This window comes from Tursiops truncatus, chromosome 14, assembly GCF_011762595.2.
Source record: "Tursiops truncatus isolate mTurTru1 chromosome 14, mTurTru1.mat.Y, whole genome shotgun sequence".
NCBI lineage: Eukaryota > Metazoa > Chordata > Mammalia > Artiodactyla > Delphinidae > Tursiops > Tursiops truncatus.
Genome location: NC_047047.1, coordinates 49,012,960 through 49,301,317, shown reverse-complemented (window position 1 = coordinate 49,301,317; position 288,358 = coordinate 49,012,960). Strand labels below are relative to the sequence as shown.

General features: G+C 40.8%; 4 protein-coding genes across 7 annotated transcripts in view; 3 read left to right on the top strand and 1 right to left on the bottom strand.

The window, feature by feature from the left end:
* The window catches only part of PPP1R21 (protein phosphatase 1 regulatory subunit 21), a 59,879-nt gene extending 30,738 nt beyond the window's left edge, over positions 1-29,141 (top strand). For all 4 annotated transcript variants that reach the window (XM_019943014.3, XM_073791371.1, XM_019943015.3 and 1 more), the window contains 10 exons: positions 1-43; positions 4,202-4,329; positions 6,758-6,910; positions 9,228-9,320; positions 11,799-12,041; positions 18,066-18,098; positions 19,279-19,395; positions 21,499-21,597; positions 22,616-22,744; positions 25,012-29,141. The exon at positions 1-43 is cut by the window's left edge and continues 50 nt beyond it. In XM_019943014.3, the coding sequence (XP_019798573.2) occupies positions 1-43; positions 4,202-4,329; positions 6,758-6,910; positions 9,228-9,320; positions 11,799-12,041; positions 18,066-18,098; positions 19,279-19,395; positions 21,499-21,597; positions 22,616-22,744; positions 25,012-25,041 (1,068 nt within the window). In that variant the 3' untranslated portion in view covers positions 25,042-29,141. The remainder of the gene's footprint in view (positions 44-4,201; positions 4,330-6,757; positions 6,911-9,227; positions 9,321-11,798; positions 12,042-18,065; positions 18,099-19,278; positions 19,396-21,498; positions 21,598-22,615; positions 22,745-25,011) is intronic.
* A 7,453-nt stretch (positions 29,142-36,594) lies between these two features.
* STON1 (stonin 1) lies at positions 36,595-89,817 on the top strand. The gene is made up of 4 exons (XM_033838572.2): positions 36,595-36,693; positions 74,876-76,837; positions 84,052-84,254; positions 86,779-89,817. Exons 2-4 carry the CDS (start codon positions 74,923-74,925, stop codon positions 86,851-86,853), a joined length of 2,193 nt encoding a protein of 730 aa, XP_033694463.1. The 5' UTR covers positions 36,595-36,693; positions 74,876-74,922; the 3' UTR covers positions 86,854-89,817.
* Positions 89,818-104,768: 14,951 nt separating this feature from the next.
* GTF2A1L (general transcription factor IIA subunit 1 like) lies at positions 104,769-165,439 on the top strand. Its single transcript, XM_073791372.1, has 10 exons — positions 104,769-105,843; positions 106,092-106,230; positions 108,749-108,850; positions 109,040-109,163; positions 130,076-130,131; positions 139,213-139,297; positions 140,391-140,980; positions 156,634-156,891; positions 157,588-157,677; positions 165,161-165,439. Exons 2-10 carry the CDS (start codon positions 106,210-106,212, stop codon positions 165,266-165,268), a joined length of 1,434 nt encoding a protein of 477 aa, XP_073647473.1. The 5' UTR covers positions 104,769-105,843; positions 106,092-106,209; the 3' UTR covers positions 165,269-165,439.
* Positions 165,440-168,284: 2,845 nt separating this feature from the next.
* On the bottom strand, positions 168,285-235,358 carry LHCGR (luteinizing hormone/choriogonadotropin receptor). The gene is made up of 11 exons (XM_019942536.3): positions 235,154-235,358; positions 216,234-216,305; positions 214,163-214,237; positions 211,116-211,190; positions 209,026-209,100; positions 208,860-208,937; positions 198,486-198,554; positions 193,310-193,384; positions 189,432-189,617; positions 186,068-186,148; positions 168,285-173,219 (listed from the first exon to the last, which is right to left on the bottom strand). Exons 1-11 carry the CDS (start codon positions 235,318-235,320, stop codon positions 172,130-172,132), a joined length of 2,043 nt encoding a protein of 680 aa, XP_019798095.2. The 5' UTR covers positions 235,321-235,358; the 3' UTR covers positions 168,285-172,129.
* Between the last annotated feature and the right edge of the window lie 53,000 nt (positions 235,359-288,358).

Genomic DNA, 288,358 nt, shown 5'->3' with positions numbered 1-288,358 from the left:
AATGTTGGTGCTGCTCTGCATGGATTTCATGATGTCATGAAAGGTGAGGCTTGGAAAAGAACATAAATAAGCTTTGTCCCATTCTCTCAGATCTGCCTGAATGAGATTTAAGCAAATACTGCCAAGGCTAATAGACCCCACATAAAGGTTTAGTAGCATTTGGCTTAACGTTGAAGTGCACAGCCTACTGCCTTCTGCTTTTCCCATCTGCTTCTTTCCTGAAGGTAAACAAAGTGCTGAAGAGAAACCCTTGTGCCCGGAACTTTAGCCAAAAATACATTACACTGACTTAAGGCAGGTGTATGAATTTTATCAAGCCAGACATGCTATTCAGAGGCATTTAGCAAAATACTGCACTTGTTAGAGCCCAAACATGAAGGAACTGAGGAAATGAAGGTTTAAAGATCCCAGAAAGAATGCACTGGTTTTCTACGTAGCCTCCTGTGTGTTTCTGTGTTTAGAGTACCCATTATAAGTCCTGTTTTGTTCAGGAGAGCCTTAAGGAATGAAGGTCTGTCCTCAAGCTTTGGTCAGTTTTAAGTTGCTATGTGCTTCTAAGAATATGCTTGTCGACGGTCATTTCATTTGCTTCCTAGCATGTGATTCTGAGTCCTGATTTTTTAATCTATATTTCTGCATGGCTTCTAGGTTTTTTTCCTCTGTTCTTTTCCGTTTGAAGATTGTTGGAGTAGGGGGAGGAGAGGAGGGCAGGAGCAATTACTAAGGACTACTGGAAATAGCCCAGGTGCCTAGATTTTTCACTGAGGTGTTTAGTGTGCAGTTAGTGACCAATTGCTGGTTTCACAGAAAATACTTTTTAAAAACTTAAAACTTTGTTGGATGGCATGTATAAGATGCCTATATTTGGGGCCTTTCTATAGGTTGGCACATAACCGCATAATAACCTGTGTTACTGGGAATCATTCTTAGTTTCAGTGGAATTACCCAGTACTACCTTACCATTCAGTCTGGAACCCAGTACTACCTTACCATTCAGTCTGGAAAATGGTCCTTCCTGTGGCTTGTCTTCAATTATAAGGAACTTTAAAAGTCACTGTACTTCTGGAGCTAACACTGGTTGCAGGAATCACAGCTTGCATAGACAGTCTTGGCGGCAGGTGACAAGAGGCAGCCCCAACCCTGCAGAACCTAGTCTGGTCCATAGAAAACCCAAGGGACTGGTACCTTTTTCCTGTGCAGTTTTTGGTTTGGGGAGCTCAGACTTAACCATAGTCCTCTATTCCAGAACTTTACGTAACGTAGAACTAGGCCATTGAAACCACAAGTAGCTCTGTGGCCACATGTTTTTTGGTTTTGTTTCCTAAGTTTTCCTATGCTAATGTTACTATTTGTTCCTGCTAGTGTCTTCTCTAGAATTTTGATAAAAGAGAGGCTAGAGCAATGGAGGGTAGCTGTCCATTGAGAATCTTAAAGCTTCATTTACATTTCAAAAAATCTTGATTTTATTTATATTTCTATAAATAATAATGTACTTCTGAGTTTTCTAAAAATGCTTTTGTTCATATATGACATAAGATGCCAAGTGGTCCAAATCAAAGAATGTTACTATTATTATTTGCTATGAGCTGGTGGAGATTATCAGAGGAGGATCAGAGGCTCCCTTAGCCCCCTTTGTGCCTCTGCTTGTTTCTGTCCTTGAAAGTGAACATAATATAAAGAGAGAAGACTGGGAAACATGAAGGATGGTTGGCAAGCAGATTATGGCCTCTTGTTGCTAGTTTTACAGTTCAAATCTGTCTTCTTATGCAGTTGGAAGACTGTTGTGTATCTCTCATGAACACTCAGAGTGAGCATTAACTTGCATTACCAGAATATACTTTGTTTTTAAGAGAACTTTTATTTCAAATCTTTTCCCTTGATGTTTTGCCCTTAATTGCTTGGTCCAAGTTGGAAAGAAGGAAGGAAGGAAGGCAATCAAGAAGGCAGGCTGGGGTTTCCCTGGTGGCACAGTGGTTAAGAATCTGCCTGCCAATGCAGGAGACACAGGTTCGAGCCCTGGTCTGGGAAGATCCCACATGCCGTGGAGCAACTAAGCCTATGCGCCACAACTACTGAGCTTGTGCTCTAGAGCCCGCGAGCCACAACTACTGAAGCCCGTGCGCCCTAGTGCCTGTGCTCTGCAACAAGAGAAGCCACCGCAAGGAGAAGCCCGCGCACTGCAATGAAGAGTAGCCCCCGCTCGCCGCAACTAGAAAAAGCCCGCGTGCAGCAACGAAGACCCAACGCAGCCAAAAATAAATTAAATAAACAAATAAATAAAGCTATAAAAAAAAAAGAAGGCAGGCTGGTCTTAGTATAAAAAGAAAGATTTATAAAAATGTGTATCCTACAAGGAATTAAAATGGAAGTGAATTAATCTTTTAACAAGTGGCATTCTAAGTGAGAATTGTTTGATCTTTGGTCTCAAGTCTAAAGCAGGTAGACTCATAGGAAACATAAAAGAAAATAAATCTGTTGTCTAGGTCACATGATTTCCTTGTACCTTTTGGAGTTAAACTTTAATGTCGAGGAACACCCTAAATAATGAAAATATTTGGACTCGATAAAGAGTAAACAGTTGGATTGGGAGAATTATTATAGTCAAACTACGGTAGCTCTGATCCACTGGATGCCATGGGAGGATTCTTAGTATTGTACATCTTTTATAAGTATTTCAATCACCTACACCAATCAACCAAGATTGCCTACCAACCCAGTTGTATTATAGCATTGTATACAGACAGTAAAATATTGAATAAAACTTTCTGTGGTGTATAGAAAGAAAATGTCTACTCTAGGGGCTAGCAAGTTCAGTATACAAAAAAATGTTCAGTGTTCCAATTGAATTTTCATTCACTTGGATATCTTATGAATATATAGAGGATAATCATTTATTTTTAAGAAATATTAAACATAATAGTAATTACCAATTATTTGGTTCCTTCACTGTGACAACTACCATAGTAGTGTAGGGTGTTAACAATAGTGAAAACTGGCTAAGGGTATCCAGAAACTCTGTAATTTTTCTATAAATCTAAGACTATCTTAAATTAAAAGTTTATGTAAAAGTTTATATATATGTGTATATAACACAATATATATAAGTAATGCAATTTCCTAGTTTTAAATTTCAGTAAAAGTAATCTTATTCATAAAACAGTAATTTTGTTAAAAATCATTATCATACTAGGTTAAATCTCAGATACCCTTTCTTTTTGAATAGTCTTATTCCCTTTTAATTATCTATAGTCTAAAATCAACTAAATTTCTTGATTCTGAATAAATGAAATTCTTTGTATACACACCTGCTATAAAAGTTAGTTTCCATGTTTTGTGATTTATTTTTTGCTTTGTTGGTAATGATAATTAATGCTGTTGTAACTGAAGTACTGTAAAATATTCAAAGGAGGCTGTATCATAAACACCTTTTTATTTAAAAATATAATTGCCCTTCCTTGTAAATCAATGTTGTCTTGGTAATTCTCCCATTTTCCCTTATTTCCAGGATGAAATTACTTTATGTCTCAGAGACCCAGAAAACCCCAAGCTTAGCTGTTTGGCCAGTTTCACCTACTGCTGTTTCTGTCAACACATTTATATCCAAGCCTCTCTTCTATGCTTCCATAACCACAGGCCTTTGTTATAGCTTTCTTGTACTAGAGGCAATAGAATGTGAAGCCAGGTGCTAGAGTATCCAATCCTTATTTGGCCATGCAGACCTTTCTTATTGTTGAAGTATGTACTGGCAAACCAGCTAAGATCCAATAAGGATTGTGCGACATTGTGCCTGTGTTGGCTGTTCTTTTCCAGCCTCATGGTTTGTTTGTATAAGCACAATGTAAACTCTCATTTATGCCTGCTGGACTATCAAAACAAGGTTTTTGACTGGTAAATATTGCTCAGGGTCCTTTACCTGGTGCTAGAATAAGGGCTTAACACTCAAATGAAGGAGAATGAGACCCACCTGCTGGGGAACGTAATAGAGACGCCAGGATGGTGTTGAGACCCTCACTACTCTCTCTTCTTTCCATGTGAACTTGAGACCTAATTGATACTCAGCACAATCCTCATATTTGGGACCATTTTTTGTCAGATTTGTCTTGTAAATTTGTAAGAGTAGATATAAGAAGTTAACGGGCTGGTTATCTGTATACAACTTGTATATAGATAGTAATGAGTTTTCATTTGATTGGGTTTATAGATATTTCCAAACATTATAGTCAAAAGGCTACAATAGAGCATGAACTTCCAACAGCAACACAGAAGCTCATAACAACTAATGATTGCATCCTGTCATCAGTAGTGGCATTGACAAATGGAGCAGGAAAGGTAATTTTTCTCTGGTTTATACTGACATTAAATTCAACTCTTAAATGTGCTCCTTTTTTTTTTTTTTGAGTGACCTAGTAGGAAAATTGATCTGTGTAAGGATTTTTGATTACCAGGCTTTTTTGTAAAATAAAGTTGTCTCCCTTTTCCTCCTTCCTACCTAATATTTGAAACAATATGGTAGTTACTGTTAAGCATTTGTGATGAGGAAGTGGGTCAGGCACTTCTGACATTTTAATGAGATATTTGATGATTGAAAGATTCCAGATGGTCTCACTATAGATCCTTGTGTGTATTAAAGGTCTGCTATACAGAAATTGGGATATAGAAAAAGAAAAAGAATTATAAGACCTTTGTTAATATTTTGTTTTTTCCCCCTCCAAGTTTTTTGTTTGTTTTTTGGCAACGCTTGTGATAATGCTACTTCTGTGGTTTTTGTACCCTAATAAGTACTTCTAAGATGACTTCAACATGTGTCTTCTCATTGAATTCTTAATATTAGATAATGATCATTTGGATTAGTAAGTACTTAATTGTTATTATAAACTGAGCAGAGCGCAGTTTCTTTAAAAATTGTTCTGTCTTGGATAACTGGTTTCAGCAGGTCACATTCTAAGAGCACATGTTCATGTGGCTGTCATCAAAGCCTTTAGTGACTAAGATTTCTCTGAGAACTACCCATACATATAAAACCAAAAGTACTGTATTCAGGACTATCTTAGCCCATTTATTTCAGCAGACTCAACATAATTTCTCAAGAAAGTGCTAATCTCTATCTGTGTTATATACCTTTATTTTTCTGACAGGTTGACCTTAGTAGGAGCACACTTTTTTCAAGTGTTTTAAGTTAATCAGAAATGATCATAGGTTATGGTAGGTATTCAGTGTCACCTTTCCCAAAGTCAGGCCAGTCTTCCTGACAGTCTGCTAAGTTTGGGGCTGTAATTAAAAGGTGCTGCCTTTCGGATCTGTCAGCTCGCAGGTGAGTGCCTACAGGATTCCTTAGCCAGAAGACCATCCCCACTGCCTCCTCTTTAGTGCTTTCACCCACAGGCATTCTGGAAACTTTCTGAGGATGATTCTGACTTTGATTCAATTGTGAGCAATTTCTGGAAAAAGAGAATGTTGACATTTTACAAGAGTCTCTGCATTTGTCACTTTTTTAGGAGAACTCTGGAATATTAAATACCTATATACTTCATAGCTTATTTTACATTTGCTTTGCCTGAAACCTTAAGAGTTGTCTCAAGGAAAGGTACTTGATCTTCACTCTGAAATTTTTATAAATGGTTTTTAGCTAAAGTAAGTATCTGAACTAAGTATTAGTTGGTGGCAGCTTAATACTTAGCTAATGTGATTTGATTAAACTAAATTTTATCATTTGTAATTTTTAAAAAACCCACTAGGAAAGTATAACATATGCATGTTAAAGAACATTTGGGAAATGTAGAAATATTAGAGAGAGGAAAGAAAGTTAAACCTCACCGTATACTATCATGACTAAAATGCAAACACTGTACTATCTATGTCATACACGAGGAATATACAGCTCAAGATTTTTAGAGTTTTCATTTTCTTGAATACTACCTAACATAGAATTTCGTTTGACACAGTAAAATATTAATGAGAAAGATAATCTTTTAGACCATTAGTGAGTGATTGCTTACTTTTTGAACAGTTTTTGCCAAGGTAAAGTACTCTTGTTTCACAAGTTACTTTTTCTTATTTATTGAAATAGAATACTCTTTAATGTATCGAAGACTTTAATTTTTCTGGCTAATAACTTTCTTAGACATTTTTATTTATATCACCATTTCATATAGCACTGTAGATTCAGAATCATGGCTCAGCACAATTACAGTCATGGATCTTTGTTGTTGCTTACATAGATTAAGCAAATGTTAAATCTGTAAATGACAAGGGTCTGCTGAATTTTCAGTCTTTTTCTTTCCTGTTATATTTGTAATGCACAGATTGAGATTTACAGAATGAAATTTAAGTAGAGATCATATATTCAATATGCTTGTGTCATGTCTTGTGTTGGAATATGAAACATTCAAAGTTAAAATGCAAACGGAATGTATAAACCCAAACGTATATATTTTGAGAGCAGGGGCAGACTTAGTAAGGTAAACAGCTCATAAACATTGTCTACAGAATAAATCAGAATCAGCCTTGGTTTTCGGAAACAGTAGAATTTGTCTAGATTAAGACATGTCACAAGTCTGGTCTCAAAATTTATACTGTATTGTGTTTATTATAAATCATTCCCTATGTATTCTTTTCAAATAAATGTGGGCTTTTGAGCATGTGTTGAAATTTCATTTCCATTCTGAGTATCCTTAACTTTGATCTGAAAACTCTTAGATATATATTTTAGATATATTATTGGAAAATAAAATTTATCTTCTTGTCACACTTGGTTTAGATTGCATCTTTCTTCAGCAACAACGTGGACTACTTCATTGCTTCCTTGAGCTACGGGCCTAAGACAGCGAGTGGATTCATCAGTCCTCTCTCAGCTGAATGCATGCTGCAATACAAGAAAAAAGCTGCTGCCTATATGAAGGCTTTGAGAAAGGTTTGTGAGCTGCTGTTAACATTTAAATCAGAGGGAAAATCTGGAAAAATTCCAGAGAATGGCAGAAGTTTTCCCACAGTTCATATTGTTTAGGTTTTATACAATTTTGAGGGACAGGTGGTTGGTGGGTGTTGTGAGGTGGGCGGGGGTCTTTGGAGAGGAGGATGGGACAGAGACCTGAATCTCATTTCCTAGGCCGTATTAGACTTAACGTTTCCAGTGTCTGGTAGAGTGTTTAGGGTGAGACAGCCAGGCAGCCATTAAGTGTCAAACTTGAGAAAATCTTAAACTTGTAGAAATAAAAAAAATTGAAATACATTTATAATTTTTTTCTCAATATAATAAGAATACATGATCATTGCAAAAAGAAATCAGAAGAAACAGCAGTACATGAAGAAGAAAGTCCCACAACCCAAAGGTAGCTCCTCTTAACCATAAAATTTTAATGTGTATACATGCATGCACACACACACACATTATAAAAAGCAATGTATCTGGATACATAGACTGTTTCAGAATCTGTTTTTTCCTCTTTAATGCATTGTGGATATCTTTATATAACAAAAATATATATCTATAAGTATAAATTGTTATCATTTTAATGCATCTAGTATTTCATCTATAGTATTTCATTCTATAAATGTGTGATAATTTAATTAAGCCATCCATTGCTAGTGGATTTTTAGGTTGCTTCCTATTTTTCACTGTTATATGCAATACTACAGGGGATATTCTTGCACATGCAACTTTGTGTATTTACCTTTCTCTCTTTATTTCTTTCTAACTTTTAGTTACACAATGCATAAATACATTCTTATATTACATGAGAGCATTATAGGTAAATTACAATCCCTAATTCCAGTTCCTCTCCGGAGGTAACTATAGTTATCAGTTTGGTGTGTAACCTTCCAGACTCTTGGAGCATTTGTACTCATCTCTGTAAACTTTGAACTATACGCAAAATATGAAGAATATAAAGACTTTTCTAATTTTTTTTTAACTAAAATGCATATTTCATTGTGTAGCTTCCTTTTTTCATTTAAAATATGTTTTAGATACCTGTCTGTATCAATAGATATAATGGCTACTTTATTCATTTTAAACACAGCATTGAAATCTATGATATAGGTATTCCGTGGTTCATTTAGGTAGTCTCTTTTTGGTGGGCATTTAGGTTGATTCCAGTTTTTCACTGTTAGAATTATACTGCAATGGATAGCTTTGTAAATGCCTCCTTGGGCATATGTGTGGATTACTGAGAGGTGGAATGTTCTGGATAATGTGGTTTTAAGTTTTAATATTTACTGCCAGATTACCCGTAAGAGTGGTTGTACACTCCTAGAAACGTATAAGGCTACCTAATTGTTTTAATTATATCTTTATGATTAATTCCTAAAAATGGAATTGCTCATTCAAAGTCTGTGAATGTTTCAAAGGTTACCTTTTTATAGTTCACCAGCAATAGAAGTTTAAATTTAACCCGTAAATTTAATTTGTCAATCTTAGAAACAAGAAGTTCCGTGTTATTGTTCTAATTTTCATTTCTTTGCTTGTTATTGAAATAGAACATCCTTTCATAAATTTACTGTTTATATTATTTCAATTTCCTGTTCAAGTTGTTTACCTGTTTTTAAATAAATGTTCCTAATTGGGGTTGAAGGAGCTCTATGTTAAGGATTTTAGTCCTTTGTTTATGTTGGAAATATTTTTCCTCAGTTTGCTGTAATAATTTTTCAAAATTTAGAAGTTTTAATTTTTATATCATCAAACCAGGCTTTTTCTTTACGGTGGTGATTCTCAGGTGACTCTTGTAAAGTCAGTTCACCTATATTTTCTTCCAGTATTTTTGTGGTCTAAACTTTTTAGATTGAAATCTTCAGCCCATCTTGAATTTATTTATTCTGATATAGGTATGAAATTGGGGTCTAAATAGTTATTTTTCTAAATTATTAACTGATTGTCCTTGCATGACTTATCCTTTCTGCATTGACTTAAAAATGCAACATTTGTCACATAATACATTTTTGTATGTGCTTTTGTCTGTTTCTAGATTTTCTTTGCCATTCCTTCATCTGTCTATTTTGGTGCAAGTCTTATGGTTTTAGATAGTGTCTCTTGTAACTGGTATGACATGTTCCCCTTCATTCTTTTTCTTTTCTTTTCTTTTTAAAGTTCTTTTCTTATGTGTATTAAAGGAACTAGTCTATGTGGACATACATCTGAATTTTATTATCAAACCTCATTTAGCATTCTTATTTGTAAGATCAGGGAAATGATGCGACCTTTTTCTTTATTTCTTATGATGCTTTTTCCATAGCCCCTCTTGGAATCTGTGCCTTATGAGGAAGCACTGGCAAACCGCCGGGTCCTTCTCAGCTCTACTGAAAGTCGAGAAGGCCTTGCACAACAGGTATGGCATCGGGAAAATCATGGTACTTGTTAAAGAGCATGAATATAAAATCCCCTATAAAAGGTTTTCATACACATAGAGCAATTTAAAAGGCTATGTAAGTAAACATGTGAAGTTAATTAACACATGCTTAAAAAGCACCATAAGCATAATTCATTGAAAACCATTTGTTGATACTCTAAATAAGTCATCCTGATTCAATTGGTGTTATGATTGCCAGTAAAGTAATATCAGCACACTCTGGCCATGCTGATTAATTATTTAGGTACTAGATTTAAATGTCTGAAATAATAAGGCAAAAAAGGGGGGTGTGGCTAGAGACTCAGTGAGTTATTTTTATTTCCTAAATGGACAGGAATGAAAAATTTCCAATGCTCAATTGATCAGTTGAATTTGGGTGGCAGGTGGAGGTAGGTGGTATTATTTTTTTCAGAAGTTGGTACAAACTGACCCCAGTTTAGCATTCGCCAGAGATTTATTTACTTTAACACCTGGCTTGCTTTAGTTTTGGAAAAATTTATTTTAAAGAGAGCACAAATTTATCTGAAACAGTATTTTGCCTATGCCGACCTTATTTTCATTGGACACATATCACTTATCTTTTCAACATTAATTCAATAGGATGTTGAAGCTAAAAATTTAATCCACATAATAATTCCTAAAAAACAAAATTCCTGAGACAAACAGTGAAATGTGGAGTATCTTAAAAATTTATTTTAGATTTCCTTCTTATTTTATGTGAGGAAAGTAAGGCTCAAAGAAATTAAACAGCTTTTATCCATAGTAGCTAGTAAGTAGCAGAATGGTCTGACTTCAGAGCTATTGCTTTTCCCACTCTGCCATTGACCAGCTGCAGGCTAGTCTGATAAGCACTCCGGGTCTCACATCCTGCCTCTCTAAAGCGAGGATAATACCTACCTTTCAGGGTCCCGTAAGGATTAATTGAGCCAATGAGAGGCAGTGTGATAGGGTGAAAAGAATCAGACTTGTGAGCCAGACACATGAGGTCCCACATCCTGGCTCTGTTTGTTAGCTTTGCAGGTGGTCGAGCTGCTGGGACTTCAAGTTCTCCTCTTTGAGACGTGAGAATTGTAGGACTGTTAGGAGGCTTCAGTAGGATACTGGCAGGAAAATATCATGAACAGTGGTACGTGGTAATTGTTCAACGATGATAGTTGGTAAAGCATTTGGAATTCACTCTAAGATTGTTTTTATTTAATTCTCAAGCTTTCATTTGCCTTGAAAATTAGCTTTTTTTAAGCTTCTTATTGAAGCATAACATACTTAAAGAAAAGTATATAAATTATTAATATATCTCAGTGAATTTTCATAAGTAAACACATTAATGTAACTGGTAGCTAGATAAAATTTTTTAAAAAATATTTCTTTATGTAAGGTATATACCTGTAAAAAAAAGATTGCCAGGACCTCAGAAACTTTCCTCATGCCCCTTTCCAGTTACTACTCTCCTCTTTCCCCAGAGGTAACCATTATCCTGCATTCTTTGTTCTGTTGCCTGATACTGAACTTCATATTAAATGAGAATTATGTAGCATCTCTTTCAGATCTGGCTTCTTTTGTTCAACGTTATATTTATAATATTCATCCATGTTATGTGTAGTTGTAATTGGTCCATTTTCATTCCTGTTAAGTATTCTGTCGTGTGAAAATACATAATTTATTTATCCATTCTTACAGCTTATGACTATTTGGATAGTTTTCAAGTGTTTGACTATCGTAGGGCTGCTATGGGCATTCTTATACTTGTCTTTTGATAAACATACATGTTTTTCTCTTGGGCATATACTTAGAAGTAGAATTGCTAAGTCATAGGATACAAGTTCAATTTTCAAAGATCCTGCCAAACAGTTTTCAAAGTGTTTGTCCCAAATTCCACTCCCCCAAGCACTATATGATAGTTCCAGTTGCTCTATAAACATGTCCATCTTTGTATTTTCTGTCTTTCATTTTAGTCATTTGGGTGTTTTTTTTGTGTGTTTTGTTTTTATTCATTTGGGTGGTTTTAAATTGCTTTTTCTTGGTTAATAGTGACATTGGATACCTTCTTTTTTATGTTTATAGTAACATTCAGGTGCCTATTCAAGTCTTCTTTTCTCCTGTTTCTCTATTGGGTTGACTGTCTTTTTATCATTGATTTACAGAAGTTCTTTATATGTTATGGGTATTAGTCCACTGTTGGATACATGCATCTACCACTTTGTGGCTTTCCTGTTTACTCTCTTTATTATACCTTGTGATAAATAGAGATTTTAAAAATTTCATTCTAGTTCAATTTCTCAATTTATGGTTGTGCTTTTCGTATCCTGTTTAATAAAATGTTCCCTATTCCAGGATGAAGCTTTTTTGTTTTCACCCCTGTGAAGTAGTTTTGGTCTACATTCCATAAAGTATTTTTTTTGGCTGGTAAGTTTTGTCTGCATCATCCTCTAAGGTGCAGAACTCTCTGTTGCTTTCAAGGTTCAGCAGAGTTTGGAGAAGATTTCTAAACTGGAGCAGGAAAAAGAACATTGGATGTTGGAAGCACAGTTAGCTAAAATCAAGCTGGAGAAAGAAAACCAGCGAACTGCAGATAAACTGAAGAGCACAAGTAGTGGGCAGGTGGTTGGAGTAGCCCAGGAAGGGGCCGCCGTGGTGACCGCTGCGGGCCAGGAAGATGCGTCTGCCAAGGCTGTGCCAGTGCCCGTTCACAGCACTAGTTTGGTAAGTGTCTTCTTTTTTTAAATGGTAATTGGTGGGGATCCATCTTAGTGTTCAGTGTTAACCATCTAAAGTACATGTCACTTGATAACAGGAATAATCCATGTGCTCTAGAAAAAGCAGATTGGTAAGCAGGATGCCCCCTTCAAAAAAGCAACCTTATTAAATTCTCTTTGATTTTACATGTGAGACTTCCCCACGGTAAGGGCTGTGTTCCTGGAGAAGATATAGTAAGTCAAATTTAAGATGATTCTGTTTCTCCACTGCAACATTGGTGATATGGGGGTTATGTTTCTGACAAAGGACTAACTGCCTAACTTTTTATAGAAATGACGACAAATAACATTTTTAACCAATTACATGGTGTATTCCTAGGTAGTATAAAGCTTTATGACATACGTATAATATAGAAACCCATCAGGTTAGCTAAACTTCATAAGACAATATACTGACAAGTTATTTTGCAACTTTATATTTCTTGCTTATATTTAATTGCAGTGATTTAGAAGGTGAAGAAACATCTCTGTTGGAATTATAAAATTCAGTTACATTGAGAAAAGTTTTCTGATTATATTTTCCTGCCCACTGTTAAAAAAAAATTAGAAAATCTAGAAAATGAGAAATCAGGAAGGGAAGGGAAAAAAACCCTCAAAATTAGAATGATCTCATTAAATATATTTTCGTTAGCATTTTTTGAGAAATTTAAGGAGAGCCATGGCACTTTTTGACAGCCCTGTCCTAAGGCTACCCCTGTAGCTCACTGATGCTTTTGAACAGCAAGTCATGGTCCTTCTCACATCTCCCTTGCATCTGATTCAGAGCATACCTGATAGTAATATATACAAATTAACTTCTGTTTTCAAGATGTATACAGACCTCACTGCACCTCAACAGTGTGAGAAACGTGGATTATTATTAGTTTTCTTAGGTATGATAATGATACTTGGATTATTTAGGAGAATACCTTTATTTTTTGGAGATAAATGCTAAAGTACTCAGGGTAAGGTATCATCATATCTGCAACTTACTCTCAGATTGTTCAGGAAATATATACACACACAGATAAATTAAGCAAATGAGCAAATTGTTAATTACTGAATGTAGATGGTGGCTACATATGATTATTATACTTTTTTCTCCAACTTTTCTATATGTTTGAAAATTTTCATAATAAAATGTAGGGGAGGAAAAAAGAATGAAAATGTTTTAGAAAAGTAAAAAACGTAAAGCAGACTTCTCAGAGCAGTGGTTTGAATGGCTGCTATGCTCACTGGATGGTCCTGTGTGACCCCTGATGGCAAGGCTGAGTCTCAGCCACAGGTGTTGCACGTTGCCTCTGACAGGGGCAGGTGACTGCCTAGAAGAACATTTAGCAAACAGAGCAGAATCCTGACATCAGTTCAGGTACCATCTGGGGAAGTGCAGCACTTCCAGCACTCATCTTTGGACTTCCCTTCAGAGTCTGTTTATTGATCAGGTCAGACTCTTCTCCATTGGGTCTGATTTCTTCTTTCTCCTGTCTTCTCTCCCTGCTTCCCTGCATCTGCTCCTTCCGTTTTCTCCCATTTGCACTAACAGTAATTGGTGCTGTCAGGGAGTAACTATGGGACCAGACCAGGGAGGGCACTGATGACAGTGATAGTAATTGCAGTAATCATATGCCAGCCACGGTTCTAAGGACTTTTCAGTGTGTTAACTCAGTCAGTCCTCACACAGATCCTATGAGATTGCAGGTACTATCATATCTTCATTTTATAGATGAGGAAACTGGTGGACAGAGAGGTAGAGTAACTCATCTGAAGTCACACACTTGGTAATCTGGCCTTGTGCTCTGATGGGTGTCAGAAAATAGATCAGCGGACAAACGTATTTGTTTATGGCTTGCCTTTCTGAAGTACTGGAAGTTGGCAACACTGGTGTATTTGAGTCATTAATATCAGTTGCTGAAAGTTGAGGACTGTCTTTTTATTTGAACATTTTCAAAGGAGAGCACACTATTCTTACATATGTAAGTGAGAAAGATTTCCAGGGACATGGGAAACCTTTAGTACCAAACACTATTGGTCTGTGAGTGATGATGACTTTATTTGGGTTTGGTGAGTTTGGAAGTTGCTATAACTTAAAGTTGTCTGTCTGGTTAGCACGTGTGTGCTATTTCTGTCTGCATCTGTTAAGGATCTCTTTCCTCCCACCCACTTCATAAGGTGCTAGCAGAGTAATTTTCGTAGAATGTGTTACTGATTATGCACTCTATTGCTTCTAGACTTTTAGTGGCTCCCCATTATCTATAGGGTATAGTCCACTCATTAGTTTGGCATTCAAGGTCTGTGAACACCTATTCCAAACTACCTTTCTTCAGCATTTCCCTGTACAAACTCAAACCGAGCTTTCTTTCCTGATAATGTTTTTTGTGTTTTTGCTTCCCTGTATTGTTCAAGCTGTTTCTTTTGCCTGGATGCCTATTTATTCAGAACTCCTGTCACCTACATACTCAAATACTTTGCCTTCCAACTCCTCGACTCTCTTGAATTCAAAACTCTTCCCATCATTAAGGTACAGTTGAGTTGCCACATTTTCCATGAACCCCAGTTTTGGGCATTGTCTTTGACAGTCAGGATCAGAGAACCAAGACCTGGTTGGCCTCCTTGCATTTTTCACAGTCTAGTCTATATGGTGAATCTATTCCCATCCGTTGGTTGCTTTCAGTCTAATGGAATGAGAGCCTGGATAGACATCTGTCCAGAGTGCTGGGAGATGACAGAGAAGTCGCCTGGAGGGCTTGGGGAGGGCATCCCAAAGGAGGTAACATGGGTGTGTTTCATAAATGAGCAGGAGGCCAAGGCAGGAGAAGACTATTTCAGGCTGAGAGAAGGGTCTCCCCACATAATTCACTTTCTCTCCTGCACGTGGCAGATTCCTGCCGAAAATAACCTGGAGACAATAGAGAGAAAAAGGGAGGCTTTTTTTTTTTTGCCTTCCCTGATGTTTCCTTTTCAGCCTTTCTTTTTATCACCCCACCCCCCGCAACCTCCCATCCTGCCTTAAGTGAAGTTAAGTGAACTGAGTGTGTGTGTCTCCTGTTGTCTTCCTCTTGGGTGTTGGTACAAAGTCTATGCCCATTTTAAAGTTAATTGACTAACAAAGGAAACTCAAAAGTCCCCAGAAGATTCCTTTGGTTCAAGCACTTTGGGGCTGAAAAAGTTACATCAGATAGAAACTTCTTATTTCTAACCCTATAGCATTGCAAAAGTTAAATGGTTTATTCTGTTTAATTAACATATCTAGGACTGTAATTTGAACATTCAGCCCCCTGTTAATTATTGTAATAAAAGATAGGGACTTCTCTGGTGGTGCAGTGGTTAAGAATCTGCCTGCCGGGCTTCCCTGGTGGCGCAGTGGTTGAGAGCCCGCCTGCCAATGCAGGGGACACGGGTTCGTGCCCCGGTCCGGGAAGATCCCACATGCCGCGGAGCGGCTGGGCCCGTGAGCCGTGGCCGCTGAGCCTGCGCGTCCAGAGCCTGTGCTCCGCAGCGGGAGAGGCCACAACAGTGAGAGGCCCGCGTACCACAAACACACACACACACACACAGACACACACACACACACAAAGAATCTGCCTGACAATGCAGGGGTCACAGGTTCGATCCCTGGTCCGGGAAGATCCCACATGCCATGGAGCAGCTAAGCCCATGCACCACAACTACTGAGCCTGTGCTCTAGAGCCCGCGAGCCACAACTACTGAGGCCCACATACCTAGAGCCCGTGCTCCGCAACAAGAGAAGCCACCACAATGAAGAGTAGCCCCGCTTGCCGCAACTGGAGAAAGCCCATGCACAGCAAAGACGACACAACGCAGCCAAAAAAAAAAGATAACAGTAACCTCAAGAAAGAAAAAGCACAGAAAACTACAAGTTTTCATTTTTTTTTGCTGAAATTAAAATGCACTGCTTAGGGCTTCCCTGGTGGCGCAGTGGTTGAGAGTCCACCTGCCGATGCAGGCGACACGGGTTCGTGCCCCGGTCCGGGAAGATCCCACATGCCGCAGAGCGGCTGGGCCCGTGAGCCATGGCCGCTGAGCCTGCGCGTCTGGAGCCTGTGCTCCGCAACGGGAGAGGCCACAACAGTGAGAGGCCCGCGTACCGCAAAAAAAAAAAAAAAAAAAAAAAAAAGCACTGCTTAAATTCACAGAATTTTAAAATATATGTATTTCAAGTATAAAAACAATACATGTACGTTGTAGATAATTTTAAAATACAGAAGAGTAAAAGAAGAAAAAAATGTTGACATTTTCCTGAATACCCAACAACCACTGTTAACATTTTTTTTACATAATTTCATACTTGGTTGACATTATACTATATAAAATTTAAAATCTTTTAGCATAACATTAATAAACAAACATTTATCCTGTTATTAGAAACTCTATGTAAACTTATTGATTCCATAGTATTCTATATAGAATATACCTTAGTTTACCTATGACATTGGTTATAATTTTTATTATTTTAAATAACATCTCATTTTTATGCATAAGATTCTGTCTGCATCCAGATGATTTCTTTGGGGTATATTCTCAGGGTTAGAGTTATTGGGTCAAAAGGCATGAATGTTTTTAAGTTCCTTGATCTCTACTGCCAAATTATTTTCTCAAAGGACTGTATTAGTTTAAACTCTCATCAGTGGCATATGAGAAAATGTTGAAATTATGAATTTCGCAACTTTTTCTTGAAGTTATATGATTCCATTCCTTTTCAGGACTGTTTGCTGTACCACATTCTCAAACCATAACCCAGGAGTAAAGGGGATAAGGGGTAGATCCCATGCTTGTGATTTATTTTGCCAAATGTACTCATATTTGAATGTATAAAATTAAAATGATGAGTGTGTTACTGTAAACGGTTTTTCACAGAAAGACTAATTGCTATTCCTGCTTTAGTGTGTAGAAAATTATGGCTCCTCTATAAAAAAAGATCTTATAAAAAAGATCCTTTTACAGCTAGGTGGGCATAACATTCATATACTGCTCACAGTTCAGAGTAGTACTCTTGAGAATATTATTTAGAATCCATGAAAACTGTTTGTTGGGTATCATCTCTGATTAACAGAATCCATCAAAACTGAGTTTCCAATAGTTTCCTTAACTTACTGAGCCCAAGCACATGCCCTTCCACTTTGAACAATAAAATGAATTCAAGAACCATGACTACTATCTGGTTTTGAACTCTGAATCCACAAAAGCAAGCTTTAAAAAACCTGGCAGCACTTCAGTATGTCTATAATACATATACTTTTTCATTAGTTTAAATCTGAAGTTAATACTTATTAATGTCATAATGATATTTCTTCTTTATCCTTTTGACCTTTCCACCGGAGAGTTTGCTATTTGTGTTTTGCGTTTGGAATGTTTCGTTATTATGGTCGCCATGAAACTGTCTTTAGGTCTCCTTGGCCACTGCTTTGGAAATAAGCGTAGCAATGACAAGAGGAGTTAAAAACTGTTCTTCCTCTCTCTCTTCCCAGACAGTTTGTTGGGTTTCAGTGAAAACGGCTAACAGCATTCTGACAGAGGAAATAGTGATGGTCACTATCCACTACTGCCTCATGACAGAAATCATGACTGTGGTTACTTATCTGTAGGTCCAGCTTCTTTGTGTTGAAAGATGATTGATTTGAGGGTAATCGTCTAGAACTCCACTGCTAGTGTGCTTGGTTTTTTGTTGCTGTTGTTGTTTTGTTTGTTCATTTTGTTTTATTTTTTTTAAATGTTGCTTATTTTATTTTTATTTTTTTATTTTACTTTTTTGGCCATGCCATGTAGCCTGTGGGATCTTAGTTCCCCAACCAGGGATCGAACCCCAGGCACACAGCAGTGAAAGCTGAGTCCTAACCACTGGACTGCCAGGGAATTCCCACAAGTGTGCTTTGAAACAGTGTGAACTGAGAAGAGAAAAACATTACAAGTGTTTAAGCTATTGCGTTTGAAGTGTAAGCAGTCTGTTCTAAAGCTTTTTTCCCTTATGTTCTAGATTGGGATTTTAACCAGGACGTCTGACAGTGAGGTAATGTGTGCTTAACATCATGTTGTTTGTTAGTAAACATCTTGCCACATGTTTGTTGACAAAATCCGGCAAAAGTCAGCTTCATCTAATTGCGTTTCTGACAATTCTAGCAAATGTGGATCCATGTTGCTTTTCTCTCTGGGTCAGTTTTAACTGTCACCAATAAATTACAGCCTGTCTGTAATTGCCTCCTTGAATGACTTGACTTGGCAGTTTGACAAGCTCGCTGGCATGTGGCAGGAGGCTGCGAGCCATTACCCTCCCAGTGGGCCAGCTGGCAAAGCGGGGCTTTTCAGGGCCTTGACCATCAGTGTGCTTGGTAGTTCTTTTCAGCCCTCAAGTGACTGAACCCAGGTCAGATTTGGCTTGTCAGATAGGTTTGCACATTTTAGTTTTGAAATATTACAAGATTTTGAAATATTACAGATATTACAAGCTCACAAATAACCATTAAAAGAACACTGAAGTCACTCAGCTTTCCAGTCAGTATGGTAAACTGGTAAATATAGTTCAAGTAAATTCTTTGATTTCCTTATTAGCCTTATACTTTAGGTAACCTTGAACTTCTGCATATATTTTTAAACTAAACTGAGTGGTGTGTCATTGCTAGAGTAACTAGTAGAAATCTAGTCTGGGACAAGGGCCATAAATTGTTCATTATAGAAATAGTTTAATTTGTTAGTATGTTTAAGAGTATAAGAGCTTTTTTAAGATAATTTGGGGGAAAAAAGAATGTTCAGATTTTTAGGAGTTCCAATAAATGCTCCCCTTTCACCTGTTCTCTTCCAGTTAGAGGAGGACATAGGAGTCAGACAGATTGAGATTTTGAAAGTTAGGTGTGTGGCAAGTAAAAACTGAGTGGAGAGACATGGCCCCATGGGTGGTGGGCCTCCCAAGACTTCACTGCTGCTTTGTTCTCTTGAAGCCTCAGCTTCATTGTGAGGTAGGCAGGGTGCTGAATAAAAGAAATTTGCCATATATATTTACCTGCGCTGTCTGAAGTTTCTCCGAGGGGTGGGAAAACTAGGATTTCCCATCAAATTTCAAAGGAAAATGTAGGAAATGTCTTTTTTTTTTTTTTTTTTTGCTAAAGTGATATTAATTTTTTTTTTCCCTCTCTCTCTCAGAACTGCTTCATTCCACTGGCATTTATTTATTGAGTTATGTGTGCTCTGTTTAGGCTCCAGATGTGGAATCTCGGGAAGACTTAATTAGAAATCACTACATGGCAAGGATAGTGGAACTGACGTCTCAGCTGCAGCTGGCTGATAGCAAGTCAGTGCATTTTTATGCTGAGGTGAGTGGAGAGTTAATTGGATCAGGTGGATTTTTCTAACCCCTTCAGGAATTAGGTCACTGTCCTGGCCTCCTGCTGTTCACTAGAAGAGAGAGGTCAGAGTCTGTGTGTCTGCAATATGGATTTGGTTAGAGTTCGTTGAGATTGGTCCACATACCAACCAAAAATCTTTATTGCAGTGAATATAACAGGTAGCCTTTCTTATGGTTATGTAGAATGTTTTGGAGCATTATAATTATAGATTATAATTATAATCTTGTTTTAGAGAGTTATAGGCAGGTAACATTCATAGGTCAAGGAATTTTCGTTTAGGGAAATTCAAAGCAAAGTATGCCTGGTTCTTTTTTTTTTTTTTTTAAATACTCTCTAGTTTCTAATGACAACTTGTGGAAATCAGTTTTTGTAAATGATAAAATGCAAAATGTAACCTCTTTCAACCTTTAAAAAATACAGAATCTTTCTTTTTGTTACATTTTCTTCTTCCCTCACCAAATAATTCATTTCCTTAAGAGGATTAGAAAAACACTATGCAAGATAATAAAATTATACAAATTCATTGATAAGAAGGGGAGAAAATGAAGGAAGAAATTACAAATATCAAAGAGTGAGAAACAAATGATAAGATAGAATGGATGTCGCTCAATATATAAGAATACCTGTAAGGTCTTTGATGGGAAACTTTTTATTAAAAGGTTAGTTATAGATGTTAGACGGAGAATTATAATGCTTTAAACTGTTAAGGAAATTGACAAAGGAAAGACAACACCCTTCATTGGGATGCGACTTTGTGATTTTCTCCTGTTTTACAGAGACAGAGAAGAGTTGATAGGAATCCAGTTGCTAGGAGTGGAGGGGGGCTTTGCTTCTTTCCTCCTGCTGAAATAAATGATGTGCCTAGCTTAGTGATGCATACCTGTTTGATAAGATGATCAGTAGTGATGGCTGTTGAGCTGTAGAAAACGGGGAGGACGGCAAGCTGGACGACTCACCATAGAACTGCTGCAGTGCTTACCATCCCAGCCACTCAGTGCACGCAGCACATCATGGTGGCCTGGTTTGGATCCCTAACTGCCTTCTGAATTACTCTCTTAGACTTGATTGTCATCCTCATGAGGACCCGTGCTTTGCAAAACTCTTTCCCTCTTTTTCAGGTTCAGTGCTAAGCACACCGATAGATGTGCGGTTAAAGGAGGGTGGTTGATTCGGTTGGCTGAACTTTCCTGAAATTCTCTTGTGAGGAGTGAAATGAGTAACCGGGGAATTTCTGAGGCTGCCTTATTTCCAAGAGATTTGCTTATCTTAGTAAATTCTTTCAGCACAATTGTGACACAAGAATTTTTAAATTGTTCTAGTTTTTCCTTGTCTGTAAACAGGAAGCGGCAACCCTCTGTACTACTTTACTGGAATGGTCGGTCTGAGCGTCTGATGTTGACATAACATTCGAACATGTCTGAACAGATCCTCCTTGTCAATCTCATGGTTTATCAGAAAATTTAGTGATCCTTTTAATGGCACGCCCTCTTTGAACAGTAGTATGAAATAGAATTTTTCTTTTTGCTTCTTGATGTACTCTGTCTCTGGATAGCCTTGGTTAGAATCCCCAAAGAAAGCAAGCGGGATCTTTGAAGTCCTGCACTCACGTTTTTTTCCCATCTGTTGAGTGGGGCTGCAAAGCTTTTATTGTTTCTGTGATACGGTCTCCAATAAAGGACTTAAAACACAAGAAAAGTATCTTAGGATTCATATTGCATGATGCCACTTCCCTTCTCATCCAGTGTGGGTGTGAATGAATCCTGGGTAAATGTAGAAACTTCTGGTGGTTTTGTAGCCACTGGTCATCAGGCTAGAGCTAGGAAAAAACAGCGATGAGCTTGGGTTAGTAGACTTTTTTTCCCTTATTAAAATGATGAGAGTGAGGACCACATCTTTCTTTTGTGTGCTCCAGTGTGTGGTACAAGGCCTGTAGATATTCAGTAGATATTTGTGGAAGGAAGGGAGGAAGTACTTTCGGTTTGGGGGATTGTTTTCTAGTAACCTTCCCTGAGGTAAATTTGGTTTGGGGAAATGGTCCCTGGGATAATTGAATGTTTTCTGATTTAACAGTGCCGAGCACTCTCTAAAAGACTGGCCTTGGCTGAAAAGTCTAAAGAGGCACTGGCAGAAGAGATGAAAGCAGCCAGTCAGAACAACAGCAGACTTCAGGTGAGTTCATGCTACCTAAGCAGTGTTGGTATGTTTTTTTCATTGAAAGTTCTTGGGCCAAAAGAATCAGCATTTCCTTTCTCAAATGGTGGCATTTAACCTCTAGACATAACATTTTTCTAACCATTTTATTTCTAACTCATTTTAAAGTAACATCTCATTTATGTCAGGCAAGAAGTAGTTGTATTATTTATTGCTCTGACTTTATTTTAATTGTAAGTAGTTTTGTAGTCAGCATTTCTTTGAATAGTACTTATTTACCCAAAGCCCTTCTTTTTTCTCCTCCTTCCAGTTAGTCCTTGTCATGGTGGGCGGGAGGCTTGTTCTGTTCATGTGACTCTGTTCCTTCCCTTTACTGTTTCATAAAACTGATGTAAACTGAAAGGTAGGGCTGCAAAATTTTCCTCCTTACTCACTGCTTTGTTTTAAAGCCTAGCTTCCAGAAAGCCCCTATTAAATATAGAAGTGATACAGGCAAAGAAATAATTCATGCACTTCCTCCTGGTTTCAAATTCGTTTATCAGATTAGCTAGGAGCACAGGATTAGATTTTAAAAGGTCAAAGAGAGCCCGAGAGCTGGAAAGAGAGAGGAAGGTGCTTCTTCCAGGGAGGGCCCTGCCTAGAGGATGGTGGGCCGTCAAGGTGTGGGGTAGTGGGAACATGCCAGAGATCACCTTCCCCACCTCACCGAAGGTTCAGGAAAACCTAAGAGAATTGAGAAAGATCATATAGCACTCTTGTTTTTTTTGTGACATCTTTATACCTGGCACAGAAGGAAACTTTTTTATTTTTGCAAAGAAATTCCGAACATATTTTGAAGGCTGAGAAAAACCTCTGCCCTGTTTCTTTTAAGTTTGCTCTCTTGTTAGGCCTGTGGCTTAACCTTCATATTAATTGATCAGATAGGTCATCTTGATAGGTTACTTTTCAAACATTTTTTTCCTAAATTAAAAAAGCTTTAGAGTGGTATGACTAGTGGGGTTTTGCTTTCTCTTTTCTTTTTTCCCTGGCCATTTAGGATGAGCTGACGACTACCAAGAGGAGTTATGAGGATCAGTTAAGTATGATGAGCGACCACCTGTGCAGCATGAACGAGACACTATCTAAACAGAGAGAAGAGATTGACACACTAAAGATGTCTAGTAAGGTAGGGGAGGAAGGGGTCTCTCTGCAGTGTAATATTTAATATTTAATGTATTTAATACAAGGTATTTCATTGCTGTGTGTTTCAGAAACGAAAGGTTAAGAGATCTGAAGTGTTTATAAATCATTTCACTTGTCTTCTTATCTGAAAGTAGAATGAAGATCGTTTGATTGAGTTGTAAGTTGAGAGGAGGTCTAACCTCTGAGGCCCTAACACTGTGACGGTTGCTTTTTGGCATTTTTGGCATTTTGGGCATTTCTGCTACTGTTCTGTTAGTTAGGAGGATTCTTGGGGGGTTTATGATGGGGATTACTCTATCTATGTGAATCTAAAATGGTGCTGTTGAAGAGTAACCTTCTTTAGCAAATTTATTCTCATACATATTCATATAACCTAGGACTGTCTTGTCCTTTAAATTCCAAAAACTTCATAGATTTCATTTCCCATAAGGCCTCTGCTTGTCCAGGCTCGGGTCAGTAGATATTGGTAATGTTTTTGTGTTGAAGGGCATATCCACGTATCATGTCTCTTTGTTGTATCATAATGTATATACTCTTATCATGAAAGGTAAGCTTCAAGAGGCCAGAGAGTTGGTTTCATGCATCATCTCAGATGCTTGGCATATTTTGATAACTCAGACAATACTCTGCCACCAGCAGCTTGGATTTACTGTCTCCAGCCTGTGCTCTTTGAAATCCACTGCTGCCCCTTACCGATCTAGCAGGCATGTATTGAGTTCCTGCCGTGTGCTGGCTCTGGGGAAGACATAGAGATGAACAAACTATAGCTTCATTTTAGCATCTGCCAGTGGTGGTACAGAGCAGCATCCCACTCAGTTGGTATCTCCTTGGAAAATGTATCATGTTAATGCACTAGAATCTGCGTTACGTAATTTTGCTTCTCAGTGGAGTTTTGTGTTATTGTTTGGCCTCTGGCTTCTTCAGAGAATGTCTGTCATGCTTTTCTGGGACATCTTGTGATGATTGTAACCACCAGTGTGGTTCTGATTCGGGTTCTCCAGTTACTTGTGCTTCAGGAACTTTAGCTTGGAGGTAGAGGGTGGAGTGTTGGGCCTCCTTTAACCCTTTTGGCCTCTTGATATTCCATCAGGGCAATAGCCGACTCATGTAGAAAGCACATGTGTTAGTGGGAGTAGTAGGAGAAAGCCTGCTTTAGCACCTAACATTTGAAAAAAAGTAGCAGTGATTATAGGGAAAGTTTTCAGGCCTCAGAGCTGCAGAAGGCATTCGGTTCTGAATTGAGAAGGGTTATTGTGGGGTATAGCAAACAAAGCTCATTGTCCCAAAGGTAATTGTATTGCAGCCACTTTAGAAGTGAGGGAAGTTTTAAGCCCTCTTAGAACTTTTTAATCTAGTCCTTAGAATATCTGTCATTAATAAAACACTGAGTTAGAGATCCTTCTTCACTTTGTAGTTTCTGTTGTTAACGTTTCTTTGATCATTCTGTGGTTCCTGTATTTTGCACACCTCCCCCAGCTATTAGTCATTTAAATTGCTATGGCATCATCTTATGGCTGAGTTGACATGGCCTCCATTGGATGCCAAGTAAACGTCCTGAAACCATTTGTTTGCTATGATCTTGCTCTTAATGTTTGTGTTCTGCAATCATTTCCTACTTAATGAAGAAAAGTATTTATATGTAATAGTTAAATGTAGGAATTTGAACCTCTCCAGAAAGAAGAAAAGTTACATAAAACTGGAAAGTCCAAATCTCCATATGTGAGGGAATTGGGAATAAGTTAAGACATCTTCTCTCTAACTTGTTCTCAACTGGTATCTGATCTTCCCCTTGACAGTAATCATTCCCATTGGGGTGCTAGTTGGCACATGTTCAAAATTAGTACCTATTAAGACCCTTTAAAAGGTGTTTATTTCAACAGTAAAGGAACATGTTCAGGCTAAAAGTTTTTATCAGCTTTATGAAATCATAAACTACATTGTCTTTGGAACAAAATGAGTATTTGAGGTTTGATAAATCCAAGATAGCTTTCTTTTCTTTCTTTATTGCCTGTCCTCAGACCCCAGGGGAATAAGGTTCATGGACGGAGAAAGTGGGGAGAGTTAAAAGTAACAAACTGCTCTGTGATTCCTGTTCAAAAGTTAGCGATGCAAGGTTATCAGCTGTTCTCCCTCTTGGAAACTAAAGTTTTCCACAGTGAAATATGGCTTCCAGACAGCTTGGTGTCTAAACTGTGTGAATGATTTTTCTAGAGGTTGGCGTTCTTATTGTTGACATTTTTCTTTGCACAGGGGAATTCTAAAAAGAACAAGAGTCGATAGTTTACAGAGAGCTGGTTGGTGACTTCTTTGCAGAGCTGCTACTGCTGCGCGGAGCTGCGGGGCCGAGACTCCACGTCCAGGGCTGGCCGCCTTCAGGAAGCTGGAGTGTTGTTGGACCTAGTAAAGTAGTCAGTGTTGTAAATGGCCTTGAAGTATTTAAAATATATTTGTAACCAGTAAGGTAAATCCAGAATTTGATGTTGACAGTGAAACGGAAAACAGTACACATACCATGGATATTGTAGGTTTCCTTATGCTGTTTTTACTGTGCACTTTTTAAAATTAGGCTTTAATTTCAGTATGTAAGAACAACAAATATTTTGTATATTTTCAAACTCAGTGATATGGTAATCAATTTGGTATCTGTGGAATAGGTATGTGTTTCTGGATAAAATGCTTAAATTGTCAAACTGTCATTAATTCTTACTGTAATTGAAAGCAGTTTCCAATTCTTTTTGATGACTTGTTCATTCTCTCTCTCTCTCCCTCCCTCTCTCCTGCTCTCTCTGTCTGTTCTGGAGGGAGTGGGCCTTGAAAACTTCAGATCTTGTGGGTTTATTATCATTGTCTTCAGCTCTTCAGTACCCTCTCTGTGTTGGAATAATAGCTTAAGGAAATTGATGTCAATAAATTCGTACTTATATCAAACTTTCAGTCTCTCTATGAAAATCTGATGAAGGAAACTAAAACTTATTAAAGTAAGCTTCACAAAATTACCAAATCCCAATTGATTTTGATATAATCTTTCTAATCCCCCAAATTGGAATAATTGTACAGTTAATCCTTTAATAAGGCTTTGAGTACCTCCCAAGGTACTTGTAACCATGCTTCAAGCAAGGACCCTGAGCCCTTTCAGGCTCCTCTTGGTTTCTTTCATAAACATTGTGTCATTTCAGTGTGTATTTCATGGGTGAAATTTTTCCCAGCACCTCCATCCCCAAGTCTCTAAATATATTGCTCCTTTCTTCTGAGTTTCCTGCACATGCCCATTTCACTCCAGGTCCAAGTCCCCAGACTAGGTCCGCAGACCTGAAACCCCTTCTTCCTCACCTCCCTGCCTGTAGCTTCATCTCCTTTGAGCCTCTTCTCTAGGCAGTTGCTAGTCACCCTCCAAAAATGCTTTATTCTGTTTCACCTGAGAGCTCATCACCAGCTTCCCTCCGTGCTCAACATAAAGGCCAACTCCTTGGCCTCTGGGCCACTGTAGAGGCAGACTCTGGTGGTTGTGCCCAGTCCCCATAGTATGAAAGTGTTTGAATCCTGTCTCGGGGATCTCTGGGTCAGTCAGCTCAGTCCCATCCTCCCGGCCCTTTGAGTCCCTAGCCCCTTTGCCCTTTCCGTTTTCTGTGACCTGCTCATTTTAATTCTCCATCAACTGAACCAGCTGTTTTCACTGCAGCTGCACCTAAGCCCCCAAGCACCGTGCTGATTAGCTCCACCGTAAACCTAGAGTTTCCCGCGCCTGCTAGACCTTCAGTGTTCTGTGATGCTGCATTTGGAATTTCTGGTCCATTTCTCTTCCTCCTTTGGAGAGTTTGGGATGAAGGAGTGTCCTCATCTGGCTTATGTTTTAGTGGAATTGTGAGCTGCTATGCTGAGAATAGATTGTAGGGGAGCAACGGCGGAAGCAGACAGACAAGTTGGGAAGCTACTGCAGTAGCAGGAGGCTGTTGAGAGATGATGGTAACCTGGACCGTGCTGGTGGTAGTGGAAGTTGTGTGAAGTCTATTTCTGGATTTATTTTGAAGAGAGTGGATAGGAATTGCTGAAATTGCAACTCTTTCCCCTGTACACTTCTATTACTCTTCTCTGCCTTGTTTTACTCCTAATATTGGTTTGGCCAAAAAGTTCATTTGGGTCTTTCCATAACATTTTATGGAAAGGCCCGAACGAACTTTTTGGCCAACCCAATACTTATCAGAATCTAACATACCATATGCTTTTCTTATTTATCTTGTTTATTGCCTGTTTCCAGGCAATTTATTGCCTGTTTCTTCTAGAAGATACAGCTCCACGAAGGCAGGGTTTTGGTCTAGTTTGTTCACTGCCGTCTTCCTCTGTACCTGGAACACTGCCTGGCATTCAGTGAGCATTTATTTGTTGAATGAACGTTGACTGGGCGGAATGTGGAGTGAGAGAAAGAGGAGTCAAAGGTGAAGCCAAGGATTTTGACCTGAACAAACCTGACTGAGAGGGAGGGTCGAGCTAGCTTCCACCTGGTTGTGACTTAGCTGAACACCTGGGAATCACCTTGGATTGCTCCTCGCCTGGCACGTCTCATTTGCTTATCTTGTCCTACTGAACCTTCCTGCCTTTGCATATCTCTCCATTCTAACCTCTCCTTATTGGATACCTTAAATCAAGTCCTGGCTCCCTACTGTCTGGACCTGTTCTCCAGACCTCCCGCCCCTTTTACCAGACTCTTTCTGAAACATATCTCTGCAGAGCTGTTTCCCTGTTGGAAAGAAGGCCTTCATAGTGGCCCGTCATTGCCCACTGGGCGCGATTTGGCTGTAGCGTGTACAAATGAGACATGTACGCTGACCATCGCTCGCTTTCTCCTCGTTCTCCTCCAAGCACCCAGTGTACTCTCCCTCTGCCTTTCTGAAACTCCTCAGACCTCTGGGTCAGGAAGAGTTTCACTTCTCCTGAGACATGGGCCTGTTTCTCTAAGTTCACTTCTCCTGAGACGTGGACCTGTCCTGTTTTCACATTTACAGAGAAAATGTGAATCTTGGGTTGCGTCCCTCTTGCCTTTGGTGGCTGGGACTTGTATCTCCTACCAGCCGTGAGCTGCCAGAGCTCCCAGACCAGGCACCCTTATCACCCTGCTTGGTGGCTGGTCCCACAGACCTGCAGGCTGTACTTGTGGACTGCTCGGCCACTCTGTAAGGGTCAGTGCCTCTGGGAGATTTCCTAGGGTTCCCTGAGGGACAGGGCAGGACTGTAGAGGGTGCAGTTCGTTTCCTGACAAAATTGTCCCCTTTTAACTTAACTGCTAAGATCTTCACTCTCTTGGCAGAATCTCTTGCCAAGGCATATAGTGACCACCATTTGTTAGCCATTTACTTAAGTCAGGCATGGGTAAGACTTGACAGAACTTACTTCATTGGAACCTCCAATAATTGTATCTCATTGGTGCTATTACTGTCCCCATTGTATAGACAGAAAACTACGGCTTAGAGAGGCTCAGCAGTGTGTCCACAGTCACACAGCTGGTACGTGTAGGGCCGGGACTCAGATCCAGGCTAGTCTGATTCCAGAGCATGGGTTATTCACTGCTGTGGTGTGAGCCTTTTACATCAGGGGCATTCAGTTCTATTCCTACAGGCACTGTTGGTATATATTTGGAGGATAAAATATTAAAGTTCTCAGTAACTCCTATACTTCATTCAACTTTCCCTTCCCATGTCTTCATTAAGTATCCCTACCCCTTCTTTCAGCATTTATTTAGCTTCTTGGGCTAATGGCCCGGGTACAAGGTTTGCTTTTGACATGATTTTTTTCTTCTCTGACACTTACTTTTTATTTTCTTGAATTTTATTTTAGTTATTTTTTTATACAGCAGGTTCTTATTAGTCATCCATTTTATACACATCAGTATATACGTGTCAATCCCAATCTCCCAGTTCATCCCACCACCACCCGCCCCCCGCAACTTTCCCCCCTTGGTGTCCATACATTTGTTCTCTACATCTGTGTCTCTATTTCTGCCCTGCAAACCGGTTCATCTGTACCATTTTTCTAGGTTCCACATATATGCATTAATATACAATATTTGTTTTTCTGACTTACTCTGTATGACAGTCTCTAGATCCATCCATGTCTTGACAAATGACCCAATTTCATTCCTTTTTATGGCTGAGTAATATTCCATTGTATATATGTACCACATCTTCTTTATCCATTCTTCTGACGATGGGCATTTAGGTTGCTTCCAAGACCTGGCTATTGTAAATAGTGCTGCAATGAACATTGGGGTGCATGCGTCTTTTTGAATTATGGTTTTCTCTGTCTGACCCTTATTTTTATTTATGTGTTCCCTGTTACACAAACCTTCCCAACTACCAAATTCTGAATTTAATAAATTTATGCCATGATGCTGCCCCTTCCTTATAATCCTCTTTCTGTACAACCTTCATTGTTATTTCTCTTTTCTTAAGGGAATTTTCTATAGCCTACACAAAACTAGAGACTAGTATGAACCCGTATGTCCCCATCACTTCTTATGAACATTTTGTTAATCTTGTTTCACTTTTTTTCCCCACAGTTCTTCTTTTCCTGGAGTATTTTAAAGCAGGTCCCAGACATTGGATCGTTTCCCCTGTAAACACTTCAGTTATGTATACATTTGTAAAGATGGTGAGCGCTGACTTCTAAATCTGCCTTACCCATTTCATCATTCACTCAACAAGTATGTGTTGAGCGCCCGCTGAGTGCTCAGTGCTGATGAGACTGCAATAGGCAAAACAGACATGCTGGCTGCCCTTGGGAGCTTATAGTCTGCTAGTGAGGCAACAAAGTGATCGTGAAAATGCATAATTACAAACTGACATGTGTCATCCATCCTGCCCTGGGCTTATCTCAGACAAGGCAGCAAGTGAGAAATAATACATAGAGGCTGTAACATCTTTTATTAAATGTCTGTATTTTTACCAAAGTTACAAACTCAGTTTGAGTCAGGCTGTTCTAAAAATACCTATTACAGGGGTTCCCTGGTGGCGCAGTGGTTGGGAGTCCGCCTGCCGATGCGGGGGACACGGGTTCGTGCCCCCGTCCGGGAAGATCCCACATGCCGCAGAGCGGCTGCACCTGTGAGCCATGGCCACTGAGCCTGCGCGTCCAGAACCTGTGCTCCGCAACGGGAGAGGCCACAACAGTGAGAGGCCCGTGTACCACAAAAAACAAAAAAAAACTTATTACAAAGAAAAAATGAGGAAAAACAAAGTCTGCTGCTCCTCCCCCTCATTTCACGCTCCCCAGAGAAAAGCACTTTCACTCACTGTTTTGGTATCTGTCTCCATATTTCCAAATTGCATGCTACTTTTGCTTTTCCAGTTAGGCATTATGAATTGACTTCGCAGTTGGAAGATGAGGATTTGTCTCTGTTTCATCTTCCTCCCTCTCCCTGCTACTCACATACATGTACATGCTTTCTGTTTTCCTGTCTTCTCTTCAAACTAGTTAACATCAACATTTTGATTAGGCCGATATTGCATGTATACTTTAGTATAATTATTTAAATGCTGTTGGTTAGCTGGGTCATGTAATGTACTATGATGATTTTTCCTTTCTTGTACAACTCTTTGTTTTCCCTGGAGTAAATAATTGCCTGTCTGTCTGTCTCTCTATTTATCATCTATCTATCTATGTCTTCCATGGTGCTTATCACTAATTTATTCCTAAATTCTCTCCCAGGTGTATAACTCTTGTCTCAGTGTGGTCAGATTCAATTGGGTGTTTAGCTAAATTTATCTTCTTCAAGAAGTCTCTCCTAGGGAATTCCCTGGTGGTCCAGTGGTTAGGACTCAGTGCTCTCAATGCCGGGGCCCTGGGTTCAATCCCTGGTCGGGGAACTAAGATCCCACAAGCCGTGTGGTATGGCCAAAGAAAAAAAAAAAAGAAGTCTCTCCTAGAGTCCTTCTATCTGCTCCAGGCTATCCTGCTTGGTCTCTAGGCCAGCAGCACTGCTGCTGTCTTGGGATCTCCCTGCCTCACCATCCCAGGCATCAAGTGTGTCCTGCTCTTAAAATAACTCTGTCTCATTCCACGAGCCTTTCCAGTGGGTGTCCTTTGCCTCTACGTGCCATTGCAGTGCCCTCTCAAAGAATCATCTATTCTGTCTAGGCCTCTTAAAGCATGGAAAGTGAAAAATGAGAGATAATTCTCAGTCTAGGCACAGAGTGGGAACTCAATTGGCTGAAGTCCACGTAGAAGCAAAAGAAAAAAAAAAAGAAAAGGGCTTTTAATTAGTCATTCATTGCTTCCTGGAGAAGACAGCATTCTCAGAACTTACTGAAACGACATTTCCAACTTTTTCTTCATTACATACTGCATGCTTCTTGTTGAAAATTGGAAAATGAGGAAAAGTGTGAAGAGCACACATCTCTTTTTGTAGAGATTCAGCTATTAATATTTTTGTTTATTCCTGTTCTTTTTCATGCATATATATGTTTTTAATCAAAATTAGGATTATGTTATAAGAAATTCCAAATAAAGAAAAAGGGCTCTTTAATGAGATGCGATGGGGTGGGGAGGTAGGTTTGCTGGCTGGACAACTCCAGGGGGCACTGTTCATGTTCTGTTCTGCAGCAGGCCTGGGTCAAGGGATAAGATGCTCCAGGCACAGCTTGAGAAACTATGATAAATAGCACGTGTCTTGTTATGTCATTTTTAAACACCACCCCCCATTATGCTGTTATAAGCAGAACTGCTCACTTCCAAATTGATAAAACTGGATTCTCCACTGCTTTTGGTAAGAAACTGTATCAGTTATACTAACAGATACTTTTTAACAACGTGACAACTTTCCAAGTTCATTGTCCACTAAAAACAAAACAAAAACTTGGCCGCGCTATTTCCAAACAAAAATGTGAGAAAAAAATAAGTAAAGTAAGGAACCAATTAGCTAAGAAAGCCACCAAAAATTTGGAGCAAAAAGCTCTCTCCAAATGACCATGAATTAAAGCTTTCTTCGTAATAAAAATCCTCAGACAGAAAAATGTGCAGTTTTGTTCTATGCAGCATTGACCTTGGCAGTTGTTCCCAGCTCTTAAAAGGCTTCAAACTCCTCTATAACTCTCACATATGAAGATAGCACCTTGGTTGATGATGGCTAAGAAACCATCTGGCAGAGCCACACTGACAAGGAGTGGTCTGTTCTTGGAAAGAAGAGGAAGCTCTGTTCTTGGCTAAGGGCCAGTCCTCAGATACCATGATGATAAATGGAAAGCTTGTCAGTAAGCTTTGCCTGTGCCTTACATTTTTAAGCTGTTTGGTAAATTAGCTCCAAATTGGGAAATTAACTGGCAATCAGAGAATTAGAGCAGGAAAACCCATTACAGTTCTTCTACCTCTTTGAAAGAAAAGGTTATAGAGCAGGATTAGAATAACTGGTTTGGGAAAGGGAGGATCAGAAGAATTGACTCCTGGGTGGAAACATGCTATGCTAGAGGCTATTGTCTGGCTTGTGGGTGTAGGAGCCTCAAAAGGCACCTACCCACTTAGAACCTTTGTGTTATTTTTAATGATCTCTGCTCCCTAAATAGCCCCACTGCTCCCTAAACACCAGTGGGATAGCTCAATGGTGACACCCCATAGGTCCAAGAATAGAAACAACACAGTTCAGTTAACTAAGAAAAAAAAATGTCACTTACTATCTCGCTTAGATGCTGAAGAATATTCTCCCTTTCTCCAGCTTTCCCGTATTTCCTTAGGGCATCTCTTCTGTTACGTTAAATTGTCAACACACCTCACAGTCATTTTCACATATGCCGTCTCCCTGAACAACTTCCAGGTGCTGTGTGGCAGGAACCATGGCCTTGTATTTACTCCCCCACAGTGCCTAGCAGAATGTCTTGTACATAGTAGGTGTTCACTTACTGCTAATTGGATACACTCTAGGAAGCAGGCCAAGGGACTACAACTGTAGCTTAAGCCACACCTAAGAGTGTCCCATCTCTAGGACAAAGGATAGCCAATCTCCGGCCATTGCTTTTTTTTTCCTTTTTAATTGGAGTATAGTTGATTTACAATGTTGTGTTAGTTTCAGGTGTACAGCAAAGTAAATCAGTTATACATATATCCACTGTTTTTTTTTTTTTTTTTTTTTTCCGTATGCGGGCCTCTCACTGTTGTGGCCTCTCCCGTTGCGGAGCACAGGCTCCGGACGCGCAGGCTCAGCGGCCGTGGCTCATGGGCCTAACCACCCCGCGGCACGTGGGATCTTCCCAGACCGGGGCACGAACCCGTGTCCCCTGCATCGGCAGGCGGACTCTCAACCACTGCTCCACCAGAGAAGCCCCACTCTTTTTTTTTTTAAGATTCTTTTCCCATATAGGCCATCATAGAGTACTGAGTAAAGTGCCCTGTGCTATACAGCAGGTTCTTATTAGTTATCTATTTTATATCTATATAGTAGTGTGTATATGTCAGTCCCAATCTCCCAATTTATCTCTCCCCCTGCTTATCACCTGGTGACCATAAGTTTGTTTTCTACATCCATGACTCTACTTATGTTTTGTAAATAAGTTCATTATGTACCACCCCTTTTTTTTTAAGATTCCACATATAAGCAATATCATATTTGTCTTTCTGTGTCTTTCTTCACTCAGTATGACAATCTCTAGGCCCAACCATGTTGCTGCAAATGGCATTATTTTGTTCTTTTTATGCCTGTAATATTCCATTGTGCATATGTACAACATCTTTATCCATTCCTCTGTTGATGGACATTTAGTTTGCTTCCATGTCCTGGCTATTGTAAATAGTGCTGCAATGAACACTGGGGTGCATTTATCTTTTTGAATTATGGTTTTCTTCGGGTATATGCCTAGGAGTGGGATTGCTGGGTCATATGGTAATTCTATTTTTAGTTTTTTAAGGAACCTCCATACTGTTCTCCATAGTCGCTGTACCAGTTTACATTCCCACCAACAGTGTAGGAGGGTTCCTTTTCTCCACACCTTCTCCAGCATTTATTGTTTGTAGATTTTTTGATGATGGCCATTCTAACTGGTGTGAGGTGATACCTCATTGTAGTTTTGATTTTCATTTCTCTAATAATTAGTGATGTTGAGCATCTTTTTATGTGCTTTTTGGAATCTCGGGCCATTCTGAAATAAGTGGTCATCCTCCTAAGTATCATTGATTTCAGCTGGCATTCTCAGTGAAGACGTAGGTGTTTTATTTATCTCTGGAAATTTCCTTTGAAAGAATATTCAGGTTTCCTCATGGATAAAGTTGTTTAAAAACATCAGGCCAAGGACTTCCCTTGCGGTCCAGTGGTTAAGATTCCGCCTTTCCAATTCAGGGAATGCGGGTTCGATCCCTGGAACTAAGATCCCACATGCCGTGTGGTAAGGCCGAAAAAGGAGAAAAAAAAAAATCAGGCCAGAATGCATCATGTACTTAAAATGGTGATTTTTTTTTTTTCCTGTTTCATTTTCACTGTAGTTGAAGCTATCACTGATTAATGTTGTTTTGAATATGGTTTTCCACAAGTCTTTATTTTGAATGAATGTTGCAATATAAATAGAGACTTACTGTTGTAAAGTTTTTAGAGAGGAATGTTCTTATCAAGCGTTTAGGGCTAAGCTTATCCTAGATCTGAAATCCTCACTTTCCAACCAAGTCCCCTTTCAAATTGGGCGTTTTTGAAAGCCGGTTTGAATTTATATTAATTGATCCTGACAGCTTCAGCTGACTTTGAGGTTCCAGGTTAATCTACTAGATCATATTTACAGACAACTTGGGGACCCCTTGTTAAACAGTGTGGAAATTCTAAATGGTTTCTGTGAAAAGGCTGTCCGAAAAGGGAAACTTGTTAATGAAAAGGAGAATGATATAGTCTGAGCGTCTCCTTACTGTAGAGCAAGGAAAAGGACAGGAACTGGAGTAAAATGAGGTCACAGCTGGCCATGAACAGATGTGGTGGCATAGCTATTGAGGCCAGGCTGTCCACAGAGATTTACTGAGAGCCAACTGTATGCCAGGCTCTGGGAATACAAAAGTGAATAGGATACCACTTGCATCAAAATATTCTTTTGCTTAAAAACTTTCATGGATTTCCCATTTCCTGCTTTATGTCTAGTTCCACCTTCTCATCCAAACATTTCCCACCTTTCCTAAGCCTTCCAGCCTTGCCAGCCTCCAAAGCTCTGTGTGCCAGGGCCTGGAATACCCTCTTTTCTCTCCTCTGAGTCTGTTCAGACTCTACTCAAGCCTCCCATCCTGGGGTTGGATATCCCTCCAGTGAATCTTCTCCTTTCATTCTGACTCCCAGTGAGGCAGCCCTGCTTGCGGAAGAGGCTCAGATGTCAAGCGACTTGCCCAGAGTTACCTGCTAGCAAGTGATGGATTAGGGACTAGATGTCACCCTCTAACCTCTCCTCAGATGACAGCTCCCCTTCTCTTCTACATTCTGCAGGCGGCCTCCTGCCCCATCCACACAGCCTGGCCCTTCACTAGGCTATCCCTGTCCTCCTCCTCTTGCGTACTGATGGGCCCTGGAAGGTGGGGTTCCATCTTTACCTTTCGTCTTACCCTGTGACCAGGGCTGGTCTCACCTTAGAGGAAAAGAGGAGGCACTCAACAGAGGCTTCAAAAATAATTCTTAGCCAAGATATAGAAGCAACCCAAGTGTCCGTCAACAGACGAATGGATAAAGGAGGTATGGGGTGTGTGTGTGTCTATATACACACAATGGAATATTACTCATCCATAAAATAGAATGAAATTCTGCCATTTGCAGCAACGTGGATGGACCTACAGAATATTATGTTTAGTGAAATAAGGCAGAGAGAAAGACAAATACTGTATGATATCACTTATATGTGGAATCTAAAAAATAATGCAAATGAATGTATGTAGCAAAACAGAAACAGATTCATGAAAACAAACTAGCGGTTACCAGAGGGGAGGGGAAAATTAAAGGTGTGGGATTAAGAGATACAAACTACTATGTAAAAAATAGATAAGCAACAAGGTTATACTGTATGGCACAGGGACTTATAGCCATTATCTTGTAATAACTTTTTTTTTTTTTCCCGGCACGCGGGCCTCTCACTGTTGTGGCCTCTCCCGTTGCGGAGCACAGGCTCCGGATGTGCAGGCTCAGCGGCCATGGCTCACGGGCCCAGCCGCTCCGCGGCACGTGGGATCTTCCCAGACCGGGCACGAACCCGTGTCCCCTGCATCGGCAGGCCGACTCTCAACCACTGCGCCACCACGGAAGCCCTTGTAATAACTTTTAATGGGGTATAATCTGTAAAAATACTGAATCACTATGCTGTACACCTGAAACTAATATAAGATTGTAAATCAGCTATACTGTACTTCAGTTTTTTAAAAAGGCAAAAAAAATTCTTCAGTTCTAATCACAAGAGAAAGCCAAGCCCAAAAGCTCAATGAAGCAACGTGGAAACACGACCCCAAGTCGCCTCAACCTCCCGCCGCCCCCCCAGCGTCCCCCCCATCACCCCACCACCCAGAAAAGACAAGGTCCTAGAGGGGGAGGGTGGTTTCAGACCTGCCAAAGGCCTCAGCCGTCTGCTTCCAGGGGCGTCTAAACGTAACTCCCATACCTGCCCCCACCCCGCCCCACTTCTGCTGCAGGGAGCACCCTCTCCCCCCACTTGGGGGCTGGAGACTCCGAAGGAAGACGAGGAGAGAAGAGAATGGAGAATCAGACACCAGAAAAACTTTGGGGGATCCAGGGCGGGGAGGACTGCTGAGAGAAGCGGGGACGAAGCAGGGGGTGGGGTGGGGCAGGGGCGGGAGAGCCTCTGCGGAGTGGCCACGCCCTCCCCGCCCCTCCAGTCTCGCGCTCCGGGCCCTCCCTCTCCTCCCCCTGTCCTCCCGTTCCTCGTCCTACAGCTTCTCCTCCCCGGGTGGATGGCGGCGGCCAGAGTCGGAGCCCCAGCCGCGCTGCCCGTGAGTGACCGCCCCCAGGGGACAGACGGGGAGGCATGGGAGCCCCCTCTCCGGGGTGGGTTACCCCCGGTTTGCTGGGAAAGTTTGAGAAGGGGGGCCGCAGCCGACGTCGCGGGACGCAGGCATCTCCCGGGCAGGCTGGGTGCGCCGCGCGGTGCCCCTTCTCCCCCTCGCCGCCCTCGCAGCCCCCAGAGGGCAGCGCCCGCACGGGGTGAGCCCCACCCGGCTTCCCGTCTACACCACAGCTCTGGGGCTGCTGCTGTGACCTGGGTCCCGCTCTCAAGAGAAAGAAAACTCAAGCAGGAAAGAAAAGAATCTAGACTCAGCTCCAAGGGGGGGCGGGGGGCGGGGACTCGTTCCAGCCCGTGCGGCCCTGGCCTCCCGGCCCAGGGTCACCAGCCCCGGTCCTCCATCCCTCCCCTGGGAGGCTCAGCATCCCCCCACCCCCAGGACTCTCACTTTCCTTGTGTTTTCCTGGCTCCTGTTACTCATGCTGCTACCTTCTCCAGCCCCGTCCCCCTCCCCATCTTTCTCCGGGAGGCTCCTGTTCCACTGGCTGATATCTCCAGCCTGGTGCCCCCTCCAGCCCTAGAAGGCGATGACCCAGGCCAGGGAGCCATAGCCACAGGGGTCTTCACACTTGCCCAAAGATTTCCTGCAGGAAGGACTTTAAGTAGGAGTTGATGTTCGATCCCTTGGCCGCACAAATCATGCCTTGTGTGTCCAAGGGGAAATGAAAATATATTCCTCCTTGGGATTTTACTATTTCTGTTGGACATCTTTTTTTTTTTAACCTCTCTGACTGTGCTTTCTTCCAATAATAATGATATGTCATTTAATTAGCCTTTCTAATTCTGAAAGAAACAGGAAAAAATAATAAAGAAAAAAATAGAGAAAAAGAGTGCTTGCTAACATACTGTGCAGAACCTGATCTTTGGAAAGTAAAGACTTCATTCCATACTTAACTGTTTTAGTGGGAGATGAGAGTTCACTGTAGCTTATTTTCGGACTACCCCAAACAGACTATTGCAGCCTCTCCCAGGCTAGAAGTTTTCATTTGCCTGACATAAACCGCAGTGTTTGTTGGCATTCTCCAGCCTGGCTACTCACCCTGCATTTCTCTTCCCTCCTACTAGCCCTCCTCTCCATCCCTCTCCCAACTCCCCGACTCCCACTTTCTCATAAACAGGAGTTGTGAAAACAAGGCAGTGGAAGAGGCAAAACTGAGCAGGATCGCAAAGAAAAAAACAGCCTCACTTACTTTAATCCTGAGGCTGTTGCTTCAACTTGACTCCGTTTGGGTAGAGGAATGTTTAGTTCACTTGTGTGGTTTTTATGTCTGTTCTCATTAGGGTTGAATCAGTGTTTCCATGACAGCCTTAGTTCTCTGGGTGCTGAGAAGGAGCTTGTTAATTCTCAGATGGGTCTGCTCAAGCCTGGAATCTGGAGGTTTTTGGATTTTTTCTTTTAAGGGGTTGATCGGGCTTGATATTACAAACTTCTGCCCACTCACTCAGAACTGGAGCAGCCGGGGGCAGCCTGAACTGGGGTTTGCTTCCACGTGACCAAGGAGGAAAAAGCTTTCCTAAGGAGTGAGCTGTCTGAACAGGACTGTGGGGAGTGTTGAACTTTTATTGTTTTTAGGGAGAATGCCCTTCTCAAGAACGTAAGCCATTCCTGTTTCTATATAAACAATAAATGTTGTTGTCACATATGTCTTAGATCAGCTTCAGAACAACCCGTCAAAACAGGTCAAGGTGTTGAACTATTCAGAAATAAAGATTTTTTAAAAAATGAATTTCATTGGAAAGAAACTTCTTTATTTTAAAAAGGATATAATTCATTTTTCTCTGCTGATTGAGTGGGGTAGTTCCCCATTAGTATGAATTAGTAAGGTTTTACTGTGGTTTCAAAATGTCATTGGTAAGAAAGTGTTGTGACTTCCATTCAAAAAGAAAGCCCTTAAAAGTTTTGAACTTGTTTGGCCCTGGTGCTTAGAAAAACAATGCACTCAGATAAAAATCTTCAGTCTCTTCCTCTTCCTGAGAATTTTAAATAGTGTATTTAATGTCCCAGAAGTCAGCCTCATACTATTTGCAAAGAAATTGCCTTTCTGCCGTGTTCAGCTTTTGTACCACCTCATGGAATCTTGTTAAACTGGGTGGTTTGCCATCATGCACGAGGGTTTGCTGTGCAGCCCCAAATGGCTGCTCTGGATTCTGGGGATGTAATGAAGGCTGGCTGATGGAGCAGGTGGTCTGGACGGTGAGATGAAGGCTGCATCCCCAGTTAGCCAATAGAAAGCAGCCAGCTATCATCTGACGGGTCAGATGAGTTGGAAACAGACGAACAGTGGAACCTGCAGAGGAGAAAGGAGGGAAGGGGTTATTTTTACTTCTTATTTGTTTTAAGAAGTAAACCTAAAGGAATATGATGTGGCCTTTTAAAATCATGTTGTACAAGGATACCAAATTATATAGACATGCTTAGGGTATTTTGTTAATTTTTTTTTTTTTTTTTTTTTTTTCGGTACATGGGCCTCTCACCGTTGTGGCCTCTCCCGTTGCGGAGCACAGGCTCCGGACGCGCAGGCTCAGTGGCCATGGCTCACGGGCCCAGCCGCTCTGCGGCATGTGGGATCTTCCTGGACCGGGGCACGAACCCGTGTCCCCTGCATTGGCAGGCGGACTCTCAACCACTGCGCCACCAGGGAAGCCCTGTTTTGTTAAAATTTAAAAGCAGGTTATGAAATAGAAAGCATTGTATCTCACTCTTTGAAAATACACCCCCAAAATACTGGAATTGTATGCCTGAAAATGGATGGTGGGATTACAGGTACTTTTGATTTTCTCTGTGCTTGCCTGTATTTCTCAACATTTTTACAATAGTAATAGCTAACATTTATTGAGTATAAAGCACATACATATAGTATTTCATTTTGAAACTCTTTGAGGTAAGTACCAATATTATTCTCATGCTATAAGATTCAGAAACTAGAATCAGAGGGTTGCATAGCTACTATGTGCTAGAATCAAATCTTGAAATCAGGTCAGTGGCCAAAGTCTATTCATATCAATCACTGCTGTCTACCATCTCCATGCACATGTATTATTATTATTATTTTTTAAATTTAATTTATTAATTTATTTATTAATTTATTTATTTATGGCTGTGTTGGGTCTTGGTTGCTGTGCACGGGCTTTCTCTAGTTGCGGCGAGCGGGGGCTACTCTTTGTTGCGGTGCGTGGGTTTCTCATTGCGGTGGCTTCTCTTGTTGGGAGCATGGGCTCTAGGCACGCGGGCTTCAGTAGTTGTGGCATGCGGGCTCAGTAGTTGTGGCTCATGGGCTCTAGAGCGCAAGCTTAATAGTTGTGGCACACGGGCTTAGTTGCTCCGCGGCATGTGGGATCTTCCCGGACCAGGGCTTGAACCCGTGGCCCCTGCATTCGCAGGCAGATTCTTAACCACTGTGCCACCAGGGAAGTCCAACATGTATTATTATCGTTATTTTAATTATAAGAAAAAATAGAAAAGGAAGGGAAAGTAATTTGTGGTTCAGTAAGAACTGATATTTTGATTAATTGTAAAATACCTCTATCTCCCATCTCTTCCATCTCCCACTGTCACTTCTCTTTGGAAGTCCTTGGGAATTGCTCCAGACTTAGCCAGAGGTAGCTCACCTTCCCTTGGGAGCCAGCTATACCCATGAGAAATAATCCAGAATTCCTCAGACGCTTCCTGGACAGCCTGGAATTCCAGGAACCCCATGGGATTCTGGAACAGTCCTGGTAAAAGGCAGAATTTTTAAAGACCAGCAAATTATGTCTTCAGAGCCCTACCAGTATGGGTGTTCATTTTTCTTGGCATTGTCAGGGGAGTGAGATGGGTAGGAAGGCCCAGGGAAAGCTGCCAGGCTCCCATTTATCTTATCTACGTGTTATATGGAATGTCAGGATAGGTAGGTCAAGGATTTACCATGGAACAGGAAAGGAAGAGAAAAGTGTATTGCTTCTCGATGTTTATTACTGTGAAAACACAATAATAAACTATTTTTTGGAAGCCTGGCTATGTGGGTGATCCCACGCATTGGCAAGATGAACCAGAGATGGAGATGTTCTGGGGATAGCTCTGGGGAAGAAGCCCACATCCTGTACCACCATGTATCCTCACAGGCAACCAGGCCCCTAGAGGTCATCTTATCCATCCTCTTCCTGGAATATACCTAAAGATGGGCTTTTCTAAAACACTTGGTCATTCAAATAACACACCTTAAGTAGGAGGCTTTATCTCTTTTATTCTTCAAGGAAAAGTTTTCTGAAAGGCTGATGCTTCTAAATCACCTTCTTGTTGAAAAAAAATTGTTAAGAGTCAAGGATTTCTTTCCCACATTATCACACTTGGAACAAAATCCCAGATCTTGTATCTGTTTGACCATATGAGAAATGTCTTTGTGGTCTCAGTGCCAGGAATAGTTCTTGTGAACAACTTGTCTGTTTTGTCTTGTGGGTGCTGTGAATCCTTTAATTGACGTTTCCCATTTCCTATTTGGCCAAAAGGAAGACAGGGCCAACTTAGTGGCCTACTTCTAGCATATGCATAGGACTTTATGGCCTGTACTTCGAATAACTAATAACATTATTATATACCTTCTATTTCCTATGTATACTTGGTTCCACCTTTCTCACCTACTTTACCTTGTTTTGTTTTATTTATCCAATGCATTTTGGAGGCTGCTACTTCTGATACCCCACTCCTTCCTTCTGAGTTCATATCAATGGAAATTTAGAAGTTCTTTCATAGAAGGAAGGCCTTTGGTAAACTTTAAAATATTTATATTGCTGAAAATGTCTTTATTTTGCTCTTATAAATGAGAGTTTGACTGAGTGTGGAATTCTGGACTCATAATTATTTTCCTTCAGTATTTGGAACATATTACATAATTGTCTTCTTTTCGTCTATTGCTACTCGTAAGAATACCAAATAACCTTGGGCAAGTTTCCTAATTTCTCTTAGTCTCCTTGTCTATAAAATAGATAATAGTATCCACTTTAAGGATAATGTATGCAGAATGTTAGAATAGTGCCTGCCGTATAAGGAAGCACACAATAATTGTTAGCTATTACAATTACTTTTATATTTTTTCAGAATTTCTTGGCTTTCTTGGATTTTACTAGTTCATATAAATGTTAGTTTGTCTAGTTGCACACAGGCAAAAAATCATGTTGGTATTTTTATTGATTTCATTCAATTTATATTCCAGAGAACTGACACCTTTACAATATCAGGTCTTCCCATCTTTTCCTTTTATTCAGGTGAAAGATGACTGGTGATTTCCTCCATAACTGTTTTACACAGCTCTTGCTATATTTATTTTGTATAGGTTTTGTTGATGTTATAAATGTCTTTTTTTCTTATTATAATTTCAAATTGATTATTTGCTGGCCCATAGAAACGTTCCTGATTTTTGAATTTTGATCTTGCATCAAGCATCCCAGTTGACTTCTCTTATTAGTTCTAAGAGTCTGTATGTAGATATTCTCGAAATCTCTAGGTAGACAATCACAAAATAATATTTGTCTTTTCTTTTTAATTCCTTATGACCATATCTTTTTCTTATCTTATTGCATTGGGTAGACCCTCAGTACAGTATTTAATAGTAACAGTGATGGCGAACATCCTTGTCTTCGTACTGTCTTGTAACAAGTGCTTTTAAAATTTCTCCATTAATCGTGAAGTTTGCTTAAGTTTCCAGTAGATATTCTTTATTAAATTAAGGATGTTCCCTCTATTAATATTTTTTAATAACTTAAACATTTTATCATGACTGAGTATTGATTTTATGTAATGCCTTAATGTTTTTATGTAAATTATATGAGGTGATATAATTTTCTTTCTTAATATTATAAAGTGATAATATGAGTATATGTAATTACTTTGAGTCATACTCACATATATATATATATATACACATATACAGATGTGTTCTTTTATTCTATGGGATATCATTTGCTAGTATTTTGTTTAGGATTTTTGCAAATGTTCATAAGTGAAACAATTGGTCTATAATTTTCTTTTTTTAAAAAATATTGTTTGGTGTCAAGTTTATATTAGTTCCATGAAATAAGTTGGGAAACTTTTTCTCTTTCATATGTATTTTTCTTAAGCAGTTTGTGAGAGATAAAGACTATTTCTTAGAAGTTTGGTAAAATTCATTGTAAAATCCTCTGCACTGCTTAGTCAGGGTATGTGTGTCAAGTTTTTGACAATGCAATTTCATAAATGATTATTGATAGATTTGATCTATTTCTTTTTGATCCAGTTTTGATAATTTGTTTGTTTAGATGATCCATTTCATGTGTTCTCAAATTTATTAGCATAAATTTATTCATAATTTTCTTTTATGGTTTTTATAAATATTGACTATGTTTTAAGATATGTTCCCTTTTTAGTTCTTAATTTTTTTTTGTTGTTGTTTTAATTTATTTATTTTATTTATTTTATTTTTGGCTGTGTTGGGTCTTCGTTGCTGTGTGTGGGCTTTCTCTAGTTGTGGCGAGTGGGGGGGGGCTACTCTTTGTTGCGGTGCGTGGGCTTATCATTGCAGTGGCTTCTCTTGTTGCTGAGCATGGGCTCTAGGCACACAACCTTCAGTAGTTGCAGCACGCGGGCTCAGTAGTGGTGGTGCACGGGCTTAGTTGCTCAGCGGCATGTGGGATCTTCCCGGACCAGGGCTCGAACCCGTGTCCCCTGCATTGGCAGGAGGATTCTTAACCATTGCGCCACCAGGGAAGCCCCTTAATATTGTTTATTTGTGCCATCTCTTTTTAAAAATTAATATAGAAGTCTACTTAATTAGTCTTTTGATAGAAGCAGCTTCTTTCTTATCTATACTTTTTGCTTTTCATTTCTTTTTTTTCCTGTTATTTTTATTATTTTTTCTTTCCATTTCTAGCTACTTGAGTTAACTTCTAGCTCATTTATTTTTTGTTTTTCAATAAATGCAGTTTAGAGAATTCCCTGGCGGGCCAATGGTTAGGACTTGGCACTTTCACTGCCATGGCCCGGGTTCAATCCCTGGTCAGGGAACTAAGATCCCGCAAGATGTGTGGCACGGCCAAAAAAATAAATGCATTTTAAAGCTATAAAGTTAGCTCTACATGTTGCTTTAGCCACATCATACAAGTTTTGATATGTGTACTTTCATTACCACTTGGCTCTAGACTTTTTTTTTCTATTATAACTTTTTTTTTAATTGGGGTATAGTTGTTTTGCAATGTTATGTTAGTTTCTACTGTACAGTGAAGTGGAGTTCCCTGTGCTATACAGCAGGTTCTCATTAGTTATCTATTTTATACATATTAGCGTATGTATGTCAATCCCATTTTCATATTTCTTTTATTTTCTTTTTAACCCATGGATTTAATTTTCCATTTTCAACGTTTAAAAAAGCTTTTTCTTAACTTTATTTAAATTATTGTTGATTTCTAATTTAGTTGCATTATGAAAAGACAGCATGGTTTGTATAATAGCAATCCTCTGTGTCTGATTACATAAACAATTTTTCCAAATATTTCATGTGTGGTTTAAAAGAAAAATATATTCCCTGCTTGGTGGCTGTAGCATTCTATATCAATCTAACAGGTCAAACCTATTAACTGTGTTTTTCAAATTTCTCATGTTCTTTCTGATTTTCTTTTGCCTGCTTTCCGAGTTCTCTTCAGTTTCTTGAGAAAGGAATGTTAAAATCTTCCACTCTGTGGATTTGTCAATTTCTCCTTGTAATCCATCAATGTTTATGCAAGTTCACCATTGTTATTTCTCTGGGGTGAATTTATTATGTTATGTACTGTCCTCTGTTGATGCTTTTGGCATAAATTCTATTTTGCCTGAAATTAATGTTGGTATACCTACTTCCTCTTGGTTATTACTTTTTGTATGTCTTTTTATATCCTTTTATATTAACTTCTCTCTATAATTTTGCCTTAATTGTTAATCTTAGGAACAGTTTTTATGTGTAGCTTCATTTTCATTTTTATTATAACCTGAAAATGTGTCTTTTTAATAATTGAGTTTAAACTTTTACATTCTTTGTAATTTATATGCATTTGACCTCTTTCTGCCGTCTTAAGTTTTTGTTTTTCCTATTTAGCATTTTTTGTTTGCTTCTTTTATACTTCTTTGCATAGTTTTCTTTGGATTGATCATGTTTTATATATTCCTACTTCTGTCAACTGTTTTGAAAGACAAAATTCTATTTGTATTACCTTTTAGTATTCATAAATTTTTAACATGTGCATCCATTGAATCTAAAGTTAATCAATTTCTCTATTTCCTGTCAACAATGCAGTGGCCTTAGATGGCTTTAAACCTAATCTGCCTCTCTTCCGATCTTCCTGGTTATTGTGGTCTAGTGGTTTAATCCCACATTGTGTATAGTCCTCTCCCCACCCCTGCAACTAGTCATCATTGTTATTTCCACTTTTTTTTTTCTTTTTTACAGTCAAAATTTATTTAACTTTACCAATTTCTTATCTCAACATTGCCTCTTGCATACCATTCTATACTTCTGTGTTCATTTTCTTCATACTAATAATTTTTTCACTGAAGGTCTAGAGTTGTAATACTCCAATCTTGTGGGTAGTTTTGGTTTTGTTTTGAAATTGTCTTTATTCATGTCCCACTTGAGAGAGAATTTATCAAGGTATAGAATTCTAAGTCGATATTTTCCCCTCAGCGTTTTGTAAATTATTACTCCACTGTCTTTTCATCTCAGTTGTTCCTTATGGGAAATCTCTTTTCGGTCTGCCATTCCTTTGCAGGCAATTTATTTTCTCTCTTGGAGACTTTCAGTCTGATCTTTTTGTCTTTCATGTCGTGCCTTTTCATTATAATGTGTCCAGGGATAGTCTGTTTCTATATATCCTACTTGGAATTCAGTGTGCTCGTTAATCTGAAGACTCATCTCTGTTTTCATATCTAAAGGTTTCTCAGTTGTTTTCTCCACAAATCTATTTTAAAGTAATTATTGAGCACTTATTGTGTATCAGGAATGCTTCCAGGTGCTAGAGATATAGAAATGAGCATAAGAGACAAACGCCCCTACCCTGATATTGAGTCCCTCATACTCTGTGTTCTCTCCTTTTGAAATACCCATTAGGCAAATGTTGAACCTTCTCATTTTATCTTCTATGCCTTCTTCGTCTAAGATTTCTCTTTCATACTACAATGGACGCTTGAACAATGCACGAGTTAGGAGTGATGACCCTCTGTGCAACTGAAAATCTGTTTATAACTTATAGTTGGCCCTTCATATATGCAGTTCTTTTGTATCTGCAGTTCCTCCAAGTCCGTGGTTCCACATCTCCCAGATTCAACCGTGGACCGTGTAGTACTGTAGTATTTACTGTTGAAAAAAATCTGCGTATAAGTGGACCCTCATGGTTCAAACCCATATTGTTCAAGGGTCAACTATATATATCTCTTTATCTCTCAGCTGTATTCTGAGTGATTTTTTTAGTTCTATTTTCCAGTTTATTAATTTTTTTCAACTGCATTTGGTCTACTGTTCAACCCATCCATTGTTTTTTTTTTAATTTAATGTCTATATATTTTTATTTCTAGAATTTCTATTTGGTACTTGATATCTACCTGTTCTTTTTTTTTAATATTATCTCTTTGCCTTTTAATTTCTAGTCCTTTTTATGTCTTACAGTATTTTAAACATGTTGTAGTTTTAGATTTTTTGTTATTTCTGCTTTTGAATTTTTTAATTACGATTCATTTTCTCTTGTGTCTTGCATCTTCATTAGGAGTTGTGTTCCATAGAAATCCTATGTACCTCAGGATTGCTAGCATAGCACTATAAAGTGATTTCACATTTGTTCCTGCTGATCCTCTCTGGGTTTTACCCATTCCAAATTAGCCTTTTTGTTAATGTCTTGGCATACAGGCCCTGTATAACCTGAAAGTATGCATTTAAACCTTGTTCCTGCATTGTGCTGTAAGCCTGGATTTCAAATTTTTTTAGGTCACTCGTTTTCTACTCTTTGCCCAAGCAGATGACAAGCTTTCTTACGGTTTTCCTCAGATTGGCAAGTGATGTTCCTCTCGAACTCTTTCACTTATGAAGTAGGCCTTTATGACCTCCAGCCTTATGTAATTGCTTCACTGACAGCTCCTGGCATCAGGTGGCCATCAGGTGGACTCCCCCCACTGCATGCATGTCATGAAAGTCTCAGCCGCCAGCCGTTTAGGCCTCTAACTGGTCTGGATGGTTCCATGAGGCCCTTAGCTTCAGCTTCCACTGACTGATCTGCTTTGACTTCCCTCCTTATTTCTGGTATCTGGAGATTTCTGTTTTATCTATGTTTTATGTGGTAATATTTGTTGTTACAGCTTTGTTCAGTGTTTTGAAGTGTTTGGATTGGAAGGCGTAATTTCTTATGTCAACTCAACCTGTCATATTGACTGAAGTTTTTAACTACTGATTTTAAAGTTTTTATGTAAAGTAGAATACAAGTAAGTAAATGCATCTACGTTAGCCCCTGGATGTGAAATCCGCTGCTACTGAATGAATGCAGCGGAGAAGAGGCCCTAACAGTACAGTGTGCTAACAGCAGCATCACAGGGGGACTCTGCACTGTGGGATGGTGTCTCACTCAACATCTGGCCACATGTTCTTAGTCCAGAAGGGATCTGAATTTCCTCAGCACCGTTCCAGTCCCCAAATGCTGTCCTTTAGATTCTTTATAGTAGATTAAAACCTTCTCACAATCAACCAGCATCCTAACTCATACCGATGTTGAGAAGAAAAGCCTTTATGGAGAGGTTCCTGTTCCCTTTGGTCATGGAGATGATGTTCTCTCTCCCCTGACATGTGTGTTTACTTGTGTCTCTAACGGTGCAGAGAGGTTTACGTTGAAAAATTGATTCTTTACTTGTGGCTGATAGCATCTCTGGGAATGTTGATCGAGATCAGCAGAGCTTGTTTATAATGTTTAAAGAAATCTATATAGACATATCTTTCCCATAGCTCCCAACAAATTCTGTTATTTTAAGGAAACCAAAGCAGCAGTCATCTTTGGCCTTCTTCTCTGGCCCTCACATCTATGTGATAATGGAAAAGAAATGGACTTAGGAGTCAAGCAGATCTGGGGTTGAATCCAAGCTTTGCCACTAACTTAGATGTGTGGCTCACTGGGTTCAGGCTGCTATAACAAAATACCGCAGACCAGGTGGCTTATTAACAATAGAGATTTATTTCTCACAGTTCTAGAGACTAGAAGTCCAAGATCAGGGTGCTGGCATGGTTCTGGTGAGAACCCTCTTCCAGGCTGCAGATGGCCAACTTCTGTCTGTGTGACTGCATGGTAGAAGGGGTGAGCTAGCTCTCTGAGGCTTCATTTATAAGAATCCCCATCATGAGGGCTCCACTTCCATGACCTAACCACCTTCCAAAGGCCCCACCTCCTAATACCATCACCTTGGAGGTTAGGATTTTGACATGTGAATTTTGGGGAGACACAAACATTCAGACCATAGCAGTGGCTTTGGGCAAGTTACTTAACATCTCTGGGGCCAAGTTTCCTTTTCCATAAAACAGTGATAATAAAACCTACCTCAAAAGGTTGTTCTGAAGATTAAGTGAGATAACAGGGAATAACATGGGCCACGTGCTTGGCATATGTTAATGCTCACAAATGTTAGTTTCCTCCCATCATCTCCCTTCCCCTGCATTGGTTCTTCTGAACCAAGATTGTGCTTCAGAAGTTCTAATCAGAGAGACCTCTGGGGAGAGGCCATGGGTACGTCTCCCAATATATTATATTTTCTTGGTAATCAGTTTAGATTTCTCTTGGACGAATTTCCACCATTTTTATTTTGCATCTGTACCACTTCTTCATAGCCCTCCCAGCCTATGGATCAACCTTTCTATAGAATAACTATGTTATTACTTAAGAACCATGCCTCTCTTAACCAGGAATATCTCTTTGCTTTATTTGTTGGTGCTTCTGTTCTTTAAGGAGATAAAAAACCTTCCATTTCATTTTAGAATATAACCTTTTAAATGCAAAGACCTCAGAGAGCGTACATAAATAACAGAACTACTTCTGGGACTAGGTTTTCCCAAGAGACATCATGAAGGCCCTGAGTGATTGAGGGGTAGGTGGGGTTAGGGAATTGACAAAGAAGAGGCAGCCATAGTGGATAGAAGAACCGAAGGTATTTCTTAAGGATTTCACAAGATGTAAAATCGGCCTATTTTACAACAATCATTTATCCAGGCCTGTGGAATCTGTACTTGGCCCAGAGCTTTTTTATGTGTCTTATCAGAAATAATAATAATGATAGTTATGACTGTTCTTAAGTAGAGGAAAAGGACATCATGAAAACAGAACATAATTGGAATTATGGATATGCTTCCATATAAATGTCTGTGGCTCAGAGCACAAAAATAACTTTTCTTGCAGAGCTAAGCCAGGAGTTTCATGGAAGCGGCATTGAGAATCTAATTTAAAACAGCCGTGGCCCAGAACTTCAGAGTTGGGGCTGGCACATTGGCCTCTGTTCATCACTTTGAATGTTTTTTGGTTTTTTTTCCCCCTAGCTCATGATAACTCATATTCAGGCCAATTTGGAGGCCCTAGAAAATGGTAATTGATGCCATCAACCTTGCTTTTGTTGGCCTCAGTTTACCGTTAATACAAACATAGAGAAATGTTTTAATCTCAGATTTTTACAACTGAGAACCCCGCCCCCCTCCTCCCGCTGTGCAGCTCCAGGCCTGTTGCTAGTTTGTGGCTTGAAGCAGAACCTTGTAAACTTTGTGAAAGTCCCTGGCTAGTCGTGACTGCAGTGGAAGGTGTCTAGTTGGGGTCATTCTAGGTAGCACACGGGTGGTCAGGTGTTCCTGATTCTCAGAAAAATTATCGTGGGGGAGGGTGGGGAATAGCAGTCAGGCTTTCCTAGGAACTGGGTGATAATCTGAGAATCTTCCAATTCCAAGAAGGCTCAGACCTTCCTAGATGAACATTTTTCCCTCATAAGGAAGGAAATTATTTTAGGGTTTCCACCTCATCCTCCCTTCATTCGTCTTTGACTCTGAACTCCCAGTGAGGATGGCCCTGTACCGCACCTGATGGGGTACCCGGCTTGAGACAGCCCCCTGCTTGTTGAGATGTGCCTCATCCCCACCCACACGTTCCCCACTCCAGCCAGATGCTCCTACTTACCCACTCACACGTGCCCATCCGCATGCTCACATAGGCTCTCACCGGCTCTGGGTGGAACCTGGCTGCAAAGTCCCCCACTTGTGGCATGCTTGCTGTTGGTCTGGCCGGAGGGGACGCCTTTCCCAGATCCTCACAAGGGCGCAGTGTGGGCCCCGCAACTGCATCGTGCCTACAGAGACCCGCAGAATCTCACCACCTGAGACAGGTGCTGGCTCCTTCATTGGTTTCCTAGTCTGTCTGTGCTCTTCATCCTCTGTTCCTGTGGAGAACTGGATCCTTTAATCCCATCCCTCCTGGAACTTTTCTGTTTGTCCTATTTCTGACTTGTTGCCTTGCTCTGACCTGACTTATTCATGCTTCTGGGACCCGACCGTACTTTGTTTAGGGCTTGTCCATCCCCATCCCCTTTTGGTAGATGTGGTTCATGCAAGCAGCCATCACTTATGGAACAGCTGCTCTGTCTGAGGCTCCTGCACACCACGACTTGTGGTGACGCTACAGCCAACATCACTTTTCTGGTGCCACCACGTCACTGTGGAGAATGATGAAGGTGATGTGGTTCTGCACAGTTTTGCGGAAATTGCCCCAGGCCACGAGAGAGGTACGGGAAAACAATCTCTTCTCTTTTCTAATATTTCAGCCTTTAAAACTACGTGTGTGTAGGCTGGAACCATCAGGTTCAACCCTGGTTTCTTTCCTGGATTCCTGCCAGAGCTTCCTGTCTGGTTTTCCTGCCTCTGGCCTCACCCCTTGCACTCCATCCTCCACCGTCAGAACTTTCTAAAATTCTTATCTGATCCTGTTTATTCTCTCTCTAAATTCTTTCACTGAATCCTGTTGCCTTTAGGATAAAATCAAACTACTCAGCATGCTACAGCAGGGCTTCTGCACCTTACTCACCCGTCTGCCTCTTTTGCTGTGTCACCCGCACGAACTCCTGGCCTCAGCCACGCCCGTCTACCTGCAGCAGCAGCCCCTCCCTGGGTTTACACACACACTCGCCTCTCTCCACTCTGTTCTGCCTGATCAACTTATACCATCCTTCAGGATTCATCTCAGAAGCCCACTCTTCCTGAGGCCTTTTCAAACCACCAGAACCAGCAGCTTTATTCCTATCAAAATTATGGACATTACCACCATCTCTGGCACCAATCTTAATGAAGCATGTGGCTTAATTAAGTACTGCAATGCCCTGCCTTGGGCTTTATCACATTAACATAACATTTGAGAATTGTCCCTGCTAGACAGAGACTGCCCTGGGGTCACAGACTGTGCCTTTTTCACTTGCACCAGTGCACAGCATAGTGTTAAGGGTGCTCAGTTATCATATTGTTGAGTGAATGTGAGCATGCATGAAAGAATTAACTAATTCACACACACACACACACACACACACACTGCGTGTGCACACACACAGCAGGATGTAGATCTGTATGGAAACTTACTTCAACTCTTACTGGGATATTTACAAAGCACATAGTAGGTGCTCAGTGAATATCTGTTGAGTCAAAGAAAGAATGAATGCACATACACACAGACTATGGAAAATTTACTCCAAAATGTACCCTGAGCTGCAGTGTAGCCTCGCTTCCTCTAACTGCAGTAGAGAGAATGTGGGACTGGAAAACCAGAGATTAGAGTTCACGTTCATCTTCCTGACTACGTTAGCTGTGTGCCTCGCTTTACCTAGTTGGACCTCTGTTTCCTCATCTGTCAAATGAGTTGTTAGAAAAGATATTTAATGCTTATTGAACATTCTAGATTCAATATTTATCAGAAGGCTTAAAGTCAAATGACCAGCTGCTTTCCATTAAGTGGCATGAATTTGGGACTTATGTTTTTTGGCCTCATCACGGAGCATGTTCATGACAAGCCCTGGGAACCGGGCAGAACAGCAAAACCGAGCCCACGAGATGGACCAGAGTTTGCCCAAACTATGGCAGAAGGCCAAGACCTAGTTATAAAGCAAATACAGAGCTAGGGGTTGTGGCCGGGATGGGATGCCCTGAGCACGGCAGGGGCAGCCGTCAGCGTCTGATGGCAGTCTGAGGTCAGAGGTGGCTGGAGATAGCCAGGAAAGAAGCCCTGACAGGGAATGGATAACGTGCTTTCAGGGGTGTGCTGAAAATGTGCCCCTCGCTGGAGAGTCAGGAAAACCTAGTATAAGTCATCAAGACCAGCCGTCTTATGTTGTCTGAAGAATGAGTAGGTGAAAAAGTGTTTAGGCTTAGTCTGTGTCCCTGCCAGAGCGTGGATGGAAGCCAGGAGGAGGTTAATTGGGGGTTAATAGGAGGGAGAAAAGTTTAATTCTGTCCAAGTGGTAATGAGATGAACTCACTTATAAAGTAACGAGGTCTCCATCACTGCAAGAGTTTCCACAGCAGCTGCGTAATTCCTCAGCCGAGATGTGGTGTTAAAGATTCCCCGTTTGTGAAGGTCGGACTGGAGGATGTTTAAAGTTTTTCTTTTTCTGATTCTAAGAGAGGCTTTGCTTCTCACGTCTTCCCCAAATCTTGTTTAGGGAAACACTTCCGGATTTCATAGCCCTTCCTTTTGTGACGTGATCCCAACACACCCCACTGTGATCAGCTTGTGACCAGCCTTTTTTGGGAACTCTTTGGTGTTCGAATGTCCCCCTTAAAGTGGAGCACCCTGGATGGGACCTCCTGTTTCAGGACGTGGCTTGGCCAGGGCCTCTCCAGGGACATTCCACAATTATGACAGGTAGTGGACCTCTTAATTTCTCATCTACCTCCTCGCTCTGTGCTGAGCTGTAAGAGGGAACAGCAGTGAGCCTCGGCTTCTGGTGTGTTCTGCGCCACCTCAGGTGATGCACAGACTTCATTTCCTTCTACCTCAGAGGTGGATTTCAGATGTCTCTGTGGTAAATCTGCTCATCTGGACGCTGACTCTCAGGCTTGGGGGAAACTTTCTGTACTGGGATCTTCCATGGCATTCCATTCCTACCTTCTCAAGAGCCTCACATCTCACCCCAAATGCTTTCTCTCTCTGGTGTTTGTTTCCTTTCCCCTTTCTTTTTTCTTCTGCATTTCTTCTTTCCTGCTGAGTACTATGACATTTCCACTTGCGCAATGTTTTTCTTTTCAAATTCTTTGCCCTCCTTGTATCCTGGTGAATAAGAATGCGGGTGGCTTGTCCGCTCCATTGTGCATATGAAGAAAAATGCCCAGACAAGTTAAGTGATGTGCTTAATTTACTGGCAGAGCCATAGAGGCTGGAACCGGGTTTCCTGACTTCCGTCCCAGCCGCTGTCCTGTCCCAGAGGTCACACTGCATTTGCTAATAGCACTGTAGTCAAAAAGAGCATCAAGTATTTCTCTGTGTGTGTGCTCACTGTACCAAAAGAACTTACCCAGGGACCAATCCCAGGCTTTAGAGACTCAGTCTGTGAGCACACTGAAATAAACTAACAAGAATGACAAGAGCTAAAGAACTTATGGAGGGCTTCATATTTTTCAAAGAAACTTGCAGTGCTGTCACCTTATGTGATGCTCCCCAAAGCCCCTCGAGGTGGAAGACCCCAGGTGAGCCTCATTTGGCAGGCCAAGGTCACAGGTAGAGTCCAGGCGTGAGCTGTTGGGGAGGAGCCCCTGAGCAGACACCCTGGCTCCTGGTCCACAAATCTTCCATGTGTTTGTGCTTCTGGAAAATCAGGGAAAGGGGAAGAGTTGTTTCCATCTGGTACCAAAGGCAGTGGAGACCCTGGGGGCAACCTAGGGTTCTGGGTTTGGCAGTTGGCCCAGGAAGTGGCCTCATGCTATGTTTGGAGGTGGGACCTGGGCCAGGGGGCTGGGGCGGGGGTAGGGGGTCCGGCTGTGGCCCTGGAGGTCAGGCCGACTCCATCCGAGTGGGTTGGGAGAATATAAGGCCAGGTGGGAGGAAGCGTGCAGGCTGGGGTGTCGGTAGTTAAGATGTGGGGAAAGGCGTGGCTTTCTAGGATCTGGTAGGTATGCTAGCTGGGGGTTCCAGAGTGTGAAGAGCGACCCGCTTTCACCCAATGTGGGTCTTGTTGCAATCTTGTGTTATTCGGCCACTTATTCAGCAGTGTCAGCAAGCACCTACTGAACGTAAGTAGATCTCTTACATAGTTACGGCTTTTCTCATGAAGACCTCATACATGTGTGCGTTTGTATCTGTATCTACCTATAGCTATCTACATATCTCTCTAGATCTCACATATATTTATTCTTATTAATGCACATAAACAAACCATGGGGATACATAGTATTTTCCTCCATTCATGGGTTAGGAAACTAAGGCCCAGACAGGGTAATTGGTTTGTCCAAATTCCTATAGTTACTTAGAAACTGAGCCAAGTCCCAAATCCATGTTTTCTGAGTTCTTTTGCTGGTACTTGTAACTGCTTTCCACATGGTAAGCAGTTCCTAACCTTCAAGGTGTAAGTATGCTTTGAAGAGAAATAGAGAAAAACACCTTCGTGGTTATTACCCAGGGTTTCACTTTATCTTTAGAGGCTGGAAAACCTCAATGCAGAGTTGGAACGCAATCTGAGCCCTTTTTACTAAACCCTCAAATGGGCATTTGTAGAGGTGGCATTCACTCTTTAAGTCAACCAGGTACAAGTCCTCTTCTTCGATTTGGAGTTAATGTCTGTGCTCTGGCGCCTCCTGACCTGTGTCGGGCTCCCTAGTTGAATGGCCAAATGGAGCAGTGCAGCAGGAAGAATAGACTGGTTTCCTTGGTGAAGTGGTTACGGGTGAGAGGGCTGGGGTCATCGTGCCACCAATCTGGGTCCTTCTGCAGTGAAGCAAGTTCCGTATCCCAAAGCTCCCAGGGCTGGAATATGCAGCTCAGCTCACAGCTCAGGTCTCCTTCCCTACCGCCATGGCCTGCTCCATGACCATGGGCTGAGCCCCTCTAAGCCCTGCGCCTGCCCCTGTAAAGGGCACATGAAGTTCTACTGCCCTGAGCCCTGGGATTTGGTCCCAACAAACTGAGCAAGGCTGACTCCTGACGGTGAAGCCCCTGCGAAGGCTGCCTAGGTCAGGTGGGCGCTTCGCTGGAGACTGAGCTTCCTGGGAAGCCTGGGCCTGGCCATGAATTTTCTTTCTCCTGTCAGAATGTTCTTCTGCCCCGCCTCCCCACCCCTTTTCCTTTCCAGCCGGAAGCAGCTGGTCTCCTGTGCTTTCATTGGCACGGTTCTTGCCCTACAGGTAGCCTGTAAGAAACTCTGGGAGGAGTCAGAACCTGGCTTCAGCATCAGGTACCTTCTTCACTCATTCACCACACATTGGACCTATCAGTCGGTGCCAGGGCAAGGCACCCAGCCCTGAATAAGATCCTGCCAGTCCCTGCCCTGGGGTTGCTCCAGCCTAGAATGGAGACCCCAGGAGATACCCAGCCCCCTGTGACAAGTGCTATTGCGAACTCCTGGCCAGTCACCTACTCTGGGGGGTTAGTGTCCTGGTGCTCTTGTTTCTGTCACACTCTCCGGACCCTGACATCTACCTTGGGAGCCTTGCTCTGCTGCCCTAGAGCCGCATCGTCCTTGCTCCAGTTGTCTGTAGCTGCAGAAAATCACTCCAAAGCGTAGAGGTTTTCATCGATGGATGAATGGATAAACAGAATTTGGAATACGCATACAATGGAATGTCTTTCAGCCCGAAAAAGGAAGGAAGTTCTGGCACATGCTTCAACATGGATAAACCTTGAAGGCATAATGCTAAGTGAAATAAGCCTTTTGTGACAAGAGGACAAATGTTGTATGATTCCACTCATATGACGTACTTAGTCATCAGATCCATAGAGGCAGAAAGTAGAATGGTGGTTGCCCGGGGCGGGGGTGGGGGGCATGGGAAGGCAGTGTTGAATGGGCACAGAGTTTCAGTTTGGGAAGATGAAAACGTTCTGGACATGGATGGTGGTTGCTCAACGATGTCAGTGTACTTAGTGTCACAGAACTGTACACTTAGAAATGGTTCAAAGGGTAGATTTTATGTGTATTTTACCACAAGAAATGTAGAGGCTTAAAACCACAATTTAGTATTCTCTCTCCTGGTTTGTGGGTTCCCTGGGCTCAGCTGGGTGGTTTTTGGTTAGGGTCTGTCATGTTGTGGTCAGATGGTGATGGGGGCTGGAATCACTGAAAGCCCAAGGGGCTGGATGTCCAAGACGGCGCCTCAGCGTGGCTCCTGCATGGCCTGGGCTTCTTATGTGGTGGCTCAGGGCTCCAACAAGCAGGAAATGGCAGCTTCTGCGTCAGCTCAGGCCCAGAGTTGTCACAATGTCACTTCTGCCACATTGTATTGGTCAGAGGAGCAAAAGGCCCACCCAGATTCAAGGGGAGGGGAAAGAGAGCCCCCTCTCAGTGGGGGAGGGACAAGGTGACCTTTCAGAAGGGCATTAGATGGGCGATGTTGCTGCGGCCATCTTTGGAAAACTTGCAGCCTGGGCATGGTTGCAGGAGTCCTAAGGTATTTAGGTAGGAAGGGGTCTTCAGGGAGGCACATACTTCTCTGCAGACTCCTTTTTAGGAGAATTCATCTTCATAACTTGTTAGAGTTTGAAGGGCCCTTGAAACCACTTGCTAGCAGGGACTTGTTTTAAATTACAGAGCAGAGGGAAGCAGAGCTGGAACCAAACCTCCCAAACTCTGGCCTCCTGGCTCCCAGGCTGGGCAAGCAGCTGTGGAGACTGTTAGCAGTAGTACAAAGATCTGGTGGAGAGATGGGTGTGGCGGGAGAGCGGAGCCCTGGGTGGTGTCCACTGGAGACCCAACATCTTAGAGGCTGGGTGAGCCCCTTGCTGTGCTGGCTGGTTCTCGCAGGAGCACATGGGCCTCGCTGGGCAGGGCTATGCAGAGGCACCTGGGGCGCTTGGTGAGGATGTTGGAAGTTACTCATTTACATGAAGACTCTGAGTCAGGATGAAGGATGTCACTCTGCTATAGGCTCAAGTGCCCGGGTTGAGACTTAGAGACCCCTAAGTTTCAATATAAGCCAACACCCATGGCTGAGAGTGTCATATGACAATTCCATTCATTCATATCCACTCACACATTTCTGATCAGACTTTGCTCTAAGTGCAACCTTCTTTGTAAAGCCTTTAATGGCCTTCGAAATGTGATAAAATTAACAAATATTTTGCACACGCTCCCTTTGGACTTAGAGACACAAGTATTAGTTTTGTGTGTGATATCTGCATTTGGGACTCAGAGCCCAATAAATGTTGATCTATACTTGGTTTGTAAATAGGACCTTACTAAAGGATTTTTAAAGATCTTTCCCTATTCTTGGAATTGCTCAAGTTTTGCATATTTGTACACACGTACATTCACGGCATTCCTGACAGTGGTGAGAATCGAAACAAACGTGCTGTGCCCTCTGTACGTCAGTGCTTCCCGCCTCTGCATTCCCACTGATGTGGACATCGCCAGGTGAGCTTGGTGGTCAGCAGTAGCCTCGGACTAGCCACGGATAAACCAAAATGCATTTGATTTGGAGAACGCAAACAGCCCTGATCACCTCTGAGGTCATCTCCGTGGCTCGCGGCCCAGTTTGGGCAGCCGGAGAGGAGACCTGCCAGAGCGATGTTCAGGGTGTGTGTGACTAGATTTTGTGTCTGCGTAGTGGAGTGAATGCAGCCAGCTGGGAGAAATTCCCTTATGCTGGTGTCAGCTGGCATGTGATGCAAATGCACAGACACATGGGCAGAGGGTATGATCACTGTTGCCTGATCTGCTGCCCCTTGTCTCTGCCCAAGCTGATGCCGCCTCCCCAGGAAGCCTCTTGCCCTTGAGCTGGGACTTTCCTCTCCAAACCTCCCAGTGCACATTAGTGCAGGAGAGTGGGCACATTCTGCCTGTCATTTGTGGCTTTCTCTGGTCTTTCCTTCCAGGTTGTAAGTACCTTAGTGTTGTTGAACACAAGTTCATGTGCCCAACACACAGTGAAGCCAAACGAAAGAAAACATTGGAGTTTGGAGGGGAGAAAGGTTTATTGCAAGGGCCATACAAGGAGGACGGGGCGTCTCATGCTCAGAAGACCTGAACTCCCCGACGGGTTTCAGGGAAACATTTTTAAAGGCGAGGTGAGGGAAGGGAGTCACAGGGTGTGTGATCAGCTCCTGCACAGTTCTCTCTTTGGTTGTTGGTGAAGTAACAGAACAGTGTCATAGGGGTTAACACTATCAATCCTCAAGCTCTAGTAGGTCTGGGGACCATGTGCTCATGGTCATTAAGTAGTTAACTTCTTCCATTTGGTGGGGGTTTTAGCAACTGTAAAACAACTCAGGAAATGTACATTAGATACAGTTATCTAGGTACTTCAGGGAGGAACTAGAGATTCTGTGACTGCCATATGACTGACTTACTGTTTCAATTGTTACCAGTTCTTCTGGCCCCACTGCTACTTTTGTCACTACCTGTTCACATCCTTTCCATCATTAATTCTTGAACCAGGCTTCTGTGACCTCGGGGAGGCCTGGGAGACTACAGCTTTTATACAAACAAGAGGCAGGCAGAGGACATGGCAGGAGGGGTCGGTTGCAGGAAGGCCCCATAGGTTACATTAGGAGCAGGAATCCATAGTAATAACAGCCTCTACTTAGGATCTCCCCTGCCACCTACCGTTTTATAGATGCACGTACTTAGTTTGTTCTGGCTGCCATAACAGGACACTACACTACACACTGGGTGGCTTCAACAACAGAAGTGTATTTCTTACAGTTCTGGAGGCTGGAAGTCCGAGATCAAAGTGTCGGCAGGTTGGGTTTCCTCTGAGGCCTTTCTCCTTGGCTTGGGGACAGCTGCCTTCTCTCTGTGTCCTCATATGGCTTTTTCTTTGTGTGTTCGAATCCCTGATGTCTGTGTGTCCAGATCACTTCCTGTAAGGACACCATTCAGATTGCCTCAGGGCTTACCCCAATGGCCTCACTTTAACTTAATTACCTCTGTAAAAACCGTTTCTCTAAATACAGTCACATTGGGAGGTACTGGGGGTTAGGAATGACTTTGGGGGGGGATATAGTTCAGCCCCAAACAAATCCTAAAAGTTAACAATTATCATCCCTGTTTCGAGCCTGGGGAAACTGAGGCTCAGGGAATTAAAGTAACTTGCCCCAGGTCACACAGGTAGTCAGTGGCAGGACTGGGATTCACAGTCTAAACCCTTCTTTCCCCACCTGACGACCAGTGACTCAGGTCTTAATCTGTGGTCTGCAGTGTGCTCCCCCCAGGATCCAACACTCAGAAGACATAGTCACTTATTCGCTGAATGAATGAGCAGGGTGTGTGGGACAAGAATTTGTACCAGAATGTTTGGCAGACGTTCCGCAAAGTCCAGCACCCAAGGGTCGAGATCCTGCATCTCTTTTGGCATATGATGGTCCTTAACTTCTCGTACAAGCTATTCCAATCTGAACGCAGTATGATTAGTGTGTCAGAAGGAATCACATTTTAAAGTGTTAATTAGCCTTTCTGGGCCATTTAGCTACTGCCTCCTCTCAAAATACTAAAAGCAATTACATGGTAATTAAGAAAAATGACCAATTTTCATAGCAAAGTGGTTGCCTTTGGTTTTCCCCCCACTAAATATTGAAGTCCAGAGAGAGACTCTCTTTATAGTTCTTTAAAATACCAGGACTTTCTGCTTATCTTCAGGAGGTCCCGTGGGCCTGGGGGGTGGGGGGGAAGAGAAAAAGGAGGAGATTTGCATATTTAAGATGTGTGATCTGAGCCAACGCCCCTGCAGCTACAGCTAACTATATCCCACATCTTTTTCATGGATTCCTTTGAGAACTCAGAATCCAAATCCAGGAGCTGCCATCTAATAATAACCACAGGGCCCCCCACCCAGCCCTGCCCTGGGGGCCCCTATGGAGATAATGCCCTCGCTCCTGAGCAACCCACGGGACATAAATACCAACAGGCAGTCCTGAAAGCGGGCCTTTGAAAGCGGGCCTTATTTGCGCAGGCCCTTGCCTGCACGCTGTCCCTGGCCCCGGGTGGGCTGGATTTTTCAGAGAGTGGGAGGCCCTGGGGCCCTTTTGTGCTCCAGAGACCAGGAGGTAGGTAAGGTATGAAGAGGTGGGCAGTTATAAGGCTGCCAGAAATCAGTCCACCCAGGAAACAACACAGCCCTAGAGCTGCAGAAACCCAGGAACTGGAGCGGTGGGGCAAGGGAGGTGGCCAAGATATAGCCCAGACTCTGCCCATGGACCCCCAGGACCCGTGCTCCCTTTGCTTCCAGACTGGCCTCACTCCCACCCCTGTCACCGTTGACCTAATCACCAAACCTGAAGGTCGTCTGTCCGTCTCTATTTTCCTGCCCCTTGCAGCTCTTCAAGGTCCCATGAAGACCCGCTTTCTGCCTTTTGGGTCCCTGCGCCTCCTGCTTTTACCTTGGCCTCTTGGGCGTGTCTTCCTTTCTCCTTTTCTTTTCCTCCTGTAAAGCCACCCAGTCCTCAGCTTTGGGCACCCTGTGGCCTCTCCCTTTCTCTCCTGCGTTCAACTCTCACTTACCCAAAAAAGACCCCCAATTCTACATGTACTGCCGCCTGTTTTCTCTCCAGGTACCATCCCGTGTTTCAGGCTCCTTGCTGGGTGTTTCCACTTGGATGTACTTCAGACTTGACCGACGTGTGTAAACGCGGCTCCTCTTCCTGCCTGTACTATGTCTCTCCTTTTCCAAGTGCCAGACTTCCCCTTTCCCATGTTTTCTAGATCACATTTGGTGTCCGAGTCCTGTCAAGTCTTCTTTTAAAATATCCCCCCCCCAAAAAAATAAAATAAAATATTCCCTTATTGCCCTCTCTACTATTCTTTTTTTTTTTTTTTTTTGAGTTAGATCTGTATTTATCAAACTGGAGGGATATCCATAATACATTATTAAGCAGATATTTTAAAAAGCAAGCATCTGCCCCGGTCTGGGAAGATCCCACATGCCGCGGAGCGGCTGGGCCCGTGAACCATGGCCACTGAGCCTGCGCGTCCGGAGCCTGTGCTCCGCAACGGGAGAGGCCACAACAGTGAGAGGCCCACGTACCGCAAAAAAAAAAAAAAAGCAAGCATCATGTATAGCATGATCCTAAAGCAAAACTTCCATATGTGTACATATATTTGTTTGTATTTATATGAACATGGAAACAGTGTGGAAAAACGCATACTGTGCTTTTAACAGAATTACCATAGTGGGATGAAAATAAATGGAAAAGGATTAACTTTTCTTTATGCATTTTTGGATTGTTTCATTTGTTGAAATGAAACAAATGTATAACTTCTGTTTATATTTTTTCTTTTCCATTATAGTTTATTACAAGGTATTGAATGCAGTTCCCTGTGCTATACAGTACAACCTTGTTGTTTATCTATTTTATAATAGTAGTTTGTATCTGCTAATCCCAAACTCCGAATTTATCCCTTTCCCTCTGCCCTCTCCCCTTTGGTAAACGTAAGTTTGTTTTCTATGCCTGTACATCTGTTTCTGTTTTGTAAATAAGTTCATTTGTATCATTTTTTTAGATTCCACATATAAGTGATAACATTGGATATTTGTCTGACTTACTTCACTTAGTATGATAATCTCTAGGTCCATCCATGTTGCTGCAAATGGCATTATTTCATTCGTTTTTATGGCTGAGTAGTATTCCACTGTGTATGTATACCACATCTTCTTTATCCATTCATCTGTTGATGGACACTTAGGTTGCTTCCATGTCTTGGCAGTTGTGAATCCCTCTCTCTTATTCTGATTCCTGCTCTGGTAGACCATGTGATGTAGTGGAAAGAGCAGGAGATTTGCAGACCGACACAGGGTTCAATTCTGACCATTTTCTGGTTGTGCAACTTCAGGCAAATCGCCAAATTGAAGCTTCCTATTCACTGTCCACAAAGTAGACACATGCAGGGGGTGGACACCCGCTCACCACACTCAGCTCACTGACCTCAATATAGGGCAGGATTTCTCAGCCTTGGCACTACTGATACGTTGGGCTGGATAATTCTTTGCTGTGGGGCCATCCTGTGCCATATAGGATCCGTTCAGCAGCATCTACTCACTAGATGACAGTAGCCCCTGCCCACCGCTAGCTGTAATGACCCAAAATGTCTCCAGACTCTGCCACACGTACACTGGGAAATCAAATCACTTGAGAACCGCTCGTATGGAGTGATGCTGAGTCTTGGGTTGTGGGTCCCAGGTGTTGAGGTTTTAAGTTTACAGCCACCAAGCCACATGGGGGAAGGGAACCAGCAAGGATAATATTGGAAGGCATGGATAGGTTTTGCTGTGGTTTAATATTTTACAAATGGTATTTCCTGTCACAGAGCTGAACTAAATGCCACATGTGTTTGTGATGAAATATTATGGGCTGCAGACGTATGTGTTAATAGTACATGCAGTACATGCAGTGGGCACCTCTCCTACGACTTAGGTTGAGAGTGTGCTCTGCAAGGGTTTTCCCTCCACTTAGGGTTTTGTGTTGTCTGTTTCAAACTTTCAGTTTCCCCTTTAAAGGGAAAAATTCTAGAGGAATATTTTAAACACTTTCATCGCAAACCTTTAAGAAAATTCTTCATGGATGCATTTTGCACACTGGGCTATCCCTGACTTTGGCTTTGTTTCTGGGATATCTCAATATATCCCCGAATGCAAAGAGGGTACTACAGACTCCCAACCACACAAAATGAGGGGGAGGTTGTTTTTCTCAAATGCAGCTCCAGCCTGGTTCCACTATTGCAGTTGAGGAGTCAGGCATTGGGAAGAGTCAGAGAATTCCTTCTTTGGGGGGCAGTCAATGAAACCACACAGAAACTGACATGAAGACATTCTTTCTCTAGATTATGCAGCGTTGCTGTAGAGCAATAAAGTCACAGGCATAAAGGACTAAATTCAGCCCTCTGTAGAGGCGAGGGCGTTGCTCAGGGTCCAGATGTGTTCACGGAGCTTGAGTAGGAGTCAGCCCGACAGTGACAGTTTGGGCGGGGCTGAGAGCAAGAAGCTGCTGCTAGGTATCGGTGGCGCCTCCCTGAGCTCTGCCGGATACCTCTTCAGCATCAGTCCTCCCCCAGCACCTGGCAGAGACAGAGAAGCAAGAGCCTAGAGATCATCCTAGAGGGTGGGGGTCTCCACAGATGACTCGCTGAAGTGGGGACAGAGTCTGCAGCTGCAGACCACCTGGAATGCTGATTTAACAACCAAATGCCTCTAATCTGATTTTGTTTGACGATCTACGGGGAAAGGTAGAACTTCATATCTACACTTTATTTGCATGGTGTCTCCAGAGAAGCAAAGGAAAACTGCCAAGAACAGCAGAAGTAGACCCTGGAGAATAGAGGCGGGAGGGGGATGGTAGGGAAGGAGGGACGGTTGCAGGGAGTTATGCAGAGTTTGGGGACTTAGACAATGCACCAAGATGGTCATGAGAAGAGAGGGTGGACCTAAATGTATGTGTTGGGCAGCAGGTCTGAATAATTGTTCATCACTAAAGGTGGGATGGCCAGTTGATGCAGTCGAAAAGGGATGGGAAGTAGGGCAGGCTGAGATGTGAAAGCTACTCTCAGAATTGACCCAAATTTCTCCTGAGTTGTTGTTCTTGAGAACAGCTGTCTCAGAGTTTGTCTTACCCACAGCCTGATGTCCCAAGGCAGACGCTTGGTCTGGACTTTGTGGAGAAACAGGCTCTTCTCAGGTGAGAACAGCATCCTTCAGTTTAGAGAGTTCCTGGCTCCAGGAAGTGGTGGTTCCTGCCCTGGAGCTTTCCCCTTAGTGAAAGGTGGCATGGTGACACCGGCAAGTCCTTGGATCTGTCGGTACCTCTCGGGTGGTGGATGCTGTCAGTCATAGACTTTGGGATCAGACAGACCAGGTCATAGTCCAGGTCTGCCTCTTACTGGCTGGGTGACTTTAGGCAAGTAGATAAACCTCTCTGAGCCTTATTTTCCTTTTCTAAAAAAATGATAACATATAATTTTATATTAGATCATATTATTATATCAACCCCTCATAGGGTTGTGAGGATTAAATGGGATTATGCACATACAGTCCTCAGCAGACAGTGAGCACCTGGTACTTGATACATGTTTGTTGTTGTGTTCGGTTAACACAACAATAAACTCTAAATTCAGTGATTCTTTGAACTGGGGAGGGCAGTATAGAGATTTACTTTATGGAAAACTGAAAAGACCGTTTAAAATTATTCAATCAAAAATTTATTGAGGTGCATATTTATGTCAGACATTTGCAGGCAATGTGGAAAATGCCCTAATGGATGAGACATGACCCCTCCTTCTGACTCTCAAAGAATATATGAATTTTTCCTACAATAACTTGAAAACTTGTATCCCAGAATCCTTTTTGGTGAGGTCATTTTTCCATACCAGTGCTCGTTATTCATAAGGCTTATTGTAAAAAATTTGCAATATTATTAATAATATTTAAGGTATTTCTATTGGTGAAAGCTTTACTTTTTAAAATAATTTGAATAAATTTATGACAATCTCCATACTACTTTTATAAGAATTCCAGTATGATTTATTTTTTTAATTGAAGTATAGTTGATTTACAATATTGTGGTAGTTTCAGGTGTATAGCAAAGTAATTCATTTATACATATATACGTATATATCTATATATATTTTGTCGACTCTTTTCCATTGTGGTTTATTACAAACTATTGAATATAGTTCCCTGTGCTATTCAGTAAATCCTTGTTGTTTATCTATTCTTATGTGTTAGTGTCCATCTGTTAATCCCATACTCCCAATTTATGCTTCCCCCACCCCTCCCCTTTGGTAACCATAAGTTTGTTTTCTTTGTCTGTGAGTCTGTTTCTGTTTTGCACATAAGTTCATTTGTACTACTTTTTTAGATATGTGGTATCATATAATATTTGTCTTTCTCCTGGTATGATTTCTTCAGTGGAAGAAGGGGGTCAGGTTCAGGAATTGTGTGTAAGTACAGCCTTTCTCACGTTTGTCGTGACCTGGGGCCCTCCTTTGCTGACCCAACACTTAGAATGGTGGTTGTAATTAATTATTTTAGGGCTTCCCTAAATATTTTGAGAGGTGGTTAAATGCTTCTGAATGCCACTGTCACAGGTGTTGAGGTAAAAGGTTGAAAATCCACTGTCTACCTACAACCTTGTTATTCCCAGTGTAAGCATGTGCAATGACTTTTAATGTGTTCTTAAGTTTACTGGACCCTGATGCTGCTTTGAAAATAGGCAGCTGAAAAGAATGTCTAATAGTCTTAAGGGGAAGCAAACACGCTCCCCTAGAAACCTTCAAACCTCAGAGATTGACTTCTAGAAATTTCCACCATAATACATTTTACTTTTCTCTCTGTGCCTTATTTGGAGTCTTGGTGTCTTGCCCTGTCTGTGAAGTTTGTCTGGAATTGTCTTCTAGGAGTTTCAGGATAATCCAGATCGACTGAAAACAGACCTCTGAAAGGATTAGGGTATGTAAGATAGGATGGAATCCACAGCTGAGGAGAAAGCCAGGGAGTCGAACCAGGGGAATCTTTGCTTCAGAGGAAGGCAGCTGGGGACGTGGTCCCAGGAGTCCTGGGTTCCCAGCTCTCCACTAACCGGATCCTGACTTTGGAGACGGCATTCCAATGCTCTCGTCACCTCTGGATTGTTGTAAAGTCTAAATGACATGTTGCCTTGAAAGGGCTCTGGAATGGTAAAATTCAGGGCCCTCTGGGAGGCATCGATTTAAATCCTATTCCATTTGCAATGCAGAAAAAAAATACTGAGGTTAAATAGGTGTTATTGCTTGAATACTTTTGGATTCCAATGTCCTGAAGTAGATGGTGTGAAGTTGCAGATGATTAAAAGAAGACACATTCTAGATCCCTTGCCTCTGAGCTTTCTCATGCCTCCCTGAGACCCAGTGGGCCTTGGACAGACCAATGCTCTGGATAGGATATGGCTCCCCCCTTTCCCTGCTTGGGGTGGGGATGGGTCAGGAGGGAAGGAAAGTGCTGGTTGGAATTGACTCTGGTTGTTGACTTCGGGAGAACTGCTTGGGGTTCGGGGTGCTTTGAGACTAAAATAGAAAGATGAGGTCATATAGAGAGGGAAGGGGCAAAAGAGGTAAGAGAGAAATGGAAATACGTATATAAAGGATTGATAAGGGCACAAGAGGGGTACAGAGAGGAGAAAGAGGAGCACAGTGGGAAGCAAACCTGTCCCTGACCACAGAGCGCTGGAGTCTTAGCTGCTCACCTCAGAGCAACATCTAAGTGCTGCCTTTTCAACAAGGACAAAGGTTTGGGTTCCTATTGGGCACAATTCTGTTTGGTTGGATTAAACTTACGTTATATTTGCTGAGTGCCTCCCTGCGGAAGAGTCTAACACGGGTCAGAGTGCGCTTTGCATAGATTTTGCCTTCAAGGTAGGAGACTTTTTTGCAAGGTGTGCTTTTAAAAAGTTCAAGGGTCACTTAAAAAGTAGTGGGATTGATTTCTTTATTTGGCTTATGGAAGTCACTTTTTTTCTCATAATAAGCAAAAACTCTGAAGAAACCAGTATCACTTCCAAATTTTGAAGCTCCCAATGGAAAATGGATGAAGTGAAATGTTTGGTGTAGATCAGAACAGAGTTCAGTCTGAAGCTGAATTATTTCTTCTCTTGTTCTTTCTTTCTTATAAACCCAACTAAAGCAAATATTTACACAATCTCTCACCCTATATGAAGAATTATTTTGGCTGGATTCCTTCTGAAGATGGTGGGATGGGATGGATCAAGAAATATTGTTGCAGATTTCCTGCCTCTGAGCCTCCTGGCTGTGTCCCATGGAAACACTGCTCTTCCTGCTTCAAAGGGAAAGTGCTTTACGGCAACTCTAGCTCAAGGGCAGTGACAGTGAAATGCCCTCCAGAGAGAGCCAGCTGGCCTGGGCTGCTGCTCCACCGTGTGTTTTTGTGCCCTCAGGAATGTGTGGATTTAGCAAATGACAACACTGAGCGTGCCCGGTCCCCAGTGGAGCCCCAGGCCCTCTCTCTCTTTGTGTTGGCTCTTTTCCAAGCTTGAATGACTGCACTGGTTGAGCCTTCATTATCCACAAGGGGAGGTGAGCAAGCGGGTCAGAGGGAGAAAACTTGCCTTTCTCATGGGCTTTATTCCAACAGAGTTTGAATTTTCACATCAGTAGATCTCATGGAGTTTTACTTTCTGTCAGTTTGGAAGTTTGGTTAAAAATCCCAGTGGTAACACAATTTCTGCTTTGGAAAAAAAATTCAGTTGGATGTCAACCACAATAGAATTATTTTAGAGTTGGAAATGACCTTAGAGATTATTCTACTCTAATCAGTGAATGTCCGGAGGGGCTTAGCACACAGCTTGTAAGTGGTAGAACAGTGACCAGCATTCGGGTATCCAGCTCCTAGGTCAGTGCTGGGGCCTGTACAGCTCATTGCCTCTGATATCATTAGAATACTTCCAATAATATACATTGTACTAGATCAGGATGAAGTGACCTGTGTTCAAAATCTGGTTCTTTCCTAGCTTAGGTATATACCCAAGAGAAATGATCACACTGAGACTTCTACACAAATGCTTATAGCAGGAGTATTCATAATGGCCAAAAATTAGAAGCAAACCAAATGTCCCTCAACCCATGAGTGGGTAAACCAAATGTGAGATACTCTCACAATGAAATATGACTCAGCCACAAAGAGGAATGAAGTTCTGATAAATGCCACAACATGGATGAACTTTGAAAACATCATGCGAAGTGAAGGAAGCCAGGCACAAAAGGCCATATGTTGTAGATTCTATTTAAATGAAATGTCCAGACGAGGCAAATTCATAGGAAAAGAAAGGAGATTGTCACGGCCTGGGGGAGGAGGAAAACCAGAAGTGACTGCTCATAGGTACAAAGTTTATTTTTAAATTGATAAGAATGTTCTGGAATTAGATAGTGATGGTTGCACAGCTCTGAATATCACTGAATGAAACATTGGTGAATTGTCATTTTATATATGTGAATTTTTCAAATTATTTATTTATTTAGGCTGCACTGGGTCTTAGTTGCAGCACTCGGGATCTTCACTATAGCATGCAGGATCTTTAGTTGCGGCATGCGAACTCTTAGTTGTGGCATGCATGCAGGATCTAGTTCCCCGACCAGGGATTGAACCCGAGGCCCCTGCATTGGGAGCGTGGAGTCTTACCCATTGGACCACTAGGGAAGTCCCTATATATGTGAACTGTATATCAATAAACCTATTATAAAAAAAAAATCCTAGTTCTGCCTCTTACCAGTTGGGTGACTTTAGGTAATGACTCTAAATCCAAGTCAACTCAGCCATGAAATGGGAATAATGATATATACCTCCCAGAGTTGTTTTGATAAGTGGGATCATGAACTTGAAAATGCTTCTAAACTGTAAACCTTTGGGCCTGTCAATGGGTTATAAGTTCATTATGAATTGGGTTTTTATCTTCTCCTGTATTTTCTATAGCACTAACAAGGTCTAACTACATAGTAGTCATTCAAATAAAGACTTTTTGAATTGATTCAAAAGCACTGCAATTTAAAAAAAAATTTATAAATTGGGGTATAGTTGTTTTACACTGTCGTGTTAGTTTCTACTGTAGAGCGAAGTGGAGTTCCCTGTGCTATACAGCAGGCTTTCATTAGTTATCTATTTTATACATATTAGTGTATATATATCAATTCCAATCTCCCAATTCATCCCACTCCTCCTTCCCTCCTTTGTGTCCCTACATTTGTTCTCTACAACTGTGTATTTCTGCCGTGCAAACCAGTTCATCTGTACCATTTTTCTAGATTCCACATATATGCGTTAATATACGGTATTTGTTTTTCTCTTTCTGACTTATTTCACTCTGTATGACAGTCTCTAGGTCCATCCATGTCTCTACAAATGACCCAATTTCATTCCTTTTTATGGCTGAGTAATATTCCATTGTATATATGTACCACATCTTCTTTATCCATTCATCTGTTGATGGGCATTTAGGTTGCTTCCATGACTTGGCTATTGTAAATAGTGCTGCAATGAACATTGGGGTGCATGTGTCTTTTTTGAATTATGGTTTTCTCTGGGTATATGCCCAGTAGTGGGATTGCTGGGTCATATGGTAATGCTATTTTTAGTTTTTTAAGGAACCTCCATATTGTTCTCCATAGTGGCTGTATCAATTTACATAACCACCAGCAGTGCAAGAGGGTTCCCTTTTCTCCACACCCTCTCCAGCATTTGTTTTTTGTAGATTTTCTGATGATGCCCATTCTAACCGGTGTGAGATGATACCTCACTGTAGTTTTGATTTTCATTTCTCTAATGATTAGTGATGTTGAGCAGCTTTTCATGTGCTTCTTGGCTGTCTGTATGTCTTTTTTTTTTTTGCGGTACACGGGCCTCTCACTGCTGTGGCCTCTCAGCCTCAGCGGCCATGGCTTACGGGCCCAGCCGCTCCACAGCATGTGGGATCTTCCCAGACCGGGGCACGAACCCGTGTCCCCTGCATCGGCAGGCCGACTCAACCACTGCGCCACCAGAGAAGCCCTGTCTGTATGTCTTCAGTGGAGATATGTCTATTTAGGTCTTCTGCCCATTTTTTGATTGCATTGTTTTTGTAATATTGACTTGCATGAGCTGTTTATATATTTTGTAGAGTAATCCTTTGTCCATTGACTCGTTTGCAAATATTTTCTCCCATTCTGAGGGTTGTCTTTTTGTCTTGTTTATAGTTTCCTTTGATGTGCAAAAGCTTTGAAGTTTCATTAGGTCCCATTTGTTTATTCTTGTTTTTATTTCCATTACTCTAGGAGGTGGGTCAAAAAAAGATCTTGCTGTGATGTATGTCAAAGAGTGTTCTTCCTATGTTTCCCTCTAAGAGTTTTATAGTGTCTGGTCTTACATTTAGGTCTCTAATCCATTTTGAGTTTATTTTTGTGTATGGTGTTCGGGAGTGTTCTAATTTCATTCTTTCACATGTAGCTGTCCAGTTTTCCCAGCACCACTTATTGAAGAGACTGTCTTTTCTCCATTGTACATCCTTGCCTCCTTTGTCATAGATTAGTTGACCATAGGTGTGTGGATTGATCTCTGGGCTTTCTATCCTGTTCCATTGATCTCTATTTCTGTTTTTGTGCCAGTACCACATTGTCTTGATTACTGTAGCTTTGTAGTATAGTGTGACGTAAGGCAGTCTGATTCTTCCAGCTCCGTTCTTTTCCTTCAAGATTGCATTGGCTATTCAGGGTCTTTTGTGTTTCCATACAAATTGGGAAATTTTTTGTTCTAGTTCTGTAAAAAATGCCATTGGTAATTTGATAGGGATTGCATTGAATCTGTAGACTGCTTTGGGTAGTATCGTCATTTTCACAATATTGATTCTTCCAATCCAAGAACATGGATTGTTGGTATCTCTCCATTTTTTGGCATCATCTTTAATTTCTTTCAACAGTGTCTTATAGTTTTCTGCATACAGGTCTTTTGTCTCTCTAGGTAGGTTTATTCCTAGGTATTTTATTCTTTTTGTTGCAGTGGTAAATGGGAGTGTTTCCTTACTTTCTCTTTCAGATTTTTCATCACTAGTGTATAGGAATGCAAGAGATTTCTGTGCATTAATTTTGTATCCTGCTACTTTACCAAATTCATTGATTAGCTCTAGTAGTTTTCTGGTAGCATCTTTAGGTTTCTCGATGTATAGTATCATGTCATCTGCAAACAGTGACAGCTTTACTTCTTCTTTTCCGATTTGGATTCTTTTAATTTATTTTTCTTCTCTGATTGCTGTGGCTAAAACTTCGAAAACTATGTTGAATAATAGTGGTGAGAGTGGGCAACCTTGTCTTGTTCCTGATCTTCGAGGAAATGGTTTCAGTTTTTCACCATTGAGAATGATGTTGGCTGTGGGTTTGTCATATATGGGCTTTATTATGTTGAGGTAAGTTCCCTCTATGCCTACTTTCTGGATGGTTTTTATCGTAAATGGGTGTTGAACTTCCTCGAAAGCTTTTTCTGCATCTATTGAGATGATCATATGGTTTTTCTCCTTCAGTTTGTTAATATGGTGTATCACATTGATTGATTTGCGTATATTGAAGAATCCTTGCATTCCTGGGATAAGCCCCACTTGATCATGGTGTATGATCCTTTTAATGTGCTGTTGGATTCTGTTTGCTAGTATTTTGTTGAGGATTTTTGCATCTATGTTCATCAGTGATATTGGCCTGTAGTTTTCTTTTTTTGTGACATATGTGTCTGGTTTTGGTATCAGGGTGATGGTGGCCTCGTAGAATGACTTTGGGAGTGTTCCCCCATCTGCTATATTTTGGAAGACTTTGAGAAGGATAGGTGTTAGCTCTTCTCTAAATGTTTGGTAGAATTTGCCTGTGAAGCCATTTGGTTCTGGGCTTTTGTTTGTTGGAAGATTTTTAATCACAGTCTCAATTTCAGTTCTTGTGATTGGTCTGTTCATATTTTCTATTTCTTCCTGGTTCAGTCTTGGAAGGTTATACCTTTCTAAGAATTTGTCCATTTCTTCCAGGTTGTCCATTTGATTGGCATAGAGTTGCTTGTAGTAGTCTCTAAGGATGCTTTGTATTTCTGCGGTGTCTGTTGTAACTTCTCCTTTTTCATTTCTAATTTTTTGATTTGAGTCCTCTCCCTCTGCTTCTTGATGAGGCTGGCTAAAGGTTTATCAACTTTGTTTATCTACTCAAAGAACCAGCTTTTAGTTTTATTGATCTTTGCTACTGTTTTCTTTGTTTCTGTTTCATTTCTTTCTGCTCTGATCTTGATGATTTCTTTCCTTCTACTAACTTTGGGTTTTGTTTGTTCTTCTGTCTCTAGTTCCTTTAGGTGTAAGGTTAGATTGTTTATTTGAGATTTTTCTAGTGTCTTGAGGTAGGATTTATTGCTATAAACTTCCCTCTTAGAATTGCTTTTGCTGCATCCCATAGGTTTTGGATCATTCTGTTTTCATTGCCCTTTGTCTCTAGGTATTTTTTGATTTCCTCTTTGATTTCTTCAGTGATCTATTGGTTATTTAGTAACGTATTGTTTAGCCCCCATGTGTTTGTGTTTTTTTACGTTTTTTTCCCTGTAATTGATTTCTAATCTCATAGCATTGTGGTCAGAAAAGATGCTTGATATGATTTCAATTTTCTTAAATTTACCGAGGCTTGATTTGTGACCCAAGATGTGATCTGTCCTGGAGAATGTTCTTTGTGCACTTGAGAAGAAAGTGTAATCTACTGTTTTCGGATGGAATGTCCTGTAAATATCAATTAAATCTATCTGGTCTATTGTATCTTTTAAATCAATTAAATATCAATTAAATCTATCTGGTCTATTGTGTTTCCTTATTAATTTTATGTCTGGATGATCTGTCCATTGGTGTTAAAGTCCCCCACTATTATTATAAAAGATTTCCTCTTTTATAGCTGTTAACATTTGCCTCATGTATTGAGGTGCTCCTCTGTTTGGTACACATATATTTATAATTGTTATATCTTCTTCTTGGATTGATCCCTTGATCATTATATAGTGTCCTTCCTTGTCTCTTGTAACATTCTTTATTTTAAAGTCTATTTCATCTGACATGAATATTGCTATTCCATCTTTCAATTTTCATTTGCATGGAAAATCTTTTTACATCCCCTCACTTTCAGTCTGTATGTGTCTCTAGGTTTGAAGTGAGCCTCTTGTAGACAGCATATATATGGGTCTTGTTTTTGTATCCCTTCAGCAAGACTGTGTCTTTTGTTTGGAGCATTTAATGCATTCACATTTACAGTAATTATCAATATGTATGTTCCAGTTACCATTGTCTTAATTGTTTTGGATTTGTTTTTGTAGGTCCTTTTCTTCTCTTGTGTTTCCCACTTAGAGAAGTTCCTTTAGTATTTGTTGTAGAGCTGGTTTGGTGGTGCTGAATTCTCTTAGCTTTTGCTTGTCTGTAAAACTTTTGATTTCTCCATCAAGTCTGAATGAGATCCTTTCTGGGTAGAGTAATCTTATTGTAAGTTCTTCCCTTTCATCACTTTAAATATATCGTGCCACTCCATTCTGGCTTGTAGAGTTTCTGCTGAGAAATCAGCTGTTAACCTTTTGGGAGTTCCCTTTTATGTTATTTGTCATTTTTCCCTTGTTGCTTTTAATAAATTTTCTTTGTCTTTAATTTTTGTCACTTTGATTACTATGTGTCTCAGCATGTTTCTCCTTGGGTTTATCCTGCCTGGGATTGTCCACGCTTCCTGGACTTGGGTGACTACTTCCTTTCTCATGTTAGGGAAGTTTTTGACTATAATATCTTCAAATATTTTCTTGGGCCCTTTCTCTCTCTCTTCTCCTTCTGGGACCCCTATAATGTGAATGTTGGTGCATTTACTGTTGTCCCAGAAGTCTCTTAGGCTATCTTCATTTCTTTTCATTGTGTTTTCTTTATTCTGTTCCACATCAGTGAATTCCACCATTCTGTCTTCCAGGTCACTTATCTGTTCTTCTGCCTCAGTTATTATGCTACTGATTGCTTCTAGTGTATTTTTTATTTCAGTTATTGTATTGTTCATCTCTGTTTGTTTGTTCTTTAATTCTTCTAGGTGTTTATTCTTTAATTCTTGTAGGTCTTTGTTAAACATTTCTTGCATCTTCTTGATCTTTGCCTCCATTCTTTTTCTGAGGTCCTGGATCATCTTCACTATCATTATTCTGAATTCTTTTTCTGGAAGGTTGCCTATCTCCACTTCATTTAATTGCTTTTCTCGGGTTTTATCTTGTTCCTTCATTTGGTACATAGTCCTCTGCCTTTTCGTGAATGTGGTTTTTGTTCCACAGGCTGCAGTATTGTAGTTCTTCTTGCTTCTGCTATCTGCCCTTTCTGTCTTAAGATATTTTCTAATTTCCTTTTCGATTTCTTCTTTGACCCATTGGTTAGTGAAGAGTGTAGTGCTTAATTTCCACATGCCTGTAAATTTTTCAGTTTTTTTCTGCTGTTGATTTTCAGTTTCATTCTATTGTGGTTGGAAAAGATACTTGATATGATTTCAGTCTTCTTAAATTTTTGAGACTTTTTTTGTAAACTAACATGTGATCTATCCTGAAGAATGTTATGCATGTGCTTGAGAAGAATGTATTCTGATGCTGTTGTGTGGAATATTTTGTATATGTCTGGTAGGTTCATTTGATCTATACTGTTGTTCAAGTCCTCTGTTTCCTTATTGATCTTCTATCTGGATGTCCTATCCATTATTGAAGTTGCTGTGTTGAAATCTCCTACTACTATTGTGTTGGTATCTTTTTCTCCCTTCAGTTTTTTAATGTTTGCTTCATATATTTGGGTGCTCTGATTCTCATAATTGTTATATCTTCCTGGTGAGTTGACCCTTTTTTCATTATATAATGCCCTTTTTTGTCTCTTATGACAGTTTTTGACTTAAAGTCTATTTTGTTCTGTATTAGCATGGCTACCCCTCGTCTCTTCTGGTTTCTGTTTGTATAGAATATCTTTTTCCATCTTTTCACTTTCAGTCTATGTGTGTCCTTAAATCTAAAATGGGTCTCTTATAAACAGTGTATGGTTAGATCTTGTTTTTTTAATTCATTCAGCCATCAAAAGTGTTACAGTTGCTTTTTTTTTTTTTTTTTTTGTGGTACGCGGGCCTCTCACTGCTGCGGCCTCTCCCGCCGCTCTGGATGCGTAGGCCCAGCGGCCATGGCCCACGGGCCCAGCTGCCCCGCGGCACACGGGATTCTCCCGGACCGGGGCACGAACCCACACCCCCTGCATCGGCAGGCGGACCCCCAACCACTGCGCCACCAGGGAAGCCCTAAAAGTGTTACAGTTTTTAAGCATTTCTTTAAACTCAGTTAATTTATAAATCTGGATACTTTTAAATCCAAGTGTTTCTCAGAACAAATGTCCTCTAGTAACTTGAATTTTTCCCCCTCATTTTATGTTCTTATTTTCTCTTTGTCCTTTAACAGAGACAACATATCTGATTCATTGGCAAGACCGCAATCTGATCCCAAAGATGTGCTCCACAAACCCAGGCAATTGGGTCACATTTGATGATGACCCTGCTTTTCAGTCTTCTCAAAAGTCAAAGAATTTCCCTCTGGAGAATCAAGGCATTTGTAGGCCAAATGGACTTAAACTGAACCTTTCTGGTACTAAGGAATTTCCCAGTGGATATTCCTCCACCAGCAGTACCCCTCTCTCCTCTCCCATCATAGACTTTTATTTCAGTCCAGGACCTCCAAGTAACTCTCCTCTTTCTACACCTACCAAAGACTTCCCAGGTTTTCCTGGCATCCCCAAAGCAGGGACTCATGTGCTTTATCCTATTCCAGAATCATCTTCAAACAGTCCACTTATACCTGGAGCAGGTTCTTCCATATTGCCTACTAAACCAACCTGTTTATCCAATGCTTCCTTACTCAGTGACCACTCATGTATACATCCAGCTCCCAAAGTGGGTCTTCCAGATGAAATGAGCCCTCACCAGGCTGAAAGCCTAGGGTTCCAAAGTGATACTCCCCAGTTTCAGTATTTTCAGGAGGACTGTGCCTTTTCAAGTCCATTTTGGAAAGATGAAGGCAGTGCTTCCCAGCTCACCTTTGACCCTCCAGGAAGCAGAAAGATGGTCCCATCAAGAGACAAAGAGATGCCTATTGATCAAAAAGCCTTAAATCAATGTTCACTCAACTATATCTGTGAGAAACTTGAACATCTCCAATCAGCTGAGAACCAAGACTCATTTGGAAATTTGTCTACGCAGTATCTGTATGCTGAAGATGCTGCCTCTTCCTTTGTGCCCCACATGCTCTTCAGGAGTCAGCCAAAAGCCGGATGGTCTTTCATGTTGAGAATTCCTGAGAAGAAGAACGTGATGTCTTCCCGTCAGTGGGGGCCAATTTTTCTAAAAGTCTTACCTGGAGGAATTTTGCAAATGTATTATGAGAAGGGGTTAGAAAAACCATTTAAAGAGTTACAGCTCAATCCATACTGCAGGCTTTCTGAACCCAAAGTTGAGAACTTCAGTGTGACAGGAAAAATCCATACTGTGAAGATCGAACATGTGTCTTACACAGAAAAAAGGAAATACCATTCTAAGACAGAAGTAGTTCACGAACCAGACATAGAACAAATGCTGAAGTTGGGATCCACAGAGTACCATGACTTCCTTGACTTTCTGACCAGTGTGGAGGAGGAGCTGATGAAGCTGCCAGCTGTTTCAAAACCAAAGAAGAACTATGAGGAGCAAGAAGTTTTCCTTGAAATTGTGGACAACTTTTGGGGTAAAATCACTAAAGAAGAAGGAAAATTGGTTGAAAGTGCTGTGATAACTCAAATCTGGTGCCTCTGCTTTGTGAATGGGAACACAGAATGCTTTTTAACCTTGAATGACCTTGAGCTGCAGAAGCGAAATGAATGCTATTTTGAAAAAGACCCAGAAAAGAAGGGGATTGATATTCTTGACTATCATTTCCATAAGTGTGTGAACGCACAAGAATTTGAGCAATCAAGAATCATTAAGTTCGTACCTCTGGATGCCTGCCGGTTTGAGCTGATGCGTTTCAAGACTTTGTATAGCGGCGAAGACCTTCCTTTTTCCCTGAAGTCTGTAGTGGTTGTCCAGGGGGCGTATGTGGAGCTTCAGGCCTTTGTCAACATGGCCCCGTTGGTCCAGAGACCATCCTTGAGGTCCTGTGACAACATAATGATACACTTTCCTGTGCCATCGCAGTGGATCAAGGCCCTCTGGACCATGAACCTCCAGAGGCAGAAGTCCCTGAAAGCCAAAATGAACCGCCGGGCGTGTCTGGGGAGTTTACATGAACCTGAATCTGAACCTGTCATACAGGTCACTGTGGGGTCAGCAAAATATGAGAGTGCCTACCGGGCCGTCGTATGGAAGATAGACCGGCTTCCTGATAAAAATTCAAGTAAATATTCAACACTCCAAGCTGATTTTCATCTGAAATCACTTAAATGTTTTCCCCCCTCCTCCTTGGGTTGAAACCAGGCTGAGGCAGATGGGGTAACGTCATTCAGCTGAGGCCATGCTTACATCGCTGGGTGGGAGATGGAACATTTAGTCAAACAGCTGGTTTATTGTGTCCCCTTATGCCTATTTCTACCAGATAAGTTTAGCCTAACATTTTTTTAAGGTATCATAAGAAATACCATCCGAGGCTACCATCTGCGGTACCGAGGGAAAATTTCTAGTTGGACTTCTTGACATCAACCGTCAGCCTCAGATATTAAAATTATTGTTCATATAGCTTAGATTCCCTAACTGACCTTTTAAGATCTGTCATCCTTGAACATACCTGAACTTTTTTGTGTTCTCAGCCAGTACCACTTCCTCCTTAGGGTTTGTTCCCCGCTTCTTGAAATAAGACTACCTTTCATTTTCACCCAAGTTAATTTCTTTTGCTGAATTGACCAATTTGACCATCTTGACAAGTTGTTTTAATTTTCATTAAGCATTAAAATTCAGTTACTTTTTTTTATTTTGTAAGGCAAACAATGAATCTAGAAGCTTAGAACTTTGAAGAGACAGCCCTAGTACTGCATTTATTTTAAAGTAGTAAGTTAGTAGTGGGTGTAACATAATAAAGCAAAAAAGCAAAATTTGAAGGTAGGGCTGCTGCCTGTTTTAGTTCAGTTACTTCTGGCAGAACACTGGGCTATGGAGCTAAGTTGGGGGCAGATTTGGGGCATCTGAGTTGATGCATTCATCATTTAGGCAAACCTTTATTGAGCACTTACTGTATTCCAAGTGCCACATCAGGTGCTGGGGCTAAAGAGAAGTAAGATTGATCCCTGTTTCCAAATAGCTCACATCTGGTCTAATCCTTCAGGGGAATTTAATTACATCCTAGGGCCCTCCACGCCGTGGACTGCGGAGGAAGCATTTTTATTCAGGGTGGACCTACAGCAGTGTTTCTCAAAACTGGCCGTCAGAATAGCCTGAGAGCTTTTAAATAACCTTGATGTTTAAGCTCTACTCTATGCCAATTAAATCAGAACCTCTGGGGGAGGGCCCCAGGCACCCATATGTTTTGAGAGCTCCCCAGGTGAACCTAATGTATGACCCAGGTTGAGGGAAACTGCTCTGCAGGTCTCGTGTTGTTTTGGGGCCGGAAGAGCTAGCCCCAGACTACGGTGGACCTAAGGGGCAGCATGCCACCTTCTCTGTGCCCTGCAGTTTTCTGGCTTAACATCTGTCAACTGATTGTATCTTGAGCTACAGACAGGGCCCAGCAGGTGAGAGACACAGCTGGCATCTGAGGAGCCCTAGGCCCCTGTGCTGAAGGGAAGCCCCCATTCAGTAGCCTTTCCTGACACTCCCTGCTTTTCTCCATTCATGCCAAATTCCCCTCCACCGTGTCCTCCTGACTCACAGTAGTTGGTGGTTACCTTCTAGTCCCAAGGAACAGCCAGGAGAGCCCAGGCCCAGGGCGGGGAGAGGCAGTGATAGGATAGCGTGGTCACAGGCGTGGCCTCTAATGGTACCTCTTGGTCAACTCCAGCATGATGGGAATATCTTCCAGGATATCATCCACAGCGGTAATGCTTCCTGCCTTCTTGATAACGTTGCTGGAGGAGCAAGTTCAAACCATTCTCAGATTGTCTTCCCCCCCAGGGAAACAGATTTTGAGGTTTTGAGTGTGTGGTTCCAAGGGATCTGTTCTCAAAGTTATGTGTGCTGCCTTTTAGGTGAGAGACGTTCTAAAAATCAGAATATCGTTGCCTTTTATTTTGCTGAACACAGAGGGAAAGGGGGAGGTAGGCTGGAACGCGAACCGTAACCTCCTTGGTCCACAGATGTCCTCTGAGGTCTGGGTGATAAGCTGACTCCTGTTCTCCTTTGGTCCTAGGGATGGTCACTGGGCCCAGAACAAAAGGTCAGGTGCACCTTTTGCCTGGATTTGCAGCAATGCTTATGTCTCTGAGAGAGGAGCACAGAGGGCTCAGCCTGCTGGCTTGTCCAGCTGGGGTCAGCGGGCCAGGGGGACAGGTTCGCAATGAGCCCACTCCAGCTGCTCTACCTCGGAGCAGGCACTCCAGCTAGACCCTCCGGGGCAACCACGCCTTTTTTTTTTTTCAACTGAGAACCTGTACCAATCATTCTTTTCTAATTTTGGAAGGAGAACAACATACAAAGCTTCTTGTGAAAATGTTCCTGTTCAGAACAGTGCATTTTCTCAGAATTAATGGTAGAGTTAATTGATTCAGTCAACAAGAGTTTAGTAAGAGGGCTCACTCATTCACACGTCCATTCCACAAACACCCACTGAATTTCCTCTAGGTACAGGCTCCGTGCTGGGTGCTTGGGGGATACAGATGCAAACATGATCCCTGCTGTCTGGAAACATAAGTCTAGTAGGCGAGGCAGACGCAGAAGCAGCTATCCAAATGAGCTGTGGAAATCTGCTCTCTTCTCTTCTGGAACAGGTACAGACGTTATCTAATAGGGATCCCAGAGGAAGGAGTCATCAACTGCAGGGGGCAGTAGGGAAGGCTCTGCTTCAGCTTGGCCTGTGAGAATCAGTGAATAGGAACAGCAGAAACACAGGCGTGTCGGTGGGGGACCTTACCTGAGTTATGGGGCCGAGGGGGTAGTTGGAGAAGAAACCAGCCTGCCAGGAGGGTCGTGAGCCAGGCTGTGGGGTGTGGAGTTTGTCAGCAGGGCCTCAGGAATGTTTTCAGGCATGACTGTGACAGAATCCTACCTTGTTTTAGAAAGTCAGGCGTACGTTGCAGAGGAAAGATTCAGGAGTAGATTATAGTACAGGGAGGCTGGTAGGAGGGGAGAGAGGTTGACCAAGGTGGAGGGCAGTGGGAGCACTGAGACAGAGGTGAGCGGTGGGTGAGCGAATTCAGAAGAGGTGACCTCGAGACAGTGACAATGGTCTGTGGGCCTGGGGGAAAGGGAGGGGCTGGGAGGAGGTCCGGGTGGGCGATGGTGCCATTAGCTGAGATAGCCTCTCCTCACTCCTTTTAAAATCTGTTTCCCAGCCCTGGCTGCATGTTAAGAGTCCTTAAAATCATTACAGCTTTAATATTTAAAATACCCATATTTAGGCCTCATCCCTACCAATCAGACTCCCAGGGTGAGGCCCAGCTATTGGTGCTTGTAAGAGGCTCTCCCATGCAGCTGGCCTCGTACCTCTCCTGGGAGACCTGTCATGGCCTCCTAGACATCACTCCTCCCTGCTGCGTATCCCTGTGTCTTCTAGAGCCCTGTTATTGCCCTCCCATCCATATTTACCAGCAGTTGAGCTCACTGAGAACAATTCGAAGAGTGTGCATTCCCAGAGAGGCTGGCTGGACTTGGCCTTGGCCTTTGGGAATATTTGTGGAAGACTGTCATAGCACCAGGCTCACACAGAATGTGAGCATTCCAGACAATTACGTGGTGAGAATTCACTGACCAGATTCTTTGGGATAAAGCTGCTTTGTTCAAATCAGGTCTGTGCACCAAGAGGAGGCCCGGGAAAAGGCAGTGAGGCTGTGTCTGGTGGAGTCTGGGGGAGGGGGCAGGGGGCAGCTCTGAGCCAGGCTGGGGCCCAGACACTTCTGGGATCCCGTGGCCCTGTCGCCGAGGCTTCTCCACGATAGGGGCTGGGGGAGGATAATGCGAAGAGTAAGAGGCTGCCTGGCATTTTGCTTCTTGAGAAGAAACATAGAAAGAGTAAGGTTGGGGCAGAGAGGAAATCTTTATCCTAAGGCAGTGCTTCTCAAACTTTTGTGTGCATATGAATCACCTTGTTAAAATGTGGACTCTGAATCAGCAGGTGGGGCTCCCCAATACTGTGCCACCCACACGTGCTCCAGTGATGCCAGCGCGGCTGGCCATGGACCTCACGTAGAGGAGCAAGGACTTAGAGTATCTCGATGTTTCTATATGATTTTAAAATCACTTGGGCATTTAGAGAACAGAGGATTTTAAAAGAGGGTCTTTAAAACGTTACCCTTTCAAGCTAGTTTCTGAAAAACCTGTTAGAAAAAAAAATTTTTTTAGAAAGGAAACTAAAAAAATGTATGAAGTATATGTACTAATTAAAAAAAAAATTTATGCCCCTTTCCTGGGGATTTTTGAGATCGGAATTGAATTTTCCTATTGGTGAAATAACTTACATGTGATATCAGGGGAGGTGGGAAGGGATGCTGGCTCCTTAAATGTCTCTTCTACCAGCACATCGATGCTTAATATTCCTTTAACAGTGGGTGAGCCTTTCGTTTTACAACAAAGGTTGGCCCCAGATAGTTCATTCAGGCTAAGGTGTGAATGGCAACAGAGGACAGTTTCTTGTGCACAGATTTTGCTGGGGGTGGGAAAGAGGAGGAGGAGGGGGGAGAAGGAGGAAGAGAAGGTGGTGGAAAAGGAGGGGGAGGGAGAGAGAGGAAAAGGGAGGAAGGAGAGGGAGAAGAGAATGAGGACATTTGAAAACACCGATTAGTCATAGAGGGTACATATGGTAGCGTAGAATTAGAAAGAGAAGTGAGCATGGTGGAGGGTCAGTTAACAAATGTATCTATCTCCACTTTCCCAGTTTTAACCAATTTTTAAATATGACTCGCCTTTACTTTTTTCTTTGCTTTCTCTTCAGCACATTGGTTGTTCTCTCCTCCTCCACTACTTGTGTCATCCTTCTACCATTCATTCCCTCCAGCTGTCACCAATTCAGTTTCACGTGTGAAATATTTTGGTTCAAGAGGGACCCGGTATCTACTAGACCTAAATAGATTTCGTGATTTGCATTCCTGGTCCTTAGAAAGTGATGAGGGACTAATTACCGAAGCCCGAGAGTGCCCCCTGGTGGTCAGTACTGAGATAAAGAACATGATTTTCCTCTATCTTTTGTTCATTCACTTGTAAATTCCACAAATATCCTTTGAGCCCCTAATGTGCCAGGCTTGTGCTAAGGACGGACATGATACTGCTCTTCATGGATATCAAAGTCCAAAGGGAGTGTGAGTTATTAAACATTGTAGAGTATTTAGAGTTTTAAAAGCCAGGAAAAATATGCCAGAAAACTTGAAAGGAAAAACGTTCTCCTTTTACCAGTTTTTTAGAAAAGGGGGTAGAAAGGTTTTGTTTCTAAACCTATTTTTGGAGTACTAGGTCTTCAGCTTGAGTGATTTTCATTGCAAAAGTTCCAAAAGAGTTTCTCTTTAAAATGTGAATATCAGTATTCACATCTAATATCAATTAGATCATCTCCAATATCATTTTCAGCTCTGCAAGGGTAGAATTCATGGTGCTTTCATTAGCAAAATTATGGTAATTAAATAACAATACTGAATTTGTAATAGAATAGCACTGTGCACTTCTATCTATACCACTATAGTATACCACGTCCCTAGAGCTCTTATGTGTGCCAACTAGCTTGTTTAATCCTCACAGCAGTCCCATAAGGTTTGTGTTGTTATCATCATCATCACCCCCATTTTCAGATGGGGAAACTGAGGCTCAGAGAGATCAAATAACTTGCCAAGGGTCACCCACCTTTTAAGTAGCAGAGCTGGGATCTGACCCTGGGCCATCTGAGTCCAGTGTTCATATGCTTAACCACTATGCCATAAAGGACTGAAGACTGCCTGAATTAAGTTTAAATAAACTTATGTATCCTGCAGACAGAAGGCCAGAAAGGCTAATGGATTGTGGACTCTCCCCTGGCTTTGTGTGTGTGTGAATAAAGTTATCACTTGCCTGCAGTGATCTGGGTAGCTTAGAGCACCTCTGAGGCCGCTGTTGTCCTGCCCTACAAGTGAGAGGAAATGCTAATGAGCATCTGTTGGTTAATTGATGGATGAGTTCTCAAGGCCTTTTACAGCCTTAGAATTCTATTAGTCTCTCTACAAGAAACAGGTTGTAAGGAATGAAAGGCAATTTATCTTTTAAGACTTAAGTGAAATCCTTTAAACTCTTGTTTTTGTGCCTAACGCTATATTCTGATGGAAATGTTCTTTCTTGAGTCGTGTCAGTGGTATAGTAATTTAATCTGGCTTTTGAAATTATTGTCATCTCATACATTTAATTTAAGTAAAGATAGCTGCATGGGATATGTAGATGCTGTGGACTAAAGGAACAGAATCATGGAACATTTATAGAGTTACTATAGTGGTTACGTTGAAAATATTTTTTACTCCATTGTAACACACACACATAAACACACACACACAGTACCTGACCCCTCTTAAAGCTTTTGTGTATATCTGATATCCCTAGGTCTGGCACAGGGCCTGGCTTGGCATAGAGTAGATGCTCAATATATGGCAAAGTGAAGTGAAAAGAGATATTGCATTGAAACACTGAAAGTCAGTATGCCCATATTTACACGGTACATTTGTTCCAGTCGAAGCTTTAAGGAGGGTGAGTGGGAATTAGTGTACTAAAAAATAATCCATCCTACTAAAAAAAGAATTCTTGGCCTAGAATATTTTCTGAAATGTAAAAAAATCCATTAAGTTTAACTTTTTAAAAAATCATAATTCTTTATAATGTGACCTAATTTAGGCTGAAATTTACCTTTGCATTATCTATCAATAAATAGAGTGGTAAGAAAATGAATAAATTAAGAATTACTGTAAGATCTTATTCAGTCTACTTAAAGAAAGTTTTCTCTCTTTACAGATCTTATGCACATTATAGCCAAATAATGATGCTTAATATAAATGTTACTCACCTTTTAATTTAAAAAACTTAGCATACTTTTATTATTCTGAATTAGAATCACCCAATATAAGGCACTCACATATGAACTTGATATAATTCTAAATTTTTCTGATCGCTGTATTGTTGGTCATTGTTTTATTTGAATAATTAAATGAAATATTAAACTTTCTTTTTTAAAAAAGAAACAGCATACTTCTCATTGAAAACATTTTGGGAGTTAACATATATAACTATATAATGATAAAGTTGTACTTACTTCAAAGCTAGTACTTAAAAAATGCAGGTAGACTTCCCTCCAGTTAGTGCAAAATTGTGAATTTTGATAGTATGTCGTTTAGTGGAATTCACACAACCATAGTGCTAATGGAAATGCTTATTAAAGAGAGGGATACACGCCTCTTATGCTCAAGAGAAATGTTCAATGGCCGTTGAAATACTTTGACTGACCATTTGATTTTTTTCTTCAAGGTCCTGATCATCCCCATTGTTTGTCATACAAACTAGAACTTGGATCAGACCAAGAAATTCCCTCTGATTGGTACCCATTTGCTACTGTTCAGTTTGGGATTCTTGACACCTGTGCCTCAAGGACAGAGGTCAGGTCTCTGGGGGTGGAGAGTGATGTCCAGCCACAGAAACATGTTCATCAGCGAGCCTGCTACAACATCCAGGTACATCCCGAAGCCCTTGAGTTCAAGTTGGGGCTTCCGAAGCTTTGACCTGATTTGGCTTTAGATATTTGCTTTGCCCTGTTAAGTGACTGTGTGTGTGTATGTGTGTATTTGACCTAGAAACGAGTGATGGTCACCAGTGAGCCTAGTTCTTCCCCTCAGTTCTAGAGAATATTGGAAGCCTGAGGACACAGTGCTGTGTATTTAACTCAGCTCTCAATGAAAAATAGGGCATTAAAAATAAGTTCACATTCCAGAAGCATATTTATAATAAAGATTTTGTTAGAACAGCATTTCCCAAGGTGTGTTCTATGGAACATATGTCCCCTATAATGATCCAGGAAAAAAATAAGTTGGGGAACATCGTACACTAAATTAATGTTGAACAAAGGCTCTGAGAAGTTCTGCAATAAGGAAACTTGTTAAACTTAACTCAGTTTCTCCCAACTCATCAATTATGGAATCTTGTCTCCTGTAAAACACCTATCAGTATCTTCTGGAATAGTATTCTGTGGAGCACTCTTTGGGAAATACTGAGTTACTCTGTCACCACAATTTTAAATGTTCACCATCAGCTCATCTGCATTCTTGCGCCAGATGAATTAAGGAGTGACATACACTTGCACAAGTTTGTTCCTAAACTTGCTTTTCCTTCTCATCTTCAGACTTAGATATAGAGATAACCTCTGCCACACATTTCCAATAGTGTCTTTTTTTTAAATTAATTAATTTATTTTTGGCTGTGTTGGGTCTTCGTTGCTGTGCGCTGGCTTTCTCGAGTTGCGTTGAGCAGGGGCTACTCTTCGTTGCAGTGTGCAGGCTTCTCACTGTGGTGGCTTCTCTTGTTGCGGAGCACGGCCTCTAGGCCCGCGGGCTCAGTAGTTATGGCTCGCGGGCTCTAGAGCGCAGGCTCAGTAGTTGTGGCACACGGGCTTAGTTGCTCCATGGCATGTGGGATCTTCCCGGACCAGGGCTCAAACCCATGTCCCCTGCATGGGCAGGCAGATTCTTAACTACTGCGCCGCAAGGGAAGTCCCCCATAGTATCTTGAAATGGTGTGATTATATAAGACATCATTAGCACCAACTGGTGGTTCTATAATATAGTAACCAAGTCTGGATTTTTCTTTATTTTGGACTATCTGTTCAGAAGCCTGTAAGTTTGGGTCTGGTGATTTTTATTCTATTGGTAAAATGAATGATGAATGGGCACTGTTCTGTGCAGCCCCTTCAGGACTGAAGGACTTATTCCCTTGGCAGCTGGGAATCGCCCTGGATGAAGAAGGATGCCATGCTCCAGGTCATGCCCCCTTCCTGGGGCAGCCTGTGTCCAGTAACTGGTGGATTAGGGGTCTAAAGACCCTTTTACCTCAAGTTGGAATAACCCTGCAGGGCCTTCGTAGCTTCAGCCCTCCCTGGGGATCGGCTGAAGCCTTTACTGGGACTGCTTTGCGGCCCGACTTCTCCCTCTTCCTGTTCTGCTCCCTTCCCTCCCCTCCTTGTCAGGTGTCCTCCCCGGCAGCCCTCCCCAGTAAACTTTCTGCACATCAGTCTCCATCTCAGCATCTGCTACTTGGGGAACCTGACCTGTAACACTAGGCATCTAAGTATTGTGTGTGACTGAAATGTGTGTCAGGTGCTCATGGAGATGTCATTTATACTGTTTGCTGTTCGTGGGATGTGCCAGCTTCACACAGTTGTAGAGGACCGCTCACAATTATATACCAAAGTCTCTTTGGCTTTAATAGCATTGGTGGCAGTCAGTTTCAAAATGTTATCTTCCATTTAATAAGTATTTATTGAGCAGTTTCAAAGCGCCAGCTGCTGCCATAGATGCTGGGAACACAAAGGTGAACAAAAGACCACCCCCTGTTCTCATAAAGCCTACCTTCTAGTGGTGGAACAAAAAATAATTAGTAAACAAGCAAATAACATAATTTTAAGTAGTGACAAATTCTAAGAAGAGAGTAAAAGAGGGTCACAGGATAGAGAGGGATGGAGGGCTTCCTTATCTAGAGTGGTCCTGGAGGGCCTCTGTGAGGAGGTGCCGTTTGAGGTGAGATGAAGAAGAAGAGGGGCAGGCAGATGGTTTGGCCCAGCTGTTTACTGTTGTAAACTAGTTTTAGTTAGAGAGATGATTTTGGGTGTGCTCTAAATCTCAGGTGGGCCAGAGGCTGGATATATGATACTCGGGGGCATCTTTGATCGCATGTCTAGCCAGATTTGTAAATGTCTTATCAGTGTATGTAGTCCGTATACATTTTATAAAACCTGTGTCTGACTTGGAAGAAAGTTTGTCCTCTTCCAGATCTGACCCTAGAAGGGAAGGATTTGGGAGACTCTGTGGTGCCAAAAGAGAGCAGTGTGCTTCACTTGGGAATGGGCACGACAGGGTAGAGGGGCTGTGTTTGTGTCCAAAGGATGAGGTGGCTAGAGTCCTTGCCTCATTTACAAACGAGGACTGAAGAGATGTTGTGCTGTGTTGCATTTGTTAATGCTGCCCCTGTTTTGCTTTTGCATGACAGGTTGAAATAGAAAAGAAGTGGATTAAAATCGATGGAGAAGACCCAGATAAAGCTGGTGACTGCGTAACTCAGTAGGAGTAGCAAGAGTCAGTGATGACGACCCACTTTCCAAATACGCAATTCACAGAAACCACACAAAGTTCTGCTACTGTAGAGTGGAAATGACAGGTCCAGTGGTTACGTTTAGAAAAGTTAGACCTGCAACCGAACCGTCTGTACTTTATGCTTTTGATATGTTTGTGCCCTGGGGGTGTGATCTAAAATGTGTCTATAATTTTCATGATGTTTTTGTTTCCTAGTGAAACTCAGAGGCGCTCTTATTGTGGCCTGACAGCCACTTGGCCAAAGCATTTTTGAGTTTTGATTACTTGGTGGCTGATTGTTTTGCCCTCTGGGTTACCTGGGGCCATAGTTATTATCCTCCAGCCCCTACCTCTTCTTATTGCGCTAGCACTAGTACTAGAGGACGAGGCAATCAGAGGAGACGTAAACCGAAGTACTTAACTTTCCCTCTTGCTCTTGTCTGAAACGTGGTTAGTTGTAGGATGATGTTGAAACCACAGGCTAACATGGAGATGTGGGACTATCTCTGACTCTGAATTATTTATCTTCCTGTCCTGTTACCACACTGGTGAGTAACCATCAGCTGTGTTTGGTACCTGTCTTTCACCCACGGTATCATTATTTTCAAAATACATCTGTATTCTGATGTGTGCTGCAAAGAAGCTAGTTCTGTTGATATACATATTTCAGTACAAATCACTAAGACATATTGCCCTTTGCTTGGAGAGATTCCTTTCAAAATGGAATCCCAGTATTGGACACTAGTTAAAATATTTATGTATGTTAAAAATGAATTTTTAAAGTTCATGAATATTGTTTCCCAGAAGTTCAGACTCTAAGAATGTATTTTGATAAAGTATTTTTTTTTGTAATTAACACAAGCTTCTCTTGAGTAGAAGTCTAAATCATATTATGATTATTTTATGTTAGCTCTGCTATCATGCTATTTATGCTAATTCTGCTTAATTTAGAGTAATTTTCTTTAAAAGATGAGCGAAGTGAAAGACACTAGATTATTTTATCTACATTTCTAAGAAGTGATATTTCTATTCAAAGCCAGGTAAATGTTTGTTTTTTAACGAAAAGCCAATGGCATTAGCAGTTATAATTCTGTTTATAATTTCCTTTCAGTGTTTATAGTGAAAGGTCAGACTTTTAAATTTAGGAAATCTATATTCTAGTTATTTTTTTAGTCAGAAAAACACGTGGAAAAAACATGTGGTATTAATGTACCTTCAATTTATGTTGATCCTTAAATATGATTAGTGGGTATTTTTCTTTATTTACTAGATTTGTTTTGAGTCAAAACTGATATAATAGCGTTCTTCCAAACAACATTATTTGTTGGCCCACAGAGTTTGTCTCATACATTTTATTTAATGTTACATTACATTCATTTTAATCTGTTAAGAAATGCAGATTTTATAAAACAAACATTTATGATCTGTATCAATCAGCAGATTTAATGCTTTTCATTATTTTACTGTAAAGGCAAAGAATGCAAAAGTTGACTGTTAAAATGAATTGTTATTGCTCTTTTTAACTTCAGCTGATGTATTGCTCATAATATCATATGCTTGAGACTCACTGTTGATGTATAGGAGGGCAAATCTATGTGCGCGTCATTTAAAAAAAATTCCACCATCCGGCCTCATCATCTGGTGTGGCACATTCTGGAGTGACTTCAATCTGCTCAGAACAAATATGGAGGCGGGCTGAACCTGATGCTGCTCCACGATACCAGGGACGGTAGCTGGGTTAATTACTGCTGGTCCTTGCAGATCTGTTTCATGGCGTCCTGCCCATAAAGAACTCAGAGTCTGATTCAGATGAACTTGATGAATATTTACACCTCAAAGTAATTTCAGCACAGGGTTCAATTAATCACTCCTTAGGCTTCACAGGTTGCCAGTATGTGTGGGTACCTCACTGCTGGGGTCATTTATTCACCAGCCCTTCAGCCTTCAGGAACGTCTCAAGATTCAGTGCTGGAAATGTAACAAAAGGCTGACTGAAGCCCAAGTGAGTTTCTGCAGCAATGCAGAGGTTGATGGCAGGAACAGCGGGGTGCTGCAGCATAATTGTTCATTTGCACATCTATTAGGATCCTTAAATATTCATTACTTAATGTTAAATTAACATTCTGTGTCAGGTGGAGAGGCTTTTTAATACAATTCTTCTGACCTCAGAAATGGCAGAAGGTCAGATGTGATCCTGATGCTCTAAGTGAAAACTCAGGTAGGGTCCACTTAGACTTACCAATTAAGAAGTAGAATCTCCTTTGCCAGAAAGTAAATGATGATCTTCAAAACAACAACAATAAAAACTCCTGCTTTTAAAGTAGGGAATGGAGGAAGGAAGTGAATGAAGGAGGAACTACTCCTTTCTAGCATTTTAATTTAGGTAATTTAGATCAATGCTTTATGAGTTTGACCCCCTTGGGGTCATTTGTTTAATTGACACAATGGCAGACTTCCAAGGAGTGGGCCAGTTTGGGATGAATTGTTCTGCTCTAATTGGTTTGGTCTGGTTGCCTTACCAGTCAAAGGATCGTATTAGCCGCGTAAATGCATTCATGGCTTGATGGTTACCTGATCAATTTACAGATCTGAATTTAAGGACATTTCCTTTTTTTATGGGGATAGAAATAGTTTATCCATTAAAAAAAGTATGGAAAAAAACCCTTCCTAGCATAAATAAAGGCTGGCATTTTTTGACCTGATTTATATATTAAACAGTTCTAGGGTTTTAGTTCCCTTCATTCTGGGTCTGTGCTTTCGATATAGCCCTTCTTCTCTTATAAATTATGTCAGAAGGCCTTCCTTGATAATGACTAAGTATTATTATATCTTATTCAAAATATGATTTTATGTCATCAATACAGATATAAAACAGATTGAGCCTTAATAATCATGTAACAAAATACTTTGTAGATTGCATATAGATTTTTTAAAATTAAAGATGTATTTCAAATGATTCTTGCTGTGCAATGGACTTATATCTTCTTTTGCAAGGTCTGGGGCAATTTTTTTTAAGGTATGAAATCAATTTCAATAACCTTAACCAATTGACTCTGTCAGGCAAATGTATACCTGCTTCACTATTAAGGACTCAGCGTACATGGCGTCTTGGCACATCCTGGAAAAATAACACAATCAAACTACAATCTTTGATGTTAAAGGATGATTTTTAAAAGAGGATATAATCATTACTCTCATAAATGATATGAGTAGATGCCCAAGATCTTACTTAACTCATTAACTAACACGGGAACTGGTAAGATGTTACAAGTGGTTCTAAGGAGAATTCAAAGAGCAGAGAGACATGTACAGGAAATAAGGAATTCTGAAAAGAATTTACAAATAGATGCAAAATGGATCTATCCATAGGCCAATATCAATAATCAATTTCCCCTAATTAATTTGCATTTGTATGGACAAAGATCATGTACGTTATTATCAGTTTTCTAAAATTTACAGAGTTGTAAAATAACTCAAAGACAATGAAGGTGTTGATAACCTGGATAAATGAACTAGTTAGTCTTTCACAATTCTTCCCAACGGGACGAACTTTATCACCAGGAGAATTCTAAGGAACTTTCAAACTTTGGCAACTGGAAATGATGTGCATGTAAAGAAATTTTTTTAAGTTTAGAAAATTATTTTTTTGCAATTTTACAGAATCTATTTCAGATAAAGTGTGTGTGTTTTGGGGGGGCATTAAAGATATGACGATAAATCAGCTCTAATAAAAACCAACCTAACAACCTCTCCACCCGCCCTTTGCATGAGGAAGCTGCCATGTGTTGGAATTCAATTCTTATCTAGCTATATTAAAGTTAAATTTCAAAACTGCATCAGGAAATGGAACTTCATAGAGGCCAGATCATTTGGAACTGTTTCAGCCACTACTGAAATTAACAGGGCTTGATTCTCATTGGGCAGGAACAACAAAAAGATTAAGTAACATAAACCAATCCTATTTATAACAAAAGTTCTCAAATTCCATCAATCATTTCTTTCCTGTTTTGTCTCAACTTCACCTAGACTCGCCCCCCCCCCCCTTTGCGTAGACACAAGGTGATTTCACTACATTTTGCTGGGTCTCTTCCAGCCCCTCCCCATTCTCAGCAGCTACTCTACTCCCAGGACCTTTTGTGCTCTTACCCAGGGTCCTAACGGACAAGGCTATTAAATTGACAGGACGGACAAGGTATTTAATTGAACCATGTGAAATTGACAATATTTAACCATTCTTGATGGCAATTCCATGGCGCTCAACCTGATCGCCTGCATATTTCCCCAGTTTATACTGAAACAAAATATTTTTGCTATAATTGTTAATAAGATCCTGCTTAGACCTGGCATCTAAATACGAATTTGTCAATTTTTAAAGCAAGACAGAATTGCTAGCCAGAAAGCAAATAGGTGAGTTACAAAAACTACCTTAGATAAAAGCTCCAGGTGATTTTATGCCTTAAAATCATGTCCTGTCTGTAAGGAGAACAGATTAGACGAGTTGCCCCTTTTTTTTTTTAAAGATTAAAGTTCATTTCTATGAGACTGCCTAGGGAAGAAATGCAAATCACCACTATACTTCGGGGACTGCAACATTTCCCTCATCTTCGCCTCATCTATCTGCTCCAGAAGAGCCGTACAAACCTCAGGTGGGAGGATAGCATATTTAAATAATATGATTCTGTGTGTGGACATTTTCCTGAAAAGCCCATTTTTGTACTATCCAGAATTGCTGTGAATTCCCTGTAATACAATTTGCGGTATTATCTTGAAACAGAAGAGGGCGCTCGCAGGCAAGCTGCTGCTACCCAGAATGAGAAACAGCGTTTGAATTTGATGGTGCTTGTATTATGATTAATAAAAGATCTTGGGGGCATTTTGTAAAGCATTTTCAAAGCACTGTGAATCCAGTGGAGTATAATTAAAATTAATGCAATAGACAAACACTCTAAAGTATTCCTAATGCCTTGTCTAAAAAGGCTGTTAAATACAATTTTACACATCCCGAAGATTTAAATACCATACTTATCTCTAAACATTTGTAAGTACTAAAGAGATAGAAAAATAGTGCCTTTCTTCTCAACACATTTCAAACAAACTTTTTCTGATGAGAATTAATGAACTCTAAATCTGCTTACTTTGAAAGATGTATAACATATTACAATGAATCTATCACGTTCAGCTTCTGAGCTTCCAGGTACATATATCAAGATCGATGTGGTCTCTAAAGAGCTCCAGCCCAGGATTGTACTTTCAGGTTCTGAGGTAAGAACAAGCAAATATGTGCTTTCAGGAGAATATTCCATGTCACCTTGACTCAGGGATAAGACTTTACCCTGTTTAGTTCTCTGAAATCAATAATGAGCATTGTCTTTTCAAGATGGGCTCTGTCTTTCTCTCAGAAATCTTTCTGGGTAGATGATGTCATTCCCTTATAAAGCCTGTTAGAACGATGTGTTTCCAAAAACCTTAGAGCATGAGTACGTCTATGAATGTGGCTAAACATTTGAGGCATTCCTGAAGCTGTCTTCCACACTCTGAAGTACAGAAGGCTTGTTTAAGACATTGGGTGCCTTAAGTGGTGACTTTGAATCACTTCAAAATGTTATGTGACCATTGCTCCAATTAATTGTCTTGCTAATTCTACTGTTTGCTGTGTGTCTACTAAGTACCTGCATTTTTCTAGGCACTGGGGGTAAACAATCACAGAAACAGTAAGTTCCTGTTCTTGTAAAGGATATGTAATAGTGGGGGAAGTGAGACAATAAACAGGTATCAGGCTGTGATCATTGCTATGTAGGGAAAAAAAAAAAGCAACAGAGTGGCAGAGAATGCCCTTCTAGGTAGGTTGGTCAGGAAGGTACTGTCTGATGAGATGACATTCTAGCAGAGACCTGAAAGAAATGAGAAGAGTGTGTCCAGCGGAGGGAACTCCTAGTGCAAAGGCACTGCAGTCAAGGTGTGCTTAGCTTGTCAGAGGAACACCAAGGAGGCAGGTGGCTATAAGGTGGCCAGGGCAGAGTGAGCAAGGAGGATGGTTGGGGGAGGAATCAGAGAGGTTGTGGGTAGGTGAGGGAGGCAGATCAGTAGGCCTCAACGGGCTATGGGAAGGACTTTGTGTGAGACGCAAACCACTGGCAGGGTTTGTGCGGAGGAGTGACGTAAGCTGAATTACACGTTAAGATGGTTCCATGGACATAGAAGCGGGGCAATGAGAGAAGCAGAGAGAGCAGTTAGGAGGCTACTGCCATAACCCAGGTGAGAGGGGATGGTGACTAGGGTGGGAGATGAAAAATGGTTGGAATCAGAACACGTTTGAAATACAGAGCTAACAGTGTGTGCTGATGGGTTGGATTGGATTCCCAGAGTGAGGGAAAGAAGGAAACCAAAAATGACTCCCGGAGTTTTGACTGAGCAGCTACAAAATGGAGCTGTCTTTTACGGAGAAGGGGAAGACTGTTAGGAGAAAGTTTGAGGAGAGAGATCAGAAATTCGAGTTTGGATGTGTTAACTCTGGGATGCCTATTAGATATCCAGTTGGAGACACTAAGTAACAACTGGCTATATAGGGAGGGACAGAGGTCTGGGCTAGGGATGTGACTTTTATAGATATCAGTACTTAAAGCTGTGAGACTGGATGAGATCACCTAGGAGTGAATATAAAGGGTGGAAGTGGTCTGAGAACTGACCCTTTGCATTCTCTAAAGTTCAGAGGTCAGGAAAGTGAGGATGATCCCATAAAGGAGACTTGGGAAGAGTAGCTCACTAGAGTAAGTGTAATCAGCTGCTTCAAATTCTGCTTATAGGATAAGATGAGGACTAAGAATTGACCATTGAATTTAGCAACATGGAGAACATCAGTGAACTTGACAGACAACTCAAGTGCATGTGGAGACCGTGAGTAGATGGCTTTTGGGGGGAGCTTTGCTGCAAATATGAACTTTGGGACAGTAGCTGGTGAGGATGAGATCTTTCTTAACATCCCTTCAACCTTTGAGACCTAAGTCTTGGCTTTGGTCTTTACTAGTGTCTCTCCATTATTATTATTTTTTAACCTTACTGATGTTGACTCTTGCTAAAAATTTCCTCCTCTTTCTGTCAGCACATATAGAAAATGATTCCTTGTCATCTTTCAGTCCCATGTCATCTGAATCTTGTGTCATTTATATCTTCAGATGTGCCTATTTCTTCAGTTTTCATTAACTGTATGTGTGGTGTTGAAGGTATTATATATTTCAATATAAATTCAGCCATTGCTTCAATTGTCTCTTGTTTTGCTTTTAAATATTTTCTTGATTGAACTCTACTGGTCAATGTCATTTCATGTTGATGTGGTGAACACCTGCAAATTCCTCCAAGTTCCTAGAGGACAAAATATACGTAACTATTTTTTGTTTGTTTGTTTGTTTTTGGCTGCGTCAGGCCTTTGTTGCGGCATGTGGGTTCTCAGGTTGTGACGTGCTGGCATCTCTCTAGTTGTGCTGCGTGGGCTCTGTAGTTTGTGGCATGCAGGCTCTCTAGTTGAGGAGCACGGACTCAGTAGTTGTGGCACACGGGCTTAGTTGCCCCGTGGCATGTGGGATCTTAGTTCCCCGACGAGAGATCGAATCTGCGTCCCCTGCATTGGAAGGTGGTTTCTTTACCACTGGACCACCAGGGAAGTCCCATACACAACTATTTATTTAGTAGTTTTTATATTTACCTAAGGGTTTGTACTTTGATTCTTTGTTATAGTCTGGTATAATAATACTCTATGTCAGTAGTTTTCTAGTAACTAATAAATGAACTTTAGTGAAATTAAAACATTTGGAAAAAGTACAATTTAAGTAGCTGCTGATGTAACGTTTTATTTTCTTGATTCCTTCTTTAGTTTTAAAACAATTAATGATTAAAATAGAAGAATATAAAAAAAATAGAATAAATGTCCATTTTAAATATATTATTATTCAAATACAGTATTTCATGTGTAAAGTAACCAAACAAAACTTACCAAACAAAACTATTACATCTTGCCATTCATACTCTGCCACAGTCTTTTAAAGACACAAATAGCAACTCCAAGTGGTCACATAGAATGACAAAACTGAAGTAACTCAGGTTCTATTTCTTCATATTTACGATCATTGTTTATTTTGAATCTATGGTTCAAACCCAGGAATACGTAGTATCAAAAGGGATGGAGACAAGAATTGTGCCTGAAGCAACTTTGAACAATTCTGGGCCATTATGTATTCGCACAACAAATATGTGTATCTAAGTCCACATGTGTCCTGGTCCAACTGTGTAACTGGGAGTTTTCCAAATTAACTTCTATGTAGAACACAGTGTTTATTAAATGTTAAGTTTATTAAATGTGTTTATTAAATGTTAAGAAATTAAAATGTGCTAATGAAAAAAAAATGTGCCAATTTGAAGCTTACATATGCATTATTAAAACAACAGTAATTGTAGCAACTGTTTAGAACACTATGCCAATAAAAAAGTTGGGGAGGGGGGCATTTTAGCTCAGACGTTGCTTAGAACTGTCAGCACACGGTGATAATAGAAAGCAGATTTTTATGGGAATTCCCTGGCAGTCCAGTGGTTAGGGCCCTGCACTTCCACTGCAGGGAGCATGGGTTCAATCCCTCATTGGGGAACTGAGATCCTGCAAGTGGCATGGTCAAAAAAAAAAGAGAGAGAGACTTTTAGTCAATTTCCTCATGTATTTAAATTCTCTACAGACAGTGTGTACCATTATTGCCTGCACCCAAGACTGACTGCCCTCTCCCCCCTCCTTGGTATACATCAGGTGGTGGATATCTCTGCAGGCTAGCAGTGATCAGTTGTGAAAGGAAAACTGATATTGCAGAAGACAGAGAGGGAGAAAATTGCTAGGGCCTTATCTTTGAGTAGATCAGAGGGGATGAGATCAGCCAGCAGAGGGCTGATTTAGATAAGGGCGTAAACAGTTCACACATTGCAGTTGGAGGCAAGGCAGAGTTTACGGGTACAGATGCAGGCAGGCCTGTATATCCAAGGTATTATTTCTTAGTTTCTTTTACAGAAATGGCATTGGATTCAGAGACCTTCCACCCTCCCATAGAGGGTGGGTGTCTATGAATTTCCTTTAAGGACCCTTTATGACCAACTTTGATTTTATTTTCTTGAGTACTTTGGTCACATCCTTCAATTTATTTGCTCTTTACTGGTATTAATGCTTGAATATCAGCTATGCTGACCCAACAGGCACATTTTTGTGATTTTTGGAACTGAGACTATGAATTCCCTCTAACAGAGAATAAATGTTCTGATTGGGGAAACCCAATTGTGATCAGTGTAGAATTTGGTCTCCTTCTGCTTCTCATCTCTGAGAAGGATGCTGCCAATCTGAGAGTGGCTGCATGGGGGTGGGACATGGCACCCGGTTGCAGCACTTGGCCTTTTCTGTAGGGTTTTGTTTTGATATTTTCACACTGCTCAGAGAGAATTCCACCCAAAGGTCCTCAAGTGCCATGAAAAGGACAAGGAAAGAGCATCTCTGAACGGTGGCGTTGTTAAATGCCAAGGGCCTGCCTCTCCAGTGGACTATTTTGAGACATTGAAATATTTTTCAAAGGCTTTGCTAAGTACTCATTGTGGAAAAGGACAAATTCTATATTAAACTTACACTGGAACCAGAAGTGGCCTTGGGTAAAATTGTGAACTAGATGATGTTTGTCACCTTTTATTACCTTTTCCCCCATCAGTGGGTGCTCCATCCCCTTCCCCTAAAGTCTCTTGGAGTCTTCCCCCTCTCTTCCTCTTTGCCTTATATGATTGACTGCCAGAAAAGGCTATACATTGGTAACTTAGATCTTGTTCTTCTCCGGGGAAATTGCTTCTGCTGCAGGCTTTTCAAACAGAGCTGCTCATTCTTCCTTACCCCACAGACTTCTAACTGCTTCTCTGCTTCCTGTGTGGTCATCCTCCAATCTACCTCCACACTGTAGTCAGTGGAGGACATGCAATCTGGCCCTTACTTACCAGCCAGCCTTAGCTTTGCCAAGATTTCCCTGTTCTCTATCCTCTGGCCAAACCAAACTGCTGTCATTTCCTCAAACCCACCGCATTCCCTAGAGGTGTAGACACCCCAAGCTTTGGCTTGTACAGTGCCCTCTCCCTGGAACACCCTGCCTTGCCCCCTTCCTTTGTCCCTTACTCATTCCACAGATCGAAGTTTAGGCATCCTACTCCAGGAAGCCTTCCCTGACTACCCCCATTCAGGTTAGTTGCTCCTCATAAATAATTTTTAGTACTGATCCCATTATATTGTAGATGCTTGTGTATTTCTCTTCCCCCTCCTCCCCAACTAGGATTTCAATTGGGGTGGCTCTGTCCACAGTGATTTCCCATTTTGGGGGAAGAGGCCCAAATACAGGGGTGGTGGTAGGTGATGGTGGTATCAATGTCCATTAATCATAAGCTTAGCTAGAGCTTATGATCGATATGTTGGGGAAAAAATTTTGAATGAATGAATGATAGGATGAATTTAGATCTATGCACCACTTCTCCTAAACATAGTTGCAATTTAGTCCCTAATTTTCACCAACAAACAGGCTAGAAATTCCACTTTACAATAGTTTAACAGTATATTCAAATCAATAACTTTTTTTAACATCTTTATTGGAGTATAATTGCTTTACAATGGTGTTACTTTCTGCTTTATATCAAAGTGAATCAGCTATACATATACATATATCCCCATATCTCCTCCCTCTTGCGTCTCCCTCCCTCCCACCCTCCCTATCTCACCCCTCTAGGTGGTCACAAAGCACCGAGCTGATCTCCCTGTGCTATGCAGCTGCTTCCCACTAGCTATCTCTTTTACATTTGGTAGTGTATATAAGTCCATGCCACTCTCTCTCTTCATCCCAGCTTTACCCTTCCAAGTCAGTAACATTTAATGAATGCTTTCCATATTGGAGGTACTATGCTAGGAACTCAGGGGGCATATAATGATGAATAGTAGCCTCAGTCCTCAAGAAATTTAAAATCTATCACACTTATAATTACAGATACACTTTTTCTTAATAAACACACATATCTTCAAGGGGTTGAAAAGATTAAAATGTCTATTTTTAAATTTGGTTTAAATTTGTTTGTGAAAGCTGCCCAAAGTGAAGAAGAACCTTTAGGCTTTTAGCTCCTACGGTGTGCTAGGGATCGAGTTTTTTCATTTAATACTCAAAATCCACTAAAGTGTTATTTCTGGTTGTGAAATGAGAGTATCTGTCTTTTGTTAAAAGTATTTTGGAACCATTCTGTAACTGCAGAAGGTTTTTTCCTGCACTTGAAACGAGACCGGATACTTAATTTCCTTGACCTGTCCACATAAGGATAAAATGTAACCTTAAATTAAAATGGGGAGTTATTGTTTTATGGGTACAGAGTTTCACTCTGGCAAGATGAAAACAGTTATGGAGATGGATGGCACAGCAATGTCAATGTACTTAATGCCACTGAACTGTACACTTAAAAATGTTAAGATGGCAAATTTTATGTTACGTGTGTTTTACCACAATTAAAAAGAAATTAGTTCCAACCTAAAGAAGAGAGCCTCCCCTGATACCTTTCAACAGCTTTGTTGAGGATTAATTTATATATCATAAAATTCACCTGTTTTAAGTGTACAATTTAATGTTTTTTGGTATAGTCACAGAATTGTACCACCGTCACCACAATCGATTTTAGAACATTTCCATCTCCCCCAAAAGCCTATCTTCAGTCACTCCTCGTTCTCACCCCAGCCCCAGGAAACCACTAATCTAATTTCTGTCTATATATTTACCTTTTCTGGATATTTCATAAAAATAGAATTTTATAATACAGGGCTTCCCTGGTGGCGCAGTGGTTGAGAATCTGCCTGCTAATTAATGCAGGGGACACGGGTTCGAGCCCTGGTCTGGGAGGATCCCACATGCCGCAGAGCAACTTGGCCCGTGAGCCACAACTACTGAGCCTGCGCGTCTGGAGCCTGTGCTCTGCAACGGGAGAGGCCGCGACAGTGAGAGGCCTGCACACCGCGATGAAGAGTGGCCCCTGCTTGCCGCAACTAGAGAAAGCCCTCGCACAGAGACGAAGACCCAACACAGCAAAAATAAATAAATAAATAAATAAACTCCTCCCCCCAACATCTTCTTAAAAAAAAAATATATATATATATATATATAAAAAATATAGGCATTTTGTCTCTGGCTTCTTTCACTTAGTATGTTTTTGAGGTTCATCCACGTTGCTCACCAGGTTCATGCATGTATCAATACTTCATTCCTTTTTATTGTCAAATAGTATTCCACTGTATGGCTATATCACATTTTTAAAAATATTTATTTATTTATTTTTGGCTGCATTGGGTCTTCGTTGCTGCGCGCGGGCTTTCTCTAGTTGTGGCGAGTGGGGGCTACTCTTCCTTGGGGCGCGCGGGCTTCTCGTTGCAGTGGCTTCTCTTGTTGTGGAGCACGGGCTCTAGGCGCATGGGCTTCAGTAGCTGTGGCACACGGGCTTAGTTGCTCTACAGCATGTGGGATCTTCCCAGACCAGGGCTCGAACCCGTGTCCCCTGCATTGGCAGGCAGATTCTTAACCACTGTGCCACCAGGGAAGTCCCTATACCTCATTTTATTTACCCATTCATCCCTTGGTGGACATTTGGGTTTTCCCCACTTTTTCACTATCATCAATAGCTCTGCTACAAACATTCACGTTCAGGTATTTGTGTCAACATATATTTTCATTTCTCTTGGGTATGAGCGGAATAGCTGGGTCATATGGTAAATTTCTACTTAACTTTTCAAGAAACTGCCAAACTGTTTTCCAAAGTAGCTGTACCATTTTACACTTTCTTCACATTCTTGCCAACACTGGTTTGTGCCTTTTTGGTTTCTGTTTGTTCCCTCTGTTCTTTATTTCTCTTTTTTTCTTTTTTTCTGCCTTCCTGTTGGTTACGTATACATTTTTTTAGAATGCCATTTTGATTTATCTATAGTATTTTTGAGTGTATTTCTTTGTGTAGCATTTTTTTTAGTGGTTGCTCTAGGTATTACATTATACACGCATAACTTATCATAGTCAACATTTTTACCACTTCCAGTGAATTGAAGAAACCGTGTTTTCCTTTATCCTCCCCCACTGATAATAGAATTTGAGAACCACATGAGGCAGTATTACAATTTTTGCTTCAACTGTCATACACACTAGCAAACTCAAAAGAAGAAAAGTCTACTATATTTACATATATTTTTACTTTTCATTCTTCTTCCTGATAGTCCTCCTTTTTATCATTTCCTTTCTATTTCAAAACTTCCTTTAGCCATCCTTTTAGGGTAGTTTTGCTGGTGATAAGTTATCTTAGTTTTCTTTCATCTGAGAATGTTTTGATTTTCCCTTTATTTCCTGAATAATATTACCACTGCGTATGGTATTCTGAGTTGATGGTTCTTTTCTTTTAGCACTTTTCTTTCAGGCCTCTTCCTTCTGGCCTCCTAGTTTCTGACAAGAAATTCACTTACATTTGAATTGACTGTTTTCTCTCTGTTGTTCAAATTGGGTTATTTCTATGGTTCTATCTTGAAGTTCACTGATTCTTTCCTTTCTCATTTCCATTCTACTGTTGAGCCCTGCATTAGTGTCCTAGGGCTGCCATAACAAACTACCATAAACTGGGTAGTTTAAAATAACAGAAATTTATTGTCCTAAGTTTGAAGTTTGGCTAGAAGTTTGAAATCAAGGTGTTGATAGAGCCATACTACCTCTGAAACTCGTAGGGGAGAATTCCTTCCTTGTCTCTTCTAGCTTCTGGTGTTTGCCAGTAATCCTTGGTGTTCCCTGGCTTGTAGATGCGTCACTCCAATCTCTGCCTCTGTTCTCACATGGCTGTCTTTCTGTCTATCTTTGTCCTTTTCTTATAAACACATCAGTCATATTGGATTAGGGGCCCATCCTACTACAGTATGATCTCATCTTAACTAATTATATCTGCAATGATTCTATTTCCAAATAAGGTCACATTCTGAAGTGCTGGGAGTTAGGACTTCAAAATACCTTTTTAGGGGGGACATAATTCAATCCATCACAAGCCTAGCCATTGAACTTTTTATTTTGGTTATTGTATTTTCAGTTATAAAATATCCATTTGGTTCTTCTTTATACCTTCTGTTTCTTTGCTGAGACTTTCTATTTTTTCATTTGTTTAAAGCGCCCGTTAAATTGCTTGCTTAACTGCTCATTAAAGCAGTTTTATGAAGGCTAGATTCTTGTCAGATAATTCCAGATAATTCCAACCTCTTAGTCATCTCTGTGTTGGTGTCTTTTCTCATTCAAGTAGAGATTTTCCTGGCTCTTGGTATAACAAATGATTTTCAATTGCATCCTGGACATTTTGGTTATTAGGAGACTGGATCTTGTTTAAATCTTCTATTTTAGTAGGTCTCCTCTGACACAGGGCCGGTAGGGGAAAGTGAAAGTACCCACTTGCTACTGCCAAGGTTTCCAGGCCTTATTTCTGGCTCAGCCTCTGTTGACAGCCCAGGGGAGGAGGGTCTCCTCGTGACAGTTGGGTAGGGTAGGGGTTCAGGCCCCCCACCCGGCTTCCACTGACATCGCGCTGGTTGACGCAGGGAAGGGGACCTTGTAACTCCTTCTCACATGGCCCCCACGGACACTGTAGGGGGAGGTCTCAATATCACCCAGCAGGAATGAAGGTCTTGGTCTTCTCTGACACAACCCTAGTGGCTGGTGGGGATGCCTCATCATAGCTGGGCTGGGGGGACGAGTCCAGGCATCCCAGGTGGCTTCCAGTGACATTGTGGGGATGGCTGCACCTCGTTACAGCTGGGCAAGTGTGGAAGTTTAAACCCCCTACTCTGCCTTTGCTGACGGCTCTGGGGCGGGGCTGGTTTTTTTCTGTGGCGTTTGAAGTAGAGCAGATATTGTCTAAAAGTTTTCTGTCTTGCTGCCCCTTTTCTGGTCCTTAGCTTGAGAAAAACGGCTTTTGTTCTTTTTGGTCTGTGACCTTTGATGTTTCCGGGTTTGCAAGCTTCACCAGTACCCAGGCTGGTATAGGCGAGGCAAAAAGAAAACAAGGGGATTTACTGCTGTGTCATTCTTTGGGTTGTGAGGTCCCTAACTGTCTATGCTCTTCTCTCCACCTTTCAGAGTCTTCTTATCTTTGTTTTATGTATGATATCCAGAGATTTTTTTAGCTGTGCTTAGCAGAAGGAATAGGAAGGAGCGTGTCTACTCCATGTTGTTCCTGCCTCTCCTGATATTTGAAGCACCTAGAATAATATAGAATATTCAAGATGCTACCTTTACGTCTTACAAAATGAGACCAATTAGGAAAGAAGATAAGTACAGTTACTGTGGGAACAAAGCTGGTTGGTTCTTTCCAGGTCATAGCCTTAAGTTCAATTTATTGGTCTTTACCTCCATCTTCTCTAAGTAGAAATTTAGGTTGGAAAATTCACTGGAGACAGCAGACATTATTCTTGCTAATATTTCATGTTCACATTTGATTATACACATTGTGATTAAAGAAATGAAAATGGAATAATTTGTTAGCTTGGAAATTACTGAATTCTTATCAAGACCCTGATGAGAATGTTGAAAAGTAGCCATAGGGAAAACTGTGTTTGAAGTCATCCTTCACCCTTTCCTTGAGTTAATTATAGTCACTAATTTTCATATGCACACAATGTATACATCTCTTTCATACTAAAACATTTTAAAATAGGTAGTAATGTGAACATTAACAGTGTTCCACTGTGTGATAAGGTCACCAGTTGGCCATCGCACTGTGTCACATGGTCATTTTTAACTGAAATCCTATTGGGGTAGGGGGGAGGGATTCATCGTGGTGGAATTGTATCTGATGTTCAAATAATATAAGTTGATTTTAGAGTTGTATTAGAAAATGGAAAATGTTATAAAAGTGCAGAGTATAAACAAATCAGAACTACTAACATTGCAGCCACTTCAAAGTTACAAGGTGAGGTAGAGATTATGTGGATTTTCATTTCCTGAATGATGTGAAGGATGAAACAGAGGCAGAGAAACACAGTACTGCTGGGTTTAGTGCATTGGGTGAAAAATGTTCAGAAACTAATTGTGAATATTTGCTGCCTTAAGGCATATGCTCATAGCCTAACTTGTATTTTTCATTACTGATAAATATATTATTTAGAGTCTAGAGTTACTGAAATGCCCTGCATTTGACTGTAAAATTTAATATGTAAAAGATAATGGGCTGTCTCTAAAATACATTTTTAAAAACATTCTTATTCAGAGAAAGGACTTCATAGATAGGGCCTTTTCTCACAATAAACAAAGAGAAGTTTTTTCTTTACTTTTATAATATCACTGAAACCTCTAGGCAAAAGTAATATGAACTTACAGAATGCAGAGAAATTAATCTGATTATTAAGATTTGCTTAAATGTTACAAAACTAGTGTTGATTACAAATGATATGTTAAATAGATATTATAGCCTCTAAACAAAACAGGAGAAAATGAAAATATGATGCTCTGAACTGTGATGGGCAATTGGGGAAGAGCTTTATATTTTGCCACAGGTGTAATTTCAAAAACTGTGTACTCAAAGACAGACCGAAGCTCAGCATTCCTTTTTTATTCTCTAATTACTAACGTAAAAAGAAAAAGTTACTGTAAAATTGCCTCACTGAGGCTTTGGGATCTTGACATTTCAATTTTAGCATCAAAAGTCTTTTGTGTATGCAACACACTTCCCCTCTGAGTTTGAAAAATTGACAAAAGAAATGTGATCATTACATGACTACAACAGTCTGCTTGTTTGATGATAACCTGGGGTCAACACTATCAAATATCAGCCTATAAAGATTCCTTTACATACTTCTCAAATGCTCTTGTGACTGATGAGGGTACTCAAGAAAGCTTAAATTCTGAGATTACAATGAGGAAAAACCAAGCCTTCACTAGGCACCGTCCAGTCAGAGAATGGGTCCTGTGTTAGTTATCCCATTTTGTGCAACAAATTATCCCCAAACTTAACTGCTTAAAATGACAAATATTTATTATCTCACACAGTTTCCGGTTCAGAGTCTCTCAAAGGGATGCAGACAAGTCAGGGCTGCAATCATCTGACAGCCCAAATGGGGAGGCATCGATTTCCAACAGGGATCCCTGTTGGCTATGGGCTGGAGTCTTCGTTCCTTGCCACATGGGCCTCTCCATAGGCGGAGTGCTTGACTGTCCTCACAACGTGACAGCTGTCTTCTCCCAAGTGAGTGATCTGAAGGAATCCCAAGGAAGGAAGCCACAGTCATTTATAACCTAATCTTAGAAGTGATACATCATTACTTCTGCTTTTCTGTTGGTCACCCAGACAAACCATGCTACAATGTGGGAGGGGAGAACACAAGGTTGCGAATACTAGGAGGTAAGGATCTTTGGGGGCCATCTTGGAAGCTGGCTATCTCAGGTCCCGAGCAGATTTGCAACTTGGATTCACCTGGAATGTAGGTTAAAGTATACCTCCTCTAAAAGCCATTGTCTATTACTGGGAAGAAACTATATCTTAGTCTACTAGTGACCATGCAGACAGACCACCAGGGGCAAATGGAAAGTTACTGACATTTCTCTGCCAGTTACATAACCTCTTGGCAACCTGAGTCTACTAAGTATACTAAGAAACAACAGTTCAACTCAGTCACACTTTTTATGGGTACCAAGGTCCAAATTTAATTTCAAAAGTATGTATGATCTATAGTATAGCCCTGAGAAGGGTAAAATATATAATGAAGTAATATAAAACAGTATGCTGTCACAAAAAGTTAGGTGATTACTAATCCTATGCATTTAGGAATAAAGTTTTAAAACTTGGCTATGAAAAAGATGAAAAATGAGATTTTTTGGCAATAAGCTGAATAATTGAATTGAATTTTTATGATATCAGTAGGAATCAATGACTGCTTTTAGCTTTCTGTTTTGGGTGTAAGTTAAGTCACTTTGAATACTTCTGGTAGTAAATTGCCAGGTAGAGATACAGTCATTAAAAATTACTATGTAACATTCTTGGCTTTTTGTAAAAGAAATTTCAGATAGTTTTCAATTTAGGAAAGTCTTCTAAAGGGCTTCATATAAATTAGCTTCTTGAAACTCACAAACTATAAGGTACCTGGCCCAGGCAAAGCAAATACAGAATGGTTGGATATAAATAGCTTTACTGAACTTACATGCACAAATAAATAAATAAGTAAACAGCCAATTTTAAACCTGATAGGATTTTTAATCATTCAGTAATTTAGCCATCTGGTTAGGTCAGGATCTATCTGCAGGCTAGAAAGTCTGTTTTAAAAGGCAGAGTAGTGGCAATAAATGACTTGTTCCCTTATCTAACCATCTAGGTTATCTGTGCTTACATCTACCCTCAGCCCTAGGCAAGGTATGCCCCTAGATGCTCTACCCTTCAGGGGAAGGAGGGAATTATTACAGGTCAAGAGTGTCATTTCTGCCTGAGGAGGAAAAGGAGCCTGGGTGGTATTGGGGTGCTGACTTTATTTTAGCAGTGGTTCTCCAACTTGGCTGCATAATAGAATCAGATTCTCTGGGGTGAGACTCAGGTGCCAAACCTTTATTAAGCTCCCCAGGTGATTTCAGTGTGCAGCCAAAGCTGAAAATCTTTGGTTTGGGACAAAGAGTCTCATTGAAGTGCCCATCAGAATCACCTGGAGAGCATGTTAAAGTTACAGAAGGCTAGGTCCCAGCCTCAGAGTTTCTGATTCAGTAGGTCTGGGGAGGGACCCAATAATTTGCATTTTTAACAGGTTTCCAGATGAAGCTGATGTTGCTGTCGTACACTTTGAGAACCAATCTTAGAAGAGTTTGACTCTTATTATATACTGGAGTTCAGCTGTGACTGGGGCGTAAGGAGAGGAATGAAAATTGGCAGAAGGAGAGGACAGATACCACTAGCTCCCCTCTTCTCAAAGGTAAAGTGAACTGGGATCTACCGCTGCATTGCTCATCCCCTATTTTCTTAGCCTTTATTTTATAGATTGAGAAAATAAAGGCTCTTCAAGGGTCATGTGGACGGCCCAAAGTTGGTTACACCGGAGTTAACCACCCCGTTTTATCTGGTCTCTTTGCACTTTCAGGTCAACCTCTTAACTGCCTCTGCAGCGCGACTCCACTTAGCCCTCGTCATTAACCTTTGTCTCCTCCCCCGCCCCGCCCCCAGCGTCCTGACGGCGTTGCGTGGACAACGTGCACCTACGTTCAAAGCACGCAAAGAACGGTGCTCGGAGGCGCATCGCGTGCTGCGCAGGCGCAAGCGGCAAGGCGCTGGAGCGGCGGTCATGGAGTCCGTCAACCCGGTGGTAAGGACCACCAGCCTGGCCTCTCGGCCTGTGCTCCGTGCAGAGGGAGCGCGGTCCTGGGCTCTTGGCAGTGGAGCTCCGCACACCCTTTTTTTTTTTCCCTCCTGGCTCTTTACAGACTTTCAGGAGCCCTCTCCCTTAGGGGCTCCTCTGTCCTTCTCCTCCGTGTTAGAGGAAGTAGATGAGGGCCAGTAGCTCAGCCGGAAGTTGGACCAGGCCCCCCGCCAGAAAAACAAGCGCCCCTTTTCTTCTTCTTACTCCTCATCGAACTGAGGTCCTCTAGAGTGAGGATTTGAGAAGGTGGTTAGAGATGGAACGCAACTTAAGCCTCCCAGTTTAGTGTGTTTAGAATTACTGAGTTCAGTTGTACTCTAATTGTAGTTCTTAATTTTAGTATGACCACTGTTGAGTCTAAGCTATATTATTTACCCGAAATAACAGGTAATGTGATACTTTAGGTTACCCCACCACATATTTTTAGAGTTCTCCCGCACCCCTCCATTTCCCCATCCTTAAGCATCTTAATGTTTAAGTGTACAATTGGAATTGATAAACCCAGACTTTGCTTTGTTACCGTTAAGGAGTACATAAACCTCGCATGAGAACTGACAGGCTAAATGGTCTTGTGAGACCCTCTATCAATCCTAAAAATTGATTTAAAGAAAGAAAGTCAAGAAATCACGTTTATTTTCAGTTCATTTCAACAGACTTCACATTTGGTGAAAGGCAATGTGCTTGTCCTGATCTGTGTTGTTTTATGGGTTCCATCTATACATACGAAGGATAAAATGGTTCATTTCTGAAGACAAGTTATTCTTTTAATGTGTATCCTTTTTCTGATAATGTATTTTAATATATGTGAAATAATTATGCTTGAATGTAAGCTTACCGTGTATACCATTTTATTTGATGGTGAAACTCCAACGAGTGTGTGTGTGTTTTCTTTTACATAGGGAAGAGGTTAAGGTGGATTTCCTGGGCTATGCGTAGTGGACTATACATATACTAATGAAGATAACAGGGAAAGAATATAAAGTCTAGCTGTAGTCCTAGAAGAGAAAGTATGTTCAATTCCTACTTTGCTTTTGAAAAATTATGTTCTAATGGGTTATTTTTGATGGCTGCTGTTACATTCTAAGGGTAGATCTTAAAAGATGTTTTTATCCCTAGGAGTTTTTACCTCTAGCTTTAGGTGTGATCACACTAGCTGGGCCTAACACTGACACATCAGTTAAGCACGGCTTTATCAGGGTAGACTGTTTTAGAAGAAGGAACTAATCTAGGGCACTTAATCTTATTGACTATGCTTGTGAATGATGTATTATTTAAATATTACTGATTGGCTTTTTCATAGGCTCACTCTGGGTCTTTAGAAGGAATAAGTTTAATACCTAACTACTCTTCGCATGAATAGGAGTACTTAGAATATTTACTGAGTAGTATGAAAAAGCAGTCCTAGAATGACAGAATTTTCAATTTGGCCTGATTAAGCAATTTGAAATAAGAGCAATTCAACTAAATTCCTATTTTGTTATTTCTTATCAGTAGAACTTCCACTAGGTCAGTATTGTCAGTACACTTAGCATTGCCATTCTTTTTTTGCATTTTTTAATTTTATTTAATTTTATTTGATCTTTTTTGGTGGTGCCGCGTGGCTTGCGGGATCTTAGTCCCCACACCAGGGATTGAACCCAGGCAGTGAAAGCGCCGAGTCCTAACCACTGGACTGCCAGGGAATTTCCTAGCATTGCCATTTTGGACTAGGGTGGGAGTGGAGCACAGTTTACATAGATTTGAAGGACTCAGTTTATTTCACAGGGCTGTTTTTCTATTGATATTGACCAGTTTTTAATCTGGTAAAGATCTGCTTTTAGGATGTTACTTAGTCTCTGCAGTATGCAGATTGTGGAAGGGTAAGGTTTGTTTATTCCTCCTTAGTTTCTCTTAGGAAATCCTTTTTGGTGCAGTTGTACTTTTACTTGACCATGGTTCAGAATATCTTTTTGGACTCTGTATGTTGGAAGCGAGACAGAATTTGGTGACTCTATTGTAGATGCTTGCCCCAAATTTATGGCTTGGAATTTATTTACATTTATGGAAGTAATATAGCAAACTCTAAAAAAGCTCTCTGGGTCCCTCTGAGAAAAAGGTAAATTGAAAACAAAAGGTTCATTTCCACCTGTCTTAAATTAATTTCCTTTTTAAAAAGGAGTGTGGAGGTTAAATACTGACACAAAAGCCAAGGATCCTAAAAGTAACCATACATCTTGATGAGATTATTATCTCATATTTTCTTGTAGTATTGTGATTCAGCCCTATAGATAAGCTGAGACTGTGGGTCTGAAGTTAACCAATTTATGGAAAGCTAAGACTGTATTGGGAATAGGATGCACAGAGTGAAAATCCTTATGGTGGCTTTTCTTCAAATATAAGATTAGAAAGTGTATACTGCATGTTTTTTAAGGCTGGATACACTCAAACTTGAGAATGTAAAACTTTAACAATTGCTTTTATGTAGCCTAAACTCTACAGATCTGTAATTGAAGATGTAATTGAAGGAGTGCGGGATCTATTTGCTGAAGAAGGTATAGAGGAACAAGTCTTAAAAGACTTGAAGCAGGTTTGTAGACAGTAGAAGTTTCTCTCTTGTTTTTTCAGCTTAAAAAAATGGATAAATTAAATTCAAACCCCTTAATTATAGTTTAATACCCATTTATTGTGCCTTCAGCTGACAATTTAAAAGTAAAAAATATGAGTAAATATCCTAATTTTCTTTTTTTTAGAGCAAACATTTTGTTTTTCTCTGCAGCTCTGGGAAACAAAGGTTTTGCAGTCTAAAGCAACAGAAGACTTCTTCAGAAATGGTGTCCATTTGCCTTTGTTCACCCTTCAGTTGCCACACAGCTTGCACCAAACATTGCAATCATCAACAGGTTGGATATAGTTAGTAAATTAGTACTATATGCAGAACAAATTCTCATTTGGTGGTGGTTTGGCATTAGGGTAATGTTCTTAAGGGGAGAGGGCTTGGACTTCAAAATCATTGCTATTAAAAGAACACAGGATAAGTCATCACTGCCATGTAATTATTGACAAAAAAATTAGGTTATTTAAACTATTTTTAAAACTATTATAGTCCACAAAGGTGACAAAGCCTTACTTCATAGGAACAAATTATATAGTTTGTGGGCTATTGGAAATACCCTTTGTTTATCTCAGAGGATTTGATTGGCTCTAGTAAAGGAGTAATCCAGCCAGTTGGTGAAGAAGCAGAGGGAAAGATGGGTGCTTGCAAGCTTGTGCATTCTTTCTCTTTCTCTTGCTATCTGTATGTATTGTAATTCTGTAATTGAAATGGAAGCAAAATGGAGTATAAACAGGAATATGGAGGTTTTTCAGGCTACTTCACAGTTTTGGATATAAAATGATGGCTAGAAATGGACCATATGCGTATTGTCTTTAATCTTGGACTTAAATCTAGACCTCTGCTTTTAAGGGAAATATTTGTCCATATTATGTCTATCAATTTAAACTGGAAAAGACTAACTGCTAAAAGATAAAACAATACTATTATATCTTTCTAGCCTTTATTTCTTTTTTTCTCCTCTGATTCTTATAATCCTTATGCTATCCTGATGTGTGTGTGTATATACATCTACATGTTGATGTACAGAGACGCAGGCACATAGGGATGCACTGACAGGCACAGAGGCACACACCAACAGACATATACAGACTCAGGGGACACACCCAGATACAGACGTGTGCAGATACAGACAGACACACACAAGTAGGTTTTATTGGATTTAGCCGAAATTCAATAGATGAATGTCTGCAAGAGGTAAGGGTAGATTTTGGATTAGATTGTCAGTAAAAACTAGATTGTTCATGGCATACTTGGGAAAATTCACATGAAAATCTTGTGGGTCAAGGTGAGGGGAAGATATCGATAGTAAGGAGGCTACTACCTCGTCTGTTACAAAATGAGAGAATTTAAGTGTGACAGCAATTATAACGTATAAAAATGAAAATAACAATGAGTGTTGAGTTACCAAACACAACTTATATAATGCTGTGCTTAAAATGTGTAACGTTGCTCTTTAAGAGTTAGCCATGGCTGTTTTAATTATTAAGTTGACACATTGAATTACATCAATTGTTCGGTTTTTGGCTATGCTTTCATTTTTAACTTTACTGTTTTATTAGGGCATCCCTTTTATTTCTCTATTTAAATAACATTCTTTTAATTTTTTTCTTCATTAGAGAACTTTAAAGATTTTTTCCTTAGGAGTGGCTTGGAGGGTGGTGAATGTGGAGTAGTAAAATATTTGATTGTCTTTTATGAAAAGCATGGTTCTTAAGAAAAGACTAGCTGGAACCCTACTGTAATACTTGATTTTGCCTCAAGATGGTAATATTACCAGTGATTTAAATCACAAAATAGTCTTGCAACTAATATATCTAGCTGACTTTCACTCAGCACTTCTTTCTTTCTAATTCTGTCTTAGAGGTTAGAATAATAGAAATAATTCCATTTAAACAAGACAGTTTTTCTTCTTATTCTTTTCTACATCATTCATGATGAAGTGAAGAGGAAGCGCATGTATCCTGTAAAACTGCGTTATAGGCCTTTTTCCTATCCCTCTTCATTTCTAGGTACTCTGCAATAAGATTCTTGAAGTAAACAGCCTCATAAAATTGAAGTACTTTTTAATTATATCATCTTGTTGTATGCTTCTAAAAGCCTGATTAAGATAGCCTAAACATACGCTACAACCTTTCTATCTCTTGATAACAAGTTCAAATTAAATCTACAGTGGAATAAGTCCTTTGCCTTTGTCTTCTCCACTGTTAAAATTTGTTTGCCCTGTTGTATTTTCTTTGACTCTCTTATCCATTTGTTTAGTCATTTGCCATATCTTCAGTTGTCAACTTTTTTTTTTTTTTGGTCTCAGGACCTCTTTACACTTAAAAATTGAGAACCTCAAAATGCTTCCTTTTATGTGGGTTGTTAGTATCTATTTACCATATTAGAAATTAAAGCTGAGAAATTTTTAAAATGTTCATTTATTAATTTAAAAATGATTGTATGTTAATATATATTTGTTAAAAATAACTCTTTTCCAGAATAAAAAAATATTTAGTGAGAAGACTGGTATTGTTTTACTTTTCTGCAATTCTTGTTAATGTCTGGCTTAATACAAGACAGCTGGATTCTCATATCTATTTCTAAATTTAATCTGTTGTGATATGTAGTTTTGGCAGGAGAAAATCTAATCTTCCACAGATAGATAATTGGAAAAGGAAGAGTGTTTTAATAGCTTTTTCAGGTAATTTGGTACTATGCTAAAACTCAACACGTGGTAGTTTCTGAGAGGTTAGCTGCAAAGTGTAATCTGAAACCATATCAATGGACTTTTTGTGATGTTAAAGTTCACTGGTATATCTTGCATTTTGAATGACTGTCTAACCCCTGTGTAATTTTGTAACATACGTGGGTGACGTGGAAAATATTGGTTCACTGAGTTATACATTTGACACATTGTTCATTGTACAGGATAAAAAATCATATTAATATCTCCACATATCTCAAAGAAAAGTGTTTAAGTATTGGAAAGTGATGAAGCTTACTGTAGTGGGTCTAGTTTTAAAATTCTAATTTTTGCTTGAAAGCTTGAATTTTATCATTGCCAAACAAATACTGTCAGTTTGTTTTCCTTGAGGTGATGGGCACACTTAGTTCATTTTCAAAAGATTGCCAAATACCCAAGTCTGATGAACCATAGTTTCTGTCAGTTTTTCTTTCAGGTAAAATAGTGTTTCTTGAAAAAAGAAATTAGCTAGGTCAGCTCCCAACTTAAACAATAGCACCATTGGATTTCCTCATACTTTCCTGTACTTCTGTATGCTACAGAAATGCTTTATATGTTCTTCCTATTTCCTCACACAGAATATTAAAAGCAAGTATACTTGAGGGTTGAAATTTAGTAAAAATAATTCTTTATGGTTACATTAAGGAATTTCGTAAGTGAAACAGTTTTGTTGTGGCTGGTTTTATTTGTTTATTTTTAAACTGTGAGTAAATAGCAATGGAGAATAAATACAATGAGCACTACTAAGGTTTGGTGCTTACAAGCTTAATTCATGTGAAGGTGCCTTCAGTTTTATTTATCACGGCTTTGTGCTATCAGTGCAAATGTCAGCACCACCCCCCGCCTTAAAATATTTAGTGAAAAATTAAAAAGGCATATATTGTTTTGATATTATAAAAATAGTTTTGACCTTATGAACACCCTGAAAGTATCTTAGGGACCCCCAGGGGTTTGTACACTAAACTTTGAGAACTGCTGTTCTATTCTTATATTCTATTATATATAATTTATAATCCACTTTTAAAAAATACTTAATTTTTTAGAACATCTTTAGGTTCACAGCAAATTTGAGAGAGGGTACAGAGATTTCCCATATACTCCTTGCTCCCACTCATGCATAGCCTCTCCAGTTAACATACCCCACCAGAGTGGTACATTTGTTACAGTTGATGAACCTGCATTGACACATCGTAAACACCCAAAGACCATAGTTTACATTGTCACTTTTGGTGTTGTACATTCTGTGGGGTTGGGCAAGTTTATAATGACTTGACTCCATTGTAATTACTCCATTGTAATAGTTTCATACAGAGTATATCCATTGCCCAAAATATCTTCTGTGCTCCTCTGCATCTGTTCCCCTCACACCAGTCCCTGGCAACCACTGATCTTTTTACTGTCTCCATAGTTTTGCCTTTTCTAGAATGTCATGTAGTTGTAACACTATAGTATACAGCCTTTTCAGGTTGGCTTCTTTCAGTTAGTAATATGATATTTATATTTGGCTGCGTTGGATCTTCGTTGCTGCACCCGGGTTTTCTTTAGTTGCGGTGAGCGGGGGCTACTCTTCGTTGCGGTGCACGGGCTTCTCATTGCGGTGGCTTCTCCCGCTTCAGAGCACAGGCTCTAGCCACACAGGCTTCAGCAGTTGTGGCATGGTGGGCTCAGCAATTGTGGCTTGTGGGCTCCAGAGCGCAGACTCAGTAGTTCTGGCGCACGGGCCCAGTTGCTCCGTGGCATGTGGGATTCTCCCGGACCAGGGCTTGAACTCGTGTCCCCTGCATTGGCAGACGGATTCTTAACCATTGTGCCACCAGGGAAGTTCAGTAATATGATTTTAAGTTTCTTCCATGTCTTTTCATGGCGTGATAGCTCCTTTCTTTTCAGCACTGAATAATATTCCATTGTCCGGAGGTACCACAGTTTATATATCCATTCGCCTACTGAGGGATGACATCTTGGTTGCTGCCAGGTTTTGGCAATTATGAATAAAAGTGCTGTAAACATTTGTGTGCAGGTTTTTGTGAAGAAATAAGTTTTCAGCTCCTTTGGGCAAATACCAAGAAGTGTGATTGCTGGATCATATGGTAAGAGTATGTTTAGCTTGGTAAGAAACTGTCAAACTGTCTTCCAAAGTGGCTGAACCATTTTACATTCCCCAGCAATGAATGAGAGTCTGTTGCTCCGCATACTTGCCAGCATATTGCTGTTATCAGTGTTCTGAATTTTGTCCATTCCAGTAGGGGTGTAGTGGTATCTCGTTTTAATTTACATTTCCCCAATGACATATGATATGGAGCATCTTTTATATTTTTCATATGCTTATTTGCCATATATATATCTTCTTTGGTGAAGTGTCTATTTAGGTCTTTGGCCCATTTTTTAATTGGTTTGTTTGCTTATTGTTAAGTTTTGAGAGTTCTTTGTGTTTTTTTTTTTTTTGTAAATTTGCCTTTTATTTATCTTTTTTTTTTTACTCTTTTTTAACATCTTTATTGGAGTATAATTGCTTTACAGTGGTGTGTTAGTCTCTGTTGTAGAACAAAGTGAATCAGCTATATGAACACATATATCCCCATATACCCTCCCTCTTGAGTCTCCCTCCCACCCTCCCTATCCCACTCCTCTAGGTGGACACAAAGCACCGAGCTGATCCCCCTGTGCTATGCGGCTGCTTCCCACTAGCTATCTGTTTTATATCTGGTACTGTATATATGTCCATGCCACGCTCTCACTTCGTCCCAGCTTACACTTCCCCCTCCCCGTGTCCTCAAGTCCATTCTCTACGTCTGCATCTTTATTCCTGTCCTGCCCCTAGGTTCTTCAGAACCATTTTTTTTAGATTCCGTATATATGTGTTAGCATATGGTATTTGTTTTTCTCTTTCTGACTTACTTCACTCTGTGTGACAGACTCTGTGTCCATCCACCTCACAACAAATAACTGTTTAATTTCTTTTGATGGCTGAGTAACATTCCATTGTATATATGTGCCACATCTTCTTCGTCCATTCATCTGTCAGTGGGCACGTAGGTTGCTTTCATGTGCTGGATATTGTAAATAGTGTTGCAATGAACATTGTGTTACATGACTCTTTTTGAATTATGGTTTTCTCAGGGTATATGCCCAGTAGTGGGATTGCAGGGTCATATGGTAGTTCTATTTTTAGGTTTTAAGGAACCTCCATACTGTTCTCTATAGTGGCTGTATCAATTTACATTCCCACCAACAGTGCAAGAGGGTTCCCTTTTCTCCACACCTTCTCCAGCATTTCTTGTTTGTAGATTTTTTGATGGTGGCCATTCGGACCAGTGTGAGGTGATACCTCATTGTAGTTTTGATTTGTATTTCTCTAATGATTAATGATGTTGAGCATCCTTTCATGTGTTTATTGGCAATCTGTATGTCTTTGTTGGAGAAATGTCGATTTAGGTCTTCTGCCCATTTTTGAATTGGGTTGTTTTTGATATTGAGCTGCATGAGCTGCTTGTATATTTTGGAGATTAATCCTTTGTCAGTTGCTTTGCAAATATTTTCTCCCATTCTGAGGATTGTCTTTTCATCTTGTTTACGGTTCCCTTTGCTGTGCAAAAGCTTTTAAGTTTCATTAGGTCCCATTGCTTATTTTTGTTTTTATTTCCATTTCTCTAGCAGGTGGGTCAAAAAGGATCTTGCTGTGATTTATGTCATAGGTTGTTCTGCCTATGTTTTTCTTAAAGAGTTTTATAGTGTCTGGCTGTACATTTAGGTCTTTAATCCATTTTGAGTTTATTTTTGTGTATGGTGTTAGGAAGTGTTCTAATTTCATTCTTTTACATGTAGCTGTCCAGTTTTCCCAGCACCACTTATTGAAGAGGCTGTCTTTTCTCCATTGTATATTCTTGCCTCCTTTATCAAAGATAAGGTGACCATATGTGCATGGGTTTATCTCTGGGCTTTCTATCCTGTTCCGTTGATCTATATTTCTCTTCTTGTGCCAGCACCATACTGTCTTGATTACTGTAGCTTTGTATTATAGTCTGAAGTCCAGGAACTGATCCCTCCAGCTCCATTTTTCTTTCTCATGATTGCTTTGGCTATTTGGGGTCTTTTGTGTTTCCATACAAATTGTAAAATTTTTTGTTCTACCTCTGTGAAAAATGCCATTGGTAATTTGATAGGGATTGCATTGAATCTGCAGATTGCTTTGAGTAGTATAGTCATTTTCACAATGTTGATTCTTCCAATTCAGGAGCATGGTATATGTCTCCATCTGCTTGTGTCATCTTTAATTTCTTTCATCAGTGTCTTATAGTTTTCTGCATACAGGTTTTTTGTCTTCTTAGGTAGGTTTATTCCTAGATATTTTATTCTTTTTGTTGCAGTGGTAAATGGGAGTGTTTCCTTAATTTCCCTTTCAGATTTTTCATCATTAGTGTATAAGAATGCAAGAGATTTCTGTGCATTAATTTTGTATTCTGCTACTTTACCAAATTCATTGATTAGCTCTAGTAGTTTTCTGGTAGCATCTTTAGGATTCTCTATGTATAGTATCATGTCATCTGCAAACAGTGACAGTTTAACTTCTTCTTTTCTATTTGGATTCCTTTTACTTCTTTTTCTTCTCTGATTGCTGTGGCTGAAACTTCCAAAACTAAGTTGAATGATAGTGGTGAGAGTGGGCAACCTTGTCTTGTTCCTTATCTTAGTGGAAATGGTTTCATTTTTCCCCATTGAGAATGATGTTGGCTGCAGGTTTGTCATATATGGCCTTTATTATGTTGAGGTAAGTTCCCTCTATGCCTACTTTCTGGAGAGGTTTTATCATAAATTGGTGTTGAATTTTGTAAAACGCTTTTTCAGCATCTATTGAGATGATCATATGGGTTTTCTCCTTCAATTTGTTAATATGGTGTATCACATTGATTGATTTGTGTATATTGAAGAATCCTTGCATTCCTGGGATAAACCCCACTTAATCATGGTGTATGATCTGTTTAAAGTGCTGTTGGATACTGTTTGCTAGTATTTTGTTGAGGGTTTTTGCATCTGTGTTCATCAGTGTTACTGGCCTGTAGTTTTCTTTGTGACAGCTTTGTCTGGTTTTGGTATCAGGGTGATGGTGGCCTCATAGAATGAGTTTGGGAGTGTTCCTCCCTCTGCTATATTTTGGAAGAGTTTGAGAACGATAGGTGTTAGCCCCTCTCTAAATGTTTGATAACATTCGCCTGTGAAGCCATCTGGTCCTGGGCTTTTGTTTGTTGAAAGATTTTTAATCACAGTTTCAATTTCATTACTTGTGATTGGTCTGTTTATATTTTCTATTTCTTCCTGGTTCTGTCTTGGAAGGTTTTGCTTTTCTAAGAATTTGTCCATTTCTTCCAGATTGTCCATTTTATTGGCATACAATTGATTGTAGTAATCTCTCATGATCCTTTATATTTCTGCAGTGTCTGTTGTAACTTCTTGTTCATTTCTGATTTTATTGATTTGAGTCCTCTCCCTCTTTTTCTTGATGAGTGTGGCTAATGGTTTATCAATTTTGTTTATCTTCTCAAAGAACCAGGTTTTAGTTTTATTGATCTTTGCTATTGTTTTCTTCATGTCTTTTTCATTTATTATCTGATCTGATCTTTATGATTTCTTCTGCTAACTTTGGGGGTTTTTTTGGTTCCTTTTTCTCTATTTGCTTTAGGTGTAACATTAGGTTGTTTATTTGTGAGTTTTCTTGTTTCTTGAGGTAAGAATATATTGCTATAAACTTCCCTCTTAGAACTGGTTTTGCAGCATCCCATAGGCTTTGGGTTGTCATGTTTTCATTGTCATTTGTTTCTAGATAGTTTTTGATTTCCTCTTTGATTTCTTCAGTGATCTCTTGGTTATTTAGTAGTGTATTGTTTAGCCTCCATGTGTTTGTATTTTTTACAGATTTTTTTCCCTGTAATTGATATCTAGTCTTGTAGTGTTGTGGTTCGAAAAGATACTTGATATGATTTCGGTTTTCTTAAATTCACCAAGGCTTGATTTGTGACCCAAGATATGATCTATCCTGGAGAATGTTCCATGAGCACTTGAGAAGAAAGTGTGTTCTGTCGTTTTTGGATGGAATCTCCTATAATTATCAGTTAAGTCCATCTTGTTTAATATGTCATTTAAAGCTTCTCTTTCCTTATTTATTTTCATTTTGGACGATCTGTCCATTGGTGTAAGTGAGATGTTAAAGTCCCCCACTATTATTGTGTTATTGTCGATTTCCTCTTTTAGAGCTGTTAGCAGTTGCCTTATGTGTTGAGGTGCTCCTATGTTTGATGCCTGTATATTTATAATTGTTATATCTTCTTCTTGGATTGATCCCTTGATCATTATGTAGTGTCCTTCCTTGTCTCTTGTAACATTCTTTATTTTAAAGTCTATTTTATCTGAGTATTGCTACTCGAGCTTTCTTCTGATTTCCATTTGCATGGAATATCTTTTTCCATCCCCTCACTTTCAGTCTGTATGTGTCCCTAGGTCTGAAGTAGGTCTCTTGTAGACAGCATATGTACAGGTCTTGTTTTTGTATCCATTCAGCCAGTCTGTGTCTTTTGGTTGGAGCATTTAATCCATTTACATTTAAGGTAACTCTTGATATGTATGTTCCTATTACCATTTTCTTAGTTTTTTGGGGTTTGTTATTTTAAGTCTTTTCCTCCTCTTGTGTTTCCTGCCTAGAGAAGTTCCTTTAGCATTTGTTGTAAAGGTGGCTTGGTGGTGCTGGATTCTGTTAGCTTTTGCTTCTCTGTAAAGATTTTAATTTCTCCATCGAATTTGAATGAGATCCTTGCTGGGTAGAGTAATCTTGGTTGTAGGTTTTTCCCTTTCATCACTTAAATATGTCCTGCCACTCCCTACTGGCTTGCAGTTTCTGCTGAAAGATCAGCTGTTAACCTTATGGGGATTCCCTTGTATGTTATTTGTTGTTCTTCCCTTGCTGCTTTTAATATTTTTTCTTTGTATTTAACTTTTGATAGTTCGATTAATATGTGTCTTGGCGTGTTTCTCCTTGGATTTATCCTGCTTGGAACTCTCTGTGCTTCCTGGACTTGATTGACTATTTCCTTTCCATATTAGGGAAGTTTTCAACTGTATTCTCTTGAAATATTTTCTCAGTCCCTTTCTTTTTCTTTTCTTCTTCTGGGACACCTATAATTTAAATGTTGATGTGTTTAATGTTGTCCCAGAGGTCTCTGAGACTGTTCTCAATTCTGTTCATTCTTTTTTCTTTATTCTGCTCTGAGGTAATTATTTCCACTATTTGATCTTCCAGGTCACTTGTCCATTCTTCTGCCTCAGTTATTCTGCTATTGATTCCTTCTAGAGAATTTTAAATTTCATTTATTGTGTTGTTCATCATTGTTTGTTTGCTCTTTAGTTCTTCTAGGTCCTTGTTAAATGTTTCTTATACTTTCTCCATTCTGTTTCCAAGATTTTGGATCATCTTTACTATCATTATTCTGAATTCTTTTTCAGGTAGACTGCCTATTTCCTCTTCATTTGTTTGGTCTGGTGGGTTTTTACCTTGCTCCTTCATCTGCTGTATATTTCTCTGTCTTCCCGTCTTGCCTAACTTAGTGTGTTTGGGGTCTCCAGCCTGCAGGTTTGTAGTTCCCATTGTTTTTGGTGTCTGCCCCCAGTGGGTAAGGTTGGTTCAGTGGGTTGTGTCGGCTTCCTGGTGGAGGGGACTGGTGCCTGTGTTCTGGTGGATGAGGCTGGATCTTGTCTTTCTGGTGGTCAGGACCACGTCTGGTGTGTGTTTTGGGGATGTTTGTGAATTCAATATGATTTTAGGCAGCCTCTGTTCTAATGGGTGGGGTTGTGTTCCTGTCTTGCTAGTTGTTTGGCGTGGGATGTCTAGTACTGGAGCTTGCTGGTCGTTGAGTGGAGCTGGGTGTAAGCATTGAGACGGAGGTCTCTGGGAGAGCTCTTGCCGATTGATATTATATTGATATCTTGCCGGGATATCTGTGGTGGTCCAGTGTCCTGAACTCGGCTCTCTCACTTCAGAGACTCAGACCTGACCCCTGGCCAGAGCACCAAGACCCTGTGAGCCACATGGCTCTTTTGGGAAGTCTGAGGTCTTCTGCCAGCATTCAGTAGGTATTCTGTAGTATTTGTTCCACATGTAGATGTATTTTTCCGAGATCAAACGAGATCAGGCGTGTTCAGGATGGTATGGCGGTAGACTTTAGATGTATTTTTGATGTATTTGTGGGGAGGAAAGTGATCTCCATGTCTTACTCCTCCACCACCTTGAAGGTCCTCCATCTCTTTGTTTATTTTGGATAACAGTCCCTTATCAGGTATGTCTTTTGCAAATATTTTCTCCCAAACTGTGGCTTGTCTCCTCATTCTCCTTACATTGTCTTTTGCAAAGCAGTTTTTAATTTTAATGAAGTCCAGCTTATCAGTTATGTCTTTCATGGATTGTTCCTTCAGTGTTGTATTAAAAAAGTCATTGCTATGCTCAAGTCATGTAGATTTTCTCATATGTTATTTTCTAGGAGTTTTACAGTTTTGCATTTTACATTTAGCTCTGTGATCCATTTTGAGTTAACTTTTGTGAAGCGTGTAAGGTCTGTATCTAGGTTCATTTTTTTTTTGCACTGGATGTTCAGTTGTTCCAGCACTATTTGTTGAAGAGACTATCTTTGCTCCATCGTATAGCTTATGCTCCTTTGTCAAAGATCAGTTGATTATATTTATGGGGATCTATTTCTTGGCTGTCTGTTCTGTTCCACTGATCTATTTGTCTATTTTTTTGCCATCTATTTGTGTACACTGTCTTGATTACTGTAGCTTTACAGTAAGTCTTGAAGTTGGGTAGTGATAGTAGTTCATCATTTTCTCCTTGAATATCATATTGGCTATTCTGGGTCTTTTGCTTATAATCCACTTTTCTTCTTTTTTCTTTTTTTTTTTGCAGTATGCGGGCCTCTCACCACTGTGGCCCCTCCTGCTGCGGAGCACAAGCTCCGGACGCACAGGTCCAGCAGCCATGGCCCACAGGCCCAGATGCCCCGCGGTATGTGGGATCCTCCCGGACCGGGGCACGAACCCGCGTCCCCTGCATCGGCAGGCGGACTCCCAACCGCTGCACCACGAGGGAAGCCCTATAATCCACTTTTGAGAGAGAAATGGGATTCTGTTAATAATAACCTCAGGATTTCCCTGGTGGTGCAGTGGTTGAGAATCTGTCTGCCAATGCATGGGACATGGGTTTGATCCTTGGTCTGAGAAGATCCCACATGCAGTGGAGCAACTAAGCCCGTGCGCCACAACTACTGAGCCTGCACTCTAGAGCCCACGTGCCACAAGTACCGAAGCCCACGTGCCTAGAGCCCGAGCTCCGCAACAAGAGAAGCCACCGCAGTGAGAAGCCCGCACACTGCAACGAAGAGTAGCCCCCACTTGCTGCAACTAGAGGAAGCCCGCGCGCAACAACAAGACCCAAGGCAGTCATAAATAAATAAATAAATAGTAATAATAATAATAACCTCAGAATAACAGGTGTAAACTAGGACTGTCCTGAGCACACTGGGACAGGTAGTCACTTTGTCTATAATTGCCTTATTTCTAGGGCAATTCAAATCATCTTCTGCTATTTGGTCTTCATGTCACATAGTCTTTTTGATGAAGCCATCAGTCATTGTGGGAGGAAGACAGGGAAGAACCAGGAACATTGAGACGTTTGTTAGCTTTCATCTTTGAGCATTAAAACTCCTAAACTTCAGGTACAAACTGTATGTCCTGTTGTTCTTGAATTTGGATCTGTTAAAATTTTCAGCAGTGTTGTTTCTTGAGGTGGTTTGAGTTAGAATATTCAGTGTGGTCATCAGGAGACAGTCATATACTAAAGGGTAGTCACAAAAAAGAAATTTACCAGTTTTTGCACCTCTTGAATAATGTGACTTGGATATTAAAATTTGGTATGGTTCAAAGAGGGACCAAATATTGTTCAATGGTTAACTGCCTTAATGTATCAAAGACTTTTTGGTGTGTAGGGAAAAATACACTTATAAATGTGAATGTTGTTGTGCTATGCTATTTTTTCTGCAAAACTCCTTAAATTATATTTGTCGGATTAAATTCTTCCTTTATTCTAAAGCTTATTGTTTATGAAATTTACTATTTCTAGAATATATACATGAAGACCAAAATTCTGACACTTTAAGTAAAAACATGTATTCAGTTAAAACTTAATTGGTTATTGACACTATCTTGAGTATTTTAAAAAGTATGTTTCAGGCACATATAATGGTGTACGTAATTCGTGAATGTATATGAATGATGAATATAACTGGTGAATTTAGTATCAAAATTAAGTAGAAGCTACATGAAACTTTACTCTAAAATTTTGTTAGTTCAATTTTTTGATGGCTCTAAAGAAACTCTTAAAACTCTTTTAGCTCTGTTTGATTTGTATGAGTGGAGAGAATTATCCTTTGGGATTTATTGCTGAGTATTTAACAGGGGAGAATTGTTGCTATTTTTCCTCAAGAAATTCATTTAATTGCTTCAGACAGTATGTTAACAGATTTTTGTTTCCTCTCAGGCTATGGCTTATGCTGTACCAGCCTAAGCTTTTCTCACTTCAGCTAATTAAGACTAATACCATTGTGTTCCTGCCACTCCAGTTCTAATTTAGCCTTTCCAAAAAGAATGCTGGTTAAGAAGTAAAGCTATAGATGACAGAGGATAAAAATAATTTTGTACTTCATTAACCATCAGTCTTTGTAGCTTCACTTCTGTTGTCTTAATGTGAGAAGAATCGTTAGTTAAAAAAAATTTGCTCTTCTGAGCTGTTTGTGGTATATCATGGAGCCATGCTAGTGTCAGAAATGGGTCTTTAGGACAGTTCTTAATACAATATGTGAAAAAATACCATAAAAAACATTACATTCAGTAAATACGTGCTGCATAAACATGCTAAAATGTTTTTGTTTTTATTAAAGAAAAGGCAAAATGGTCTTCTGTCAGGTTCAAGTAGGTAAAATGAACCTTGAGGTAAGGTTTAAGGTTACATTGGTCAACTGAGATCCTTCTAATAACTATTTGTTCTTTAGACTTACTTAAAAAAATTTTATTGGAGTATAGTTGATTTAAAATATTGTGTTAGTTTTAGCTGTACTGCAAAGTGAATCAATTATACATATACATCTATCCACTCTTTTTTAGATTCTTTTCCCGTATAGGTATTACAGAGTATTGAGAAGAGTTCCCTGTGCTATGCAGTAGTTCCCTATTAGTTACCTATTTTATATATAGTAGTGTGTATATATCAATCCCAATCTCCCAATTTATCCCTCCCCCTTTCCCCACCTGGTAACCATAAGTTTATTTGTACATCTGTGACTCTGTTTCTGTTTTGTAAATAAGTTCATTTGTACCATTTTTTTGGATTCCACATATAAGTGATATCATATGATGTTTGTCTTTCTCTGTCTGACTTACTCAGTATGACAATCTCTAGGTTCATCCATGTTGCTGCAAATGACATTATTTTGTTCTTTTTTATGGCTGAGTAGTATTAAGACTTATTATTATTTTTTTTTTCCTGTACGTGGGCCTCTCACTGTTGTGGCCTCTCCCATTGCAGAGCACAGGCTCTGGACACGCAGGCTCAGCGGCCATGGCTCACGGGCCCAGCCCCTCCACGGCATGTGGGATCTTCCCGGACTGGGGCACGAACCCGTGTCCCCTGCATCAGCAGGCGGACTCTCAACCACTGCGCCACCAGGGAAGCCCTATTTTTTTTAATTTTTGAATTTTATTTTATTTATTTTGTTATATAGCAGGTTCTTATTAGTGATCAGTTTTATAAACATCAGTGTATACATGTCAATCCCAATCACCCAATTCAGCACACCACCATCCCCACCCCCCCCCGCGGCTTTCCCCCCTTGGTGTCCATACATTTGTTCTCTACATCTGTGTCTCAACTTCTGCCCTGCATACCGGTTCATCTGTACCATTTTTCTAGGTTCCACATACATGCGTTCATATACGATATTTGTTTTTCTCTTTCAGACTTACTTCAGTCTGTATGACAGTCTCTAGATCCATCCACGTCACTACAAATGACCCAATTTTGTTCCTTTTTAGGGCTGAGTAATATTCCATTGTTATATGTACCACATCTTCTTTATCCATGCATCTGTCGATGGGCATTTAGGTTGCTTCCATGACTTGGCTATTGTAAATAGTGCTGCAGTGAACATTGGGGTGCATGTGTCTTTTTGAATTATGGTGTTCTCTGGGTATATGCCCAGTAGTGGGATTGCTGGATCATATGGTAATTCTATTTTTAGTTTTTTAAGGAACCTCCATACTGTTCTCCATAGTGGCTGTATCAATTTACATTCCCACCAACAGTGCAAGAGGGTTCCCTTTTCTCCACACCCTCTCCAGCGTTTGTTATTTGTAGGTTTTCTGATGATGCCCATCCTAACTGGTGTGAAGTGATAACCTCATTGTAGTTTTGATTTGCATTTCTCTAATAATTAGGGATGTTGAACAGCTTTTCATGTTCTTCTTGGCCATCTGTATGTCTTCTTTGGAGAAATGTCTATTTAGGTCTTCCGCCCATTGTTGGATTGGGTTGTTTGTTTAATATTGAGCTGCATGAGCTGTTTATATATTTTGGAGATTAATCCTTTGTCCATAGATTTGTTTGCAAATATTTTCTCCCATTCTGAGGGTTGTCTTTTCGTCTTGTTTATGGTTTCCTTTGCTGTGCAAAAGCTTTTAAGTTTCATTAGGTCCCATTTGTTTATTTTTGTTTTTATTTCCATTGCTCTAAGAGGTGGATCAAAAAAGATCTTGCTGTGGTTTATGTCAAAGAGTGTTCTTCCTCTGTTTTCCTCTAAGAGTTTTATAGTGTCCGGTCTTACATTTAGGTCTCTTATCCATTTTGAGTTTATTTTTGTGTATGGTGTTAGGGAGTATTCTAATTTCATTCTTTCACATGTAGCTGTCCAGTTTTCCCAGCACCACTTATTGAAGAGACTGTCTTTTCTCCATTGTATATCCTTGCCTCCTTTTTCATAGATTATTTGACCATAGGTGCGTGGGTTTATCTCTGGGCTTTCTATCTTGTTCCATTGATCTTTGTTTCTGTTTTTATGCCAGTACCATATTGTCTGGATTACTGTAGCTTTGTAGTATAGTCTTAAGTCAGGGAGTCTGATTCCTCCAGCTCCGTTTTTTTTTTCCCCACAAGACTGCTTTTGCTATTCGGGGTCTTTCATGTCTCCATACAAATTTTAAGATTATTTGTTCTAATTCTGTAAAAAATGCCATTGGTAATTTGATAGAGATTGCATTGAATCTGTATATTGCTTTGGGTAGTGTAGTCATTTTCACAATATTGACTTTTCCAATCCAAGAACATGGTATATCTCTCCATCTGTTGGTATCATCTTTACTTTCATTCATCAGTGTCTTATAGTTTTCTGCATACAGGTCTTTTGTTTCCCTAGGAGGGTTTATTGCTAGGTATTTTATTCTTTTTGTTGCAATGGTAAATGGGAGTGTTCCCTTAATTTCTCTTTCAGAGTTTTCATCATTAGTGTATAGGAATGCAAGAGATTTCTGTGCATTAATTTTGTGTCCTGCTACTTTACCAAATTCATTGATTAGCTCTAGTAGTTTTCTAGTGGCCTTTTTAGGATTCTTTATGTATAGTATCATGTCATCTGCAAACAGTGACAGTTTTACTTCTTCTCTTCCAATTTGTATTCCTTTTATTTCTTTTTCTTCTCTGATTGCCATGACTAGGACTTCCAAAACTATGTTGAATAATAGTGGTGAGAGTGGACATCCTTGTCTTGTTCCTGATCTTAGAGGAAATGCTTTCAGTTTTTCACCATTGAGAATGAGGTTTGCTGTGGGTTTGTCATATATGGCCTTTATTATGTTTAGGTAAGTTCCCTCTATGCCTACTTTCTGGATGGTTTTTATCATAAATGGGTGTTGAATTTTGTTAGAAGCGTTTTCTGCATCTATTGAGATGATCATATGGTTTTCCTTCTTCAATTTGTTAATATCACATTGATTGATTTGCATATATTGAAGAACCCTTGCATCCCTGGGTAAATCCCACTTGATCATGGTGTATGATCCTTTTTATGTGTTGTTGGAGTCTGTTGGCTAGTCTTTTGTTGAGTATTTTTGCATGTATATTCATCAGTGATATTGGTCTGTAATTTTCTTTTTTTGTAGTATCTTTGTCTGGTTTTGGTATCAGAGTGATGGTGGCCTCATAGAATGAGTTTGGGAGTGTTCCTTCCTCTGCGATTTTTTGGAAGAGTTTGAGAAGGATGGGTGTTAGCTCTTCTCTAAATGTTTCATAGAATTCATCTGTGAAGCCATCTGGTCCTGGACTTTTGTTTGTTGGAAGATTTTTAATCACAGTTTCAATTTCATTACTTGTGATTGGTCTGTTCATACTTTCTATTTCTTCCTGGTTCAGTCTTGGATGGTTATACCTTTGTAAGAATTTGTCCATTTCTTCCAGGTTGTCCATTTGATTGGCATAGAGTTGCTTGTAGTAGTCTCTAAGGATGCTTTGTATTTCTGCGGTTTCTGTTGTAACTTCTCCTTGTTCATTTCTAATTTTAGTGATTTGAGACCTCTCCCTCTTTTTCTTGATGTGTCTGGCTAATGGTTTATCAATTTTGTTTATCTTCTCAAAGAACCAGCTTTTAGTTTTATTGATCTTTGCTATTGTTTTCTTTGTTTCTATTTCATTTATTTCTGCTCTGATCTTGATGATTTCTTTCCTTCTGCTAACTTTGGGTTTTGTTTGTTCTTCTTTCTCTAGTTCCTTTAGGTTTAACGTTAGATTGTTTATTTGAGATTTTTCTTGTTTCTTGAAGTAGCCTCGTATTGCTATAAACTTCCCTCTTAGAACTGCTTTTGCTGCATCCCATAGGTTTTGGATCGTCGTGTTTTCATTGTCATTTGTCTCTAGGTATTTTTTGATTTCCTCTTTGATTTTTTCAGTGATCTCTTGTTTATTTAGTAATGTATTGTTTAGCCTCCATGTGTTTGTGTTTTTATGTTTTTTTCCCTGTAATTGATTTCTAATCTCATAGCGTTGTGGTCAATAAAGATGCTTGATATGAGTTCAATTTTCTTAACTTTACTGAGGCTTGGTTTGTGACCCAAGATGTGATCTGTCCTGGAGAATGTTCCATCCGCACTTGAGAGGAAAGTGTAATCTGCGCTTTTTGGATGGAATGTCCTATAAATATCAATTAAATCTATCAGGTCTATGTGTCATTTAAAGCTGTGTTTCCTTATTAATTTTCTGTTTGGATGATCTGTCCATTGTTGTAAGTGAGGTGTTAAAGTCCCCCACTATTGTGTTACTGTCGATTTCCTCTTTTATAGCTGTTAGCAGTGGCCTTATGTATTGAGATGCTCCTATGTTGGGTGCATATATGTTTATAATTGTTATATCTTCTCCTTGGATTGATCCCTTGATCATTATGTAGTGTCCTTCCTTGTCTCTTGTAACATTCTTTATTTTAAAGTCTATTTTATCTCATGTAAGTATAGCTACTCCAGCTTTCTTTTGATTTTCATTTGCATGGAATATCCTTTTCCATCCCCTCACTTTCAGTCTGTTGTGTCCCTAGGTCTGAAGTGAGTCTCTTGTAGACAGCATATATATGGTTCTCTTTTTGTATCCATTCAGCAAGCCTATGTCTTTTGATTGGAGCATTTAATCCATTCATGTTTAAGGTAATTATTGACATGTATGTACCTATGACCATTTTCTTAATTGTTTTGTTTTTGTTTTTGTAGTTCCTTTTGTTCTCTTGTATTTCCCACTTAGAGAAGTTCCTTTAGCATTTGTTTTAGAGTTCGTTTGGTGGTGCTGAATTTCCTTAGCTTTTGCTTGTCTGTACAGCTTTTGATTTCTCCGTCAAATCTGAATGAGATCCTTGCCGGGTAGAGTAATCTTGGTTGTAGGTTTTCCCTTTCATCACTTTAAGTATATCATGCCACTCCCTTCTGGGTTGTAGAGTTTGTACTAAGAAATCAGCTGTTAACCTTATGGGGATTCCCTTGTATGTTATTTGTTGTTTTTCCCTTGCTGCTTTCAATAATTTTTCTTTGTCTTTAATTTTTGTCAATTTGATTACTATGTGTCTCAGCATGTTTCTCCTTGGGTTTATCCTGTATGGGACTTGCTGCGCTTCCTGGACTTGGGTGGCTATTTCCTTTCCCATGTTAGGGAAGTTTTTGACTGTAATCTCTTCAGATATATTCTCGGGTCCTTTCTCTCTCTCTTCTCCTTCTGGGACCCCTATAATGCGAATGTTGTTGCGTTTAATGTTGTCTCTTAGGCTGTCTTCATTTCTTTTCATTCTTTTTTGTTTATTCTGTTCCGAGGCAGTGAATTCCACCATTCTGTCTTCCAGTTCACTTATCCGTTCTTCTGCCTCAGATATTCTGCTGTTGATTCCTTCTAGTGTAGCTTTCATTTCAGTTATTGTATTGTTCATCTCTGTGTGTTTGTTCTTTAATTCTTCTAGGTCTTTGTTAAACATTTCTTGCATCTTCTCAATCTTTGCCTCCATTCTTTTTCCGAGGTCCTGGATCATCTTCACTATCGTTATTCTGAATTCTTTTTCTGGATGGTTGCCTGTCTCCACTTCATTTAGTTGTTTTTCTGGGGTTTTATCTTGTTCCTTCATCTGGTACCTATCCCTCTCCCTTTTTATCTTGTCTGTCTTTTTTTTTTTTTTTTTTTTTTGTGGTATGCGGGCCTCTCACAGTTGTGGCTCCTCCCGTTGTGGAGCACAGGCTCCAGACGCGCAGGCGCAGTGGCCATGGCTCATGGGCCCAGCCGCTCCATGGCATGTGGGATCTTCCCAGACCGGGATACGAAGCTGTTTCCCCTGCATCGGCAGGCAGACTCTCAACCACTGCGCCACCAGGGAAGCCCTGTCTGTCTTTCTTTGAATGTGGTTTTTGTTCCACAGGCTGCAGGGTTGTAGTTCTTTTTGCTTCTGCTGTCTGCCCTCTGATGGATGAGGCTATCTAAGAGGCTTGTGTAAGTTTCCTGATGGGAGGGACTAGTTGTGGGGTAGAGCTGACTGTTGCTCTGGTGGGCAAAGCTCAGTAAAAGTTCAATCTGCTTGACTGTTGATGAGTGGGGCTGGGTTCCCTCCCTGTTGGTTGTTTGGCTTGAGGCAACCCAACAGTGGAGCCTACCTGGGCTCTTTGGTGGGGCTAATGACAGACTCTTGGAGGGCCCTCACCAAGGAGTACTTCCCAGAACATCTGCTACCAGTGTCCTTGTCCCCACGGTGAGCCACAGCCACCCCCCTCCTCTGCAGGAGACCCTCCAACATTAGCAGGTAGGTCTGGTTCAATCTTCCCTGGGGTCACTGCTCCTTCCTCTGGGTCCTGATGCGCTCCCTACTTTGTGTGTGCCCTACAAGAGTGGGGTCTCTGTTTCCCCCAGTCCTGTCGAAGTCCTGCAGTCAATTCCCACTAGGCTTCAAAGTCTGATTTTCTAGGAATTCCGCCTCTCATTGCCAGACCCCCAGGTTGGGAAGCCTGACGTGGGGCTCAGAACCTTCACTCCAGTCGGTGGACTTCTGTGCTATAAGTGTTCTGCAGTCTGTGAGTCACCCACCCAGCAGTTATGGGATTTGATTTTATTGTGATTGCGCCCCTCCTACCGTCTCATGGTGGCTTCTTCTTTGTCTGTGGATATGGGGTGTCTTTTTTGGTGAGTTCCAATCTCTTCTTGTCGATGATTGTCCAGCAGCTAGTTGCGATTCTGGTGTTCTCGCAAGAGGGAGTGAGGGCACGTCCTTCTACTCCACCATCTTGGTTTCTCTCAGGTCAATCTTTTAGATGTATGATAAATGAAGGGATAGTTAGCATAGAAAATTGGTGATAATAAAGGAAAGATATATGAAATTATAGGTTTATTGCAGGTTGAATTGGTGAATTGAAATTTTTTTTGAACCTATACGATTTGGAATGGTTTATGTTGGGTTACATTTTTTTGCTCAAAGAATAGTTGGTTGGAAACATGCCACTTTAACAAATACTACTTTTTCTCCCATCTAAAAAGTTGTAATGGAGGTTTAGTGGTACATTGGCTTCCTAAAGACAACCTTTTAGGTATTTTGTTATGGATTTCTATAATACAGTATACTTGATTACAATGAGATTTCATTTTGGAAATCTATACTATAATCTATAACCTCTACTTAAAGACTTACAACTAACCTATACTTTACCTAAAATTGTTGGGAAAAGATGTAATTAAATACTTTTACCTCATATGGAATCAGAAAGTTTAGAATTCGTCATGCTTGAATATGTTAGTGATGGAAAACATTTTTAAAAAATAAGGTATGCTTAGCAATTTTATTCAGTTGGTAAATTCTAACGAATGTGTAATTTTTGTTTTGTTTCCTATACAGCATCGTTACTTATTCCTGCTGGTAAAACTCTTCCCACTTTTACCACAGCAGAACTGGTATGTATCTTATTTAAGAGATATATATATATATATATTTTTTTTTTTTAATTTTTCTTTTCAGCTTTAAAACAGTTTGTCATTCTACAATGCAAAGCCTGAATAAGGACAAAATATAATCAGACAGTATATAGTATTAAATAGCATTTTCAGTATGGTATGGCATTAATTGTGTTATGTCATTTCTGTCCCTACCAACTTTGTGGTATTACGTGCATTTAAAAATCTATTCTTTTCTTTTTTTTGAATTTTATTTTATTTATTTTTTTATACAGCACGTTCTTATTAGTCATCCATTTTATGCACATCAGTGTATACATGTCAATCCCAATCTCCCAATTCATCACACCCCCTACACCCCCCAGCGCTTTCCCCCTTGGTGTCCATACATTTGTTCTCTACATCTGTGTGTCAATTTCTGCCCTGAAGACCAGTTCATCTGTACCATTTTTCTAGGTTACACATATATGCGTTAATATACGACATTTTTTTTTCTCTTTGTGACTTACTTCACTCTGTCTCAGAGTCTCTAGATTCATCCACGTCTCTATAAATGACCCAATTTCGTTCCTTTTTATGGCTGAGTAATATTCCAGTGTATATATGTACCACATCTTCTTTATCCACTCGTCTGTCGATGGGCATTTACGTTGCTTCCATGACCTGGCTATTGTAAATAGTGCTGCAGTGAACATTGGGGTGCATGTGTCTTTTTGAATTATGGTTTTCTCTGGGTATATGCCCAGTAGTGGGATTGCTGGGTCATATGGCAACTGTAATTTTAGTTTTTTAAGGAAGCTCCATACTGTTCTGCATAGTGGCTGTATCAATTTACATTCCCACCAACAGTGCAAGTGGGTTCCCTTTTCTCCACACCCTCTCCAGCATTTGTTGTTGGTAGGTTTTCTTTCTTTTTTTTTTGCGGTACGTGGGCCTCTCACTGCTGTGGCCTCTCCCATTGCGGAGCACAGGCTCCAGACGTGCAGACTCAGTGGCCATGGCTCATGGACCCAGCCGCTCCACGGCACGCGGGATTCTCCCGGACCGGGGCATGAACCCGCGTCCCCTGCATCGGCAGGCGGACTCTCAACCACTGCGCCACCAGGGAAGCCCGTTTGTAGGTTTTCTGATGATGCCAGTTCTAACTGGTGTGAGGTGTAGTTTTGATTTGCATTTCTCTAATAATTAATGACGTTAAGCAGCCTTTCATGTGCTTCGTGGGCATCTGTATGTCTTCTTTGGAGAAATGTCTATTTAGGTCTTCTGCCCATTTTTTGATTGGGTTGTTTGTTTTTTTAATATTGAGCTGCAAGAGCCGTTTATATATTTTGGAGATTAATCCTTTGTCCATTGATTCATTTGCAAATATTTTTTCCCATTCTGAGGGTTGTCTTTTTGTCTTGTTTGTAGTTTGCTTTGCAAAAGGTTTGAAGTTTCACTAGGTCCCATTTGTTTGTTTTTATTTCGATTACTCTAGGAGGTGGATCATAAAGGATCTTGCTTTAATTTTTGTCAAAGGGTCTTCTTCCTATGTTCTACTCTAAGAGTTTTATAGTGTCTGGTCTTACATTTTAGGTCTCGAATCCATTTTGAGTTTATTTTTGTGTATGGTGTTAGGGAGTGTTCTAATTTCATTCTCTTACATGTAGCTGTCCAGTTTTCCCAGCACCACTTATTGAAGAGACTGTCTTTTCTCCATTGTATATCCTTGCCTCCTTTTTCATAGATTAGTTGACCATAGGTGCGTGGGTTTATCTCTGGGCTTTCTGTCCTGTTGCATTGATCTATATTTCTGTTTTTCTGCCAGTACCATATTGTCTTCATTACTGTAGCTTTGTAGTATAGTCTGAAGTCAGGGAGTCTGATTCCTCCAGCTCCGTTTTTTTCCCTCAAGACTGCTTTTGCTATTCGGGGTCTTTCATGTCTCCATACAAATTTTAAGATTTTTTATTCTAGTTCTGTAAAAAATGCTGTTGGTAATTTGATAAGGATTTCATTGATCTGTAGATTGCTTTGGGTAGTATAGTCATTTTCGCAATGTTGATTCTTCCAATCCAAGAACATGGTATATCTCTCTATCTGTTTCATCTTAAATTTCTTTCATAACTGTCTTAAAGTATTCTGCATACAGGTCTTTTGTCTCCTTAGGTAGGTTTATTCCTAGGTATTTGATTCTTTTTGTTGCAGTGGTAAATTGGAGTGTTTCCTTATTTCTCTTTCAGATTTTTCTTCATTAGTGTATAGGAATGCAAGAGATTTCTGTGCATTAATTTTGTATCCTGCTACTTTACCGAATTCATTGATTAACTCTAGTAGTTTTCTGGTAGCATCCTTAGGATTCTTTATGTTTACTATCATGTCATCTGCAAACAGTGACAGCTTTACTTCTTCTTTTCCGATTTGGATTCCTTTTATTTCTTTTTCTTCCCTGATTGCTGTGGCTAAAACTTCCAAAACTATACTGAATAATAATGGTGAGAGTGGACAACTTTGTCTTGTTCCTGATCTTAAAGGAAATGCTTTCACTTTTTCACCATTGAGAACAATGTTGGCTGTGGATTTGTCATATATGGCCTTTATTATGTTCAGGTAAGTTCCCTCTCTGCCTACTTTCTGGATGGTTTTTATCATAAATGGGTGTTGAATTTTGTCAAAAGCTTTTTCTGCATCTATTGAGATGATCATATGGTTTTTATTCTTTGTTAATATGGTGTATTGCATTGATTGATTTGTGTATATTGAAGAATCCTTGCATCCCTGGTATAAATCCCACTTGATCATCATGTATGATCCTTTTAATATGTTGTTGTATTCTGTGCTAGTATTTTGTTGAGGATTTTTGCATCTATATTCATCAGTGAGATTGGTCTGTCATTTTCTTTTTTTTGTAGTATCTTTGTCTGGTTTTGGTATCAGGGTGATGGCGGCCTCATAGAATGAGTTTGGAGTGTTCCTTCCTCTGCAGTTTTTTGGGAGAGTTTGAGAAGAATGGATGTTAGCTCTTCTCTGAATGTTTGATAGAATTCATTTGTGAAGCCATCTGGTTCTGGACTTTTGTTTGTTGGAAGATTTTTAATCACAGTTTCAATTTCAGTGCTTGTGATTGGTCTGTTCATATTTTCTATTTCTTCCTGGTTCAGTCTTGGAAGGTTATACCTTTCTAAGAATTTGTCCATTTTTTCCAGGTTGTTCATTTTATTGGCATAGAGTTGCTTTTAGTCTCTTAGGATGCTTTGTATTTCTGTGGTGTCTGTTGTATCTTCTCCTTGTTCATTTCTAATTTTAGTGATATGAGTCCTCTCCCTCTTTTTCCATTTTTTTTGCGGTACGTGGGCCTCTCACTGTTGTGGCCTCTCCCATGGCAGAGCACAGGCTCCGGATGTGCAGGCTCAGTGGCCATGGCTCACAGGCCCAGCCGCTCCGCGGCATGTGGGATCTTCCCAGACCGAGGCACAAACCCGCGTCCCCTGCATTGGCAGGCGGACTCTCAACCGCTGCGCCACCAGGGAAGCCCTCCCTCTTTTTCCTGATGAGTCTGGCCAGTGGTTTATCAATTTTGTTTATCTTCTCAAAGAACCAGCTTTTAGTTTTATTGATCTTTGCTATTGTTTTCTTTGTTTCTATTTCATTTATTTCTGCTCTGATCTTGATGATTTCTTTCCTTCTGCTAACTTTGGGTTTTGTTTGTTCTTCTTTCTCTAGTTCCTTTAGTTGTAAGGTTAGATTGTTTTTTTGAGATTTTTCTTTTTCTTGAGGTAGGCTTGTATAGCATAAACTTCCCTCTTAGAACTGCTTTTTCTGCATCCCGTAGGTTTTGGATCGTCTGTTTTCATTATCATTTGTCTCTAGTTATTTTTTGATTTCCTCTTTGATTTCTTCAGTGATCTATTGTTTATTTAGTAATGTATTGTTTAGCCTCCATGTGTTTGTGTTTTTATGTTTTTTTTCCCCTGTAATTGATTTCTAATCTCATAGCGTTGTGGTCAGAAAAGATGCTTGATATGATTTCAGTTTTCTTAAATTTACTGAGGCTTGATTTGTGACCCAAGATGTGATCTGTCCTGGAGAATGTTCCATCTGCACTTGAGAGGAAAGTGTAATCTGTCATTTTTGGATGGAATGTCCTATAAATATCAATTAAATCTATCAGGTCTATTGTGTCATTTAAAGCTTGTGTTTCCATATTAATTTTCTGTTTGGATGATCTGTCCATTGTTGTAAGTGAGGTGTTAAAGTCCCCCACTATTATTGTGTTACTGTCGATTTCCACTTTTAGAGCTGTTAGCAGTGGCCTTATGTATTGAGGTGCTCCTATGTTGGGTGCATATTGTAAGGCCAACTGGCCCAAGGCAGGGGAATACAATCAGATTCACAGGTTGCATCAGAATGAAATTCTCCGGACCACCCAGTTCCAGAAACTTCCCTGGAGACATTCCGGACCACCCAGTTCCAGAAACTGCCCTGGAGACATTCCGGACCACCCAGTTCCAGGAACTGACCTGGGGACTTTGAACCCAGTCCAGCCTTCCCGCCTTTCGAAGGGCGGGACTAACGGTCCCCCAGGATACCCGAAAAGACCACCAAATAAGGAATACCCTGCACCCTCCCAGATTCACCACACCCCTTTCCCTTCTTCCCCTATAAAACCTTGCCCAGCCCTCGCCCAGGTGTGACTTCTCTGGCCCCTTTCTCTCGGACCAGTGAACCTCGCCCGGGAGCGCTCCCTAATAAAGCTCACTTGAAGCTTTCCTATGTTTCGCGGTGCTGTTTGTTAAGATCTGACCTTACACATATATGTTTATAATTGTTATATCTTCTCCTTGGATTGATCCCTTGATCATTATGTAGTGTCCTTCCTTGTCTCTTATAACATTCTTTATTTTAAAGTCTATTTTATCTGCTGTGAGTGTAGCTACTCCAGCTTTCTTTTTATTTCCATTTGCGTGGATATTTTTCCATCCCCTCACTTTCAGTCTGTATGTGTCCCTAAGGTCTGAAGTGGGTCTCTTGTAGACAGCGTATATATGTGTCTCATTTTTGTATCCATTCAGCAAGGCTGTGTCTTTTGGGTGGAGCATTTAATCCATTCATGTTTAATTACCGATATGTATGTTCCTATTACTATTTTCTTAATTGTTTTGGGTTTTGTTTTTAGGTCTTTTTCTTCTCTTGTGTTTCCCACTTAGAGAATTTCCTTTAGCATTTGTTTTAGAGCTCATTTGGTGGTGCTGAATTCTCTTAGCTTTTGCTTGTCTGTAAAGCTTTTGATTTCTCCGTCAAATCTGAATGAGATCCTTGCCAGGTAGAGTAATCTTGGTTGTAAGTATTCCCTTTCATCACTTTAAGTATATCATGCCACTCCCTTCTGGGTTGTAGAGTTTGTACTGAGAAATCAGCTGTTAACCTTGTGGGAGTTCCCTTGTATGTTGTTTGTTGTTTTTCCCTTGCTGCTTTCAGTAATTTTTCTTTGTCTTTAATTTTTGCCAATTTGATTACTGTGTGTCTCGGTGTGTTTCTCCTTGGGTTTTTGCTGTATGGGACTCTCTGCACTTCCTGGACTTGGGTGGCTATTTCCTTTCCCATGTTAGGGAAGTTTTCGACTGTAGTCTCTTCAGATATATTCTCGGGTCCTTTCTCTCTCTCTGTTCTCCTTTTTGGACCCCTGTTATGCGAATGTTGTTGCGTTTAATGTTGTCTCTTAGGCTGTCTTCATTTCTTTTCATTCTTTTTTCTTTATTCTGTTCCGAGGCAGTGAATTCCACCATTCTGTCTTCCAGGTCACTTACCCGTTCTTCTGCCTCAGTTTTTCTGCTATTGATTCCTTTTAGTGTATTTTTCATTTCAGTTATTGTGTTGTTCATCTCTGTTTGTTTGTTCTTTAATTCTTCTAGATCTTTGTTAAACATTTCTTGCATCTTTTCGATCTTTGCCTCCATTCTTTTTCTGAGGTTCTGGATCATCTTCACTATCATTATTCTGAATTCTTTTTCTGGAAGGTTGCCTGTCTCCACTTTATTTAGTTGTTTTTCTGGGGTTTTATCTTGTTCCTTCATCTGGTACATAGCCCTCTGCCTTTTCATCTTGTCTACCTTACTGTGAATATGGTTATTGTTCCATAGGCTGCAGGATTGTAGTTCTTCTTGCTTCTGCTGTCTGCCCTCTGGTGCATGAGGCTATCTAAGAGGCTTGTGCAAGCTTCCTGATGGGAGGGACTGGTGGTGGGTAGAGCTGGGTGTTGCTGTGGTGTGCAGAGCTCAGTAAAAGTTTAATCCACTTGTCTGCTGATGGGTGGGGCTGTGTTCCCTCCCTCTTGGTTGTTTGGCCTGAGGCAACCCAACTTTGGAGACTTCCCAGGCTCTTTGGTGGGGCTAATGGCGGACTCTGGGAGGGCTCACGCCAAGGAGTACTTCCCAGAACGTCTGCTACCAGTGTCCTTGTCCCCATGGTGAGCCACAGCCACCACCTGTCTCTGCAGGAGACCCTCCAACACTAACAGGTAGGTCTGGTTCTGTCTCGTATGCGGTCACTGCTCCTTCCCCTGGGTCCCAACATGCACACTACTTTGTGTTTGCCCTCCAAGTGTGGAGTCTCTGTTTCCCCCAGTCCTGTCAAAGTCCTGCAATCAATTCCCGCTAGCCTTCCCAGTGTGATTCTCTAGGAATTCCTCCTCCTGTTGCCGGACCCCCAGATTGGGAAGCCTGATGTGGGGCTCAGAACCTTCACTCCAGGGGGTGGACTTCTGTGGTCTAAGTGTTCTCCAGTTTGTGAGTCACCCAGCCAGCAGTTATGGGATTTGATTTTACTGTGATTGTGCTCCTCCTGCCGTCTCATTGTGGCTTCTCCTGTGTCTTTGGGTGTGGGATATCTTTTTTGGTGAGTTGCAGTGTCTTCCTGTCGATGATTGTTCAGCAGTTAGTTGTGTTTCTGGTGTTGTTGCAAGGGGGACTGAGAGCACGTCCTTCTATTCTGCCACCTTGAACCAATATCTAAGATATATTTTAACAGAGATGCCTCAGTTTTAGTGAATGGTGGCAGAAGGTTGGGCAGAGATGTAATTTGTAATCCTCCTGTTGAATGAGAAAAGATGTGGTAAGGGATGAGGAGATAGAAATAGCTCCTATAACATAGGTGTTGCAAAAATTCAGGAGTTCCAGAATTAATATTTTCTTACCAACTTTTCCTGTCTTCCAGAGCAGTTGTTAGCATCTGCCAAGACTGTGCCTACAAGGTTACGAAATTTCTTAACTTACATTGTATGGAGTTTTAATACACTGTATAATGTTACATACTTGGTGGATCCTAAATAGATGATTTTGATACGAATGTTTTTCTGATTTTTTTTCCCCTAGGGTTGAGGCACATCATAATTCTTCCTTTTATTTAAGTGGAATATTTTGGTTATTTTTTTACCATTGTATAATAGAGGTTAGATTTCCTCCCCCCCGGGATTTGGGGGCAGAAGATAAAATTAAAACTTATATATAGAAAATTGAGTACTTTTCAGGTGGGGCAAAATAGAACTTTTTCTCTGTTACCTTTCTTTGAAGGTAAAACGTGATATATAAAGTTTTTCATTTTCTTTCAGCCCATGAGCTTCCTTTCTAGGGTACAGGATTTTAGTAGGCCATTTATTTCTATTTCTTCATTAAGAACAAACAAAAAGTATAGCCCTTACTAGGATTTTTGGGAAGAATGGTGCTGGTTTTGATATGAAACCAGTGAAGAAATATCTCTGCCTTTGAAATTCTTGGCAATACCTTTTCTCCTCATTAAAGAAATAATATGCTTCTAAAGAGTAAAACCAAACAAATTTATAAAGTAAAAAGTGATAGAGCCCTGTAGTATTATAACCCAAAGATAACTGTTTTAACTGTATGATGTATATCCATTTAGACTTCTTTCATTAAAGAAAGTTAACCTTAATTTTCAGGGTAAAAGCAGGATCATTCTCTGTACTGTTTCCGTAATTTTTTTTTAAACTTAGTAATATAGATGGACTGTTTTCAATGCCAGTTAAATATTGATTAGCCTTAGTGGATGTATCAAGTTTAATTAACCAGTCTTTTGTTTATGGACATTTAAATTCTTGCTAGTGTTTTTCTAATATAGCATTCCAGTGATTACACTTGTAGATATGTCTTGGTGTATTTGTGTGATAATCAGGTAATCACGATAAATTCCTAGAAGTAGAATTTCTGGGTCAAAGATTATGCATGTTTTCAGTTTTGGTATATGTTACAAAATTGGCCTCTGAAAGGATTGTACCATATACACTCATAAGCAGTGGTCTGAGAGAACTGATTTTTATCACATCCTTACCAACATTGGCTATTATTAATCAATCTTTTAAATTTTTGCAGGTCTAGTAGGCAAAAACTTTTTTTGTCTTTTCATTTAGTATTAAAAATGTAAAACCCTACGGTTTAATTATTCCAAAATAAAAATTATACACTGTTGTGTTATCTGTTTTAAAATAACATTAGTGATCAACTTACAGACTAGAGGACTCCTATAAACAGCTGTGGTTCTTATATTTGATATCTGGGTATCAGTGGCCCACGCAAAGCTGTGTTGTGGGCAAGTTTTCTGAGTCAGTGTTCATGTTATTTATGAAGCCTTACTGACTTCATTGCTAATAGCCATAGAACAGAATTCCTTTTATTTTATTTTATGTATTTTTTATTTTTTTGCGGTACATGGGCCTCTCACCGCCGCGGCCTCTCCCGTTGCGGAGCACAGGCTCTGGACGCGCAGGCTCAGCGGCATGGCTCACGGTCCCAGCCGCTCCGCAGCATGTGGGATCCTCCCGGACCGGGGCACGAACCTGTGTCCCCTGCATCGGCAGGCAGACTCTCAACCACTGCGCCACCAGGGAAGCCCAGAATTCCTTTTATTTTTCATAAGATGATCTAAATCAAATATTAAAAAGTTGTTTTATTCAGAGAACTCAGCCCTAATGTTAAGTGCTACTATTGTCCTGTTGACCTTAGTCAGATTTTTTTTTATCCTCCGTAAGATCAGGAAAAAAAGGTTCAAGTAAAGCCTTTTTCTAACTTTCTAATATGAAATTTTCATATCTAGGGCACCTCAAACTCCAGTGCAAACTTTACTTTTCCTGGTTATCCTGTTCATGTACCAGCAGGTGTGACATTACAGACGGCATCTGGTAAGAGTATAGTTTAAAAATATTTTGTTTTTAGCTTTGGTACTAACTTCTGGGTCTTAACTTTCATGATTTTAAATAAACTGTATACCACAAGTTATTGAAGTTATAGGAACTTCTAATAAAACTTATTTAAAAATAATAAATGGTCGTTTTTATTGTTATGGAAGCAGTCTACCACGAAATACACTAAGCCTGTCTACTAAGGCAGGTACTAAGCTTGTCCTATATTTCACTTCCAGTTCTCATCCCAACATTGTGTAAGATGCTTTATATAGGTTTTCTCTAATTCAAGTCAGTTACCTGAATTTTGACACACATGTGTCCCGGCTAGCTTTAATCAAGAAAATCTAAAGATTAGATTTATCAACCTTTGCCTCCTTTCTTATTGGAGATTGTATAAGAATATTTGAAAAATTTGGAGATTAACCTCTGCTTTTCAAAGAACTGTTTCTTCATTTGAAAGAGAATCATATCTATTTTTTGGGTTGTTACAGAGTTTAAGCAAGCACCTGACTCAATGCTCAAAAAATAAATTTCTTCTTTCTTCTGGTTAGTATTATTTTAAAGGAAAGAGGGGGGAAATTTGATACCTTGTGAAATTATTAAACCCTTTTTGGATATCCTTGTCTTATAGTTGTTATGTGGTATCTTACATCTTAACTATATGAAATACATTCTCCATGGTTAGGTTTCTTAAAATCCCAATTTGGGTTGTTAACACTGTAATTTATTAAACAATGGGAGAGGTTCATGGAATAAATATTGGTAGCCTGTATGTGTCTCAGAATGTGCCATATAAGCAATAGTGGGAAATGGCTAGAGTTAAAGCAAGATATATTTAATTTTAAAAAATAAGAGTAAAAAAAAAAAAAAAAAAAAAAAAAAGAGTAATATATATTTATTATAGAAAACACAAAAAAATCTGAAAAATTAAAGGAAAACTCCTAGAGGTAACCACTATTAACATATTGACGTATTTCCTCCCAGCCTCCTGTGCATGAGATTTTTTTTTTAGGAAATTTAAAGGAAATTAGGATTCTGTTATACTTATAGTTTTGTTTTCTTCTTCTTTTTTTTTTTTCTTCTTTTTAAGGTTACCTTTATAAAGTTAATGTACCAATTATGGTGACACAGACTTCTGGAAGAGCAAGTATTCTTCAGCATCCGTTTCAGCAAGTATTTCAGCAGCTTGGGCAGCCTTCAATAATACAGACCAATATTCCACAATTAAACCCGTGGTGTCTTCAAGTAACTACTGAAAAATCACAGAGAATGGAAACTGTGCTCCAACAACCTGTAGTTCTTCGTTCTGGGACAGTGGATAGGAAACGTTTAGAAAATGCTACTGGTGATACTCTTTTACATCCTGGAAATCAGCATAAAATCATGTCTGAAGCTTTACTGAGCCAGCCGGAAAACTCTCAGTATATCAGCCTTTCAGGTGTTGTATTTCCTCCACAGCTCTCTCAAATGGATTCTAATGTGGAGCCAGTGCTCGGTGTTTCAGCTAGCATGACTCAAAATCTGCATGGTGGGCCCCTGTCCACAGGCCCTCAGGGGGCTCAGCACCAGCACACGCCTGATGTTCAGCTTCGTGTTCTTAAAGATAGGATGTGTGGATGGGATTCTGTAAAGCAGCCGAGAAATACAGAGGAGCCCAGCAGCCTACCTGTCTCAAAGAAGGTAGTTCTATGTTCAATTTAATGGAATTAGGAGATAAACAGTAGCCAGTGATTAGATGTCCTGAGTGTTTTTTTTAAACTGTAAGGTTACTCAAAAGCATGTTTTGTTTTTCCCTTTAGAAGATTCTTTCTTTATTATTTTTAGTACAACTATCAGTTTTTAAAAGTATTCATGCTCAGCATTTCTAAACTTTTAGTTTCAATTAATGAATTAGAATATTTCTTCAAAGAAAATGCATTTGTTTTAAGGTAATCCATTTACCTCTCCCTTACATTGTGAGAATTGTTTTTTGTCTGCAGATAAAATTTAAGATTCAGAAATGCATTCTAGTAATTAAATGAGTGTTTTGAGGTAATTCATTGTCATACTTAATATACAAAAGAGGTTCAAAGTATTTTTTTTCTTGCTCTACCTAATTTTCCTAAACTCCCATATGAAAGTTTTCTCTACATGAGGAATTATCTTGCTAGTAAATACTTTGTTTCTCCGTTTGCTAAAATACTAGTTAACTTAATTTCTTTTGGAATTCAAACCACTAAAAAATAGCTCCTAATTAGTCTTCCATATTAAAAATAGGTTTACATTATTAATTTCCAAGGAATTCATAGTGATGGCAGAAAGATTCATGGAGAATTTCACATGGTAAAATTTAAAAATCTTGCATGATCTTTTTACAAATGTAAAATTATGTCTTACAGCTAACTCCATTTATACAATTTAGTGACATATGACAAATAAAGGTTTGTGTCTCTAGCTAATGGTTTAGTGGTCCTTTAGAACCGCTGTACAAATCTGTAGCAGTGTAGTAGTTAAGTGTCACCTTAACATTTTTCTAGATAGAAGGGGAAGGTACAGGGTACAGTGAAGGATAATGAACAAAGAATATGTCTATCAGAAACCATTTGACTTGTTTTAGAATATTTCAGATGTTTGATGAAGCCTGTTCAAAACCTTTTAGCAAGTCTGTTTTTGGTTTAGTTTGGTATAATGTATTAAGGTTAAAATGTTTATTGAGTGTTCATTATATTTTTCACATAATATATAAAATTAAGAAATGGAGGATAAACTCATAATTACGAAACATTTGGTTTTGAGGGAAAATAACTGTAAAATAAGTGTTTGTTTTTATCACTTGGAACATAACTTTTAGAGGCATTTTTCTCCTGCACTCTGTATGAACTTTGAAGATTTCTGGTGTGATGATTCAAGGACTTAGTCTACTTACTTATTAGATGTCACATTGTACTTTGTTCTGATATGGGGAAGTAGATTAGTTAAGGGAGATTAAGGATTGTTTAGGGGCTAGTGGTTAAGAGTTTAAGCTTTAAAGCCACAATAGGTTCAAATTCTAGATTTACCACTTACAAGCAAGCTAGGTAATGTTGCTTTCTGAAATTCAGTCATAAGTCTGTAAACTGGGCATAAAACCAAGCTCATAATGTTTAGAATTATCAGAGATGTATAGAGTTTTTGATAGCTCTGTCACCATAATAAGCTTTAGATTAGTGCTATTATGCTTTATGGGCATGTGATATATTAGATAACTTTTCATATAACTTGTTGCTTGGTTTTAAAATCTATGTTTAAAACACAAACATCCAAACAGTCAAAAGAATTTAATTTATAACATTTTAAAAAACTTACTGTAGGTTAACTTAAAATAGTAATCTGGTAAAGTTTATGCTGATTGAATTTTCAGAAAATTTTATAAATAGCTCTCTATAAGTAGCTTTTCAGAAATTCTTATTGCTTAAAGCAAGTTAAAATTAGCCCTACTTATTTACTTTTCCTGTGTAGACTGCCAGAGATCTTAAGTTTTTATGTAGGTTTAGCATTATTACTGTTTCATAAAATATATTCCTGACAATTTTTGACGTGTTCCTATTTTAAAGTGCATATTACTATGTTAAGTTTTTCCTCAGTGTAGGAATTTTGTTTGCTAATCTTATAATGCTGTAGAAAATTAGAAACTCAGGTCTTCATTGGAACTGCAAAAAGTAGGAGCAGAAGGAGAGAAACGGGTAGGGTGGTGTATCTTCTCCAGCTCCTTTTTATTCCTTGCTGGCTCTCCCCACCATCTTCATTGCCCTCTCTCCCAAATATTATCATTTCTGCTACCTTCTCTTTTAATTATTTACCTTTCTGACTGCTTCCTCTTATCTCCTTTGTGAGCTCCTGTTTATCTGACCTTGCTGTTTCCTAAGGTTCTAGCCTCAGCCCATTTCTCTTCTTACTTCATGTTTTCCCTGGGCAATCTCATGCATTATCGTGGTTTTTAACTATGACCTGCTTGTTGATGACTGCATTTTCAGCCCAGTTATTCCCTTGAGCTTCATTCTCATGTCTGTTTCCTTTCTAGACAGCTCTCCCTGAATGTTATAATAAGTCATTGTTTCCTCATCAGAGATACTGCATAGTACCACTGCCCACCTGGTCTCCCAAGCTAAGGACTACAATGACTTTTTGGCCCCCTTTCCCCCTCATCCTCCTTATGTCATGTGCTTTTGAGAATTATTATTATTATTTTAATTATTATTAGTTTTTTTGTGGTACACGGGCCTCTCACTGTTGTGGCCTCTCCCATGGCGGAGCACAGGCTCCGGACGTGCAGGCTCAGCGGCCATGGCTCACGGGCCCAGGTGCTCCGCGGCATGTGGGACCTTCCCGGACCAGGGCACGAACCCGTGTCCCCTGCATCGGCAGGCGGACTCTCAACCACTGCGCCACTAGGGAAGCCTGAGAATTATTTTTATTTATTTATTTTAGGCCACGCCACGTGGCATGTGGGATCCCAGTTCCTCAACCAGGGATCGAACCTGTGCCCCCTACACTGGGAGTGCAGAGTCTTAACCACTGGACTGCCAGGGAAGTCCTTTAAAAATTATTTTAAAAATTGAAAAAAAAATTTGTAAAGTATATACAGTGGACCCTTGAGCAGTGCAAGGGTTAGGGACACTGAGCTCCACGCAGTCAAAAATCTGCGTCTGACTTTATAGTTAACCCTCTGTATCCGTGATTCCGCATCCACGGATTCAACCAGTCACAGACCTTGTAGTATGTATTTATTGAAAACAATCCACGTATAAATGGTCCTGCGCATTTCAAACCCATGTTGTTCAAGGGACCTCGGTATAACATAAAATTTACCATTTTAACCATTTTTAGGTGTACAGTTCAATGGCATTAAGCATGTTCACATTACTGTGCAACCATCACTACTATCCATCTCTAGAACTTTCTAATCATCCCAAACTGAAATTCTGTACCCATTAAACAATAACTCCCCATTATCCCCTCCATTCAGCTCCTGGTAACTTCTACTTTTTGTTTCTATAAATTTGACTACTACTAGGTACCTCGTGAGTGGTATCATACAATATTTGTACTTTTGTGACTGGCTTAGTTTGCTTAGCCCATTTTCAAGGGTCGTTCATGGAGCATATATGGGAATTTCATTCCTTTTAAAGGCTGAATCATATAACTTTTGACAACTTTTAAAACCAAATATTTCTGGAATCTTTTTCCTCTTCTCTATCCCTACTGCCATTGCCCTAATTGTCTCTCAATTGGGACAATATAGTTTCTAACTAATTTATTAGCCTGTAGTCTCTGCTGGTTCTTACTCCACTCCTTCCAATCCATCCATCCTAGAGGTTAAAGGCTTCAGGGATCAGAAATGTTTTGAATTCCTTCTCTATCCCTTAATAACTACATGAGTTGGGCAAGCTACTATTTCCTCGTTTGTAAAATAAAGATAATAGTAGCTACCGTAGAATTGTGGTGGTGGGAGGATTATATGAGATAATCAGTGTGAAGTGCTCAGCAATATACTGCCTAGCATATGGTAAGAGCTCAGTGAGTATTAGCTATGACCTCTGCTCCTCATGGCTACCATAGATTTACTCAGCATGCAGCCTGCTTAACATGTCGCTGACTGCCTATCAGCTACAGGATAAAATTTAAGCTCCTTGAAAAAAAAATTAATAAACAGAAATCTCAATTAAATAGAGTTGGGAGACCTGAGGGGGGCACTCTCACGCCCTGTGACAATAGCAGAGCCCAACTAGAAGATTCCGCTTCTATCCTGACAACAACTTAACCAATGAAGAGCTGTGGACTCTGTTTACTGTAGCCCTCCCAACTTCCTTTTCTTCTCTATATAAGCGTTCTTCCTTCGAGGGGACTTGCATGTGGCTCGCCATGGTTGCACACCCCACATTTCTGCTGATCCTGAATAAACCTATCTTTGCCTGAGAAATATCTGGCAGTCTGTTTTTTTTTAGGTCAGTATTCTTAATGTGGCATACGAGGACCTCCATGTTCTTTTTTGGCCAGAGTTTCTCATTTGCTCTTTATTTCATGCCTACTACTTTATTGGTAACAACAAACTGTGAGCAATGATCTGTGTTAACCACAAGAAAGGATGGCGGCAGAAAAGCTAGGCACAAAGCAGAGGGGATAACAAAAGCAAAGAGAGGCAGGAAACAACAAAGTTAATTCCTACTTACCCATTTATTACTTCCTCCAGAAATCTTACTTAATACCTTTCTATCTGCCCTCTCCCCTTTCATTATTAGGTTGGATGTATCTCTTCTGTGTTATCATAGCACCTTATGTGTGTATCCGTCATAATGTAGTTAAGAGATGCATTAAAATGTCCTGTGTGCATTGAGAGGTACATTTTATTAATCTTTGTATACCCAACACCTTAAGAATACACACACACATACACACACACACATATATATTCATATATATATATTCTCTTTAAAAGAAGAGGATCTATGACTAGTTTACTTGGCTCAATAGTTCTCAACTCTGGCTAAATATTAGAATTATTGGGGCATTAAAAAAATGTTCAAGTCTGCCCCAAGGGATATGGATCTAATTGGTCTGGAGTGCGGTCCACTTACTATTGTTGGAGTTTTCTGAGGTGATTGTAATACATAGTTAAGATTAAGAACGACTGATCTAGCTAAATATCAATTTATGAATGAAAAATGGATGGAGTGAGGGGATTAGAGAATATATAACTTTAAGAGCTTTTATTTTCCAATCCATTCTGATACTCTTCTAAAAGATAAAATATCATACCAATAGTTATTTGAATTCATGATTCAGTTAATTGAGCACATAATTTTTGAGTCACTGTATGCTACTTCTAAATGAATATCTCTAAATCAGATTTTTAAACCAGGTATGTGACATTTTTATTTCTTTAGAGGGAAAAAACCAATTTAACAAGATACATGACATTTTTGTTTCTTTAGAGGAAAAAAGCCAATTTAACAAGATACATTTTTTTTGTATTTGTCAGAATATGTTGAGGTATATTTCATCCCAAATAAGAGTAGAGTGGCATGGGATGCTACTTACGTGGTTAGGTAATATATAATCATTATTGCCATTATGTTGTGGGAGATAGCTGGATTAAGTTTCTGTTAAGAATTAAAGATGTACCCTTCCATTATGATTATAGGCAACTGAATTTCACATAGTTTAGTTTGAAAATGTGAAGAGAAAATATGTTATAGCTTAGGCTTCTCCTGTTTTATCTTTATTCCCACATATGCGTATGAAGTTGTATCAGTCCTTACCAACCATTAGAAAAATATTGTCCTTTCATTAGGGGAAAGCTTAAGTTGAAAAGGTTGGAAGCTGTATTTGGCAAATAAAGCTTTATCTTGAAGCGTCCTATGCATTTGCTCATTGTACTGCCCAGCCACAGAAGCTGTATGCAATTGAAAAGACCTTGGGTGAAGCTGAGAATCTTGGAAATCATTGAGCTGGTTTGTTTAGAGCAGAGAAAGAAAACTAAAGCAGTGCTTCTGTCAGATGATGTCTCTGCACTAGAACTGTTGACATTTCTTCACGTTCAGCGAGAACTCATAGAAGAATCAGCAGTGACTTTTCTTTAACATTCAGCAGGATAAAAATACCAGTACTTCTCAGGGCAGCCGACATCTGATTTTAATCATGTTTGCACATTGGCACAGTAAAAAATTCCTGTGTTGTGAGACCTTTTTTTGAAACTGGAAACTGACATCTTTGTAATAATGAAGTTTTTATAGATTAACAGAATTTGGTACTCTCTGTACTGATGGAGCCCCTGAGATGCTTGGCAACACATGGTTTTGCTGCTTCAGTGGAGAGAGTATTTCAATGTCTGTTTCAGCACATGGCATACCTTAGTGCTGAGACCCAGCCAATAATTCTAAAAGAAGTATTGTCGGCTGCCGTGACACTCAAATGCATTCGAATTTAATTGAATTATTAAATTTTCCAATTTAATGATTTAAATTGATTTAATGATTTCCAATTTAATTTCCAGTCATTATCTTTTCCAAGACATTTGTCAAAAAGTGTGGGGAAAATGTTCTATTCTTTTTTATGCAAATTTTTTATGACTTTTCAAAGGACAGTACTTGAAGCACTTAATTGATCCTTGGGGAGACATTAACTATTGTTGAGAGACAGTGGAAACCTCCTAATAACAATTTGACTTGGAGGAGTTCATTGATCTATGTAGTGGATGTTTGCCATATGAAAGGCTTAAATCTTCCTATTCATGGGCCTGTGGTATCAATTATGGATGTTGCTGCAAAACTGCCTGCTATTTTGGTTAAACTACCACCTTGGAAAAGGAGATTGGAGTCAGATAATCATATGAACTTTCTTATGCTTGGTGGAAGTGCTTCTGAAGAAAGAAGTTGAGAGTGACGAAACTCTTTTGCAGTTATTGATATTAAATTTGGATTTGTAATCTTACTCTTTTCCCAGAATAAAGAGGACCTCACTGATATAGGTAAAATAAGATGATGCTACGTGAATTCAATTACAAGAGTCCTGGAATCTTTAATATTCCTTAATAAGCTTATACTAATCTGGTAAAGTACCATGGGAGCGCTGATTCATTTTGTAACAAAAGATCTTGCGGTGTAAGGTTTTCAGTACTTGTTGCTATTAACATGAAAAGCCAATTCCAACATGTGATTAGGCCCAGGACTAACCTTACCATAATTTACTTTTCACACAATTAGATTTATTGGGGTAGTATCTACATACAGTAAAGTTCACCTTTATTTAGGTGTACAGTTTTTAGATGTACTTATGAATTTTGACAAAACACTTGGAGTTATATAACCAGTATCACAGTTGAGATACAGAACATTTCCATCACCCCAAAGAGGTCCCTTAGGCCCCTGTGTAGCCAATACCCTCCCTTCACATCTGGTCCCTGGCACTCACTGATGTGTTTTCTTTTGGTATAGGCTTGCCTTTTTCAGAATGTCAAACAAATGGAATCATGCATTATGTAACTTTAATATGATATATTCGCAGTTCATTCATGTTTTTGCATATATTAGTATATTCCATTGTGCCACAATTTGTTTATCCATTCACCATTTGGACATTTGGATGTTTCCAGTTTGGGCTTTTGTGAACGAATCCCCTAAAAACATTCATGTGTGGGTTTGTGGGTTTCCTCCCTTCCTTTCTCTCTCGCTCCCTCCCTTCCTTCCTTTTTGGTGTGGACTTAGGTTTTCTTTACTTTCGAGTAAATACCTAGGAGTGGGATTTCTAGGTCATATGATACCTGTATGCTTATAAGAAACTGCCAAACTCATTTCCAAAGTGGCTGTATTCCCAGCAGCAGTGTATGGTGGAATGCAAATTTCTGCTCCCAGTGGGTAAGAGTTGTAGTTGCTTCATGTCCTTGCTATTTAACGCTGTCTTTAGGAGAGAAGTTTGTGATTTTGATGAAGTCTAATTTATTCTTTTTTCCTTTTGATTTCTGCTAATGTGTCTTATCTAACCAAAGGTTGTGAAGATCATTGAATGCTTCTAAAAACTTTATGGATTTTACATTTAGGACTGTGATCCGTTTTTGAGTTAATTTTTGTGTATAGTGCAAGGTTAGGGTTTAGGGTTTTTTTTTTTTTGCATATGGATGGCTATTCAGTTGTTTTAGCATTATTTGTTAAAAAGACTACTCTGTCTCCATTGAGTTGCCTAAATCACATTGAGTGTTTAAAGCACGTTCACCTTTAATGAAAATCAGTTATCATAATGTATGTTGGTTTATATCTGGACTTCCACTCTGTTTCATTAATTCATGTGTCTATCTTTTCACTAGCACCACACTGTCTTGATTAGGTCAGCTTTGTAGTAAGTCTGGACATCAGAGAGTATGAGTTTCTTGTTTTTTTTTTTTTTTAAGAAGATGTTGGAGGTAGGAGTTTATTAATTAATTTATTTATTTTTGCTGTGTTGGGTCTTCGTTTCTGTGCGAGGGCTTTCTCTAGTTGTGGCAAGTGGGGGCCACTCTTCATCGTGGTGCGCGGGCCTCTCACTGTTGTGGCCTCTCTCGTCGCGGAGCACAGGCTCCAGTTGCGCAGGCTCAGTAGTTGTGGCTCACGGGCCTAGTTGCTCTGCGGCATGTGGGATCCTCCCAGACCAGGGCTCGAACCCGTGTCCCCTGCATTGGCGAGCAGATTCTCAACCACTGCGCCACCAGGGAAGCCCCGAGTTTCTTAACTTTATTCTTTTTCAAAGTTATTTTGGTTATTCTAATTCTTTGCTTTTCCATATAAATGTTAGAATGAGCTTGTCATTTTTTACAAAAAAAGCTGCTGGGATTCTGATACGGGTTTTGTTGGATCTATAGATCAACAAGGGGAGAATCAACAAGGGGAGAACATCTTCACAATGAGTGTTCCAATTTATTGCTACATTTTTTATTTAGGTCTTTGACTTTTAAAGTTTTATAGTTCTCAACATACATATATTGCACATATTCTATTTTTATCTAAGTGTTTCATGGTTTTGGGTGCTGTCATAAATAATAATACACACCATAAAGCACAACGTTATTTATATTTTAAGCTTCATTTGCATTAATTTTAAAAATATTATTTTCAAAGGTAGGATTATTGAGGAAAAAAGCTAAAAATTTCCGTGGTTCTTCAAGTACATTGCCACAATAGTTTCAAGAGGTTGTGCAATTTTTCCTGCCACCAGCACTCTTTATCAGTTTTACCACATACTTGACAGTTGACACCATTGATTTTGTCTGTTGTAAAAATTTACCTTTTAACCATTTTTTACTGTACAGTTCAGTGGCATTAGGTGCAGTCACATTCTTGTGCAACAGTCCTCACCATCCATCTCTGGAACATTTTTTATTTTCCCAAATTGAAATTCTGTACCCATTGAACAATAACTTCCCATTTGTATCTTCCCCCAGCCCCTGGCAGCTACCATTCTACTTTCTGTCTCTATGAATTTGACTATAGGTATCTCAAAGCAGGAGGTCAAATAGTATTTGTCCTTTTGTGTCCCTTTTCACTTAGCATAATGTCTCGTGTTCATCCATGTTGTAGCATATATTAGAATTTTCTTCCTTTTTATGCTTAAATAACATTCCATTGTGTATATATACTGTATTTTGTTAATTCATTCATCCATCCATGAACACTTGGATTGCTTATACCTTTTGACAGTTGTGTCTAATGCTACTGTAAACTTGGGTATACAAATATCTCCTTGATTCCCTGCTTTCAAATATGTAGCCAGATATGGTGCTGGGTCATATGACAATTCTGTTTATAATTTTTTAAGGAACTACTGTAGTGTTCCATAGCAGCTGCACCATTTTACATTCCCACCAGCAGTGCACAATTTCTCCACGTTCTCACCAACACTTATTTTCTGTTTGTTTTTTTTCTTTGATAATAGCCATCCTAATGGGTATGAGGTGGTATCTTACTGTGGTTTGGATTTGCATTTCCCTAATGATTAGTGATACTGAACATCTTTTCATGTGCTTATTGCCATTTGTATATTTTCTTTGGAGAAATGTCTACGTTCTTTGCGCATTTTTAAATCAAGTTTTTCGTTTTGTTGTTGAGTGTAGGCGTTTTAAAATATATTTTAATTTATTTTAAATTATAATATTAACTCATATTGATGAGTTAATATTGATTAGTATTGATGGATATTAACTCATCAGATATATGATTTGCACATATTTTCTCCCATCTTGTGGGTTACCTTTTCACTTTGTTGATAGTGTCCTTTGATGCACAAAGGTTTTAATTTCGATGAAGTCCATTTTATCTTTTTTTTTTTTGGCCTATGCTTTTGGTATCATATCTAAGAAATTATTCCCAAATTCAGTGTCATGAAGATTCTCCTCTATGATTTTTTTCCCAAGAGTTTTGTAGTTTTAGCTCTTACGTTTAACTTTTTAATCCATTTTGAGTTAATTTTTGTATATGGTGTAAGGTAGGGAACCAACTTCATTCTTTTGCACGTGGATATATAGTTTTCTTAGCATTTGTTGAAAAGATTGTCCTTTCTCTGTTGAATGGTCTTGTCACTTTTGTAGAAGATCATTTGATCATATATGTGAGACTTTATTTCTGATCTCTCTGTTCTATTGGTCTTTTGTCTGTCTTTATGCAAATACACTGTTTTGACTACTGTAGTTTTGTAGCAAGCTTTGAAATCAGGATGAATGGGACCTCCAACTGTGTTTTCTTTTTCAAGATTGTTTTGGTTATTCAGGGTCCCTTGAGATTCCATATGAATTTCAAGATGCTTTACTATTCCATTCGCACCAAAAATGTCATTTGGATTTTGATAGGGATTGCAGTGAATCTTAGTTGTCTTTGGGTAGTATCAACATTTTAATAATATTAACTCTTCTAATCCATAAACATGGAATGTCTTCCCATTTATTTGTATCATTTTTAACTCCTTTTGGCAATGTTTTGTAGTTTTTAGTGAACAAGTCTTTTTCCTCCTTGGTTATGTTTACTCCTAAGTATTCTATTTGGTGGTTTTGTAAATGGAATTGCTTTCTTAACTTTGTTTTCAGGTTGTTAATTGTTAGTGTATAGAAATGCAACTGATTTTTGTATGTTGTTTTGTATTTTGTACATTTTGCTGAATTCATTAGTTCTAACATTTTTGTGTGTGTATGGAATTTTGGGGGTTTTGTACATAGAACATTATGTCATCTGCAAACAGAGCCAGTTTTACTACTTCCTTTTTAATTCGGATGCCTTTTATTTCTTTATCTTGCTTAATTGCCCTAGCTAGGACTTCTAGTACTATGTTGAATAGAAGTGGCAAGAGTGGGCATCCATGCCTTGTTCCTGATTTTAGAGGAGAAAGCTTTCAGTTTTCACCATTGAATATGCTGTTAGCTGAGAGTTTCTCATAGGTCAATTTTATTATGTTGAGGTAATTTCTTTCTATTCCTAGTTTGAGTGTTTGTTTTTATTTTAAATCATGAAAGGGTGTTGAATTTTGTCAAATGCTTTTTTTGCATTAGTTTAGGTGATTGTTGTTTTTTCCCCTCTTCAATGTGTTAATGTGTTGTATTACATTGATTTTTCATATGTTGACCCACTTTTGCATTTCAGGAATAAATCTCATTTGGTCATGGTGTATGATCCTTTTAATGTGCTGTTGAATTCTGTTAATATTTTGTTGAGGATTTTTTTTTTTTTTTTGGCCATGTTGTGTGGCTTGTGGGATCTTAGTTCCCTGACCAGGGACTGAACTTGGGCCCTCGCAGTGAGAGTGCAAAGTCTTAGCCACTGGACTGCCAGATAATTCCCTTGTTGAAGATTTTTGAGGATTGGTGTTAATTCTTCTTTGAGTGTTTGGTAGAATTCTTTAGTGAAGCCATCTGGTCCTGGGCATTTCTTTGTTGAGAGGTTTTTGATGACTAATTGAATCTCATTACTGGTTATAAGTCTATTAATATTTTCTCCTTCTTCATGATTCAGTCTTGGTAGGTTTTGTGTTTTTAGGAATTAGTTCATTTCACCTGGGTTATCCAGTTTGTTGACATACAGTTAGTCTTATAATTCTTTTTATTCCTGTAAAATCACTAGTAAAGTTTCTTTATTTCTGATTTTAGTTATTTGAGTCTTCTCTCTTTTTTTCTTCATCAATCTAGCCAAAGGTTTATAAATTTTATTGATCTTTTTTGGTTTTGTTTAGTTTCTCTATTGTTTTTCTATTCTTTACTTTATCTCTGCCCTAATTGCTATTATTTCCTTCCTTCTACTAGCTTTGGCTTTATTTGTTCTTCTTCTAGTTCCTTAAGGTTGTTAATATGAGATCTTTCTCCTTTTTTAATATGAGCATTTACAGCTATAAATTTCTGTCTTAGCACTTCGTTTGCAGAATCCCATATGTTTTGGTATGCTGTGTTTTCATTTGTCTCGAGATATTTTTTTATCTTTTGACAAAAGATTTTGAGTTTTTTTTTGTTTCTTCTTTGACCCATTGATTTTTTTTTTTTTTTGAGACTGTTATTTAACTTCTACATCTTGTGGATTTTCCAGTTTTCCTTCTGCTGTTAATTTCTGGTTTCATTCCATTGTGATCAGAAAAGATACTTTGTATGATTTCAGTCCTTTTAAATACTAAGATTTGTTCTGTGGCCTAATTTATGGCCTATCCTGGAGAACATTCTGTGTGTACTTGAGAAAAATGTGTATCCTGCTATTTTGCATGTTTTGTATATGTTTGTTAGGTACAGTTAGTCTGTCATGCTCAAGTTCTTTATTTCCTTATTGATATTTTGTCTGGTGGTTCTATTCATTATTGAAAGTGGAGTATTAAAGTTTCCTACTATTACTGCAGAGCTATTTCTCCCTTTTTGTTGCATATATTTAGGAGCTCTGATGTTCGGTGCATATATATTTGTAATTGTTATATCTTCTTGGTGAATTAATTCTTTTATCATTATATAATGTTTTTTTTGTTTCTTGTAACAGTATTTGAATTAAAGTCTATTTTGTCTGTTATTAGCATAGTTTCCCCAACTCTTGTGGTTACTATTTGCATGGAATATCTTTTTCCATCATTTTACTTTCAACCTTGTGTGTCCTTAGACCTAAGGTAAGTCTCTGGTAGACAGCATGTAACTGGATACTGTTTATCCATTTTGCCAGTCTGTTGCTTTTGGTTGGGGAGTTTAATCCATTTACATTCAAAGTAATTACTAATAGGGAAGAGGTTACTCTTGCTATTTTGTTTTCTGTGTGTCTTTTAGCTTTCTTGTCCCTTATTTTCTCCCTTATTTCCTCCCTTATTACATTCTTTTGTGTGTAGTTTTTTTGTAATGACACATTTTGATTGTTTTCTCATTTCCTTTTGTGTGTTCTCTATAGGTATTTTCATTGTGGTTATCATGGAGATTACTTATAGCATCTTAAAGTTGTAATAATCTATTTTGAACTGATACCAACTCACCTTTAATTTTATATAAAAACTCTGCTTCTTTTCAGCTCTACCCTCCCCCACTTTATATCATTGATGTCCCAAATTATGTCTTTATATATTGTGTACTCGATATAGATTTATAATTATAGTTTTTAATGCTCTTATCTCTTAAATCTCATAGAGGACTAAAAAGTACAGTTAACAAACCAAAATATGATAATACTGGTTTTTATATTTGTCATTGTATTTATCTTTACCAGAGAACTTTATATTTTTGTGTGGCTTCAGATTACTGTCTAGCTTCCTTTCATGCCAATTTAAAGGACTCCCTTTAGTATTTATTGTAGGGTAGACCTAGTAGTAATAAACTCCTTCAACTTTTACCTGGAAATGCCTTATTTGCAGGACAGTTTCCCAGATATAGAATTCCTAGTTTAGTCTTTTCTTTCAGCACTTCATTTTTTTTCTTTTTCTTTGGCCACACCACGTGGCACGTGAGATCCTAGTTCCCTGACCAGGGATCGAACCCATGCCCCCTGCATTGGAAGCGTGGAATCTTAACCACTGGACCACCAGGGAAGTCCCTCAGCACTTTAAATATATGTCATACCACTGTCTTTTTGTTTTCAAAGTTTCTGGTGAGAAATCTGCTTGTTATCTTACCGAGGATCCTTTGTATGTGATGAGTTGCTTTTCTCTTGCTGCTTTAAATAGTGCTGTTATTTAATTTCAGTTTCCAATTGTTTATTGCTACTATACAGCCATACAATTTTTGTAAATTGCCTTACATCAGTCTGAATGTTTATGTAACCCCCAAATTAATATGTTGAAATCCTAACCCCCAAAAGGTGATGGTAATTAGGAGGTGGGGCCTTTGGGAGGCGATTAGGTCATGAGGATGGAGTCTTCAATTAATGGGATTAGTTACCTTATAAGCGACCCCACAGGGCTCCCTAGCCCCTCTGCCATATGAGGACACAGTGAGAAGCCATCGTCTGTGAACCAGAAAGTGGGCTCTACCAGATACCAGATCTGCTGGTGCCTTGATCTCAGGCTTCTCAGCCTCCAGAATTGTGAAAAATAAATTTCCATTGTTAATAAGCTACCTAGCTTATGGTATTTTGTTATAGCAGCCCAAATGATCTAAAACAGTTTCCTTATCCTTTTAATGTTTTGGGGATCTATGGTGACACCCTATCCTTAATTAGTAATATCATTTCTTTTCTCTTTTTGTTAGTCTGGCTACGTTTTTTCATTTTTATTCATCTTTTCAAGGAATGAACTTTTGGTCTAATTGACTTTTTCTGTTCTCAGTTTCATGTATTTTTCTTTTTATTTCCTTATTTGCTATGAACTTAATTTGATCTTCTCTTTTTTAGTTTCTTAAGGTGGAATTTTAGGCCAGTGATTGAGACTTGCTTCTTCTCTTATATAGTCATGCAATGCTATAAATTCCCTCTAGGCACTGCTTTAGCTACATCTCAGGTTTCGAAATGTAATGTTTTTGTTTGCATTCAATTAAAATTATGTTTTAATTTCCCTTGTGACTTCTTCTTTGACCCATGTGTATTTAAAAGTGTGTTGTTTAATTTGTAAATATTTGAGGATTTTCCAGATTTTTCTGTTACTGATTTCTGGTTTAATTCCTTTGTGCTAAGAGAACATACTTTGTATGTGTTAAAGTTGCCAAGATTTGTTTTATGATCCAGAATGTGGTCCATCTTGGTGAACATTCTGTGTGCTCTTGAAAAGAATGTGCATTTGGCTCTTTGGGGGTGGAGTATTCTATAAATGCCAGTTAGGTTATGCTGGTTGATTGTGTTGTTCAGTGCTTCTACATTCTTACTGAATTTCAGTCTGCTTTTTTTATTGATTAGTAAGAAGAAGAATGCTGAATTCTCCAACTATGTTTGTGAATTTGTCTGTTAATCTTTTCAGTTCTGTCAGTTTTGATTTATATTTGTCCTTTTTGTATTTGGTTTATTCTAGTTAGTACAATCCTTTATATTTTTTATTTATCCATTGAGCATGATGTCACTTGTCCTTTCTACTTCATTGAATTATTGTTTAAAATAAAATAGTTAAAACCTAAGAGGTATATAAACTTAAGATAGTATGTATAAAAACTGGTAAACATTATCTGAAAACAGTCAACTGATTTGCTGTCTATGTATGACCGTAAGTGGGTTTACTTTATTTACAACTTAGAAGTTATTCCCATCTTATACAGAAATGCTAGGAGTGTTCTAAAATTCAAAATTAGGGAATATCATCTGACAGGGAAGGAATATGTTTTCAGAGGCCACTTGTGAACTGTTTAAGTAATTTTATATTTTGTGTGATCCAATGTTTTATATACGTTGTTTGACAGGAAAAAACTTTATTGCATTTATTTCTCTTTTTAGGATTCTAATTCTCAGATGGATTTAAGCCTTCAGGTAACTGATGATGACATTAACGAGATAATTCAAATAGATGGAACTGGAGATACAGCTTCCAGTGATGAAATAGGAAGTACGAGAGATGTAGATGAGAACAAATTTCTAGGGATTACTGATGCGGGAGACCTGAAGGTATTTGAAGAAGCCAGCAGTATATCAAATGAAGATTCAATGGCCAACAGTAGTGATAATGAAGACCCTCAAGTAGACCTTGTGGAAGAGGTGAGGATTATTTTTGAGCTGAAACTTTAAAAAATTTATAGCATTTGTACTTTAATATACTTTGGAACCAAGAGGAATAACAATTAAGGTTAATCCTGTCTTTTGTCTTTAAAATGAGACTTATTTGTATCTAGTATTTAAACTTTTAATCTTAAACTGTAATTTAACTCAGTATTAAGTATTTAGGAATCAGCTACTATATTTGTTGGTCTTAACTAGAGGTAGTGAGAGGTTTAAGGGATGGGAGTGGAGGTAAAGAGGGCAGCTAGGGTAGAAGCATATCATATCTGCTCTAATCCTAATAAATGCTGTGAAATCTTTGTGGAATGTGATAATTAAGAAGCATGTAAGTGGTATGTATTAACTATCGTTTATGGTGCCGTACATATGTGCCAGGTACCATACTAAATCTTACTGCCTTTTGTTATTTAACATTACCACTGCCTTATGGGTTTTATGAGTCTTATTACTGTCCTCATTTTGCAGATGAGAAAACTGAGATACAAGGAGTTTTAGTAGCTTGCCAAAGGTCAGTCTTGTGGTTATTGAGTGACTAAGTTGGGATTCAAACTCAGGCTGTTTTACTTTTAAATACAGTACTATTCTGTGTCCTTGGAGGGAGAGAATATGTCCCTCTGTCTTTAAAAAATTCAAAGCATCATGAAATTCATTAATGTGAGTATCTTTCATCTTTAGGACCCTTTAAATTCTGGGGATGATGTTAGTGAGCAGGATGTGCCGGACCTGTTTGACACAGATAATGTAATTGTCTGTCAGTATGAAAAGGTACTGTATTCACCTTTTAGACTTTAGGTTTATTAATTGCATTTATAGTAGAAAATGAACAAAATAATGGGAAATGTGATGATCAGTTACTGTTCAGTTAAATTAATCTCAAAATAGCTAAGTAGTTCTATAAATTTGGGAGGATATTTTGGGTCTAACACTGTGCTGTGTGGTCTTGGTGATACCAAAAAAGTGATAGGCCTTGTCTTATGGAGGTGATAGTCTTATTGAAGAAAGGTGTTTCTGTATGGAATAATAGAATGGCATACAATAAGATAGTAGGTAAATCAAAAGCTAAAATACGTGACAGGTAAATCAAATACTAAAATACATGGCATATAAATCAAATGCTAAGATGAGTGGCACAGACAGTTAGTCCTAAAAGGGGCTAGGAAATGCAAGAAATCCTTTGTAGTTGGAGTTCTCCACAAATCCTTCATGGCTGATGTGGGGCTTTGAAATAGATCTTGGATGATTTGTAGGATATAGATAAGTGTGGAGAGTAGGCATTCAGAGTAGAGTAGCCTGATAAAAGGCAGAGAAATGAATGCATGTAGAATTTATAAGGGACAGTGAAGAGACAGCTCTGCCTTGAATGAGATGTTTTCCTTTTGAATGTGTTAGGAAATGAGGCTGGGTGGTGGACAGAGGTGGGAGCAGATTGGAAAATCCAGAATCCTGGTAGGGGAAGTTCAAACTTGATTTGATGGACATTAACCTTATGAGGATGATATTGAGAAAATTGTAATTGGGTTTAAAAACTGGCATTGTTTGCTAATTTGGAAGAGGCAAATAGTAAGAAGAACAGGGATAGCACATAAAGTAACAGAGCCCAGACTAAGGATGGCAGCATAGAACATGGAAGAGTTAGAGATTATGGTGGAAGAAATCATTGGACTTCCAATACTATGTTGAAGAGAAGTGGTGAGAGTGGGCATTCTTGTCTTGTTCCAGATGTTAGTGGGAAGGCTTTTAGCTTTTCACCTTTGAGTATTATATTGGCTGTGGGTTTGTCATAAATTGCTTTTAGTATGTTGAGATATGTTCCCTCTATACCACTTTCCTAAGGGTTTTTAAATCATGAATGGGTGTTGAATTTTACCAGATGCTTTTTCTGCATCTATTGAGGTGATCGTGTGGTTTTTGTCCTTTTTTTTTGTTGATGGGGTGTATCACATTGATTGATTTGTGAATGTTGAACCATCCTTGTGACCCTGGCATGAATCCAGCTTGGTCATGGTATATGACCTTTTTTATGTGTTGTTGGATTCAGTTGGCTAATACTTTGTTGAGAATTTTTGCATCTATATTCATCAAAGATATTGGCCTGTAATTTTCTTTTTTGGTAGTTGTCTTTGTCTGGTTTTGGTATCAGGGTGATGGTGGCTTCATGAACTATTTTTGGGAGAGTTCCTTCCTCTTTAATCTTTTGGAAGAGTTTGAGAAGGATTGGTATAAGTTCTTCTTTGTATGTTTGGTAGAATATACACTGAGGAAAAGACAGTCTCTTCAGCAGGTGGCGTTGGGAAAGTTGGACAGCCACATGTAAGTCAATGAAGTTAGAACACACCCTCACACCATACACAAAAATAAACTCAAAATGGCTCAAAGGCCTAAATATAAGACAAGACACCATAAAACTCCTAGAAGAAAACATAGGCAAAACATTCTCTGACATAAATTGTACCAATGTTTTCTTAGGTCAGTCTCCCAAGGCAATAGAAATAAAAGCAAAAATAAGCAGGTGGGACCTAATCAAACTTACAAGCTTTTGCACAGCAAAGGAAACCATAAATAAAATGAAAAGATAAACAAAAAGGTCCTACTGTATAGCACAGGGAACTATATTCAATATCCTGTGATAAACCATAATGGAAAAGAATTAAAAAAAAAGAATGTCTATATGTGTATAACTGAGTCACTTTGCTGTACAGCAGAGATTGGCACAACATTGTAAGTCAACTATACTTCAATTAAAAAAAATAAAATTAAGTAAAAAAAAATAAACGAAAAGACAACCTACAGACTGGGAGAAGATATTTGCAAATGATGTGACTGACGAGGGCTTAGTTTCCAAAATATACAAACAGTTCATTCAACTCAACAACAAAAAAACAAACAAGCCAATCCAAAAGTGGGCAGAAGACCTAAATAGACACTTCTCCAAAGAAGATATGCAGATGGCCAATAGACATGTGACCATAAGATGCTCAACATTGCTAATTATTAGAGAAATGCAAATTAAAACTACAGTGAGGTACCACCTCACACCGATTAGAATAGCCATCATTAAAAAGTCTACAAATAACAAATGCTGGAGAAGGTGTGGAGAAAAGGGAACCCTCCTACACTGTTGGTGGGAATGTAAATTGGTGCAGCCACTATGGAAAACAGTATGGAAGTTCCTCAAAAAACTACAAATAGAGTTGCCATATGATCCAGTAATCCCACTCCTGGGCATATATCCAAACAAAACTAATTCAAAAAGATACATGCACCGCTCCCCATGTTCATAGCAGCACTATTTACCATTGCCAAGACATGGAAACAACCTAAATGTCCATCGACAGATGAATGGAGATGTGGTATATATATACAATGGAATATTACTGAGCCATAAAAAAGAATGAAATAATGCCATTTGCAGCAACATGGATGGACCTAGAGATTATCATACTAAGTGAAGTAAGTCAGAAAGAGAAAGAAATACCATATGATATCACTTATATATGGAATCTAAAATATGACACAAATCACTATATCTATGAAACGAAAATAGACTCATAGTTAGAGAGCAGACTTGTGGTTGACAAGGGGGAGGGGGAGTAGGGGAGGGAAGGATTGGGAGTTGGCAGTTATATATATAATATAATATAATATATATATTATAATAATATAATATTATACAACAGGATCCTATTGTATAGCACAGGGAACCATATTCAATATCCTGTGACAAACCATAATGGAAAAGAATATGAAAAAGAATGTGTGTGTGTGTGTGTGTATAACTGAGGCACTTTGCTGTACAGAAGAAATGAACACAACATTGTAAACCAACTGTACTTCAATAAAATTAAAAAAGTATCATTGGTACTTGGTGATTAGTTGGTCATGAGAGAATGATTGACAAGGGAGAGTTAAAGGTGTCTATCAGGTTTCAAGCCTAAAAATTAGGTTAGTAGCAATTGAACTTTAGCAACTAAAATATAATACAGCTTAAATTTGTTTTTAAACACTATAACTGTGATTATGTAGTCAGTTTTGCGTTCTTAACTTATTCATATTTACATTTTTTAGCAGCTTTGAGATATAATTCACATACTATACACTTCACCTATTTAAAGTGTACAATTCAGTGGTTTTAGTATATTTATGGATATGTGTAACCATTAACACAGTCAATTTTAGAAAATTTTTATCACCTCAGAAAGAAAGCCCATACCCTTTAGTTCTTACTCCCATATTGCCCCCTTTCTCCCATCCCCAGTAGTAAGGAACTACTAATGTACTTTCCATCATTGTAGATTTCCCTATTCTGGAGTTTCATATGAAAGGAATCATATAATATGTGGTCCTTTATGACTGGTTTCATTTATTTCACACCGTGTTTCAAGATTCATCTATATTATAGCTTGTAACAGTTCTTCATTCCTTTTTATTGATGAATACTAGTCCATTGAATGGATATACCACATTTTGTTTATCCATTCATCTGTTGAGTGATATTTGAGTTGTTTCCACCTTTTGGCTATTATGAAGAATTCTGCTATAAATATTCATGTACCAGTTTTTTGTGAATATATATTTTCATTTCTCTTGGTAAATACCTAGGAGTGGAATTCCTGGGTCATATGGTAATAATTTGAGGCACTACCAGACTGTTTTCCAAGGTGGCTGTACCATTTTTCATTCCCATCAGCAGTGTGTGATGGTTTAGATTGCTTTACGTTCTCACTAACACTTGTTATCTGACTTTTTGATTCTAGCCATCCTAGTGGGTGTGAAGTGGTATCTCGTGGTTTTGATTCGCATTTCCCTGATGACTAATGCATATTTACATCTTTGACTTGTTTTCAGTAACAATTTCAATATACTCAGGGGAGATGGAGGATGGTACTTTGAATTGCTGTAAAAAATGAATCCTTTTCTCTAAAAATAAGATAATTTTCTCTCCTATAACATTTTTTATAGATAGAAAATGGCAGTTTAGATGCTGGTAAACATAAGCATAAGAAGGAATAGGTAATAGAAAAGGGACTGGTCTTGGTTTGAAAGTTCTTTTAGATTCTTACAAACAGTGTATTGTGTTCTATCAACAGTGTATTGTACTGTATAGACACTAGATTATATATGCATTTCTTAGAGTCACAGATAATTTTCTAGACTATTATGGATATAGTATTCTTTGTGGTACTGCATTGTGGGCAATAGCTTGTAATTAATTAACATTGAATTAATAGAATTTAGTATTTTAGTGATGTTAAGGAGGAGTAGGTTGCAGTTTTGGATGTGATGTCCAGGGGAGGCCTTACTGAGAACGTGATTGGGTAAAGATCAAAAGGAGGTAAGAGAGGGGACTTCCTTGGTGGCGCAGTGGTTAAGACTCCGTGCTCCCAGTGCAGGGGGCCTGGGTTTGATCCCTGGTCAGAGAACTAGATCCCACATGCATGCCGCAACTAAGAGTTCACATGCCACAACTAAGGAGCTGGCAAGGTGCAACTAATGAGCCCGCCTGCCACAACTAAGACGTGGTGCAACCAAATAAATTTAAAAACTTTTTTTAAAAAAAGGAGGTAAGAGAATGAACCATGAGGATATTTGGATGTAATCATTTCAGACAGAGGGAACAGTAAATAATACATAAGTCCTGAGGTAGACGAATACCTGTGTGTTCAGGGAACAATGAGGAGAGCAGAGCAGTAAGTGAGGGGAAGAGCAGGATCTTATAGTCCATTTTAAGGACTTTAATTTTTGGATGAGAAGTCATTGGAGAGTTTTGAGCATAGAAATGATATCTGGTTTATGTTTTTAGTAGGGCCATAGTAAAAGTAGACTGGCTACCATGTTTAGAGTAGACTAAGAGGAAGACAAGGGTGAAAATAGGGAAACTAGTCATGAGACATATTAATCCAGGTGAGAGAGGATGGTGGCTTAGACAAGAGTAATGGTAGTGGAGGTGGTAGAAGTGGTTGGAATATGCTTTGTAGGTAGAACTAACATTTACTGATGGATCTGGATATGAGGTGTGAGTAGGAGGTGTAAGGATTGTGTCCAAGATTTCTGGCCTGAATGAGAAGAATGAGTGGCCATTCCTTACTGAGATGCGGAAGACTGTGAGGTTTGGGGGAGAGTATAATGGTGTCCTTGTTTTAAACTTGCTTGAGATGTTTATTGGACATTTATGAAGAGGTGCTGAAGCAGTTGAATGAGAATCTGGAGTTTAAGGGAGAGGTGTGAGCTAGAGATATAATTTTGGAGAGTCATCAGCACACAGATGATGTTTAAAGCCATGAGATTAGATAAGATCACCAAGAGAGTGAATATCAACAGAAAGAAGAGTCCTGGTACGCTCTAAAATTGAGAGGTAAGAGAGAGAAGGAGGAATCAAAGGAGTGGCCAAAGAGTCATGTGGAAAGCCAAGAATGTTCTAGAAGCCAAGTAAGGAAAATATTTCAAAGAGGATATATTGAATGGTGCCAGTAGATCAAGTATTTTTAAAATTTTTTCCTTATTATGTTATCTCTTTTGTTGCTGTGGTAAACGGGCTCTTTATATCTTCTAACTGTTGCTTATATATCAGTATTTGAAGGCAATGAATTTCAGTTTATTAATTTTGTATCAATACTTCTTATTTAGTCATTTTAAATTGATTATCTTAGGTTTTTCAGACATCCAGTCATTGCATCTGCAAATTTATTTCATCTCTTCCAATATTTATCTCTGTAGTTCTTTCTTCTCGTCTAATTGTATTGGCTAGTACCTCTAGAGTGAAAAGTTGGTTAAGAGTGGGTATTCTTGTCTATGTCCTGACTTGAGCGGGAGTACTTTTAGGGTTTCCGCACTAAGCAGTATGTCACGGCTTTTGGGTTGAGGTAGGGGTATGTGTGTCTGTGTATGTTTGTAGGGCATAGTCTTTCTTATTTTAGTTTAAAAAAAAAATCTATAATGCATGAGTTTTATCAAAAGCTTTTTCAACATCATTGAAGATGATTATATTATTTGTCTCCTTAGGTCTAGTAATATAGTGTTTGTACTAGTAAATTCCGAATTTTGAACCATTGTTGCATTTCTAGAATAATGTAGTCACTAGATAAAGCTACTGGGATGAGTTGTTGCCGCTGCTTCTACCGTTGTTCTTTTCCTAATTCTGGCCAGATTTTATCATCTTTGTTAAGGATTCTGTTGTCACTGTTGTGTTCCCCGAGACTTAAGATAAGTGCAAGTGGAAATTTGGAAGTCAAACTCAGAAAAGAAACTTTCTGTCGCCAGGCCATTTCCCCCACACACAAATAGAGGGTTTATCCTTTGTATTTTCTTATGCTTCACAAAATGCATCCAAATACTAGTCACAGGCTTTTCTTCCTTGATTTGACTATTTGCAATCAACACCCAGGTTTAATTTTTACCCTTGATTTCAGATCATATATTTCTAAATTTTTAAAATAGTCACTTGTGGTCTACCCAGAAGTAACAATGATTGTATGATTTCTTACCTCTTAAGGTAGTAGGATTTTCTGGTTTTAATTTTGTATCAGACTGATTTACTGAATCCAAAGAATAGCTAATAGAATCTGATAGATTATAAGTTGTATTTTCAGACCTTGCTCAGTGCGTTATTGTGACTTTCTTCTTAGAAATGAAACACCACTATTTTTTCATTCTGGATAATATTAACTACATCTTCTCTTGTTTATTCCTTTGCAGACATAGTGAACTTTTTGCTTTTCTTGAGCAATCCAGGCATGCCCCTCCTCAGGACTTCTGTTCCCTTTGTCTGGAATGCTCTCTAGTCAATATCTTCTTTTTAAGTCTTTGCTCAAATGTTACTTCACAAGTCAGGCCCACCCTGACTCTTCTATTTAAAATTCTAACTCCACCTCTGTGTTTGTGATATTCCTTTTCCAGATCTATTTTTCATAACACTTAACCACCTTTTAATATTCTGTATAGTTTATGTGTTTATTAAGTTTGTTTCTCCCATCCTTACTAAAATGTAACCTCTTCAAAGACAGGAATTTTTTTCCTGTTCTAAAAAATTATATCTATATTTTCCTTTTTAAAAAGCTAATATAGATCTCCAGTGCCTAAAACAATACCTGACACACAGGAACTGAATGAATGAATAAACTATCTTGAGGAGGGTCTTATTTATAAAGAACTCCCATTTAGGGTCAGAATAATCTCATGGGATATGCAAAGAAATGTAAATGATCCTTTGACTTCTAAATTTAATTAATTTAGGCTGTTTTTCTCCCTCCAGATTCATCGAAGCAAGAACAAATGGAAATTCTATTTGAAAGATGGTATTATGTGTTTTGGAGGGAGAGACTATGTATTTGCAAAAGCCGTTGGTGATGCAGAGTGGTAAAACCGATGAGCTCAGTACATCATTAAGATCAGTGGGACTAGATCACATGTTGTTCACTGTATGGAACTTAATAAAATTATAATTCAGATGCAAATACACATATACAGTTTTACATTTCTTTCATTTTACATTTCAAACTGTTTTAACAGGTTTTTATTTTTTAACCCCCATTGTCTATACCATTACAAAGCATAGATGTATCGGGTGTGATGTAGCATGAAAAAATGTCATATTTCTTTAATTTTGAAGTAAAATTTAAATCAGACTCCAGTTCCCCTTCGTGGTGAAGTCAGTATCAATTATTAGATCGGGGCTGGTGTTCTTCCCACCTCTCACCAAACCATGTTACAAAAGACCCTGGAGACTAACACAATATTGTAAAGCAGCTATGCTCCAATTAAAAAAAAATCATATTTGAAAAAAAAAAGGATCCTGGAGAGTCTTATAAGTAGCAGGATATTTAAGAAGGCTTCTCTGGATCTTCAGTCTACGCTTATCACCAGCAGTATGCTGATTGTGCAAGCCCAGATGGTTCCTTGGAGGCAGATGCCTCAGTTGAGCTCATACTAAACATGAAAATAGTTGCTGAGGCCAGGATCCCTAGAGCCAAGGATGAGCCTTTCTGGGTTTATCATGTGGCCAGGCCATTCTTCTTTGTACCTGCTATTTCCCTGGGGAACTGTAGGGAGTGGGTTGGGTTCCCATTCTAATTCTTGTTGCTTCATACTTCTGTCCTCTTCCCTCTTTCCCTATTTTTTTTTTTTCTATTTTTCTTACCGTTGAAGACCCCTTTGCAGAGTCTTTACCCCTCAAAGATACTGTCTCTCTTCTTTTTTCCTAACAGGGAATTCCCTCATTGAGATTAGGTTTTCTAAAACAAAAGTCAAGAAGAGATGTTCTGTTTAGGAACCTTCTGCTTAGGTGAGACAATCTCATTTGAAAAGAGAAGACCTGGATAACTCTTAAAACCAGGGAGAGAAAACAAAATGTAAAATGCAAATAGCACCGTTTTCCTACACCAATGAAAATAAAGCATATTAGTCACCTATTCTGTAATATTCTTTTCCTTAGTAGACTCAAATTCCTCAAAGGAACGTTTTCTCCATCATTCTGCTTCTTTTAGTGGGTGGAGTACACATGGTATCCAAGTCTAGGATCCCTGTTTTGGCCCTGAATGGTGTTCGCCAGGGTAGTAATTCTCTCACAAAAAGCAGTTCTGGGATTGAGTGGGTTATGGTCTGTGAAAGCTCCTTGAGGGTTAGGTACCTGGATCTGGCTGGTCACAGGGTGAATTCCCCACTTCTTTTTCAGAGGCAACCCCACTTGGAGGGGTTTAATTTATTCCAACACTTGTTCTGTTCTACCCAAGGGACTCAGCTACTGTTAGGTCTTCTCAAAATCTGGATAAATCTTATCTGGGTCATGAACAACATGAGTGGGACACTGTCTTTGGCCTAAAGTTGGCAGCTGCATGAGGATTCAGTTAGTGCTAGTGAGTGAGCTGGTCGCCTCTCCAGATTCTCCAGCTATGCCTTCTTCATCCTCAGAGTGACTGTCCACCACCACCACTGCTATTCCAAATCCTTTTCCGTCTCTTGAGAACTCCCAGGAGCTATGGGTTCCCTCATGGATGTTGCCTACCATGAAATGTTCATCTTTTCTACATGGGAGGCAAATGAGGGCACTTATTCTTTGTGTCATTGCTGAAATGTACCCCCTCCAGTGTTGAGGAGGGGGTACACTTTCTATTCTTCTTCCTGCTTTTTTTTCCCCAGGCTCACCCGGTCACCCTGTATTAACTGCTGAATTTGTCGACAAGGTGCATTCACTTGGAAATTGGGGTTTAATGTTGGTTTAAGTGTTTGGGAGAGGCAATAATAGTTGTTTCTAAAATTCTTTTCCTCCTCTCCACTGTGAATTTTAAATTCTCACTTTGCTTTAGCGATTTAAAAAAAAATTGTATCACAAATACTACTATATTGCCGTCTTTATTTATGTGGCACATTTTATCAGAGGAAAAAAGTCACTGTCCCATTTGTGTGTCCCTCCTATATTTGATTCTATTCTGTTACATTACAGAAAACTTTTTGATGGTATTGGCCCACTAAGTTGATTTCACTACCTACTGATGGGTCATGACTCACAGTTAAATATATTTTTAGCCCATGTGCCAAAGATAAAGTGAGACAAATCTTAATCCATTTTGAAAGAGTAAATTGTACTTTAAGTCCTGCAAGTTGGTGGAGTTTACCTGAGACTTGGCTTTAATGTGATACTACTTTTACTTTCAGGAGCCTCTTTATCATGTCCAAGCTTAACACTTCTTGTTGCATATTTTAACAAAATATCGTAAAGTAAGTTATATGTTCTTATAAATACAATAACTTGGCAAATGTCATCCTACATCATATTATAGGTGGTGAATGTCTCTGTGAAAGAAGTTAGTTTGTTGTGTTAAATGAAATTTATGTAAGTATCATGTATAGTAATTTCCTAACGCAAACTTTTTCTCATGCATGCATCCTACAGTGCTTTTTTAACATACTTTCCACCTCTCCCTGTAGGCTAAGAAGGTCTTGAGTTTGCACAGTCTCTTAGGGACTGACCAACTGACCTGCCTGGATTACCTTCTTTACCCATTTTATTCAGTGTGCTATAATATGTGTAAAAGATTATCTGTTACAGCTCAGACTTCATAGGGCAATGAGACTCCAGTTCTGGCTGAGGCACTCAGTTGAAGTCATTTAAGTTGTGTAGCCAAACTAATAACTTAGAGTGAATAGCAAACGTTAACTGGGTGGTGAGCAGGGGAATTTAGTGGGGGAATTTCTTTTGACTCTTGTTAGTAGGTTAATGCTGTGCTGTTTTTCATGTAAATATACTCTGAGCTAGGTGGAAATTTTACTATTTGTAACTAGAAAGCTAAATTATAAATAGGTGGCTCATGGTAATAACTCTTAGGAAGTGACTTGATATTAATAAAAATATTGCACATTTTGAAGAAAAGATTCTTTCCAATTGTGAACACATTTATTGAAATCTTAGTGACATAAAGATTCTTAATTTACACGTGGGCTTATTAATACATTGTTGAGGAAACTAAAACCAGGCCCTTTATAGCAAATGTTATAACATTTGGACAAAATGCCTTTTAAAAATATTGTGTAAGTTTAGATGAGCTACTCCAAATTAACTCTTTTTAGTCATTTTGCAACCTGCAAGTGATAACGTCAAACGTGGTAAAAAAAATACATGATAGAAATATAAATTTCTTGAGCATTTGATGTTTTTATGATTTATGTATGAGAGATTATACAGATTAGGAACATACACACTTTCTGTGAGACCATCTCATAAGGAAAATGCTTCTTAACAAGGATTGTTTTATATTTCAGTTATAAAAGTGAATCAGCTAAAAATTTTAATCACCTCATGTGCAAGACTAGGATAGATATAGTGGGAGAAATGAAGAAGTAGGAGATGAGTATATCACTAAAGGAATTCATAAGGTAGGTGAAATAAGAGATACACATGTAAAGATAATACCAGCAGTGTAGAACAAAAAATACGTGATACAGATGACAGGGACTAAAGAAGTCTAAAGAGATAAACCATTGTGGTTACATATTTATTATTTATGCCCTGCTTTATTTGAAGTAAAGGCAGTGTCTTGACTATAGTGGATTAGGGAGGGAGTAGATTAAGAAGAATTTGATAAGATAAACCTGTAGCTGGGATCTTAAAGAATGCAGGAGCAGGACAGGTAAGGAAGAAGGTGGGCCAGATGGTAAGAGTGGCACAGGCACCAGCATGGAGATGCATAGCTAGGGAAAAGTAATTGGGACAACTTGTTTCATGTAAAAAAACGGGAGATAAAGTGAGCAAACTTGAGGGTGGATTCTGGAGCTCTTTGAATGTTAGGCTAGGAGCTAAAATTTATAGGTAATGATGAGCTGCTCAGAATTTTTGGCAGGTGTGTAATAAGATGAGATAGCATTTTAGGATGATTAATCAGTGGTGGTGGGGATGAGAGCATGGACATGGGAAAGGTTGGATATGAATAAAAATGAGGGAGGTATATACTCCAGGTAATACTCCAGAGGTAAGGGGAAATGGCCTGAGATGTGGGCATGGTGGTAGGGAAGCAAAATAAAGAACTGATGTGGAAGACAATTGAAAGGAATAATTAGTGAATGAAAGGATGTGAGAATGAGGAAGACAGTACACTATGACTCTATATGTTAAAACTTAAATTATAATGTAGAAAATAAAGATCAGTATTTGTGGAAAAGGCTGTAAAAGTTGTTTTCAGGGTATAGGTACAAGTACCTTAGGCTCAAACAATAATTAAGAGTTCATAATTTAAAGTTTCTCCACAAGGTTACATTTTATTTTTTCTTTTGTTTTACGTTCTGTTTTCCTTGCTTAGTTGTTTTGGTTCTGTGATTGTGAATCAGAAAGTTTATTGTGTGTGTATACAGCAACATGACCAATTAGCATTCTCATATCATTGAGACAAATTCTAGAACACTGGCTTACAAGAGAGAGGACTGCATTTGAGTAAAGACAAGTAACTAGTTGTGGAGTAGAAAAGTCAGAAATATAAAAAACACATTACAGAGAAGAGATATTTTATAAAGTTTATACTTTTTATCTATTTTGAATAATTTTACAAAATGGCATAATGATTGAAAGCAGACTAAATGTTTGGAGAGTCTAGTTATGCCTACACATTTATTTAATAAATGCCAAAGCAGAGCTAAAAACTGGAAATAGGCCAGATATCCATTGATAAGAAAATGGAAAACAGTGTTATATTCATACAGTGGGATACTATTCATCAATGAAAAAGGAATGAACTACTAATTCAAGCAGCAGCAGTGATGAATAGCAAAAACATTGTATTGAGTCAAAGAGCCTTACACAAAAGAGTATAAACTGTATGATTCTATTTATATGAAGTTCTAGAGCAGACAAGAATTAATCTATGGGGAAAAAAATCAGAACCATTATTACCCTGTAGGGTAGGGGTGAGGGGTTAATTAAGAAAGGGCATGAGGAAACTTTCTGGGGTGAGTGTTCTGTATCTTCATGGAGGTTTTGGGCGTCTGCATTTCTCAAAATGCATTAAATGGTATGCTTAGGATTTGTCCATTTCATCATATGTAAATTTTACCTTAAAAATGTAGACAAATACTAAACTTTGGTTAATGATAAGCATGCTGAAGCGTTTAAGGGCTGACAATTACTGAGGTCTGCAACTTAAAATGCATCAGAAATGGATGGATAAATACTGCTAGATAGTTATATAGGTGTGTTATGAAACCAGTATAGTAAAATGTTGAATCTAAGTGTACGGGTGTGCACACACAATTATTTCAACTTTTCTTATGTTGGAAAATGTTGGGGGAAATTGAAAGAACTTTGAACACATATTAAACCTTTGGATGACTATGATTTACCAGTATGGGAGGCAGTAGAACACAGTGGTTAAGAGGCTGGGGTCCTGAATCAGAACTTTGAGTTTGAATCCCATTAGTTGAATCTTTTATTAGTTTTGAGAACTTGGGAAAATTGTAATAGGTTTTCCTCTATTATAAAATGTGAATAATATCTTCATCATAGAGTTTTATGAAGATTAAGTGGGTTAAATTATATAAAATACTTATCAACATGTTTGGCATATAATAAACTTTCAGTAAGTTACTTTAAAGTGTCAGAAGAACTTACAAAAACCACTGCAATTAAAACCATAATTTCATTGTCCTATAAGAGTCAATTCTGATAAATAAAAATACCTCTAGCAAATATTGGATGTATTTTTTTATACCCTCAAAGATAGAAATGATGAAAGTTAAGCATTTTAAAATATTTAAATATTTTCTTTTACTTCCATAAAAGATAGGAAGTAAAAAGAAAAAAAAAATTTTTTTTCCCTTATTGATTTCATAACTTCAGTGTAATTCAGCACATTTGTTGGATACTATTGCCGAGATCCTGAGCTAGGAGACGGAAGCAAAATTGAGACAGGGTTCCTACCCACAAGGAGTTTACAGTATACTGTTTAATGCTTCATTGCTCTTTAGAGACTAAACACCAAACCAACAGGCTGAAATATGCCTTCAGATGCTTACTTTACTTTAAATAGTAGAACCTAGATGGGATAGATAAACGTCTTTAGGACAGCACTATCCAATAGAACTTTCTGTGATGATGAAACTGTTCTGTGTATGTGCTGTCTAATAGGGTAACCACTGATCATGTGTGGCTACTGAGCATTTGAAATGGGGCTAGTGCAACTGAGAAACTACATTTTAAATTTCATTTTAATTTAGCTACATGTGTCTGGTGGGTACCAGATTGAACAGTGCATCTCTAGTGTGTATTTCTCAAGCTATCTGATGAAAAGGACAAGTTATTTTAAACTTCAAATGTTACGGACTAACATTTTTATAAAATGCAATAAAAATTATTGCAAGGACAAAAAGAAAAAATTAAAGACATGCAAAATATCACCTCATTTTTAAAATATTAGATTCAACAGACATAAAATTACTCTGCCAAAATTGCTGTAAAAGTTTCTAAACACTCTCAACTTCTGTATGGTCATGTGCCAGTGACGCATAGTTTTTAGACTGGCAATGGTCATAGACCACACTTTGAGCCAGGAAGAGGTCTTTTTTTGCCTAATGTGCCTAACATAATTTCCTGAAATCAGCTCTTTGTTAAAATTACTGGTACAGATAATTTTTTTACATATTTAAGTATAATTCAGTAATGTGGTTACTGATATAACAGTTAACACTCCTTACAGCAAGTCTTGTCCAGGACAGCTGAATATTGACATTGTAATGTGGTCACTTACAAGGTAGACTGGGAAGGCTTATTTGATCCAGTGAAGCCATTTTTGCAGTTGGAGGTATAAGCTGAAAAATCCTTCCTCCTATAAAGTTCAGCTCGATATTTGCAGCAGCCAAATTTGCTCAGCAACAGAAAGAAATCCCTTCGGAATGCCTTTGTGAAAATTGCATACAGAAACGGATTGGCACACGAATTGACAGGATAAAAAAGAACCAGTAAAACCTTAGAGTTGGTTACTGTAATAAGGGGCACTTTGAAGGCAGCTGAGATGGCAAAGAAAGAGATTGGTGCCATGCAGGTGAAATCGGTGAAGATGAGGACTGCCATTTTCTTAGCAATCTTTGTATCTTTGTTAGTAGCCATCAGCTCCGGATTTTGAACTGCAAAATAAATTTTAATGTAGCAAGCACAGATGATGATGAAGGCCACCACATTGAGCATCAGGATGGTTAATATGTAGACCTGTGAGAGAGTGGTTTCCACATCCATGGGGAGGCAAATGCTGACCTTCATGTAATTGCTGACACCCACAAGAGGCAACATGGCGATTAGAGTAGAAAAGAGCCATCCTCCAAGCATAATCGGAATGGCATGTTTTAATCGCAGCTTTTGGTCCAGCTGAATAGCATAGGTGATGGTGTGCCATCTTTCTAGTGTGATGACTGTGAGGGTGTAGACAGAAAGTTCACTCGCAAATACAGTGAAGAAGCCAGCAGCGCTACATCCACTCCCTGTCTGCCAATCTATGGCATGGTTATAATACTGGCCTTTGGTTTGGGCATCAACTGAGGCAATGAGTAGCAGGTAGAGCCCCATGCAGAAGTCTGCAAAGGAGAGGTTGCACATGAGAAAGCGGGGCACTGTCAGTTTATAACGACTGGTCAGGAGAACAAAGAGGACAGTCACATTTCCCGTGATGGCTAAAATATTAATCAGCCAAATCAGTACTCTAAGGAAGTCATAGCCCATAATATCTTCACAGGGATTAAAAGCATCTGGTTCAGGAGCACATTGGAGTGTCTTGGGTAAGCAGAAACCATAGTCATAATCCCAGCCACTCAGTTCGCTCTCAGCAAAGATGGCAGAATAACTGTAAGAAGAATAGTTTGGCTCAATGTAAACTTAGAATTTTTACGATTCTGGGTATTGAAAATATTCAGCAATCATCCGTAGTGTTTTTTTAAGGAAAATAAACAAAAAGCAAACAAAGTCACAACAGCCTTAGCCTTACATTTATTTGTCTGAGAACTCTGAATTGATGTAGGATTTCCTTAAGAAGGGAATGAAAAGCCATTTAGACTTTTTTTTTAATATGTAGATTTTACACAATGATGCAAAGACTTAATGAAGCTGTTTACAGAGGATGATTTTCTTTGGGAAACAAATTTAGAGACATAATCTTGCTTGCTCAATGTAAAAGAACCCTTTCTTGACATTTTCTTAACTATTTATCTCCTTTAGTTGTCAGCCAAACTGTTACCAAGCTGTCTGTCTGTAGTAGAACACAAATGGGATTGGAAGGCTCACATCGTTAAAGATCGCCAGCTACTGAAGGACATGCTTGCACTTAAGTCCCTGGCTAGTCAGATAGGCCAGGTGAGAAATAGAAACCAAGGGTAGGTTGCTCGATAGAAATTTAGGAGCAGAGGAAGAATAGAGTCATGAACAATAGGAAGAAATAGTTTTAAATAGATATTTCTTACAGTATGAGTCAAATTCAGAGAGTGGATTGAAGAGGAGCTCTGTCCCTAGAGAAGGAATAGTCCCACCTCCGCCACTCCCTTACTCCCAACCACACTGGCTACTGCTTGAGTTCAGATTTTCATTTTCTCTTAAGGGACAATTACTTTAGTTTTCTTCCTGGCATCCTTCCTGTAGTTTTAGCCCTCTTGTAGTGCATCTGTATATTCCTTCTGTATGGCCTTTCTTACGCACAGATATATTAATTCAAACATTTCCTAGATTCTCATTGGCTAGGGGATAAACTCCAGACTCCTTGTGATGACCTCTAAGTCTCTCCTTGATCTTCGTCCTGTCTCCTTCTCCAGTCCATCTCTAAGAAGCAGTTGTGCTGCACAGTGCAGGACATGGGCTCTAAAGCAAGACTGCCTGGGTTCCAGCTTTTACTGGCTGTGTAAACCTGGGAGAGTTATTTTAACATCTCTGTACCTCAGATTCTTCATTTGCCTAGTAGGGATAATAATCATACCTCCCTCATTAGGGTTGTGCTAAGGATTAATGTATTAACACATGTAGATTGTTCAGGATAATGCCTGACACCTATTAAGTGCTCAGTGACTGTTAGAGATTCTCATAATTATCTCTTGCAAATCCCCTGTGCAACCAACCCTTTGGTCACATGAAATGACATGTGGCTCTCAGAATAAGTTCTACTGTTTCATCCCTTCGTATTTGAATGTGCTGTTTCTTCTTCCCTTTCTTTCCTCATTTCTCTGGAGAATTCCTCCTGATCTTTAAAGATAAGCATCTCTATGAAGCCTTTCCTCTACACCTCTAAGGAGTTTATCACCCCTTCTCTCAACCATGACTGCACTTAAGTACTATTGTAATTCTCAAACTAGATTGCCATTATGTGATGATGCATGTCTTCTTTCATAGTCTGTGAGGCTATTCTTTAATAGCCTTGAAGTCAGGGGATTAGGTCTTATTTATGTCTAAAATCTCAGTGCCTCACATAGTTTTAGCTCAGACTATCCATTCAATAAATGTTTGTGGAATGAGTAAACCAGGGTGATGCTGGCTTGGAAAGGAATTGAGAGGATACAGAGACAATGAATGATACAGTATGATACAAGTAGGCTTAACAAATTTTCTCTTTGCCCACAGTTGGCTAATACAATCTTGGGAGGTGGAGAAAGGGACATAATTTTTCTGTCAGGGCCATTACAAATATGTATTTCACCTTAGAGTTCCTCACACATTAAAAGAGCATTTTTCTCTAGTCTTAAAACTTAGCTTCTCATTTTCTGTAGAAGGAAGTGTGTACCTAATACAGTGAGTGGATAAAATGATATATTTGAGCAATACAATTACCTAAGGGAAGAAACACATTTAAAAAAAAAAATGGAAAAGAAATCTATGACTGGGGACTCCAAAAACGTGCTAGCATATCATAGAAACCACACTGGAACTGGAGAAATACTGCTGCCAGACACAGGAGACTGCACAGGAGCCTCACTTGTTTCATTATTAAATGTAAGTGGCACATTTGTTTGTCCTCATGCACATCAGTATAATTACCTAATTTTTAAATCTTTAAAGAGATATGGTGGTTATAAGAATGATGAGAGAAAATAGGTTTTTTCTTACCATTGGCAAGGTCCTTAAAGACCAGCTCATTGAACCCTTCATTTTATTGGTAAGGAGGCCAAGATTAAAGGAGGTAAGTGACTTGCCTCAGGTCCCTCAGCACTAGGCACTGGTGGCAATGCTAGGTCTTCCTATGCATAGTCCAGGGGCCTTTCTTCTACTTCACTCTCTCTCAGTCAGTATTTTTCAAGGTGTGGTCCTTGGACCACCTGCATCAGAATTACCAGAGTCTTTGTTACAATGAAGATTCCTGGCTTTACTTCAGACCCTGAATCTAACTCTCTAGGGACAGAGCCCAGGAATCTGCATTTTAAGCAAGTTCCCTGGATGATTCCTACAAAATAATAGCCTTTATATTTAATCAGATGAAAACTTTCCAACTATTGCCGCTTTAGTTTCCCTTACTACTTTCCCGTTATTACAACTACTTCAGCTGCTATTAGAAGCACTAATTCAAAGCCACTAAAAATTCTGCCATGATTTCTGAATAAACTTGTATCACTGAGAGGTCAAACATGTTCCTTTGGAATTCTCTGGTGGCGCAGTGGTTAAGAATCCACCTGCGAATGCAGGGGACACGGGTTTGAGCCCCGGTCCGGGAAGATCTCACATGCTGCAGAGCAACTAAGCCTGTGGGCCACAACTACCGAGCCTGCACTCTAGAGCCTGCGAGCCACAACTACTGAGCCCGCATGCCACAACTACTGACACCTGTGCGCCTAGAGCCCGTGCTCCGTGACAAGAGAAGCCACCACAATGAGAAGCCCTCGCACCGCAATGAAGAGTAGCCACCGCTCGCTGCAACTAGAGAAAGCCTGTGCGCGGCAATGAAGACCCAACACAGCCAAAAATAGATAAATAAATTTTTTAAAAAAGTTCCCTTTCCCATTCCCCTGGTCCCTTGCTCTTTCTTTTTTTGCCCTACGGGGCACATGTCTAGCAATTCTTCTCCTTGGTGATTTGTCTTCAGACCAAAAACCTACCTGCTGCTACTTAACATGTGTCCTGGGATGGCTCCTGAGGGCAACAACATGACTGTTGACAAAACCCAGCATGGAGCTGTCTTTAGTACTGAAGGCTGTGCAGGGAGTGTGAATGGACTTGGATGGGCTTAGCAATATTGAGTCAGAGGAAGGAGAAGAAGTAGCACCATTGCTCCAGTTACAATCAACAGGCAGGAGAAAAGACAGGGATTTTAGGAGGACAGTGGGGCCAACCATAGCAGTAAGGGCACCGTAATATCTTGGGGAGAGCAGATAAGACTTAGTGGCTGGCTCTAGAATTTCTAAACTCCAGGGACTCGGGAATAGCAATCTGGTGGGAAGGGAAGGAAGGGGACTTATCACACAAGATGCTTTCACAGGGAACACACTCTTTTTACTTAGATTATGTGTTAATTTCAGGTAGTTTTGGGGATGCTGAAGATTAGAGGACTTGTTTTAAAACAGTGTTAGCATAGTAAACTCAAGATTGGATGCTCAGTTTGAAAGGCGTGGAGTGGTAGGGGCTGATGGTTACTGAGACTGAGGTAAGTCTCCCCTTCCCCCATAACACCCCTTGATGGTACCATTGACTCTACCCAGAAATGGTTTCCTATTAATGAGAAAAAAAAAAGCCATATGGTTGCAAAAGAGTTATGTGGAAGGTGATGATGGAGAGAGTATTGAGAGAGAAGAGTGGGAATGGTGAGGAAAAGGAACGCTGGAGGATAGTTGGTGTCAGACCTAAATGAAGGAAAAAAGAAAAGAAGAATACAGGCTATAATATAAGGTACCCTGGATGCTGTCACAGTCTTTAAAAACTCCCTTCACTCTCATGGTTCTGAAAGCCAAATGATATTTCTGCTGTCCCTTACAGTTAAGGAAAAAAGTCTCAAAAAAAATAAGTACTGCCCAGGGATACCTAGTGTTATAGGAACATTAATGCCAAAATTCATATCCATGGGACTTCCCTGGTGGTCCAATGGTTAAGACTTTGCCTTCCAATGCAGGGGGTATGGGGTTGATCCCTGGTCGAGGAGCTAAGATCCCACATGCCTCGTGGCCAAAAACCAAAACAAAAAACAGAAGTAATATTGTAACAAATTCAATAAAGACTTTAAAAATGGTCCACATCAAAAAAAAAAAATCTTAAAAAAAAAAGAATTCATATCCAACTCTGAGGAGCTCCATATTACCCTGCTGACTCTATATATCTTGCAGATTGATAGGAAAAAAGAGAAAAGAAAAGAAAAGAAAAAGATGTAGAGGAGGGAATGGAGATTGGCAAGGTATCTTAGAAGGGCATCTGGTTTTGTAGCCTGAAGGACATGGGGGAGGGGATGGGAGTGGAAGGGAAATAATAAAACTTCTAAATCACAGTAAATGTGGCATAGGGACACTGGGATTAACTTTTGAGGCATATGCTCTTTTACATTTTAACGTATGTGAAGTGCCAAAGCAGCTGAAAAATGTTAAAAAAAAAAATCAGTTAGTAGAATAGAAGTGGAACTCCTGTCTAGTGTGTGTCAGTGATAGCGTTAAGTCTGAATAATTTTAAGCTCCAGAGCATAATGATCAAGGTGGCCTAAGTCTCCTTGAAGGGAAGTGGCTACTTGTAGAAGCTGTGCCTGCAATCAGTTAATCTTTGTGGAATGCTGACCACATGACTAGTGAAAATCCTTACAAATGAGGCTATCATTAAACAAGCTCTTAGTGACATCAAAATACCTGCAAATAAAATTTTAATTCCTGAAGAGAATTTAATGTAACTGTAGAATGAATATATATATATATATATATATATATTTTTTTTTTTTTTTGCGGTACGCGGGCCTCTCACTGTTGTGGCCTCTCCTGTTGCGGAGCACAGGCTCCAGACGCGCAGGCTCAGCGGCCATGGCTCACGGGCCCAGCCGCTTCGCGGCATGTGGGATCCTCCCGGACCGGGGCACGAACCTGCGTCCCCTGCACTGGCAGGCAGACTCTCAACCACTGCGCCACCAGGGAAGCCTTAGGTATGTTTTTTAAAAGTATTTATTTTTAACCAGTTGAAAGAGATAATTGATCAACTGGATGCCACTTGCAAAAAAACACACAAAAGAATCCCCATTTTAAAACTATAAAAAATGCTTTGCAAACCTGCCCCCAACCAAGACTTTTATCAAAAGAAAATCCTTGGGGGGAGACCTTCAAGATGGCAGAGGGGTAAGACATGGAGATCACCTTCCTCCCCACAAATACGTCAGAAATACATCTACATGTGGAAAAACTCCTACAGAACACCTATTGAATGCTGGCAGAAGACCTCAGGCTTCCCAAAAGGCAAGAAACTCCCCCACGTACCTGGGTAGGGCAAAAGAAAAAAGAAAAAACAGAGACAAAGAATAGGGATGGGACCTGCACCTCTGGGAGGGAGCTGTGAAGGAGGAAAAGTTTCCACACACTAGGAAGCCCCTTCGCAGGCGGAGATGGGGGGATGGTGGAGGGGGGAAGCTTCAGAGCCACGGAGGAATGCATAGCAACAGGGGTGCAGAGGGCAAAGCAGAGAGATTCCCACACAGAGGATCGGTGCCAACCAGCACTCACCAGCCTGAGAGACTTGTCTGTTCACCCGCTGGGGTGGGTGTGGGCTGGGAGCTGAGGCTCGGGCTTCCGAGGTCAGATCCCAGGGAGCGGACTGGGGTTGGCTGTGTGCACACAGCCTGAAGGGGACTAGCATGCCACAGCTAGCCGGGAGGGAGTCCAGGAAAAAGCCTGGAACTGCCTAAGAGGCAAGAGACCATTGTTTTGGGGTGCACAAGAAGAGCGGATTCAGAGTACCGCCTAAAGGAGCTCCAGAGACGGGCGCGAGCCGCGGCTATCAGCGCGGACATCAGAGACGGGCATGAGACGCTAAGGCTGCTTCTGCAGCCACCAAGAAGCCTGTGTGCAAACACAGGTCACTATCCACACCACCGCTTCCAGGAGCCTGTGCAGCCCACCACTGCCAGGGTCCTGTGATCCAGCAACGACTTCCCCGGGAGAACACACAGCGCACCTCAGGCTGTTGCAACATCACGTCGGCCTCTGCCACCACAGGCTCACCCCGCATTCCATACCCCTCCCTCCCCCTGGCCTGAGTGAGCCAGAGCCTCCTAGTCAGTGTTCCTTTAACCCCCTCCTGTCTGGGCGAAGAACAGACACCAGAGGGTGACCTACATGCAGAGGTGGGGCAAAATCAAAAGCTGAACCCGAGGAGCTGTGCGAACAAAGAAGAGAAAGGGAAATTTCTCTGGGCAGCCTCAGGAGCAGTGGATTAAATCTCCACAATCAACTTGATGTTCCCTGCATCTGTGGAATACCTGAATAGACAATGAATCATCCCAAAGTTGAGCCAGTGGACTTTGGGAGCAACTGAAGACTTGGGGTTTGCTTTCTGCATCTAACTTGTTTCTGGTTTTATGTTTATCTCAGTCTGGTATTTAGAGCTTATTATCATTGAAGATTTGTTTATGGATTTGGTTGCTCCCTTCCTTTACTTTTTATATGTATATATATATATATTTTTCCCTCCTTTTTCTCTTTTTGTGAGTGTTTATATGTATGCTTCTTTGTGTGATTTTGTCTGTATAGGTTTGCTTTTACCATTTGTCCTAGTGTTCCATCTTTTTTTTTTTTTTTTTGTGGTATGTGGGTCTGTCACTGTTGTGGCCTCTCCCGCCGTGGAGCACAGGCTCTGGACGCGCAGGCTCAGCAGCCATGGCTCATGGGCCTAGCCACTCCACGGCATGTGGGATCCTCCTGGACCAGGGCACAAACCCGTGTCCCCTGCATCGGCAGGCGGGCTCCCAACCACTGTGCCACCAGGGAAGCCCCATCTGTCCTTTTTTTTAAGTATAGTTTTTAGTGCTTGTTATCATTGGTGGATTTGTTTACTGGTTAGGTTGCTCTCCTCTTTCTTTTCTTTTTTTTATTACTTTTTTATTTTAATAATTTTTTTTATTTTAATAACTTTATTTTTTCTTTTTCTTTCTTTCTTTTTTTTTTCTCCCTTTTATCTGAGCCGTGTGGCTGACAGGATCTTGGGGCTCCAGCTGGGTGTCAGGCCTGAGCCTCTGAGGTGGGAGAGCCGATTTCAGGACATTGGTCCACCAGAGACCTCCCAGCCCCACGTAATATCAATCCGTGAGAGCACTCCCAGAGATCTCTGTCTCAATGCTAAGACCCAGCCCTGCTTAACGACCAGCAAGCTCCAGTGCTGGACATCCTATGCCAAACAACTAGCAAGACAGGGACACAACCCCACCCATTAGCAGAGAGGCTGCCTACAATCATACTAAATTCACAGACACCCCAAAACACACCACCGGACACTGTCTTGCCCACCAGAAAGACAAGATCCAGCCTCATCCACCAGAACACAGGCACCAGTCTCCTCCACCAGAAAGCCTACACAACCTACAGAACCAAACTAACCCACTGGGGGCAGACACCAAAAACAACGGGAACTGCAAACCTGCAGCCTGTGTAAAGGAGACCCCAAACACAGTAAGTTAAGCAAAATAGGAAGACAGAGAAACATACAGCAGATGAAGAAGCAAGGTAAAAACCCACCAGACCAAACGAAGAGGAAATAGGCAGTCCACCTGAAAAAGAATTCAGAGTAATGATAGTAAAGATGATGGAAAAATCTTGGAAATAGAATAGAGAAAATGCAAGAAATGTTTAACAAGGACCTAGAAGAACTAAAGAGCAAACAAACAATGATGAACAATACAATAAATGAAATTAAAAATTCTCTAGAAGGAGTCAATTGCAGAATAACTGAGGCAGAAAAACGGATAAGTGACCGGGAAGATAAAATAGTGGAAATAACTACCACAGAGCAGAATAAAGAAAAAAGAAAGAAAAGAATTGAGGACAGTCTCAGAGACCTCTGGGACAACATTAAATACACCAACATTTGTATTATAGGGGTCCCAGAAGAAGAAAAGAAAAAGAAAGACACAGAAAAAATATTTGAAGAAATTATAATTGAAAACTTCCCTAATATGGGAAAGGAAACAGTCAATCAAGTCCAGGAAGCAAGAGAGTCACAGGCAGGATAAATCCAAGGAGAAACACACCAAGACACATACTAATCAAACTATCAAAAGTTAAATACAAAGAAACAATATTAAAAACAGCAAGGGAAAAACAACAAGTAATATACAAGGGAATCCCCGTAAGGTTAACAGCTGATCTTTCAGCAGAAACACTGCAAGCCAGAAGGGTGTGGCAGGACATACTTAAAGTGATGAAAGGGAAAACCCTACATCCAAGATTACCCAGCAAGGATCTCATTCAGATTTGACAGAGAAATTAAAACCCTTACAGACAAGCAAAAGCTAAGAGAATTCAGCACCACCAAGCCAGCTTTACAGCAAACGCTAAAGGAACTTCTCTAGGCAGGAAACACAAGAGAAGGAAAAGACCTACAATAACAAACCCAAAACAATTAAGAAAATGGTCATAGGAACATACGTATTGATAACTACCTTAAATGTAAATGGATTAAATGTTCCAACCAAACGACATAGACTGGCTGAATGGATACAAAAACAAGACCTGTATTTATGCTGTCTACAAGAGACCCACTTCAGACCTAGGGACACATACAGACTGAAAGTGAGGGGATGGAAAAAGATAGTCATGCAAGTGGAAATCAAAAGAAAGCTGGAGGAGCAATTCTCATATCAGACAAAGTAGACTTTAAAACAAAGACTATTAGAAGAGACAAAGAAGGACACTACATCATGATCAAGGGATCAATCCAAGAAGAAGATATAACAATTGTAAAAATTTATGAACCCAACATAGGACCACCTCAATACATAAGGCAAATGCTAACAGTCATAAAAGGGGAAATTGACAGTAACACCATCATAGTAGGGGACTTTAACACCCCACTTTCACCAATGGACAGATCATCCAAAATGAAAATAAATAAGGAAACACAAGCTTTAAATGATACATTAAACAAGATGGATTTCATTGATATTTATAGGACATTCCATACAAAACCAACAGAATAGAGTCCCTTCTTAAGTGATCATGGAACATTCTCCAGAATAGATCATATCTTGGGTCACAAATCAAGCCTTGGTAAATTTAAGAATATTGAAATCGTATCAAGTATCTTTTCCGACCACAACGCTAGGAGACTAGGTATCAATTACAGGAAAAAAATCTGTAAAAAATACAAACACATGGAGGCTAAACAATATGCTACTAAATAACCAAGAGATCACTGAAGAAATCAAAGAGGAAATCAAAAAATACCTAGAAACAAATGACAATGAAAACACGATGACCCAAAACCTATGGGATGCAGCAAAAGCAGTTCTAAGAGGGAAGTTTATAGCAATACAATCCTACCTCAAGAAACAAGAAACAGCTCAAATAAACCTAACCTTGCACCTAAAGCAATTAGAGAAAGAAGAACAAAAACACTCCCAAAGGTACCAGAAGGAAAGAAATCATAAAGGTCAGATCAGAAATAAATGAAAAAGAAATGAAGGAAATGATAGCAAAGATCAATAAAAGTAAAATCTGGTTCCTTGAGAAGATAAACAAAATTGATAAACCATTAGCCAGATTCATGAAGAAAAAAAGGGAGAAGACTCAAATCAATAGAATTAGAAGTGAAAAAGGAGAAGTAGCAACTGACACTGCAGAAATACAAAGGATCATGAGAGATTACTACAAGCAACTATATGCCAATAAAATGGACAGCCTGGAAGAAATGGACAAATTCTTAGGAAAGCACAACCTTCCGAGACTGAACCAAGAAGAAATAGAAAATATAAACAGACCAATCACAAGCAGTGGAATTGATACTGTGATTAATAATTTTCAAACAAACAAAAGCCCAGGATCAGATGGCTTCACAGGCAAATTCTATCACACATTTAGAGAAGAGGTAACACCTATCCTTCTCAAACTCTTCCAAAATACAGCAGAGGGAGGAACACTCCTAAACTCATTCTACTAGGCCACCATCACCCTGATACCAAAACCAGACAAAGATGTCACAAAAAAAGAAAACTACAGGCCAATATCACTGATGAACATAGATGCAAAAATCCTCAACAAAATACTAGCACACAGAATCCAACAGCACATTAAAAGCATCATACACCATGATCCAGAGGGGTTTATCCCAGGAATGTAGGGATTCTTCAATATACGCAAATCAATCAACGTGATACACCATATTAACATATTGAAGGAGAAAAACCATATGATCAAATTGAAGGAGCAAAACCATATGATCATCTCAATAGATACAGAAAAAGCTTTTTACAAAATTCAACACCCATTTATGATAAAAACTCTCCAGAAAGTAGGCATAGAGGGAACTTACCTCAATGTAATAAAGCCCATATATGACAAACCCACAGCCAACATCGTTCTCAATGGTGAAAAACTGAAACCATTTCCACTAAGATCAGGAACAAGATAAGGTTGCCCACTCTCACCACTAGTATTCAACATAGTTTTGGAAGTTTTAGCCACAGCAATCAGAGAGGAAAAAGAAATAAAAGGAATCCAAATAGGAAAAGAAGAAGTAAAGCTGTCCAAATAGGAAAAGAAGAAATAAAACTTTTCCAAATAGGAAAAGAAGTAAAACTGTCATTGCAGATGACATGATACTATACATAGAGAATCCTGAAGATGCTACCAGAAAACTACTAGAGCTAATCAATGAATTTGGTAACGTATCATGATACAAAATTAATGTACAGAAATCTCTTGCATTCCACTGCCAATTACCACTGCAACAAAAAGAATAAAATACCTAGCAATAAACCTATCAAACTACGAATGACATTTTTCACAGAAGTAGAACAAAAAATTTTACAATTTGTATGGAAACACAAAAGACCACGAATAGCCAAAGCAATCTTGAGAAAGAGAAATGGAGCTGGAGGAATCAGGCTCCCTGACTTCAGACTATACTACAAAGCTATAGTAACCAAGACCATATGGTACTGGCACAAAAACAGAAATATAGAACAGGATATGGAACAGGATAGAAAGCCCAGAGATAAAATCACACAGATATGGTCACCTTATCTTTGATAAAGGAGGCAAGAATATACAATGGAGAAAAGACAGCCTCTTCGATAAGTGGTGCTGGGAAAACTGGACAGGTACACGTACAAGAATGAAATTAGAACACTTCCTACACCATACACAAAAATAAACTCAAAGTGGATTAAAGACCTAAATGTACGGCCAGACACTATAAAACTCTTAGAGGAAAACATAGGCACAGCACTCTATGTCATAAATCACAGCAAGATCCTTTTTGACCCACCTCCTAGAGAAATGGAAATAAAAACAAAAATAAACAAACGGGACCTAATGAAACTTAAAAGCTTTTGTACAGCAAGGCAAACCATAAACAAGACGAAAAGGCAACCCTCAGAATGGGAGAAAATATTTGCAAACAAAACAACTGACAAAGGATTAATCTCCAAGATATACAAGCAGCTCATGCAGCTCAATATCAAAAAAACAAACTACCCAATCCAAAAATGAGCAGGAGACCTAAATCGACATTTCTCCAACAAAGACATACAGATTGCCAACAAACACATGAAAGGATGCTCAACATCACTAATCATTAGAGAAATGAAAATCAAAACTACAATGAGGTATCACCTCATACCAGTCAGCATGGCCATCATCAAAAAATCTACAAATAATAAATGCTGAAGAGGGTGTGGAGAAAAGCGAACCCTCTTGCACTGTTGGTGGGAATGTAAATTGATACAGCCACTATGCAGAACAGTATAGAGGTTCCTTTAAAAACTAAAAATAGGACTATCATATGACCCCGCCATCCCACTACTGGGAATATACCCTGAGAAAACCATAATTCAAAAAGAGTCATGTACCACAATGTTCATTGTAGCTCTATTTACAATAGCCAGGACATGGAAGCACCCTAAGTGTCCATCGACAGATGAATGGATAGAGAAGATGTGGCACTTATGTACACTGGAATATTACTCCGCCAGAAAGGGAAACGAAACTGAGTTATTTGTAGTGAGGTGGATGGACCTAGAGACTGTCATACAGAGTGAAGTAAGTTGGAAAGAGAAAAATGAATACCGTATGCGTGTTAGCACGCATTCCATATATATGGAATCTAAAAAAAAAAGGTTCTGAAGAGCATAGGGGCAGGACAGGAATAGAGACACAGAGGTAGAGAATGGACTTGAGGACACGGGGAGGGGGAAGGGTAAGCTGGGTCGAAGTGAGAGAGTGGCATGGACATATATACACTACCAAATGTAAAATAGATAGCTAGTGGGAAGCAGTCACGTAGCACAGAGAGATCAGCTCGGTGCTTTGTGACCACCTAGAAGGGTGGGATAGGGAGGGTGGGAGGGAGATGTAAGAGGGAGAGGATATGGAGATATATGTATACATATAGCTAATTCACTTTGTTATACAGCAGAAACTAACACACCATTGTAAAGCAATTATACCCCAATAAAATGTTATATATAAAAAAGAAATCTTTGGCACTGATAATAATAAGATGCACGCAGAATGAGACATGGCTTCCCGAGTTTCTTTGCATGCAAATACTTACAGTGTTTCATTATTTGGTCTCCTTGCTGTGCTTTCACATTGTTTGGAAAAGTTTTTAAAAATGGAAAGTGAAAAATTCTGCCTGAAAGAGGTAAAAACAAACAACCACAGTTGAGCTTTTGGTTTTTAAACTAAACCTGATCATGTCTATTTATGCTTTGTTCATCCAAATTCTCTACCTATTACATCAGCCTCGTGTTCTGCACCATTGTCCTATCTGAAACGCTTCCTGGGAGAGAGTAAAGGCTTCTGAATTATCATTAGCATGCTTCCAGCTTAGATAAGATGCTTTTGAATGCTAAGTTTTTTGTGTGGGCTCTAGAGATGAAAAAAACTTAAATGTATCACATTGAATCATGGATTTTTCAATGCTCATTTAAAGCTATCTTCGTGGTGTATTAAGGTTTGCTCCTCACTGCTCTCCTCACCACACCGGCCTCGATGAACAAATAACCATTCAGAATTCATGGCTTTGAATTATAACTAGGAATCTCTTTTGTAAAGATTTGAAGATTCTGGACCTGACATTATGATGTGAATTTTCTGCTTTTTTGGATTATGTGCAGAAATATAATGTGGTTGCTCCCTATTCATTCATGTTTCCCTCTAAGAAGTTTAGCCTATGGAAAGGGGCAAATGTCAAGAAATTAAAGGAAGGCTGTACTTATATTATTCCTAAGATGAAACCAAAAGGAGGCACAAAGGAAAACTGGGTGAAGCAATAGCGGGAAGGAGAGCGGGCTGTGCGAACCTCAACCTTTCCTGAGGAGGAAGGAGAAATGAGGCAATACAGAATGCATACGTCTACGTATTATTCTTCTCCAGTATTAACAAGACAGTTCCTTGTAGGAATGACTTTGTGTAAAAGCAGGAAGGTGGAGAATATATAAGAACTATCTGAGCTTCTGGACTCACTTTCAAAAATCAGTCAGCTTGTTATTTTGCATGAGAGATAGAGAGAGGGAGCGAGAGGGAGAGATCGTGTGTGTGTTTGATGCTGGCTCTGTAGCTGACACTTAGAGACACTCTGTGTGAACCAATCTACAGTTAACAGGAAACGTGGTTGTTCTTGGCCTTCAGATAATAGCACTGGGTTCTGTCTACTGTATCTTTTTTGAAATTTTAATCATAGATACCAAGGAGAGTTTGGGGGCCATCTGCCTAGGCAGCTGTGTGCGTTATCCACACAGCAGCTGCAGGGCAGAGGGGTGACCCAGAGTTTGCACGAACAGTCCACTGACCCAGCTTCAGGCTCTCCATCCTCGCTAACATCCAAGGTTTCTAGCTTTAGAGATAGAGAGGGAGTCAGTTGAAGCTTGTAATTCCAATCAAGACAACCTCTGTGTGACTGCATTCCCATCTCACTTTGATACTGGCCCACGATTGCATAATGCTGTTTTTTTTTTTTTAAACCCGGAGGTTGTAGTCTCTTTCATCTACTGAAATAGAAAACCCCTGAACTAAAGTTTTAACATGTCAGTGACTTCAGAAGTGATGTGACCTCTTTGCCACAAAAGTGGAGGTGACCAGAATCAGCTTTATCATAAACCGGCATCTGTATCCTCTGTTTTAGTTGTTCTCTCACCAGCTTTGCTCACTTCCAGCCCATCCTCCACCTTGCTGCCAGAGTGATACTTTACAAAAGCAAATCTGAGTAATTCTGTTTTGAATTCTTCAGTGGTTCCCCGTCCTCTAAACAACTTGGCCTGGTACTCAGAGCCCGTCATAGCCTGCTTCTCCCTGGTCTCCTCTCCTCACTCATCCTCCTCCACGTAACCATAAGTCTTCTTGTTTTAGTTTTTCTGAATGACTTTCATCCCACTGTCTCTTGCCTTTGTGCCTTCACACAAGCTATTCCATCTTCTTGGTATGCTTTTCCCCACACGTGTCTGACTAACTCCTGTCTGTTCTTCAGGGCTCAGCAGAAGTCACTTCCTCAGGAAGCCTTCCATAAGCCCTGCTGCCATTTAGAAATTCTCCCTCTGTTCTCCCAGAGTACTCTGTTCTGTTCTCAGCTCTATCATAACATTTGCTTTATTGGACCTAAATATTGGCTGTCATGTGTGTTGTCCCCAAACAGCTGCCTGTGACTCTGATGGTTGGGATGAGCTCTTACTCATCTTTGTATCTTCAGACTTTTGCGTAGTGTTTGGAACACCGCGAGTACTCAGTTAATATTCTTTGAAGCTCAGTTAATAGTGCATAGCTCTCTGAGTACAGTGAGTGGTCTGTCTGCTTGGTTACCTCAAAAGCTTCAGGTAGAACTGCACCTACCTACGCAAGGCACAAAGTAGGTGTATGATGATCACACGTGCTGGTTGATTAATTATAAATAGGTTGATTCTAAGACAGTGGCATTCTAGTGTCCCTCTCTTAGTGCCTCATCTAATTAATTGATTGAGAATACCTGCTTAGGCTGTATAATATCCTTTTAGGGTGACGTTTTTCCAACTGTGAGTTGTGACCCATTAGTGGGTCATGAAAACAATAAGTAAATCAAGACTAGCGTTAAAAGCAAAAAACATGAAATAAAATAGACAAGAGAATATCAGTGTATCACATGTAAAACAGTTAAGTAGTGCTTTGTTTTATTTCAGTTACATGTGTCGTGTTTACTGGGTTGCAATGTAAAAAAAGTATTTCTTAGTATGCATTTCAGTGAGAAAGAAAAAAAGTCCGGAGAACAGTGCTTTAAGGAAAGAATGAAATCCTTCACACCCTGCCATCCCATTCTGGATTGAAGTGAATTACTTGAATCAGTAAGATGTCCCTCACTGATCGCAAACCAGCCAGGAGCTTGTGCCTTTTCTGTCCCCACACTAAGCTAGTCCTTACGGGGCTAGGAATCTGTTCTGTAATGGAAGATAGTCTTCTGTTGGGAGAGAAATAGCTTGAAAAAACAAGAAAAAAACCAAACACTGGAAACCTTCTATAGTGTTTTCTTTTTTTTTTAACTAAGGATTAAGACATTAGGTAAAAATCACCCTACTGAGCCTACTTCCTTCACTTCTTCAGAAATGATGCTCTCTGATAAGGATTAGGGCTAGTTGATCTTTGAGATACCAGTTTTGTACTCCATTTTGCAACTGCAGTTATAGTCTGATTTAAGGCTAGAGTTTTGAATTAGCTAAGAATAAGCTATGAGGGTCTTCTAGCTGCAGGCTGAATCGACTGTTTGGAGTCAGTTTTCAGGAGGAAACAGGACAGTTCATTTTCTTCTGGTCTATCTGAAAGTGACCCCATGACTATGGAGCTGGTCTAGAAGGCAGGGAGTGAAGGGGCAGGGGGCCGTCGACCCGCTGACTATTTTCGAATCTGAGTTTCTGCCACAGCTTGGCAGGCTTTACCGTTTGTTTTTTACTCACTCTTTTGTTGGCACGTTTCTAAAAGCACAGCAGTGGCTGGGGTAGGTCAGCGTGGCGTCCAGGAGGTTGGTAAGTGTTTCTCTTGAGGGCAGTCTTTTCAGAGAATAGGATGATGTGGCAATTAGCGTCTGAATGGACTCCAGCCCGTAGCTGGGCAGGGCCTGCAGTTTAGTGGAAGAAATATCCCTGAAAAGTAAAACGGAGAAAGGTTTATTGATTGATTTACTTAACATGTATGATTCATAGAATGAAACTTCCTCTCAACAATAGTATCCTTCTAGGTTCTGAGGAATCTTTTCTCCATCTCACTTTCTCCCTCATTCTCCATTTCAGTTAGTCTCATTAAGATCTGAACTCAAAACAGCTACGTGGTCTCTTTTCTGATAGGCACCCCATTATTCTTTTCAAGGCTGAGTATGACTCCTCGTACCTGTCATACATTCGTTAGCATTCTCTCTCTCCCCTCTGCTGCTTCCTTTCTCCCCCTCTCTCCCTCCCTCTACCTCTCTCCACTTAGCAGAAGTGAAAGAACTACTTTGCTTTAAGAGAGAGCAGGCACGTGCAGTGACATCAGCTTTTGTGCTCTACTCCAGGGGGAAATATTTAGGGCTTCAGATGCCTCGGTCTTTGATCGATCAAGTTCTGCAGGGTAGGTTTTTGTGAAGCACAGGCTAGTTACACTATTCAGAGCCACTGTGTGGCCTTAGCCACCCTCTACCTTCCCTAAAGGCAAGCTGGGTTCATCAGTCCAAAGCAAGCAAACGCTCGGCCATGCAAGCAAAACCGTGTGGAAAGCTCGGGTTTTTCACACAAGGTCCTGAATGCCTCAGCTTTTCTAGACTCGAGGCAATGCCCAAGAAAACTCCAAACAAATTAAGTGTGAGGAGGAAGAGTCAGTGGGAATTTAAAAATTCTGCCTATCTTCTAAGTGGCTGCTGCCATGAAAGTTTTCCAGGAGCACAGCCCCCTGCAGCAAACTGACCCAATACTTAGTGCCCATCTCATGGGAGGGGCTCAGTAGGGGATTGATGGACAGATGAACTTGACAACGTGGCATGATGACTAGTGTAGGCCCTTGGTGGAATAATCAAGGTGGCAGAATTTGCCTCGGGGGCTGCAGACTCATTGCTTTTGTGTCCTTATTGATTTACGTAACCAGTGTTCTCATTCTGCTTTACAGAGTTATTATCTTAGATGTATTAGGGATTGACCACATGATTCTTTGCAGGCCTGGTGTTTTTTTTTTTTTTTTGGTGGGGGTAAAATATTTTAAATTAAGATTCTAGAAATGGCAAAGTCTCATTACAAAGGAGTGAATCTCTGATGATTGATTTTCAGTTTCAGTGAGAGACTCATGGGAGAAATATTTTGGGGGTGTGGAAGGAAGGACCACTTCTAGATATCACTTAAACCCTAAGGGTATAATGAGAATAGTTATTTGGAGAGTAAGAGACCTAGGTCTGGTCCCACTGTTCTGGAAAAGTCAGTGTAGATGCCTACTGGGCTCACAGTCATTTCTAAGCAGGCAGACCAAGCAGGTTTTCAAGCAAAAACTGTCGTGCAGGGCGTCTTATGATCATACTCACTCATTCTTCTGCCTGACCAAAGGCAACTCTCCTTAGCTATTCAGTGCCCAAGTAGGTGACCAGTTTGCTATAAGAACTCTGCCTATAGGGTGTGCTAGACTGGAGAGTATTCAAGCAATGTGTAAGATTCTGAGTCTGGTGTACTTTGAATATGAGACATAACAGACAGGGACCCCTAGGGTAGGATGGCAGAAGCTGAGAGACGGCAGAAAAAACAGTAGGCAGGAAGCACGAGGAGGTGGAAGCCATGAGTAAGTAGAAATCATGACGTCGTGTGGAGAAGAGAGAGGAGTTAGGATGGATGATGGCAGAAGTTAGGAAGTGGAGAAGGTCAGGAGTTTTACTGGTGGGAATTAGGATGTAGAGAGAATCAGGGGTTGACGGCTGCAGGAAATAAGTAGACAGAGTCAGAATGGGTAGTGACAGGAGTTGATAGTGGCAAGAGCTAGGAGCTAGACGAAGTCAGGAGTTGATAGTGGCAGAAGTAGGCGGTAGACAGAGTCGGGAGTTGATAGAGAGGAGGTAGGAAGTAGATGCTCAGGAGATGACAGTGGCAGGAGCTAAGAAGTAGAGTTCAGTGGGCTGTAGAAATTAGACAGAATCATGACTGGATACAGGCAGGAGGTAGGGTATAAAGAATACCTGGGTCAGTTCATTCCTCCCCCTGATCAAAACCCTAAAACCCCTTCACCTCACTCAGAGAACAGGCAAAGTGCTTATAAAAGCCACAAGCCTCATAACCTGGCTTTTGCCACCTCTCGTCCTCCTGTTCTAGGCCCCTCCTCCTGGCTCACTCTGCCACACTGGCCTCCTGCTTAGTTCCCTGCACCTGCAATGCTCTTCCTACCGATACCCACACAACTTGCTCCCTCACTTCTTTCAGGTATTTGCTTAAATAACACTTGTTCAGGACAGTCTTACCTGACCATCCTCCTTAAAATGCTAGCTCCCTCCCTAGAACTCCTTTTGCCCAGCCACCTGAAGTTTTCTCCTCCACAGCCATCTGGAATACTACATGTTTTCTTTACTCATTTGATCCTTGTCTGTCTTCCCCACTCTATGAAGGCAGAGACGTTTGTCTTTTCTTCTTCTCTGCTGCTTCCCTGATGTCTAATCCAGTGCCTGGCACATGGTGTGGACTTACAGTTACTGGATAAATCAGTGAATGAATGGATAAACAAACAAATGAACTGGGTTACACTGCTCACTATCTTTCTAGTACTGTTCTCATTTTAAAGTCACGTGCCTGTTTATCACTTTGCCTGTTTATTGTTCTTTCCCCTCCATGGCTCTAATCTCTTTATGAGCAGGTCCCGGAGCTGGCTGCTGTCCCTGCAGCTTGGTGCCTGGTAAACAGGACGTGTTCCACCCACGCTTGTTGAAGGCACGAGTCATAGCGTGCCAGGGGTAGGGACTAATGGGCCGGCATCTCTGTGGCGAAGGTGACGAGGCCACTGTCGTCACTGCTGCAGAGTTTCTGGAGGCCTGTTGCATTGCTCCCTGAAGCCTGACCGCAGCTGCAGTTGTTTCCTACAGGATGTTTCCGGCTTCCTAAGGCCTTGTCAGGAGACTAATGGTTCAGTTTCCTGCTCCTCTTCATTTTCCCCTGTGTCCTTATGCTCAGCTCCCATTAACTGAGGGCACTTGCCTCTGCTCCTTGCATCCTGAGGGAGCCTGACGCATAGCAGCTCACACAGCCTTAATTCCCACGAGGGGATGCCAGGGGACACCACGCCCCCCTGCCAGCACATTAGGAGGCCCTCCGTGTTTGATGTTGGTTGAACCGTGTCTCCACCAAATTCACATGTTGAAGTCCTAACCCCCAGTACTGCAGAATGTGACCTGAATTGGAAATAGGGTCTTTACAGAGGTGATCAAGTTAAAATGAGATCGTTAGGATGGACCCTAATCCAGTATGACTGGTATCCTTACAAAAAGAGGGAAATTTGGAGACAGACAGACAGACAGACACACAGAGCACCCTGTGAAGACTGGACTTATGCTGCCACCACCAGGAGGAACTACAGGCCTGGAACAGGTCCTGCCCTCGCAGCCCTCAGGAGGAGCCAGCCTTGCCCATACCCTCATTTCAGGCTTCTAGCCTCTAGAACTGCAAGACAAGACATTCCTATTGTTTCAACCCCCGAGTTGGTGGTGCTTTGTTACCGTAACCCTTGCACGTGCAGAGACTGGTTCCCCGCAAAGCAGGCTGGGAACCATGTGGCTGGACACCCTGAGCGGGCCTGCTGGGCTGCAGCGGGTGGGGAGGGGGGGCAGCAGTACTGTACTCACAAGATGCTAGGCCCGGTGGCCCCCCGGAAGGCGCCATCGTGTATCTTCTCCAGGTGCGCGTTTTCCTTTAGCTCCCTGTGGGGAAGGACAGTGTCCTCAGTGGAGTTTGCAGCTCATGTGTAAACAGTCATAGCTGTGCGCATGCACGGTGAGAGCAGCCTGTGGGCATGGTGCTCGGGGGTCGAGGGGACAAGGCGGGGCTGTAGGTAAAATGAGAAAAAGACGTTCTTGTCCTGGGAGAAATTGTGAAATCGCTGGTGTGCTTGGCTCCGCCTTTCCTCTGCGATTTTCCCCTCACTCAGTGGAACCCTTTGTCCTACAACTTAAAGTTCTCCCTACTTCCGTCCTGGAGTTGTGCACGTTTACTACCAGGCAGCTGGGCAGGGAAGAAAATGCTGCTCCCGTGTTCAAGGCTGAAGGGTGGAAGTGCAGCCCACTCTGCATCAGGCCGTCATGACCTTGGAGGGCTCAATGTTTGTTCATATTAATAGACTGAAGTTTGCAAATTCTTTACTTAAAAGAAAAGTAGGGTCCATTCAAAGCTAGCCCCTTTCATCATGTTAATTGGACTCTTTCTTTCAGCTGTGCATTTCTCAGGGGGTTAGAAAGGGGAGGAAGGACAGCCTGTATAGAAAATTCCCCCTACCCCGGGTGCCCCACGGGTCTGTGCCCTGTGCTTGATCGTTGCCAGGTGTGTGTATTGTAGAAACAAAAGGGTTGAAGGCCACTGCTGTTCAGGAAGCCAAAATCTGCAATGGGAGTAACGACCTGAGGGCTTCTGTTCCCTAAGCTCAGGACAGCTCAGAGTGAACTGCTCAGGACCAGCTGAGCCTAGCCCCGCTGAGCAGCTCCCATCTGGGCCCCGACGCTGGTGTCTCCAAGGACAGGTCCCTCTCTGGGTGGACAAGGAAGCCGGGAGAGGAGTCCCTGGGCCCAGACTTGTCAGCTTACTTTTGATTGCTTTCTTCCTACAAGAGAAGGGTGGCGTCTCAAAGAGCATTCTGGAAAACGCTGGACAGTGGGCACAGTGTACATCCATTGCTGGCGTGATGATTTTGAGCATAGGACATGATTCTTCTGCACCACTGTTACAGTGGCAAAACAAATACACCAACACCCGCTGCCCCCTCCCTTGCAGGATCCTCAGTAATTACCTGGTTCATCTCATAGCTTTATATCTTCTTCATCGTCTTTCTGCAAGTCTCCACATCACCTCTGCCATTTAAAAACTGTAAAAGCCCTGCATCTCACTCCCTCGGTGGCTGCCTTCCACATGCTTTTACTAAGCGTTTTCCTCGGAAAGCCTCGGCCCTTTCATCACGATGCACCCGTCAGTCTCACGTCGTCCCATCCCCTGGGTGTATTTCCATTTTCAAGGAGATGAGGTTGTCAGAGTCAATTGCTGTTTAAAATCTAAATCAAGAGAAAAATTCCTTCCCAAACCTCCATGGCTCTTCTTCCTGATTTGATTTGTTTTAATTATGTTCAGTTATGGTCATAAATCATTGAAACCGGGCTCTGTGAGCAAATAATCCTCATGTCAGCCAGGTCAAATTAATTGTTCAAATTTCAGGACAGCATTTCTCATGTTTTATTAAAACTCAGATCTTTTTGTATAATGATAACTCTGTATTATGTAACTTGGTCAAAAATAAATCCAAAAGTTATCTACCACAGTTTCCTTGGGGGTCACTTTTGGGAACTCTCCCGAGTGGCATGGCCTTCTGGGTGTGAGAAGGATAGGAAGGATGACCTTTTGAAGTACAGTGGGAGACCTCCCAAACTCCAGCCAAGGCTTCCTTGATGGGGGTGCTCCGGGAATGGTAGGGCTGGGCTCTCGGACCCCTGGAGGTGTCTGAGGGTAACCTTCTGAAGCTGCTCCTCTCCACCCTGTCTTAGTAAGTAACATATTGAGAACTTTGTAGGGCTGTGGTGTCATTGCTCTGAACAACTTTGCACAGGCCTTTATATGAGGAAGGTGTCAGAAATGGGGCTGGACATGCCCGTAGTTTGAAACTTTTGCTTGATGGTTTTGAAAACTACTCCCTCTGCCCTGCTCAACCCTTCAATGGGTCTGCTCGCTCTTGGAAGAGAATTCAGACTCCTTCTCACGGCCCCTCAGTCCTGATGACTTGCTCCTGCTGCATCTCCAGCTTAATCTCATCCAGTGTTCCCTTTGCCGATGACCCTTAAGCCGCATTGGCCTCCTCTCAATTCTTGGAGTTTATCAACTTCTTTTCTTGCCCACCTCAGGACCTTTGCACATGCTGCTCCCTCTTTCTGTAATGCGCTTTGTCTGATGATTGCCAGTGCGGACTCCTTGTCATCCTTTAGGCTCAGTCTAAATATCATACCCTTGGTGAGGCTGTCCCTGAGCACCTAACCTAGAGTCAGTCTGCCCCTGGTACTCTCTCAGATCTCAGGGATAGGTATGTATCACTACCTGCAATAATTTCATTTATTTACTTGCCTTTTCCCTGTCTCTTCTGCTAGTACAGAAACTTCATTAGGGCAGGGACTGTTTCCACTGTACCATTGTAGACACAGCACTTAACATAGTGACTAATGTATTGGTGATGCTTAATAAGGGTGTGTTGAATGAATAAATGAATGGAATTAACTTGTGTTCTTGGCAAACTGATTTGTGTTCTCGGCTTCCTCTTTCTGGCGACAGTGAGGTATGGGGAATACATACTAATGGGACTTTGGGACTTTTCTAAGTCCACACCTATTCTGGCGCCTCTAAAGCCGTTGAGACACTGCTGACCAAGGACCTCCCACCTTACGCTCTGCTTTCCCTGACCTCCCAAAGATGTACTCTGCTGAGTAGCCTCTCACCTCTGCTTTTGCTCTGGCTTCTTTTCCTTATCTCTTGTTTCCCCCCAATTTTATATTCAGTCCTCTTACTTTTCCTCCTTGTGCAGGTGACCTCAGCCACGAAGAACTTCACCCATCCCCTCTCCTCAAGTAATTCTGACTTCTGTGTCCCTAGCCCTGGCCTGCCGCTTCCAGCCCTCTGTCCTCCCTGCTAACCCGTGAGCCAACCTTCTTTAAGCACCCCTCTCACACTTCCTATCCCAGGACTTTAAACGGCTTATTCTCTACAGAAGAGAGTCCAAATTGTTTACTCTAGCATCTGAGGCCCTTCCTGCTTTGTCTCTAACCCACATCTAGGACTTTCTAAAAGGTACCGTTTTCTGGTCTTTGAGCACATCCCATGCATCCTCCTCTGGGCTGTTCTTCTTGTCCTCTGACTGGAGTGCATTTTCCTTCCATCTTTGCCTGTCCAAGTTAGGCTCAGCTCAAAATCTACATCTCTCATGAGGCTTTCTCTAATTTCCTTCTCTTCTGCCTTTGAAATCTCAGAGGACTTCACCTCTCTCAGGCCAGGCACCATATTTTGCCTTCTGTTTTAGTAACTACGTAGTGTACAGTTTATATACCATTTGGAGATGTTTCTTCCTAGGCTGTAAGCTCCTGCAGGGCAAACACCAGGGCTTCTGCATCTTCATTTCCCCTCAAAATATAGCACGTTCCTTCAGACACAACTGATGCTTGGCAAACACTTTGAGTGAGTAACAGAATGAGGCATCTGAGAGGACTGTGCCAGGAGAGGATAAGCCTCTGATTTTAATTTGGCAGAAACAGATTCGATTGGCCAGAGTGAACCCTGCGTTGAATTCAAATCAACAAGAAAATGAGGGAAAATCCACTCCATGGTAGGAAGGACAACTGTTTAAAAAGCTACCATTCCTTGAGCACTTAGTATGTGCCAGACCTGTGCTAACTGCATAAAAATACAATCTTATTTAATTATCATTCATTCACAATTAACTGTATAATGTAACAAATAATAAATGAGCACGTACTCTATGCCAGGCACCGTGCTAAGTACTGAGGATGCAAAACAGACCTTTGCATTTTGGTGGCGGTATCCTCAAAACAAGCCTATCAGCAGCTCCATTTTATGGATGAAGACACTGTGGTTTAGATTGGTTGAGTAACTTGCTCAGGGTCAAGGTGATAAATAAATAATGGGATTGGAGTTTGAGTCCCAGTTAGTGACTGTTAGATCCATTCTCTTCTCCACCAAGCTATATAACATGGTATCCATATAGTAGGGTCTTTGGTTACTATTTGTAGTAAAAATAAATAGTATATTGTATAGACAGGCTACTTAACTTCAGACCGGCGGCATCAGCATCTCCTGGGAGTTTGTTAAAATTTCAAATTCTCGGGCCCTACCCTAGACCCACTGAATTAAAATGTCTGGGAGTGGGGCTCAGGAACCTGTGTTTTAGCAGTCTCCATGTGGTTCTTATGTGTGTTATTTGAGAAGCACTGGTGTGGACCATGGTTTATACATATGGCTTATTTATTATTAGAAGCCTTTTCATTTGTTTGTTTTCCTTAACTTTGGCTTTAGTTGAGCCTTTCGTGTGCCGTTAGGTTTTACTGTACACAGGTGTATGCTGATTGTCACCTTACCCGGTACCTGTCACGGTTCAAGCAGCCTCCACCCTGGCCCTGCGAGCTTTGTGAATGAGCCCCTCTTTTAGGAAAGGAGCCATAGAAAGAAAGGTTGAGAACAGTGAAGGGAGCAGTAGGGATGCTTCTCTAAAGTTGAAGGCTGTTAACACTGGGGACTGGGGTCGGATGTGGTGAAAACGCAGGGCTCCCTCACCTTGTGGAATGTGAACTCCTTACTTCCCCCCGCGTCCCCCCCCGCCCCCCCACCCAGCCCGCAGCAGTAAGATGGGCTTCTGTGTGGGCCTGTTGTGGCTGAATCGGCTGGTAAATGGCATTATCCGATTTCTCTGCAGTGGGGCCGGGAGGAAGAATTTCTTCACTGAAATCACGCTGCCTCTAACACACCATCGACCCGAGCGAGGGGACTAGAGAGGGAGGCTGTGAGGTGGGGGAGCCTAGAGTAGGGTGTTGAATATTTCAGCAAACTGTCAACTTCAATGTATGCAGGCTGCATCTATCTTCGATATCAGGGTGCTCTGCGGTTTCCAGCCAGCCAGTTGCCTAGTAACATGCGTACCACACTGAGGACCAGCCACTTGAAAGTTTATTTTTGTCCTGAGTTAGTTGCTGAAGATTGAATGTGATGTGGTAGCCAGAGTAATATTTCATTTTTATTCATGAGCTGGGGAAATAAGCACATACTTACAGGGAAATCAGCGTTGTCCCATTGAATGCATGACTTTGTATTTCTTCAAATCCATTTCCATATAGTTTTCTAAGGAGGGAGGAGAGAGGTTTTAGGAGCGAAAGAAACACAGTTTGGAATCACACATTCTTCCTTCTGTGACATTTATTACTAGGAAAATTACTGGCATTTACAATATGTAGCTCTGTCTCTCTAACGTCTTAGATCCTCGGGGCCTGCTGAGATGAGACTGTGTTCTTGCTCTAGCTGGCTTCCACCTCGACCACCAGCACCACCACTAACTTGTTAAGTGTTTATTAAGTGCCAGGTATTGATCAACCATTCTACATATTTATGATTTCATCCTCATCGTCACTTCCATTGCTCTGGTCAGAAACCTAAGCCTTCATGTTGTTGTGTAGCTTGCTTACGGTCAGAGAAAACAGTGGCAGAACTGGAATGTGAGGCTAGAGCTGTCTAACACTCCAGTCTTGTGTCTGGCTCTACAGGCCAGTCTGGGCATGTGGGCTTTCCGGGTCGCCGAAAGCTGAGGGCAGAAGAAGGCTCCAGTACTGAGCGAGTGTTTCTTTTTCTTGGATGAGTCTGTGGTTTTGCTGATGCCACATTTTGTTCCACAACCAAGATTTCAATGTCTGTAAACAGTTCTTGAAGACCCATTAGTGGATAGTGAAATCAATTTAGTTGGGTACAATCAGCCTTAAAAAAAATGAAATAGAACAGAATGGAACAAAATGGAAAATGTTAGAGTATGTTGCAGGTAATCGGGGTAGTACTCTTTCTGAAGTTTTGTTCCACCATTTTTGAATGTTATGTACATGTAAGTATATGTATACATATATACGTATAAGTCTGCCCAGAACAAGACATAGGAGACTCCTTAGAACACAGATGCTGGGAAACGTTAGAAGCAGAAAAGAGCTTGGAGAGGAGCAAGCGGCAACCCTTCATTTGACAGAGAAGGAAAGAGGCTCAGAGAAGAAAGTGACTTGTCTAAAGTTCACAATAGGTGGAAATGAGACCAGAACACACTGTGACTGGGGCTACTTCCAGCACATCAGTTTTGCTGGGTGATTTGACTCGTCTTCCCTGAGACAGCCACACGGCCCCTCTTCCTCCTCCTGCAGAGCTATGTTTGATGTCATGTTCTCGGCGTGGGCTTTCCTGGCCACCCTATTTAAACTGCCCCCCCAGCATTCTCTGTCTCCCTTCTCTGATTTGCTTTATTAGCATCTGACCCATGATTATATTACTGTCTGCCTCCCCGGCAGAATGTAACCTTTATGAGAGCAAGGATTCAAACTGTTCTGTTCATTGCAGAATCCCCTGCGTGTAGGACAGTGCCTGGCGCCTGGGAGGATTACAGTAAATATATGTTAAATGAATTGGATGAACAAATGGTTATATATAAGATGAATTTCTCACTGTAAACCATGGCCAAGCAAGTTTGAAAGCCACAGTCTCAAATAGAAATATTTGTGTAAGTTCTTTATGAACAATGCTGTGAGACTCAAGTGAGAAAGGACTGTGGTGTGATATAAAATTGAGCCGCGCATCTGGCCAGGTGCTAGCTTCCCGTTACAGGGCAGCTGCACGCCCATGTCAGGGACAGGTTGGGGGTGACATGAGAAACAGTTTAGACACAGTCTCCACCTACTCCTGCAGGTGGCTGCTGTCCACAGGGTTTCTCTAGCCTTTGTTAAATAAAACAAGCGTGGGATTTAATTTCATTGTATGTGTATGTGTGTAGTGTGGAGGTGCGTAATATGTATCTATATAGTGTGTGTTTGTGTGTGTGTGTGTGTGTGTGTGTGTGTGTGTGTGTTTGGGGGGGCGTCTCTTTCCATCAACACACCTGAGACAAACCAGCATATAAATAAGTATAGTTGGGACTCAGTGTTGAAGCTTGACACTTGAACACTGAAATTCAGAAGATATAGAGACTACAAAATAATTGAGTTCAAAGAGAGCAGGGGAGCATAGTTAATTCGTTTTGTTAAACCCCCAGATCTCTCATAATGCTTGCTACCTAACACGAGTTCAGTCAACAGGCTGGGGGGAGCGGTGGCCTTGCCCTTCCACGGGAGGAAGAGCCTTGTCTGGCTTTCCCTGCTCCCATGGGCTTCCTTCTGGAATTCTTCTGAGTTTACAGCTTCACACACGAGCTCCTCACTATATTGTGTAATGGATTATTGGATGCCATTTTTCAATCGTTTTCTGTCCCCGTCTATATTGTAGAATCCGAGGAGATTGGTATTTGGTTTATCTCTGTTGTCTTGTGGCATTACACACAACTTTCACACAATCCCACTAGAATTCTCTTTTTATTTTACACTTAGAATATTGTCCTTTGGCAGTCTCTTGTCATTTTGGGGATTGAATTCCTTTGCAGTAATCTCTTTTAGATGAAGAAATCATACCTGTCTTTTCTCTGGACTCCTTTGAAACTGGATTTCTTAGAGTCTAGGCCAGTGTCTGTCAAATCATTCTCCTCCATCCACTGAATAGGAATCATCTGGAACTGCTGGCCACAAATGCAGATGCAGACCTACTGACCAGGTGCACTGCAGACCTACGGAATCAGAACCTGGCCGTGGTATCCAGGAAAGTGCACTTTTATAGCAAGCTCTCCCAGTGAGCTTTGGGCGTGCCACTTTGGGACCTTGCCCTAGGGTATATCCTAGGATGGTGCAGCTCTCATTATTTCCATAGCGCAAATCAGATGGTCTGCTGGACAGAATTGAGTCCAGACTCTGGTCCCCTTACTGCTTTCTCTACCTTCTTAGTGGTGGAACTACATGTGTAGAAAAACTAGCCCCTACCGTGCTTTTAGCAAAGCAAGCTGCCAGCACTTGTCTGGATGCCAGTTCCTCATCACTGGTGTGTGATACCCTGATCCTACTTTTGACACATATTAGGATTTTAGGCTTGGCTCTTTTGGTGGGGCTTACAATGCCATTGCTCTAAGTGCAGCCTCGCAGTTAAGTCTGCAAGCCCTGAACCCAACTGCCTGGGCTTGGATCCCAGCTCTACTACCTATGAACTGAGTTACTTTGGGCAGTTTACTTAACCTATCTGTGTCTCAATTTGGTAATATGAAAACAGAGATGATAATAATAGTCTTGACCTCAAAAGGCTGTTGTGAGGATTAAAACAGTAAACATACACTGAGTACTTAGAAATAGGTTCTGGAACAAAGTAAATGCTTCCTGTGTTGCTCCTATGATTCTTCTTCTTCTTATACTTAACAGTGGCTTCCAGCTGTCTGGCCAGAACAGAGAGAAAGATCTCCCTTTCCATGCTCTGGACAGCGTGTCATGAAATACAGTGACCTGTCTAATTGAACTGTCATTCTCCTCTATTGAGGTAGGGGCCTTTCTTCTCCCGGGTAGAGCAGGTCAATTCAGTGGCCTGGGCTGCCCCGAATGTGTGCATTCTCCGGGGGCCCTCAACCACCTTTGGTCTGTGCTGGCACCATTGACATTTTTGTATTTGGACATTTTTTATGTCTTAAAAAAATTTTTTTTTTTTATAGCTTGGGTTCTGCTTCTTTCAACTTTCCAAAGAAAATGGCTCACCATTTCCTTTTCAGCCACTGCTCTTTGGCTCTGTTCTTAACATTTGCAGACAATAGAATGTGCTGCCTTGTTTTGATTAAAAGAGTGGCTTCCTTACTTTGGAGAAATTACAGATGTGAGTGGGAAACCTCATGCTGTCAGGGCTGCACAATGCTTTAAATGCCCTTTAAAACATCTGGAGAGTCACTTCACATAGCTTTTTTCTAAAACATCGTGGTGTCAGAATTAAATGAGGAGGGCTTCCTTTGCTTTGAGGATGCTGTCACAGGCGTAGAAATGAATTTTTCTCTCTCCTCCATTATAATAGCTGCACCTTACTTTAAAGCAGTGTCTACATTCTCTATTCAAGTGTCAGAAATTCTGACTCAAACAGAGAGAATAGCACCTTTTTATTCAAAATAAGATTCGGGCTTTAGAACTCAATCACATATGACACTCTAATTCTGAATACTGCCTTGTAGCAAACTCCAAATATTCCTGGGGCTTTAAAAGCGTTTCTGGGGTTATATTAGCAGTCTTAGACATTCTGCCATAGTTCCCACTTGATCATGTAGCCACCTAGTTTTTGGATGATTTCAAAGAAGAAAGCCTAATTTAGGTTTACAGATCCTTGGGGTCTCACAAAGTGACCCCATTGAATGGGGAGGTACCTCACGCCTTAGGATCTGGGGTCTTCCCATGTCTTTGCTGAGGACACAGAAGACATATAAGATCCATGTCCTTGAGAGGCTCATAATCTCAATAGGTGAAAACATGAAGTAATGAAAGAATAATACAAGCCAGTAGACATTCCTTGTGAGCACGTGTGGTACACAGAAATGAGAAGTCTTGGAGAAGTCCTCCTGGGTTGGAGAAGTCAGAGAGGCTGCATGGTGGAGCTGAGACTTGAGTCAGACCTTGCAGAATTAGGAATATTTGTTACTGAAGGGGAAAGCATACTAGTTTAGAAAATATGCCGCGTGGTAGTATATCTATAAGCAAATTTTTATCAAATGACTATATAAACACCATCCTAAAGCAGAGGGATCCTATCCTATCCATCACCGCTTTCTTCATGCAGTACTTTGCTGAAGTCCTTTTATATCTGAATGATTCCTCATGTATGAAGACACTTCTCTAGTGGATACCCTGGCAGTCATTGTATGGGTAACTGTCTCTGGTCACTACTATATGCTGCCATGACCCTACTTTTGGATGTTCATCAGAATTCCCCCATTTCTGTGGGGCTCACAGTCTCTATAGCAAGGGATTCCTCTCTCTGATATGAGCATGCCTCTTGCTTTTCAGCAGTACTGTGTTTTTTTCTGTTTCCCTCCACCACAGCCAAGTTCATGTCAACTTACCACATGCAACAATAAAAAGGTGACAGGTATCTAAAATCATGATGACAGCAATGCAGTATAATATATTGAATAAAGTTTTAGAAAAATCCCTGGTTCATAGTGATGCTTAAAAAGAGAGCAAGACACTATGGAGAACAGTATGGAGGTTCCTTAAAAAACTAAGAATAGAACTACCATACAACCCAGCAATCCCACTACTGGGCATACACCCTGAGAAAACCATAATTCAAAAAGAGTCATGTACCACAATGTTCATTGCAGCACTATTTACAATAGCCAAGACATGGAAGCAACCTAAGTGTCCATCGACAGATGAATGGATAAAGAAGATGTGGCACATATATACAATGGAATATTACTCAGCCATAAAAATAAACGAAATTGCGTTATTTGTAGTGAGGTGGATGGACCTAGAGACTGTCATACAGAGTGAAGCAAGTCAGAAAGAGAAAATACCGCATGCTAACACATATATATGGAATCTAAAAAAAAAATGCTTCTGAAGAACCTAGGGGTAGGACAGGAATAAAGACACAGACATAGAGAATGGACTTGAGGACAGAGGGAGGGGACGGGGTAAGCTGGGACGAAGTGAGAGAGTGGCATGGACTTATATATACTACCAAATATTAAATAGATAGCTAGTGGGAAGCAGCCGCATAGCACAGGGAGATCAGCTCAGTACTTTGTGACCACCTAGAGGGGTGGGATAGGGAGGGTGGGAGGGAGACACAAGAGGGAGGGGATATGGGGATATATGTATATGTATAGCTGATTCACTTTGTTATAAAGCAGAAACTAACACACCATTGTAAAGCAATTATACTCCAATAAAGAATTTAGAAAAAAAGAGAGAGCAAGAGAGAAAGAGAGGAAAAGGAAAAAGAAGCAAACCTCTTTTATACAGAAGAGGGCTGGCTGGTAAATGTAGAGGAGTGATAAGTTTAAAACTATCATTTTGTAGCTCTCTATATAATAACTCAATAATGAACAGATGCTGAAACCATTGGGTGAAAGGCTGTTGGCCAACTCGATAGTCACATGAACTCAGAGTATCCCACAATAGTTTACTTATTTATGACAAAGGGAAAAATGTGCCCTTACAATGAAGAGGTCTGGCAATCACCACCTTAACCAGATGGCCAAGGAGTGGCACAACATGACACAATGGGCCTCCTGGTTTGATGCAGTGGGAGACGTATAACCTCCCCTTTGCAGTATTCTTGCAGAAATGTTGACCTGAATCTAATCAGGACAATGCAGTCAGATGAGTCCAGACAACTGGCCTGGGCCCTCAAAGGAATTAGTGTCATACAGAACAGAGGAAGGCAGGGGCGCAGTTCTCAGGAGGGGGGGATGGGAGGTAAGGTTGGGAGGACAAAGGCACATAACAGTAAAAATGCAGTGTATAAACTTTGAATTCTGACTTTAAAAACATCTATAAAAGACATTTTCATTTGAATATAGACTGTAGGTTGGATGATGTCATTAAATCCATGCTGATTTTCTTAGGTGTAACGGTGTTGTAATGTAGAATGTTTCTGTTTAAGGAGATACATGCTGAAGAATTTAGGTAGGAAGTGTCATGATGCCTATAGACTTCTTCTGGATGGTTTGGCAAGAGGGAAATGTGTTGTATGTACTTAGCTATCTAGAGATGGAGTGGGTGTGGTAAGCTGTTAATAGTAGGTGAAACTCGGTAAGGTGTACAGGGCTACTCATCGTGCAGTTCTTTCCACTTGTCAGTGGAAAGACAAATGGATTCCATTTGTCGGTTAAAATTTTCAAAATAAAAAATGTTTATAAAGAGACGATGACACACGATGTTTTCATGATGGTCTGAAATAACTGGCTTCCTGAATATGAGCTTTTAAGTGGTGGCACAGTGTAGCTGACACAATGTAATTGAATTTGCACAAGGAGGTATTAATAATCCCACTGGAGAGACAGAGGCAGAGGCCTGTTGCCGTGGTGTGACTCGACTAAGGCTGGTTAGACTCAGAGCCAGGACTGGAAGCCAGGCTTTCTCCTTCAGCGCCCAATAGCCTCTCCACTGCGGCTCGTCACAGGTGTAGCTCGGAGTCTTGTCTTCCTTTGCCAGGTCACCCTTCTCCGAAGGGTCTTAGAGAATTAATTGCTGTGATCTTTCCTTCTCTGTGTGGAGTTCAGACGTGAATCAAGGTTGACTCCTTTTTGAGACTGGTGTGATAAGTCATCTAGGATATTTGAAAGGTGGTGCAGCCAGACCCTGCGCATTCAGGGGGGAACATTTCAAGGTAGCCTCCTGAGGGGATTTAATGAAAAGCCAAACTGGCTAGGAAGGGACCTAACAGCATAACGCATAGCTTTAGCATTAGCCCCACTGAGCTTCTCGAGCATCAAGTGCAGTGTTTTGTTTTCATTAAATGAGCTCACAGTTGGTAAAGATCTGGGTGGAGGGAGGACAGGAAAGGTTCCATGAAAACCAAAATCTCAAATACTACTAATAATGAAAAGAGAAGGCTTGCTTTCATTATTTTCTAATTAGAGAGTTGAACTTTATAGCTCAGGAAATAAGGCTTTCCTCTTTGAATGTAATACCCTTTTCCAACGGGGTGCTCCACATGGCCCTTCACTTACAGACGGGCCCATTCAGCTGAGAACAGGTGCCAAGCAAATGACTAATCGCTTCCTTCCAGACGAAGGGCCAAGCGTGAGGAGGCGCTGGAGGCACGATGCCAATGCACGCTCCCAATGCACGCTCTCTGGGAGGGATGGAGCTGCAGTCCTCATTAACTTCAGAGGTGGGGCAGTGATGCCCTGCCGGTAGGCACTGTTCTTCTTAAAATCATAACGAAAATAAGTTAATGGCCCCTAATAAAACCACTGTGCAGCTCTCGTGTACCAATGCTGAAATGTGATGTGTGAGAAGAAATCTCTAGTTGTCCCTTGGCGTCGGTGGGGTGGCCCCGTCTTGTGAGCTCATAGGCCCCTATGGGTTATCTCAACATTCATTTTCTTATTGGTCCTCTTCCACATCTTCCGCTCTTTCATTCTTATTCCACTCCACCCCCATTGCTGTGCATGTATCTGGGAGGAGTACCTATTGGTTCCTGCTTATTTTTAGATTTAGGTGAAAATCAAAGGGAGTACTGGATATTTGTGATCTTTGAATTAAAGTCTACTCTACTGAGTGGTTTCTTCTCAATACTTTTTCAGGGTTATTTCTAAGCCTTTAGCCCCTTATCCCTGCATTTAAAACCCTCTGCAATCCAGTGTCTCCTCCACCCCTGCCATTTATCTAAATGTATTTTCCATTCCTTAAGCAGGATGTTTACTCCCAATAAGTATGCCTCATCCCATTTTCCTCCTTCCCACAGCCATGCTTTCGCTCATGTCCACTTGGAATATTCATTCCCCTTTTCTCGGTATGTGGTATCACAAAATGGGTAAGACCATGACTCTGGAGCCAAGACTGTCTGAGTCTAAAGCTTGACCTTGGCCAAATTACTTAAATTCTCAGTGCCTTGGTTTCCTCAACTAAAAGTGGGGCTGATAGTTCCTACCTCATAGGGTTGCTGCGGGACTAAAATGAGTTTAAAAAAGTACTTTAAAACAGTGTCAGTGCTATATGAATATTAGCTGCTTTTATCACTTTTACTCATACAAACGTTACTGATTCTACAAGGTCTAACTCAAGTCTGCAGCCTCTCCGATTCTCCAGCCCAAGAGGACTTCTCCAATACTTCTCATTTCTGTGTACCACACACTCACAGTGAATGTCTAGTGGCTTGTATTATTCTTTCCTTCTTTCATGTTTTCCCCCATTGAGATTATGAGCTTCTCAAAGCCATGGATCTTATATGTCTTTTGTGTCCTCAATAAAGACGTGGAAAGACCCCAAATCCTAAAGCGTGAGGTACCTCCCGACTCAGTGTTTGCTCTGTAAATGCCCTGTTTCTGACAGGGGACATGATGAATGAGTAGTTCCAGATCCATATACAATAGTGAGTGAGAAACACTTTCTAAACAGCTGGAAGAGCTACAGTACATGAGGGAAATGGAGGAGTAGAAAGACTGTAGAGAAGTTTGTCTAGGGTCTAGTCTCGTTTCTGGTGTTCAAGAGTTTTAAGTTAAGAATTTGAGTTATTTTGAAACTATTTGTGGTTGCTGCTCTGTATTCTTTTGATTGCAACACTCTGAGTCAATGCTGTATTGGCCACAGCTTTGTAACATGACACTTGCAGGTGTTGAACTACACCTACACAAAGTAAAAGTACTATTCAAATGCAGTGTACCGTTGATACCAATTTCTAGAATCCACTGTAGAGAAGAGAGTCCTCTGAGATGGTCACTTCTCTTGTTTCACAACTACCTCCTCATCTCAGGGTCACCCAATGCACGCTCTGTCTTTCTTTAAGGACATTTAAGCTCATTTATGGCCTCATCACAGATCCTGCCATGGGCTGTAACCAAAGCAGAATGAGTGAGAGGATGTGGATGTGGGGAGCAGGGTTGAACACTTGTCACTGGGCTTTGGACATAAATGAGACATGGTACCCAGGATGCTGCCTCTGAATGGTGGGGCAAAGGAAGGTGCCCCATGTAAAGACGGCAGGGATCCCAGGGGAAGGAAGCCAGGCAGGTGTACAGTGAAGAGAATGAGTTGGGTTATCTTAGTATGATGCCCCTTGAACTTTAACGTGCATGTGAATCACTTGGAATCTTATGAAAATGCAGATTCTGAGTCCGTAGGTCTGGGATGGGCCTGAGAGTCTGCATTTCTAACCAGCTCTCAGAAGATGCTGTAGATGCTTGTCCATGGACCATACTTTTAGTAGCAAGGCCTTAGGAAAGAGCGTGAAAGGGATAGGCCTGTGAGCCTGATAACCTGAGAACTGACTGCCAGATAAAAAGACATTATTTTCAGGTATTAAAGGATTTAGGGAATGGGCATCGATGGTGTCCCTTCAGAAGCAAAGTGAGCAGGTTCTAAGGGGAGGGTGAAAAATGAGAGAGAGAGAGAGAGAGAGAGAGAGAGAGAGAGCGAGCAAGCAGGGTCCATTGATCAACTACTCTACCTACTTGGAGAATATCCTTTCACTCTTCTCAGTTGAAACTTGAAATTTCTATGCTCTCTTTTAACCAGGGCAGCGACTCCCCCCCAGGCTGTCTCTTCTTAGCTTCAAAGCAGTCCACTGATGTAGTGAATAATTTCATCAGTTGGAAATTTGGTCACTGGAAATCCTCAGGGCCCATTTGATTAATTTTGAACTTAATGGGTTGGTTGATTGTCATGTGAACATGTGACCTAGCTGCCATCCCACACAACTCCTCTCACCCTTGGCATTTTAAGTCAAAAAGAATGTCACCAGAGAGTTAGGAACATGGTAAAAGATGAGAAAGAGCCCACCTCAAGCTAGAAGTGGGAATGGCAGGAACTGTATGGGAGGGCGTGAATCTGCCAGTTTACTCACAGTGTTATGGATTCGTTATTCATCCCTTGAAAAGCATTTCCTGGTACCGTGGTTATGTGTAAGTTATCACAAATTTCCCTTGAGGAATGAAATGAGAAATATTTACTTTCCAAATTTCAGATGCAAATAGGAAACTGTTATGCATAGCAATCAGCCTGGTACTTACAGAATGAAATTAAATTCAGAGGAGAAGATCTTCGTAACATCTGGAAGCTTTCGGATGCCGGTGTTACAGATGCTCCTGTGGTTTGGGGCAGGGTGGGAATGTGGGCAGAGTGAGTAAAAGTGATCATTATTAAGGAATAAAGATAAAAGCGGTAGAAAGGCACTTTGTAATACTATTTTCACATTAAATTTAAAAACATGGAGTTTGGCTTTATCAGTAACACTTCTAGCTGCTGAAGGTCATCAGAATTTAAAAGCCCCTAACACTGTGGGGGTAGTTACTCTAATGGCTCCTACTTAGAGATCTAGGAGATGCGACTAAACTTTTAAGTCTTTTTCATTTACATCTGTAAATATTTCCAGCCTGTCTTTTTACTATTGCATCAATTGCATTTTTGTATTGTATTGCGTTCCATTTCCTTTTGCTAACTAGTTTATTCCGTGCTCTTGATGGTTCCAGAAAGCATCTCACTACTTTAGAACAGGTTTTAACTCAAACACTTCAGGAGGATTAATCTCCATGTGAGAAATCCATTTCCTCATTATTAACAATCTCCCTTTATTTAGCTACCTTGCGATTCAGGGAGTTCTTCCTTGTATCTCACTGAGATCATTAAACATTCTTTGGGTTATTGGAGCTACTCAGGACTCCTCTTCTTTTCCTCCCACCTTTTATTTAGCCTTCAAAGAGGAGAGAGGCTTCAGTGATAGGTTAAACTGAAGGATATTTTATTACACAAGAATGAGAATGGAGTCCAGGCATCTGGATCTCCCCCCAATCGCGTTTTAAATTCACCAGTCATGGACACTGGACAACTGAAATGAACTGCCCGGCACTCTGGTGACAATGAAAGGAAGTCATCTTTCTCTCTGGGCTCACTCTGGTTCTCTTCCTTACCTGTTACCCCAGATCACACAATCCTTGCCCTGTCTGTGGCTGGTGAAGGCAGTGTGGGCTTGGACTGCAGTGTGTACCGGGGTTGGGGGAATATTGCTTTTTAGGGGTGAAATACTATTTAATAAAGACAATGATTCTTCGACAACAAGGGGCTGCAGTGGTCAAGTTTGGTTCTCGGATTTTCTTATGTTTTTCCAAAGGAGTTGATGCTGCAGATACTTATGTGTCCCATAGACCCCTTGGAGGTCTGGAAAAGCAGAACACTTGGGTTAGGAATCATCATCCAGTGTTAGAGCTGCCGAAGGAGCTACACTCGTGCCCATCCCCCAGGGCAGGACTGCTTGCATGTTGTGGAACACTAGAGAGGTGTCTGCCTCTCCTCTTTTTTTTTTTTTTTCAGCTGGTAGGGGTTGTGGACTTTGCATCCTCTAGAGATTTTATGAAATTTAATTCATCAGGAAGAAGAGAGAATGGACATCTGTGTTAGAGGGTTAAATGTTCATTTTTTTCTGTGTGAATGAGTGATTACTTGATATATGAGAAGATCCATGGTGATTAATTTATAGATTTGTATCAAGTTTCAGGAATTCTGGTTTTGCTGGCAAGGCAATGAATCTGCTGGGCTACAGTGGTACTTATAGTTCTAACTAGTGGACTTAATAAGTTTTAATGGGAAATAGAAAATAATGATTTCGCTTATACGGCACAGTGCCTACCTCAAAGTAATGCTTTGAAAGTTTTCACTGAACGAATGAATGAACACATGAGAGAAAGGAGATCAGTAATTTTCAACCAGGGATGGGGATCAAATCAGAGTTGCCTCTTCCACTTTCACCTATGCTCTCTCTACCTCAACACCTCACCTTAGAGATGCCGATTTACCCTTTTGAAAGTGTCCTGACCTCCCTGTTCCATGCCCACCATCACTTTGAAGATCATTGCAAAGGGGTGATATTCTTCTTGGATGTTTGGGACGGAGAAAATGTTGGGAACCATTTACGTGTATTTGAAAGCACCCAGCATGGTAGCTGATAAGAAATGCTGATTAAATTTTAATCAGAGGGCTGAGGACAGACATGCAGATAATGCTAAATATGTGGTTTAAAAATTCTCTCCAACCTTTTAATTGTTTAGGTTTTCATCAGATGCCCACGTCCCCCTCCCCAATCGCTTAAAAAAGGAAAATTCCTCACAGGTATTTTAAGCGGGGGAGATTTGTAAATGCTCCGGGCTCGATGTACACCAGATTTTTAGTGTTCTGGATCAGTCTGTAAAGAGAAATGGAGAAACAGGCAGCAGTTTAATTGATGTGTTTCGTTCGCAATGCACAAGGTCATGGTCACCAGAGGATGCTGGCTGAAAGTGGCATCAACAAAATCAAGTGACTTTCCTGTGCTTGAGGGGAGCTCCAGGGACCCTGGGGATAGAAACGGAATGGTGAGAGCGGGTTGGCTATTGCCAGGAAGTTCTGCTTTCAACCTCTTGCTGAGATAGGTGTAAGCATCATAGCTGGCAGTCTGTTCCATTCTCCCTTGCACCCCCTGAGGAAGCACCAACATCCAGGGCTCCTGGCCAGCTAGGTCGTGCCCCACCACGGAGCCAGCACACTGGGGGTGATGGGAGGTTCCATTCTCAGGAGAAATGAACAAATTGGCTACTTGTCCTTGTAGGCAAACTGGTTTTCTTTGTAGTGTGCTGGCAGTCACACTGACCAGTTATCCAGACGGGCACTCAGTCTTTGTAAAAGCCCAGGGCAGAGGCCGGGGGCTTGGATTGGGGGGATTTTTTGTCCATTCTATAGATAATTGGTTGTGTGATGATGCCAAGCCTCCTAACTTCCCGGAGCTAATGCTCCCTTCTGTAAAATTAGAATAATAATAGTACTCTTCCTACCTCACAGGTTGGCAGGTAGTGAGTAACATAATAGGTAGAGATAATGTACAAGGCAGGGCTTTGCAAAATACGGAAGTACAGCCATAATACCACAGTGGCGTTATTGCTCGTCCCCCTAGTTCCCCAGTGACTTTGGGAAGCAGCCACATTTACTGGGTTCTGTCTACTTTGGATTCAGTAAAAGGTAGTACATGCATCTGGCTTTTTTAACCCATGCAGCAACCACCTAAGGAAATGATAATTACTCTTGTTCTGTAGAGAAAATCTAGTGTATTGGTTAGGTGGACGGACTCTGGAGTCAGCTTGGTTTTACATGCTGGTTTTACTAATTGTATGACCTTGGATACGTCACTTAAAGCTTGGTTTCCTCGTAGTGTGGTTTCTGAGCGGTAAATGTGTGTGTCGCGATCGCAGTAAGGCCTCCACCAGTGTTAACAATGACTATTCCAGTTGATGAAATCAGGAAGTTGAATGACTTGTCTCTAGCCACAGAGCTGAGAAGTAGCAGCACTTGGAGGTGAACTCGGTTTTTCTGACTCTGAGTCTAGCGTGCATTCTACCTTCTAAAGTAACCCACTCTCGGTGCCTATTTCCGTCCTTTCTGTCCCTTTGATTCTTAAGAGGTGAGTGACGTTTTGTTGTAATTATTTTTACAACAACTGAGTCAAGCAGTCATGGGCCACATAAGACATTATGTGGGTAGGATGGAAAGAACTTTTATTTCTTAAGACTCTTTTGGGGTCTGACCACTCATCCATACATTCATTCAGTCAACAAACATTTATTGAGCACCTACATGTGCCAGGCATTGTTCTAGGTGCTGGACATACAGCTGTGAACAAGACAAAGAGGGCTTGCGGGGAGCTAACATTCTAGTCTCAGGGCCTTCTTTGGGAAAAGTCCATAAACTTTCCCTTAGAGCACTTTATTTTTCTTTCTGTATTGATAAATTGATACTTTATCTATTAATAAATGTTGCTCTGCCTCACGAACAGCTTTATTTATCTCAAGCTGCTCTGCTTCAACATTGCTTGGGAAGTCTGTTAAAACTGAAGAATTTCAGATTTCCAGGTCTGGGATAGGACTGTCACCTGTAATGGAAATGACCTTGCCCCGCTCCCCATTCGCCTCTTGAAATTCTACTTCACAGCGAAGTCCAGACTATACCGTTTGCACTAAAACACCCATTATTTCGGATTTCCCCGTAACTGTTGGTGAGTTAGTCTTACCTCTCTGGTTGCACCATCATTTCCTGGGGGAGATTTATATTTTCCCTCCTCTGTATTCCAGTAGCATTTGACCTTTGGTTGGACATGTGCACCCACATACTTATTAATTAATTATTCTCTTTAGATAATTGCTATTTGGACCATTCATAGGGAGGCCTTGTGGTATAGTGGAGAATACACAAGCTTTGAAGATAGGCTGGGGTTGAATTCCAGCCCTGCCATTGTCTCAGGTGCCACATTGGTCAAGTTACTGACCGTTCTGAGCCCCCATTCCTTCCCATGAACAAAAGAGATAATTACCCCACTTTGCAGGGCAGCTGTGAGAATTAAATGACACAACCTAGAATAAATAAAGGTCAAGCACAAGTGCTCAAAATATGTTTGTTGCTAACATCTTTCTCGCTTCCGTAACTTTTGAAACTCTTTTGCAGATGTGGTTTGTAGAAGGTCAGGTTTCGGAGTCACATGACCTGCTTTCTAGCCCCAGCTCTGGCACTAACTTGCTGTGTGACAAGGCAGTTAACCTCTCTGGGCCACAGGTTTATCATCTGAAAACTGAATAGAGCCAGTCTCCTCCCATCCCCTCTTTTTTGTAAATTGGAGGAAAATGATAATTTGGAAAGGATTATTTTTAAGACTACGTTCAAAGACATCACAATAATAACAACAAATCCAGCATACACATGCCAAACACTTTTACATGGTAGGTTTCCAAGAACCATTTACTAAACCAACGAATATGCTCAAACAGTCCCCAGTGAACTAATTCATGATCTCTAAGCTCCTTTCCAAATTTTCCCACCACCCCAAGAACTCCATACACTCCCTTCCATAAGGTAAGAGCTCCTTGACAGGACTCCACAATGTCAATTTTAATTTCCAACTTTGTGTTGTGATGTTCCAGAGTTTATACAGCTCCCAGGGAGAAGCAGTTGTCACCATGGCAACCTTCAGGCCACTGCAGTGAGAGAATTTAGTGCCTGCCCAGACCTAGTAATTGCTGTGGTCTTTTCCTCTTGGATTCCTAGCAGTGGATGCTTGAATACAAATACTGAGTGGGCTCCAGCAAGCGAGGGTAATAGTGTACAGCAATAAACTATCTGTTAGCTGATGCTTACATTTCAGACAAATTGAGGAGGCTGTCAAAGGCATTAGCTTCTATCTTTTCCAGGGAATCACTCTGAGAGATTTCACTAGGGGAGAGAGGAAAAAAAAAAAAAAAAAGAAGAAGAAGAAACATGAAAGAAATGACTGTGTCTGCATAATAATAAGCTGTGTGTACAACCCAACAACTGGGGGCTCCAGTGTGTCCTTTTAAAAAAGAACAGGGAAGCCTTAAGTTGTCCTCACATCATAAAGTGCTAACACGCCCATCCCCCCCGCCCCCCTCCTTTAGGAACACCAATGGGCACCTGCAGCCCAGATGCAGTTGAAATGCAAGTTTCAGTATTCCCTGTTGATGCGACAGGTTCTTTTCCTTATTTATTTATGACTCAGAGTCACAGATTGTTAGAAGTGGGCACGTCCTTTGGGAAAATCCAGTCAGATTCCCTTGTTTTACAGTTTTGGGAATTAAAGCTCTGAGAGGAGAGGCAAATAATGCTCATGGGAAGATTCAGGGCCAGGATCAGAATGTCTGGGTTCTCAACGCCATCACTCTAGTGAGGTTTTAATTTGGGTTAGGATGCATTGTTTCTTAACGCTTTACCCCTTTCCCCAAATCCTGTTCTGATGCAATTGCAAAGTGGTCAACTCCTACACGAAGTGTCCTTCTTGTGTTGTAACTGTCTGTTTATTTGACCATTTCCTTCACTTCATTAGCAAATTGAGGACAAGGTGTATTGTCCTATTCACTTCTAAATCCCTGGTGGCTTCATGTAGCCTGGCACATAGGGTATAAATGAATGAATAGATAAGTGAATGAACTGATTAAAAAAAAAAAAAGACACAAAAGTAAAGGAACCAACTTTGCCATATATTTACCACCACCAAGCATGTAGGTAATGTCAGTGTTACCCTAAAATCCCAGCAGAAGCTACCATTTGCTGCCAGCTGAGAAAGAAGTCGCAAAATCTAATGTTTACATTCCCTGAAGCCTTCAGGCTTGATGAGAGCTTTAGCCCACAGGAAGGCTGAGCCTAAGGCAGTTAAGGTCTTTTATGAACAGCACAGTGATGGATAGTTCCTAGGCTGATTCGTTATTCCTCCCTAATGGTTCACTTATTTAACTGTGGCTGCTTTCCTCACTAGGAGGTCTTAATATATTAAAAGCTATCAAAACTCAACATTTAAACTTGAGAGCAGAAGAGTAAGGGTTAGCCTCAAGCAAACTGACATTTACGTAACCTGCAGTGTATTTCCTATAATATGCACTAATTCTTAATGAATTATTTTTAATATCCTCCTTGCTTGCTTATACCCTAAAAAGCAATCAGAGGTTCCCCAAGGAACTAGGACTGATGATGCAGCGTCTCCTTTAGAGATGCAAATCTGCTTCCAAAGCCCAGAGGATTGTTAAGATGCTCTCTGGGAACTAAATGGCCTCTGAGGTCCTTTGACTCAGACTAACATTAAGGAGGATGCTGGAATACTGGACTCCTTTGAAAGTTCTCTTTCCACATATGGGATCTTGTGTCCTAGAAGCTGACACAGGGATGTAGGATTGAAGTTAACATGTAACACAAATATGAGATCACATTGCATTATCAGGCTGCTTTACAATTTTGATAAATGCCTTTTATCAGTATGGCTATAGATACTGTGTTTTTGTGATACACTTATATTTTAGATACAAAGATAATCTTCTGATGCACAATAAACTTTCAACACATTTTCTTCTATGTAGGTGTGATCTAAAAATGTGACAGGAGGGAATAGCTGCTCTAGCAGAGGGAGAGTTTTTATGACTGAAATCTATATTCTTTTCTACTTGAGTAATTTATCATCACTTATCAAAAGACATTCAGTTCACTGAAGCAAGGTTAGTTATCTGGATTTTAATAACTCTTGAAAATCATACCTTTTCTTCAAAGGTCCCTGGGTATTATTTGTACTTTAAAGATAAAAATACTAGGGTTTCCTAAACACAATTCCTCTCCTAGAAAAATTATCCCCTTTCAACTATGTGTTCTCTGAGGGAAAAATTTATTCCAATTATAAATGTCTTTTGATATGCAGTATCTTACTTACATTTTTATGACCTCATTAAGTCCTCTGAAAGCTTGAGATGGGATTACTTTGATAGGGAGATAGGTGAGTGATCTAGAAAAGAAAAAAGGAGAGCCAAGAGCTTAAGATTTAAGATTGGGTGCCTTTTAAATTCATGAATAAAATGTGTGTGTGTGACTACAGAGTTCCAAATAGCTAGATTCAGGTTGAAAGTTCTAACTTATATCAATAAAGAGAGGCGCCATGACTCATTCTTGGTCTTTATCAAAGAGTGTGTAATTTTGTTTCGAAGATAGTGAACTTTGGGATCAGACCCAACCAGGTTCAAATCCCCACTCTCCTACTACCTGGCTATAGGACCCTGAGCATATTATTTACGTCCTCTGTTTCAATTTCTTCATCTATAAAATTGAAATAATAATTTCTATTTCACAGGGTTGTTATGATGGTTAAACAAGATAACCTGTATAAAGGGTAGGGCTTGGCACCAAGTAAATAGTTAACACACAGTTTTAGAGTGGACTTACGGGCTTGTTGGGAGGATGGAAAAGAAGCTATCTTGGGTAGAGTGGAGAAATAGATGGTGAAATTACAATTGAAAACCAGGCAGGCAAGAGAAGGGAAGAGTCACTAAGAACATGTTCCTATTTTGATCTTTACCACCTTCCCCAGGCAGCCTATTTTAGTATTATCCCAACCAGACCACTTTGCTCCTGTGGTTCAATCAAGCGGGCCTCTCATGCCATTTGCGGGGAGTATCTATAGAGATTCCTTCAGGCACTTACTTATATCCAGAAGAACAATCTGAGTGTTCTTGAACTGAGATAAAAGTTACGCGTTACATAAAAGTTGAGCAAAGAGTGACTACTCAGCAAGAGCAAAACCAGAATAGGATGATAAAGGAAACTGGGGTTAAGATAACTCAGGAGAAAGCAACTGCAAGGCGTAGATGAATGTTCAACCAGTATTTATCAAGCATGTACAGTGATTCAAGGATTTGGCTCAAGGACTGGAAGAGAAGAGGGGAGTGGACCAGGACATTTCAGGAGGGACGTGAATATCAGGAATATGGAGAATAGAAGTGGGAGATGCTGCCTTGTTTTTCGTGTGTCTATGCAGCAGAGACTGGCTTAGCTGCTGGGGGAGAGCACCTCCACCACGATGAGCATATTCAAATCAGTGAGAGATGTCTTACAGTCCCAGAAGGGACTTGTAACATGCTTGTAACGTGCTGTGGGAACTATGCACACCCACCTGTAACCTTATTTTATCCACTCAACAATGGTGTGAGGTGGGTATTTCCCTTCGATAGCAGAAGAAACTTGATCACAAGAGATTAAGTAACCTGGACAAGGTAACATGACCAAGCAGAGAGTCTCCAAATGTTCTTTACTGTGCAATACTGGCCTGAAGTGTATGATTCCTAACCCACTCTCTCTCTTTTTAAATTTTTTCCCCAACTTTATTGAGGGATAATTGACAAATATAATTGTATATATTTAAAGTGTACAACATGATGATTAGATATATACCTACATTGTGGGATGATTATCAATATCAAGATAATTGACACATCTGTCACCTCAAGTAGTTAACTTTTTTTTTTGTGGTAAGGATGCTTAAGATCTACTCAGCAACTTTCAAATATACAATGCCATATTCTTAACTATAGCCACCATGCTGTACATTAGATCCTCAGAACCTATTCTTCTTATAAGTGAAGGTTTGTACCCTTTGACCTGTATCGCTCCATTTTCCCTTACCCCAGCCACTGGCAACCACCATTCTATTCTCTATTTCTGTGAAATTGGCTTTTTTTCGAGGTTCCACAGAGAAATGATACCATATAGTATTTGTCTTTCTCTGGCTTATTTCACTTAGCATAATGCCCTCCACTTCCATCCAGGTTGTTGCAAATGGCAAATTTTCTTCTTTTTATGTCTGAAAAATATTCTGTCGTGTGTGTGTGTGTGTGTGTGTGTGTGTGTGTGTGTATATATATATATATATATATATATATATATATATACCAAATTTTCTCCATCCATTCATCTGTCAAGTGACTTTAGGCTGTTTCCTTATTCTTGGCTATTATGAGTAATGCTGCAATGAACATGGGATGGAGATGTCTCTTAGAGATAGTGCTTTCATTTCCTTTGGATGTATAGCAGGTCACTCACTCTCTCTCAGTGAGCAAGGTGAAGGGACATGAATTGGAACCTTGTTTCTCTTGAGAAGAGGCATGTCACACCCTTGCCATTCCTCCTGCAAAGCAGCTTACCAGCAGTTCCTCTCTAGGGCTAATGCAAAGAAATTTCATTGCAGAAAAATGCTTTCACTCAACTGTCTCTTAGAGATGCTACAACCTAGAACAAGTAATCCAAACTTGCTCCTCTGATTTTATCCCTGAAGACAGTCCCACCAAGTACTTCCTTCAGTACCCAAACTTATTTAACAGGGCATCCGAGAAGAACAGGGACTGTAGGGGGAGAAATCTTCCTATGATGGCATGTTTCCTTCCTATATTTCTTCTGCAATCATGTCTGCTTGGCTTACTGATTAAAAACACAGTTTTATTGCTGTCTGCACTGCCAAGTCAATAAATTTCCAGAAGAGAAAGCTGTATTCTACTGTACCCCATGCAACATCAATAAAACTGACTGCCAAATTCTGATTCCAGAATCTTTATTGCTGGGGATAATGCAGTGCAGAACATATTTTGGAGAGTGTTTACATAAAAGCTTCAACTGAACCTTTCAGAGCTGTTTATTCATGTAAATGGAGCCCAGAAGCTGCAGCCTCTCAGCAGGCACCCTCCTCCTCCAAAAACGGAACACAGCGTGGCTCCCCGGAGAACAGTGTGGCTCAGGGAGGGTGCCTGAGTTTTTGATCGATGTAGGGATGAGGGATAAGGAGCAAAGGTTGGACAGAAGGGAGAGAAGCTGTAGATCATACACTGGCTGTCCCCGGTGACTGCAGAACAGCCCTGGTGCAAGATGAAATTTTGTAGAGTTGATGTTGACGCTTCAGAGCAGGAAAGGCAGCAGTGATGAGAGGGAAAATAGAGTTCCTACCATAAAAGAGGCACTGAGCAAACAGGAGGTAGCTTTATGGGTGTGGCTGGGACAAGAAAGAGGCCTGGGGGTCAGGGAATGGGGAGAGAGGTGGGGTGAGACAGGTGCACCAAGCTTTTCACAACAGAAGTATTCTCATGAAGTGATGTGGAGAACGTGCTTCTGTGAATCCCAAACTGTTTTCCCCACTGACTTATATTTTTATTTTAGAGGGATTGTGTATTCCTTTCTGATTCATCGCAGTGGGCGCAGTTACTGAGCATTCAAGCTGCTGTCTCCTGTATTTAAATGTTCACGTGGCCCATGATTTGTTAATAACCATTTGAATGTACTCCCTTTGAAGGTGATCCCTCCTCTGACGGATGCTTCTGTGATTCTTTCCATGAAGCCAGAAGCTCTTAGCAATGTGAACAATTGTCTCAATAACCCTGCAGTTCTACTCCTGTATATGTCCCAGAGAAATCTGCACACTGATACTCAAGGAAACTTGCACAAGGATTTTCTTCACAGCCTTGTGGCATCAAGGGGTATTGAAGGCAACCTGAGTGTCCACTGCTGTGAGGGAGGGGGGCTCAAGTGTACACCTGCGAATGGGTCGCCAGTTAGGAGCAAGAGTGTAAAGGTGCACAGCGCAGCATGTGTGGGTCTTAGAATCATGGTGTTAAGAGAAACGACTAAGAAATTAATGATATGTATACACGACACTACTTGCAGAATTAAAATACAGACACACCAAACATGAGCCATTAGAAAACATATAAACATACATCAGCATGGTTGCCTATGGTGAGTTGAGAGAAAGTGGGAGGAGGGAATAAAATGAATAACTAAAATGAGGGGACTTTGAATGACCCGCTGATTATGTTATTTGAAGGCAAAAGTATGGTCAGCTTAACCCTCTGTACCTGAGAGACCAATGGAGAAGATAAAATTTTCGTTTTGATGTACTGAGTTCCCCCCTCCTTCTCTTCCCTTCCTCTTTCCTTCTTTCTTTCTTTTTTTTTTTGAAAGTTAGGTCTACATGAATTCTAAGAATTTTGTGAACTTCAGGAACTCTTCTGGAAAGGTCTAGTTAATATCATTTGATACAGAGCAGAAGCCAAGGAGAACTGAGGAAAAGGGGGCCGAAAGCAAGGACAGTCCCGCAGCTCTGTTGTCCAGTGTCAACAAAGGGAATGAAAGCTATGCATGGAGCAAAGAAACATAAGAGATTGACACTCCCAAACTATGCATCTCAGATGGGTGGTAGAGAACCAAGGTTACTGGGCAAATGTGAAGTTGAACTTGCAGAGTGGAGCGTTCTCTCTGCCTCTTGAATAGTCAGTGAGATGGCTGTGGAAGTGTGTGGTGTGGAATCATGCAGTTACTTATATTTATTACAGTTCATAGTCCTTTTTATAGTTTTAAACTTTGATTTTTAAATTAATTGATGATATAACACAGGCGATACCTGAATTATGGCCAAATTCTACCTTGGTCAAGAGCCTTTACCAGAGATGTTGAAGCAAATACTTAGACTGGATGACAAAGGCTGTCTTAGTTTCATCAGTTCTGGAAACTCCATCGACTCATGAATCCCACATACAAGTCCCCCAAACCTTCCAGTTATGTGTTAAAGTTGATCTAGAAGCAGTCTCTACTCCTTAGGATTGGAAGTAAGGACTCACCCTGGTTCTGGGATCTTGTGATCGGTCATGACCCTGGTGAAGTCCTGTGTCTTTCTGCATTGTCTACACTAGACCCGACACTATTTGGAGGGCAGGAGTGTGCCTGCAGTACCTTGAATTACACGGCCCCCGCCCCGTATTGGTACTTGTTTTGGCCTTGGTTGCTCATCCTGTAGCCTGCTCGGTCTCCCCAGAGTCCATCCAGGAGTGGAGCCTTTGCCTTCTCTTCTTGTCAATCACCAGATCCTGGTCCCTGTATTTTTCCCTCTTAGAAGACACTGCTGACCCAGAACAGTTCCTAGTTGCTATCTGGTTAGGATCAATGTCATCTCTCTCACTACTTGGTTTTGACTTTCAAACTGGGCCCCCTGGAACAGATGGGGACCCTGTGCTGGGGCTACCCAGTGCAGCTGGGTTAGTTCCTCCAGTGGCTGCTGGTGGGCTGCCAAAACCACCATTTAGGACTGAGGTACTCATTCCCCCAGCTGTGGGGAGAGTGGGCAACTGAAGCTCTCAGCGGAGTTGCTCTCCCGGAATTACGTTCAGCCTAAGATTGCCACCTCACCTAATGTCAGGTCTGCTCTCCTCTGCAGCCTGCATCCAGTGACTGGTCAATGCATGGAATAAACGCCCAGCCCTTTCGTTCTGCCTCATGGTGAGACTGCTCAGGAGGCCCATCCCACTTGCAGAGCTCTTTTCCATCAACTCTTTCTCCTGGGCCCTGACTCAGTCCCCTTCCTAGCCAGGCCCAGTTGTCAAGGCACCAGCTCACCTTCTGTCAGAGCCTAGCAACAGATAAACAAATAGCATTCAGATAAACCTAATCTCCTTGAAGAAGAAGATGCTGCATTATCAGGTCCTCCTTAACTGTTCCTAACGCCTCTTGAGTACTCAAGGGTGGGGCTTGGGCCTCTCTTATTTTTTTTCTTCTAAGTTTAATAACACAGATGACCTTGGACAAAGCCAGTTTGTCCTGTTCACTGGCTTGTTGATGAACCCTCAAAATAATGTTAGCTGGAGAGTTTCAGGGTCAGGAGTTTCTTTGTTCCCCTTCAAGGGAACCCAAGATTTAGAAATCCTTGCTTATAAAAACCTATCTACTGGGAGATATTTGCATGACCAAAGAGTTCTTTGCTCTACAGGAGGATTGATGAAAGGTTCCTTAAATAGCAAACTCCTTAGGTAAATGGAGAATATGGCTCAATTAACACTTTCAAACACAGGTGTTGCCTAAAGCCAATTACAACTGTAGGTTCCCCTACCTCACTTTGGTTTTTAAGAGCTTGGAATTCCAGGGCAGGACCACCTTCTGAAGCCCACAGGCTGAGCAGGGGCAGAGGAAGACAACAGCCAGGGAAGAAATCCGAGCACTCATCAGGAGTCCTCAAAGCCTGGGTGGGGTCTTTGCTCGCCTTGCAGGAGCCTTTACCTCTTCTGCCCAGAATGACAGAAATGAATTATTTTTTTCACTTCCCTCTAATGGTTTAGAAAAGCCATCTATATTATCGATTTAAGAAAGCTACAAACATCCATCCATCTTTCACAGATGATTAGTTTATTGCTAGAGCTACACACCCTGAATTTTAAAACACTACAAAATCAGGGGGAGACAAAAAGACAGAAACCAGGGATGGTCAAAGATTTTTTGCCTAATGAACTCATAGAAATGGGGGGAGGGAAACATTACCTTATTTAAATTAAAAAGAATGTTAATGTTTTTATATTTATTACACGAGACCTTGTTCTACATTGAACAGAGGCTTAAGAATTCCTGTGTTCTTATCAAAGTCACTCAGTAGTTATAATAAACTTGCTTTCATCTTGGGGTGAAATAAAAATGGCTTTCTCCTTTACAAACGATTTTAAATCTTTGCGCTTTCAAATGCATCGATCTATTTGGTAACTTCATTATTGGGTATGTCTTCATTCATTGGCCTCTTGTCTTCAGCATTTACCTAGAGGGAGCTCAGACGTCAACGTTAACTGAAATATGACGTCAGTATAGATGGACCTCCAAGACGTTAAGTTTTACATCAGAAAATTTTAGAACACTCCTTTAAGTATTTACTGTATTAGACTCAGGGAATCAGACTAGAAGGGCTGCTTGCCATTGGTTTGGTCCAACCCCTCACTTTCGATGAAGAATCTTAAGTGAGGAAAAGTAAAATGACTTCCCTGAAACCACATGGCAATTCAGCAGCAGATCTGGATTTGAACATAGGTCACTTCATTCCTGGTCCAGTGCTGTGTCCTACATTAGTCACATCACATCAGTACTGTTCCTTTGGGGGTTTGCTGATACACCCCACTATGCAATCCTCTGGTTCTTCTGCGAAAACCTCACCTTCTGATAGAGCCACCAGCTTCTTGAGGGCATGTGCTCACGGTCTTTAACTTCAAAGGTGCAGCTCAAATTCCTGTTCTTCCATGAAGCTTCAGAGCCTACCAGAGTGTTTTTCTTCCTCTCCTGTCCTCCTCAGCACTAATGACTACCCAGTTTTTTTTTCTTTTTCCTGCCCTATTTTTTGAGAATTTATCAGGTGCCTTGTATGAATGTTTCCTCTGTTCTACCATTGAACTCCCAGTCTCTGGTAGATTTTGCCTTCTGACTGTCTCTTGCTTCCAGCCCCTCTATTCCTTTTCCACTGCCACTCTCCTTGGTCATTCTTTTCTTCACCTCGACTGCTCTATAGTCCCCAAACTGGTTTCCCTGTACTCCATCCCGGGTTTCCTCTGCCCAGTCTAGATTAGTCTCCCTGATAACTCCCACCATGTCACTCTTACACTCAGATTCTTCTGTGCCACCCCTTGGCCAGTCTACTTATCTACAAATGTCTCAGCTTTGCATTCAAGGCCCCCAAAATAAAGGCTTGAACTTTATTTGACAGTCCTGTCACCCACTCTTCCCCTCATATAACCTATACACTAAACTTGCACTGTCCAAAAAAGGCAGCCACTAGCCACATATGACCATTGAGCACTTGAAGTATGTCCAGTCCACATTGAAACGCACTGTAAGTTTAAACTACATTCCAGATGTCAAAGACTTAGCGAGAAAAAATAATGTAAATGATCTCATTAACAATTATTATATTGATTACATGTTGAGATGGGTGTGGCTAAACCACACTGACTATTTTTTCAGCTGTCTCTTAGGCCCACAGTCCTACTCCCTCCCCTTTCTGCAAGGCTGAGATTTAGCCTACTCGTGAGGAATGCACCCAAACCAGATGAGTTCCCTATCAACTTTTACCCTTGTCTTCATCTGAAATGAAAACTGCAAGAATGCCTTTTGCCGATGCAGATGGTTAATGGTCATGAGACCCCCAGAGGAAGGAAAAACCCCTGGTTTCCATCCAGTGTGGGTGTGCTTCTCTCTAGCAGTCAGGTTTTATTTTTAGCTCTGGCCCCTTTAAAGCTCCCATCCCCTTTTCCATACCCTGTGGTATGGAGTACAGCTTCGAATGTGGAATGTCGCATCAGCCTGACCCCACCTGTATGTAAGTTACCCTCAATAAGCCTCATAATTGCACTTCATGGCGTTGCCCGCTCTGTTTTTCGGTCTCAAGTTTGGAGGACGTTCTTCAATATTTCTGCCTTCCGACAAAATGATAATATTTTGTACAGTTGGATTACATAAAATATTAAACTTAATTTCACCTTTTAAAACCTTTTAAAATGTGGCTATTAAAAATTAAAATTACACTGGTGACTAACATTATATTTCTACTGGACAGTGCCTCCCTAGACAAATCAGACTACTGTGTCTCCTGAATTTACGTCATGTTTTCCTGCCTTCATTCACACTGTTTCTACCATCTGGCACATCTACCCTTCTCTGCCGGTCAGATTCTATTCTACCCTTGGTTGAAGGTCTGTCTCAGGTGCTATATACTTTATGGAATGTGTCTTCATCACCAATTGTATGTGCTTTCTCTCTGGAAGCAGCATAGTGGGATAGTGAAGAGTAGAAACTCTGGAGCCAGGTTGCCTGGGTTCATTTCACATGTATGAAGTGATGATGATACTAACTACTGCAGAAATTTTTTAGATTAAATAAGAAAATGTTTAGGTAATATTCATACAGCATCTAGTACAAGGTTAGAGCTCAGTAAGTACTTTAAATTCACAGCTGCTTACTATGAAGGAGTCAAGCTGCCCCAGCTATGCCTGATGACAGCTCTCCTTCCTTGCTGGGGATGGGGTGGATTCAGCACTTTGGACTCTTCTATTTGTCACATCCTTACGTCTACAAAATGCCTGTGGCTTGTCTCAAGCTCTTTATTGTCTGCTGATTATACACAGGACAACTGAGAGAGAGGGTAGACATTCCGCCTTGGTACCTTTCTGTTGGCCTCAAGTATCTCTTATAGACCTTGTCTGATAGCCTTTTAAAGAAATGATAAGGAAGTGATAAAGAACAACCTTCCATTAAATATTTCAACTCTAGGGAGCCACTCTGCAGAATTCTCATTTGCTCATTGATTTAAAAAAGATCAGTCAGGGCTTCCCTGATGGCGCAGTGGTTGAGAGTCTGCCTGACGATGCAGTGGACACGGGTTCGTGCCCCGGTCCGGGAAGATCCCACATGCCGCGGAGCGGCTGGGCCCGTGAGCCATGGCCGCTGAGCCTGCGCATCCGGAGCCTGTGCTCCGCAACGGGAGAGGCCACAACAGTGAGAGGCCCGCGAACCACAAAAAAAAAAAAAAAAAAAAGTTCAGTCAGTTGGAACTCTCCCATTGGAAAGTTCAATTTGCATGACTCTTCTCCAAGACAGCCTTTCCAGAGCACCCACGAAGCTTGGGGAGTCTACGAATTATTGATATAATGTAAACCAAGATTTTTCAATAAGATTCCCTGGATGATGGATTTTCCAAGTCATTTGTGCAACAACTAAATTAAAAATATAAAGCCTCAGAGGAGAATGGTAAACACATCTTAGCACTTACTCAAAACCCATTTAAAGTTTTCTAAAGACACAAAGCAAAGTAACCCAATCTTTACCCCCAAACTAGAATTCTTCTAGCAATAATATAACATGACAAGAATAACTCTGGTAAATAAAACTACATGTTGAATTCTCCCCAGGGAAGGTCTGCATTTTGTGTAATGATTTCTCAAAAATATTTTTTAGAAGCAGAGAATATTATGTTGTCAGGGCAGTGACGTTGCAGATATGCTCCAGGAAACTCTTTCATTGCAAGCTTCTGTTTGCAGACACATTTTTTTTGGTGAGCCTGTAAAAGCTGGTTGCAACTGATATACTACATACTTTTTTCTTTTCTTTTTTTTTTTTTTTTGTGGTACGCGGGCCTCTCACTGTTGTGGCCTCTCCCGTTGCAGAGCACAGGCTCCGGATGCGCAGGCTCAGCGGCCATGGCTCACGGGCCCAGCCGCTCCGCGGCACGTGGGATCTTCCCGGACCGGGGCATGAATCCGTGTCCCCTGCATCGGCAGGCGGACTCTCAACCACTGCGCCACCAGGGGAGCCCTACATACTTTTAATTGACTTGATGGAATAGGTCTGAATTGCCTGAAATTACTGGCATGTGCACCTTCACTTTTCACTAACTCCTCAGCTCTGGTAGACACTGATTTGTGTGGGTGCCTGGTTCAAAAATGCCCCTTCTCTGGAAGCATCTCACTGCTGGTTGCAATAGGGTGGAAGCATCTCATTGACTGTGCTTCTGTCTCAGGAGTAGGGTGTGGAGCCATCAGATTCTCTCTCTCAGGAATTTAAACTTGTAATAGATGGGAGGAATCTTTGGAGCTGATTCATTGTAAAGGTGGAATCTACAGAAAAGTGCCCTGACCTCTTGCCGCTAAAACGCCATATTCTCTCTGGATCTTGCTCACATCTTTCTACCTCTTTATTCTTCTGTTAAGTTAATCTCTTATGATTAAATTTGTCAGAGATGATTTCTGGTGCTTGCAAATGAGAAAAGCCTTAACCAGAGACCCACCCAAGGTTTCCAGGGGGAAGTCATCCACTCTTCCATTGATGATCCGTAACACAGACAGGGCACGTGCCTGGTGGTCAGTGAGAGAGCAGAAGGCTTTGAATAGTGCTTCCCTGGTGGCCTCTCTAAGCTGGTGTCAAAGGCCAGGAGGGAGCTTATGGGATAAGCGTGTTAGCCCAGTTGCCCCTGTAGAGAGTGAGGCTTAAAGAACTACAGCTCAAATAATACCTCCACCAAGGTATCTTTGTTACTCTGGCTAGAAGGGATAGCTCCCTTCTCTAAACTCTCACCAGCCTTTGTTTATAACCATCATCTGGCTTTTCTCACCTTCTGCATTTCGCTGCCGTCATCTGAGAACTAGTCCTCTCTCTCCTATGGCTGGAAGACTGTAAGCTCTTGGAGGGCAGGGCGGTGTCTACGGATCCTGCACATTGTCCTGTACATTTCAGCATGTAGCTCCTGAGCGGTCAGCTTGTCTGACCTGAAGGTTTTCTATGTGTCCAGACGGAAGTTTAGGGATGCGGAATGGGGAAAGGACCCAGAATAGGCTCGTACGCTCTAGCTGGACAGATAGGACTGACCCAATTGAATGATAGAAAACAGGGTATAATCAGGTGTTAAGTGGCATGTTTGAGGGGCAGCTCAGCCTGGGCTGAAAAAACTAGCATATCAGACTCCAGGCAGTAATGAGCTCTGCTATTTTGGGATTCTAACTTACTCACCTTCCAGGTTGAGAAGACCTAGTGGGTCATTTTCTCTAATTAACACCCCACAGGAACAAGACTATTCCATCAGGCCCCTTGGATGATAGATATTTACTGTTCAACCTCATATATGGGCTGCGGGTTCTTCAGGACTTCTCTGCATCATCAGATTGTTACAATAATACTTTGTAGTTATGGGAAACCTTTATTTCCGAGTATTTTGGGCCCTGCTGTCTTGTTTATCTTCACCACAGTCAGCCCCACTCAGGGGCAAGAATCATCACGCCCCTTTTACAGACAGCACAGAGGTTTTAACACTGTCCTGAGCCCACAGTGCACATTAGGGAAAGAGGGACCTGGTGCTAGAACTCGCGTCTGCAGGTCTTTGTCCTGTTGAGCAATTCAGATAATCTGGGGACTGTGTTGGACCCTGGCCTGTCGTACCAGGGCATCTCCACCCCTGCGGCCTCAGAAATGCTGTCCGCTGATGCTCGTGAGGTAGAATTATGAACCTAGGAGTCACCTCATTTTATCAGCGTCAAGGACAAATTTAACAGCAGCAAAGGATAAAGCTTTCATTCTGAAAGTTGAGTTTTACTTGTAAATTGGACTTTTCTGAATTTGGCCCAGGTGGCATTAAAGAGCTGTGTGGTTCAGGGCCACACAGAGAGCAGCTGTGAGTGGTTTGCTGGCTGGGACGGGGTGGCATCTCCCTGGGAGGCAGAAGCTGAGAGTAAATGAGGACCATGTGGAGAAGCTGCTAGAAGCTGCCCACGGAGTTAGGAAGCCCACCTGACTGGTGGGTGGGATTATTTTAATTGCCTTCTTAAAAAAAAGAGCTGGTACAAAATTTGCTAAAATCTGCATTAAATGTGATTTTTCACACACCAAGGGGAGCTGCCAGCACAGAACACATATGCTCCCGTGGAGCCAGCCCTCTTGGGTCTGGAAGTGAGCAGCAGGGCCTCTCTCCACCACCATGACTCAACTGGCTTTAAAATCCCATGTGTAAGATCAAAATTACACAAGGCCAAGACACCGTCTGGTGCAGCCAACCTGGGAGATTGTATTTTGGAAAGAAAGCTTTTGTGCCTCATTTCAAGACATGAAAAGAAGCCAAATTGAGGAGCTTGGGAAGAAGATAGAGGTGGGTAAAGGCACAGAACCGGAGCCCTGAATTAATCTGACATACTGCCTTTGTTTTTTGCTGTATTGGGTCTTCATTGCTGTGCGTGGACTTTCTCTAGTTGCGGCGAGCAGGGGCTACTCATCATTGCGGTGCACGTGCTTCTCATTGTGGTGGCCTCTCATTGCGGAGCACAGGCTGTAGACGTGTGGGCTTCAGCAGTTGTGGCGCATGGGCCCAGAAGTTGTGGCTCATGGCCTGTAGAGCACAGGCTCAGTAGTTGTGGCGCACGGGCTTAGCTGCTCCGCAGCATGTGGGATCTTCGCGGACCAGGGCTCGAACCCGTGTCCCCTGCACTGGCAGGTGGACTCTTAACCACTGCACCACCAGGGAAGTCCCTGACATACTGCTTTTGAAATTAAAAAAAAAAGAATAATGTAGAAAAAAATCCAAGGAATTATTGCTCTCCAGAGGGCAGCTGGGTCCAACGACAAAGGGATCCGTGTGTGAAGATTTTTGGCTCTACACTTCCATTGAGATTTTGGGAACTCTGTTGCTTGCTTTTTAGTGTCCTGCTAGGGGTCACCATTCACTTTCCCCAAAAGGATGATTTTTAAACTAATAAAATCTGGCCCTTGCAAAGCTTCCCCCAGGGAGTCTGTTTATAGGCACAGCCAGGTTGAAGAATTGTCTTGAAGGTAATAGCTGGGAGAGCTGAGTCAGAACTGAGGTTCAAGATCAACCTCTACCTTGGGTCTTTGTTTTTTTTTGCTGTTGTTGGTTATTTTTGGTTTGTTTTTGTGGGAGTAGGGTAGGAAGGTGGGACATGAGCTTTCAGAATTCCAAGGTTTTGTTTTTGTTTTGTCTGGTTCAGCTTCAGGGAAGCTGTAGGTAGGGCCAAGCTGTCCTACTTGTAAGAGTTTGGTAGGCTTCCCTCTATCCTGTGGACTCTTACCTGGTGTCCTGGACGGGAACCAATAGATCTCAATTCAGGCTGCCTTGGTGGTTGTTTTGTTTTGTTTTAATGGACCCTGGGCTGAGCATTGATTTTTCTCTAATAAGTAAGTTAAAACAAATTAACAACAAACAGTAGAACAATCTATGGAATTGTTGGGCTGTACTAATGTAGGTAAGCTTCTAGTCTTGCTTCTCTGGATGGCCCTTTCAAAGGAGAGACTGGGAGGTCTGCAAATCTGGGACCTGGATGTTGACTCCCTCTGCTACTCATAGCACCTCATCACCTCCCCATTTTCTAGGATGGAGATTTTTAAGTGACATTTAGGTGTGGTACATGCTAACTAACATACATCCTTCCTTTTTGCATTGGTTAATTGTTCCTATTCAGCTCTCTACTCAGTTTGATCATCATGTAGTTCGATAGACACTTTAATCATACTACCTGTGAAATTTTGGGAATCCTGAGTTGACTAAGACCTCTTCAGGTGCTTCTCACTTTGGCACAATGATTCAAAACCATGGTGGGGTGAGGTGGGGACTCCCCCACCCCTTGCCCCAACACACACTCACGCCAGGGGCGTTTGGCAAATGTCTAAAGACATGTTCGGTTGCCATCATTTGGGAGGGCAGTGCTACTGGCATATAGTGGGTGGAGGCCAGGGATGCTGCTAAACACCGTACAGTATATGGAACAGCCCCCAACAGCAAATGATTATCTGGCCCCAAATGACAATTGTGTTGAGGCTGAGAAACCCTGCTGTTGCAGAGGAGGTACACATGGAATAAATAGTTACTTTATGTGGGGTGTATGCAAAAGTAGATGTAAGTACAAGGTATCAAAGCAAGTATGTGTGTGTGGGAGAGAGGGGACATTGGGGAAAGCTTGTTGGAAGTGACTCCAAATCATGATTTTTACTTAATGCCTTTGTAATCAACTGTCCAAGAATGACTTTGAAAGTTTATTAGTTGAGATTAGTTTATTAGTTAAGATTAGTTTATTAGTTCCTACATATTAGGAATTTTTTTTTCTTTTTGAACAACTCTCTGGGTAATTTAATCAAATATTTCTGATGACTTTATATCTTCCCTTACCAAAAAATTTCTCCAAAGAACGAGGGAGAGGTATAAAAAGGGAAGGATCCATTCAACCGTATTCTTTGCTTCTCAGTAGGGAAATGTCTAGCCTACTCTCACCTGTGTTTTTCTTCCACCTGGACTCTCCTTCCCTTCTCTCCTTCAAGGTTTAGCCTCATAACCCTGGTCCATGACACCTTCGCTTGGAGATTTCAGTCCATAGTGACTGATCTATTTCCTGAGCTCCTTAGAGCCTCGTTGCCTCTCTCTTCCTACCTACACCTCTCTTGGGTGTGGGTGAATTTCCACCTAGATTGTGGGCTTCTCAAGGGCAGGGACCATGCCCTCCATTGGTACATCCTTCTACAGCATAGAACACCATTCTGGATCCTGATTTATTCTCAAGGTAGGAGAAGGAGAAAGACATTCAGGAAAGATGTCAGAAAATTAACATCTTCCTGTGACACTGGACTGACGGATACAGCACATTTTATCCTTCCAAAGTCTCTGGATTGTGTCTTATAATAAAGTCTAAAAGTTTAATCTCTGTTTAGTAGGCACAGCATGCAAAAAATAAATTGCTATTATTATTATTAGCATTTTCTTACTAACAGATTTTTCAGAAGCTGTTTCCATACCAAGCAGATCAACCTTTCTGTTGTCATAGAGACAAAGATCTTTATATAACCATGGGCAAGGTGAGATTTTTTTTCCCTCTCCCTCCTTTGACTTGTCTGGAACTAATAACAAAAGGAAAAGGACATTTTTAAAATTAATTATTTTCTTTTACTTTTTTTTTCTCCAATTAAAATGAGTGAATACATGGGAGACTTTTTTTTCTTTTTTGTATCACATTTTAGATTTTAAATACCTAAGGTTTTAATAAAATATTATTGGGCTGGAAAGATCTGAACAATTGAACAATGCCATTTTCAAAATTTGCAAGCAGTGGGCTTATCAATGATAAGCAATTGTTATCCATTTTCCCTTTTTTTTTTAACCAAATAGTGGACTTTAGATGGAAGTCTTATAAGGCAGGACTACCAAGGCCTGAAATGATTAAAACATGAACCAGCATCTACTGAGGGGCCAGTGATGAATTTTAAGGTGCTCTGTGGTACTCGCCTCCTCCGAGCCCCAGAATTGAGAAATCTACCCTTCTCTCTGCAGAATCAGACCCTGTGGATAACAGTGTAAGACCACATCCCTCTTATCCCTTATCTCATAATTTCAGCTCTCTTCTTTTTATGAACTCCTAATAACTTATTATTCATGGCATTTTCTATCTTGTAATTACTGTTTACCACTTCATTCATTCATCGTCAAGAAAAGAGGATGTAAGCAGAACCCATTCACTTTTTCTTTCCTTTGCCTCAATGTTAAGTTATACCTTCATCCATCTGTCTTCTTCTGCCAGAGCTCAGAAGTATCCCTCTCTTTTAAGATGAACCCTTCCCCTCTGATCTGACACTGATGTCTTCCTCCCACTCCCATGGGCATCTTGTACCATCATCCCTTGTGTCTTCAATCTGTCCTTCTCCATGGATTCCTTCCTCTACTCCTTTTTTTGAAGACAAAACAAAACAAGCAAAACAAAAAATTCTTTCTTAATCTTGTTTATTTTTCCATATCTCAGACTTTGAAGTTTTAATCTGATCACAGCTGCCTTTTGCAATAAATAGGTACTGGGTGTGTGTGTGTGTCAGGGGTGTTGGAGGCGATGGAGAAGAGAAGTGTCTGGCACAAAGAAGTTTAAAACATGCTCCCTGCTTTCCAGAAGATTATATCCTCCATGGAGGAATACCTTGATTCTCAAACTTTAACATGCATCAGAATCACCTGGGGAGCTTGTTAAAATACAGATTGCTGGACTACACCTTCAGAGTTTCTGATGCAGAAACTGGGGCCTGAGAGTATGCATTTCTAACATTTTCCAGGTGGTACTTATGCTGCTGGTATGAAGAACATGGCCTTAAAGAAACTACCCTCCTATTCGTTCTATGCATCCTCTTGTCATATGGACGTTGAAGTCACCTTATCGTGCTGAAAAACTTATCCCCTTTTGGCTTTTATAGGCTCCACCTCCATAGGCTTCTCCCTTGAAGGATGAGGTCATCTCTCAATTATCTGCTCCTTGGGAAGCCTGACTTTGTGCGGGCCAGAGCGCGTGCTGACCTAAGGGGTTTAAATGTCTAGGAGGAGATGCTGCTGGTGTGCATGCCAAGATAATGCATGTGAAGGGAGGGAGTCAGGGATTCTCTAGAATCCCACAGGGATGTTCAGAGCCTGGACAGCTGGCTTCTTTTGGGGAGTGGGACTAACCAGCCTCAGCATGCCAGCAGTACTTATTTTGTACCTGTTTCCCACTTCCATCCCCAAACCTAGTTAACCCTGTAAAATCTTTCTGAGGTGTTCGAGGCTTCTTTAAACTGTGCCGTGGGGCAGTGAGAGAATTTGTTTCTGTTTTAGTCTTTTCACTTCAGCCTACTCCAGGGAAGAGGTACTACTCTCCTGAGGCCAGTGTGGGTGTGGCAGCAGGAATTGTTGAGAGACCTCAGTGAAAAGCTGAATCTGAAAGGGGCTGGGACTTGCCTCACCCATGCCTGGCTCACCCATGCCTGTCTCCTGGTAGAAACCAGGAGGTTTTCTAACTCAGTGCCAATTTGGAGAAGCTGAGAATTTTTTTTTCTTCTGTTTTTTAAGGAAGGGGTAATTTTCTTACAAAAACTAGCAAATATAAAAAGATAGCAGGTGAAGTCCTGTCTTTGCGACTCAATAGCTGTGGGACCTTGGGTTGATTTTTCCAACTCTTTGGATCTCAGGTTCTTATAACCTGTATGATAAGTACCAGGTGAGTGAGAAAGGCCCAGTGTTAGTGGCACAATCATCCTTAAGAGCAAGATGGGAGGCTTGTCAGGGAAGGACAAGGGCTGGGACTCGGAAGGCAGCTTCTATGGGTTTATTGATTGATTGAAACAAATTCTATTAGCGTGGTCCTCACCCTCAGGGAATTGAGCTGACAAGATAATTAACGCAAACCAATTAATATAAGCCCCTCAACCTTTAAACTGTATCTCTCAACCACAAATATTCCCCAAAGGCCACTAACTGTCCCAGAGGAGAATCTCAGCCCTTCAGGAGGGTGGAGGAATTCCCTCCATCAAGCAAGCTCCTGACAGACTGCTGGGAGCCCAAGGACATGGGGCGGGGGGATCTCTTTCCTCCCCCAGCATGGAATTCCATCACGTCTAATGGTTAGAACATAACCAACACCTCTACCAGCCTGGTGCCTTTTGGACACTTTTATAGTCTTCTTCTTTTTTTTCTTTCCTTTTCTCTTTAAACAATGTTATCAAGATGTAATTTATATACTCTAAAATTCACCCATTTTAATTGTACATTGCGATGGTTTTTAGTATGTTCATGGAGTTGTGCAACCATAACCACCCTCTAATTTTAGATCATTTTCATCACCACAAAAAGCAGCAGCCATTAGCAGTCACTGGGCCTTCACTCCAACCTGATGGCTACTCATCTCCTTTCTGTCTATCTGGACATTTCACAGAAAGAGAACCACATAATATGTAGTACCTTTTCCCGAAAAAGTGTCTGGTGACACTCAGATACGCTAGTATCGAAGACCGCCCTCTCCTCTATACCCCATCACTACAGCCGCCAGCTTCCTCCACCTGCCTGCCAGTGTATACAGCTCCCTAAGGGGTGGTGGTGTGCCAGAGCTGGAACTCAAGGCCTCACATCGAGTCGGCAACCAGATTGAAATGCAAGTACATCTGATCAGACAACCAGGCTGAAATGCAAGTACATCTGGGGCTGGGGTGGAGCGATGACTTGTATGCTCACTAAAGTGTAGGGGAGCACTGGTTGTGGGATGCGCTAGCCAGCAGTCCCCATTGAGTGACCAGGTCACGCCTGGACACTGGGCCCGAGCGCCCCATTCCTAGAGGAACATAGGGTAAACAGAGCACACAGTAACCTTCGCCATCCTGGCTGGCCCAAGGCTCAAAGAACACGCAAGACTTCTCCGGGCAGAGATAGCTGCTGACTGAGGAGCATGACACCCCGTCCCCTTCTGGCAGCTGCAGGGAGCGAAGCCATCCCGTGTGGCCTCTGGGCAGTTCCACGCCCCTGGCCGTGGCCCCAACCAGGGTGAAAGAGAGGGCCTGGGGCCATCTGGGGCTGGAGGGTGCTCGGGACCCCAACCCCAGGTGTGGCGGGGCGTGGCAAAGACGCCAAACTTGGGCTTATCACCCTGAGAGGTGGTGCAGCGTCTTTCTCCTAGCATCCAGGGGACCAAAGAGCAGGGAGGCAAGGCGGCCGGAGCGAGCGAGGGTGCCGGGGCGGGGGCGCCGCGTACTCACAGTCGGCTGAGGCCGGCCCGCGGGCCGGGGCAGCGCAGGGCGCCGTCGGGCGGGCAGCTGCAGGGCTCGGGGCAGGGCTCCCCGCGCAGCGCCCGGGGCAGCGGCGGCGGCGGCGGCAGCAGCAGGAGCAGCAGCAGCGGCCGCAGCGCGGGGGACCACCGCCCCATGGCCGGGAGCCTGAGCGCGGGCTCCTGCGGCTGGGCCAGTGCCCGGGACAGCCCGGGAGCGCAGCCCGCGCCCCTCTCCCCGCCCACTGGCCTGCCCTCCGGCTCCTCCCGCGCCGGCCCGCCCCTGCCCCCCCCCATCCCCGACGGCGCCCCCGCTGCTGAGTCTCCGCTCTGCCTCGACCCAGGACAGTGGCCTGAGGGACCCCATCACCTCCTCTCTGCTGCGTTCCCCAGCCTGGCCTCTGCATCTCCAAATGGTCCTAGTTACAGGAGGTAGTGTGTGGAAGTGGTGAATGCTTTGGATACGGGAAGAGGTGGGGAGTTCTGAATTCTCGTCCTGGCTCTGCTCTAACTATGAGTGTGAAGTTGAGCGAGTTGTGTTCCTTTCCCGAATCTCTCTTATTACATCTGTGAGAGGGACGGACTGATGATACTCGATACCAGCCCTGGCCGCTTCAGAAGGGGTGAAAGACGCTCCTCCTCCACTCTTTCATTCTCAGCCCCCAAATCCTTTCCCACTCTCTCCCAGCAACTCCTTCAGGCTATGGGTAATCTCTGTCCTCCCAACAACCCCGGTAATTTTTCTCTTGGTTGTAACCACTTTCCTCCTAACAGTAGTGATTTGAGCGTGTTCTCTACCTTCACTATAGACTGTGAGGTCCTAGAAAGCAAAGTCCAGTTCAGATTTATTTTTATATTTCTGGCTTCTACATGGTAAGTCCTCAATAAAGATGTGTTCAATGAATGAAACTGCTATAATAATGTACAGCAGCCGCTGCAATGGGAGGCCCAGGATAGGCTAGACCCTGTGACAGGTTCTCTTCCTCACATCACATCTAAGTTTCACCATAAACTAGAAGGGTGTTTGCAACGAGAAAAATGATGTCCTGAGAGGTTACGTGACTTCTGCGAAATCACAGAGCTCTTAAATCACTAGTGGAAACCTGTTTGAACTCATGTCTCTCACTCACTTTGTCTTACCTATGAAAAAAATTAATATATGATTTACATACCAAGGACTTGAAAAGGAGACAAATTTTATGGTTAACCACGGGGATGCAAAATTTCCCCTATTTAATTTCATCATTAAAACACTTTTCCTTTCCTCCTTCCAAGGACTCTGTTTGGATTCTGGAAAGAGGTGGACTTTGAGAGCTGGGAAGGTGTCTAAGACTCTACAGACAGGAAGTAAAAGAACAGAGTTCCTTCTTTTTGTTTTGAAGCTAACTCTCAAGGTCAGACCAGCTAAGTCACCAGTCTGTAGTGTCTTGTGAGTCTCCTGCCTGAGGAAGGTAGTTTTGTTTTTTCTTTTCTGCGGTACGCGGGCCTCTCACTGTTGTGGCCTCTCCCGTTGCGGAGCACAGGCTCTGGATGCACAGGCCCAGCGGCCATGGCTCACGGGCTCAGCCACTCTGCGGCATGTGGGAATCTTCCCGGACCGGGGCACGAACCCGTGTCCACTGCATCGGCAGGCGGAACTCTCAACCACTGCGCCACCAGGGAAGCCCAGATTTATTTTTTTTAATTAAAAAAAAAATCGTATGGCTTTGGCCACATTGTGCTAGATGGCATAAAAAAACAACAACAAAGCTTTTGTCTATAATATTGTCTTTCTTCTCTGGATCCCTCTCTTCTACTGTTTACCTGATCTCCTTACCCTTTCATACCACTGTATATGCTATTCACTCACCTGGAATGATTTTCTCTTCCTTTCCCATATTCCATTAGGTAAACTCCTGATTGTCCTTCAAAACTCAGCCCAAAGTCATTTCCACTGTAATGCCTTCCTGGACCCAACCTAGCTGAGTAATTGTGCCCATAGCACTTGATTTTATGGCCTGTGATATAACACTCTGTAATTATTGCTTTAGTTTTGCTCCCCCCTTACTATTCATCTTAGTATTGCTAGGACATGTTTCTAGCTCCTAATAGGTGCTCAGTATATTACTGTTGAATAACAAGATGAATAAATGAAACCCAAGCACAGATCTATATATAGATGCTTGGTAAATCATCTGAGATGAGTTTAACAGACTTGCTTGATTAATTCTCAACCACTATGGATCTATCTGGATAAGTATCAAGTAATTACTCATGACTACTTTGAGGTCACGTTTTCTTTCCCCTTTTAATTTGTCAGATTTTGGTAAGGGAGTTGGGATAGCACTGGCTTTTCAAACGTTTCCACCATGTAGCATGAAGTGCAGGAGGGAAGGAATGAATAACTCAAGGTGGCCGAGTGGCATTTATTCCAAGTCTTATGTTTTATGTGGCTTTTTCTTTTTACTTCATAGCATTTCTGTTATATAAAATGAACCATTGTTCTCACTCATCCCTGGAGAACCATTTGATTCTGTGCTTGGATATCCTTGGGGGCTACTTACACTCCAGTAGGAGAAGTTTTGGGCAGTCAGGATATCTTGACCATCATCAATAGTGTGACTTTGGTCTTCAGTTTCCTTATCTGTAGGAGGAGGGGTTGGAGTCCACGATCCCTAAGGCTTTTCTAGCTCTAAAATGCAAGGACTTTGTGTATTATTAATGCACTTATTGTATCGGAAGTAGAAGGAGTTGAATTGTTTACATTGATTTCTTATTGCTTGTCTTGGATTGGAAATCAAATCCTGTTTATGAAGAGGTGAAGTTGTTTATTTGGAAGAAAACTCACAACTGTAATGAGTTTTCATAAAATTTTTCTATCTATGAGTAATTTCAGTTGGATCTTAATCATCACGTCAGTTCTTGCAATGTACCTCTTATAACAAAATCATATGGAATTGTTTGCTATAATCACAAAAGTTTGTTACAATGGAACTTACCTATCCTACTCATTAATATGTGACCTATTTAGAGTGAATATTTTTAAACCTGAAGGACTTCTGAGTCATATAACTATGCTTATAGTTGCTTTTGTCACAGAACTGCAAAAGAGCATGACCCACAAGGATTGCTAATTATATTTTGCTGACAAACTAAAGTTCATGGAATTCAGAAGAAGTTTATTCTACCTTAGAGATATAAAAATATCTGACACCACAACTCAGAAATCCTAATAGAGCTCTCCAGAATTCTAGAACAGAGCTTCTCATATTGTAGGGGACAGAAGTATCATTTGGGAAGCTTTAAAAACAAAGATTCCTGGGACACCCTCTCTAAAGAGATTCTGAATTAATTGGCATGGAGTGGGGTCCAGGAGTCTGCATTTTAACAAGCACCCCATGGAATTTTGATGCACAGGGTTGCCAGAGCACAACTGGCGAAACACTAAAATGGAAATTCTAGAATTAATTTTGCTTTGGGAAGACAAAGTTCAAGAATCTTTTTGCAGGACTCTGAGTGAAGCCTAAGAATTGGGATGCACTGTCAAAGAAACCTGGTGTATACAAGCACATGCATAAAATAGCATTGTGTGTGTGTGTGTGTGTGTGTGTGTGTGTGTGTGTTTACAAAAGTGCTCAATTGGTTGTAATGCTGAAGCTTTTCCTTTTAAGTAGCAATCAGTTCACTTACTTTAAGTTTTTTCTTTTCTGGCGGGAGTGAGCAATTTTACAAGATCATGGATCCTGTTTTTCTTCATGTCTTACTAGATCAAAACTCAACAGCACTTGATGTCACACTAAGACATTGGAGTTGGAAGAAGTCAGCAAAGTAATAAAAAAAACCCCTCAAATACAAGGCAAGATTCTGTGCTTCTGAACACATGCCCTATGAGTACCATAACTGATACATCTTCCTCTTAAAAGCAGTGGTTTTACCTTTTCCTCAGAAGAAATGTGAATGTAAGGGCAGAGGAAGAAAAAATGTGTAAGAAAAGAAAGAAAAAATGGAGTTATGCCTGTCAGTTGTCCACTTTTGCCACTTGGAACAAAAAACAAAACAAAGAAAATAAAAAAAGATGATCCCTGAAAGTTACATTCTGATATTTCATGCAACCTCTCTGTTGCCTGCTTGAAAATTTCATCCATGTTGTGGAACAGAGATGTGGTCAGCTGTGTGCCACCTCCAATGTGGCCCTGGGGTTCCTGTGGGCCTTGAGAGGAACTCAACGCTACAGGCTGATGGTCACCTGGGCCCTGGTCCTAGGAGTGGGTCTGGAAATGGAGGGTGAAGGCTGGTCTGGGGCATGAGATTCCTTCTGCAACGCTGACAGAGAGAGAGCTAGAGAAGGGGGCTTGCCTTTTTGGTTATGTTGCTGGAAGGCTGTGAATGAATTGGGGGCTGCTGTCCTCCTTGTCTCCTGGAAAAAGCCTGTCTGTTCTGGCAATGACTAAAGCTACTGAGAGAAAAACAGAGATGAGAGACACATTGGGAGACAGACCAGAGGCCAGCACCTCCCCTGGCCTTGCCAATGTAATGAGCCAATACATCACCTCTTTCGCTTAAAAGCAAATTGAAATTGAATCTCACTCATTTGCAACCAGAATTCCTAATCTCCACTATCAGCCTTGCTGTGACCTTTATTCTGTCTACCTCCTTCACCCCTTCTCAGCTGGGAAAGAAATAGGACTTTTCTATTCTTATATCTGTCATAGGACTCATCACAAACACAGTGAATTTTTCCCCTTTGCACTGGCAGCATTTATCACAGTGCTTCTGGGAATAAAGGAGTGGAGTCAGTGAATGAACAAATGAATGAATGATAAATGAGTGAACAAAGAGGTAGTGACATAGAACCATATTATTCTTTCTAGAGAAGCTGCATTTTGCTAAAGAATTCACAAAACATTCTTTGCATTTGAGGCAATGCCTCCTAGCAAACGGAGACCTTGGTTTAGAAATAAAATCTCAAGCTAAAATATTAGCTAGAGCCAATACAAGGAAAGAGAGAAAACTTTCTGAAATGGTGAAATAAATCCACAAGGAAACAGGATTTGATTTTTTTTTTAAACATCTTTATTGGAGTATAATTGCTTTACAATGGTGTGTTAGTTTCTGCTTTATAACAAAGTGAATCAGCTATACATATACATATATCCCCATATCTCCTCCCTCTTGCAGGATTTGATTTTTAAAAGCAGATATAGCATTAATCAAAGTGTGTACCACAGGATACTGGTTGCCTGCCATGCTCATTGGTAATATTTAGGGAAAATGTGTCAAAGTTCAAGAAATTTGGGAAGAATTGGGTTAAAAAAGTTAAATAAGGTTCTTTACTAGACAATTTCTCAGAACTTTTAACATGCACTCTGAATCTCCAAGAGGGCCATAGCATATGGCCCTGTGACTTTGGGACATGTTTTGAGAATACGGATTTGGGAAAACAGGTTGAGAAAACTGAGTTATTCACAAATGTTCAGGCACTTGACTTTTGGGGCAAAGAACTCTTTCACTGAACTAGAAGCCAGAGCTGACCTTAGCATGGATATAGCCCACTAATGTGTGGCTTTGGTGGTGAAAGGCAAGGTTGCCTGGATCCCTCTCTGAGTATTCCATCCTCTGAGTATTTTTAGATACTCAAGATCTAGAAATCCCAATGTTATCAATATGTTATTTTAGGCTAAGCATTGCTTTCCCAGGTCTCCTTTAAAAATGAAAATACAGCACAGGGTGAGAGCATATTGATTCGATTGTATCTTCACCTGAATTATTAATTTTTAGAATACTTTTTGAAGTCCATGTGTATGTCGAGTTTAGGAGGTAGACGCCCTTTGCCAGCACAGAGGGAAGAGCTCGCAGAAAGCTTCCTCCCGTGAGAGCTGTGTCAGGACCCCGGTCTGTGATCTGCCTTCAGATGCATTTAAAACACAGAGATCAGGGCCTGGAGAGTGAAGAAAACCTCTGTTTTCCTCCCGGCTGCTTTGTGTGGAGGCAGCGGCCCTCTCCCCTCACCCTGCTGCTCTCATCCTGTCCTGGGCGGGCATGGTGACGGGCTGTCAGGCCTGCTGAGAGAGCCCCTTGCTGGGTGCGGCTCTATTAGAGATGCACGGAGAGCCGTACCATCTGTCTGCCTACTGCTGATCATATCTGTCACATTGAGTTATGCTTTCCGGACATGATGTGGCATGCAGACAAACAGAAAGGCCAGTCATTACCCTAGGGTCTGCAAGGCCTTTATCAAAAGGCGAATCTCCTTCAAAGATTAGTTTGGAAATAGCCGTCAGTACTGAACGGTGCACGTGGGGCCCATGGACTGGAAGAATGGTGGTCCTGTTTTCATCACAAGGGAATGTAGCAGGGGCTGACTTGCAACAGTGCTGAGGGGGCCTGTGAGAGAGGGGCCATGCTGGAAGATGAGGAGTGCTATTAGGATGTGTGGAGTTTGAGGTGACATCAGGCTGGAGAGACCCAGGAGGTGGCTGAACCTCACTGGTGCGGAGCAAGGGAAACAGTGAAATGGGAGAGACAAACTTGGGTTTTCTACATCAGTGGTTGTCAAGTTCTTAGAATCACTTCTGGGAAGTTGATTAAGAGGCAGATGCAGGGAGATTCTGCTTCTGTACATTGGCATCAGGATAGGAAATGTGCGTTTTAAAAGTATCTCAAGTGACTTTTTTTGGAGAAGGGACCCCATTCTACCCTCTGAGAAACACTGCTCCAGAGTGATTAATGAAACCCTGGGAGAGATTGCTGGAAGAGAAAAGACGTGGGCTCAGGACGGCATGGCAGGCAGGATACCTACCAGGAAGGAGGAGGAATCAAAGGAGCTATCAGGGGCTTCCCTGGTGGCGCAGAGGTTGAGAGTCCGCCTGCCAATGCAGGGGACACGGGTTCGTGCCCTGGTCCGGAAAGATCCCACATGCCGCGGAGCGGCTGGGCCCGTGAGCCATGGCCGCTGAGCCTGCATGTCCGGAGCTTGTGCTCCGCAACGGGAGAGGCCACAACAGTGAGAGGCCCCCGTACCGCAAAAAAAAAAAAAAAAAAAAAAAAGGAGCTGTCAGAGCCGGCTGTGCAGCAGAGAATAGACTATCCATGCAGGAAACGAGACAAATGATAGACAAACACAAAGTAAATTTTTTTCTTCCTTGAATTTAAAGCTACAAAAATTAAAGAAAATCCTGTGTATGACTTTACTTCTACTAACTAGCCAAGAGAAATGTCAGTTACAGGAAACACCAAATGGTAGAGAAATAACTGTAAAACAAATACACTCATGTGTTGAAAATGGTTTAAGCCTTTTGGAAAGCAATGTGGTAATTCCCATCCAGATCTAGGCATATGTGTATGCTCCTCAATCCAGTGACCCTAGAACTGAGGATTTTCCAAAGAAAATAATTGAACAGACTAAAAATGCCATGAGAATGGAGATGCTCGGTATGGTCCATTCCACATGACACATTTGAAATAAACTGAATATTCAGCAGTATTACAGTGATTTAAAGAAATTATGATTCATTTAATCAATGTAGTATGCAGTAACGAAATAATTTGAGAGACATAGGAAAGTTGAATGTGTTAAGAAGTCAGAATACAAAGTAATATTTACACTGTAAATCCAATAAGGTAAACATATTCCTTTGAGGAGAAAAACAACGGAGAGTCATTTTCTGTCCTAATCCTACACCTCCAAGTCAGCTCAGGACATCATGTACTGTATACCCGGTAATCCATAAACCAAAACACAGATACCAGTTGGTGTTAGATGTTTCTCACATGGCCAAGATAGCTCTGCAAACATCCTGCCCCTCCCCTCTCGCTAGCTTCATTATTGGTTTGGTTTCCAACTCTTCCTTCCCACTCTTGCCTCTTTATACAAGCTTAGGATGCCACGTCTGACCCTCCTCACTTTATATTAGCATGTGGCTTCTTCCACTCCTGACTTTCATCTTCCCCTCAGACCCTGCTGTGACTGGCTGTCCCAGTGTCAGACCACCTCAGGTACTAACACCCATTTCAACAGTCCTTTAATGTGTTTAAGTTTTTACTTTACAAAAATCACATCAAAGTAATGTTCTTGCTAAAACTATCCCAATGGCTTTAAACAGCTAATATGGAAACATATAATACTTTCTCATATTCCTCCCCCATCCACAGCCCTGGCATTTGCTTCCTTTCTAATTAACTGCTGTGTATTTTATTCTCTTTATTTTTGTTGTGTGATTTAATCGTCTATCATGTAACAAATTACCACAAACTAAGCAGCCTAAAACGACACATATTTGTTATTGCACAGTTGCTGTGGGTCAGGAGTTTGGGCACGGCTTAGTTAGTAGAGAGTGGGCAGGATCTGGGAGAGGAGATGCTGGCCTAATTTCTCTGGATACAGACTTTCAATGGATAGAGCTGGGGTTTTTTTTGTTGTTTTTTGAAATTTATTATTTATTTTTGCTGTGTTGGGTCTTTGTTTCTGTGCGGGGGCTTTCTCTAGTTGTGGTAAGCGGGCCACTCTTCATCGTGGTGCGCGGGCCTCTCACTGTCGCGGCTTCTCTTGTTGCGGAGCACAGGCTCCAGAGGCGCAGGCTCAGTAGTTGTGGCTCACGGGCCCAGTAGCTCCACGGCATGTGGGATCCTCCCAGACCAGGGCTCGAACCCGTGTCCCCTGCATTAGCAAGCAGATTCTCAACCACTGCGCCACCAGGGAAGCCCCTGGATAGAGCTGTTTTTTAGCCCCACATTTTAGCCCCTTCACCTTCTGCAATAAGCTGCAACTCCAAGTCCTGAGCCTTTCTGGATCTGCTGGTGGAATTGGCTCAATGCCTGTCAGCTTTCCGTTCCACTGAGTTTTGGGTCACACTGCTTACAGTAGCTACTGCTCCTCTGTCTGCTTGTTATCTTCCAAATATTTGTTGAAATCTTTCACCTGCAGTTATGCATTAGTCTGGGTCCTCCAAGAGGCAGATTTCAAGATAATATTAAATGTGCAAAGATTTTATTAGAGAACTGCCTTTGTGAGAGAATATGGGGAAGGAGCCAGAAAAGGCTGAGAGAGCATGAGACTGAGATGAGAATGAAGGAGAGGAGGGAGGAAGGCTGGGCGGAGCATCCCGGACCACAGTGCGGTGTAAGGCCGTTCAGCAAGGCTGGTAGGAGTCCTTGAGCCAAAGCTGGCTGTTGGAAGAGTCTTGAGTCTCCCGGGAATGGGCTTGCCTTAGTTCCTTGCCATGCTCAGTCACTGGTAGGGAGCAATCTCAGGGAAGCATGTCTTGGGCCCAAACTCAGCCGTGGATTATAGGTGAGTTTCAGAGCACAGCAGCAGGGGGCCCTTTGTCAATTACACTCCAGTAGATGGAGGCCTGAGGAGTCTCATGGCTGCCACAAATGATTTCTTCTCTCATTCCCTTTATCCTTTGGATGATTCCTTTTTTGGGGGGAGTAGCGTGGCTGTGTTTGAAAAAAAATCCTTACTATATTTTAGTGGCATCTAAGGAGGGAAAGAAAATAGATGGTATAGTTCTATGTTCATTTTATCAATCGGTTGAACTAATTTTCTCTAAAACTTATTTAATATATTTGTACTTTAAAAAAAAGTTTAAAAGAAGGAGGAAAACGTGGTCAGAAGTGTCATAGGCAGAAAGCTGGAGGAGGATGGAGACAGAGAAAAGGCTGTGTGATGTGTGCTAACTAGGAAGTTGCTCGTGGGTGAACTTACTGCTGGTTCCACAGCTGGGGGGTGGTGAAAGTCAGCTTGAAAGAGACTGAGGAGTGAGTAGGTGCAGACAAGTCTGTCAAGAAATCTGGTGGTGAAGGGAAGGAGAAGAAGAGTTAACCTAGGGGTGAGCTGGGTAGAGGAAAGGGAGCTCCTAACAGGTTCATTAGTAGATACAAAGAGCCAGAATGCGGGGGAGAGATAGAGGATGCAAATAAGAAAGGACATTATGAACAGGGTCTAAGAGGAGGCAGGGGAGGGGATGGGATCAAGAACGCACGTGGATGGCTAGTTCAGAAAATAGGAGAGATGCTTCTCCCAGAGAGATAGGGGCAAAGCAGGGAGGGAGGTGCAGACGTAAAGAAATGTTTCAGTGTTTTATCAGTTAGGAATGCTTTTAGTTGCAAGAAGCAGAAACTTGACTACTGTGGTTATGTAAGTAGGGATTTATGTGATAGGCAGTTCAGAGCAAGTATGGCAGCAATAAGATGCTGCCAAGGACTCACGATCCTTCCATCTTTCTGCTCCATCTTACTCTGTGAATGAATGAATGAATGAGCAAAATATTGGGAGATAACTATAATATTCCCATTGGGTCTTTTCTCATTTACTGTTTAACCCATTAATTGAATCATGGAATAAATATTCCATGGAATATTCCAAGGAATAAATATTACTTATACAGATCCCTAAGAAAAAAATGCTTTTCTCTTTCAGTGAAAACAGTGTGAATGATCAAACTGTGATTTGTTTAGATAATCCGATATGTTAACAAACTGAATATCACATTACTTTAAATAATATGTAAATGAGGTAGGAACATGAAAAAAATCTAGATTCTGTGATGTTAAGTATTGAAAATAAAACCTTAATATGGGTACATTGATAGCAATTATGAAAAATTATATCTGTACAGTATTAAAGCAAGGAGAGACCATTATATCTTGACACTAGTTTAGGTTTTATGGTAAAGAAGGCTGGAAATTTTCTTTTTTCTTTTTTCCCCCCCCAGTTTTGTTGACAGACATCATTGTATAAAGTTAAGGTGTACAGCTAAATGGTTTCACTTACATGCATAATGAAATGATTACCACAGAAAGTTTGGTTAGTATCCATCTTCTCATATGGATATCATAAAAAGAAAAAGCAAAAACAAAAGAGAAAAAAATTTTTTTATTATGATGAGAGCTCTTAGGATTTGCTCTCTTACCCACTTTCCTGTATGTCATGCAGCAGTGTTAGCTATAGTCGTCAGGTTGTACATTACATCCTTAGTACTTATTTATCTCATAACTGGAAGTTTGTACCTTTTGACCACCTTCCTCCAATCTGCCCTCCACCACCCCCGCTGCCCCTCTGGTAACCATAAATCTGATCTCTTTTTCTGAGTTTGGTTTTTTTTTTTTTAAGATTTCACATATAAATGAGATCATACAGTATTTGTCTTCTCTGTCTGACTTATTTCACTTAGTATAATGCCCTCAAGTTTCATCCATGTTATGGAAATGGCAGGATTTCCTTGTTTTCCTATGGCTGAATAATTTTCTATTTTATACATACATATAATAAATATAAATATATAAATGTGATTATATATGACATTTTCTTTATCCATTCATCCATCAATGGACACTTAGGTTACTTCCATGTCTTGGCTATTGTAAATAATGCCACTGTGAACATGGGGGTGCAGATATCTTTTTAGGTTAGTGTTTTCATTTCATTTGGCTATACTCCCAAAAGTGGAATTGCTCGGTCATATGGTAGTTCTATTTTTAATTTTTTGAGACTCCTCCGTACTCTTTTCCACAGTGGCTGTACCAGTTTACAGTCCCACCAAGAGTGCACAAGATTTCTCTTTTCTCTACATGTTTGCCAGCATTAGTTATCTCTTGTCTTTTTGATGATGCCAATTCCAACAGGCATGAGGTGATACCTCATTATGGTTTTGATTTGCATTTTCTTAATTATGTGATGTTAAGTATCTTTTTATATACCAGTGGCCATTTGTATATCTTCTTTGGAAAAATATGTTTACGTTGTTTGCCCATTTTAAATTGTGTTATTTGTTTTTTGCTTGAGCTGTATGAATTCTTCATATATTTTGAATATTAACCCCATATCAGATATATGGTTTACAAATATTTTTTTCCCCATTCTGTAAGTTGTCTTTTCCCTTTGTTGATTGTTTCTTTTGCTGTGTGGATTTTTCTTTTTTGATGATTCTGTTTATATTTCACTATTAAGTTGTTGATTTATAATTAAAAAGTTAAAGAGCCCATATGGAACATTCCTTGAGATCCCCTAGAAGAAAGGCACTCCAAAAATATAAACATGGTCATCAAATTATTATCACATCATAAATGCACATGCAAGGATGGTCATTGAATTCTGGTAACTAGCTGGGTTCCAGTTGGAATGTTGGTGTGATTGAGTCTCTGTGGGTCTTCTTGCAATGGTCAGCCTGCAGTGAGGTTTCTTGGCGCTGGGGGAGGGTGAACAAGGTGGTGTCATCTATGTGATGTCTGAAGGCCTCTTCCCCAAATATTTCTCTACCTCCCATACAGGTCTGCAGTTCTTTTTCTGGGTGGCAGCGTGTGTGTGTGTGTGTGTGTGTGTGTGTGTGTGTGTGTGTGTGTGGAAGTGTTTTCCTTTGTTGCAGTAGAGGCATTGAGACCTTTACAGTACCTGTAAATGATTATGCTTTTCTAAAGGAAGCGTTTCAGTATCTGTGAAGGGAGAAGTATGTGAAAGGAGAGACTGGGTTCTCTGAAATCTAGCCCATTCCTAAATGTGCTGAGGATGAATCTAGATCCCAGTTCAAATGACTTTTGGTCTCTCACGCCTAAGGTCTCTCCCTTCCTCTAACTGCTTCAGAGAACCACAGGGCTGGAAGCAGCTGGGCATAGCCCTCTAATTTATCCTCCTGCCCTGTATCAGCAACTTGAAATCATTCCAGTGAAGTAAGTTTCTCTATTTTTAAAAAAATTAATTAATTTTTTGGCTGTGTTGGGTCTTCGTTTCTGTGCGAGGGCTTTCTCTAGTTGCGGTGAGCGGAGGCCACTCTTCATCGCGGTGCACGGAGCCTCTCACTGTCGCGGCCTCTCTTGTTGCGGAGCACAGGCTCCAGACGCGCAGGCGCAGTAGTTGTGGTTCACGGGCCTAGTTGCTCCGCGGCATGTGGGATCTTCCCAGACGAGGGCTCGAAACCGTGTCCCCTGCATTGGCAGGCAGATTCTCAACCACTGCGCCACCAGGGAAGTCCAGTTTCTCTATTTTTAAACACCAGAATAGGATGTTCTTCAACATCCGTCATTCATACATTCTTTGTCTGGCAAGACTCACCCCAGAAACACGTCCTTAAGCTAAACTTCCTAAACTGAGCTCCTCACCTGCAACTTTACAGCCTGTTTCTTGTTGGACTGCCATCAGAGATTAAGAACCCTTAATCATAGCCCTTCAGAATTCTTACCTGGAAGCCCTAATTAGGTGAGGGGTTATCTAACCCTCCTTTACTGAGGCTGTGCTCGGAGACCTAGGAACTCAGAGGCTGACGGATACACTTTCTAGGTCTTAGTTTCTGCCTCTGAAAAACAAGGAGAGCAATATTCGCCCTTTTCCTCCTTGCATGGACCTTGTAAGGACCCAGTAAGATGAATGAAAGTACTCTGGGAAACATGAACAAATTCAGGGTATTATTTAAATACTTCTCACTTTCCCCTTGAGTCTTACTTTGCCACAGTTTAAGGCTTCTCTGTTCCTATAGCACCGACTTTGGCATTTCATGGCATTTCTGTCAGGAGGCTCACAGCCCTCCAGCCACCCTCCCGCTCCTGCCACTGGCTCGCAGCTCTGTTCAATCTGCAGCACTGATTGTTAGGTCTGAATAGATTCCCTGGTCCACACAGACTCAGGTTAGTCTCTTCCTTTACTTCCTTTGTAACCTGCTAAATCCCTATAGACATGTGGTTCTCAATTGCGGGTGATTCTCTTCCCTTCCCCCCTTCCCATGAGGAGACATTTGGCAATGTCTGGAGTCATTTTTGGTTATCGTTATTGGTGGGATGGTTAGGGATGCTCGTCACCAATTCCAGTGTGTGTGTTGTTTTCTCCCACATCGATCTATTCTCTGACACCAGCTGAGTGTCCTATCATTCAACTCAATTCTGACGCTATCTACCCCAGAGGTGGTATCAGATTCCAAAGGTTAAGGGCACAGTCCCACAAGACTCCCCTCCACTTCAGATGACAATTTCAGGCCTAGGTTGTTACTCATGCTTCTGGCTATAAATCAGAGATTCCCACAACCCCTTCTGTGGGTTTAATTTGCTAGAGTGGCTCACAGAACTCAGGAAACCTGTATAATCACTAGATTACCAGTTTATTACAAAGGATATTGAAGGATATGAATCAACAGTCAGATGAAGAGATATGTAGGGTGAGGTCCCGAACAAAGGAGCTTCTGTTCTCATGGAGTTTAGGGCCTGGCAAGGTGGTGGGTGGAAGTGTTTGGGTTCCCCAACACTCTTTAGCTTCTAATGAAAATATCAGTTGCATAAAGGGAGTTCCAAGTGTCTTCTTACTTTATTCCTTCTTCAGCCCTCCACCTGTATTCTCCGCTCCCCATGAAAATTATGAAGATGTTTATATACTTAACAGATGTTTAAGATTTGAGCTTAAAATTCCAAATTGATGGTGGACTCATCAGCAAAGAGAAACTGGGATTCATTCTCCAGTAATTTCTGGATTGGCAGTGGACAGACATGGGTTCTGGTCCAGGCTTTGCCTCTAAATAGCTGGGTTCCTTTTGACAAGTCTTAGAATTGTAGAGCCTTTGTGTTGGAATGGAATTAGGGGTCATTTAGTCCAACCTTCTTCTTTTTTTTTTTTTTTTACATCTTTATTGGAGTATAATTGCTTTACAATGGTGTGTTAGTTTCTGCTTCATAACAAAGTGAATCAGTTATACATATACATATGTTCCCATATCTCTTCCCTCTTGCGTCTCCCTCCCTCCCACCCTCCCTATCCCACCCCTCCCTATCCCCCCCCAAGCACCGAGCTGATATCCCTGTGCTATGCGGCTGCTTCCCACTAGCTATCTACCTTACGTTTGGTAGTGTATATATGTCCATGCCTCTCTCTTGCTTTGTTACAGCTTACCCTTCCCGCTGCCCATATCCTCAAGTCCGTTCTCTAGTAGGTCTGTGTCTTTATTCCTGTCTTACCCCTAGGTTCTTCATGACATATGTTTTTTCTTAAATTCCATATATATGTGTTAGCATACGGTATTTGTCTTTCTCTTTCTGACTTATTTCACTCGGTATGACAGACTCTAGGTCTATCCACCTCGTTACAAATAGCTCAATTTTGTTTCTTTTTATGGCTGAGTAATATTCCATTGTATATATGTGCCACATCTTCTTTATCCATTCATCCGATGATGGACACTTAGGTTGTTTCCATCTCCTGGCTATTGTAAGTAGAGCTGCAATGAACATTTTGGTACATGACTCTTTTTGAATTACGGTTTTCTCAGGGTATTTACCCAGTAGTGGGATTGCTGGGTCATATGGTAGCTCTATTTGTAGATTTTAAAGGAACCGCCATACTGTTCTCCATAGTGGCTGTACCAATTCATATTCCCACCAGCAGTGCAAGAGGGTTCCCTTTTCTCCACACCCTCTCCAGCATTTATTGTTTCTAGACTTTTTGATGATGGCCATTCTGACTGGTGTGAGATGATACCTCATTGTAGTTTTGATTTGCATTTCTGTAATGATTAATGATGTTGAGCATTCTTTCATGTGTTTGCTGGCAGTCTGTATATCTTCTTTGGAGAAATGTCTATTTAGGTCTTCTGCCCATTTTTGGATTGGGTTGTTTGTTTTTTTGTTATTGAGCTGCATGAGCTGCTTATAAATTTTGGAGATTAATCCTTTGTCAGTTGCTTCATTTGCAAATATTTTCTCCCATTCTGAGGGTTGTCTTTTGGTCTTGTTTATGGTTTCCTTGGCTGTGCAAAAGTTTCATTAGGTCCCATTTGTTTATTTTTGTTTTTATTTCCATTTCTCTAGGAAGTGGGTCAAAAAGTATCTTGCTGTGATTTATGTCATAGAGTGTTCTGCCTATGTTTTCCTCTAAGAGTTTGATAGTTTCTGGCCTTACATTTAGGTCTCTAATCCATTTTGAGCTTATTTTTGTGTATGGTATTAGGGAGTGATCTAATCTCATACTTTTACATGTACCTGTCCAGTTTTCCCAACACCACTTATTGAATAGGCTGTCCTTTCTCCACTGTACATTCCTGCCTCCTTTATCAAAGATAAGGTGACCATATGTGCATGGGTTTATCTCTGGGCTTTCTATCCTGTTCCATTGATCTATCTTTCTGTTTTTGTGCCAGCACCATACTGTCTTGATTACTGTAGCTTTGTAGTATAGTCTGAAGTCAGGGAACCTGATTCCTCCAGCTCCGTTTTTCGTTCTCAAGATTGCTTTGGCTATTCGGGGTCTTTTGTGTTTCCATACAAATAGTGAAATGTTTTCTTCTAGTTCTGTGAAAATTGCCAGTGGTAGTTTGATAGGGATTGCATTGAATCTGTAGATTGCTTTGGGTAGTAGAGTCATTTTCACAATGTTGATTCTTCCAATCCACGAACATGGTATATCTCTCCATCTATTTGTATCATGTTTAATTTCTTTCATCAGTGTCCTATAATTTCCTGTATACAGGTCTTTTGTCTCCTTAGGTAGGTTTATTCCTAGATATTTTATTCTTTTTGTTGCAATGGTAAATGGGAGTGTTTTCTTGATTTCAATTTCACATTTTTTATCATTAGTGTATAGGAATGCAGGAGATTTCTGTGCATTAATTTTGTATCCTGCTACTTTACCAAATTCATTGATTAGCTCTAGTAGTTTTCTGGTAGCATCTTTAGGATTCTCTATGTATACTATCATGTCATCTGCAAACAGTGACAGCTTTACTTCTTCTTTTCTGATTTGGATTCCTTTTATTTCCTTTTCTTCTCTGATTGCTATGGCTAAAACTTCCAAAACTATGTTGAATAAGAGTGGTGAGAGTGGGCAACCTTGTCTTGTTCCTGATCTTCGTGGAAATGCTTTCAGTTTTTCCCCATTGAGCACGATGTTGGCTGTGGGCTTGTCATATATGGCCTTTATTATGTTGAGGAAAGTTCCCTCTATGCCTACTTTCTGCAGGGTTTTTATCATAAATGGATGTTGAATTTTGTCGAAAGCTTTCTCTGCATCTATTGAGATGATCATATGGTTTTTCTCCTTCAATTTATTAATATGGTGTATCATGTTGATGATTTACGTATATTGAAGAATCCTTGCATTCCTGGAATAAACCCCACTTGATCATGGTGTATGATCCTTTTAATGTGCTGTTGGATTCTGTTTGCTAGTATTTTGTTGAGGATTTTTGCATCTATGTTCATCAGTGATATTGGCCTGTAGTTTTCTTTCTTTGTTACATCCTTGTCTGGTTTTGGTATCAAGGTGATGGTGGCCTCGTGGAATGAGTTTGGGAGTGGTCCTCCCTCTGCTATATTTTGGAAGAGTTTGAGAAGGATAGGTGCTAGCTCTTCTCTAAATGTTTGATAGAATTCGCCTGTGAAGCCATCTGGTCCTGGGCTTTTGTTTGTTGGAAAATTTTTAATCACAGTTTCAATTTCAGTGCTTGTGATTGGTCTGTTCATATTTTCTATTTCTTCCTGATTCAGTCTTGGCAGGTTGTGCATTTCTAAGAATTTGTCCATTTCTTCCAGATTGTCCATTTTATTGGCATAGAGTTGCTTGTAGTAATCTCTCATGATCTTTTTTATTTCTGCAGTGTCAGTTGTTACTTCTCCTTTTTCATTTCTAATTCTATTGATTTGAGTCTTCTCCCTTCTTTTCTTGATGAGTCTGGCTAATTGATTATCTGTTTTGTTTATCTTCTCAAAGAACCAGCTTTTAGTTTTATTGATCTTTGCTATTGTTTCCTTCATTTCTTTTTCATTTATTTCTGATCTGAGTTTTATGATTTCTGTTAACTTTGGGTTTTTTTTTTTTTTGTTCTTCTTTCTCTAATTGCTTTAGGTGCAAGGTTAGGTTGTTTATTCGAGATGTTTCCTGTTTCTTAAGGTAGGATTGTATTGCTATAAACTTCCCTCTTAGAACTGCTTTTGCTGCATCCCATAGGTTTTGGGTCGTCGTGTCTCCATTGTCATTTGTTTCTAGGTATTTTTTGATTTCCTCTTTGATTTCTTCAGTGATCACTTCGTTATTAATTAGTGTATTGTTTAGCCTCCATGTGTTTGTATTTTTTACAGATCTTTTCCTGTAATTGATATCTAGTCTCATAGCGTTGTGGTCAGAAAAGATACTTGATACAATTTCAATTTTCTTAAATTTACCAAGGCTTGATTTGTGACCCAAGATATGATCTATCCTGGAGAATGTTCCATGAGCACTTGAGAAAAATGTGTATTCTGTTGTTTTTGGATGGAATGTCCTATAAATATCAATGAAGTCCATCTTGTTTAATGTATCATTTAAAGCTTGTGTTTCCTTATTTATTTTCATTTTGGATGATCTGTCCATTGGTGAAAGTGGGGTGTTAAAGTCCCCTACTATGAATGTGTTACTGTCGATTTCCCCTTTTATGGCTGTTAGTATTTGCCTTATGTATTGAGGTGCTCCTATGCTGGGTGCATAAATATTTACAATTGTTATATCTTCTTCTTGGATCGATCCCTTGATCATTATGTAGTGTCCTTCTTTGTCTCTTCTAATAGTCTTTATTTTAAAGTCTATTTTGTCTGATATGAGAATTGCTACTCCAGCTTTCTTTTGGTTTCCATTTGCATGGAATATCTTTTTCCATCCCCTTACTTTCAGTCTGTATGTGTCTCTAGGTCTGAAGTGGGTCTCTTGTATACAGCATATATATAGGTCTTGTTTTGTATCCATTCAGCCAATCTGTGTCTTTTGGTGGGAGCATTTAGAAAATTACCATTTACATTTAAGGTAATTATTGATATGTATGTTCCTATTCCCATTTTCTTAATTGTTTTGGGTTCGTTATTTTAGGTCTTTTCCTTCTCTTGCATTTCTTGCCTAGAGAAGTTCCTTTCGTATTTGTTGTAAAGCTGGTTTGGTGCTGCTGAACTCTCTCAGCTTTTGCTTGTCTGTAAAGGTTTTAATTTCTCCATCAAATGTGAATGAGATTCCTGCTGGGTATAGTAATCTTGGTTGCAGGTTTTTCTCCTTCATCACTTTAAATATGTCCTGCCATTCCCTTCTGGTTTGCAGTTTCTGCTGAAAGATCAGCGGTTAACCTTATGGGGATTCCCTTGTGTGTTATTTGTTGTTTTTCCCTTGCTGCTTTTAATATGTTTTCTTTGTATTTAATTTTTGACCGTTTGATTAATATGTGTCTTGGCATATTTCTCCTTGGATTTATCCTGTATGGGACTCTCTGTGCTTCCTGGACTCAATTAACTATTTCCTTTCCCATATTAGGGGAGTTTTCAACTATAATCTCTTCAAGTATTTTCTCAGACCCTTTCTTTTTCTGTTATTCTTCTGGAACCCCTATAATTCGAATGTTGGTGCGTTTAATGTTGTCCCAGAGGTCTCTGAGACTGTCCTTAGTTCTTTTCATTCTTTTTTCTTTATTCTGCTCTGCAGTAGTTATTTCCACTATGTTATCTTCCAGGTCACTTATCCGTTGTTCTACCTCAGTTATTCTGCTATTGATCCCATCTAGAGTATTTTTAATTTCATTTATTGTGTTGTTCATCGTTGCTTGTTTCATCTTTAGTTCTTCTAGGTCCTTGTTAAATGTTTCAATGTTTCTTGCATTTTTTCCATTCTATTTCCAAGATATTGGATCATCTTTACTATCATTATTCTGAATTCTTTTTCAGGTAGACTGCCTATTTCCTCTTCATTTGTTAGGTCTGGTGGGTTTTTATCTTGCTCCCTCAACTGCTGTGTGTTTTTCTGTCTTCTCATTTTGCTTATCTTACTGTGTTTGGGGTCTCCTTTTTGCAGGCTGCAGGTTCGTAGTTCCCGTTGTTTTTGGTGTCTGTCCGCAGTGGCTAAGGTTGGTTCAGTGTGTTGTGTAGGCTTCCTGGTGGAGGGGACCTAGTGCCTGTGTTCTGGTGGATGAGGCTGGATCTTGTCTTTCTGGTGGGCAAGTCCACGTCTGTTGGTGTGTTTTGGGGTGTCTGTGGACTTATTATGATTTTAGGCAGCCTCTCTGCTAATAGGTGGGGTTGTGTTCCTGTCTTGCTAGTTGTTTGGCATAGGGTGTCCAGCACTGTAGCTTGCTGGTCGTTGAGTGAAGCTGGGTGCTGGTGTTGAGATGGAGATCTCTGGGAGATTTTCGCCATTTGATATTATGTGCAGTTGGGAGGTCTCTTGTGGACCAGTGTCCTGAAGTTGGCTCTCCCACCTCAGAGGCATAGCACTGACTCCTGGCTGCAGCACCAAGAGCCTTTCATCCACACGGCTCAGAATAAAAGAGAGAAAAAGTAGAAAGAATTAGTAGAAGTAGAAAGAAAGAAGGAAAGAAAGGAGGGAGGGAGGGAGAGAGGGAGGGAGGAAGGAAGGAGGGAAGGAAGGAAAAAAGGAAAGAAAGAAGATAAAGTAAAATAAAATAAAGTAAGATAAAATAAAATAAAATAATTCAAATAAAAAGTAATTATTAAGAAAAAAAATTAAAACAAACAAACAAAAAAACAAAACCCAAAAAAAAAAAAACGGACGGATAGAACCCTAGGACAAATGGTGGAAGCAAAGCTATACAAAATCTCACACAGAAGCATACACATACACACTCACAAAAAGAGGAAAAGGGGAAAAAAGAATAAATCTTGCTCTCAAAGTCCACCTCCTCAATTTGGGATGATTCGTTGTCTATTCATGTATTCCACAGATGCAGGGTCCATCAAGTTGATTGTGGAGTTTTAATCCGCTACTTCTGAGGCTGCTGGGAGAGATTTCCCTTTCTCTTCTTTGTTCTCACAGCTCCCGGGGCTCAGGCTTGGGTTGGGCCCCGCCTCTGCGTGTAGGTCGCCAGAGGGCGTCTGCTTTTCTGCTCAGACAGGACGGGGTTAAAGGAGCAGCTGCTTCAGCTCTGGCTCACTCAGGCCGGGGCGGGGGGCGGGGAGGGAGTGCGGGGCGGGCGTGCGGCTGCAGAGGCTGGCGTGACGTTGCCAGCCTGAGGCACGCCATGCGTTCTCCCGGGTAAGTTGTCCCTGGATCCCGGGACCCTGGCAGTGGCGGGCTGCACAGGCTTCCCAGGAAGTGGGGTGTGGATAGTGACCTGTTTTTGCCCACAGGCTTCTTGGTGGTGGCCACAACAGCCTTAGTGTCTCATGCCCGTCTCTGGGGTCCGCGCTGTTAGACGCGGCTCGCGCCCGTCTCTGGAGCTCCTTTAAGCAGCGCTCTTAATCCCCTCTCCTCGCGCACCAGGAAACAAAGAGGGAAGAAAAAGTCTCTTGCCTCTTCGGGAGGTCCAGACTTTTCCCTGGACTCCCTCCCGGCTAGCCGTGGCGCACTAGCCCCCTGCAGGCTGTGTTCACGCCGCCAACCCCAGTCCTCTCGCTCCACTCCGACCGAAGCCCGAGCCTCAGCTTCCAGCCCCGCCCGCCCCGGCGGGTGAGCAGACAAGCCTCTCGAGCTGGTGAGTGCCGGTCGGCACCGATCCTCTGTGCTGGAATCTCCGCGCTTTACCCTCCGCACCCCGGTGGCTGTGCACTCCTCCGCGGCTCCGAAGCTTCCCCCTCCGCCACCCGCAGTCTCTGCCCACGAAGGGGCTTCCTAGTGTGTGGAAGGCTTTCCTCCGTCACAGCTCCCTCCCACTGGAGCAGATCCCGTCCCTATCCTTTTGTCTCTGTTTATTCTTTTTTCTTTTGGCTTACCCACGTATGTGGGGAGTTTCTTGCCTTTTGGGAGGTCTGAGGTCTTCTGCCAGCGTTCAGTAGGTGTTCTGTAGGAGTTGTTCCACGTGTAGATGTATTTCTGGTGTATCAGTGGGGAGGAAGGTGATCTCCGTGTCTTACTCTTCCGCCATCTTCCCGGAACTCCGAAGATCTACTTCTGTAGTCCAACCTTCTTTTGACAAAGGCTTTTCATCTACAATAATCCTGCCTAATGAGTATCTAGTCTCTGTATTTTTAGGCCTCGCTGTGTTCATCGTTATGATTAGGGGAGTTGATCTTCAGTTTGAATCAGGGCCCAGGGTGAGAGTGGGAGGGTTGAGAGGGAAGAGGCCAGGACTCTGAAGTCTAAATGTACTAACATTACGTCTAGCAGAGGCCAAGCTCTAGATATATGGTATGAAGAAGAACCCTTGGGGAATTAAACTCCATACATTCCCTCCCTTACAGGTCTGGCCAATAGTGAGGGAAAGTTCTGAGACCTTGAGACACTTGGAGTTTGATCTGGAGCTGCGAGCAGGTACCTCAGCGTTTTTAAAGGAAGATGAATTCAGCATGTCAAGTGAGTTCTCTTCATACTTGAGCTGAGTATTATTCCGTGGTTGAGCAGCCTTCTTCCTTGCTTCAGGCTTTCTCTTCTTCCTATCCCTCCCTTCCCCTCCCCACTACCTTTTTTTTTTTTTTTAATAGCATGCAAATTTCAAGGGTGTGCAGTTGGGTCTGGCTGAAATCAGCTGAGTGTTTACAGGGTTTATCCAAGGAAGCGCCCTTGGGTCATTGTCATGGCAATTTTGATAATCCTGGCTGTCCAGGGCAATCTAAGAGTGCCTCCCACTCTCCAGCCTCAGTCACTTCTTGGGACAAATAGGGCTTGCTTACCCCTTTTGGGGTCATATATGTGGAAAAAAAAAAAGGAAAAAAAGAGTTCTCAAAATTTCAGTTATTAAAAACCCTGGACAAAAAACTTCTATCAAAAACTTCATCTGGAGTGAGAAAAAGACTGCAAACCCTGGGTGAGTCACTAATGCAACTAGACAAATAGGCCATTTCTGCACAGCTACATTGCTTCTTCATTCTCTGTCAACATGTCTATACACCCTCTCCAATCCAACCTCTCACTGCTGTACTCAGATCTGGAATATGAATTCCTTAAGGCCAGGGATCTTTTCCAATTCATCCTGATGTCTCCAGTGCCTAGCACTATGCCTAGGCACTTAATAGGAATTTAATAATGTTTGCTGGATGAATGAAGAAGTGAGCATAAGATGGCAGAGGGATGTGTAAGGCAACTCCTGCTAGACAGATATTGGATGAAGGTAGGAGTGAGTGGTATGAAGAGACAGGGGCTTTCAGTCCAGTTGCCAGGACATAATATAGAAGGGTGTGAAGCTGGTAGGGTATAATGAGGATGCCACACCTGAGTGGCAAGGCCTTAGCCAAGGTTCTTGAGCATGGAATGGAAACCATGAAGATCAATGCCAAGAAAAGTAAACCTGGTGTCAAAATCTGTGGAGAACTGGAGTTGGAAAGAACTTGGAGGCAGAGAGACCAACTAGGAGTGAATGTGAGACTGTCTCTTTGAAAAAGTACAGAGTGGAGAAAGCAGTGCTGGGGGAGCCTGGGAGACCTGTTATTCCAGGTCCATTCATCTGGCCAGGAGCACAGCCAGGAGAGAAATTCAAATGCCTGAAGAGTTGGGCACCAACTTAAACATGAATGTTCATAGCAGCATTATTCATAATAGCTAAAAAGTGGAAACAACCCAAATATCCATCAGCTGATGAGTAGATGAACAGCATGTGGTATATCTATATAATGGAATATCATTTGGCAGTAAAAAGGAATGAAGTACCAGAACATGCTACAGTGTGAACCTTGAACACATTGTGCTAAGTGAGAGAACCCAGTCACAAAAGGTCACATGTTGAATAATTCTGTTTATATAAAATGTTCAGAATAGGCAAATCGGTAGAGACAGAAAATTGGTTAGTAGTTGCCAGGGCCTGGGGGAGGGAGGAGTGGGGAGTGATTGCCAATGTATGCGAGATTTTTTTCGAAGTGATGAAAATGTTCTAAAATTAAATATTGGTGATGGTTGTATTTGTGAATATACTAAAGCAAATCAAATTATATACTTTAAAAGGCTGAATTGTATGGTATGTGAATTATGTCTCAATAGAGCTGTTATTAGAAAACAGAAGAGTCAACCACCTGACCTAAAGGTTTAAGGGTCTCCTGTGCTCTGGAGGAGACGATGCAGAGAATAAGAATTAGCAATAGACCCTTAAAGCAGGTTGTTCATGTTAGTAATTAATTGTGTGTGTGCAAACCAATTCACAAGTCTGCAAATGGCCGTCTCCTTTTTCTTCCCATTTATTCCAAATGTGGGCTGGTACAGATGCAGCTTAGGTGGGGTTCACCTGTGCGGAGTGCACAAGTCCCCCCAGCTCCTGCTAGCTGCCCCCAGGTGAAGGAGCCCCAGGGCTCCCCTGGGCTCTTGCCCCATGTGGCTCAGAGATCTTTGTAAAGCATCTCCTTCAGGTTTCACCTGCTCTTATTATAGCCCCTCTTTCTCTAGGACTCAGTTTCTGCTGGAGGACAATTTTAAGTGATAGAAACTGTTTTGTTTTCAAGATGGCCCCTTTGACCCATGGTTCTTAAATCAAATTGTGAGCCATTATACCATTAGAATGAGAGGCTTTCCTGGAAGCTACTAGGACTGTGCCCATAAACCAGCTCTCCCAGGTGTTCCCTGGTTGTCTAGTGGTTAGGGTTTTGGGCTTTCTCTGCCGGGACCCAGGTTCAATCCCTGGTTGGGGAACTGAGATCCTGCAAGCCATGCGGTGGGATAGATTGAGAGTTTGGGATTGACATATACACACTACTGTATTTAAAATAGATAATCCACAAGGACTTACCATATGGCACAGGGAACTTTGCTCAATATTCTGTAATAACCTAAACTGGAAAAGAATTTGAAAAAAGAATAGATACATGTATATGTATAACTGAATCACTTTGCTGTACACCTGAAACTAACACAACATTGTTAATCAACTATGCTCCAACGTAAAATAAAAATTAAAAAAATAAAACACCACAGCTCTCCAGAAAAGAGGTTAAGTAGCAAATGGCAGAGCCAGGAGTAGAGGCTCTGTCACTTGGATTCCAAAGCAGGTGCTTTTAATCACTGCACTGCCCCGCTCACTCCTAAAACCCTCACAGGAACTCAAAAGATCCCCAGCTGTAAGGTCTTCAGAAAGGAAATGGCCCAAGCAAAGAGGCATCTTGGACTAAGTAAGACAAGAAAATGGGTATCATTTTAACCTCCACTATGGTTGATTTCAAACTACCAATCTGATGTCACTGAACATAGAGTAGGGAAGGGAGGAAGAGAATTGGCTGTTTTTTTTTTGTTTTGTTTTGTTTTTTTGCAGCCACACAAGGTGGCATGCGGGATCTTGGTTCCCGAACAAGGGATCACACCCATGCCCCCTGCATTGGGAGCGTGGAGTCTTAATCACTGAACCGCCAGGGAAGTCCCCAGGATTGGCTCTCGAGAGGTGCAATGAGCCTGCTGCAGCACACCATTGCACTCAGGCCTTCTGGGCAAGTACACCCTGGTGGCTCTTTCACCAGCTCTTCAGACACATTTAGATGGGTTTATGCTAGGGTATTCAGAACACATGAAAGGTTTCCACATTTTTCCCCATATCCACTTGTTTGATACTTGTGCAGGCACACAGGACAGGGATGAAGTATTAGTGAGGAAGTGATACACAGGTTTGATGTGAACAAATTCCATAGCAAACTACTGATAGAGGTGAGATTTAAATTCCAGATTTCTGATGGAGCCAAGTTGGTTTGCTATCCTGTCGGTTTTGGAAGGCCTATGATTATGTAGGATGTATCCATATAAATTTATATGGGGCTTAAATGTAAAATGGTGGACTTCTTTTTGCGTATTTTATCTAGTTCCTAGTCTTCAATCTGGTGGAGAAACCTAACCTTTAGCATGCTATCCTCAATCACTTTTCTTAGGTTTCCATCCTCAGTTTTGCATTTTTCTTAAATTAAAACCATCATCACAATCTAATTTTAGAACATTTTCGACAAGCCCCCAGAAGAAACTCCGTACGCATTAATAGTCGCTCTTTATCCTTGCTCCCTCGCCACACTGTTCTGACCCATTTCCAGGCACTGATCTACTTTCTGTTTCTGTGGATTTGCTTATTCTGGACATTGCAGGTAAATGGAATCATATAATATGTGGTTTCAGTGTGTCTGGCTTCTTTCATTTAGCATAATGTTTTCAAGTTTCCTCTGGGTCATAGCATCTATCGGCACTTTATTCTCTTTAATTGCCAAATCATATTATGTTGTATGGGCATACCACATTTTGTTTATCTGTTTATAATTTGATGGACATTTGGCTTGTTTCCACTTTTTGACTACTATGAATAATGCTACTGTGAACATTTGCATACAAGTTTTTGTGTGGATGTCAGTATTTCTCTTGTGTATGTATCTTGTAGTGGATTTGCTGGGTTATACGGTAATTATATGCTTTAACCTTTTGAAGAATTGCCAACCTTTTTTCCATCATGGTTGCACCATTTTACAGTCCCAGTTTTACCAATACTGTATAAGGGCTCCAGTTTCTCCATATCGTCACCAACACATGTTATTATCTCTCTTTTTGATCATAGCTATCCTATTGCACGTGAAGTGGCATCTCATTGTGGTTTTAGTTTACGTTTCACTAACGATTGATGAAGTTGAGCTCCTTTTTATGTGATTATTGATATCTTTTTTGGAGAAGTATCTGTTCAAATTCTTTGCCCATTTACAATTTGGATTGTCTTTTTATTGGTGAGTTGTAAGCGTTCTGGATATATCATATATATATATTGTCAGATATATTTCTTGCAAATATTTTCTCCCATTTTCTGGAATATCTTTTCACTTTCTTGATTGTATCATTTGATGCACAAACGTTTTTAATTTTGATGAAGTCCAACTTATTTGTATATTTTTCGTTGCTTTTGTTTTTGGTGCCTTATTTAAGATATTTAAGTATAACCCAAGGTCATGAAGATTTATTCCTATATTTTCTCCTGGGAGTTTTGCATTTTTAGCTCCTACATATAGGTTTATGATCCATTTTGAGTCCATTTTTGTTGATGGTGTGAAGTAGTGATCCAAGTTGGATATCCAGTCGTCCTAGCACTATTTCTTGAAGGACTATTCTTTCTCCATTGAATTGTCTTGGCATGCTTGTCTAAAATCATTTGACCATAAATGTGATAGTTTATTTTTGGATTCTCAGTTCTGTTCCACTGATCTATATATCTGTCCTTATGCCAGTACCACCCTGTCTTGATTACTTCGTAATGAGTTTTGTAATTATTTTATCATAAAAAGGCATTGGATTTTGTCAAATACTTTTCTGCATCTGTTGAAATGATCATGTGGTTTTTAATACTTTACTATATTAATAAGGAGGTTAAACCAACCCTGCAACTCCCTTTTGCTTTTAACTAAGACCATGAAAAAGTTGGAAAAGCCTGGCTGCTGCCTTCTGTTGCTGTGGGAGATCTTGCTTTTGAACTAGGCTCAGCCTAAAGGTGACTATGTATAATTATCTTGCTAAGCCTAGCTCTGGGATTCATTCCCAGGAGAAACTGGGATCTGTTAGCTATGTATCCTTTGGGGATGTTACGGAATGAATGTTTGTGTCTCCCCCCCACCCATATGTTGAAATCCTAACCCCAATGTGATGGTATTGGGGAGGTGACCATGTCTTGAAGGTGGAGCTCTGATTATTGGAATTAGTGCCCTTATAAAAGAAACTCCAGAGAGCTCTCTTGCCTTTTTTTCATCATTTGAGGACAGAAACAGAAGATGGCCATGTGTAAACCAGGAAGTGGGCCCTCACCAAACGCTGAATCTGCAGTGTCTTGATCTTGAACTTCCCAGCTTTCAGAACTGTGAGAAATAAATGTTTGTTGTTTCAGCCATCCAGTCTATAGTATTTTTTGTTACAGCAGCCCAAAGGGACTAAGACAGGGGGCAATGAGATGGATATGTCTTATCCAAAGGGTAAGAAATGGGGCTGACAGGGCCAGATCCAGGGCATGGTCAAAGGTGTTAGAACTGGGAAGTCATAAATGGCCTGGGGCTCATGGTTGGACATGAGTGGGATTCACAGGCAGGTGCACAGACATGTGTCTTGGGCAGGGACCAGAGTGGAAAGGAGAACAGGAAGACTGGAGTGGGGGACAGTTGATGAGGTAAGAAAAGATAGAATCTGAGGCAGTGTTGTTTTACAGCTTCCATACCATCTCACCTGGGACCGATCCTCTCTCTAGGCCTTCAGCATACTGTGGTACCAGCCTCTCATCTAGAGTGATCCTGGACTTCTCTCAATACCATGCTCCCAGCCACTGCGGCTTTCTCAGTCCCTGAACACTCCCTGCTGCTTTCTTCTGGCCTCTGGACTGGTTTGTGGCTCAGTCAAGGACTGGGCGGGTAGAGGCTACTTTTTCTAAGGCCTCAGGTTGTTGATGGTCAAAGCCCTCTGGGTCCCAGGAGCTGGTCCTGCTACCTGGTGCTCAGCATGACTGTGGATAGATTTAGGGTGGCATCCACTTTATTGTATTAATTTCGTCCAAGGTAGCTCTTGGTCTGGGACATTTCCTTTCTGCAGGTCTTATGCCAGGGATCTTGTGACCTAATGTGAATGTTTCATGAGAGAGTAAGGCAGTCCAGTGATTAAGAGCACTGTCTTTGGAGTCAGAGAGACAAGAGCTCTGCCATCTGCTACTTACTTAATCTAAGTCTCAGTTTCCTTATCTGCCAAATTGCAATACTGTGAGTACCTACTTCTTAAGTTTTATCTGAGATGTATCCGTAGTTTGTAAACATGAGTGTTCAACAGCAAATGCTGCTATAATTAATGATAATTATGATGGCACAAATGCTCTGGCTTCTTCACTCCCCCCTAATGATCATCTGACATAGCATCTAGTGCATTTTGGAGGGTATAGTTAGTGGCTTTTGAACCTGGAGATAAAAGTAGAAAAACAAAAATAGAATAGAAAAATTTTTTGACAAGTTTGTGTGGACATGCATGGAAAAATGAGCTCCTGCATTTGCATTTGATTTAGTTTCTCCAGTGGAAAAAATGCTAATGAGTATCATTAAATGGCTGTGCTTAATCCTGTAATTGAAGAGAGAGAAGAAGTCATTAGCAAGTTGATTATTATTATTAATACTCAGGGTAATCAGGCTCATTTGTAGAGGCTGATTAAAAGTGAATATCCAAGTGAACACACTGGGTTTAAATTAATGAAAGTTGGAGCCCCAAGTATTTAAGACCATAATCTGTGGTACCACAGTAAGATTAAAGCGACTAAGTTATTGGCAATATTTGCAGAGGAACACGTGTGTGTTTTTTCTTTGCCTCTCTAAATAAAAATGAGGAGTAGATATTTCCAGGTCTGATCCTTTAATTAAACCTTTTCATTTTTCTCATTCAGATATTAATAGTTTCATTCATTCATTCATTCTCTGACAGTCACATGGACTTTTACAAATTCTGACAAGGCCTGATAGAAAGTGCCTCAGTGGAGACTTTTTTGAATCAGCTCACCATCAGTCATTCTTTATCGACTTACACATTTACATGAGGTTAAACACTCAGCACCAACTTACACATTAGATGGCAGATCCTGGCAGGATACTGGGGCTCTTGACACGAGAATATTGCCTAATTTTTGGTCATGCTGCCCTTCAGTCACCTGCTAAGACATCGAACCATTTAGTGCTGGCATATGTTGCTTTAGGAAAGATGTGTTTTCCAGAAAATGAAATGTTTGCTAGTTAAATTCTATTTTAAGTGTTATAAGGTAGCTCTCCCCTTAAATTATTTGGTGCGTCTTTTAGGAAGAGCTGTCAGGTGTCCTCTGCTTCTTATGCCTTCAGTCGTTCCCTTTCTCCTACTTCTTTTCTGCCTGGGAAGGTGCTCAGATGACTCCAGTATCCCCAAATCCTTCCTCTCAGCCTCTGGCAACCACCAATCAACCCTCTGTTTCTATGAGTTCAGTTTTTCTTAAATTCCATATATGTATAAGTGCTATCATATAGTATTTATCTTTCTCTGTCTGACTTATTTCATTTAGCAGAAAGCCCTCAAGGTCCAACCATATTGTCACAATGGCAGAATTTCCTTCTTTTTATGGCTGAAAAATATTCCATATATATATGCATAGATATATGTTTCCATGTCTTGTTTCCATGTCTTGCCTATTGTAAATGATGCTGCAGTGAACGTGGGGATGCAGATATCTCTTTGAGGTAGTGATTTCATTTCCTTTGGATATATTCAGAAGTGGAATTGCTGGATCAAATGTAGTTCTCTTTTTAATTTTTTGAGGAACCTCCATGCTGTTTTCCATAATGGCTGTATCAATTTACATTCCCACCAGTAGTGCACAAGGGTTCCCTTTTTTTCACATCCTTGCCAGCATTTGTTATCGCTTGTCTTTTTGATAATAGCCATTTTAACAGGTATGAAATGATATCTCATTTTGGTTTTGATTTGCACTTCCCTGGTGATTAGTGATGTTGAGCACCTTTTCATGTGCCTGTTGGCCTTTTGTATGTCTTCTTGGGAAAAATGTCTACTCAGTTCCTCTGCCCATATTTTATTTGGATTATTTGTTTTTTTTGCTGTAAGTTATGTGAGTTCCTTGTATATTTTGGATATTAACCCCATATCAGATATATGATTTGCAAATGTTTTCTCCCATTCAGTAGGTTGCCTTTGCATTTTGTTGACTGTTCCTTTTGCTGTGCAGAAACTTTGTGCTTTGATGTTGTCCCACTCGTTTATTTTTGCTTTTGTTGCTTGTGCTTTCGGTGTCATATCCAAATATTGCCAAGACCAATATCAAGGAGCCTTTTCCCTATGTTATCTTCTAGGAGTTTTATGGTTTCCGCTCTTAGATTTAAGTTTTTAATTTATTTGGAGTTAATTTTTGTGAGTGCTGTAAGTAGGGTTCCAGGCCATTATCCTTCTCAGTGCTTCCTTGCTATACTTTACTCCAAGCATCTAATACCCTCTTTCTTTTCTCATTTCTACCAACTTTGTGACTCTAGGCAAGTCATGTAAACATTCTCAGCCTCATCTCAACTGTATAATGAACATTATATTAATGTTCTCCTGGATAAGTGTGAAGATTAAATATATTAGTCCTACATAAATGTATGTATAACATGTCTAGCATCGCACCAAACATATAGTACACACTCAATAATTGTTATTTCCTTCCTATTTTTCTCCCTTCAGAAACTTGCTTTCAAAACAAGGCACTAAAGACTAATAAGACTGTTTTTAAGGAGTTACCATTCTTTGTGGTATTTGCACTTTATTCTAGATAATTAGCTCAATCATTTACTCCTTTATTCCATATCAATGGGTATTTTTTTGGGGGGGTGCTGTATATATTCCAGAAACTATGTTAACGTTAGCAGTTAAAAAATAAGCAACAAAATATTAGGGGTCTGTTCTTGAAATTTTACCTAGTTGGTTTGAACCTAAACACACAGACCTGGTAAGATACTTGAGTCATCTTAGTAGTATGTTAAAGCTCACATCATCAGGGTCTCTTTCCTCTCTGAAAATGTCACTATCAGTGGGACGCCTAGAAATGGTCACCAGAGTTGAGAGCACTTTATCACCTCTGAAGGCAAGTGCAGAAAGAGAGAGACACAGGAAAGGCAGCACACCAAACACCAATCTTCCCAAATGTTGCTGTTTTGTCTTAAGAAGCCTGTGTTTTTGTAGCAGACCTGTCTGACAGAGGTGCCTTTGGCATCATTCTCTAAGGATCCTAGACCTCATGATAAAATGATGTAGAATATCCTGTAGTGAGAGGCGCTGCGATGAGTCAGAGATTTCCTTGGGGCACTTTAGCCATAACAGAGATAGGACCGTATGCAGAACTAGGGGAATTTGGGAGACAAGACATTGAAGGGCTGGGGCTGTATGAAGGGTATGGATGATTAGAGCAGGGACACAGTCCTTCTGTATTTCTTAGTACTTTTTTTTTTTTTTTTTTTTTTTGCGGTACGCGGGCCTCTCACTGCTGTGGCCTCTCCCGTTGCGGAGCACAAGCTCCGGACGCGCAGGCTCAGCGGCCATGGCTCTTGGGGCCAGCCGCTCCGCGGCACGTGGGATCTTCCCGGACCGGGGCACGAACTCGTGTCCCCTGCATCGGCCGGCGGACTCTCCACCACTGCGCCACCAGGGAAGCCCTCTTAGTACTTTTTAATCCAGAGAGCTACAGCAGCCTCTCAACTTGCCTGTGAAGAGAAGAACTGGCATAATTTCTACCTACTTTACAGGCGAGGAACTGAGAAGCACAGAGAGATTCAAGGCATCTCTTACCTGGCTCCAGCTTACCTATTCCTTTTTATCTTCAATACCTTAGTATCATCTTCTGCAGCCATCACACCACTTTTTAAAAAAATCATTCCCCAGTTATACCAGGTTCCCCTCCCAACTCTGGTGTAGGGGAGAGCGGTGTACTGATCCCATCTTACAGGTGAGAAAACAGGAGCTCAGAAAGCTTAAATGACTTGCCTGAGCTTACCTGCTTAGTCATGGCACAGTTGGGACAAATTTAGGCCTCCAGACTGACAGTCCATTTCCTTGACCTCCCTGCCCTTCAAAATGTAGGGAAGCAGAGGTTCTAGGAAGCCTCCTCAGGGCATGCTGAATCTCTACTCCCGGGACCACAGAGCAGGTGGAAGAAGAAAGGAAGCACTACATCACCATCCGGCTTCATTTATTCCTTTTCCGTGGATTCTCCTGGCAACTGAATCACTTCCCAGAGTCAGCCTTTAGTGATGGTTGTAAAAACACAGTTTAGCACACAACACCCTGAACTGTAAACTCTGGTAAATAGGATCGGGGGAGATTTAAGTGGAAGGGACAACTGCTATAAAGACTTAACAGGAACTCATTAGGCTCCGCAGATAAAACAGATAAAAGATCCATAACCACACGCAGGAAGTGAAAGGAAAATTCCTAAATCATTAAGAGGCAATGAGGTCTTGCCACAAGTCACTAATCGGATCATCCTCAGGGGCGCTGGCTCAAGTATCCAAAGGACCCCGGAGCAGGGAGGCGCCTTTGCCCACCACTTTAGATGGGAGCAGTGTCCTACTGGCAGGCATGGTTGTGTCAGACATCTAATGTCACCTGCGGGATACTACCATTTCTCTTTGGACCATTTCTTTCTGTCTCTATATTCCTATCATCTGCTTCTTGCTCTTCCGTCCTTTGTTGCTTTGATTTCTCCTGCTTTCCCTCCAGCATCCCTGTTCGTTTTCTTCTTTCTCCACCCACCTCTGCCCTTACCAGCTCTTCTGCACCTTCTCTCCCTGTTTTTATATTTCCCACCCTCCTCAGACTCTGTCAGTGTTCTTGCCTTTCTCTTCTTCTTCACCCTCATCTCCCACTGCATACTCTCCCTGGAGGATTCAGCAGTCTTCCCCGTCTGCTGTGTGCAGGCTAGGGGCGGAGGTGGATTCACCAGACAGTCTTCTCTGTCTTCCTCATTTACATTTCTTTCAGCACTTTTGTGTGACTGGGAGGTCCAGGGGGCTAGAGTATAACATAACCAGTTGATTTGGTCCAAAATTGTTTGCTTTTATCACCAGATCAGATGTCCTCGGATTTCTTTGTAAAAACCAAACAAAAGTAGGCTGAACAATACCTCACCGTTTCTTTGGAAATTTAAAGGGACACAATTGAAAAGAATAGTAACTGTTATGAAATGTGCGGTGCCTCTTTCTCACCTCATGCTAAAGAGGCAGATTTTTCTGAAGAGGTTGGTATGGCTTTCCATCCTCCTGTTCTCCGACCTTCCCTCAGTAGAGATATAACAGATTCTCAAGAATTGAGCAGTATTTTATTGCAATTTTTTAACAGTTTTTGAAGTAATTGCTTGCAAGTGGAAATGCAGAACTAAAGAACTTTGGAGCAACACGGTGTCACTTTCAATCAATCAAAAAGGAGGGAGAGTAGGTGGTGTTACGTGACAGGGGGAACTGCTCAGAGAACAAACTCGTGTGTGTGTGTGTGTGTGTGTGTGTGTGTGTGTTTCTGCAGCATCTTGAAGATCCATTCCAGTCTCATAAGTTTTCTAAACTTGCTGGTGAGCTTGTGGGATGACCAATATCTGTGCTCCCAATATCTGAAAAGCCAGGGTGCTAGGAAATTCAGGGTAAAAAAAGAAATAGAGAAAGAAAAAAATTATAATAGAAATGTTCCCCAAAGTCTTTCTGATTGTGAATAATGTTCATACACTTTTAAAGCTGTTTGGTGTGTTGGTTCTGTATTTAATGGGTTTTCACCTCCTCCCCAGCGCTACATGCCCTCTACTTGCTTCCCCTCCCCCTTACTTTCCCCACCTGCTTCTCTTTCTCCTTCTCCCTTCTTCTCTCCTTGCCCTCTTTTCTTTTCCTCCAGAAAGTAGTTGTAAAATGCCTTCCAAAGAGGCAGACTCTGTAATGTTGGCTGTTTGTCATGGAAACACACAGACTCCAAGACCTTGAGTCCTGGCAGAGTGATCTGGGGTCAGACCCTGCTTGGGTCAGAGGCCAAGGCTGTCCTTGAGATTTCTGGATAAGGAAAACCAAGAGACACAAGGTCATTTGAGGTGTAGGTCAGTGTCCACAGAGAAAGGCATCTAAATAGTTATTTCTTCTGTTTCACACTATCTGTAATCACATCTGCTGTTAACAGTATAGGTGACTGTAGCTGTGAGTGTAAGAGGCTGAAAAAATAAAGAACAATTGCAGTATTTTTCTGATGATTCCTTATTTATAAAAGGATATGGTTCATGTCTCTGAGGACAGTTTAAAGAAATTTTTGCCTATTCTCTCATATCAAACCTGACACAAAGAGTTGCTATTTCAGTAGAATAAAAAAGTTTGGTTTTCTAGATGCCAAAGTTGCCTTTGTTTCCCCAAATCAGTAACATCACGTTTTACAAAGCATATCAAATTGTTTGAGATTGTTACATTTTGATCCACTATTTTAACTTAGATAACAGGGGTATCATCCCTGTCTCAGACCAGTTTCCAGAATGCTCAGTTTTCCTCTCTCCTCAATGTAAACACAAATATGGGGGCTTCCTGTCCACTGTCCTGTACAGTGATGAGGGTCACACCTTTCTTGGAGGTTATGTACCATTCTAGTTGGGGGCAGAAGTAATGGGCTAATTAAATGGTGAAGAGTGAACAAAATTCACTAAATTGTGATCGCTATTAGTTTGAGGAAAATCATCTTTCTTTCGGTCTTTCTGAGAGACACTTCTCTTTCCTCTTCTTGTTCTACCTCCAAAACCTGCAAACCAGTTCTCCTGCCATTCATTCACAATAGACTCTGATGACCCTGGAAGCCCAGAGTCCAAATCATTCAAAACTGGTTGTTTTTCTGTGATGTCAAGAGAATTTGCTCTTCAAATCTTCAAATACTTCAAAATTTGCTCTTAGAAGATGAAGGAGGTATTTATATTCCAGCCTTTAAAAAACAGCAACAACAAATGCAGTCAAGTTTGCAATTAAAACAGATAACCAATATTTTGACTATATAGTCTACTTAAAAATACTCTTTCCTCCAACTCATTCACTAATTGATAAATGCATAAAGGCAAAGCGACTGGTGAACGCTCTTGTCAGTTGACATACATTACTCGGTAGGAATTTTTGAGGCAGGTATGATTTTGTAAGGAAAGGAGTCACCCATTCTAGTCTGTGTCATCTCCACAAGGGCTTACCCAACTGTCTTAAACACATCCTCAGATACCTCCCCCTTTAGCAGACTCGGCTCTCTGCCAGTTATCCTCCTCTCAGCTTTGTCAAACCCCAAATCTACACAGATTCTTTTCATTCAGCTTATAAGTATGCTCAAATCTTCCCTAGTCTTAAAAAAAGGAAAGAAAAAAAGAAAGAAGTAAGGAAATCAACCAGACATCGTCTTCCTTTATCAACCATTCAATATCTTTCCTTCCCTCCCTAGCCAAACTTTTTCCAACAGTATGTATTTGTGGTAAAATATACTTAACATAAAATTTACCATTTTAGCCATTTTTAAGCGCACAGTTAGTGGCATTCAGTACATTTCCATTGTTGTGCAACTATCACCATGATTCACCTCTAGGACTTTTTTGTCTTCCCAAACTGAAACTCTGTACTTATTAGACAGTAACTCACTATTCTCACCCCTACCCCAGCTCCTGGTAACTGTTATTCTACTTTTTGTCTCTAGGTACCTCCTAAGTAGACTCAAGTAATATTTTTCCTTTTATATCTAGCTATTTTACTTAGCATAATGTCTTCAAAGTTAACGCATGTTGTAGCATGTGTCAGAATTTCATTCCTTTTTAAGGTTGAGTAATATTCCATTGGATGCATGTATCGTATTTTCTTTATCCACTCATCTGTTGATGGACATTTGAGTTGTTTCCACCTTCGGATATTGTGAATAATGCCGCTCTGAACATTGCCATATCTGTTTGAGACCCTGTTCTCAATTCTTTTGGTATATATCTAGACGTGGAATTGCTGGTATAGCCAAACTTTTTACTTTTGCTTGCTTTTTAAGTAGTCACATATACACAGTTTTAAAAGTCAAACACTATAGCTTATAATAAGAAGAGCAGTTGCCTGTCCTGCCTTTCTCTATCCCTGATCCCTTCTTCAAAACGAACCCCTTTAAATTCTTCAGCTGTTTGTTCTGTTTACCATATTTCTAAATTACATGCTGATTTGCTGATTTTTCCACAGTAGACATTATATTGTTTTCCCACTACAGAAGATAAAGACTTAATTCTTATATGCCATTGTAGAAAAGTGTTTGAAAACACTGCTGCAACAAATTCTCTCATCTTGTATGCATACCTGCAATGTGCCTTTGAAGCTCTTCCTATCAAGAGGTAGGATCTGTTTCCCAACCCTTTGAATCTGGGATGGCCATGTGAATTGTTTTGACCAATAGTTGAACTGGCAGTAATGCTGTGGGACTTTTAGACCTAGGCTTCAAGAGGAGGCACCTTTGCTCTCACCCTCTGAGAACACTGCCCTGAGGCTCTTAAGTACATGAGTCTGATCTGACCTACTGGAGGGTGATAGACCACAAGAAACACAGACAGATGTCCTAGCTGAGGCCCCTAGACCTACCATCAGTAGAGAGCCTGTACCAGTCCCCAGACATGATTGTGAGGCCATCCTAGACACTGTCTTAGTTGAGTCTCCAGATAACAGCAGTCATATGAGTGAGGAACTAACCTTTGCGCCTGGTCCAAATTGCTAATCTACAAACTCATAAGCAAATAAAATTGCAGTTTTTTTGTGTGTGTGTGTGTGTTACGCGGGCCTCTCACTGTTGTGGCCTCTCCCGTTGCGGAGCACAGGCTCTGGACGCGCAGGCTCAGCGGCCACGGCTCACGGGCCCAGCCGCTCCGCGGCATGTGGGATCTTCCCGAACCGGGGCACGAACCCGTGTCCCCTGCATCGGCAGGCGGACTCTCAACCACTGCGCCACCAGGGAAGCCCATCCTCCAATAGTTTTTTAAAGTGACTCTCAATCCAGTTTTCCCCACCATAAACCTGTCAGGAGATCTGTCAGTTTTATTTTCTTCTGGAAACCTCCCTCTCAGCAGCTTTTGCCCTTCTGCTTTAATCTGGACTAGTTGCCTCTAAAATGGCTGCTCAGCTGCTGTCATGGGACTTTCCTATCATACTGGGGATTCTGTTTGCCTCTCTTGCCCTGAGACCCCAGTTACATGGCTCCCACATCTTCCTCTTTCTTGTTTTGTAGTAACTTTTTTGGTTTTCAGGAACTTATCCTCTAGAAGTTTTTTGAGAAAGCAAGCTTAGGAGGTATATGTTTAAGACCTTGCATATAAGGGAATATCTCCTATCTTTATTTTCAATTCCTAGGTTGGCTGGGTATAGAGCTCTAAGTTCAACATTATTTTTAATGATTATGTTGAAGACAAACCTCACTATCTTCTAATTTACAACGTTGCTGTTGAGAAGTTTGATGCCATTCCCAATTCTTCATGTCATTTGTTCTTTTCTTCTTAGAATCTTTTCTCTATCCTTTGGATTCTGAAGTTTCACAGTTATGTCCTTGACATGAACCTTCTTCAGCATTATATTGGGCCTTTGTGCTTTTCAATCTGGAAACTCATTTCCTTATATAACGCATATTATATATTTTTGTATTTATTTCTTTGACTATTTCCTCCCTTGTATTTTCTCTGTTTACTCTATTTGGAACTCCTTGTTTGGGATGTTGGACTTCTTAGATCTCTTAGTTTTCATTTATTTGTCTTTTTGATTTACTTTCTATGAATTATACTATGGGCTGAATATTTTCTCCTAAATTCATATGTTTAAGTCCTACCCCCCAATATGATGGCATTTAGACGTGGGGATTTGGGGAGTAATTAGGGTTAAATTAGGTCAGAAAGTGGGCCCTCGTGCTGCGATTAATGCCCTTTTAAAAGGAGGAAGAGACACGAGAACTCTCTCTCTTTACATGGGTGCACCAAGGAAAGGCCATGTCAGGACATAACAAGAAGACAGCCATCTGTAAACCAATAAGTGGGCCCTCATCAGACACTGAATCTGCTGGAACCCTGATCTTGGAAATCCAGAACTGTGAGAAATAAATATTTGTTGTTTAAACCACTTAGTCTGTTAGAACAGCCCAAACTGACTAAGACAAGATATTCTCAACTTTCTTTTCCAGCTCTTCTTGATTTGAACTCTAGGCCCACATATCTAGCTGCTTGCTTGATGTCTGCATGTGGTTTTTTATATCTACTCTCAAATTCAGCCAGTTCAGGACTGAATTCATCTGCAGCAAAACTACTTGCTATCTATTCTCTGTCTTGGGGAATGCTGCTACCAAATTTCAAGGAAATCCAGCTCTCGTTGACACTCTTTTTCCTCATCCACCAGTCCAAGTCCTATTTATTCTACTTCTTTGGTGAATATTAAATTTATCCACTACTCTTTTTCCCCATCACTTCTGCCCTAGCTCTGGCTGTTGCCATATCTTTCCTGCACTGTGGCAATGCCCTCTCCACTTGTATCTCTGATTTCTGGGTGATCACAATCTAAGATTTTCCATTCCTCAACCAAACCATGAGATTAAACTCAAATGTTGCTGCCCCTACTCTCCACTCCTCGGGCTTTCATCCTACATTTTTCTTATCTCTCTCATACAACTTTTCACTCTGGGTATGATAGTTGCCTATTCCCTCGCTTGGCTTCCACTCTAGATCTTGAATGACTTAAGGGTAGGGTAATGGCTTCTATACAACAGGTTCACAATAAATTTTTAATACAAAAGTCTCTTCTTCCTGAGGTATTTAGAATATTTGATCTTTGGATAACTTCCTGTTAAAATATCAGGGTTGGCCAAAAAGTTCGTTCGGGTTTTTCCATAACATCTTTTCCCTTGTGCTGAGCTAGCATTTATCATCCTACGATTTGGACTCATTCACTGTAATTATATTACGTAATCACAAGCCCCAGATTTTCTAGAACACAATATCTGATTTCAAATATTTACTGCCTTTATAAAACATCTCAAGGTCCTGGAAATTTTCAGCTTTCGGAATTCAAACCACATGCCCTAGGTTGTTTCTCACACTTGAAAGTGACACAGAGACTCTTCGTCATGGAATGTGTCCTGGTTTTTGGTTTGGAAAGTTTGGGAACTGCACAATCTAATGCCTTTGCTTGGTGTAACCCTTCAGATCTCTGAAGTCAGCAATGACATCCCCCTTTTCCCTGGGCTGATACTTTTCAGACTGAGTTTCATGGACTGTTCTTATACTCACCCCTGGATCTCTATACCCCTATTTAAAGTGTGTGGTGATGCTGGGAAATGCTACCTGTGTAGACTGGATCGGACACTCCCCTCCCCGTCTCTAGACACTGACTTGCTGTTAACATAGCCTGAGCTTGCTTTTGCTCTCTTTGGGGGTAGCTGCATTGTATTTGTGACTCCTAGTTTTTACCTTTAGTTATTAAGCCATATCTTCTACATCTTATACTTGAAATTTGGGTTTATTCCTACTGAAATATACATGGTTATGTTGAGGCCATCATATAATTTTATATTTTACTATGGATTCCAGTCCTGCCACCTGTGTATTCTCTGGCCATCTCAGACTTGTGGCATCAAAACAATGTTCGTTTGAGTTGTTGGCCTGTACCCAGTGTGACTGGAACTTTGAAGGACATTTGTTAAATTAGAATTCTCCTTGTGAGTGGTTTTTCCTGTGATGCCATTTGTCTTGTGAATACCTGTTTGTGTTGGGATTTCACCCAGTATTGTATTTCACAGCAGGAACTGGGGGTCAGAAAAGTATCTTCTGAGCTAACACATAATTAAGGAATATAGTTTCTCTAAGAAGTAATTTTCCTTCATGATAGAATGACAGGATATAGTCCTATTCAAATACCTATCAAATATTTGCTCATTCTTTTTCTGCCACATAAGCGCTTGCAGGTCCATTTAAGTAATAAGACAACTAGTTAGAAATCCTTTTTCTCTATCTCTAATCTGAATATTAAAAAAAAAAGACTTTGATGTCTCCAAGGGCAGGGACAATGCTTTATACTTCTCTAACACCCCAAAAACCTTCCCAAATAATCAAACAATTTCCTCTTTCCTATGTCTACACCCTTCCTTGTCCTAGCTGACTTTCTAGACTGTCTCCCCACAACACACCCTGATGGGCTAAGATTCCTATCGTTTTTCAAAGCCTAACTTAAATTTCACATCCTTTCAGAAGCCTTTCTCTAGATTCAATTGAGCACTAACATTTCTGCATCTTGGATTCCTAAGATATTCATTATGTCATCTACTTTTTTGATAGAGGATTTATATATGTTAGTATTATTTCTTTGAACTGGATTAGAAACTCCTTGAGGGTGGGGACCATATTTTCTCTTCCTGTGGGTTTCCCTATTCACCTTTGCAGAGTGCTAGGGACATCATATACCTCTAGTTGAATTGAAATTTTGCAAAATCCAAGGAAGGGAATTGTGTCTAGGAAGGCAGGGCTGGGAATCATTACTCTTCTTTAAAAACACACAAATAAGAAAGAATATGCTCTTTGAAATTGCTGGAGCAATGCTCCTAAGTGCTGCTGTAGTTGCTCACAAAAGCGTTCTAAGTCTAATTTGAGCATCTGTCATGACAAGAATTTTCATATCCTTCTGTGAGATCATCAGACAGGGAAAGGACAGTGGAGGAGAGGTTGTGATGGATGGCCCCCCGGCACAGGGCAAGGCTGGGAACTTGCAGTTTCTAAGACCTGGCAGAGCACGTTTTGAATCTCTCCTTAGCATCAACTCAAGGGCACATGATTTGATTTTTTTATATTTCACTACTTTTTTTTTTTTTTTTTTTTTTGCCAGAAGAAAGGAGAAAATCCTTGAATATTTTAGGAGAGATTTATCAGTTCTTAACTGAGACCAGCTATGTGGTTTCAAGGTAATAGCACATACTTCTACCACCGTCATCCCTCCCAACTAATCTAGGAGGTCAATGCTGAAGGATTAGGTTTGGCTGTCTTTAAAAAAAGATAGGCCAGTGTACAGTCAGCTAAAGCAGATTACTTCCCCTCCCAAAGCACTACTTACGCAATCCAACCATCCGCTTTTCAATGGATGTTTGACATTTTTCAAACTCCTAAACCGTGCTATGTGTTCAGCTGTGTTGAACTTCCCATCTGCTGTCAGTGACTTGTACGTTTTTAACACATGCCAGATACTTTTTTTTTTTTTTGTAATTATATAGTGAAGAATTAAACTTACCCAAAGAGAAGTCTGGTGTTTGTCCCTGCTCCTGGGAGGTAAAACCTCTAAACCCTTGGAATCTCCAGAATGATAGGGGAGCCTTTGCTATTCAAGGGGGCCCCTCAGAGCACACCTGACCATAGTTTACGCTAATGAGGTGACTCATGGTGGGCCACCAGGTAGTTTGTGCTAACAGGATGACTCGGTAGTCTTTTGGCCACACCAAAAGACCAAGCATGTGATTAGAGGGTTGGGGTTTGAGGCAGGTAGTTTCAGCTTGACCTCCAGGGAGGGGAGGGGGGCTGGAAATTGAGTTCGATCAGGAGGGCAATGATTCAGTCAATTGTGTCTACGTAATGAAACCTTAGTTAAAAACTCTGGATACTGAAGCTTGGGTGAGCTTCTCTGGTTGGCATTACTCTGTGCGAATTGCCACATATCAATGCTGGGAAGGAGGGTAACCCATCCGAGGATGAGAGAAGCTTTGTGTTTGGAACCTTCCCAGACCTCACAATTCTCTTCCTTTAGCTGGTTCTAATTTACATCCATTTGATATAATAAAACCATAATCCTAAGTATAGCACCTTCCTGAGTTCTGTGAGTCATTCGAGCAGGTTATCAAACCTGAGAGTGGTTGTGGAGATCCTTGAACTCTTAGTCAGCTGGTGTGAAGTGAGAGTGGCCTTGGGGCTCCAAACTTGTGACTGGTGTCTGAAATGAGAGCAGTCTTACAAGGAATGTATCCTCAGACCGTGCAGTTTGTCTCACTCATTGTGGTAGTCTGTCGAGAAACAGAAAAATGAAGGGATAACCGGAAGAAGAAAAAGGAAGGCAAAAATATTTATGTCAAACAATGAAGTGCAAGTGACAGAAAAAAAAGTTTTTTTTATAAATCCTATTTCTCCTAAAACAAAGTTGGGGGAAGACAGGAAGGTATTTTTCTTCTGTGTTTCCTCTGTTGCATCTTAAAGCTTAGAAGTTTTGAAAGAGTGCCCTTATTTTTCTAGGAGAGGGAAGTAGCCCACACCCTTTAGGTATTTAGGGTCAGAGATGTGGGCGTCCTGAGTGGGTGAAGGTGGGGGTGATTGTGAAATAATTCCTCCTTGGAGCTAATTGGGCTTCTCTTTTCTGCAAACGGAGCTGCCATGGGCACCACAGGATCAGCCTCTTCAAGGTAACTGTGAACGACCAAGGAGAGGGGGCAGACTGCTCATTAAAAGAGATACGGGGGGCGCTGAGGGATGAGTGGGGCAAGCTTCTTTCCTGGGGTTCCCTGCTTTGTCTTCTGCCCCGTCAGCTTTTGGAGAAACTCCTCCGCCCCTTTTATTCTTCTCATCCTTACCTTCTCCAAAACAGGCCTCTTAGCTCTTTGCTCTCCCTTCCCTCCCCACCACCCATACACTCTGATTCTCCATTTGTTGACATCTTGATAGCACAGTTGACAGGGATATTTGCATTTTCACAGGGACAAAAGTCTTAAACCTCCAGATCAAACATGAAGGGTGGGATTTCATACCTCATTTGAGGTCAAGCTGTAGATTCAGAGACCTGAGAACTAGCTCTGTGGATGTCTCCTCCCCAGGCAGACTTCCACGACACTCATCCAAGTGCTGCCTTTCAGCGATGACCTCATGTGGGAGAAGGAGCAGTTATTCCCCCTTGAGCTAACCTTTAAAAGGAGAACTAATTTTGCTAGTTGTGTAAGAGGATGTTACTTGAGAGCCCCTTAGCAACCTTGAATTAAGGAAGTTAGTGAGTGATTCACGAATCACCCTGGCCCTCTTCAGCAGAATTTTGAGGTGGTCCTGTAGAGTGTGACCTTGAGAAAGTTCTTCAGACAAGGTAGCTGGAGGACACAGCTAACTAAATTGACACTGAGTGAAATCAGCCTAAGGACAGATGGAAACCAGGCTTTAGGCAGCAGTTACTCTTGTAAGTTGACTACACAGAACTTGTCTGTGTTTTGCTGCAAACAGCTGTGGAATCATGGACAAATCACTGCTCCTTTGTAGACTTGACTTTTTTATGTATAAAAAGATGGGGCTTCCCTGGTGGCGCAGTGGTTGAGAGTCCGCCTGCCGATGCAGGGGACACGGGTTCGTGCCCTGGTCCGGGAAGATCCCACATGCCGCGGAGCGGCTGGGCCCGTGAGCCATGGCCGCTGAGCCTGCGCGTCCGGAGCCTGTGCTCCGCAACGGGAGAGGCAACAACAGTGAGAGGCCTGTGTACCGCAAAAAAAAAAAAAAAAAAGATGAAGGTGAGTTAGATGTTCTTTAAAGATCCTTTAAGCTCTAATGGTGTTACAATTTCTAGCCTAGGGATAAGGTTAGGATTAGGAGAGGTGGCCACCAAAGAATGAAAAATTTGTATGAGCTCAGGCTGCTTTGGAAGCTCAAGTACACTGTTGTGTCCTGGGAATCTTATTTAGGGACTGTCTATGTTGGGGACAAAAGGAGAAGAGCTCTCTGGGAGTCTCAGATCTGGTGCCTTTTGATGGTAGGGCCAGCGGAGGAAGCAGAAAGTGGAAGTGCAATGTATTTGGTGAGGAAAAGCAGACACCGTGAGCCAGTCTTTAATTTTTTTCCTGCTTGTATTGCTGCTGCAGAGGTAAACTCACCTGTTAAGAGGAGAGAAGACTAGCTGGAATATTAGACTTTTATTATTTTTAAGAATTCTTTTTAAAATTTTTTTTATTGAAGTATAGTTGATTTACAATGTGTTAGTTTCAGGTGTACAGCAAAGTGATTCAGTTATACATATATTGTATACATATGTACAATACATAGACTATTAGACTTTTTTTTAAAGGGCAATAACATTCTTTTTTTAAATTATTTTTTAAATTTTTTATTTTTGGCTGTGTTGGGTCTTTGTTGCTGCACGGGCTTTCTCTAGTTGCGGCGAGTGGGGGCCACCCTTTGTTGCAGTGCGCGGGCTTCTCATTGTGGTGGCTTCTCTTGTTGCAGAGCATGAGCTCTAGGCACGCGGGCTTCAGTAGTTGTGGCTCGTGGGCTCTAGAGCACAGGCTCAGTAGTTGTGGCACCTGGGCTTAGCCACTCTGCGGCATGTGGGATCTTCCCGGACCAGGGCTCGAACCCGTGTCCCATGCATTGGCAGGCGAACTCCCAACCACTGCGCCACCAGGGAAGCCCAGAATATTAGACTTTTATTATTTTTAAGAATTCTTGTTATGACAGCACTTTCTAACCAGTAAGTCCATGTCCAGGCATGTCCTCTGAAAATCTGGGAACAAGATGATCTTTATTTTCAAAGGTCTCTCTCTCCTCTTGTGACTTCTCTCATCAGGGATGGCCAGTGCTCCCCACAAGGAAATAATACCTTTCAATTACTAGCAAACAGACAAACTCCAGTTCTTCGGAGATTGGCCGTAAGTAGAGGAGAATCTCCTGGGGGAGGGAGGAAGCGACGAGAGTGTTGGCCTGTACATAGATTCATCTTCCTTTTGAGGTTTCTTAAATGAGACCGACACAACTGGCCCCAGGAGAATGCTGCCCCTTAGCCCTCTGTCCCAAGTGAGTTACAAGTATCCTTTCCCTTGTTTCTCAGTGGTCAAGCCAAGAGTAGACATTCAAGTAGGTCTTCTCATGAGTAGAGCTAGAGTAGACCTAACCCCACAAGAAGGATAGTAGCACTGTGCTCCTTTAATCTGATATCCTTTTGTGTTTGGGAAGCAGAAAGACTTCCGGTAGTAGAGCTTAACCTTACACTGATGATCCCTGAATAATTTAACCACTAAGTCAAATTTTCATATCCCATCTAGCAAACCAGAAGCTTAACAATTGACTGGTTTCATCATGCATGGAAGACCTGACCTCAGGGATCTCTCCCCATCCTCCCTCCCAAGTGATTTGTTAATCAGTATGCTTTTTCCTCGAGAAGAGCTTTAGTAAATACAATCTCCTCTTTGCTGCATTTCCAGTGGCGATGTAGCCCCTTCTAGAGGGGCACTCCAGGCAGTTGCCCAACTGACTTGATCTCAACCACACGTTGAACGTCAAGCTGAGAGTCTTTCTACCATAGAGAGAGCACTGTCAATCTAGACAATATATTTCTCTTGAGTTCAGGCTGTTGCTATCCCATTCTTGGAGACCCAGCCTGATATCTTTTCTTTCCAGCCCCTGGTCTCCCCTCACAGGGAGGAAACCATCTTTATACACATTACCTAGTGATGCCGGTCCAGGCATCTGGACCTTGATGTCTAGGCCTTTCAGCTCTTGGTTTTTCTTCTTCAAGGACTAGCCTGTACTCCTAGAATTGGACACTAACCCTTCATGAGACCCTATCGGGTTCTAGGAGTGGCCTTCATCTTTTCTGGTCTTCATAGAATAATCATAATAGTACATATTGTCATAACCCCAGTAGTCATGTCACATTTGCAGTAAAGGGAGGCGTTTTTCTATTCCTTTCTCTCTCACTGGCCGCCTTGGGCTTTACATTCAAGATGCCTTCACTGCTGCTGTTCAAAATCTCTTTCTTCTTATTCTTTCACTCACATATGAACCCAAACACTTTTTTCAATAAGCTGCCTGTTAGAAAAGAACTGATAAGCTAAACTGTCAGAAGGTGCTCCTGGCTAAAAACAGGTCAATGGGTAATTCAACTTTGGAGTAACAACGCTTTCAACCCAATTCAGTCACTGCTGCAGAACCCTCAGAAGATATTTTTGGTCAATAAAGAGCTCCTTGGCTCCACTGAAATCATGCACAGAAGCAACAAGCTTATTTCAGTTATGCCTGCATGATGCCTGTCTCATGGCTGGTTGCTTGGGCTGTTCTGTAACAGGGTGAGGAGAGAGTTAGGAAAAAGTCAGTTCCAACCAGAAAACATCATGTTGCCCCATCACTGAGCTGCTTTATAGCGGGCTGTGTGTGGGTCGCAGGGAGGGAGCAGTAGGTGATGGTTTGCTACAGTTTACTATAAGGTATTCAGATCCCTAGGGTAAGCATGGCAATCCGTCTTGGGGTATGAATGTTTTCTTAAATATTTGGGGGAAAATCGTAGTGGAATTATTTATTGAAGCATTAATTTATATTTTGTTTTTGAGGCAATTGAAGCATTAGAAGGAACGAGAACTATTTGTATGTTTTTCTGAATTTGGAGAAGGCCATTGTATTTCCTTTTCGTAGTAGTTTCTCGAAGATAATCTATTTTCCGGGTTTTTTTTTAAAACCTGAAACTCTGAAATTATGCTAAGAGTATGTGTGTGTGTCTGTTTGGGCGTGGAGGGCTGTGAAGAGGAGAGTGGAAGTGGCAAGAGAAGGGAGAATCCCAGAAGCCTGGGAAGTGATGAAGGTGTGTGAGGGCCCGACTGGGAGCTTATCAGACTGCAGAAGGGAAGCTGGGCCCAGGGTGCTGGATGTTGGGCTCCAGCCTCAGCAAAAGTCCCGGTGAGGGCCAAGCTGAGGCTTAGCAGAGGAAGTGTGGAACTCCCTGACCACTAACTCCAAGGGCCAAGTGTAGTTGGGCAATGAGTCTATTAGTGGTGACCAGTACACACCAACAACCAGAGACCTTTTCCCAAATATTCTGTCCTAAATGCCCTGGGACTTTGATAAGACCCTAGAGGAGTAGATGTGGGTAGAGATTTATAGGACTGAATAAGATAATTTCCTGCCAGTCTGGCAGGGGAAGGAGGAGGAGCAGACCCACATTAGATTTAACTTGTTTTTTTTGTTGTTGTTTTGGTTTTTTTTTTGTGGTACACGGACCTTTCACTGTTGTGGCCTCTCCTGTTGCGGAGCACAGGCTCCGGACGCGCAGGCTCAGCGGCCATGGCTCACGGGCCTAGCCGCTCCTCGGCATGTGGGATCTTCCCGGACCGGGGCACGAACCCGTGTCCCCTGCATCGGCAGGTGGACTCTCAACCACTGCGCCACCAGGGAAGCCCACAAATGCTCTTTATACCTCTTGGTAGACACAGGAGTGGGCAGAGCACAATGTTGGAAGGACCTACCTAGTATTGGGGAAAGACACTGAAGAAGAGGAGAGACCTCGCTGCACCTGAAATTGTCAGAGTGGAGGTGGGCAAACAACGCCGGTGGAGGCTCTGAGAGGGGAAGGGCAGTGCTGCATTTGGAATCTTGCTTGGTTGAAGGGCGGGTGTCTGTGGAGTTTGGGCCCTGGTTTTTTCATCATTGTCCTGCTCCTCATCTTCAGTGTGTTTTTTTTTGGGGGGGGTGTCTCCTGCCTGCATAGCTCTGTAATGGGTGGCCGTGGAGAAGCCAAGAGCCAGGAGTGACCTTGAAGAACACAGGCCTCCTTCAGGGGGCTCCTGCAGGGCCCAGGATGTCTGGAGCACCCATTCAGCCCTTCCTTAACCACTTTTGAACAAGGAAGCCCTTTTCCTGGAAGGGATCATCTCTGGGGGCAAACAGGCTAATTGTCTAGTTACAAAACAAATAGATTCTTCTTTGGAAAAATGATGTTTAATCAAGGATCTCAAGGAAATAACCAGCTGTTTTAAACTAATTAAATGTAACTGGCTATCTGTTGTAAAGAGTTCAGGCACCTCAAGGAACAATTATTTTTAGGGTCCCGAGGAAGCAGGAGTTTGAAGCTTCAGATTGAAGGTAGATCTAGGGTTCTCCGAGGTGATGGGCGGAGAGAACAAATTAAAGGCTTTCTGAACTTTGAATTGGTGCCACTGGCGGGGGAGAGGCACTGTCTTATTTCATTCATTTTATTCCTAGGCTGGCTTATCAGACCTTAGATGTCACAGTTTGGGGATTTAATGAGGTGGCATTTTCAGGCTAACTTTTAAATTAATCTTTGCTCTTACTTGGGATGGTGTGGGCTTGTCTTGTCCTTTCTTCCTGATCCAGAGCCAGGAGAGTGAGGTCTGAGTCCTGGTTGTCTAACCTTCCTGGGACCAGCCCTGGGCTTTGAAATGGGTGCCCATAGGCTGGAGCACCAAGGTAGTGATTGAGTGAGGGGTGAGTTTAGCAGAGCTAGGTTGGCCTCATCAAACTTAAGACGTTGTAATCTTGTGTCTTTGTTTGCCCAAACAAACCTTATAGTTACTTCATTCTTTTCTCGCCTCACAGTCAAAAGTTAGTTAAATTAGAGAATTATATATAAAAAAAGATGAAAATATACACTAATATTTACTTATCTATCTACTTATTTACTTACTCACTCACTTACTTAAAATAGTTGTTCTTATTTTAACCGCAACTTTTAGGTGAGTACCAGTCTGTGGATGTAGGGCCAAGACTCCTCTTAGAGGACATGTCGCTGATTAGAATTCTGTGTTGCCTTTCTTGTATAAACCAGTCCCCCCAGTGCATCAGCTCTGATTTCTAATTTTAGGATTTTTAAAAAAATGGAGTGAAAAGTTATATTCACTTACAAAGTAGAATCTTAAAGTTTTACGATACCTACCCACCCCCAATCCTTTGTAGTTGTCTCACTGCCATCTAGCTCAGTAACAGTTTTTATTAGCATGTGATGATTGAGATTTTTTTAAGCATCCCACTTTAGTTTTTATAGAAACAACCCTTCCTTTCGAGATGCATATTTTATCCGTATATACAATATTTCATTAAATTAGATACTTACAATTAACACATAAATGTTACATTTAAAAGTTACACGTTCAAAACTTACATTAACAAATGCCGAAACACATTTGGGAACAATTTACTCTTGGAAAGTATAAAACTCAACTGGTGGGAGGAAATAGCGTATTACTTATTACTTACTAGCTTTGAGCTCAGAGTGTTGTATATTTTCTATAAAGGGCCACGTGGTAAATGCTTTTGGCTTTGCAGATCACATAGTTTCTATCCCTGTGAACTCAACTCTGCCATTGTAGCATAAAAGCAGCCACAGACAATGTGTAAATGAAATGGTATAGTAATGTTTTAATAAAACTTTATCTACAAAACAGGCAGGGGGTGGGATTTGGCCTGAGGACCATAGTTTGCCAACCCCTTGTCTAGAATATTGGTAAATTGGCATAAATTAAGAGAGTTCCTCCTCATCATGATTCAGTCCACCAGGTGTTTATTGAGTGCCAACTATGTGTGCAGCTTTTCATATATCTGTGATAGTCAAGATAAGAATGTGGCTTATTTTTCCAAGCTGTAATATGATCCATGCCTTGGTCCTCACTCATCTGTGGGCTAGATTACTTTCCATGCCTCTTTCTTCACCTGGCAAATTTCTGCCTGTCTTTCAAACCACATCTCAAAAATCACCTCTATAGGAGAGTGTCCCTGGGCTAAGACGGCCCTGCTTTGGGTTGCTCAGGTATCACCCAGTGCATTCTTCCATCATAGGGCTTATCAGTTCGTATTGTAAAAGATGGTTTCCATCTCTCTCTTTCCTTCTAAGCTGTGACCTTTTGAAGGCCAAGACTCAGTCATGTCCACAGTCCTTTTGTACACAGCAGGTATCGTCAATAAATGTTGAATGAATGACAAAAGTCAACCTGGAAAAGAATGAAATAGATTATTTGAGCAGCATTTGCTGCCATTTATGTGTATGTATTTTGACCTTGTAACTTTTTCCCTCTTTGTGTTTATTGACTAAGAAGGTGGAGGGAGGTGGCAGCTGTTCTTAATAACTTTTCCCATAATCTTCTCATAGAAACTTAAATGTATTTATATATTATTGATATACATTAAAAATAAGAGTAATAGGGCTTCCCTGGTGGCGCAGTGGTTGAGAGTCCGCCTGCTGATGTAGGGGACACGGTTTTGTGCCCCGGTCCGGGAAGATCCCACATGCCGCGGAGCGGCTGGGCCCGTGAGCCGTGGCCGCTGAGCCTGCGCGTCCAGAGCCTGTGCTCCGCAATGGGAGAGGCCACAACAGTGAGAGGCCCGCGTAACGCAAAAAAAAAAAAAAAAGAAAGAAAAAAAAGAGTAATATGTGTTTGCAGCTTTTTAAGGTCAAATTGTACTACAAGATTTAGGAGACTCTGTTAGTTGGTTATACTCCTTTCTCCTTTGCTCACTTCCCATCACAGAACATGAAAACCCAGACCTTCCCTTTACTAGCCTCTCTCAGCTGAGGGTGGCCATGTGACCCAGTTCTGGCCAATGAGATGTAAGAGGGACTCTGCCAGGGCTCTTTCAGGAAAGATTTTCCCTTTTTAATTGTGGTAGAAACTGCAAGGCATTTGCTCTTTTGTTCTTCCCTTTTTAGAACCTCTAATTGTTTTTTTCTGTGCCTGTGGCTACCAAGAATAAATACTACATTCTCCAGCCTCCCTGGTATCTACTTGTGACTTTGGGACTACATTCTGGCCAACGGGCTAAAGCAGAAGTGTTTTGTAGCAGCTTTCAGGAAATTTCCCTAAAAGAAAGCTCTCCTGTGCTGCCCTTTTATTCCTCCTTCCTGCTGGCTGAAATGTCAACATGATGGCTGAGAGTAACATCTGGAACCATGACGTGGCCTTGGGAATGGAAGCCGTGTCTAGTGGAGCAACAAGAGGGAAGGAGCCTTGTTCTCTGAGGAGATAATGAGCAGACCCTCCATAGCAGCCCTGGACTACCTACCTCTAAACTCTTACATGTGTCAGTGTTCTGTCTGTTCTAGTCACTCTTTCTTTGAATCTCTGTTCTCATTACCAAGTTAATCCTAACTGTTACATGAGGACAACTCTCCCTCAGTCATTGGCTGCTCACTTCTCCATGTCCTATCTGTGAAAACATGATGTTTGGAGCTGTGGCAGCCATTTTGTGATTCTGAGTGGACAAAGATGAGGATTGTGCAACAGAAGGTTGGAAAGAAATGAGCCCTCAGTGATGTCACTGAGCTTCCAAATCAACCCTGGGGCCATCTACTTCTGCATATATATTTTAAAGTAAACAACAAATGTCCTTATGTGATAAGCCACTGTTAGTTTAGTTTCCTGCTACTGGTAGCCAAAAGTATCTTCATTAATTTAGCTTAAGCAAAAGCAATAGTTCTTTGCCTCCTGCCTGCTCATCCTTATTCTGCCTCTTACAGGGAACCACTTTCACCTCTTAGCTCTTTTCCTTTGCCATTCAACTAAATACCTAAAATAAAAAGATGAGGATTTTACTTTCTTAAATCACTCCTTTTACACACTTCCCTAATGTCTCTTCTTCCATCTCAATTTAGCTATCTCACTATTTTTGTTCATCACGACTTTGTCAGTATCACTCACAGCTGTCATATAGTGCTCTATAATTTCATTTCTTCTGCAACTTCTTTTCTTGTCATTGTTAATTGACTTGCTTTTTCATTTGCTTAGTTTTCTATGTGTCTATCAGTAATTCATTCCTATACATTCCACTGGAGCTGTAAAGCTCTTTTTGTTCCATTTAAACACATGAAGTAATCCAATAATCCCTTTTTCCTCTAGAAGCCATCTCTCCTGGAGCCTTCCATACAACTCCCCCATGTGGACTGGTTGTTATCTCTCATTGCTTCACACTTTGCTGTCTCCGATGCTATCCTGGGATCCTTTTGGCCTCCTTCCTGTGCTGGAGTCTCTGTTCCTGGATCCCCTGTTGTCTGGCTGCAACACATCTTCCTGAAGCTTTCTAAGAAAGAATACATTTTTGGGTTTCTTTTTTTTAACATCCTCCGTGTCTGGAAATATCTTTTTGACCTCCTCACTTGATTCATAGTTTGGCTGGCCTAGAATTCTTGGCTAGAGATGATTTTTCCTCAGAATTTTGTAGTCATTGCTTTATCGTCTTCTAATTTCTTCTGTTTTTGAGAAATCGGATACGATTCTTCTTACCTGTTTTTTGTTTTGTTTGCTTTTTTAAAATAAATTTATTTATTTATTTTTATTTTTGGCTGCCTTGGGTCTTTGTTGCTGCACGTGGGCTTTTCTCTAGTTGTGGCGAGTGGGGGCTACTCTTCCTTGCGGTGCGCGGGCTTCTCATTGGGTGGCTTCTCTTGTTGTGGAGCATGGGCTCTAGGTGCATGGGCTTCAGTAGCTGTGGCACTTGGGCTCAGTAGTTGTGGCTCGCGGGCTCCAGAGCGCAGGCTCAGTAGTTGTGGCTCACGGGCTTAGTTGCTCCGCGGCATGTGGGATCGTCCCAGAGTAGGGCTCGAACCCCTGTCCCCTGCATTGGCAGGCGGATTCTTAACCACTGCACCACCAGGGAAGCCCTTGTTTTGCTTTTTGTTTTCCTTCCTGGGTGCTTTTAGGATCTTCCCTAATTCCCACTGTTCTGAAATTTCATGAGGATGGTTTGTGTTTTTTGTTTGTTTGTTTATCGCATGGAATACTTGCTAGATTCTTTTAATCTGGAAAAATTTAAAATCTAGGTATTTTTAGTTCCAGGAAATTCTATGTATTATATCTTTGATCATTTCTCTCTACCGAACTTCCTGTGCTCAATTTCTGGAACTTACATAAGTCTGATGTTGTATCTTCTTGACTGGTTCTCTGTTTTCTCATTTCTCTCTTTTTTTTCATCTCTTGGTCTTTTTGTTTCACTGTAAGATGTTTTCCCAACTTTGTTTCCTAATCAATTGAATTTTTTAAATTCTGTCTTTACGTTATATGGCATTTTGTTCTTTATTCACAGATACCTTATTTGGATCCTTATTTTAGCTTTAATTATCTTCCTTATTAGTTAACAGTTAAGTACAGGATAAAAAACATATAAAGGATAAGTCTCTCTTTTGATTCTCCTTTTCCACT

What these genes read in the sequence shown, in the direction of transcription:
- STON1 (XM_033838572.2), top strand. Translation starts at nt 74,923, where the DNA reads ATGTGCTCCACAAACCCAGGCAATTGGGTCACATTTGATGATGACCCT. An exon ending in GCTTCCTGATAAAAATTCAA is followed by an intron (nt 76,838 to 84,051) that starts GTAAATATTCAA and finishes TTTTTCTTCAAG; the next exon opens with GTCCTGATCATCCCCATTGT. An exon ending in GAGCCTGCTACAACATCCAG is followed by an intron (nt 84,255 to 86,778) that starts GTACATCCCGAA and finishes TTTGCATGACAG; the next exon opens with GTTGAAATAGAAAAGAAGTG.
- LHCGR (XM_019942536.3), bottom strand. Translation starts at nt 235,320, where the DNA reads ATGGGGCGGTGGTCCCCCGCGCTGCGGCCGCTGCTGCTGCTCCTGCTG. An exon ending in AGAAACGTGCCAACAAAAGA is followed by an intron (nt 186,149 to 189,431) that starts GTGAGTAAAAAA and finishes TACCTCTTTCAG; the next exon opens with GCAGAATTTTTCACTTTCCA. An exon ending in AGACCAAATAATGAAACACT is followed by an intron (nt 173,220 to 186,067) that starts GTAAGTATTTGC and finishes TTCTTCTTACAG; the next exon opens with TTATTCTGCCATCTTTGCTG.
- GTF2A1L (XM_073791372.1), top strand. Translation starts at nt 106,210, where the DNA reads ATGGAGTCCGTCAACCCGGTG. An exon ending in AACATTGCAATCATCAACAG is followed by an intron (nt 109,164 to 130,075) that starts GTTGGATATAGT and finishes TTTCCTATACAG; the next exon opens with CATCGTTACTTATTCCTGCT. An exon ending in CTTTTACCACAGCAGAACTG is followed by an intron (nt 130,132 to 139,212) that starts GTATGTATCTTA and finishes TTTCATATCTAG; the next exon opens with GGCACCTCAAACTCCAGTGC.